This window comes from Cimex lectularius, unplaced genomic scaffold (assembly GCF_000648675.2).
Source record: "Cimex lectularius strain Harlan isolate CLEC.00 unplaced genomic scaffold, Clec_2.1 scaffold204, whole genome shotgun sequence".
Taxonomy (NCBI): Eukaryota; Metazoa; Arthropoda; class Insecta; order Hemiptera; family Cimicidae; genus Cimex; species Cimex lectularius.
Window position 1 is genome coordinate 620,601 of NW_019392743.1, and position 288,358 is coordinate 908,958.

The following is a 288,358-nucleotide window of genomic DNA, read 5'->3' on the forward strand; positions in this document are numbered from 1 at the left end:
GATGGCTACATTGGTGGTCTCACATCTGGACCACTGCTTTTCTAAGCAACTCCTAGAGAATCCGGCCAGTGAATGGATCGTATCCAGGCGCTTTTTTGGAGTTGATTTTAGTCTCGATTTTTTAGTCCATCTTTGATCGTCACTGCATGATTGATGTTATGTAATTTCTTCTAGCGGTTGCACGATCCATAAGTGACTTCTTTGTTTACTTACTTCCTGGATGATCAAATCTCTGCGAATAGTATTTCCCTTATATCAAGAAGTACCTGTTAGTAGTCTAATTAAGCTATTTGTTTTGCACATATGAATTTATTCATATTGACTCCAGGGCCAACTATTGGTCTGACTCCTGTCAACAGTACCAGTGATTGAGAATGAAGAAAGCAATTGAAAAGGAATGCGGGCGGGGTAACAACAACATCAAATACGGGAAAAACATTTATTGTAGATAACAAGGTAACAATTGATTTAATGATTATAATATTGTCTTTGAGAGTGTGCGGAGAGCGGCAATGGCTGGGGCCGCTTTCCTCTAGGCACAGGCCCAGTCTTAACACTGTCTTAGAGCTAAGATTGGTTACTCGAGTCATCTCTCTACGACATTTACACATATTCCTTACATTAAGTATAGTTATAAATTCTTTTAGACTTAGACATATAGTTTTTTCATTATAAATATTTTTTAATGTAATGAAACAATTGCCTTGAGTGTGCGCACGATAGTGGGAGCCCCGTGGCTGTCGGGTCCCCAAGCTTGTGGCTAGTCCACACTAATTCGTAAAGCTACACCAAACATTATTTTAAATACGTTCCATTTCAGTTTAAAAATCGACTTTGATAAGAGCCTTTCATTTTTTTTCTTTTTAAATAAAAGGGCCCTTTTTGAAATCATCGTCGGTACTAGCTTAATGTTTTGATCTACAGTCACTTAAATATATACGGTAGTTTCTCAAAAACGGGGGTGTAAGCGAATAATTAGCGTCAACGAGGCGGGGCCGGGGTTCGGAGGGGTGTGCGGAGCGACAACCCTTGCTGCATGTTCGCCCAGTTCCGACCTCCACCTCGCTGATCGAAAACCTCTCAGATGGCTGATCGCTTACCCTCCACCTCTCACGACACACTTTCCGTTCCGCTTCGTTCCTTTTCGATGAGCAAATTACACCAGCCATTCAAGTCATACGTGTGTACCGTCGGTGCCGTAGTTGGCTCGTATCACCTCCGTGTCTTCTTCTGGTTTAAGGATGATCTTGACTCTCTGCAGAACAACGACAATTAGTAAGCATTTGATGTGGTTTCATGCATCTGTTTTTCCCCTAAATTATACTAGAATTTGTAGCTTGGTCGTATTCGATCATCTCGGTCCGCTGTAACAGCGAGCAAGAATAAACAGGTCAAGACAGTCTGAAACGACCAAGCTATAGGCACATCACCCTGTAGAAGAACAACTGGTCTTAATTGTATTTTCCCATTATTTTATATAAATACATACTTTGAAAGAAAACGAATGCTTTTTCAAGTAAGGTGAAACTGTAATGTTTCTATTAGGGTTCATAAAATGTATTTTGTTTAAGTTCATAAATTCGAAGAAAGTTAAATAGGCCATCTAACTACTTATCAATAATTAATCTTTTTTATAGAGTTTTGAGCAAAGTCCAGACGCTTTTTATAAAAATAATCCACTGGTTCAATAAAGCGTTCTTATTAAAAGGTGCCATATTGACATCGTCAATTGTAACAACTTGCTCATCTTTGGTTACTTTTTGTTTATTCAATTGACAGCAAGTAACTATGGATTTAGAAAATAAATAAATAAACAAGAGTGACTGACAGCACTCTTATGAGTATTCTCTATTTAATCGAAGTTTGTTTCTTTATCATTGAAAGAAGATACTACGGCCATCGTCTTTTTAATCGGCGACGTAGGTCGGAAGGAATTCGTCGAGATGAGTGTTTTTCAAATTTATGGATTTATGCTGGTTGGAAGTACTAAATTGGTGAAAAGGGTTGGATTACGTCTTAGACAATAGAAATATTTAGGTGGTTATTGGAAGGCAACCGTAACCGAACGATTCTGGTTAGACTCCTGACAGGCCACCTAAGAAGGCACATGCACTGAATAGGAGTACAGATAGAAGAAACATGTGCAAATCCTGCCATGAAGAGAAGGAGACGTCAGAACACATTTTTTGTTTTTGAAAGTTTTTGTAGGTTCAGATTCTTGCAATTAAGAAAGGAAAAGCTGCAAGCAAGATACTGTGAGTTATAAAAACTAGAGTAATACCATAGATCTACTCAGGTCTTTAGTTTCGTTGGATAATAGGGAGCATCAACGATATTTCTGAGGATTATGTCTTTGGATGCGAAGGATGTTGGAATGTTTGACTAAATCCCACATATACAGTCTGTAAGTCAATATCGGCTTCACAATGGTGTTGTAAAGAAGCATTTTGTTTAAGTGAGATCAGTCAGGGCGTTTATCAGGAAGTCGTGAAAGTGTTCTGTAACGTTTAATAACTTATTGTCGTTTCAGTCATGTTTGAGGATTCCACTTCCATCCACGTCAGACGTCAATATATACCAAATACCGCACCTTGTCCGCAGTTAGGAGGTGTATTGGATTAACCTAAGTCCATCAGGAAAAACTTCTCGACCTACCAAGTTTAGATTACCTTCGTGGGATCCACTTCCTGCCAGACCGTATAAACTAGTTTATCGTTAACAACTTGGCGTATTTTGTCCAAATAAAAATTGAACAGCAAAAGCCAAAATTTGGATGCAAAATTTTCACTCTCCGAGTTTGACGGATGATATAGATAAAAACGATTAATCATACTAACCTCTACAAATGAACCTTTCGTCTTCAGAAATATGTAGACAATATAGATAGGTATTGTGATTAAGGAAGACGCTGTCAGCAACCATCCCACGGCAGTACTCCAAGGAGGATATTCGTGGGGAAGCATTTCCTTGTAGCTGACGAGCGACGCTACAAAGATCACCTGAAAATTTTAACGTTAATAACAAACAAAACACTTGCATGATTAATATTTACCAATAGGAATATCGGGCTGATGTACGCCCAACACAGTCTCCAGAAGAGGCCCGGCTTGTGGCCCAGCATCAGCTCAATGTCGGATGAAAACCTGTCCACCCCGTAGATCCAACAGACTCCCGCCGCTTCGACGAACACGACGAACAATATCGCAAGCCCTGGGCCGAACACGTTCAAGAAATCGACTAAATAGACACCACCCTTGGAAAAAGAAACGAACAAATTAGATGCCTTAAACCAAATATTTAACTTTAAAATTAAGTAACTATCATCCATTCAGTACAATTCACTGAAGTAATGTTGTCACACCAAGGCTATCATTGAGTACCTACAAACGTTCACTGACGAAGAGAGTCGCTTGTGCGAAATATGTCCATTTCACGTAGAAATTGAAAGCAACACGAAAAGCCCAAATTTGAGCAAAAATTTTGTTTTTAAGGTGGTGGAAAATGCCGATCACTCTCTCCCCCTCTCTCTCTCTCCCTCTCTCCCGACTTTCAAGAATGGATAAAATTTGAACCGTCATGTTTTAGCCAATTTAAGCTGTATAAATTTTGCTCCAAGGACTTTTTCAAAAAGTGACCAGGGAAGGGGTAATTCTGACTTTTTCTTACTTTGGCCTTTTGGGATGCGGAATGCTTGTGTTGTTCCACTAACCACTTTTTACCTAATAACGGAAATTCACTTTATAATAAAGTTTTTAATTATAGATATAATATAAACAAAAGAAAACAAATAAGAAGAAAAAAGTTATATCAAGCAGGAGTGTGAATGACAAAAAAAAGAAAGTAAGGAAAAATAGTAAGATTTAAAGGATCCCTGTTACTTTTTGAGAATTAATAGAACAGTATACAACAGTTTGCAGTTAATTTCATAATATCGACAATCATTGCATAACTAAAAGCCACTCATATCTCACTCGCCAGGCGTGCCGAGCAAAAGATATTATCGATGAGGGAGATTTTTGATTGGTGAGATATTCCAGAATTTCAGATCTGGAAATAACGGACTTTCCCAAATATAATACACGCAGTTCTGAAAGCAGAGAGCAAATTCCCAGAAAGTGATACACATCTTTCCGTGCATTACTGTTACAGAGAGGACAGATTTCATTGTATGGGTCATTTACAACCGGGTTTAAATTTCAGATATAACAACTCTCCTCTTAATTTAAAACGCCATCGAGAGTATCTAAGGTTAAGGTTCTGGGAAAGACTGGGTATGAAGGACAGTGAATGCTCAGCGAAAATTGCCTTATACATGCAAAACCGCTTTGTACTTTTTGCTCTGTCCGTAGCCTCTTCACGATGAACTTCGTTTATTTTATTAGGGAGTTTTAAAAGTTCAAAGAGAATCTCTTGAACATCGGTATTTTGAAGAGGGCAAGAATATTTTTTTGTTAGAGATTGTCATTGCCTGAACCAGGAAATGTTCTTTCTAATTATCTGTCGAGCGATAATTTTAGGCAGACGATCATCCGGAAGGCCCACCTTAGATATTTATTTTAGATGTATGAAAGGAAAGGGGGCAAACCGTATTCAAGGGTTAGCATGTAATTTGGGGAAATAGATGGTAGACTGAGAGGTTTCTTCACAAAACATCTTTTAAATGTTTCCAAAACGTCATAAGCCTGGAGTCCCCAGACTTGAGCGTCGTAACATGCAACAGAGCGCAGGACACGGTTGTAAACTTTTAGTTTGGCTTCATAAGGGACAAGATTATTTCTAAAGAGATTTACCCAAATGCAATTTAAACCTGTTTTTTGCAGCAGCAATTCTAGTGTGATAGGGAAATAAAAATACCTCCCAGATTTTTATACTTGTTCACCACCTCGATTTTATTACCCTTGTAGAACCATCTTTCGGAGGTTGCTCGGAAATTCAACTTTTCTGTGGCAGTTTGGCTTCGAATAACATATTGAAACAATAACAATACTTATGGTAAAATCGGGAGAGTGATCGGTTTTTTCCACGAGCGCGCAAAAAATCGCGAATAACTCGAAAACGGTTGAGATATCGAGCAAAGTGGAAGGTGATCAATTGAATGCTTACTAAAATTGTCTATTGATTGCTAAATGGCGTCGCTCCAGGACGATTTCCTGGCTCCACAGCTCAATTTGAAGTTTTCGCAAAAAATGCAAAAATTGACATGTTCCAGAACTTTTGATTTACTGGTAAATGACTGACACAAGAAAAAGATTTTAAAAAACCTTGTTGTTCAGTGTAAAATTTTCTAAACTTTGAAATCTAGCGCAGGTCTGTGACTTAAAAACTGAGAAAATATGCATTTTTTCGTGCAAAAACCAGATGGTCGGTTTCTTTTGATGGGCAGTGTTGTCCACAAACTGCGAAATAGGATCAGAAAACTTCGTATTCCTGTCACCTTTATCAAGTCCTCTCCTTAGCAGCCAATCGACTCAATTTACCTATTTGTCATTCTTGGTCTTCAGACCTACCTGTGAGATGCCTAACATTACACTGGTCACAAAAGTGCAAACCATCAAAAATCATTAAGATTGGTTATCACTGATCACTCCATGTTACATTGGGTTCGCAACAGCAGAGGTTAACCCTCAGAGTGCCGGTGTTTTTCAAAAAAAGCACTTTGTAAGTATGTCGGGTTCGAATACAGGGCCGCTGGATTCGAACCCAACCCTTTACCTTACAGTGATTTCCACTTATCCCAAGTTGCAAAAGAACCCGCCAACGCATCTCTCTATCATAGTAGCAACTTTGAGAGTAACTAGAATAGCATTATGTGATTTACCTAGCGAAACGTTCGTTAAAAAAAACATCCTATATCATTATGTTTTTCAGTAGAGTTGTCTATTCTTCTGTATCCCATTGTGCATTTCAAAGTTCATCCTTCGACAAAGTATAACCCTGAATGGATCGATGCTTACCACATATTCACGTAAATCAAGAAATTCATTCCTTTACTTTCTTCTCTCTTTCTGTTGAGTAAGGTTTACTCTTTCTCCCATTGGGTTGTTCTGTCTTGTCTTTTTGCTTTTCTCATGCCAGCTTTCCTGTATCTGTTTTATTCATTAGTTAACCTATTTTTTAATGTAAACTAAGAACGAAACAAAGCTGAAAATCATGCTTAATGAATAAAAAATGTGGCCGTTTAGGTGTGCTTCGCCGGCAGAAGAGGTAATGTCGGACGGTTGTCCTTTAAGTCCACCAAGAAGGACATCGATTCGATCTCTTGGTGAAGGGCCTTCGGCAACCCTGGCCAACTTAGTGTCAACTTTCAAGAGGCCGGCCCTTCCCCATCCCTTGTGCGTCAACAATCTGGATTGGCAATACCCTTCTGCTTAAAACCGTCCGAACTACTTGGACGGGCTTCGAAGACTTCCCTATCCAAACAGAACAACGCCCACGATTTCAATATTAACACCGAAATCTAGAGTCCGAGAAAGAACAATGTTTTTTAATTGTCTTCGGCCGGGCGATATTTGATGTCATAATTATAAAGTTTTTGTGTGAACATAAATAAAAAGTTGATTTGTGATTTTCTTAAAGTCCCTCATCATACACCCCAAAGGTGTAAATGCTAAGATTACCTTTATTATACTGTATCCATTTGAAAGAACTTATCGCTTAGATATGATAATAGATAAATAATTGGTCATACAGCCGGTAACTGAAGTTGAAAAATGCTTATTATTATGTCCAGATTTTTTTTTTTTTTTTTAAAGATACAACCCTATCGATGTTACAACCTGCTGAAACATTTATGATATAATTCCAATAAAATAACGGTCGGAGTTATTATTTTATTAAGCCGTTACGAGGGGAAGGGCCAATTTTATTATGGTGTGAAACTAAGGAAGAAAAGCTTTTCCACTGCTAATAAGAAAGTCGAAAGAAATCTCACCGAACCATGTCGGTATAATCCGACGATAGATTGCACTAGTTGGCCGGAGGGATCTCATACAATGCTAATACACTCACGCCTCATTGTTCTTCTCTCGGTGCATTCCATTACAGGCCCTTTTACTCTACTTTCATTACTTAGATCTTTTGCCGTTCCGTTTCTTTACCACTCATTCATATGGCCTGAGCGAGGACCACGACCTTTTTTACCCAATTTTTTGCTGGCCAAAACAGAAATCTTAAAATGTAAATGTTTTGTGAACTTTGGAATAAGAGTGACAATATACAATTGATCTCTTACAGGACGTTAAAGCCAATAAACGTGTCAATTCCATTAGGACGATGGAATCTAAAGAATTCACAATAAACGCCTTTTATTTAAAAAATACCATATACAACATTTTTATTATTATTAGGGTGTTTGGTGTTTGTAGTGATGCCTATTTCATGTGTGATTTAATTTATTCTTTCTTTACAACAATTTTACATTGTGGCCACGATGACCATTATGGTTATTAGAGGACAGCTCCTGAATCCCTTGGATTTTGGTTAAACTTTTCATGAATGTATTAGATGTTTTTTCTCTACGAAAATATGTCTTAATTTGCTCTAAAGATGTGGTGGTTTGAAGAACCAAGGTCAGGACTATAGGGTCAATATAATATAAGTTTGATTACGAACATGTATTAACCTCTTGACATACAAGCTCAAAATTGCATACGCATGTAGATATATAAAAGCTTGTATAAAGTTGTACCTATCGCATCTCGCAAGCCACCGGCAATTCCACCTTTTGTAATTTACAATAACTTACCGGCAAGCCTTGGGAATCACCCATCGTGGGTGTTGACAGTCCGAGGTCAGAATTGGGTCATATGCATCCAGCAGCCTAGGTTTGGCTCCAGGGGCTGTAATCAGCTAGGTCATTACAGCAGCACCCAACGCAATCAGTTCCTAAATCCATTCAAACTTTGACTCACCCTTAAATACATTCTTATTTATACCATTACTCAGTTAGGCTAGTGGAATACTAGACATTCCTTCATCACCCCTTCCAGCTACTACATAACGAACCTAATTGGGTGTAGATAGGGTACTTAATATTCTGTCTTCGACTCTCTCACATTAATCATTCACGCTAATAAATAATTCACTTTCAGTACACACCGGGGTCAAAAAAAATAACAGTGCTACATGTAATTAAACCTTGTTTCATCCAAGAATCGGAACAGAGGACCCTGAAGTCCCCCCCCTGGACCCTGTCCATGTCAGGTGGCATTCCTCCGCGCTCTTTATTCGGAACAAAATAATTGCACCCTTCAACTGAGCGGACACATCGGGCTTTGGCCAAAAAGTACGTGTCCGTGGGTCAACCTCGCTTACTCTTCATCGGATGAAGATGACTCTTCTTCGAGCCAGGACCTCCAACGCCAACTATCGACAGTGCTTATGATACGTGAAAGCTTTTCTGCCGATCCAGCCTACTTTTTGATTGCAGTTTTAGCATCAGAGGGCCGGATTGCAGTGGTTAATACGGAGGTTGGGACGTCCCGGCCTTGTCCGCCTTTCAATACCATCTTGACCTATGTGGCCACGTACTCAGGTACTCAGACAAAAATCACCGATTTGCCGAGACGCTCCAGTTTATAGTATTTCTCCAACAAGGGCACAACGAGATGGTCAATGGAGGTCGGTCACGGACAGCAGTAACTGCGATGATGGAGCCGGTTCATACCCCAAGCGCATGACAAATCTCGTTCGATTCCGCTGTGTAAACGCTACAGTGCGGCAGGAGCGAACACCAAGTGCGTTTGATCCACTCTTTTAAGAATGGCATAGGCTTCAATAGTTGAAATGCTAGGCCGAGTTCTACTATTGACTTTGGTATACTCCATATAAATATGGCATTTGAGAACAATTTTTAATAAAACATTCTCAGGATATCACCTTGTTTGTGAGTTATTAAATTTTCCACCTGAGATTCTGCTGGGAGTCACTTTTTCGACAACGCTTCCACCTTCCAAACATCATCCAATGGGCATGAAGCACCCCACTATTTAAACAGGGACACAATTGTCTTGACAAGTCGGACGTTCTCACGATTATTAGCTCACAGCCGATCGAGACATTCTGTACCAACATATATTTGCTTCTACAACCTACAATTCATCCCTGCCATTTTGGTTCGCACTGCCTGAGAGTCCACAGCGTTCAACTATTTCAAAAACAGCATCTCCCACACGACCCAGTCCTAAAACGTCTTCAAAACTTTCGAGGATTTTTTAATAAAATGTTCTTTAATTAGCTCGTGTTTACCCGTTTAGAACCGCGTGCATTGGATTTTGATTGTAACAGTCGTAATAGATTTTACGTTTTGAACGATGGTCTGAAGGAGCAAGGTCATGATCTTGATCTAGTATTAGTTTTGGCTCATTAAAAAAAGCTTGTTGAAATAGAACGTGCTTCTTATCCTTCTATTAATATCCATTCAAAACCTTGTCGCAGAAAGTATTTTTGACTTAAAGTACTTCACGTTGAATTTAGTAAACCGGCATAAATTGAGGCAACAAACTATGCAACACTCATTCTACGAGGCAGCATCACTCGTTGGAATTTCAATTGGAATAAGCCTACTCTTGTATGAACGTATGACCTTAGACGAAAATGGTGGTAGTCTGAGGAAATAAAGTCAAAATTAAAGGATGGATGGTGTAAAAGCAGGATTTAAACCATTTCACCAAAGTAGTGTAAATGCATCTTTTGGAATAGAGTTGAGAATTCCATAGTGCATAACTCCTTTACAATTCCAAACGAATAAAAACTTGTCCTTATTTTAAACATCAACTGACTTCACCTTCCAGCCTATAAGGAACTCGATGTGTTCAGATTCCATCGAGTGAGTCTGGAGTCCAGTCCAGTGACAGATAACATTTCTTTAGATTGGAAGATACAACATCTAATGCATTTTGAAGAACGAACGTTATCATTCCAGGCGATGTTCAATTTGCTGCAATATGTACTCAACTGGAACTTCTTCACGTGGCTTCTTTTTTTCTTTTTTTTTTCAACTTAGATAGTTTATTGTTGGATGTGTTACATTCCATTAAGTGTGTTCTTTTCAAATTTCAAAATTCGAAAAATGTAGCTTTTTGGTGGTCATAAAATTTCTTCTCAAATAATGGCCAATATAGTAAATCATTAAAATGAAATCATACTAATAACATTTGAGAGATTCAAAATAATTTAAAACCCTTTAAAAATATGAAAATTAGTCATTTTCAAAGTTTAAACCCCACAAAATTTAAAAAAGACAACTATTTATGTTTTGAATAAATCATGGTCTAACATAAAATTAATATCATCAAGTTGAATTACTAATTTTTCAATGATACGTTGTAGTGCAAAACATTGTTTTAAGCCAGATTTTATCTGCTGGAAGAAAAAAAATAATAATAACCGTTAAGTGACTGTGGCTCATTGCAAATGACAGTTGTTATCTAAATAATTATAGAAAGGAAGGTCGCTGAGAAGGGATGAGGGCGGCCCTTTAACTCCTCCTGCAGGCACTCCCCGGCTTTCAACCCCCCTCTCAGATAACCACCGGACATTACATTATACAATACTCCAACAGTGAGCATTCATCAAGAAGGCAACCATTTATCACAGAAAACTCGTCTTAATTGTACCAAGAGCGGAAGACCGATTCCGTACTTTGAGTGGAAAGTTGTTAAAACTAAGTGTGAATTAGACATTAAAAGGTCAAAAAATTGAATGTAAAATTGATTTTTTAACTGAAATATTAAAAGCGTGTTTGTCTTCTATAATAACAAACTGAAATGACAAAAGAAACACAGAATTATCAAATGCTTATCCGTCCCTCCATCCGCTTTCTTACTTGTCATGAAACTTCCATAGAAAGAGCATGAAAAATTTTAACTAATTATTTTAAGTTGGTAACATTGCTACCACCCATGCTGATTATTATAACATGACTTAGTTACAGTTGATTAATAGCTCCATAGTTGATCAAATCACTTGTTTGTTGGACATGCAATTTAACGATTTTTATTTATTTATTTTTTACGAGGGTTCGCAACAGCAGAGTTCATATCAACCCTCGGGGTGCTGGTGCTTTTAAAAAATAAGCCCATTGTAAGTATGTCGGGTTCGAATGCAGGGCCTCTGGATTCGAACCCGGGACTTTTACTTTACAATGATGTGTGCCTAAACCATTGCGGTCAACGACGCCCCTTTTAATCCTTGTTGTTAGGTCATGTTATTTATCTTTGCAGAATTTGATGAAGTGGGATGTGGTTAAATAGTCCTTTTTTTTCCACAATTCCTTCTTTCCACAATTTTTCAAATCCTAACCAAAAGAGGACTAATAGTATTTAAGTACATGTCCTTATTCGATCTTCCTGTCCAAATATTGTATATTGTGTTTTATTCTTAGGAATAACACAATTATACGCGATTCCAATTCTGCGTGAATACCCTAATGTAAAGAAGAAGAAGAAGAAGAAGAAGAAGAAGAAGAAGAAGAAGAAGAAGAAGAAGAAGAAGAAGAAGAAGAAGAAGAAGAAGAAGAAGAAGAAGAAGAANCTACGAAATACTGTGCACGGAAGGAGGGGAATAGCCAGGAAAGTTGGAAATACAACCCCGGACACCCGGGATCCCCGTGGGGTGCCGTACACAAATCTTACGCAACAATTCAAAATACGCTTCAAACGCGCGTTCTCCCTCTCCGAGAGACCACCGTGTGCCAAACAGCTATAATCGAAGAAGGGAAGTATAAGGAAAGATACAAGGAGTTTAGGTAAGAGAAGCCAGGACCGACGGAACAGGCTGAGGGAGGCGATGGAATGGCGGGAAATTTGGGAAATGTGGGAATGCTAGGAAAGGTTTTGTTCTAAGACTACTCCTAGGTTTTACCACCTACCACGTAACTTGGAGAAGGAGGAATCTAGCAGTTGACTAGACGCCCCCGTAATTACATCCTAACTGTAGGTACTAACTTACAATGTTTTTAAACAAAGAACTGTGTGTCTCGTGTGATGAAAAACTGGTTTACAAGTGCAATCTTGATATAGGGCAATGGCTAATTCACATCAAAAGGTTTGTCAGTTGCTTCAAGATGAATAATTTATGCTATTTTGTGGCTCGAGATTTTCTTTAAACTCTGAACTCTACTGGGAACAGTTAGAAAGAATATAAGAGAAAATGCAACAGTTTTACGACAACTGCAAAGGCGTTATATTCCAGCAAGATAACACTCGGCCTGATCAACCCCAGAGTTGGACTTACGAAAATTAAACGACATTCACAAAATCAACCTTCCTCTTCGTTCCCATATAGTCCTGACTTCACTCCTTGTAAGATAAAATTAACAATTTTGCAGACAATAAAATTGCTGTGTAAGAAATCGACAACCCATACCAAAGAGTGGTACCACTGTGGAAATTACATACTAGCCGAATACTAGTGGTATTGAATCATGAGTTTTATACACCCTATTATGGCATTGCAGTGCCTTGACTATCTGCATACTTAACAACAAAATTTCTCTTTTAATAAACAAACAAAACATTCAATACGGTTTATAAGCAGTGTGATATGCTCGAATTGACGGAAAAAGTGTACATACGTATGTCGTAGTGGGCAGGGCACAGATGTAGACGCCGATGAGCAGAACTGCGACGAACAACTCTCTATTCCTCCCGAGCAATCTGGGATACTCGTCGCACAGTGCTGTAATCATAGCTTCCATCCCACCAAAGGTGCTGTCCAATCCTGGGATAAGTAAAAAATCGAATCAATATATTGAATTTTTAAATTAATCGATAAGTAAAAGGTTGTTTCAATATATAAAATGGAAAATTTATAGAAAACAGACTGTAACAAACATGTAACTTCTATTTTTTTACAATAGTAGTGATGGTGAAGATAGGAGATTTAGAAGTAGGGGTTTATGTTCTGCAAGCACTGCAGCCTTCTGGATCATTGTACTGTCCTAGTTCCTTGGTTCAGCCTTTCAATTCCATCCTTTTCCTTTGAAGTCATTGACTGTCGTTACTACAGTTACTTTCTCTTGCTTTTCTTTTTGTATCCCAAGTTATGTCTCCATTGAGCGGTTGGTTCGCACTCGAAGATGATACAGGTGGCTGTTTCTTCCTTGTCATTGCTTAATATAAAAATAAAATCATTATCGGATATACCCTTTTGAGTAGATGTTTTCTCAGGTGCCAGGGACGAAGTTTGATATGTTTACATCCCCTGGAGTTTACCCACGTCTCATTGTCAGACATGAATCACTTGCATTGTCTTTTTGCATCCATTCTGTGATAGAGGATTTTGTTTATTTTTTGTTATTCCAATAATAGGTTCAGGACCTATATATGGACATTCAGATCCTCCTCTGGCTGCGTTGCTTTTTCGTTACTCAAAACTCTCATGTGTCCTAGTACCCCGGTACCTATGTTATTATCAGGTGGATGTATTTCCGTAGGTTTTGGAGATATTTTGATGCAAACATTGACTAATTTTAATGTGTCTTTTTATATGCTAATGCTTTTATGGCTGTTTGCCTATCCGATCTTATGAGGATTTTTGCCAGTTTAACTTATATTAAAATTTTCCAACGCAACAGCATTGGCACAAGCACATAAATTCAATTATTTATGACTTTATAAGTTTTTTATCTGTAAAATATGTATATAAAATGAGTCTATTCGTAGAAACTATAGATAGTTCGTTCGCGCTCACCATTATTGGTGTGAAGGATGCTGTTTTTGCTACGTAAATAATACAAACCTTAAATTTATATTTCTTTATTGTAAAATTATTTACTTATAAAAATCAGTAAATAACGATCAACCATAATGTACAATTTTTAAAATTAATTTGTTTGTCTAGATATATTATCTATACTTCGAACCCAGCAGTTCCATCCAATTTACTTCAAAAACGTCTCAAGTCTTTTTTTTATTTTAGATCTATTTTCTTGACTAAGTGTCGTGTGATGATTTTCTTTGAACATAGCGTCAAACGGTTTGGCATACAGAGGAACATGAGAATAATTTTCCGGCTGAAACTAATTGCGCTTTGGTATTCCGTAAACCGAACTGTTACCGTCAAAGGTGTGGCAATCGGCATTAACAGCACAATCACGTATGAAGCTCCAGTTATAACATAACGGAACTGCGTTAATGTTTATATGTAAATCGTTTCAGCCAAACGCACATTTGAGCAATTTCAGCCAATATCTTTTATATTTTTGGTATCAAATTTTAAAGCAGCAACATTAAAAATAGAATAAATTGTCTTGTTTCACTTAAAAAAGTTATATACACGGGGGATTGACGCTTGCGATTCTTAAAGTTAAATTATTTGCCGTATCTCATGCTGAAATCCTATCTAACAGACTTGCTTCAGGGTAGGTGCGTCAAAGAGTTTTCGGAAATCAGACTGATACAAGGAACATTCTTGGTCCCATCCTTTATATCATCTATACTACTGACTTATGTACCATCATCACTACCTATGCGGACGGTACTGCAATTTTGTCCTCTAACTCGAATCCTATCCAAGCTATCTCCAACATCCAAGAATACCTGGTGCTTTTCGAAGGCTGGTGCAAAAAGTGGAGGACAAGACTGAATGAAGAAAAATGTATTCAGTGTACGATCAAGTTGAAAAAGCAGCCTGTACGTCAACAACAAAGAGATCCCGACTTACATTGAAGCCTTTTTTTATTAGTTTTATTTAGCATTATTGTCTGTACAAAAAAATTTACACTTTTAACAATTTGTTGTTAGTGAAGGATCTGGCAGACCATGGGGGAGAGGAGCCGGTCACTGGTGAGACGAAGTTTAGGTCTGGGTTGGGGGGGGGGGGGTTTAAGAGGTCACTGTCTTTTAGGCGGCGTGAAGGATTGTTAGGATTAAAAGTTGAAGGGAGGGCTTGAACTAGTGGATTGGTGTGGGAGGAGAGCTTAGAGTGGAAGTTGAGGAATTGCGTTTGGATCAAGTCACGAATCGATGTTTATGTATTTTTTGGATGGTTTGATTAGCGATATAGAAGGGAGCAGTAAGGATGCGGCGGAGGATTCTTGATTGAAAGAACCGGATTCTTTGGATGATGGATGGCTTGGTTGAACATCACAGCTCGACTCCGTAAGTCCAAATTGGTCCAATTAGTGTGTCCGGTATACGGTTAGTTTGTTGTGTGTACTCATTGACAATTTGGGTCCGAGTAGGCGTGTGAGTTGTCCTTATCTTCAGTTCAGTTCTTGTTTTTTTTTGTTGTGTGTGTACGTTCCATGTAAGTCTGCTGTTTAAGTAAACTCAAGGTAGCAGATTTGATTAAAGGATTACCTCAGTTAACCATTAATGAACAGATACCTCTTCTACCTGTGAACGTCACGTGCCGGCTTTTTTATTCATTTAGCTTCATATCGTCACCGAGTGCTCCAGTCGGGAATGACGACTATACGCAGACAACGGACTGACGTAGAATTCCTCATACTTAAGAGATAACAACTTAACTACAAAGAGTTCTAGGAATGAAATCCGTCTTGACCGTCCACATTGAATTAACCTTAAGCAAGACTTTACAGCGATCAACTCGGACAGACAGGGTAGAATTGTGTGGTTCTGCCAGTCCATCCAACATTCAGCGCATAAAATCCTTCCAATCAAACGTCACCAGACAAATCGTCAGCTACTTATTACGTCACTAATTCCAAAAGTTTCACATCAACCCTCGTTCCATCATAACCATAACCATACTGCTCGAGATCTCTCTACACATCCCCATCCCGACGATGGCCTCGATATCTCCCCTTAATCCCTCACACTTAGTGCCAGCATTTCCGAGGGCATGTGTCCTCCGGGTGCAGCACTAGCATTAGTGTAAGTGCTGTGACCATGTGAAAAAACAAAACGTGGTCACATTTGTAATATTTACAAATATGTATAGGCTCAATCAGCCATAATCTGTCTTGACTCTAAGAGATAGAAAAATAAATGTTTTAACGTGGTAAACGTTTAATCTCTCGTGTACTGACTTACTGTTTTATTTAGGTGGAATAAGCGTAATATTATGCTGGAATGCGTGAAAAAATTAACAAGAGTAATAATTATTTAAATGTAAATCAATATTTGCATTTCTTGTTAATTAAACGCACCAAGTACCGAGTTCAGGGGTCGTTATTCGCGTCGAAAAGTGTTTTCTTATTGTACTTTGCATAAAGTTTAAAAAGGGGCTTACAAAAGACAACGGTCATTCCATGAAAGTCTGCCTTGTCACCTTAAAGAATCTTGAGCCAGTTCACCGAGAATTATTATCTATGAAAAGATAAGCGGCAACTTTCTTCTCTCAATTCTAAATGGGGCTTGTGCCGCTTCGCCGGTCTTGATATATCAGCCGATATAATTCCGTGTAATTGTACTTTACGTTTAGACTACAAGTTGAGACGACTAGAACCTACTTTGAGCTAATACCCATTAAGACGTATCATAGTTAGTTTATTAGATTTATCCTAGTGAAGACGTCAATTGTGTTGCGGTTCTAGTCAAAAGGGACGTCATTAGCCATCCATTCATGGTGGTCGACTAACAATTGACCCTTTCCTAATCTAAAGAAACATGTTTGCATGTTACTTATCTAAGGTGGGAATGTGTCAGTAAAAGCGTATAATGAATTCAAATGGAATGTGGATTTTGAAAACGGTTCATATTTTAGGAAGAAATGCTTTTAGTAAGTCATCTACGAGAAATCTTTCTTTAGTGTAAATCGATTGAAATTATGAGCTGATTGTGATTCAATTGAAGTCAAGTCAAAAATAATAGAGCAAAACTGCTGAATACAAATCGTTGCAATATTTTTGAAATAGCCTTGAAATGATTGATTAAATTGGCCGATTAAATCAGTTTTTTTTTTTGCTCTTGATAAGCGTTCAGTTAGCAACACGTTGATCATTACAATAAAATTTAAAAATAGCTGGAGCAGGCCAGGCCAACTGTGTGAGATTTTATTTTTCTACAAACGACCGCCAAACAATATCCGTATTTTAAAATTTATTTATAAATATCATAAAGTCCAATTTGATTCAATTTTGGAGGGAAAAGTAATAAAATAATCTTAATAATTAAAAATTTATTCACATGTCATTTTTAAAATAAATTCTATATAATAATTTTTTATAGATTTAGTTATTTATTTTTCTTGTTATTCAAACACCCGTTTACAACTTTATAAATTTTATTAATCTTTATAAGAGTCTTTATTTAATTAGCAAAATTTTCTATCAAAATTAAAACTGAAAAAAACGCGATGAATGGATCTTCAAAAAGAAAATTTAAATTTGGTTCTTCGTAGCCTTCCTTGAGCCATAGAACAACGCGGCATATTACTTGCGAATATTTTTTTTAAATAATAATTGTGATGCCACCTGCTTGGGCACGGATTATCCCTAATCCCATTCGGTCCTTTCCCAAAAACCATTCGCCCCGCGGTTTTTGAACAGCACTTGGCAAACCTCTGTTTTCTTGTACTCTGCCAACCCTCTAGTCCAAAATTTTCCTTATTTGGTGCGTTCAAAATCAATTTTCGAAAATACATCACTATCGTAGCTGTTTGGAAGTCCGGATCCCAAAAATACGACTTGGAATTCATTTTCTTCCCATTATTCTTTCAATTGTTTTTGTTCTTCACATTTTTAAAATTAATTTTCATTTCAACACTCTTTTGGTATAACTCAAAAATGGTCGATCTTACCAAAATTTTCCTTTCAGTAAAAGTGTCATAAAATAAGCACTAGAATCGAATTGTTCAATAAAAATATGGGATTCTAATTTAAAATGACAAAGTTACTGTCATTTCCCAGCTAGATGAGAATGTTACGTTATCCGTTAGCACCACGCGATTCATAGCCCAAATTAACCTGGGGTTTGCATGTGACCAATTTTTGCTAAAGTTAACCGTTTCCGAATTAAATGGGTGGACTATAGAAGTTGATACACCCTGCATATACGACTAAAAATACTTTTTATATATTTTATACAGTTACGAAAGCTTTCATCCCTACTCATATGTATCATTTCTTTGATGAACTTTCTGCTAAAATATTTGCATTACTCTACAGCTTTCTCAACAACCAAGCCAAAACACGATGATGATTAACTATAGTTAGAAAATTAAGATGAATTACTTTCACACTCACAATAATGGCAATTTTTTAAATATTAATTAATCTTTATGTAAGGTATTGATTGAGATAAAAAAGTCAGCGTCACGAGAGGGATTCGAACCCACGACCTTCGGCTAAATACGCCGCTGCTCTACCACTTGAGCTATCGTGACTTCGATCCACTCGGGCACTAACTTCCCATCTCAACCCAACCTTTCAAATTTTCCCTCCTTTTTGCCATTTTTCAAATGTTGTGTAATCTAGTTGATTCTATTTGGAAGTTAGTGTCCGAGTGGATCGAAGTCACGATAGCTCAAGTGGTAGAGCAGCGGCGTATTTAGCCGAAAGTCGTGGGTTCGAATCCCGCTCATGACGCTGACGTTTTTATCTCAACCAATACCTTAAATAAAGATTAATTAATTGAATGATGTAACGATGAGCTGGGTTATCGACCTGCTGGAAACATGAAGTTTTTCGGAGGATCTACGGAAGAGGTCAACACAGAGAAAAAAACTTCCTTTCAGTTTTCGCCGAGCTTTCGACAGTTTTTATACTGTCATCTTCAGGGCCTGTTTTATTATCATATAAAAACAACAATTAAAACCATGAAAAAACAATTGCACAAAAATTAACAATTTGATATATCTTACTTTAACCTTAATGGGGAAATAAAAAGGAACATGGTGTCGTGGGCACCGAAGTACATTACGTTTTTTGGTGCTCAGCATCTAAACGTTATTCAAAATTTAATAAGTTAACAATTAAAAAATTACAACTGTACAAGGAAAACGTGGTCGAGCCCTAGATGACAGTATAAAAGCTGTCGAAAGCTCGGCGAAAACTGAAAGGAAGTTTTTTTCTCTGTGTTGACCTCTTCCGTAGATCCACCGAAAAACTTCATAATTGAATGATGTTGTTTGGTGAATCGGACCACGAAATCTAATGAATTTTTAAATATTGTATATTTTCATTCGAGTAATTTCTATTAAATCATTATCCTCTCACTGGCTTCTTTTAATTATATGACATTAGATTGAAAATTGCCACGGTGATGGTGATTCTTAGAACTGTTGAGCTTCAGTTGTCAATAGCTGATATCATTGCTGAGATGACATACCAAGAACGAACTATCTGACACCTTGATCTCAGAAGATGTTTCTGCATTATAACAGTCACGTATAGGAGAAAGATTAGAAAATCGAGCGAAACAATCAGGATTGTAAATTTCCCGTAAAGAGGGGCAAATATTTTAAAATTCATAAGAACGTGTAAACATATTTATTCGACAGGCTCGTTGAACCGGGACGAGAAGAACCGACGGTTAAAAGAGATAGTTAAATGTTTGACAGCGGTTTACCTAAAAGGTCGACAGAGACAATCGACCATTTCACTGACAGTGGTTTGAGACCGGCGGTGTTTCCCTGTGGTGGAAAAAATTCACTGAGTGTCTGGTGGGGTGAGGGTTGCGAGCTCTCTACCAAGCCGACAAATATTTGAATTGTTCCATCAGAAGTAATCTTCTGAATACAAGAGTCAGGGCGAGGCGGTGTTATAATGAATGGTCCGACCGTTCTCATTTCCGACTTTCACCCCCCCCCCGCAAATGTTATGTGCATAGTGCTTTTTGGAGGGAAAAATGAAATATGGCCGATGCCCTATATAACGAGCATCTTGCGTAAACAAAATCAAATACAATTATTTTAAAAAATCGATCAATATTGGCTAATTGAATATCAGCAAAATTTAATCAAGCAACTCCATCACCATTACTTTGTTGATCTTCTTAAAAACTTGAAAAACATACTAAAATATATCTAGTAATTTTAAGAAAATCGACAGAAAAAATATTCGATTCGCCTAAAATTAAAAACATCCCAACCTTCATTGGTCCTCCCCTTGTTTCTGTCTCTCAATCTTAAAATTCCCACAATATTTTTTAGTTAATGTACGACACTTTTGGTCCCTTTCGAAAATTCTAAATGTAAACCATGTTTGTACTTTTACATTTTTAAATCTTTGGACTTTCTTCTAAGTCATCGAAGGCCATTCCCTCTCTTCATATTTTCCTATCCATGCTGGTGTCCCTCAGGGTAGCGTTCTGGCCCCTACACTGTACCAGGTTTTCACAGCTGACATGCCATCTCATCCCGAAACCACCACATTCACATTCGCGGACGATACGGCAATTTTCTCCAGCAACTCCGATCTTGTCATTTCCACTCGAAACCTCCAACAACACATCATACTACTAGAGTCTTGGTGTAAAAAGAAAAGGATAAAATTTAACACAGAAAAATCCACCCACAATACCTTCACTCTTCGTAAAAAGATCTTCCCCCCCCCTGTTTTCTTAAACAATACTCCCCTCCCAACTGCGGACAAGGTGCGGTACCTCGGATTGTACATCGACAGACGCCTGACGTGGAATCCTCACACAAGACTAAAACGTCAGGAGGTTATGACACGATTTAGAATTCTTGCACGACTTAGAATTCTTGCACGACTTCTTGACAAACGCTCTAATTTACCTCTCAAAAATAAAAGGCTGCTTTACAACACCATAGTTAAGCCGATTTGGACTTACGGACTGGAAGTGTGGGGTTCAGCCAAACATTCCAATATCCACCGCATTCAAACTGCCCAGTCTATAATACTACGAAAAATACTAGATGCTCCATTTTATGTATCGAACCAAACTACACATACAGATTTACATATTCCTTTCGCACAAGATGAAATACGTTTCCGTTACCGTAAATTTCATAAAAACCTCCCAACTAACGTAAACCAACACATCAGAAACCTCTCATCCCGACGAATCCCCTCAAACCCTCCCCGCCGACTGAAGAGACAATGGCCGCGAGATCTCCTAGGAAGTGATGGTGATGACAGTAAAAGTGATAATGACACTCGTACCAATTGAACAAACAATATTATTGTAACATTGGAGTAATACCAATGGGTGTTTTCTCCACTCTTGATTTTTCATTTTGTCTTGTTTTAATTACCTTGCTCACTGTTACTTATTACCTTCTTTAAGGTAGTTGTAATGTACTACAAATTATAAAAAAAAAATCTTTGGAGAGCATTACAAACTTGTAAACGAGTCAAATTAATGGTCTTTCGGTATTTGATATTCAGCCATCAACTCTCTTGTACTACAAAACGTACATGCATTCCCGCTTATAAATACATTCTCGCGATACAGCACCTATCACCAAACTTTTTTACATATTCAATAATAAGATTAACTGCAATAAAAGCAATCTACATATAAAGAAATACGCCTGTATTCTTCAAGACCTGGAATAAATGAATCGAAGATTCTCTGCGAAACTCTACCATTCTCATATCAATGTTTAACATAATAAAAAAGGGAAAACAAAAAAATCAAGAATTTAACTCATAGTGATTATAGAAGTTGATTCACCATCTATACACCCTTTGGTAAAAATGTCGTAAGTGAAATGAGATAAGTGCGTATTTTTTTCCTTTTTAGACAATTCAAACAAGTCAATATTAGAATTCCACTTGTCTACTTGTAAGCTCCAATAACTCACAAACCTATTTACTGAGACAACAATTTCTCTCTTTTGGCCTTTGTTATTACCAATTGGCCATAACTCTATCATAGGGATTAGCCCAGGGGGGGGGGTCGATTTATAATAAATGGGCATGTTTGTTGGCTGTACTGTGCAGGATAACCGTGGATATTCTGATTCTGATATCGGATCGATTGGTGATGTCGTTCGTTGAAAATTCAAATCTTAATCGCATTTTATAATATTCATATTTGTTAAACTTGTAAATTATTAATTGTAGTGTCACAGCTCTGATGAAGACTATACATTTATCGACAAGAAAACTGATGTTTTCTTTCCACATGGTTTTATCTCTCATTTTTTAATATAAAATTATAAATTTTATTATTTATTATTAAAATTATAAACCTATACAAAAGTGTACTATGAAAAGAGAATATTATGCAATATAGTTAAATATGTTACACAAGTATTACTTTTAAATCCGGGTTTACTTACCTAAAGTAATGAGCATTAAGAAAAAGATTATTGACCAGAAAACGCTGCCGGTCATGGTGGCAATAGCTTCTGGATACACGATGAAGACAAGACCTGGACCTAAAGATCAAAAGATTATCCAATTTTTAAACTGTTTAATACAATTCAATCTCAAGATTATAAAAAATCTTTGGACGCACCTTCGAGTCCGACCTTGTCGACTGTCGTGTTTTGGACGTAAGCCATGTACCCGAGGACCGAAAAAATTACAAATCCGGCTAGCAAAGATGTGAGGCAGTTGATGGTCGACGTGAGGATGGCGTCTCTGTAGCAATTGTTGTGGAACTTGTTGTAGCTGGAGAGGGCGAGCAGAGTACCGAACCCTGGGCCGAGAGAAAAAAATATCTGCGAGGCTGCGTCGATCCAAACCTGACACAAAAATCCCCTCGACAACGGTCAGAATGATCACCATGATAAAACTTACGCTAAGTCGAGTGTTTGAAGTCCCAACTCAAACGTTTGGCAATTTAATGTTGTTTATCTAGGCCGAATCCGATCATAACTGGGATCAAGTTTGTGAACTGAAAGGTAATTTGAAAGCTTTTTCTTAAAGTCCGGTGATCAATATTCAAAATGTTCGCTAAGAAAATCAAAATTCTTACTTGAAACCTTTTACGATAAGGTACTACGAAAAACTCAAGAATCAATTGACTTTTAAAAAGCACACAAAAAATCAAATAAGAATAATTTAACAAATTTGAAATGATTATCATTTTTATTGAATTTGTTCGAATGCAAAATAATTCAATCAGATTTTCCCCGTTTTATAATGTACACATTTCGGAAGAGGTGTAAAATTTCCATATAGATGAGCCATTGATCCTGGACTACCTAGTCTCGCTATTTTCGTATGTTAGACCTTCTTCGGCATTGTATAGTATATATAGTACAATTAATTAAGGTTTTTAGTTGAGATAAAAAAGTCAATTGAATTTTGAATTTGGAAAAATGGCAAAAAGGAGGGAAAACTCAAAGGTGGGGTTGAGATAGGAAGTTGATGTCCGAGAGGATCGAGGTCACGATAGCTCAAGTGGTAGAGCAGCGGCGTATTTAGCCGAAGATCGTGGGTTCGAATCCCGCTCGTGCCATTGACTTTTTTATCTCAACTAAAAACCTTAATTAATTGTAATATATTAATTGGTCAAGCGGACCACGAAATTAGTGAATTTAATTATATATAGTATTAGTAGTTATTCGGTAGTGAAAGTTGGTTGGTTGTTTTCGTTTTCTTAGCATCTCTGAAGATTTTTTTGCCGATTCGTTTTCTATTGATTTTATGTCGTGTTTTCAGTCGTGTAAATGATATCTGTAAATTGTCAACTTGCAATAACGGTTTACTTCCTGAAGAATTGTAGTGTTTCTCTATATTTCCAGGGTTTCAAGTATGCTTATTTATCTTCGTTTTTGTTGATCAAGAAGCATTTTCTAAACTTATGGTTAACTTGTTACTGTTAACTCTAAACTTAAGGTAACTTGTGAAGTTTTTGTTTCCTTGTTGTTCCTAAATGAACATCCTTTCTATATTTCTTTAATTTTAGTCCTGTCTATCTGGTTAGGTTTCCCAATAGTTTTAGGCCATTTCTATCAACTGGGTTGGTTCGCCTGTGTTTTGTTAACGGATTTAATTTTTTGTTTTTAATGGTTTATGGATTTAATGAATTAATTATGTTTCATAGTTTGTTTTTATTACTCTGAATGTAAATGTAGTCCATTTAAAGTTTGTTTTGTGTTTGGGTTTTGTTTATTATTTTGTTTATTCTGTCTACCGTATCTTTTAACCGTTTTCTATGCTATTGTAGTCATTTTTAATTTTTCATTGGTTACTAATACTGATTTTTAGTGTGTTAGTCGTGTTGAGTTCTACCATTTTATTTATATAAGGGGTGTTCATCACTACGTGTAAATTACCATCAATTAAAAATGATTAATTTATGCTTGCTTGTTGTTTATTGAAATAACCCATAGTAATTTTAAAATGTAGCTTCAATTAGAGTAGAATTTGTAGATTTGCATTTCCTCCTAAAACGCAAGAAGACTACAAGCCATAGACAAAATCATGGAAAGCTCGATGTATTTTGGCCAACTGATCATAAATGTTTATTAATTATTATTTCACCAATAATTCGTGAAATATTCAAGGATAAACTTAAAATTAAGAACTATGGATATTAAACATGTCGATGAGCATACCCTTGTATCCGAGAGTTTATGCCATTGAGGCGTGAGGTAGTAAGTGATGCCTCTGTCAGCCCCTGGCAGCGATGCGCCACGGACTAGGAGGATCATCAGAACAATGTAAGGAAGCAACGCCGTCACCCAGACTGCCTGAAAATAAAAGAATAGGACAAAAAAACAATGCTGAGCAAAGCCAGATGCAACTCGACCACCAGTAAGGCTAATGCTGTCTAAAGAGAAATGTATTTTTCAAAATTTGCCACTAGATTAAAAATTAATAGTGCTCTCTCTCCATAATCCGAACTCCGGTACTCCGAACATTCCAGTAACGCGAATTGGAAAAAAATTAAAGAAGTTAGAATTGTAAAAGAATGAAACATTATTTAGGGGGAAGGGAGGGGTAGAGAGAGAGAGAGAGAGAGAGGGGGACAAACAGACAGAAAGAGAGAGAAAGAAAAAAGGTGTGAGTGAGAGAGATAGTGTGGTAGTAAGGGTTGGAGACCACCCTGGGTGGGACCAGTTTGTACTGTTAAAAGTTTCGAAAATAGCTTTTTTGCAGTGAATCCCTCACTTCCCTCGCTATGAAATGTGTTATAATTCAACATTTTAAGTATAATATACATACTACTTAATTGTGAGACAACAATGGGAAGAAGGAATAAAGAAAATCTTAAAAAAATTTAATAACACTGTTTTTTTAAAGAAGGTTTACAGTACATATATTCAATTCCTTATATTGTGTGTATGTTGTTTTGTGATAGAATTTTTCTTGTAAATATACATCTATTTTTTTAACACCCTCTGTAATCTGAATTTTTCAGAAATACGTAAACCCCTGAAATGTTTAGTGTGGATTACCGAGAGAGCAGTGTAGATATAACAACTATTTACAAAATGCATTGCATTGATGTTTATGAACAATCGGCTAAGTGCTAAAGGTAATAAAAATATATAAAATTGTTATTTGATGCGTTAAAAACTATTTACCTCGGACCTCTGCATACCTCAATAACTACCCTCCACGATCTCTCCTCAGACCATAGTCCCATTCTCCTAAACATATCCCTCTTCCCAATTCCAAAACCAAATCCCGAATCTCTAATCGTTGGAATTCCATAGATTGGAACGCCTTTCGCACCCAAATAGAAAATTCCATCGATCTAAGCATTTACTTAAAAAACCCAGAAGAGCTGGACGAGGTTGTGAATCTCTTCACCACTGCCATTCAGCAGGCGGTCAGGATGTCACTCCTCTCCAGTCCTCCCAGAACCCCCATACTATCCAAACCCCTCTCATCATACATTGCGAACCTCCTGCACCTAAAAGCCAAGCCCGAGCAGCGTGGCAGATATCAAGGCATCCTTCCGACCATCAATCCTTTAATCAATTATCCCGCTTAGCCAAAAAAAGAATTAAAAATCTACCGCAACAAAGCTTTTAACTCCTACCTATCCAACCTTACGACCTCTAATAAATTACTCTGGACAGCAACGAGAAGAATCCTAAAACACCACGTCCCATCTTTTCCCCTCCGTCGAGACAATGTATCATGGGCCAAATCTGACCAAGAAAAAGCCGATATATTTGCTCGACATCTCCAAGAAACCTTCACTCCTCATCCTGAGCCCGGCAATGCTTCAATGGAAGCAGATATTGACGAATACCTTATATCTCACCTTCCTATGTCACTCCCTCCGAAAGCCGTCACTTCCGCCGAGGTCAAGTATATCCTGTCTCGTTTACCGAACCCCATAAGGCGTCTTAAGAGGAAATGGCCCCGCAATAAGGGAGGATAACATTGTTTATTTTCTCCCCTCAATGTAAATAGTTGTACATAAGTTCATGTATCCGCAAATTACATATTGTAAATAATAATTACAGATTGTAATAAAAATAAATAATAATAAAAAAAACTATTTTACAATATAGGGAAAACTAATTAATTCAGTTTTGCGGTATAGACTGGTGTGAAATATTTATTTCCTATCAAAACTGGACGGCATTTTGGATAAGTGGATACGTGACTGCCAGTGAAAAACAGTGAAAGTATATTTCCTCGTTTCTTTTCCTTTTCTCGCCGGCTTTTAGCATTCTTAATTAGCCCGTTTTCTTTTAAAAGGAAATCCTAGTTGTAGCCACTTAACGACGACTGTGTATTCTATTGGCAAAGCTTTTAATGGAAGGTAAGAATCAGTCCGGGTTTTTTCCCGGCCATTTGGAAAATTCTTTTATTTATCATTTTCCCTTTGGAATGTCAAAGCAATTGTTAATCGATGCATAGACTCCTGGGTAGATTTGAAATTTATATTCAAAGAGTCAAGGTGGTCGGAACAATTGAATTTGAAACGTAAGCGAGAGGCGAAATGATCCAAGTGCCGACAAGGCCACGTCAAGATAAGCGAATGTGCTGTGCACTCTCGTCGATTAGGATCTCTTGCTGGTTCTTACTTCCCTGCAGAGTATTACGGCTCCCCTTTACCTGTCGACCCAGCTTCATTTCATGCTTAACCATACTAACTAAAGAATACATTGTTGGGAGAATAATTGTTTGACAACTAGTCCGAATGATAATTTATCTTGTATAATTTGCCCGATTCAGCTTGAAAACTCTGAACACTGAGCTACATATTAAGAAAATTACAAAGTTAAGTATAAAAAGTTAAAACTAAGTCATCGACCCCGCTGGTCACGCAGCACTTAAAGCCCTGGCTTCACCTGAATTAAGAAGGAAAACAATATGGAACTCCACACTTGGAGAAATATGAACAGATTAAATTGCCTGAAACAGAGTCCTAGGGACAAGGACAAAATTTTGTTTCAAAATTTCAAACTAAATAGAAATAATTGCCGAATAGATTAAGTTAAAAAGTTAAAGAGACCCGGTGGAACAACACCACAAAACATAAGCAGGTAAAAGACTTTAAATTTTGGGTAACGAGAACGCAGACAGATTGGCCAGAGGACCTGCAAGACCATACATAGGCCCCGAACCTTACTTGGGATAACAAAAACAAAAATAGAATCCTCCATCGCTGAGTGGATCCGAACAAAACAAAAGGAGAAGTGGATAAAATCTAGCGGCGCTAGACAAAGTAAACTTATGATGAAACAACCCTCACCAAGACTAGCAAAATCACTGCTGCAATTGGAGAGAGCTAAACTCAGAAGAGAGAAGGACTACTAACCGTCAGTTACATCTAAGAAAAATCTACACAACATGATCCCATCAGCAGATTATGTAATGAGGAGGAGGAAACACCCACCCATATCATCTTCGAAGGCGAAGCAACAGCTCAATGGAGATTTAACCTAACATACGAAAAAAATTTAGGAAATCAAATTGTAGCAGCGACAGTCAATGACCTGATACTTCTAAGGAGAAGGATTTACTCTATTGCACTGAACATAAGAACTAGGACGGTAAAATAAGCCAGAAGGCTGCGAAGCCTGGAGAGCACAATCCTAATATCCTTATACCGTACCATACCGGGACACACCCTTTCGGCACACCAAATTGCCAAAAACGCAGATTCATCGTAAAAAAATTAAATCCGGTAAAAAAGTGAGACTGTATACCAGGACTTAGGCATGAATGACATTTATAAAAGGGCATTAGAAAAACCAACAACAGAACTATTAGACTTAGGGCGTAATTTTAAACCTAGGCGCACGCACTCTTCATTCTTTCTACGCCTGGGAAAGGAAAACCCAGGCCGGAAGGAATCTTAAAGAGTCCTTAAAAAGCTTCTAGTAAACCGACTTAGGCCTTTATATAGACATACACTAATTTAAAACAAAATCTACTTTGACTGGATTCCCGGGCACGTAGGTCAGGAGGTTTACGAAAAATCTGACAAGCAAGCCAATGAAAATACCCAAGGAAAGCCAATGAACCAGAACCTATTTCTAAATTTTCAAACTGAGTTCTAAGTTTTCCGTCTTTCGATTCAAAGAACATCTTAGATCCTTCAGAGACAATGACGGAAAATCAAATTACGCCACACACTTAATACACTACAACCACGAACCAAACACAATAGAAACAAGCATGACATTAATACACAACGCACAAAAAGGACGAAAACTAAACATACTGGAGAACCTCGAGATATACAAACAAATAACACTTAAAGACGGAAAACTTATAAACGCACAAACAAACTCACAATCACACACCACCTTCACACCACTAAAAACACTCCATAACAAAAAACGAAAACGTTCAGAAGAACAAAACATCGCAACCAACACCAGGAAAAAACAAAAAACCGACAACGCACAAATAATAACTGACAATGAAAATAACCGCCACCAAGACCGACCAACGAGCACGGAGACCACGCCCCCTAACGCAACGCCCCCAGCGACAAGCGACGGACGCAACACTATATAAACCCCACTCAGACTGAATGACAGACAGTTTTTCACTGAAGATGGCGAAATGCCGAAACGCGTTTGAATAACTCAAACAAAAACCCGCGAGTGAAGACAGACCCAGTAGTGCCCGTGTGCCGGTTCAACATGAGTTCGCCAACTCGCAGACCAAACCCCATCATCTACTATAACAAAACTAATAAAGCGAGAAACACACTTACCCGATGCAACGCAATGCGTCGCTACCCGACGCCTTGTCACGTTTCGGTAGGGAGTGCACTTCTATTCGACGTCAAGCGCATGCTACGTACAGTCCACAGCATGTATCACAATAATCACTACCACAATCGCAACGTTCCTTTTGTTCTTAATGCACTATTTTGAGCAAAACCTTGTAATAAATTGTTAGTTAAATTTTATGAGCACAACCATGTAATAAATTATTTCTTAAACTTAATTGTTTTAAATAAAGTTATTCCGGTGTTTTGAAAAATTTTCTGCCAAACCGTTAAAATTCATTTTTTTAAATAAATACTAGTGAATTTTTAATCTCGTTTAATTTGGTTTGCATTAAAATAAGAATGTTGTAATTAATATAAGGACAAAATTACAGATACATAATTTGAAATAAAATACAAAAAATATGAGTGTGTTCTGACGCTACTCGACGAAAACGGTGTAATTTTATGAGCAAAACCGTGTAATAAATTGTTAGTTAAATTCATTCTATTAAAAAATGGTATTTCTGTGTTTTGATCAATTTTCTACCAAACCAAATTGTTTTCTTTTTTAAAAAAAACTAATGAATTTTTGAACTCGGTTAATTTGGTTTATATTAAAATAAGTTTGTTGTAATTAGTACAACGACAATGATACATGTAGTTTGAATAAAAATATGAGTGTCCGGTTCTTTTGTCTTCGGCTGTACTCGATGCTACACGACGAAAAGTGGGGATCGCAGAGCGTAGAGTAGGGTAGCGATGCATGGCATCGGGCAGATGTGCACGGGGGTAATACAAATTTATGGAAATTTGGACTTTGGATTTCCATCGCGTAGCGTTGCATCTTGTCATTGTCATAGTACGGGCCTGATAGTCGCAGTGCAAAACCCTTCCAGCCAACTCGACACAAATCTACTCATTGAAATAAAATTGTTATGTAAAAATCAGATTTTATACTCTATTAAGAAAGATTTTCTGCCAATCGACATCGTTCACAACATAGCGATAGGGTCGGAAATATATTTGCTAACTCAAATTAAACTATTTGTCCTTTTAACAGTAGTTCTGAACACAGTTAAAATAGTTCACAATAATTTTTCGTTACATTTTTTGAGAAATAGAAGAAAAAGAGTATTACTTACTTTTCCTGTAGACTTAACTCCTTTCCACAATGAAAAATAAACAAGGAGGAAGACGGCCAATACGCATAAAGCTAGAGACCACTTGATGGGCCCCATCCTCTCGAAACCTTCTGATTTGTATTGTTCTAAAACCCTCCTCCTGTAAATCAAATTCTATTTTTGACATAATGTATAGTGCATATACATTTAATGTGATAACGATTTAGGTTTTATGTATTGGCTGTTTACTACATTCCTTTGTTTTCTTTGCTTCTGTGTTTCATTAAGTGCGACCATAAAATTTTATATATTTTCACTGAATTTTATCAAAACCTTTTCCTCTACTGATTTATTTTTGACAATAATCAGTAACCTTTTGTATTTCGTAATTATTCTTCAAGCACAATTTTCAAAAATAATACAAACCACCTTTTTTATCGTATTATAAATGGCAAGAAATAAAATAATGTACATTGTCAAATCACTTGTACGTTTTAACAAGAATATGCTTTAGTTTCAGGTTTAAATAATTGCTTTTCAACCTTATTTTACTATAAATTTGGTATTCAGCCTTGTATTGCAGAAATTGAAAGCGTGTTTTTAGAAACCAATAAGAAATCATTTTGATGTATCAAACAGTATGAGGAAGTTCATTCGAATATTAGTTTACCTTCAGCTCATGCCGACATGGAAAAACAATTCAGTCATGTTTACTCTCCTCGTGTTCTTTCCCTGTTTATCGAGCACGTTTAGTAATTTTAATATAGACTCCTTCGTTTTTTCAAACCGAACGACAAACAACGGCCTTTTATCGCCAAGCCTTTCATCGGCGTATTTATCATTGATCAGGTGGATAAAAAAATGGGGGGAAATAACATACTCGAAAAACTCCCTCGCTGGACTGACAGAGTAGTTGGAATGAGATATGTTTAAGATTGGAGTACAATTGGGCGTGTTCCATTTGTTGTTGCACGAAGTCCATGGTAGTTCCGATCTAAAACTTGCCACTAAGTAGTAAACGGCCCAACCGATGATTGTGTTGTAGTACATCCCCATGTAAACGTCCAAAATGCAGATAGCATAGCCGACTCCTGAAATCAAAAGGTTTGGCAATTTAAAAAAAATATATATATAGTAGATGAAAGTTAACCCAAATTATTTTAATAGCTATCTGATAAATACTTGTCGTAAAAAATTATCATTTTTTGTCTATAAAAATGTACATTCTTTGCGTTTTTCAGTTCATTAAGTAATTATTTTTATAATGCATATAATCAAGCTTTACTGTGATTTTTGTAACGAGTAACTTTTCTACATAGTGACAAACGTTGAAATGGTAAAAAATCGATTTGGAATTTGGTGGTACCGTGTTATTTTAGAGTAGAGCCTTCGGCCGTATAATATGAGGGAGTGCCTGATCTCACTTGTAAACTAAAGAGGGCCAATATAGCGGGGCTTTTCGAAACGGCCGTTTTTCACCAACCTGCTTTCATGGATCGCGACATCGAATGGTGTCATAAAACGTTGTAATTATTCGATTATTCAATGTTTTCCGTTTAATTACTGACGTATATTGAAGTAAATAGTTCGCATTTATTAAAATGTAGTTAGATTAAACATGCACGACTCAAAAGTGTTGCGGGTTTAGTATCTCAAACCCCGTATAATAATCAAAAACAACCACATGGAGAATACTATTAATTTGATACGGAAATCGCAGGGGATCCCAGATAATGCCAATTATCTGGTAGGTGGCCCCAAGACCGAATAAGATCTCAGGGGTCAGTATTTGTTGAAATTAATAGGCTAGAATTGATATAAGCGTTCGGCAATAGGCCATTATATTTCAAACCGAGTCTGTGGCTATTGAACAATACGCCAGAGCGATCAAAACCCCTCGTATTATCTAGAAAAGAATGGCCATTTATTTGGACAGAGAGCACTAAAGGCAGTCATCAGTTGTAAAATCAGAAACATTATGTATCGCATCAAGTCCCTGCGTTGAGAAAAACGACAAAATCACTTTCGTTTGAATGCCAGGCCTTACATGCAACGAGGAGGCTGATAGATTGGCCGAGGACATGTAACAGAAAGTAGCTACCCAAACATTAGGCAGCATACAAAGACTAGCAAACCTATGTATCACAGGGGCAATGCATTAGAAACTTTGCTTAACCAATCTCCACTGGAAATATTTATACAAGGAGAGGCTAGGAAAAGCTCACTTAGGCTCCAAAAGCAATTAAATTGGAAAGGAACTAAACAATTCGGGCTTACAACCATAATCAACAAAATCAGACACCCATTATTAGAAATGGAGACTGATTATATGATCCCGGAAACATTCTTTACAACTTCCTACAAAGTCTCAACGGACTATAAAGGAGAGGAAGAACACAGGAGAGCATCAGATACAACGTATGGTATACAGATGGCTCCCAAACAAACGAAGGAACCGGATCGGGCGTTTTCTGTACATGCCCAAAACATGAGCAATCAAACTCATTAGGGAAGTACACTTCGGTCTTTCAAGCAGAAATACCAATTATAAGATCTGTGATATTAGACTTTCTTCACTAGACTCCATAAAGGACCTAGGGGGAATTTTTGATTCTAAGTTAACATTCCTTGAACACATAGTATATATAAATGTAAGTAATATAACTAATATAAATATGGGGCGTCGGTGGCCTCAGCGGTTAACTTAACAGAGTAACTTTATTTAAAACAATTAAGTTTAACAAACAATTTAGATGGTTGTGCTCATAAAATTTAACTAACAATTTATTACAAGGTTTTGCTCAAAATAGTGCATTAAGAACAAAAGATGCGTTGCGATTGTGATAGTGATTATTGCGATAAACGCTGTGGACTGTACGCGACGTGTGCTTGCGTCGGATAGATGTGCACATCCCTCCAAAACGTGGCAAGGCGTCGGGTAGCATCGGGTAGCGTCGCATGCCATAGCATCGGGTAGATGTGCACGGGGGTAATGCAACCTTATGGAAAATCGGAGTTTGGATTTGCGTCGGGTAGCATCGGGTAGATGTGCACGGGGGTAATGCAACCTTATGGAAAATCGGAGTTTTGATTTGCGTCGGGTAGCGTCGCATGGCGTAGCATCGGGTATGTTTCTGGCATTAGGCGTTGACACGGCGCTCATCACTGTAAGGTAAAGGTCCCGGTTTCGAATCCAGCGGCCCTGCATTCGAACCCGACATACCTACAAATGGTCTTTTTTTCTAAAACACCGGCACCCTGAGGGTTTATATGACCTCTGCTGTTGCGAACCCTCGTTAAAAACAATTATATATATAACATTACTGTCATTAAAAACCTATATTTCGCTTTGGTCACGTCCCACTTAGAGTATAACTCACCTGTTTGGACACCCTACTACAGTAATCATGTATATACTTTAGAAAAAGAGCAAAACAATTTTTAAGAATCTGTGGACTCAAACTACAAATATGTCTTGAACCAGATGGCCAAACCATTCTACTGAGATCCGAATTAAGCATAATTTCACTAGAATCTAGAAGATCGATGACTCATGCTCCAGCATTGTTCAAAATCATTAACAATACAATTAAATGCCCCTCTCTACTAGAAGAGAAAACATTTCATGTACCTGCCTATAGAAAAAGAAAAACAGAGTTGTTTTATACAGGAAGCAATAAAAACAATTATATGAAAAATGCTCCCCTGGAAAGGGCTTATAAAATACTAAACTGTGCAAACGACCAACTAGATATATTTTACCAGTCACAAAACAGTTATAAAAAAGAATTATTGTCGATTCTAAACCACTGAAGGAAATCTATTCAGGTCTGATTATACTTATTATAATGACTTTGTTATATTTGTAAATGCCTCTATTATGAAGATTGTAATGTATACATATTGTTTAAGTGGAAATATGTTCTGTAAATAAAGATATTATAAAAATATTAATAAATCTAGCGGCGGTAGACACAGTAAACCTATGATGAAACAACCCACACCAAGACTGGCAAAACCACTGCTGAAATTAGAGAGGGCTAAACTCAAAGGAGTGGTAGGGCCACTAACCGGTCACTGATGTCTGAGAAAACATCTACATAACATGAGCACATACAACGATGATCCCATCAGCAGATTATTTAATGAGGAGGAGGAAACACCCACCCATATCATCTTCGAATGCTCCATGGAGATTTAACCCCCATAACACACGAAAAAACTTAGGAAATCAAATTGTACCAAGGACAGCCAACGACCTGATACTTCTAAGGAGAAGGATTGAGTATATTGCACTAAACTAAGGAACTAGGAAGGTAAATTAAGCCGAAAGGCTGCAGTGCCTGGGGAGCACAAACCCCGCTTCCTCGTATCCTTATACCATACCAGAACACACCTTTTCGGCACACCAAATTGCCGAAAACGCAGATTCATCGTAAAAAAATTAAATCCGGGTAAAAAAAAGTGAGACTGTATACCAGGACTTAGGTATGAATAACATTTATAAAAAGACATTTGAAAAAAAACAGCAAACTATTAGACTCAGGGCGTGCCCCGGGGAATCATAAAGGATACCATAAAACAGCTTCTAGTAAACCGCCTTAGGCTTAAAGCAACAATATACCATTGGTCGCCGTGGTACAAGTTTATAAAAAAGGCATTAACATCAACTTAAAACCTATTCACAGTACAGCATTAAACAAATCTAAAAATAAAGTCGTCTGTATAGGTATGTTTTTGATATATCAATTTTGTTTGAATGCTCTTTGATCTTTTGTTTACAGAAAGAAATTTCGTGTGGGTAATATTCTTACTTTTTTAATCTCGACTTATTTTTAGTTCGAGGTTTCTTCGGCTCGAGTAGAAACTGAGCAATCAATGTAAAATGTAAAAGCATTGCCAACAGGCTTTTGAACCAGCACTTTCTGGACCTAGATAAACCTTTGCTAAATCCACAAACAGTGCCTGTGCCTGATGATTATTTTCTATTCCAAGAGGTTTAAATTAATGGAAGAGTTTATCCGTTGAAAATAATACAAAAAATGGACAATCGTACCTTTTTTTGTCAGGGTTGATCGATGTTTATATTGTAGATTTTGCAAACATTTATTGACTCATTTTATCGTGCTTCAATAATAAATCGTGTTATAAATGGAAGCATTAAGCAAGAGCGGACGGTTCATAGGGCGGTCCTGGAAACCCTATGAACATTGTTCTATGTGCTTCATACAAAGGACATTCCAAACGCCAAAGTTAGTATTCTGTAAGGGAATAATTTCCCAACGCTCTGTTAACTTTTCATGTTCTATTTATAAAATCCGATTCTTTGAAATAATGCAGAAAATTTATTAAATTTCTAATATTTTCCACTGCCGTCAGTTTATTCCGAATAAAATTATTGTTTAACAATGGATCTCTCTTTTTTGACAATCACAGTTGAAATGCTCATATCTCTTCCATTCTTTAAAATTATCATGTGATGGTAGAAATAAAAATCTTCTTTTTATTAATTGCAATAATATTTAAATATTGGTTCGATAAACTCAAATAAAATAAAATATTTTAGGAATGTGTAAGCCGATCCCCGTATTAGCGTAGGCAATTGCTAAAATAAGTTAAAAACAGTTTTATGGAATGTCTAACGGATGTTGGAAATATGAAGGGAGGCCCGTCCGGTATTTTAAGAGACTTTTCCCACTAGCTGGAATACATAGGAACGCAATAGACGAATATACTGTCCACTAAATAATAAAAGTCAATTCAGCGTAGGAAGGTTGTCGCAGACACAGTTCATCCAGCCTGTGGGTTATTATAAATTTGGAGCCACATCAGCCGAGTGGATGTTTTACACTCTTCGCCGGATGTCCATCAACATGGGCCAAGAGGTACGTAACGGGCACTCCTGACAATTACTAGTTATTGCGCGGCTAACCCTTGCAAGAAGGAAGCTGATCATCAGGCCCAGCATATTTGTTTTACCTTTCTTTCCCTTCCCAGACTGGGAAACCGTGTGGTGGACCTAGAGGAACCACCACAGACGGCCCTATCCAGGGCCTGATCACTACCCATCTCTCGCCTATCCCCCCCAGGTCGGTTCTGCCCATGGAGAGTGTCCACATCCACCGGGAGTGGGGGAAAAAGGATATATGCCAAAAAGGAGGAGAGAAGGGGATTCTGTTCCCTAACCTGAAGGTTGCCGGACGGCGGAAGACAAAAAAAGGCTGATTACGGTAAGGGAGAGAAAGGAAAGAGGAGAGAAAGGAAGAGGAGAGAAAGGAAGAGGAGAGAAAGGAAGAAAGGAGCACGTTTCCCGGACGGGACCAACCCAGGACACCGGACCACTTCGTGAAAGGTAGGCAGGCCATCTTTTTCTTCGCTCGCCCCCCCCCCTACTTACGAAGACATTTATTTAATATCAATAAACGTGTAAAAATCATTTGTGTAAATAAAGCTCTTGTGTTCTGAAGATTTTGGGATCCCGAACTCAACCTTGCTCCCCAGCTCCTAACCAGTAAAAATCACGACAACCGATATAAAAGGGGGATTGGGAAAGTAAAGCCAGTCAACAAGAGGATTCAATCGGTAGCTCACAGAGACACGACTTCGACAGTCCAGGGCTGAGACGTGTTGAATAGAGCCGACTGTCAAAGAACGGCTTGATGTATGACAAGACGACTATCTTAGAAGCAGAGAACACCAGGACGGTCTCGGTCAGCCATAGCCAGGAGGACTCAGTCAGCCAGAGTCGAGGATTCTGTTAGAGTACTTAGTCAAACCGAGAACTCAATCGATCCAAGCACTCAGTCAACCGAAGACAGTCCAGAGCGGTCAAGCAGCCACAATCAGTCTGGGACTAAGCAGAAGGACTCAGCCTGCAAGAGCAAACTTAGCCATTGCGACAAATCAAGTAAAGTCGACTGTTGAGGATTCAGCAAGCTGCGGGAAGCATATCCAGGCAGACGCTGTCGGAAGCTTGGGGTAAGTCCTCTTGTGAATAAGCCCATCCCCAGGGTAGACTTGTGGCTGACTCGGTTTCGTTGTTTGACTTGCCGTTTATTTCGTACAATGTTAAGCCCGTGTAACAATAAAACAAAAAATTCTCTGTTTTATTGTATTTTTAGAACCCGACCTTCCCCTGCACAAATGAACGTTCTCTTATCGCTTAGTGATAAGCACATAAAGCGTCGGCGCTCACTTAGAAATGTGTCAACAAACAAAAACGAAAAGATATTGATAAAATAGCATTAATTTATGCCAAAATTATGAAGATAAGTAGACAAAACCATCACACAACTCGTAATCTAATAAAGAACAAGTGATCTTAAAATTAAGAAAAAACGCACCCAGTAAAGCGATCAGTGTCGGTCAATTCAATAAGAATCAACTTGTCTGGATTGATTTTTAAAACTAATTTAGTTGAATTGGCGTTCTTAACGACTTAATGAGTTCTAAAGCCTTTTGCCGATCGCAGTGATTACTCTGGGTCAAAGAAAAATAAAACATCGAGATCGCAAGCATTGATACACGGATGTTTGATAAAACGTTATCCGAATGTGAACACACACGACCCTATCGAAATGTTCGTTAAAAAGACGTGTATCTTGGATTTGGAAGTCGCAAGATCCCGGTTTGAGAATGAATGGTAGCAATTACAGGGAATCACATTATCTTAGGCCCTCCCTTCTCACAACATCTCTCGCTGATTGGGTTTGCAAACACCGAGTCTCCTTATTATCGCCGTATTTACACCACCCTCTCTGCCTCAGTCTTGGGAAACAGGCTAAATGTCTTCTAATTACCTTCCAAATCGCTTTTCTCTTCGCACCATTTCAATGTTTTCGATTCAATACAAGGCCGATTTTTGTTTTTCCTTTCGAGTTTGGCAGCCCTCAAAGAGTTTAAACACGAGGTGGATACCATATAACAATATGATATTGGTCGTCAGACAAGTTTTCGTAAGAATTTTAATTTTACCCGAGCTCTTTTTAATTTGAGTTTGAAGAAATAAGGGAAACGTAAGAATCCCCGACCCAGAACGTTTTATTTATATGCTATCAACGTCTCCCTCAATTTGAGAGAAACAGGTCATACCCAGAAAATTTGTCTATTTGTAAGTAAAAAATTTTTATTGCTGTGATTACAAAACTGCTCAAAAATGAATAGGGTTATTTTTAATATGTTCTTATTTTATTAATTTTAATTAAATTAACCATATATTCGTGTTAATTGGATAAAACAAAATACAAACAAAAACAAACAAATGTTAATCCTCAGTTTTAATAACGGATTTACTTAAGAAAAGTAAACATGAAGATTACTCATTTTGTAAAAAACACCTTTTCTCTTCTTTTCTCCATTTTAATTCAGTTGTATTCTCTTTAACCATGGAAAGACGTCATCTTGAACCAGAAGTTCGCATTATTGTTGTGAGAACGAGTCATCGAGGACACCGGCAAGTGGATATAGCAAAGGCAGTTGGCATATCTCAGAAGTGGTCTCCCGGGCATTAGCCCAATTCCGAAACCAGAAGTGCCAATAGGAGGCCTGGTAGTGGATCTCAGCGCGTTACGGTGCTAAGGGAGGACAGAGTTCATTGATGCAAGGTGCCCGCCAGATCCTAAACGAAGTACAAGATATTTTGGCAAGGCATTATCTACGCAAGAGATTGTGGGACGCATAAATTGCCTCACATGGAATGCCCCCTTTGAGATGACATGCAGCAACAGCCCGCCACCATCAACTCAAGGGAGTACAGTGGAACGAGAACCTAGGATTTGAATGCTGTTATGTTTACTGATGAGTCGTGTTTTTGTCTGTAGAGTGATAGCGGGCGCCGCAGAGTCTATCGAGAACAGAGGATGCGTACAATGCCCTAGGTCGTACACCGTTCAGTGCAGTTTGGAGAAGGCGGTGTAATGTTCTGGGATGGGATTTACACTGTAGAACGGACTGGGCTCCATATTGTTGAAAGCCACCTCACCGCAGTCCGTTAAGTGCAAGAAATTATCGAGGAATACATCCCTCCAACCAGGGATCTCATTGGCAGGGATTTCCGATTTCTGGGTGACAATGACAGACCTCATAGAGGCAGATGGTTCATCAATGTTTAGAAAACCTGGAAATTTTCCATCTGCCCCTTCCTCCATTGTTTCCACACCTCACCCCATTGAGCACATGTGGAATGCGTTGCAGAGAAGGCCTTGCCAGTGAATTTTCTTCATCGCCCCAATCTTCAGCCTCGCTCGAAGTTGTCTGAGAAATTGTAGCCTTGCAAAAAATCTGTTTGTGAGAGGATAAAGTTCCTTGAAGGTGGAACGACAGATCGGACACCTTGTTCGTAAGATTCGTTCGAAAATCGGGTGTTTCTCGCCGCGGTTATGTGTTTGTTAGTTCTCATTCCGGTGCTTTTCGGATCTCAAAGTGCGTTCAGACAACGAAAATTGTCGACAATAGTTTAAATAGCTCTTGAACGGCCTTGGCATTAACAACTGCATTTTGAAAATGACAGAGTGGCCTGAACCGGGTGGCGTTGGGTGCAACCATCATTTAAAGTCAACGCCATGATAACACCCACATCTCAAATTAAACTTCTTTTGCCCATTTAAACAAAGAGATTAAGTTCGTTGTAACGTCGAAGATTTTTTTTTTAAACACTCAAATTTTAAAATAATTTTAAAACTGTAAGAAGCCAAAACATGCCAGTATAATGGAAAAGCCCAGGGTACTGAGAAACACAAAATAATTCTGATAAGTAAAGAAGACCAATGTTTTGTAAAAATTTAGATTTATAAAAATAGTAGAGAGATGCTTTATTTCGTTTCATGAGTTGTAAACACGTCAACAAAGGAATCCCATGAAGCAAAATATGTTAAGAAAAATTACTTATATGCATGTTGATGATTGCAGTAGATGATGTCATATTGTTTTCGAAATATTTTACAATATAAAATAATTTAATCAATTTTTTTTCTTCGCCTAGGTAAACAAGAGGTAGCTTTGTCAGTCGTGGTACTGGTTGAAGTCTATCATCCCGACAAGTTGATTCGTTTTAATTTACCAGCTCTTGGATTAATTAGTTAAAGGAAAATTCCTGTGGGTAAGTTAACATCTGTTCCTACTCTTTGTGACAATGGATGAGCGAACACTCGGTGGAAGATTGTATTCTGGCGAAGGGCCGTCCCAGGGGGAAACTGTTGACAATCCGAACTGTTATCTTCAAAGACAAACCCTTAGGGACTCCTTTCAAGCCTTCTGCTTACATCAACAATGACCGACGATAAACCTCGACTTTGCTGGAATTGCTAATTCTTTGGATTGCGTGCCACTTCCAATCCGGACTTGAATCGTTAGCCAATACGTATAATGGCAACATGAAATGTCAGATGGTTTTTCATGTTTATTAAATATTCCTATTCATATGATTAAGAAGTTTGATTCCATTCGCTTTTTTAAAGAAAAATGTATGCATTTTGTACCTTTTTTGTTCTTAAGAATCATCAATCAGAAATTAATGGTTACTGATCTATGTGAATTCATATCAACCTGAACCTATCAATTTTCGCACTCCACCGGCATCCACCTTTTGTAATTTACAATAAATTACCGGCAGATCTCTTCCTCCTGGTGTTGGCAGTTGGCAGTCCGGTCATGCCTCGTTCATAAGCGTCCAGTTGCCGAGGTTGGGCTCCGGGTGCTCTCAACTGCTAGGTCTACGTCTATATAGTTTAATTAAGACAAATTATTTACGAATATTATTTGCTTTGGCGATGTCGTCAGCAGAATTACCACTATATTAAAACTAGAAAATAAAATGATTTTATAAAAAGAATGATCGATTATCCTACAATATTACAATAATGATTTTTTAAATATTACAATAAAACCAATATAACTTAAAATAGTTCTACCACAATTAATTTTCTACAATAAAGTGCTTCTTTTGGGTTTTATGCAAACAATCATAGTCTGATCCGTTTAGATACATAGTTTACCCTCAGTTAGTACGTTTTTCTTAAAATAATTTATTCTATATGGTTTCAAGATAGGGGAAACTGCAACTAAGTGATAAACATTTTCTAATGTAATGGTATACGGTAATGGTCAGTCAGTTATTAGGCAAATTCCTACTGGTATACTGACGGCTCCAAAACTGACAAGGGTACGGGAGCTGGTAGGTACAATAAGCCAGAAAGCTGCAGTGCCTGGGGAATAAAAACCCAACTTGGGGGCCGCGGGTAGCCGAGTGGTTAAGGCGTCAGACTCTCGGCAGGGAAGGGGCAGGATCGGATCTCAGCGACCCTGAATTTGGTCCCAACCCCCTTCAAAAATGAGGTTTCTTCGATGAAAGAACGCCGGCACAACGGGGGCTCAAGTTCACATTTGTGTTGAAATATATAGCCAAAATATGGAGCCAGGGATAAAGAACAATAAGTTGTACACAGCTCAGCTGCAGTGCTCAGGAGGGAACTCCTCCAGTCCCTGGTTTAAAAAAAAAAAAAAAAAAAAAAAAAAAAAAAAAAAAAAAAAAAAAAAAAAAAAAAAAAAAAAAAAAAAAAAAAAAAAAAAAAAANAAAAAAAAAAAAAAAAAAAAAAAAAAAACTAGCATGCTACAGTTTTACAGTCGTTTTACAGTCTGAAATCATAGCGATTGAACAATGTGCTAATGAAATAAAAAGGCTAGGAATACATTCTCTGAAGATAGCTATTTTCTCTGACAGCCAGGCAGCTCTCAGGGACCTGATCCTGGCATGGGTCCCTGGACATTCGGGGCATAGAGGCAACGAAAAGGTTGACATTGGCCAAAAAGGGGGGGCCAACATGGACTCTCTGGGCCCTGAACCCTACTGCGGCCTAGCAGCCTGCCACAAAACACATCTTAAAATGAATCCTTAATGAGTCCAAAACCTGGTGGAACAATACCACAGGTATGAGGAACGCGAAGAGATTCCTTGAAGGACCATCCGCAAAACTTATAAAAAATTACTAGAAGGCAACCGCAACCGAACCAGGATTCTGATTGGTCTCCTGACGGGGAACTGCCACTCAAGAAGAGCGATAGGAGTACAGACAGAAGAAACACTGTGCAGATACTGGGAGGAAGAGGAAGACCGTAGAACACATTTTATGTTTCTGTGAAGGCTTATCTAGGTGCGGGTTCTTGCAGCTAGGGCAAGAAAAACCTCAAACAAGATCCTACACCAAGGAACCGCTGGCAAAGCTGTGAAGGCTGGTTAATAGCCTGAAGCTGGCCAGTGAGTTATTAATTAATAGAGGAGCGCAATCGATCTATTTAGGCCTTCTGGCCGCCGCTTTTATTTCTGTACTTCGCAATTCTGTTAGAAATGTGTGCTGTTTAGTGACCGTTAGTCAATGATTATTCGGAGATCGTGATATGCGGTCTGGTGTGTCGTAAGTTTTAGAAAAACATTTTCTTTATCGTGTATTATGTAAAAAGCGAATTTTTTTAAAGCACAAATGTAGACAGTTCGTTCGCCTTGTCTTGGGAGTAAAAAAACATGAACACAATCTTCAGCCATGCCTGACGTCGTCTGATGAACTGAAAGGACTACACGTAAAAAAACGCAATGGAAGAAAGAAGAAATTCTTCACAACAAAAAATTAGAAATCCTAAAAGGTGAGATATGCTCAAGTAAAACACTACTTAAAAATATGAGATTGTTAACAGATGACGATGTAAACATAAGACTTTTAACAGAAGACCCATGTTGAGGGTACAAAGAGAACCTGAAAGAAAGCAGCATTGTTCTGCCGAATCTGTCGAAATTTCGTTGTTTCTCGCCGCGAATAAACCTCTCACCCCAGTCCTACTCACTCAAAGTGCGTTATCTGTCGACAATAGTTGAAGAAACTTTGGAGGTCCTAGGTCAGACCGATGAGCTCTTCTGCGTTCTGAAAATGGCAGATTGGCCCCAGCAAAATCGCGTAGACTGCAGCTATCATCTTAAGTACATAATTACCTAAAATGATATTCTCTTTTATGAAAGCTGCTCTAAAGTACTTAAGTCTCTATGATGGACTCAGCTTAATCTCATAATACATAGATGGATGAATTGCCATCGCAGGCTGATATTTAAAATTTGTGTACGACAATTTGTTTTATACTCGTTTTCTCTCTTCTCCTTGCATTTACGCTAAGTATGATTTAGAAATAAAAGTCCGAACATTCACACAGATGCATGTACCAAATTGATGCGAATGCCATTTTGTTAATGCACTTTTACCCCATCATCCAATTACACGATGACGGCGTACAGAATTGGCCGAAAGAGCGTGCCTGTGATCCGTACTAACGACGATGATTTTTAAAAAATCAACCGCGTGAATGATTAATGATATTTATTTCACACCAGCTGGAAATTTAAACTGAATATAAATCGATTTCATTTCGTTACTGACGGTAATTTAGAATTTTAGTATGAATGCTTTTAGTTTAAACGAAGCACAATCAACATGCCAAAGGGCGAAAAAACTCAATAATGTAAATTTCAAAATCGTTTTTGGTTTTACGAGTTAACTTTTGTCAGGTCAGATTTTTAAAAAATTTTCTCTAAACTAAAAACATGGAAGACTACGAACTGATGTGTAAGTTGGTAAACTATCGCAGTTCCCAATTTGATCAAAACATCGTTAACAATTGCTTATTGCTAGCGTGCAGTTACAAATTGTAAATAATAAACATTAAAGAGAACCGAAATGGTAAAAGAATGGACACATTAAAAGGAAAATTCTCCAAGGATCGTCTCAGATACTTATCAAAGTCGCACAAGTTGTTAAAATTACTCCACCCTCTGAGTCGATAAAGTGCTGATAGAATCATTACATTTCTCTCGTAACGTGTCATCATGTGTTATTAAAAGATGGAAAGGGTCGACTCGAAGGCCTGTTTCGAAGAGAATCGTAAGATTTACAGGTACGATCTTGTAAGGTGACATCCGATCTGCTTTTCGTGCTGAATTGGGGGCCCTTTCGTCACGTCTTCACTGATTTGGCCAATCAAAACTCTCCACTCAAGCACGTCCGAATCCTGCCACAATTAACCCCATTTTAACCCAGTTGAAAAAACGGCGATTAAGATTTCACTTCTCGAAGGTGGAGGAGGATTTCTCTTCAGGGAGGTGTTCCATTTTCTCGCTTCGATCTTTTCATCGTTAAAAGTAAATCGTTCGGGAATTTAACATTGTTTATATACGACGTGTGCAAACATGTGCGATTAGAAACATCCTCGCATTTGCATACATATCAATATAATCTACAGAAATCCTAAGTCCTTGTGTCCAGGAAGGTTGGTAGATTAAGTTCTTCGGATCATTTCTTCGACAAAGTTGATACTATACAGGCGGTAAACGAATATAAATACTTAGGAATGTTATTTACTCCCAGGCTTTCTTGGTCGAGACATGTCTCCTCAAAGGCTTCGGCAGCGAAATTGGCATTGAATCAAACCTGGTCGTCTTTTATGACCCATAAACGATATATTTGATTCTGGGTCTGGGGATTCTTTGCTATGGGTGTCAAAGATTCGAAGCTGTGGAAAAGGTTCAGCGATTTTTCCTAAGAAAACTGTTTTCTTTACCAGGTGGCACACCAAATTACATCATCTATTTAGAAACTGCCACCGATTTACTGTTTGTGTTCACTCTCAAGCTGCACTTCTCCTTTATCCTGAAGACGCTAGGTTCTGCAGACTCGAGACTCTCTAAAATTACCTCACTTGAAATAGTTCGATCAGAGGATCTTGGATCTCTGCCTGGAAATTACTGCGAAATATGATATTGGTTTCTGTCATTGTAAAATATCACTAACTGTAGCACCCAATTTTCGTCTCTCTTGACTTCCCAACACCGCAGTGAATGTGCTGATCGTGCCATGAGCTCGGCGCACCTTTCATTATATAAAGAGTTAAGGGGTCATCCAGCGTTGTTCAATCTGAAGAAGCCCAGTTTTAAAGGTTACTCTTTGGTTGAGCTGCGTTGGCTTTTAAAAATGAGCAGCGAGGTTTTTCAGCTGAACAGAGCTTCTGTTCGTTTTACAAATCGCATGCCCTCGAATGTGATTTTCCTTTCTTGGCGGAGTGTTCAATTCTGGGAGAGATACGCTTGCTTCACCTAGGTACGAGACGCCTTTAGACGTTTTTGAGAAATTGGGTCCTACCATAGAAGGCCCGATTCTGGACGCCCTTGGGTAGCAGAACCACAGGATGACCGTTTTTTGACTTTGAGAATTTTGTGAAGCCGGCACCGTACTGTTGTTCAAGCGAACCATCAGCTGTTCTGTCAGGAAGTTCGAGGTGTCCTAATTTCTGAACGCACTGCTCGAAGAAGATTATGTCAGTATGGACTGATGGCTTTTCGCCCACCATAATTGACCAGAGCACACCGATTGCACGGCTGGCATTTGCTCGAGAACACAGCCATTGAACGATTGATCTGCTGTACTTTTTACAAATGAGTGAATGTAGATTTGTTCTACCATCTCTAGATGAGCGTGAAAGAGCGTAGAGAAAGCGAAATGAAAGGTACGAAGCTTGTAATTTTTCCCAGAGTCAACGTAGCTCAGTGATGGTGTGGGCGGGAATATCTATGCAGGCTTGCATAGAGTTGGTTATTTTTCAAGGAAGGTCTTTGAGGGCCACTCGCTATGTGGATGAAATTTTGGAACATCTCGCGTTGCCTATCCTCGATGAAATCAGCGACATTCCTATTCTAATGCAAGAGAATGCCCGCCCACATGTCGCTCGCATAGTACAAACGTACCTTCAACAGCATAACATCAGGGTCTTAGCCTGGCCAGCCCGTTCTTCAGACTTAAACCTCATCGTACATTTATCGAATAATCTCAAAAGAATATGAGCACGTCCATCACTTCCTTATACACTCCACGATCTTGAAAGGTCACTTTGCGAAGAATGGACTAACCTCCAGCAAAGGGACATTTCCAGACTGGTAGAAAGTATGCCTTGAGCTGTAATTAAGGCAAGAAGAGAAAATACGCTATATTGAACTGTTAATTAAAAATCCAAAACAAAATTAATACAAATTTTATCTTATTTGTTAATTTTCCTTATCAATTTACTTTTTTTACATTTTTAGACAAAAACTCAATTATTAAATGTTAAAAAACGTGAAACTTTAATTATACAAATCAAGTTATATTACAAGTGGGCGAAATTTTTGCCTGTCAATGTAACAGTTTTTCATTCATTCAGTCATATCAATCGATCGACAACTCTCGCTTTTTCTCTCACTCCCTCACTCTTTCTCTCTCTCTCTCTCTCTCTCTCTCTCTCTCTCTTTCTCTCTGTTTCGCTCTCTTCTCCACTCCCTCACCCATGTAGTTTTCTCTCTTTCTTGTCTCTTTTTCTTCGACTATCTTCCTTTTCTCTAGCTTAATCTCTTTTTCGTTTTTAGCTTTCTTTCCATTTCTATCTCTCTCTTCTCTCTTTATTTTCTCTAGCTTTACCTCTATGTTTTAAATTTCTTTCTCCCTCTTTGTTTCTTTCTTTATTTTACTCTCACATGCTCTGTTTCTTTTTCTATCTATTTATCTCTATGTTCTGTCTCAACGTAACAACTTCCGAGCTTTACCTATTACTCAAAAACACATCTTTCCATCACTATCATTCCCTTTTTCTTTTTTCTTACTTTCTTGCCCTTTCCCTCTCTTTGATCGTTTTTAAATTATATATTTGTCTATTAATTCATATAAGAGTCACTGATGTGAAATAGATGTAGTATTCCTATGAAGGCGATTCGTTCTTTTTTAAGCGATCGATCCATTCTTGCAACACGTAATTTACGTAGTCAACCTAGAGCTATTAGTCATGAAGGATAGAGAAAGAGACAAAAAGGAAAACATAGTCTTTGTCTTGTCCACAATCAATAAACCTTGGAAATTCACTGGTAACGTACTCCCGGCTTTTCTTGTCGTAAAGTCCCGACGCCCCCCGGGGATCTCGGTCGTGTAATAAGAAAAGATCAAATGCGTATGCCGTAAAAACAAGAATTTGTATAGGCATCTGTTTTCCCGCGCTGGTTTTTTCAAAAAAAATTTTAGCAACTTTTATAAAACTCAATGTTTATATGATGGGGATGGGATTTTAATGAAGGCAATTATAAAGGCTTACTTTTGAGGTACCTACGTGTGTCATTTAAGATAAACGTGAGGTACTGCATTTGAACTTGACTTTACTCTCTTTTCAGTTCCAATGGTATAGAACAAATTTTTCATTTTCTGATGTAAATTTAAATTTAGGATTTTTTGATTGTTTCCAAAGATATATCTTGTACCTGGATGGGTCAGTGCGTCCAAGGAGTATCATCATACGTATTGCCAAATCTAGAAGTAGAAGAGCTAATATTGTAGTTTAATTTTTAAGTCTCTTTTTATTATTGGCTTCATTTTCAAAAGTTAAATTCCTAAGCGCAGCAACTCCCTGAGATAAAGTGTCTTCAGAGCATTAAAGTAATTAAATGGGAGGGAAAATGTAGCAAAAGTTTTCATTCACTTTATTCAGTGGCTTAGTCACGTTACCATGATAAATATGGTTATAACCGCTATTTGTTTCTTGCACTATATTTTCCGTTACAATATTAACATTTAAAAAAATTTAGAAATTTGGTTTCAATGGGGTGAGAAAGATAATGACAAATTGGTTACATCACAAAGAAAAATTCAATCGATTCTTGATTGTTCTTTCATCGGATCCCATTAATTAAGTAATTGCATTTGCTAAAAGAAATCCTGACAGAATGCTCTCGATTATTTCGAAAAAGATTCCCGGATTCTAGCCGGAAGGGCGGACAACAAAAAGGTTAAACGACATTTTCAATTTGTGTTATTAAAAGAGGTGGTTTTAATTAATGTTCAAAACCCCGGGATATTTCCAGACCTCCACATAGATCAATTTGAGCTATTTCATTTCGTAGGTCGGCAATCTTTGAATCGACCTACGCTCGTCCTAGCGAAAAGTTTCTAGCCAATCGCAGTTTGACTTAGAGGAAAGAAATCAGACAAATTAAAAGCCGTCCGTGTGTGGGTGGATAGAGTGAAACGTACGCGGTTAAATGGCGGACATCCCTTTGAAGTGTATTGGATTTTTCGTGCAGGGCAGAAGTCAAAGGACGCTCGCACCAAGCTCGGCCCCTTTAACAGTAGTCACCCCGTGCACTCCGTGAACACAAAGATGGTTCCAAGTTGTATTAAACGTGCAGAAGTTATGCAAGTAAATTGAAGAGAATCCAAGTGGAAATAAGTCAAAGCAGATGTTGCAGTTCGGTTCGACGCGTTTCACCTTTCCGTTGAGACTGGAAAAAGTCTTAGCTACCGGCTTGTAAAATTTCAAAAGATTAAACATTTTGTATAAAATTCTTTTTTTTGTTATTGCTTAATAAAAATATGTTTAATCTTAGATTTAAAATTGATTTTTGACAGGGATATTTTTTGTAATTGAATATTACTACCCTCTTTGGTGAGTAACAAGCAATACTGAACAAGATAGATGAATTTCGAGTATTGTAAGTAGATTTTTACATATGTTAAAAATTTAAATCATTTGTGATAGTTTTTAGGTTTTGATTAAGGGGAATTATTCCTCAAAGCTTAGGGAAGAAAATGAGTTTTTTTCTTATCCCTGATCCGTTTTTATAAAAATATAACAACAAGATAGAAACAAACAAAGAAAGTAAATAGAGTGGAGAATTCGCCCATTTTTTCTTTACCACTTCGAGTCACAAGGATAGGTTCTTTTTAGCTACATACGTTTTCACATATAAGAGCAAGATAGAAAAAATCTTATAATAAATGTGGATAAGTCGCCCGTTTTTCCTTTTTCTAGATCTAGTTACAAAGATTTGTTCTTTTAGCACATAAACTTTTGATCCGTTTTTATATATAAGAACAGGATAGGAAAAAATGTATAATTAATGTGAATACGTCGCCCATTTTTTTCTCTCTTCCATATCGAGTCACAATAATTTGTTCTTTTAGCACTTAACCTTTCGTTCCGTTTCTAAATATACAAACAAGATAAACAGACTAACTTAAACCTACCTCCAAGGGTACTTTACCATCTCATCAGTTCCTAGATTATTTCAATTCCATGTTAGTCGCTTGTCAATAACTGCTATATTTAGCCCAAAGGTAAATTTATAAGAGTCAGGATGTCCGATAAATGACGGAACTTTAGAAGTCACCTTCTGAAACTCAGCTTTGACAGACTGGTAAAAAGAAAGGTAAATCCCCTCTAAAGAGTCACTCAACAGATCTACTTAATTTTCTGTCTAATTGCGTTCAAGTCTACTAGAAAACTATTAAATGTAACATTTAAATAATATAACATCGGTGCTGTCCATCCAAGTTCGATTATTGGCGAGGATTTCTAACATATAGTAAGTTTAATACCCGTTAAATAAGCATCGCCTTGCGCAGTGAGCGTTTTAATTACGATTCAGAGTAGGTTTGTTCAATACGATGATATTACGTTTGAAGCAACAAGGGGAGAAAAATGAGGAAAAGATATTATTAAAACTGTCGCCGACAAAAAACCAAACGCAGAAAGCTGACGAGGCAGTAAAACAGGGAATAGCCCTCGTTTACACCCTTCTCGTAAAATGTCTTGTTAACTGTCGCCACATTATAAGGGAAACCGATTCAAAAATGAAATCGAAGCAATAAACCTGGTTGAATTATTTTGTGCTGAAAATGATATGTTACTGGGGGCTTGTATTTCGTATTAGGCAATATGGTCGTTTCCGATTATTCTGATCTGTCTGTCCTCGCCGTTTTGGTCTGTCAGACGCGTTTCGACACTTCGCCGTCTTCAGTGGGTGATGTGTGTAACTTTGAGTCGTCATTGTCTGTCGGCGTCTTTGATGGATTAAATCTTGATTTTTGTTTCTTGTGCCCGTGTTTGAGAAAGCACCGTCTTAAATTGTCTCAAATTGGATTTTCACTTACCCTTGAGCGCGGGGCATATCCTCTTCCAGATTGTGAGACAGCCGGAGCGGTGGAACTGGCCGAGGGCGAGCTCCATGAAGAAGAGGGGAAGTCCTCCGAACAGGTACATGGTGAAGTACGGGATGAGGAATGCACCTGCAGAACACAATTCAATTTTATAAGCATATATAATTTTTATTACATATTTATGTCGACGTTCTTTAGGGCTTTTGAGATCATTGGCACCAATGACAAGCAAGTGGTTACCGGTTTTTTTCTAAATTCACAAGTTTTGTTTCAGTTCGAACATAGCTTGACTCGAAAGTACGAAATATAAAATATGTTTTTATGCACATAAGTATGCAAACTATGTACAAACATTAAGTAAACATGTTAGTGATAGTGTTTACAGAGAGAAGGAAATACTAGAGAAGGAAGAGAAAGTGAAATAGTGGTAAAACCTAGAGAAGAAAAACAGGAGAGAGTAAGAAAGAAAGTAAAAAAGAGAAATAAAAGATATAGAAGAGAGTGACAGCAATATGAAACTAAAACAGAAAAAGAGATAGAGTGGTACAAAGTGGTTCGAAGAAATAGACAGCAGAAAGAGAAAAAATTAGATGTGAGAGGAGCGAGAAAATAATTACAGAGAGAGAGAGAGAGAGAGAGAGAGAGAGTGAGAGAGAGAGAGAGTGAGAGAGAAAGAGAGGGAGAGACCTAGGAATGGGTGATTTGAGAGTTATAAATTCGTTTTAAAAAAGCAACGTAAAGTTTTGTAAATAATAAAAAAATTTCTTACTGTTTCTTGTTCTTTCCTTGCACGTTACTTGATTCCAACGTTCCAAATAGAAAATATGTATTTTTACACACAATTAGGATGGAATTGGAAAATAACCACGCAAATTGTGTACAAATGTTATGTAAAAGAGTGTTATCAGAGAGAAAAAAAGAGTAAAAGAGATAAAAATCATCATTCATAAAGAAATATTAAAAAATTAGGGAAGTGAGATAAAGAAAGATAAAGAACAAAAGAAAAGGAGAGAAAAAGTTGAAGACTAGAGAGGGAAAATGGAGAAACAAAGGAAAAATATATACTGAGAATAAAATTAGTAGCCGACCTAGTTTTTCTCAGTAAAAAAATTGCAATTGCAATTTGCAATCGTTATAGTTTTATTGTTTGCTTTACTGGATATTTTTATATAAAACTAGAATATATCCCTAAATAAAACAAAAATAAATAAAAAATTAAAAGTGAGTAAAACCATTTTACCAAAAAACGTTGTTATTAACATGAAAATAATGAACACAACTTTCAATTCAGTACTGAGTATGTCCTCCTCTTGCGTTGACTGTTTCTTGCATTCGGCGTGCCATCGATTATATAAGGTTTTGGATGTAATGTTACATATTTTCATACTCCACTAACAGCGCTATTCTTAATTCCTACTAATACTCTGGCATCAACGGGCGACTTTTACCTTTTTTGACAACTCGTCCCAAAGGTATTCGATATGGTTTAGGTAGCCACTCCAATTGAATTGAAGCCCGTTCCAAGTTGTCAACAACGACCCTAGCTGTATGGGGTATCATGCATAAAAATAAAACGGTCGCAATTAATTGCATATAAGCAACAACTTCTTCTAATAACACATCTTCGATGTATCGCGCAGATGTTAGGGAACCCTCGATGAATATCATGTTAGTGCGACCGTCCAAAGAAATGCCTGCTCCAAACATAACACCAATAGCTTTTCCGGAGTAAAAATGTTGCGGGGGATATATTCAAATATTGTGCCACAGTTTGTTAGTAGGTGTGTTGGTGTCACTTCTGCTTCCTTTGTTTTGATGCATTCTGTAGCTTTTTTCGCCAAAAGGTTCTTGGATTGTTTATGTCCAATGAGTTAATTCCACGGTCTTCTTGAGTAACCTCTAGTATCTTGGTAGAGATGGAAGACCATTCGGACAGTTGTGTTGGGAACGTAAAGCACCTTGGCCAAATACGCTTGACTTCGTCTATCTTCACATCTTCAAACAATGATCCTAGTCCTATCAACATCACTTAAAACTATCACTCAAACAAATTTGAAAATAAAAGGCGAATGAAGTAATAGGCTTTTGGCACTTCATAAAAATGACGAGATGGGATCTATTAAGCTTTTCTTCATGTCATGTATGTACGACAAAAGCTTAAAGGTGAAATTTCAAGTGGAAATTTTTTTGTAAATTCTAGTTGACGTGCAGTTTCCATGACGAAAGGCCGTTATCACGTTTTGCCTCTAATAACAAGGCTATTCTTGGATATTTTCTTTTCAGGTCTAAAAGTACTCAATTTTGTACAGAGTAATTTGCATTGGGCTTTTTCTATTCTTAGACGGCACGCAATCTCCGTTGACGAAGTGGATATATACGCCCCTACGGTGACCACCACGACATCATTTATCAGACAATTTCTCTCTGATCGCCCTTTTTCTTCGGCTTCGTTCTTATTTCATTTTTGAATCAATTTAATAAAACGGAAAATAATTTCTTATAACTCGACATGATTTCTGTTCACCTCTAATTATGTTTGTTAAAATATCACTTCATTTTACAACTGTTGTCTTTTGTCATATTGTGATAGTTACCCTGACAATTCTTTTATAAAACAAAGCTATTGGTACTTAATTGTACATTAAGTTCACACTTGTCTACGATTTGGATCTAGGTTTTCCCCGGGTGGAAAAGTCCATAAAATTACGCCCACTAAGAGTGTAAAAAAATTGAAAATTTCATTTTAAAAATCCACCTAGGAGGAAATTTGACCAAAATAGCAATAACAGGGTTAAAAGTATACGACGGTCTTGTAAACACCCTATATCATATAATGTTTTTGATACGATAGAATTACATGACGCAGAAATTTTGTTTAAAAAATTTACAAAAAAATAATTCGAATTGCCTCATCAGTTTATATAATAAAGGCTATAAAATCAAGTGGTGCATTTAGTAGTAGTAATTTTAACAAATAGTGTCGTAACATAAACATAAGTCCTCCGGGACATTATGCTATAACCCCCGGGGTATCGACAGGTTCGATGCTAATGATCCACGCCGTTGTAAAATTCCTAAGCTTCCTTAAAAGCTTTTTACTGTAACCGACGTTTTTATAAATACAGTTCAGAAAATTAAATTCAAGTGGCCGATCCGCCCGTTTGGGCCATTTGTCGTTCGTTTGTACCAAAAATTAAATTGATATGTATCTTTTTTTCCAACTGGTGGTCCAGTTAAACTAAAATGTGAAATTAGTCGATTTATTAATAATTTTTTTTATTCTTAAGTTACCGACAGAATTAGTTGTAGGAAAAAAAATTATTCTGACGATATGCCGGTATAAAACAAATACATCTGAGATGAGAAGGTGAGAAGTCCAGAAATTTACACTAACAAACACTACTTTCAATTAATTAACATTTTTATGTAAGGTTTTGGTAGAAATGAAAAAGTTAGTGTCACGAACGGGATTCGAACCCACGACCTTCAGCTAAATACGCCGCTGCTCTATCACTTGAGCTATCGTGACTTCGACCCACTCGGACACCAACCTCCCACCTCAACTCAACCCATACCTTCCATAAAGATTAATTAATTGAAAGATGTTATTTGGTCAATCGGACCACGAAATCTAATGAATTAAATAAGTTAAATGAGGTATATCTTCATTCAAACAATTGAATCCCTACAACGCTATTTTATCCGTAAAATGTATCACCTCCCTTCTTTCACCCCTAACTACATGATCTACCTCGAGACCTCAGCTGAACTTTTGTTTCAATTTACATTAAATTTACATACTTTCTATGTCTGCAGGGTCCTAAACCTTCCTAACTACCGCCTTCCTAAGAATACAGCGCTGGAAATCATAAGGTCCAAAATATCATGGTTCTCTTCTTGGAATAACTTGGCTCAACAATTTCAGCTGAATGACAATTTTTCCCTGGACAACTTCAAAGAGTGGCCACTTTTACACTCAAAATTAACAATATCCGCACTTCTCACACAGTGAAATGTCTCCTTCATGCTCAAAATTCCTCTAGGTTTTTGCTGTATAAGGACCATAATAACAGTCAACCTTTCTTGAACATAGCGCAAAATTCTAAAATTCCGTCCATTCCGCTAGCTCGCTGGTTTTTTAAAATTAGGTGCGGGTTACTTTACCTTAATTATAACCCCACAAGAGTCAATAGGTCCGATAAGTGCTCTCTCTGCAGCAGGCAGGCTCGGGAAGATAGTTTTCATTTTCTAGCAGAATGCCCAGTTTTAGCGGAATTCCGAGCACGGCATATAGGCTTGCCCACGTTGACGAGAGATCACCTAATCTCTTTATTAAATAACCCCGAGTCTTTAAACCTAGTAAAGTTTGCGATGGAAGCCTTGAACTACAGGAAAACGCTTGTTGTTTATTTCAATTATTAAATGTTTACTGTATATATCAGAGACACCCTGGTTATTTATATGTGCATAAATAGATATGTTGTTATTTTAGTTTACGTGTTTAGTTTTTTTTCTCTCTTTTGTTTATTCCTTAAGAAGAAATGTGTTCCTTGTTTATTAAAAATTTATAGTCCGCTCCGGCAGACGGTTGATAACCATTGCCGTTATGTGCTGTTTGGTTATGTACAATTTTTTTTTACTCTCTTTTTGTTTATCTAATAAAGTACTTTTTTATTCATTCATTCATATCTTCACTAAAGCTCTCCGTGGCCATTTCATTTGTCACCGAGAATCAAATAGATTACACGACATTTGAAAAATGGCAAAAAGGAGAAAAAATTCGAAAGGTTGGTTGGTTTGAGATGGGAGGTTGGTGTCCGAGTAGATCGAAGTCACGATAGCTCAAGTGGTAGAGCAGCTGCGTATTTAGCCGAAGGTCGTGGGTTCGAATACCGCTCGTGACACTGACTTTTTTATCTCAACCCATACCTTACATAAATATTAATTAATTAAGAGATGTTATTTGGTCAATCGGACCACGAAATATAATGAATTTTCTATTATGTTCATTTTTCACCCTTTTTCCACGTCGTGTGGTACTTTCAAGCTAGTCTTTATCGTTAAGGGTTCGTGATGGTTTTGTATAAGGTGAGTGACGTAGTTTGATTTGCCGTCTGTAAAAGATCTTATGTGTTTTTCTAGCCGTCTTTTTTTTTCGTCTTTATCGTCCGGATGAAGGAAAGGCCCGATAATTCGGAAACTTGTGATTTTATCAGAATCGAATCACAACAACGAAACTTAAAAAATACACACGAAAGTTTATTCATGTATGTACGTATAGTTACGTTTATAGTACAACATAGTTTTTATCTTTGTTTTATGTAGACACACGTTTCCTCGCCGCGCGATCTCCTAAACGTCTAAATTTATTAGGTCACTGGCATGTCTTCCTTCTTTTCAAAATCCACCATCATCTTTTTCTGTTGGTTTAATGGTTTAACAACTTATGCTCAGGCACGTCCTCATAACTATCTCTATGAACCAAGTAGAACTAACTAGGTTCACCTGGTTAATGAGATGCCTCCACGATCTCACCAACTGTTAAAATTTGGTGTCAACTTCACAGTTTATCCACTGTTTTTCTTCAATTTGTCCAACTTTGGAATCTTTTTCAACACCATTCCACATTTCAACTGGAGGTTGTCTGTCTGATGTATTTGCCTCCGCAGTTACATATTACAGCATATATGCTATTTTTATCATGTGGGTTTATTTTGACGATTTGCGATTTTATCGTACAATTAGTAGTTTTTTCATGGTGTTCGTGTTCTTCAGCGCTGTTTTAATTACAACTTAGATTAATTAGTGTGTGTGTTTCTTTTAATTTAACGTAATTTTGTTTATTGTTTTGTTGATCGTTTTCTTTACTAGAAAAACTAAAAACTATCCAAATAAATGGCAACATGAAAGGAAAACTTAATGATCGGACATCACTTTATTTACCCCTAGGCCCTAGGGTATTTTGTTAGTTTAGAACAAAAATTACAAGATAAGAAGAGTTGAAACAGGGAATTCATTAATACCTGTGGCTTATCCACTTAAGACTGATAGAATTTCCCGAATCACAGATACAGAGTTAGACATGTAACTTTGTACTGGCGTGTGAAATGGTTGAAGTAAATCCACAATTTGCATTCACCGGTTAATATCCCTTAGGGGAGCACCGACTACATAAGTTGGGAGGTTCACAATCAGAACTCGATTTAACAATTAAACTTTAGCAAGTAGCAAGCGCAAAAATAACAACATGATTCCATGTTAACGCCATGTTCTCGTATTATACAGTTTGCATAGTACCGAAACCGGTTTCTGTTCATGGAATATCATAAAATAAATAAATAAAATAAAACAGTTCCTCAGGTTTAACTTTTGTTAATTTGTACATATTTGTTTGTTTATGATTATTTATGTTCAGAGATATGGTCGAAATTCAATGTAAAACCAAGTTTTCAAATTGCTTCTTAATAAAAGCAACATTAATTTTTCTTAAACTAAACAGTTTACTGTTCTGAATGCACATCATAGAATAACTTAAAAAGCTACTCAGAATTAAATAAGCACAACTTCATTTTTCAAAATATGTCTTTTTTCTATTTATGTTTGTAATCTGCATGGTATTTTAATCTTAATTCAATTGATGAAATTGAACTGAAGTGTAATATTGTAATTTCTTAATCATTAACAAACCTTAAAATAACTTAATTATGTTCAGAGAAGTTGATTTGTCAATATTTTCCTACGAATGTACATGTTTTGTTATATCTTGTTGATTTAAGAATTGAGTAAGTTTGGTGAAGTATGTAAAGTAGATAAAAATTAAAAGCGTGTACCACTTTCTAAAATGAGATACATATTAGTAGATAAAAATGGGAAATAAATAATAAAACTACACTCAAAGACCAAACAAATGGACACTTATATTTATTTGTTTATTATCCGTAATAACTATGAATAAAGATTAATAGTTGATTCAATTAATTAATCTTTATATAAGGTATTGGTTGAAATGAAAAAGTTAGTGTCACGAGCGGGATTCGAACCAACGACCTTCGGTGTTTTGTTGACAAGTGGTTAGAGCAGCAGCGTATTGAGCCGAAGGACGTTCGAATCCCGCTTGTGACACTAACTTTTTGCATTTCAACTAAAACCTTATAAAAAGATTAATTAAAGAAGTTATTTGGTCAATCAGGGCACGAAATACAATGGATTAATAGTTGACTTAAAACCTAAATACAACATAACTTGTTTTTTACATTTATACAACTAATTCTTTTACACTCTTAAGTTGAACAATAAAGAAAATCAAAATCCTTTTCAGAGCCAAATTATCCAGCGAGATAATTGGGTATTTAAATTGCTTTCTTTGGCAGAACGATTAATTTTATTAAAAAATTAATAATTCAGTTTTCTTTTCTTAAAATCATGATTTAAGTGGAGAAGTCCTAGCCCAGACAGATACTTTCGTCAACGACGGACGTAGTGTGATTACATAACCCAAGACCTGGGTGTACCGCGCTGTACCATCAAAGATGGTGTATGGCGGTTAAAGGCAATTGGAAGTCTGGATCGAAGAGAAGGTGTTGATCGACAGCGATGTACGACACTAGAGACGATTGTTTTATTGCTCTTAGCGTCATATAGCGGATCCCTTGATAGGTAGTCAACTCAAAATGGTCCGTAACTAAAGGTAAACTCTAAAACAGACATCAGAAGGCTTCGTGAGAGTCTAGTCTAGAGGGTTCTCAACTGGACAGACTTTCGGTAGAAAGGCGACTATTCGCAAATCAAAATCAGGCTTGGACGCTTGAACAATGGGGGCTGTTCTCTTCTCAGATGAGTGCCGGTTAGGTTAGTCGCAATCAGATGACTGAGACCATGTATAGAGAAGACGCGGAGAACGCTTTGCTTCTTGTACCATGCGTCACAACCTTTTTGAAGAAGTCAGTTATGGTATGGGGTAGAATCAACCCTTTACCGAACTGATTATCAAACAGAATCTTTGACTGCACTAAGGTACATTGAGGATGTTCAATCCTTTTTAAAAAGATAGTTCCTACTCACAGTAAGTTGTTTTGCAACGATCCGGATTTCGAGCCTTTTAGCTCATCATCAGGTTGAAGGACTTCTACAACCACGTCTCTCGACATGAATTGCCAAAGTGAACCCGCTGATACCTCCGCCAACGCGACGTTCCAATTAGCAGCTGATTTTTTAATGGCGCTCAAATTGAATGTGCGAAACGCGGAAATTATAACACAAATAAATATTATACTAGTAAATACTTAATATTATTANGATTGAACACCACACTCACTCCATCATTTATCATTTCTATTAACGATGTTCACCACTGCTGTGGTCCCATTCCGTCCGTTTATTAGGGACAACTTCGTGATATTGCATGATACTGCTCGACTGCATGTAGCCGGAGTTGTCATCAATTACTTGAAGAGTGCACGGATTACCACAATGAACTGCTTTGCTCTTGTACAAAATTTAGGTTACATCCACCAACAACCGTTGAACAACTTCAAACCACTCTTGTTCAAAAATGTTTCACAAGACGAAATACGATTACTTCTTTACTTGATGCCAAGAAGATTTAAGCCCCTCCGCGAAGCCAGAGGAGGTAATACGCGTTATTAAGAGGAAAACCAGGTAATAAATTTGTTAGTTAAATTTTAATCTATCACTAAATGATTTTCTAGTGTTTTGGTAATTTTATTCAAACCGACATAATTAAATAATTTTCATTAAAACTCATGAATTTCTGATCTCATTTAATATGCTTTATATTAAAATAAATATTTTGTAATTAATATAACGATAAAAATACAAATACTTTGAAATAAACTACAAAATACAAATGTAGAGTTTTTTCTTTGAGTGTACAATATAATATATTAAAATGTCAATTGTAAATGTAAGAGTTTATTTAAAGGACGATTTTGTTGTCAGTCGTAAGATACACCAATTTTTAAAAAATTCTTTCTCTTTCTACAACAGTAATTATTGATAGTTAACATGGAACAAGTAAAGTTTGTAGAACTAACTTGATTCTCTGAGAAAAGAAGTCAGAAAAAACTTTGCCCCTCTCAAGACTTAGCACCTTCTCTCCATAGATAAACAAAAAATAAAACAAGGCTCGTTTTAGAATAATCTTTCCTCTGACTTAATTCTAGATGGTGTCGAGTTTCGATCGTTTCTCCCTAAGGCTTTTCGACTTGTAAGATTTTTTTCTCCTGTTTTCAACTTGAAACTCACCTCCGCCATTCTGATAACAGATATAAGGAAACCGCCAGACGTTTCCAAGGTCCACGGCGAAACCGACGACAGCAAGAATAAATTCTACTTTTTTCGACCATGTGTCTCTGGTCGGCATTACCACTCCAATTGTACTTCCCCCTCCGTCATCCTCCTCCTCCGGCTGTGTGTCTGTCATCTGAAACAAAAATTATAAATAAATACGAGAAAGTACGATTTTGGCAGAGACGGAAGAAAAAAGTCGCAAAAACTGTCCGTGTTGTCGGCACCATCGCTATCTCTTTTGTGCATTAATTCTATTTTGATATAGAGAAGGCTGAAATGAAAAATTAGTGGTAGAAGCGCGAGGCTTGTGAGTTCGAATCCCGCTCGTGACAATAATTTTTCATCTCTGCATTAAATAAAAAACTTGTTTTGATAACTAATAAATAGTTAGTAAGAATAATAAAGGAATACTGCGCGGAAGAGTTCCGGCTGAGGAAAGATTCCGTCGTTCACACACCTTATCCCCAAATATTTTCAAAGTTCTTTATATTTTATTATTGTTATGTTATTATTATTTTATACTTCTTCTTCTATGTGTACTATTTTAGCTGGAGTTTCCCAGGGAAGCATTCTTGATCCTTTACTCTGTACAATTTACACAGTGAATGTCCCTGAACACCCATCATTATTTTTATAACAATCCTTTCTACCAATACTGATCCGATTACTGCCACCCGAATTCTTAAAAGCTATCTTCATACTCAAGAACCCAGGTTCGAAATATCGTAACTAGCAAAAATCCCATATATAGTTTTTGTTCTTACTCGCTAAACCTTTTCTGTCACCTATCAAAACTATCAAAAATATATTCAGCAAATACTGTACACCTTGTACTACATCTAGAGTTTCAACCCATATACCCAAGTAAAACGAACAGACAGCAAAGTCAGACGTGCAATGGAGAAAAAAGATCCAAATTGACATTATCAAACCATAAAAGATTACATATTTCTTTTATCGTCTCAATAAGGCACATCCAAAATTCTTCAATGCTCTGTTATACATACCCAACCATACTGTCCAGGATTTGGTTTCAGGGCCGAATACTCCTGCCCCCGTATTTGTTGACATACTAATGTAACACCTTACGGAAAACACAAGCAGCAAATCAAAAAGTATCTGTACTGATGTATGATAATGCTCGCCCACGAGGTGCTTCCATACTCGCCCTCTTCTTTGGACCTCCTTTGCCAACTGTTTTTAGCAGTTTGAACAACTAAAACTGAATATTTAAAAAAGTCAATTCGTGCAAATTCTCCTTTCAGAATTTGTCTCAATTTCTCCAAATTTCTATGGGTTTTGTGGTGATTGAATCGCTTCTCCTCGGGTGAGAGGTACATGGGCGAGAATAAATCTTATATTTATGAATCAAGAATTTTTTTTATTTATATTTTAGGTCGATAGTTTATAGAGTAAATTTCACCTAAAATAATTTTCTTGGATGTTATGGGTTATTTGTTATTTAACCTCTTTACAGGATTATCAACGCTTCGAAAACAAATTTTGATCTCTTCATCAAAAGAGTTCTTCCTTTGTTCACCGCTATCAGAAGTATTTAATTTATTTTCAAAAATATGTCTAATTTTTTTTTGTCAACGATAAGGTTTTATTGAAATACTATAGGCGCCTTAGGAAGAAAATCAGACTAAATAAAAGACCCACTAAAAAAATTATATACAGGGCACTTTGAAAAGCCGAGTGGTAGTTCGTGCTCAACTTGTTCTAAATTTTATTACATGATGTACATCACATTCGGCTTTTTCTCATTTGGCATAATTTTCTAATTTGAACAAACCACTCGACAAAAGGGTTTGAGGAAATTGGGAAGAATTTTGTCGCCGGGATGAGGCTCTTGTGAAGTATGGACGTTATATATGTTCTATGCTATATTTCTATTGTGTAGTTAATAACCTGTGATACAAATGCGAGGCTAGCATTTTAGGATATCGACTTAGTATAAAAGCAGAGTCAGTAACAGACTGAGAGCTCAAATGGCTGCAGGTTGAAAAATATACGTGAAAGACCAGAAAAAGAAGTAAAAACACGCAGAGGGCCGGTGATAACCTCAGATGTCTTTCGGCCCCAAACATCCCATTATTATTATGATTATTAACGTAAAAGAAGCGAGATGAAACTGAGCCATTATGGAACATAAACAATGAAATCTCTGCAATCTTGCAATCCTGATCTCGGTTCATATTATCATGTTATTTTTTTCTCTTAAATTTCAATTATTTCAATCAATATAAATTATCAAACCTTCTGGCGTTTTTTGTTTAATCTTTAATTTACAAATTATTTTAACCACTAACTGATTTTTTTTAAAACTTTTACAACTAAATTGCTAGTTTAGATAATAGATTTAAGATAATCTTGGTCTAAATTGTCCTTTTCCTTCTTTTCTTTTTTCTTTCTTTTTTCTTTTTTTAGATATTTTTGTTTTATATTTAATTTATAAATTATTTTAACTACTATAGTAATATGTTTGACTTCAATCATTGTTATATGAATTCTTAAAATTTATAGAACCATTTATTATTTTTTTAGGTAACTTTTACTGCTAAATTGCTATCAGTATGAAAGAAGCGAGATGAAACTGAGCCATCAACGAATATGATCAATAAAATTTTTGTAATCCTTCTGATCTTGGTTCAAGTAAACATCTTTTTTTCTATACTTTTTTCTCTCTTTATTTGCTTAGATCTACTTGGGTCATTTGTTTAATATTTAATTTATAAATTATTCTAGATACTACAGTGATAACATGTTTGACCATAATCATTGTTATATCGATTCTTAAATTATATAAAACCACTTACTGATTTTTTAAACAACTTTTACCGCTAAATTGCTATTAAGTATGAAAGAAGCGAAATGAAACGGAGCCATCAACGAATATAATCAATGAAATTTTTATAATCTTTCTGATCTTGGTGAAAATTATCATCTTCTTTCTTTTCGTTTTTCTCTCTTTATTTGCTTAGAACTACTTGGGTCATTTGTTTAATATTTAATTTATAAATTATTTTAGATCCTACAGCGATAACATGTTTGACCATAATCATTGTTATATCGATTCTTAAATTATATAAAACCACTTACTGTTTTTTTAAACAATTTTTATAGCTAAATTGCTACCAAGTATGAAAGAAGCGAGATGAAACTGAGCCATCAACGAACATAATCCCTGCAACTTCTGCACTCTTCTTGATCTTGATCCAAATTATCCTCTTTCTTCTTTTCGTTTTTCTCTATTTTTTATTTTTTTGGTATTTTCAATCAATATAAATTGTAAAATCTATGTACCAATTATAAATTTCTTAACAATAACTTTTACTGTTAAATTTCTTTGGAGTATGAAAGAAGCGAGATGAAACTGAGCCATCAACGTACGAATTATTTTAATGACGATGAACTTCGTGCAAACCTAAATAATGTAGAAAGTTTGCAGGCATTTTGCCCATTCGATTTTGATTTAACATAAAAAAAGTTACTGTATAACTAATCCATAATTGTAAATAAGAAAAATGAAAAGGAACATCAAAGAGGATCAAAATTGCTTATATCAAATTCTTTCTTTATTTCTACTCTTCTTTTTATTTTTTTCTTTGATTTCAGATATTTCTAATTCCAATAACTTATTAAACTAATCAACATTTTTGTTGAATAATTAATTTATAAATAATCTCAATGTAGAATGTAATATGTTTTGACCATCAATGCTATAGATAAAGTATGTGTATATCTTTCCAGTACGTCATATAATAAAAATAAAGAAATTGAACCGTAGATTTATATTAAAATGATTGGACAAGCTAAACATTTTATTACATTTAAATAACTTTTTTGTGACTATGGGTTATTTTTTTATTTATTACCATCGCATTTTTATGGCGATATTTTGTTGGCTTTTTCGTGTTCTAAGAGAAATGTTATAAATAAAAAATTTCTTTTGGGACAATTTCGATTTCAGACATATCAAAAATTATAATGATACTTTAAAAATGATATAATACAATTTTTCCTTATACTTTAAACTTTTATAAATTTATTGACGACATTAAAAAAAATTGTGTTGGTTATTAAAAATAATTGTATATACGAACGTGTAAATCAAGCCTCAAATTCAATGATGGCCTGGCTTTTAGTTGATTTCGTTTAAAGGCTTGTGTACTCACTTGCTATAGTGTCATGAGTGTCAGTTGGAGGTATACTGAAGAGGAAGAGAGGGCCGAACGGTTGATTCCCGAACCTGCGTACTCCTGCCGCCACCTGTGGCTTCATCAACCTCGCATTTCCCCACCCGTTGTCATCAACTTCTTCTTAGACAACTATATACTGTCTTATTATCTAATTCTTAATTTATTTTCTTCAAGACGCCTCTCGGAACGCTTAAGAAAAAAAAATTTAATTTATGAATTTCGGCACATCATACTCATGGTGGTGATTTGACACTTTGCAAGTCTTACGATTTCTTGAAAATTACTGCATGATTTTTTTTATTTACCTATTTATTATATTCATGCTTTTTACATACTTTAGGCTGAGTAATTAAGTTCTTATTAGAATTGAATTCAAAACTATAAAAACCAAGTATTTCCTATGGAAAATCAATGGAATCAACGCTGATTTGACGCCGGTGGTTAGCCTGTGTGTTATTTTAGAATATGTCGTTCGGAAGAGCAAACACTGGAACTGGTCTATGGTATCCAAATGGGAACTGCCTCGGGATTTGGTATAATGGGCCTAACTAACATCACATGGACCTCTGATCCACCACACATCTATCTCTCTATCTTCAAGCAGAATTATCAACCATAGAAGCATAGGCAACGAAGCCTCTTTAAACTTGCAAAATCAATTGAAGGGAGCAGTGGAAAAACGATGAGGATCCATTTTTTGTCAGAATCGAGATTTCGCCAGCATGTGTTGGCTTGTGACATGAACTTTTTTTTACGAGGGTTCGCAACAGAGGTCGTATCAATCCTCGGGGTTCGAAAGCACCAGCTTTTGAAAAATAAGCCCATTTGTATGTCGGATTCGAATGCAGGGCCGCTTGATTCGAACCCGGGACCTTTACCTTACAGTGATGAGCGCCGTGTCAACGCCTAAACTTTTGCGGCCACCGACGCCCCCCTTACATGAACTATTAACCGGCCAAATGTTGCTAGTAAAAATTAGATTCCAGTAAAATTCGCGTTTGAAAATGGGCGGCACAGTGGAAGAACGATGGGACTCCTGGGCGCTTAAGAAGAACGATGAGGATCCATTTCTCCGGCATTTAAAATAATATTATTTTACTAACATATTAACAGAAAAATCTACCCATGCCTAATGTAACGTCCAACGATGTTTAATACAAGAGGCAGTTGAATTTCTATTATTTTCTCGCCACAAATGAGGCTGTTTTCTACACTTATGATGAAAGTGTAGCGCGCAAGTGAGCAGACGAAGTGTGCTCCTTACGCATTTTGTCACCGAAATTCTTCCACAAACAGTCAGAACGCTTATAATTTTTTGTGATTTATATGCAGCGCAAAATAAAAATTATACGGTTCTGCGATTTCTTCACTATCTCGTAACAGAAAACGGGAGACTAGATTGTGTAAAAGTTTTCTTGCCCATCCGTGGCCATAGCTATCTGGAATGCGATAGAGATATGAGCATGATTAATCAACAATCCTATACATGCCATATCTATATGCCACAAAAATGGAGGGATGTGATTGGTCAGAGCATGTGCAAACCCTCACTGTTCATTTTTATAGATTGTAAGAGAGAATTGTTCAAATCGTGGGCGAATTACTTAGTACCGATGTACAAACCGAAACGTCCCATCCCCATAAGAATGATTCGATGTTTGAAGATATTCTCTGATACACCACAGTATATACACCACCGCATTTCATTCTGTGGAGCTTATTATAAGCAGTATTGTGGGTGCCAAAAAAGAGAGCCAAAAAACGGGAACAATTCTCCCCCACCAAGACAGCAGCTTCGTAACTTCTACGATGGGCCCCTTCTTATTAATTTGGAAAAATATAATGACTTGCAACACCTGACGAAGTTCCTCACCAACAAAGATGCCAGGAGGTTTTACAATAATTTAGATAGAATTGCCACAGAAATCAGGATGATGTTTATTTTGATTATGAGTTAGAAGATGAGTAACGTGGAAGTTTTTAGTTTAGAGCTTTTTAACTTTTTCCAGTTTTGTTTTTACAATAATTAGTCTAAAATTATGGCCATAGATAACATTTCAGAATTTTCGTTTTAATTTGTCAGTTCATCTTTGAAATTAATAATCAAATTTCGTAATCATGGTATTTTCTAATTCGTTTCTGAGTTCAAAATGAGGGTTTAATGGTTTTTATATCATGAGAATTTCTCAGAAAGAATCCTCAAATTTATTACAATTATTGAATTAAATATCAAAAAAGAAAATATTTCACCAGTAGTTATGAAAATTTAAATTTAGTGTTTATCAACTATTGAAAAAAATGGAACTTCATCTTTTTCCACTGCACCCTTATTCAATAGTTTTCAACTTCTTAAAAAGAAAGAAGCTGGGCTAACTACAAATAGCCTAACGACACCCTAGCCAAAAAAATAAGCCCAATTTCCTTTTATGGTATAAATAAAAGATGCATTGAAAAAAAAGAACTGAAAAATTTACTAGAGAAAGCAACAAATACTGGAAACGTATGGCAAGGCTACTCCCAAACTACCCAATTGGAGAAAGAGGCTTCTCTTCTCAACATAAAGGAACTAAAAAAATCCTAATATGTCTATTTAGAGGTAATGCTTCAGTAAAATACCTCTTAAAAATGTGACAATCAACAAATGACCAGGATCACTGTTTAGAGACAAGGGAATATCAACAAAAACGTAACCGCAAAAAAAGGACCAAGTTCCATACACCCTCCAACAAAATTAGCTTATCAATGTAATGATATCTACATTGTAGCCAAATCCGTTCTATTTTTAGTCCATAACCTGAGAGAACTCAAAAGAAAAGATAAAAGTTCCAGACTCTTTCCCAAAAAGTCATCCTATCGAAGTAGTGATATCTACATTGTGGCCAACTGCTAATTTTATGAGCAACACAGATCTTTTATTTTTATACGACTTCTGAATGAGGAGTAAAACATCAGGACCATGTTTGCTCACACTTAACGAATGTACTGCAAAAGCAAGGAAATGTGGAATTATACACCATACTGCCAGTACTTCACCCGGAAGACAGCCAAAAGTCACCAATGCTGGCAGTCAGTTTGTCGTCTGGAGCGATGTGGATAGTTCTTGGGATGGGAAGAAGTAGAGAGGGCCGGTAGAGTTAGGATGGGTTGAAAGATTGCAGTGAAGAGGGAACGGATCAAATCTTTGACGAAGGTTCAAAGGTCATTGTGATTGGAGTCATAGTAAGGAGTAGAATTCGTCTGTGGACTTTTGTTGGATTGGTTTGATGTTCGATGGTGGTATTCCACAACTCTATGTCCAGATGGTCGAAATAATACAGAATTTTTTACCGTCAATTATGATTTCGGTTCTATAAAGCTTCGTAGTTGTCCAATCGTATATTTAGTTCGTGTCACCTGAGTCTTGGGTGATGATGCCACGTCCACTGGCAAAGTATTTTACTTGTGTAAATGTCGGTAGATCATCACCCCTCAGGGCTCAGAATTCAAAAAATCGTTTTTTCAATCATGTTTTAAGCATTTGTCTTTTATTTTAACAGTTATATCAGAAGATCTTTCTGTATTAAGTTTTTATTTTGATGGAAAACCTTTCTGTACTCTTTTACGTACGAATTTGATCTGTTTTTTCCAGATATTTCAAACCCGTTGGTTCCATGGTTACTTTGATTTTGACTTTCACCTAAGAAAATAACACATAGACCTCTGAATGTATCGAAAAGCTAAAAGCCGCCTGACCAATATAGAGAGGATGGGCAAACCAAAATGTTCTGAAACTTCCAAAGTAGATAGTGCGTTATCGAGTAGTTACAGCGTCCGACTAATAACGCTAGCAGTTCGAATCCCGGCATCCCATGAATTTTTAATGGATTATAGTATTAATAAAGTACTGTAAAGTGGTTTGACATCTCGTCAACGACACCCAACTGGTAGTTGGAAGTTAAGCCCATCTTTGTGACAAGAATTACCTTACTCTTTTTAAAACTAGATTTACATTAGTCACAACAGAAAACTTGGTCATTTCTCTACTCAGACAGATCATGTTCGTTTTTCTGCCAAGATGTCCAGAAAAGACTTCAAATGTTTCACTAGCTAATCTAGAAATAATGCATGAACAGTATAAAACTTATGTATATCCCTGTCCTTTAACATAAGTTCCCGTCCAACTTCTTATTTTTTCAAACATAATTATTAAGACAATAGGAGTACATAGTAACAACACAACAGAGAAAGACTTGTATATTGATTTTTAATTCGATGGCTTTTATAGGAGTGATCAAACACTTAGAAACTTCAGAAGTAGACATATTTATTATAGAAGTGCTATTTTATTTATTTTATCATTTTTGATAGACGAATAAAAATATTGTGTGTGGATAATTGAGAATACCGTTCCAAGGGGTTGTACTTTTATAATGAATTCGTTCATACTATCGTTTTTAGCTAAGCACACAACAAAATTTTAAAATTGTGGAAGTTGGAAAGTTGACTAAGTAGACGTTGTCATGCCTAATGCACGATCGCCCTGGTCATCTTTCTGGGTCCGCCCACTACAGTTGGTACAACCAAGCACAATTGTCGCGTTTAATTTTTGTTTTTAATCGATGTCATTGGGACAAAAAAGAAAGCATTACGAATTACTTCGTATTATCTTATTTGTTTAAAGAAATTCAACATTCCCTTCTGAAGAAGTAACTAGTATTCATCGACCAATATCTCCATGTTTATTCTACTCTAATCATTTATTTATTTATCGTGAGAAGGAAATCTGGTTTAAACACATGACCTCGGAGGAAATGAAGAATGACTTGATTTCAAAATTATATACATCCAGATTCTTATATCGGCTTGAGACTTTGGTCTTAGATATCCGTTACATCTTGTCAAACCTCTTCCAACCTGTTGATTTCTATTAATGTCTCTTTCTCCAAGAGCAATCTGTTGTTTGTAACTATCGAAAATTGAGGTCTTTTTTTCTACGGTTCGATTTATAATTTTTAAATAAACTATTTAAAGAACAAAATCATATCACGCTGTTTTTCTGAACCTCGATAAGCTTTAATCGATATTTTCTATTTAAAGCATTTTAAACCTTACTATTAATAAGTTTAATGTGAACTTTCGTTTAATGTTTGAATAACACTAATACTGATGGCGAGATCAGTATAGATACTTTTTTCATATGTGTTCAAAATTAAAAAGCTATTAATGGACATGAAATGAATTAACTGGCTTATTAAGCTAAGTGGGAAAATATTTAATTGATCAAAATAGTAGATTTATTTTTGATTTGATTTTTTTACTTTTAAAGGAAATAAACGAAACATTATTTTGTGGGAAAGGGAGAGAGGGAGAGAGAGTAATAACGTAAGCGAGTGCATGATGATTGAATGAGTGAGAGAGATAAATTATCCTTATATGTACATACATATATTTCTCTCACTCACTTTATATGTATGTATAATATATATATAAAAAGTTTTCAAAACTTACGACGGTTTTCCCTTTTGCATCATATCAGGATGCTGGAAATTTATAGCTGAGTCTGATTTTCTAGATNAAGTTATAGTTTCGACGCGAGAAACTAAGTTATTAAAAAACATTTATTTACTATAACTTACAAACTTTAATACATTCAATACAAGAGTTCTATTAAAGTATGTATCTAGTTCGGAGTCCCGAGTGGATCTGAAGTAGAAAAGGGGTCTTTATGCTTAGCTCGATAGTTTACATCAGCATTTATTAAGTTGACTCCAGGCATAATGACAATGTAACATATATATATCGGGTTGTCCGGAAAATAATGCAGGATTTTAAGTTTTCATTAAAAAAAATCTATATAAAATATTCTGTTTACGTTTACAGGATTACTCATTTGTATGAATGTCAACACTTATTAATCCTCTTCCAAATGATATTGTTTGTTTACCTCTGTAGCATTCCGCTACTTGGAAATAATTCAGTCATCCTTATAATGTCAAAGCGAGAATTTCGTACGATTTTCTTTTACGAGTTTAAACTCGGCCGAAGCGGAGCCCAAACGGCTAGAAACATTAACCAAGTCTGGGGCGAGGGTTGTGTTAATGAGTGCACTGTGCAAAGGTGGTTTAAAAAATTTCGGGAGGGAGATTTCAGCCTTGAAGATGAAGAAGGTCGTGGAAGGCCTTCCTCTCTTAATGATGATGTTCTGCGATCAGTGGTGGAAGAAAACCCCAAAACAACTGTTCGAGAACTTGCAGAGCAACTCAAAGTCAGTAAAACGACCGTCGCTGACCACCTCAAGGCGATTGGAAAAGTGAAAAAACTCGAAAATTGGGTTCCACACTCATTAAACGATCGCCAAAAAAATCAGCGCTTTGATGTTTGTGCATCACTTCTTTGTCGAAACAAAAATGACCCATTTCTGGCCAGAATTGTTACATGTGACGAAAAGTGGATTCTCTACGATAACACTAGACGTTCTGGACAGTGGCTCGACAAAGGAGAAGCTCCAATACATTTTCCAAAGCCCCCAACTCATCAAAAAAAGGTAATGGTTACGGTATGGTGGGCTTCATTTGGTTTAATACACTACAGCTTCTTAAATCCTGGCGAAACCATCAATGCTGAATCATACTGTAACCAAATTAATACCATGCATCAGAAATTGGCAGTAATGAAGCCCTCTTTGGTCAATCGGAAAGGGCCCATTTTGTTGCATGAAACGCTCGACCACATGTGTCACGTGTAACGTCACAAAAATTATTGGAGCTTGGCTATGAAACTTTGCCTCACCCACCCTACTCTCCGGACCTCTCGCCTACTGACTACCATTTTTTTAGACACCTGGACCACTACTTACAACACATAATATTCAAAAATCAAACGGAACTGGAAAATGCATTTATTGACTTTATCAATTCTAAAAATTCTGAATTCTACTCAGACGGAATTAATAAGTTACCAACACGTTGGGAGAAATGTATTGAGAGTATGGGAAATTATTTTGATTAAAGAACATTGCTTTAAAGTAACTAGTTTCTTTTTTTTTGTTTAATACCAAAATCCTGCATTATTTTCCGGACAACCCAATACATATACACATACTTACATATATACACATATACATATATACATACTTACATATATACGCATATACGCGTGTGTGTGTGTGTGTGTGTGTGTGTGCGCGCGCGTGTGCGTGATCGTGTGCGTGTGTGTGCGTGTATGTGTGCGTGTGTGTGTGTGTGTGTGTGCGCGCGCTGGTGTGTGTGAGTGTGCGCGCGCTGGTGTGTGTGAGTGTGTGCGTGCGTGTGTGCGTGCGTGCGTGTGCGTGCGTGTGCGTGCGTGTGTGCGTGCGTGCGTGAGAGTGCGTGTGCGTGTTCGTGTGCGCGCGCTGGTGTGTGTGAGTGTGTGTGTGTTCTTTTATGTGTATTTTCATTTCACATTATTTTAGAATTAACGTGAGCCTTTGATGGTAGTAAATAATACACTGACTTATCGATAATTAAGTCTTGCTTATTGTCTTTTTATGTTTAGTACTTTACTACTTAACCGTTCAATTTTTTAAAGAAATTTAAATTTTAGTGATGTGTTCTTGTATAAAAAACAGACACGGCGATTCAACGTTGTAAGGTGAAGGTCCCGGGTTCCTGAGACCCGACATACTCACAAATGGGCTTTTTGTTTCAAAAACACCTGCACACCCAGGGCTCCATATAACCTCGTAATTCAAATATCTTCGTAAAAAAAAATATTTTCCCGTGGACTAATAAAATAATTTACTTTCTTTAAATACTTTTTCCTTTGTGTCATCCGGCCATTGACACTTGAAAATTTATTTAATTAATTAATAATACTACTTACTCCCAATTAGAAGCCGTTGGACATTAATGGAAAAAGTTACCTCTGGATTAAAAATACATTGCTGAAGATTATCTCGGACTCAAACTTCCACTTGCCAACCTCGAAAAACAATTTCGCTACTGGGCGTGCCATCGTGGTGCTCCTAACTACTCAGACTTCAATGAATTACTAAAGTGACGTGAATGAACTTGATAAAGAATTATATATTATCGAGTGAATTTTACCTGAGCAATCTCTGTTATCTCAATGGCTTTAATCGGCCACAAATATAGATTGAGAATTTTAATTAAATTTTTTCAGTAGCACGAAGCTAAAAGTGGAAGTGGATGTCTTTCAAACACTTGTGTATCCTATTTGCAGTGTGACACGTAAAACCTTTTGTGTTGACCTAGTTTTAGTTGGTCACTAGATAACACTTTTTGTTTTGGCTTGAAATGTCAGTAATATATATTACGATGAGGATTGTCTATGAAGTCTTTCTTGTTATGTGTTCTACAGTTACTTAATCTGCGAGATAGATTCTTCCCTACAGTCATCAGATTCGATATGTTTCTATTAGACACTGAATAAATTATTAGAGATTGAATAAATACATGAACATACCGATCATCTTGGTCTGCCTATCCTCGCTGGGTTGGTCTCTCTGGCGTGTTCCGCCATCTTAAGAGATGGGTTTGTACTTTCGCGGTTTGTGCGCCCAAAAGAAACTTGATATATTTACTGAAAATGGGGAAATATAGAAATGCGTCTGACACAACAACCCAGCGAGGAATATCCACGATTAAGATAACTTTGTACTGACAATACTGTCAATTGTCTAAAAGCCCCCTTTTTCCTCTGAATGAATCCTAAATGCAAAATGACACAGGTCTTAAGGATTAGCAGAAAAATGGGGTTTCAAGTTTTGGATGTGCCACGAACCAAGGGAGTCTTCCATGCTCTCCACCTCAGCAATGGCCGGAGATAGCATCTTCTTGATCCTACACTGAATAAATGTTGGAGCTAGCTGTTAGGAGTAATACTGACTCTTTTTTATGTTTTTCTTCCAAACAATATCACCAGAATGATAGTTCACCTTAAGTCTTCTCAAATAGCAACTTCTCCCTTTTTCACAGGTCCTATTAAAGCAATCTTATACTTCTTTGTATTAGGTTCCCGTATGTACTCGTTAGCCCTTATAAGGACATGAGGATCTTTAACGTCCGTACCTAGCCTTGCAGCCCTACCGTCCGGTGGACTGGATGGGTGTTATTGCCGCAAGTTTTAGTGTTTGCCCGAGGGGCCGAGACGGACCTCACTCTCCGCTTGTCCATTCCGGGTGGATGGAAGCACAAACCGTGTGCCTCTCGGAAAGAGTAACCCCATGTGGCTGAAATGCATCAGCCTGGGTCGTCCCGCCGAGCTCTCTAGATAGAGAAGGCAACTCTCTCTCCCGGAGTATTGGTGCTCCTCCAGCGTAAAGACTGCCGGATCCGCTAAGGGCCGCGGTTTTGTTTAAAGTGGAATATCTAACCACCCCCTAGAGGAACACAGCCCTCAGATGGAAACCGATAACGGCACCCCCAAGCAACAGGTTCACACACTAAGTTCTCGCCAGGAGCCTCACCACTAAGCCACTACGAGTCCATTCCCATGTTCGGGGTTTGGACTTGAAGCATTTTCTGCTACCCCATCCAGCTACTAACCACGCCCGATGCTGCTTAACTTCGGTGATCGGATGAGAACCGGTGTATTCAACATGGTATGGACGTTCGCTTTCTGCTACCCTGTAGTTCAGATGGTCATGGACCCTCCCCCGTCTATGCTGACAGGATCTGTACCCTAACCCTCGTGTGCCTCTGATGCAGCACTCGCCGTCCGCTGCCGACCCGGGGGCCAACACTATTCCAGCTTGTGCTTTAGAGAGGATGCCACGCTCTCAAAGCTACGCCATTATGTTGCGCCTGGATACCACCTTGTATCCAACGGTTGGGAGAGGTATCAAGGAAGTAGCCGAAGGACCTGGATTCAGAAAGGGAACTGACCATTTCAGGTTGCACCCCACGCCTTTGCCACAATATACCACCCATTGAAAACTTCTTGGTATATATGTTCAGATGATTGACATATTCTTCTTATGAAGCAACGGGAATACCATCTATGTCACTAATTGTGGCGATATTCTATTTATTTATTAACGATGAGGTAGACTTAGGTTTGGATTCATTGGATGTTGGAGGATTTGGCCGAGCTTCACAGTTCGACTCCGTGAGCCCAAATCAATCTGATGTTGTGTAAGCGGTTAGCTTGTTATATGCCTAGTGTTGATTTTGGTTCTAGTCGGTATCAGAGTAGTGCATATCTTTTAATTTTGTATTCGGATTTCCATGTAAGTCTGCTATCAATCTTTATCTAAGTAAAGTCCAAGGTAGCAAACGTGGCTGAAGATAGGTTGTTGTTTATGTGCAATGATGGGCAGAACTGACGTTTGAGGCTTTTTGGCTTTTTTTCCTTGTCCAACCTGTTCCATCACCGAGTCGGTAATAAGTTCTTCTTCTTCTAAGTACTTCTTTTGCTAGCTTAGGATTGGAATGTGAAAATCAATAGGTTCGATATGTTTCTCTAGATAACATTATTTGTTCGTTTCCGACATCTTGGTCTGCCTATCTTCCTTGGATTAGTCTGTCAGACGTTTCGCCATTTCGCCATCTTCGATGGTTTCTGTACACGTTGGTCTGTTTGTCCAAAAAGATGTGGTATAATGTATTGAAGATGGTACACCAACCCAGGGAGGAAATCTCACGATTAAGACAACTTTAAATGAATGTGCCTTGACAGCAATCCTGTCAGTTTTCCAAAATTGTTTCAACTGAACGACCTTATTCGTTTTGAACGCCTTGGTTAAATAGGTCCGTCCACAGATGTTTTTCTGATGCATTCGCTCGCATTTTGCAAATCTTCAGCAAGTCTATTCCTTTTTTTGTCAACGTGGCAAGAAACCAGAAGGTCGTCGACTTTTAGGAAGGGTTGAAGGTTGTAGGTTCATTCTATTTTCATTTTTCTAAATTTATAAAGTTCCGTTTTAACAGATCTTAAATTATAGCCTGTTTCGTATACCAGGAACACTGTTTATTCATGAAAACAATAAAGAAATCATTAAAGGCAAATTATATGGTACGTAATAAGTGACCTTTTTAACAAAGTACGAAGCCCTTTAAATGAAAGTCACCCCGTCGACATCGTGGCCAGTCCTCATAACTCACAGAGATTATCTTTAAAGTGACGAAAATAAATGATCCAACCAAAGATAATATCTTGAGATACAAACTCGCCACACCAATAAAATGTAATAAACTTGTAAAATATTTCAGCCAAGGGTGTACAATTTATCGAAAATGTATTGTCACGCAATATCCTTCGAAAATAGGACGACGGTGAACTTTGCCCAATATAGTTTTTTAACGGTTTGAAATAAAGATTAAAAATTACTGGATAATTTTGTTTTTCCTACCGAAAATCGGAAGGTGTTTCATCTTTAGAGCTTTATTAATAGTTACAACAACTACTATAGCATAAAGCTTGCATAAGCCATTAATTTTTTACATCCAGCATTAGCTTAAAAGGGCCAATACTGGCATCAACTAAAATATGAATTTTACAACGTTCATAATATAATCAATTTGCAAGAACATAATCTTCTAGTCACAATATGAATCATAAAACCAAGAAATTATAAAGTATACCTAGAATAACTTTAGCTTTTAAAAAGGTTAATTTACATAAATAAGCTGTAATTTGAAGCTAACATGAACAGCTCGCATAGATAGAGAATTTGTAATATATACTTAAGGCAAAAAAATATATATTGCATAATAATTCTAAAAGTTGATATAGACATTTATTAAAAATTAAGCAGACTTCGATTTAATTATAGGAAGAGGTCTGAGAGGTCTTCTGATTTCTTCGCTTTGTGTTTTTTTAATTCTCCCTCGACTTTTCTCCTGTTCCAAGGGCGAACAGGGCCTGGAAAGGTAGTAGCGACTGGAGCCGAGTTCGGTCCGGTATCTGCGACGGACGTCGAACCAGGTGAACCTGCTGAAAAAGCGATACCACTTTGAAACAAACTGGTTGTGGACAGATTGTGGCCGGCGGTTTTGGCCGAGCGGCCTCTCACCTCTGTTGCTGCCTCAAAACGATCCAGTTGATTAAGAGAGGCAGGGTGGAAAGTATCAACAATATCACGAACTTGGTCAAATCGTTGTAAATAAATGGAATATTCAAATTTAAACAAGATATACGCAAATAGTGCGGTTCTGTCTGAAAACAAAAGCGTTTGGTGGGTTATTTCTACAATTTAAACAATTGTTTATACTTTTATAACGCTTGCTTAACTTTTTTTAATTATTACAATTATTTGTATTACAGGTTATAAAGGCCAGGCCAGGCTTTGGACTTTGAACATTGATGGTGTTTTGTACATTTTTTATTATCAGAAGTGGTCAATTTTAATAATTATAAACATCGGGAGATTACATTTTGCGGTCTGCGGAGTGGATGAATCAAGAGTTTTGTCGTTTCGTTCATTTTACGATAGTCCGGTCCGCCTATCCTCGCTATTTCGGACTGTAGCATCTCTCTCACTCATTTTCTCTAGCTCACTGACTCTCTTTCTCCCTCTCCCTCCCCTCTTCCTCACTTTCTTACACTCACTCACTCTCTCTAAGTGAGTTACTCACTTTGAGAGAGGGAGGGAGAGAGAGAGAGAGTGAGAGAGAGGAGAAGAAGAAGAAGAAGAAAGAGAGAAGGAGAAAGAGAGTGAGTGCACTTTCTCATTCTCACTCTCTCTCTCTCTCTCTCTCTCTCTCTCTCTCTCTCTCTCTCTCTCTCTCTCTCTCTCTCTCTCTCTCTCTCTCTCTCTCATACACAACACACTCACACACTCACTCACTCTCTTTCTCCCTCTCTCTCTTCCTATCTGTTTCCATCTCCATCTCTCTCTTACACCCACTCACTTTCTCTAACTCTCTCTCTCTTCCTTTCTCCCTCCATCTCCCTCTCTCTCTCTCTTAAACCCACTCTCTCACTCTCTCTCCCTCCCCCCTTTCACCTTTCACCCCTAAATGTTTAACTCTAAGCTAACTCTTGAATTTTCGGAAAACAGTTGGCATTAGGGAGAGAGAGTGCTATATTTCACAATCTTAGATATTCGAACACTACAAGTACAACAATTATTAATATTAGAAACAATTTATGTCTGTTAGACGAAAATAACAACTAAAAATTATCGGAAACGACTAAACTACAGGTTCAACTACAACTCATCACCCCTTAGACCAGTGGTTCCCAAAGTGGTCCTTACGGACCCCCAGGGGTCCCCGGTATCATTCATGGGGTCCGTGGAAAATTAAAATTGATTTGGGGGTCTCTGAACAACGTCAGGGGGTCCGCGCAAGGTTTAATGTAATATAAATAATAATTTAAAATAATATAATATACAACAGAAATACGTTGGTTATCTATAAGTGCATTTTTAAATCGATTTTATGCGCTCTTTGATTCAGTGTTGGAATTCCTGAAAAGCAAAGACAATGATTTGCAACACAATTTAATTAACTCAAAAAATTACCTAGCCTATATGATAGCCTATGATTTATTTGCCAAATTTAACGAAACTAATTTGAAACTACGAGGTGACCAATTAAATTTAATCAAAACTAAAAGCGTAATATCTGCGTTCGTTGCAAAACTTTTTCTGTATAAACAAAACCTGGGAAGAGGAAAATGCTCTCAGTTTCCAAATCTTTCGAAATTGCAAATTAGAGATGAAGATTTGTTGCTTTCTGTCAACACTTAACGGCTCTTCATACAGACCTGAACCAGAGATTTGAAGGTATTCACTTGGACATTCCCGACTGGATGTTGAACCCTTTTGCACGTGGACAAACTCAGATCCCAAACACAGATGAATCCGTACTAATACAGGAGCAGCTTATTGAAATATCCAAAAATGAGGAACTTAACCAATGTTTGCACAAGGATACCACAAATTCTTCTTAAAAAAACATATCCCAATTTTATATCCTGCATTATGCGTTATTGTACAGAAGTTGTTGACTGCTTTCCCGTCTTCCTATTTGGTAGAACGTTGATTCAGTGCTACCATGAACCTCATCACAAAAAAAAAAAATCCGATTAGAAATTAGTGCTCGTGGGGATTTGCGGTTGCCACTCACAAACATTGAGCCGGACATGTATACACTCATAACATTTCATCACGTTCATCCAAGTCATTAATTTTTTTATATTTTATTTTAAACAAAGGTAATAAATATGATAATTTATATATATTTATAATTTCAATAAATACTTCTTCAACAAAACTTTTTTTTGTAATTTTTATACTATGCATTTACCATTTGGCTTTTCACTTGGGGGTCCTTGGGAAATTTTTGGCTATAAAAAGGGGTACATGGGTCAAAAAAGTTTGGGAACCACTGCCTTAGACCCTGGGAAAAAATGTTATAACTTTACACACGATATGGATTTAATCTAATGAACATCAACGCTGACATTTGTCTCTTTCTTATATTAAAATATAGTAATTCTTTGGTTTGGATTAAGTTTTAATTGTCTTTATACCCATCATATGTGTCTCGAAACCATTTTGTTTTGTGGGGAGGAACAGTTCTTGTTTTTTACAAGCATGTTAATAAGTGATTTCTTTATCATACGAACACGAACTTATCGATGAATAATAATTCTTAACATTTTTACGTTTCTCACCGTCAAGTACAACTCCACGAGTAGATCAACTAGCAGTATCGTTTTCTGCCAGATATCTATTGCGTGTGAGAGGAGAAAAACTGATATCGCCCACTAGAACAAAAATCGGCCATGTCAATTGAAAAATTAAATTGTAGTAAACTTAATACACACAGACACGTTACTCAAAGTAATACTTTATTTTTTACTAAAGTATTTTATTTTTTTGAAAGTTCCGTGTTAACGTTCAAAGAATAGAGGGTATCACGAAGGCTTAGAGGCCGGTTAAGAAGACGGTGCTTTATCATGTGCTCCTACATAAATACTGTACGTAATTTATATGCATATTTTACACTTGTTCGTTATAACGTTCAGTTAATTAAGAGACTTAATCTAATTAATAAATACAACCTTTTTTGGAGCAGAACCATGAAATGCACGAGGTGAAAACGAAAAGTATCGACTCACCCTGAAGATGAAGGACATCCTCGCCCTGCTCGGGAAAGCGATGGACGCCAGTTGGTGAAAAGCCAGGAAGTAGTTGAAGAGGAAGACGATACTCGGTATGTAGGGTATGAACGCTCCCGAATTCGAACGCCAACATTTCAATCCCCATATGCCTCCCATGCCTCCTCGGATCCTCTTTATCATCCCGTATCCCACTTAAACCTCATAATTTTGAACTTATCTCAATTTTGCAGAAAGAAATTTCAAACAGCTGACGGGAAATATAGTCTATTTTTTACCATGAATTTTCTAATGATTTGTTAGTTGTTGTTTTTTTTTCTACTAAATACTACAAGTACTAAACAGGTTTATCTAAACATCCGTGTGAACAGAAAGGAACCACGTGTCGAAAACGACAGCGGCCACGTTTTCTCTATATCTGTCAAAGAAACCGTGCATTGTAATAGATTTATGCTTTGCAAAAGTGTATTTTTTCATAAATTTTGTTGCAGTGATTCTGTGACTATGTCGTGTAACGGAAACTCCATTGATCACTAGTCAAATACAACACAGATCTGATAAAAATCATTCAGAAGGTTGGTCAGCATATTTTTAACACAACCATATGTATTTGTTTAATGTTAAAAAACCCTTTGCATAGTATTGCACACAAATACAACTTTTAAAAAATATCTTCGAGCCGTACATTATTACCTAATGCATATGTATTTTAGTTTGTTTAAATTAACCAAAGTAATGATTGAGAGATTTTTCTAAGAATTCTCGAAAATTTAAAAAAATTCATGAAATCGAAACATTTCGGATTTCTTATCATATTTCTTATCTAAATTCCCGTAATGCTTCGGTATCGTAGAACCTGATGACGGATGAATCTGTCGTCTCTCTCGTCCTAGACCTAGGTCGACCCTGTCCTGGCCTTCTAATGTTGAAATTTTATGACCTGACACTGCCATACTCATTCAAATGCCTGACTAGAGCCACTAAAAAGGTTTAAGCATAAGAATAATTTCAATTAATTAAGGTTTTTAGTTGAGATAAAAAAGTCAGCCTCACGAGCGGGACTCGAACCCACGACCTTCGGCTAGATACGGCTTCGATCCACTGGGACACTAACTTCCCATCTCAACCCCTCCTTTCGAATTTCCCCCCCCCTTTTTGCCATTTTTTATCTCAACCAATACCTTTATATAAGAATTTACCTATATATAATACCTATATATATACCTAATATAAAGATTAATTAATTGAAAAAAGTTATTCGGTCAATCGGACCACGAACTCTAATGAATACTCGATAATATTCTCTTGGTATCGCAGTGGTCTCAAATGTTTTCATTTGGACGAAGTTCTTAATACCATTGCATTTTTTTTCCTTTAATATTAACATTTAGGCTGTCTGTGGTGAAGTATTCAGACAGCCAAACAATACTATGTTGTCCGCGAACAGAAGACACACAATGTAGATTAGCTTTGTCCAACTTGACCCCTACTATGTTGTGAGATTCCAAAAAGGAAACGAAATCAGACAAAAATATAGAAAATAATAGAGGAGACAGTGATTCGCCTTGTAATACGCCCTTGGTTATAGGAACAACCTCGTTAAAATTACTTTGTTATTAACTTTCAGTTTGAAGAGTGCAATGGATCATCCAGATTATTTTTTCACTAATGGAAAGATAATGGATTTAATTTTAAATTAAATAAATTGAGTGCGTTAAATTTGTTCATCAGTGTATTACTTATTTGCGTAGCATGCTGCAAATGATTTATTTTGTGAAAAACGATGAGATTGGTGTAAATTTAAGGCTTGATATCGCTCAACAAATGAAGTTAAGGTGGCCATTTGAAGGATGTCCCTTCGGTTTCAGTAACTATGCCTCCAAACACTTCATTTTCTGATCCGCCGGCAAGGCTTTGGTCGATCAACTTCTTGAAATTGAACTTCTTCTCCCCTGAGTTGTAAAAACCAGAAGAGCACAATAAACTGGCTCAGGTCGAGGTGCACAAGCCCTCGGGGCCGCCTCTTTCATCTCTAGCTCTAATTTCCTGACGGTGCGTAGTGCGCTTTGGAACACCCATTTTGAATATTTTCAACGACATGATACTTGGGACAATAGCATTTTCCAGTATAAGGCGATATCGTCTATTGGTTTTCAGCTAAAATTTACTAATAAATCTGGTACATTAACAAATCATATTATGCTATAATAACAAGTAATCATACCTGTACAACTGATAAATATCAACCTGGAATTGCCATATTGGGTTCCTGCGTTGCGATTGTAGAGGACGACTTCGAACACGCATTTGACTTCAAGTTCATTCGTAATAATGCCATTAAGCATTTTTTTCTGAACTTATAAAGGTTTTTTATTTTATTTTTAATTTCAGGAACGTACGTACCTAACCTATTTGCATTTTTTATATGAAAATAGAACCAGAGTCCAAATCGGTATGCATAATTTTTCGTAGTTACAGTTCGCATGCTTTCACATTCCTGAATTTTAATAAAAATACTATAAGCTGATGTCGCAGGTTCGAGTCCCACTCATGACGCTATTTTTTCATCTTAACCACACTTTACATAAAAATTATCAAACAATATAAAACTACAATACTAAAGGTTGATATTACACATACGTTATATCTGATTTAAACGCCATTTTTATTATTTTGCCATTATTGAATAAAATAACCAATGACGTTGAAAGCGGGATTTTTTTTATTATAAGAGGTGAAAGCTTTATGGTTATATGGACTTGAGTCTGGTTCAAAAACTTTCAAAAGTGAACTTCCGAAGGTAGCGAAATCGGCTTTTAGGTCTGTTTAATAGGAGGATATGCAATATTCATGCTTTTCTGAATAAGAAAATAACTTCGTAGCATAAGTTTAGGTTATTCATCGGCAGTTAAAAGATTGTTTTTTCTACTGGTTGTACAAGGAAATTTTTAATAAAAATATTCTGAGTGAAATAATTACGTGTGAGGAACACATCGTTGCAGATTGTACTAAACAAAGTGAATGTAATTAGTGAATAAACAATAATTGAATACAGAGAATTAGTAAGTAAATCATATATTCTCGAAACTCGGAACTCGAGACAAGAAGAAAGTGGAAATTAGTGCAAGGTCAGTGAGGATAAATAGTGCTGATATTGTGCCGATTGTGATTTAATTGAACATCACATTGTTATATTAAACGGCATCGACACTGCTGACATACCTACATATCCAAACAAACAACGCAAAACCTTTCCGGACCTATCCTATCTACACTACAGCCTAGCCAAAGAAATAATCCAACAACATCTGAACCTCATTGCCGATTGGTTTACTCGGTGGCGGATTAGGTATAACAGGCTTGCAGAAGATTTGCAAAATGCACCGAATGCATCAGAAAAACATCTGTGGATGGACCTGTCTAACCTAAGGTGTTAAACAAATAAGGTCGTTCAGCTGAAACAATTTTGGAAAACTGACAGGATTGTTATCAAAGCACTTTCATCTAAGGTAATCTTCACCGTGAGATTTCATCCCTGGTAAGACAGATGCGGTTCTGTATTTCGCCATCTTCAGCACATTATACCACCTTTTTTTAGGGCACTCAGCCCAGCAACTACAAAAAAACCACAGTTGAAGATAGCGTATTAGCGAAACTCGTCTGATAACTAACACAAGGACGATAGGCAAACCAAGATGTCGGAAACTAGCAAATACTGTTATCTAGAGAAACATATCGAACCTGTTGATCTTCACTCGTCAATCCTAAACTAGCCACAGAAGCAGTCCAACTTATTACTTGACGGTGCACTAAGTGGCAGTTCCGGTTGAACGAGGAAAAGCCAATAAGTAACATTGATGCTCAAACATCAGACCTGCCCATCAATGCACAAACAAGTAACACCTAACTTCAGCCAAGTCCTCTACCTTGAGCTTTACTTAGATAACAGACTTACAAGGAACTACACATACAAGATAAAAATATAAGAATAAGTTCTTATATTTTTATCTTGTATGTGTAGTTCCTTGTAAGTCTGTTATCTATATTATCGTTAAGACGAAAGATATTCACTACTCAGACACCTACTGTTACCATAATCAACACTAGGCATACATAATAAACTAACGGCTTACAAAACATCGAACCGATTTAGACTTACGAAGTCGAATTGTGAAGCTCGGCCAAATCCTCCGCCATCCAACGAATCCATTCTTTTCAATCCACAGTCTACGTCACTGTTAATAAATAAATCGAATGTCGCTGCAATGTACATAGATGCTTCCAGTAGTTTGAAGAGAAGAATACGTCAAATATGTGAACAAGGTGCCTCTGAAATACCAAAACGTACAAATTTGCCTTAATAGGGCCTGTAAAAAAGGGAGAAATTGCAAATTGAGAAGACGTAAGGTCAATTTTCATACTGGTGATATTGTGTGGAATAAAAACATAAAAACGAGTTAGTACAACTCCTAGAAACAACATTTTTTCCGTGTAGGATCAAGAAGATGCTTCATGATCCGGTGATTGCTGAGGTGGAGAGCATGGAAGAATCCCTTGGTTCTTGGCACATCTAAAACATGAAACCCCATCCTCCAGCTAATCCTTAAGACCTGTGAATCCGATATTTTGCATTAAGATTCATTCAAAGGAATAGGACGAATTGAAATCCAAAGTCTAGGTCACCGTTAATAAATAAATGTCGATGCAATTCACCAAAAGCATATTTAATGACGTCTTAATATAATGGTAATATTATGGAATTTTCGCTATCATTGATGATTACAAAGATGTTATCAGTAACCACAGCTATAACCTCTTCCCGCTCCCGTTAACAAGATAAAATCTCATAATATTTACACAATTCTGTTATTTTCTTTTGAAATAAACTTCGTTTGACAGAATCTGTAGGTCCGACAGTTATGAACGTAAATTTGAGAAATGGCATTGACGTATCTGTCGAAGTTTATCAGAAAGAAAGCCGTCCTCGCGATTATATTCACATTTTCCCTTTGCTACTGCGTGCTCAATTTTATTCACGAGGTAGGACAGTTATATTTGACATTTGACTATATATATTTGACACTTTCTTTCCCCAGGTCCCGTTCTCCTCGACTGACGACCTCGGGTCCGCCAACCTCAGGAACTTCGACTCCCTCATCTGGCACTCTGAGCAGGATGACACGGACAACTCGAGCAGCAGGCTCACCACGTGCAGGAACTCGGTCCAAGGGAAAAACTTGATGGTCGACGACAGAGGTCACTACCATTTTTTCTCATTCTCTCTTAAATACAAATGTCAAAACTTTAAACTTTGTTATTGTTTGCCAGAAAAAAATAACACTTTATTCCTTTGTTGACCATCCAAGGAATATCCTATTTATCAGGATTGATATTTTCATCAATAATTTAATTAATATTAATTTTTTCCTTATAAGCGTAGTTTTAAATCAAGAAGATCGATGTTTTGGTTGACGATGATTAAAACATCCATTATATAGCCCAAATCATGGGTGTGCCATGTTCTACCATCCATGATGGTCTACAGCGATTTGGTGGCATTGGAAGTCTCAATTGAAAAAAGTGGTCCACTGCAATGTACACTGGCTAGAGATGATCATTTTACTGCTTTTAATGGCTTCCATGATAGATAGTCTACTTCCGTTTATTACATTTATTTCTTGTAAAAAATTTAATCAAACTTGAAATAGTGACGGGTCAAACCGAGACGAGAAGCAGTAAGCATTTTGTGGCCTGGAAGATCTTGTCTAGGAGGGCACTGGGTTTGAGGCTAGGAGCAAAAAAAAAAGAAGGCGACAGTGGGTTCAAAACAGACAATCAGAATAATAGTTAGTCTCCATGAGTACAAGGAAAAATTGTAAAAAAAAAAGTGTGGTCCCAGTTCGAGTGGTGTTTGTCTAAGGGTGCGGAGGGTTCTTCCAAAGAGAACGCTGCTGAACACGGTACAGTCTGAAGTGTAAGAGTGATCTCATGAGTTTGTTCCTTTTCAATTTCTTTATCAGGTCTGATAATTTGGCACTTCAGACATTAGGTGTATCCATTTATTATTAGTTTAATTTAAATATAATATTTAAATTTAGTGATAAATAGAAGAGTAAGATTACTTGTGTTATCAAATTAACTCCTGTAGAAGCAGGAAAAACTTTATTATTTAGTTCCCATAATATAACCTAGGGTGGAAGCAGAAGCAGGCTTCATCAGGATGAAGAGAAACATTAAAACTACATCGGTCGGCTGGAGTTTGAACAAGGGAACCAATCTGACTTTGTTTCATTTCTCTCTCTCCTTCCCTTTCCAACCTTTCTCCTTCCTATGATGGTTTATTTATACGCCTCTCTCTTATTATGGCAAGCCCCATATGGTGGGCAGTGTGGGGCAAAAATTAGTCATGTCTAATGATCAATGATTGATCACTCAGACGGTTAATCAAGATTGGTAGTAAGTGACTAATTTAGTCATTAGACACCATATGTTATTGATGGCTAAATTAGTCATGACTAAATTTCTATAAATCATGTTCAAATGGGTGCTCAAAAAATGAAAAACACACAACTTCATCACTTTAAAAAAAATTTCTAACAGAAATTTATTTCATCAAAACACCTTATTTAACAAAAATCAATCTTCCAATTATATGAAAAACTACGTCGTTATGAAAAGCCTTTTATATAAAATAAAATGATCCTAGAACAAGCTACACTTTGAAAAGTAAATATGTTTATATAACCGATCAATGGAAAAAATATTTCTTTGAATTAAAATTTATTCCACTTGAAAGGAGAGATTTCTACATTATCTGGAAAATACACGGTCTAGGGTCTAGGGTCCCTAAAGGTCTAGGAGTCTTGATTGTAATAAAATAGACAGGTAGAATAATTATGTAACATTGGTTTTCGTTTGTGATAACACTTTTTGAAGGTTGGCCTTGAGCACGACTCTCGTCTCAAAATTTTTATCTGGAGTCTGTTGCATTTTGGTAAGTTGGCTATTTTAGCCAGAGTTGGGCACCAAATTTGTTACAGCTTCCTTACTGTGGCTGCACGTGCATTGGCAGTAGCTCAGTGTGGAAGGGAGAGGCAAGTGATGGTTAGGGGGGTGCAAATTTATTTATAGATGTTATATTGAGTGCCATGGTATTTTTGTGAAAGGATAAATACCAAAACCAGAAATAAAGGAATACTGGTAAAGAAAGGGAAGGAGAGAGAAATGAAACTAAAAGTCATATCGGTTCCCTTGTTCAAACCCCAGCTGACTGATGTAGTGCTTCTTGCTTCTCTTCTTCCTGATGAAATCACGCTTCCACTAAGGTTATATGTTATGTAAGGGTGAGCTCTAAAGCATTAATCAGAAGGATTTATGAGAATAGTATAATTTCTAGACATACTGCATCAGATCTTCTACTAAAGGAGAGGTATGGAGTAGAATGGGGTTCACAAATCAATATATCGCTTAGATGCTTGTACAAAGGGGGGGGGGCACTTCACAGGTGAGTGCTGGTTTGACAGTTGACCAGTACCATGTGTGAAAAAGATTCGATTGTTTTGCTTCATGTGCCATGCGAGTATCACAACCTTTTCAAATACTGTCAGTTACAGTATGGGGTGGAATCACCTGAACTGATTATTGACTGCACTAAGGTACATTGAGGAAGTTGTTGTGGAAGCTGTGGTCCCATTCACACTTTATTGGGGAGAACTTAATGAATGATAATGCTCGACTGCATGTAGCTCGAGTAGGCACCCATCACTTGGAGGAGTATGGTTTATGACAATAAATTGGCCAGCATGTTCTCCTGATGAATCTTATAGAGACCTTACGGGACATGATAACGAGACGATTACCTCCAAAGCATTGGACAGTTTAAACTGTTCTTGTTGAAGAATGGTATTCAGTTTCACAAAACAAATTCTGGTCACTTATTTACTTGATACCTAGGAGAATTAAGGCTCTCTATGAGGTATACACATTTCTTTCAAATCATCATTATAAAATAATTTTTAAAACTTGTTTAATTTGGTATAATAAGTATGTTGTGATTACTATAATGATAAAAATACATATAGTTTTAAATAAACAACAAAATAAAGTCGGGAGCATCAGTGGCCGCAATGGTTTAGGTGTTGACACGGCGCTCATCACTGTAAGGTAAAGGTCCCGGGTTCGAATTTAGCAGCTCTGAATTCGAACTTGACATACTTACAAATGGGCTTTTTTCAAAAACACCGGCACCCCAAGGGTTGACATAATCTCTGCTGTTGCGAGTCCTTTTTTTTCTCCCCAGATCATGCACCAAAAATGAGTTCACTACCACAATTCATAAATGACTAAACGTGTTTTACCTGATATTATTTCAGTCAGGAAGGGTTGCATGAAAAAAGGGCCAGGGACGGCGGTGGGAATCAAACCTGTGACCGCGAGTCTAGAGCCGAGAGTCATCACAGTCCCCAACTTTTCAACCTTAAATTGTGATATTTACTTTGGAGAACCTATAGTTTATTAATTTCAGAACAATTTGGTCAGTGGATGGTTTTAACACGTATTTTTGTTAAATACTGAAGATGGCAAGGTGTCAAAACGCTTCTGACACCAAAACAGCGAGGATAGATAGACCAACGGTCAATAACAACCAAGCTACACTTTCACCATCTTCAAGCTTTTTTGAAACTTCCAGATTATGTGTACATGATCTATGCTTATATTTTACATTCATTCATTAATAAACCAGAACTGTTCTACTGCTTTTTTCTTCATTATTGCAGTTATTTGGCTAATCCGTACAGGATCCGGTCCTAATCAGTTTGAACTACCAGGACTCCACTGTAAGCTTTTCTAGCATATGAAAATAATAGTTGACTTGGATTATGTATTAGGTAATAAAACAAGTCCATAACATTTTTTGAAGATAAATTAATTAAAATAAGTACTTTTAAACAAATTTAATCAACAATATATGATCCATTTTGTCCCATTGAAATATTTTGATGAGGTCTGCTAGGTACCAAGCCTACCTAGGTACCATCTTGGCCTGCCTACCTGATATGATTGGTCTGTCCAACATGTTTCTACATATCATGTAAAATATTGTTGAATGATTTATCGATCAACCACCAAAGATGCTAAATCCAGTAAAATAGGAGGATAGGCAGACCAGGATCAGAGATTGTCATGGCATAAATATTGAATATTATTTTTCTTCCAATTTAGGCTATGTATGTTCGAGATTTAACGTCCTTCCGACCGGCTGCTGTGACTTATCAGTGCAAAATGTGCGATATTCATGCGAGACTTGTAGAGACAACGGCTGCTGCAGTATATACGAATATTGCGTCTCTTGCTGTCTCCAGCCAAATAAGGTTGATAAGTTAGTTGTACATTGTTTACGATATAAACTTTCTTTTTCCCTTGCAGAAAGCCCTTCTTCAGGGGATGCTTCAAAGAGCTCCCGACACGTTTCACGTCGTCTTCGCATCGGTGACTGACCATTACGAACTCTGCCTTGCTAAATGCCGCACCAGTTCGTTGAGTGTTCAACATGAAAACTCATACATTGACCCATCAGCAAAACATTGCTACAATGATGCATAGCTCCTACAAAAACTAGAACAGAATATTAATCTAAAAATAAAAATGAATATTAAAATTGACCTAGAAAAACAACTTGTAAATGGTGGTGTTTATCATTTGCATTACATTTTGTACATCAGTATTTATTAATTAATGAATAATATATCTGTATTTTTTTAAATAAATAAATAATAATAAAATTTGTTACCAAAGATAAGGCTACCTAAGTTGCCAATTTCATTATTTTTTAATAATTAATCAATGTGGTTTAATATGCATTTTCTTTAATTTTTTGAAGTATTTATAATAAAGTTGGTTTTTTTTCCACATTTCTTTCTTATTATTTTATTACATATTTTACTCTTTTTTTTTCAAAATTATTCAGCATATTTTGTACCAACCCTATGAGATACTATGTAAATTTTTAAATCTTAAGATGATTTAATTAAGAAATCTTTTAGGTTAATTTATAAATAAAAATATCGATGATTTTGGGGGGTGCAACAGTCTTATCACTGGGTTTGAATCCAGTGGCCCTGCATTTGTACCCTGTTATAAACCCTCATAAAAAATTAAAGATTTGAGTAGGGTTTATGTCATTGAATCTGTCGGTTGTCACTTTCATCAAATTGACAATTGACCTGTATTCTGAGATTTTTCAAAATAAATTTATGTTTTATTTTTTACAAAATAAACTCTGATGTATTTGGGAATTTACACCCATCAACAATAATAAAAACATTAATTAATTATTTGTAAAATGTTTTTGTTAAAAAAAAAAAAACACTTTAGTTGCTGATGGGTATAAATTCCTGAACGGTCCAAGAGTATTTTGAAAACAATAAAACATAAATTTATTTTTAAAAACAGAAATGCTGAGGAAAAAAACCTAATAAAAAAAGCCAATTAATTTTTTAAAATATCCGTTTTTATAAAAAAAAAAGTTAATGGCAATAAGTCATCTGCTGATCATTCATTACTAGTCCAATAAGTTGAAATACTTTTACTACTAGTCCTAGATAGTATTGAATTTTAACCATCTTAATTGTTTATGACGTTGTACAAACTATTTTTCTAATCCTTATTAAATTTGAAACATTTCTAACTCAACAACCTATTTGTTAGAAGGGACAAAAAATTCAATTTCAATTAAACCAATAATTGAAAACATGAATCATTTTAAACAAACACTTCCTACTAAATAATTTTCCAGATTTATACTCATTTAATGTACATAGATTGTTATATCGTCAATTCAGCAAATAAAATTTGTAAAAAGTTCTTTGTTTTACTAGCACACAAACATTGTTTCTTTGTAATTCTTGCATTAATTATCTCTTATCATAACGCAAATTTACCTTTCACACATTGCAAAAGATAGAAGAAATTTTCAAAATTATAGATCTGTGAATCATTGAGATATAACTTTGAATTGTAATGAACTATTAAAGATTTAAAAATTATTGCAGTAGTTTTCATTTCTCCCCAGTTGGAATGCACTTTGTTAAATTCCGATTGCACACAAAAATCGCATGAAGGCCATTTGAATCAGCAAAACCTTTTTGAGAGAATATTTATTTTCTTTATCAGACTGTTCAAAAAAGAAAGAAACTATAACTAACTCCTATAACAAACAGTGTTCTTGAACACTTGTTTTGCACTATAGTTCAATACTTTTCAATCAATCCTTTACTGCATAAATGTTGGAATATCAATTATGTGTAGTAATAATGGTGTTGGATAGTTAAAAAATTAACAGCTAAATTACCAAAAACATTTTTATAGTAAAATGTGAAATCCAGGGATTTGGTAATGCAAACAGAAGAGAGATAAAGAGGAAGGAAAAACCATTATTCATTACACAAGTAGAGAGGACATATATTTTATACCATGGACCTGTACGTATTTTTTTTTACAATATTTATACTAAAACTTTCTAAATAATTACCTCTATATAAGGCGCCGCTATAAGAAGTTGATGATACTGACAGCCATATTTCTAATCTTGGTAGCAATAGCTGTTCCAATAATAATAATAACATTTGGAAAAAACATCAATTCTTATTATTTGAACAGAGGTGCAATTGTTTCTAACGGAGGTCCATGTTCAGAAATTGGAATGTGAGTTGCGACTGATTTTCTATATTTTTTTATGATCTCATGCTAAACTGGATGCTAGGAACATAATGAGAAAATATGACAATGCAGTCGATGCGATAATCGCGACGCTGCTGTGTGACGGCGTGACAATGATGAGCACGATGGGAGTTGGTGGAGGATTTGTAGCAACAATATATCAGAGGAGCGAGCGCAAAGCTTTCTCGTTAATTGCACGAGAAACAGCACCAGCAGCGGCAAGCATCAGCATGTTCAATCAAAACAGCACCCTTTCAAGGAACGGTAATTTTGAACTTTCATAAAACACTACCATTATAAACATTACATAACTTTGAAGTAATTATAAAAAAATGTATGCTAGTATAGATAGATGCAAATAATCAATATAAAATGTGTTGATTTTTCTATTGCTTTGATATGATTATTAAAAGGAGGCCTAGCGATAGCAGTACCTGGGGAATTGATGGGATACTGGGAGATGTACCAAAAATTCGGCGGAAGGGCACCATGGAAAGAATTATTCCAGCCAACGATCGAACTTTGCAGAAACGGTGTACCGATTAACAAACATCTAGCTGATAATATAATAAATCATAAAAATGAAATTATGGATTCTAAAAGTCTTTTGTAAGGACAAATACTAAATTTATTAGAATTATTCTAAAATATGTAAATTTTATATTTTAGAAAGTTGTTACAAAATGACAAGGGAGAACTGCCTGTTGAAAATGATAAAATAAAAATGCCTAAATTGGCTGAGACGTTGACTCTTGTTGCTGAGGAGGGACCACTTGTTATTTACAACGGTACTCTAACTGTACCTCTCGTCAATGATATTGTGAGCAATGGGGGCATAATAACAGTTGAAGATTTGGCATCATATAAGTAATAGTTAAATTGAAAATTTCTATATAATTTTATATACGATTTCTTCGGTTTACAGAGTCCGGTGGGAAGAGCCGATCACTGCCACATTAAACGGGGGAGTGCAAATGTTCTCAACACCTCCTCCGGCTTCAGGCCTGATACTTTCTTTCATACTACGAGTCCTAGATGGCCTAATTCCTTCTTCGAGCGAAGAACAGGATGTGGCAATGATCACGGAAGCTTTTAAGCATGCCTACGCATTTCGTTCTCATTTAGGAGATCCATATTTTGTCAATATTACTAATGTAAGAAATTTTTACATTGTACAATTATTTTCATAATTATCCGACTAAATTTTAAATCCATATTTTAAGACTGTAAAAGAACTTCAAAATCCAACAATAATTGAAAATGTCAGAAGTCAGCTCAATTTAAACAAGACATCAGTAAATGCGAGTGACTACGGTGCTCAATATTTTACTGAGGATCATGGTACAGCAAATATTGTGGCAGTAGCACCCAACGGGGACGCTGTAGTCGTCACAAGTACAATTAACTTGATGTTAGGATTACCACTCAATTATGTTAAATTTTAAACAAACTATTGAAATAAATTGTTTTAGTTTTGGCAGTAAGCTGTTGTCCGAGAGTACTGGGATTATCTTAAACGATGAAATGGATGACTTTTCTTCTCCTGGCATAAATAACTATTTTGGAGTTACACCCTCAGTTTCGAATTTTATTAAACCCGGTGCGAGGCCGGTGTCATCGATGTGTCCGGCCATTTTTGTAAACCGTGATGGTGATGTGAGACTAGCAATAGGTGGTGCAGGAGGCACAAAAATCACTACTATGACAGCTCAAGTAACCTTTGCTTTGCCTTTTAAGAAAATCTTTTCTGGATCACTCATGATGAAAATAATTTGAATCTATTTCTTTTGTTAATTATTCTAGGTGGCAATAAATAATCTCTGGCTTAACAGGAACATTAAGGAAGCTATACAATCTCCAAGATTTCATCATCAACTCCTCCCTATGGAATGGGACTATGAGTCAGCTATGAAAAAGGTTTTTTTTACTATATAATTTTTATTGCTTATTTATGCATTACAATCAATTGTGATCTGCTATGTACCTTGCTTTTTCTTTTACTACTTATTATTTGCTTTTAAATTGTTTTCAGTCTATTGTAAATTATATGGAAAGTCTTGGCCATTTAGTCAAAGAAACGACTTACATTCCGGCATTTATAACAGCTGTATCAAATGTAGGAAATGAAATAATGGGAAGTGACGATTTACGCAGGCCTGGTAATGTATCGTACTATACGAATGAAAAATAATTTTAAATACAATGCAATTTGGAAATGTTTTATTGAACGGATGTCCTTTCACAATAAAACACTTTCTTCTCCGTATCAAAAATGTATTCAATCAATTACCTTCAAACCCTTCACAAACTAACATTAGAATTTATTTTTATGTGTAACTTACATCATTACATGATAAATAGCCTTGTTTTTATCACTTAATATGATATTTTTTATTGCTATTAATATACAGATTACTTGGGAACAGTAAATAATTGAATTAAATTGCAATTCAGCCCTCTGATGCCAAAATTTTAGGTTAGGGATGGTTAGGAATGAAGCCAAAATTTTAGGTTAGGGATGGTTGGGAATGATGCCAAAATTTTAGGTTAAGGATGGTTAGGGATGATGCCAAAATTTTAGGTTAAGGATGGTGAGGAATGATGCCAAAATTTTAGGTTAAGGATGGTTAGGAATGATGCCAACATTTTAGGTTAGGGATGGTTAGGAATGATGCCAAAATTGCAATAAAAAGCTGGTTAAAAAGAAGTGCCAGCACCAATAGACCGGATCGGCAGAGATGCTTCCATCAAGAGCATAAGTGTTCTTCAGAGAATCCGAATCAAAGAAGATGGATCATACTCACCTGACTATGAATCCTTCTAGGTTGACACTTTTAGTAAATAGGTAAGTATCAGGTTAGGGCAGTCACTTACTTTTGGACCATAACTTACATCAGGACTGTTTTAGATTGTACACTACTTGATAGATATCTCGTTTCATGTATCCTTTTATTTATATTGAGATGAACATATTTTTTTTGAGTGATTGTGTAGAGTGAGAATGACAGAAGGTAGAAAGTGATGGAGGAATAATGTCTACTCTACCTATCTACTGGATAGAATAATATATAAGGTTAACGTTAAGGTTAAAAAGGAGTGGGCCCCTTTATGACTTTAAATAATGCGACTAATATTGCCCTATTGTGAAATCTCCATAATTATGGCTCTTCATGAGATCCCAAAGCTTTGTTTAAGGAATCCATGTGTATCCTTCAGGTTTAGGCTCCTTTCCCTAGGTAAGAATCTCAGACTGCATTGGCTTTTGAACAAACAGAGATGTTCAGTTATTTCCTATTCTTTGTAGCAAATGCACATGCTTGTTTCTACTGCTTTGTATATTTTCATATGTCTTCAGAGCCTGCAGTTCCAGATCCAACTATCATTCTAGTCTGACTCGTCCTAGGTTTATAGTATTGCCGTTATTTTCTGTATTTGTCCATATATGAATTTTTTTGCACATGTAAATAAGAAAGAATACATTTAAGCCATATATGTATTTAGTAGTCATAGACTGCATTAATTATTTTAATTATTTATACTTTTTATCTAACGTCTCTCTCAAAATCTAATGTCACGGATGGGATTCGAACTCACAGCCGAAAGTCATGGGTTCGACTTTGGCTCATGACACTAGCTCTTTCATCTCAATTAAGACCTAAGGATTAAAGACCTGTGTGCCTCCTGGAGAAAATATTGTCCAAGGGTTCTAAAAACAACGACAGTTAGGTCGTCAGTTTCGATGTTGACAGTTAGAGACACTTCAAGCAGAAGACGGCAGTATTTGTTCTTGTTTTGTAAGAATAAGTTCTGTTAAAGAGTTTTGTACAATCAATTCAGTTACTACCCCCCCCTCATAGAAATGAATATACTGTGTGGGATGTACTTGTAAATGTATGTATATTTAAATTTATATGGGTTTATGTGTATATATGTATAGTTATATTAATATATGTGTATGTATTTGTAATTTATTGAAATAGTGTGTGTTTAATGAGATGACCGATTGTGAAATATTGTGTATTCCATCGGCAATAACAGTGCGAGGGGGCTGAAATGACTTCATTGTCCATAGTCTTGGGGGGGAAGTAGGGAATTAAAAACCCCAGTTTGTTTAGACCTTTAGAAAAAATTGTAGACATATGGTAAATAAATAATAATTAATAGCCAAAGTAAATTACCAAATTTTTAATTAAATTTTTTCACAAATACACAATTTATAAAAGATATATTTTTTTGCCAATTTTCAGCAATCTATATAGAATTTCGTGTGAAAATACGCAAAGATTTTATGGAACATATTAATTAAAAATTAAATAGGACAAAGTTTAAAAATTAAAAATAGTTGCGAACTGGCATGTCGTCAAAGACTGTCCTTGAAATCGTTTGAGCCAACATGGAGTTTTGATAACCGCATTTACTATCAATTATCAACTGATAACGTCGGCATTCGGATTGTGAACAAGCCCCAAATCCAAAATGCGTAAAATCCGAGCGGATTAAACCATTCAAAAATTTAATTAAACTATAATCCAATTAATGTACAATGTTCCTCAAATTAGTCTTTTTCATAGTACTTTTCCTGTCAAGGACGTCACACAACGGTAAATACTATCGGATAGTTTTTCAAATGAAGTTAATTTAAATGGTGTCTATTGCAGCGCAATTGACGGATGAAGAGGATCAAAATAAAATCCCCGACGTAAACAGAGCCGATACGACAGAGGTAAACTTAAAGCTCTGATGTTTTAACAGAATCAATTTGTTTGCACTGCCATTTTTACTTTTTAACTATTATTCCATAAACTATGGAGGTGAAGCATGGAGAACGCCTAGAAGTAATCCTCCGATAATTTTCTATAAATTCTAACTTCACTTTTAGCATTTATATTGTAAAGACCTGTATATCTCTCGTTTGAGACTTGATGGCCATTGATTGTCAAATTTCTCCCATGGTATTGGGGTGTGAGCCATTTATGATTCATGTCATCAGAGGTCTCAAAGTCTCATTGAATCCCCTGTGACTGAGGTTAAAACACACTCATAGACAAAATCATGAAACTCATGTCTAAGGAAATGTTTTGATATATAGACGAATTGCTTCTTTAACAACTCCCTGTGGACAAAATGGCAACAAAAACAAAAAGTCTCCCATCTCGGGTGTAAAACTTGAATTGCACTATATTTTCAGTATGGACATGTTTATATATAAATACATGCTGGTAGTTTACATGTTGATTATTTTGTATGTTTTCAAATACACTGATGGACAAATTTAACACACCACTCAATTTATTTTGTTTACAATTAAATCCATTATGATTCTAAATTAGATACATAGTAATTGGAAGCTATTTTAGTCAAAATAAACAGTAAATAATGTTTTGTTTACTTTTGTACCAATTAATCCCATTTGCACAAAAAGTAGCTTTATACCCTTCCATTCTGCTACCCTTCTTGCTTTCTTCTTCCTTTCTGTGTGGTTCCTCAAGTGGCATTCCATGGTGGGTTCCATTGATGTTCTGAGGTGTCTCTTCCTTGGACGCCCTGAATTGGTTGTTTTGCGAGGAAGGTCTATAACTTCCCTGAGGCACTTACAAGGCATAATCAAAGCGCGTGAAGGGCCATGTGCCCCTCCCCCACATCGTTGAGAAATTCTTGCTAATCCAGGATAATGCCAGGCCCCATATATTGTGAACGAATTACCTGCATGAGATTGAAATTGAGTACTTGGTGTGGCCAGCTCTAAGTCCATATTTGAACCCAATCGAATACATTTGGGACCAACTTAAGGAGTACGACGGTAAAACCCAGGTCTTAACACCCTAAAATTGTTGGATATGGCTGTTCTCGATGAATGTAAAATTCCTCTGGATTTTATCAGAAATGTTTTCTGAGGAATGCAATGATTCATACCAGATGTGGGAATACTTAGTACCAAAGAGGACTGATTTTTTTTTTTTTTTTCGGTATGCAAAAACCAATTTTTCCTATGCAAAATATGAATAAACCTAAATACATTAAAATGTAAGGTGTTGCATTAATTTTGTCAATAAGTGTATAAACATCTACTATCTATTAGACTTCCACCCTGAAAGATTGTCACTCCCTGATTTGCTGACTCTTCGGTGTATACCTTAGAGTATTAGGGAGTGTATACCCATTGTGCTTCTGGGTATTTTGACAATTTGGTCATTTCAGCCTCCAATGCATGAAAAATATAACCTAGCCTACAACTAACTATTTTTATAATGCAGTCTTGTAAACATATGCGTATACATCTATAATACATTCACATTTATGTATATGGCACTCATTTTGATTAGTTAAGACATACACATATTATTAATAATCTAATCTAAATTAGGTTCAGTGGGGTACTTTTATAAATATTCCGCCGTATCCTAAACTCACAAACACTGCTGGAGGAGTGATGGTAACCCTATATTTCACCACCAGCCCTTCCCCACTTACACTAATAAATACATGCACTAAAACAAAACAAATAACCACTAACACATGTATATGTCACATCAGAAGACTAAAAAATGCAATAAGAAAAGTCTGATTTTGAAAGATTAAAAAAATACGAAACTATGGCGTCTGATGTTGGAAAAAAAAAACAATTTAAAAATGTTTTATTTTCCAATCAAAAATTTTAACTGTACAAGCAGCAAAGGCACAGTAGTGTCGTGTGAGGTTGTGTAGTTCTTAGTCTTACCTATCTTGATATCTCAGAAAATATTTTAACTGAGATGTGCTGGCCTGGATGTGTGACGTTTCTAGATACATTTGAATTTGACTGGACATCTATACACAAAATTTGCTGATTTTGATGTTTATGAGTGTGTATGTACATACTAGTCGATTTAGTATGCACTAAGTGAATACGATAAACCAAAGTAGCGAGAACAGGCTGACCTAAATACAGTTAATACAGATAAATACAGAACCCAAGAGGAAATCTTGCAATTTTATACAAGGTTTTACATTGCAATGTACCCATTGACCAATTCAACCTACTAGTTGTGGAAAATATTTCTTCATATTACGTGAATATTGTTTCAGCTGTCCTCGGTTTGTCCAAAAGTGAAGTGTGAGCAACTCAATTACCCTTGTATAACATGTATATTCAACGAAAAGTGCGTTTATGGCGAAATGACGACAGCACTTTGTTCTCCATTGATCAACTACTGCCAAGTACATACAGCTGATATTATTTCATTTATATTGTACTCTAAATATTTGTTGTGTAATCTTAATTTAGCTCTAGTGGATGCATATATTTTTAACAGTGGTGCATGGTGAGATTCAACTAAAATAACGTTTAGGAGCGTCTAGCTCCTTTTTCACAGCGTCTGAAATAAGTTCATTTGACAAGTTTTGTTAAAAGCTTAATAAATTTAAATTTTTTAATTATTTTTTATTACTAGGGTAATACTAATGGGAGTTTCGTAAGGCAGTTCAGATGCCAGTACTGTTACCAGACTGAAAAATGGGAACACAATTGTGTGTTGAAAGCAAATTGTAATTCTGTCTCATCGCCCAAAAGTTTCTACAGGTAAAACTAATCAAATTGTTTTAAAATTTTAATTAAATTGTTTTCTTGCCCGTAGAACAAATTGTACAGTATACGATAACATCCTTTGCCTCGGGAGAAGAACTTTTCTGAGGAACATCCCCTGCAATTGGACTGGCGGGCATCGATGGTCGACAGCGATGCTCTTGAGCATAACACTCGGCGGTTTCGGAGCCGATAGGTAGCTTTAAGCATTTTTTCCCCTTAACTGTAAACTGTATTTCATTTCATTGACAGGTTTTATCTCGGATACTGGCAAGAAGGAATTGGCAAGCTGTTCAGTTTCGGAGGCCTCGGCGTATGGACAGTAATCGATTTTATCCTAATCGCAATCCAATATTTAGGGCCAGCTGACGGTTCATTGTATATATAAATATTTATTTGTACAGATTTTTTTAATATAATTGTGTAATATATTTGAAATAATAATGTTTTGATTTTTTATGCAACCTTTGACTTATTTTCAATTGACTTACAGTAAACTTTTTTTTCATAGATAAAAAGAAGAGATCGGTTTGAAAGATTCATCTTGGATATGGAATAGTGATTTCAATGATCATTTAAGACATAAGTTTGTTTTTTAAATTATTTTATTATAACATATATAAACAAATTATGATAACTGTGTAGGGCAAGAAGACTAATTAATTTATAATGAATTCTTCCTCAATGATGGTCTTTCCTTCTGTCTTGTAATTGACCTGAAAGTAAGATTGATTCTCACCCCCGGAAGAGATTTCCTCGGAGGTAAGGAGTGGTACCAGAAAGAATTTGTAGGATGTTTCATATGAAGAAGGCTACCGTGGCCCAAGATCACTTTGACCGGCGGAACGTGGCGAATTTTGTTCTTCAAATCTTTATGCCTCAGAACGAAATCTCTGGCTTGTCCTAAAGACAGCGATGCGATACCCGAATTGACATTCAGTTCTTTCTCGTCATCACGGTGCTCACCAATGTTGTCTCTACCGTCCCGATACCTAACTCAAGAAAATCAATGCAAATTTTGATTAGATACGTTTTGGTCCGCTTACCTGTTGACAAGGACAAAATTAAAGTATGTCCCTATCCGGTCATAGATCTCGTCCCGCAAATCCTCGAGGACTTTAGGCCAAGCGAGCGCCGGCACTGAAAGCCCGGAGAAGGTGTACGTAAGCCCTGGGTCGCCAAAGGCAACCTGACGGAAGACAAAATTTTAAAAGAGGTTTCTTGGCCTCATTGTCATCATCCTCTGTTGGCGTACATGGACTTTTCTTTTTATACCTGCTGCCTTGGGATGTCTCTCCATTTCCCGAATATTTTGATTTTGGCCTTATCTCCGGAAAAATACACCAATTCCGACTCGAGGGTTTTCAAGAGGCTGGTCGCACGTTCCGGTTCGAGAAAATGGTGACAATACGACAAATTCAAGTCATCTCCTCGGATCTCCTCCCAATTCACAGACGAGCCCATTTCACACAAATTTTAACCGAATTGCACTCGTCTGTCAACGAATATTTACATTTTATCTTGCCGCGATGACAACACCGATTATATAAAGGGATAAATAAATTATATCTTTAAAATAAACATAAATGCAGTTCTGTTCGTATTATAAAAGCCGGCATCGGATTCGAATATCGCAGGTACTGAAAAGTTTAAAGTATGCCCTTATCAGTTATCGAATGGCGTTCGTTACTTCGTAGTTCCTATGCAAGTATCCGGTGAGAAACATCGATTTTTAATTCATCTTTAATAAAAATTAATTAATTAACTTACATAAACCAAATACAACTAATTACTTACAATGATGCGTTATAAATATAAGTGAATATATATAAATAAGTTTAATATGAAAATGTACATTACGATGGTATGGAAAACAATCTTCTGCCAAGAGGTCAATGAGCATGATAATAATATATTTATTGTACGAAAAAATACAGTTTAAAAACATAGTTTAATAAGTTATTTAATATAGTTATTATCTTATTAAATATAGTTTAATAAGAATATTTAATTATGATAATTAACGGCTTAAGCATTTTACATAAATGATCACGCAAGTATCTGGTGAAAAACATCGATTTTAAATTCATCTATAATAAAATTAATTAACTTTCGTAAACCAAATGCAACTAATTACGTTTTGAAAAATAAAAATGCGTTATAAATATAAGTGAATATATATAAATAAGTTTAAAATGAAATTGTACATTACGATGGTATGGAAAACTTTCTTCTGCAGTGTAAAAATATAGTTGAATAATTTACAATTAATTAAGGTGTTTAGTTGAGATAAAAAAGTTAATGGCACGAGCGGGATTCAAACCCACAAATGTCAAGCGGACCACGAAACTAGTGAATTTAATAGTTGAATAAGTTGTATATTTATTTACAATAAACGGCTTAAGCTTTTTACATTAATAATCACAAAAGTATTCGGTGAAAATACCCATTTTCAGTTCATCTTTAATGAAATTAATTAACTTGCGTAAACCAAATGCAACTAATTACGGTTTGAAGAATAATAATGCATTATAATATAAGTGAATATATATAAATAATTAATTAAGGTTTTTAGTTGAGATAAAAAAGTCAATGGCACGAGAGGGATTCGAACCCACGATCTTTGGCTAGATACGCCGCTGCTCTAACATTTGAGCTATCGTGACCTCGATCCACTCGGACACCAACTTCCCATCTCAACCCCACCTTTTGAATTTTTTATCTCAACTAAAAACCTTAATTAATTGGTCAAGCGGACCACGAAATTAGGGAATTACAACTAATATTTAAAACCATAATTTACGAAAGAAAAATCATGAACTTAACTTTCCATAAGGGAGTATAATAGTTATAACTTTGATTCTACAACTTAATACCTTAATTAATTGTAAATTATTAATTGGTCAAGCGGACCACGAAAATAGTGAATTTGATGATAAAGATCGAAGATAAAACACATGCTTGAATTAAAGTTATCGTTTTATTGATTAGACTTGGTAAAAGACGATCGATCACTTTTTCCATTCGGTGTTTAGTGTTTAATTATCTCGGCATACACAGTCCGCATCCGCTTCAACTTGATCCAAACCGATATATTCGACGATCTCTGGATCTTTGGGTATTATAAGTATGTCGTCTGTGATCCAGAACATGACGATGTTCAATATAAGCGGTATCACAAGCAACACCAGTGTTTTTTGTACTTTTTCATTTACAACTGGGTAGACGACGTCTTTGATCCTATCCCAGAAGACGTCCATAACGAACACGACAAAAGCCTTTTGGACGAACACTATGAACGCGTAGACTGCACATTGGACCGCCCAGACCGAGAAAGAAGGAGGCGTACCGTAGTCTCCCATCCTGAGCACGGCGTATCCTTTCCTTTTGAACACATAATGACACGTCCTTATACCTAAGTAGATGATCAGCAAGCCGATCGAAGTGTCCAAGAGAACGTTGGCGACATACCACGTGCAAGGATCTCCCAGGAAAAATTCAGATAGCGTTATATTCGACGTATGTGCTATGAATGCGCCTATCCCTTGTTTCGATATGTCAAGCCACCAAATAAGCAAAGGTCTCCTTTTATGCATCGGCTCGCACTGCCTTTTCAAAACAAGACATATAATTGCAAAAATAACAAGAAGCCCTTGTAATATCCAGCCATAGACGTCTGTTAAACTGTGAGGCGCACAATGGGAATCAAAAGAACCAATTTTGTTGTACAAATAAAACTATTCACTCGGCTTTCAACACTTATGAATTGTACATTATGATTTTTTTTTTTTTAAATAGAGATCAGCTGGACGTTAGAATGTGTGTTTTGAAAAGTAATCATTATTGAAATTTATTGAACAACTTCAAACAACTGAAGGTTCTTCTTCTTATATATAGCATTATGACATACCACATTATAGTTTTACAATAGAGCTTTACATCCAAATATTTTTTACGTAGGTGAGGGATGAAAAATACCAAGGGCATGCCCAGAATCGAACCCAGGAACTCTGCGATTGCGAAAAGTAATAAATAAATTTTGAATTCATCACGAGCATATTGTCAGACCTGCTGGTAGTCTTGGGGCACGGCGGCGGGCACAGTTCGCTCTTCCGGTACCTCAGGGCTAAGGAGATTTTTAAATGTGTACAGTGTATGTGTTGTGTTTATGATAATCATTAGAATGAATGCAATTTATTAGCTTGAAATGAAGGGGTTGTTTAAACCCGCCCGAGGAATATAGAGTACTCGGGTCAGTGTATGATGTATGGGGAGTAAAAGTAACTTATTAGCGAGAATGAAGTGGATTCAGCACCGCCCCGAGTATCGAATACTTTGGGAGAGTGAATGTGACCAGACTGTTATGTTTACATCGTGGGGTGATGTAAATATATGTATTGTATATTTTGTAGTTGACAACCTGAGGTACAAACGAGAAGCTAGCATTTTAGGATATAGACATAGTGTACATATAAAAGCAGAGTCAGTAACAGATCGAAACGCTCAAATGACTGCAGTTTAAAACAATATACGCCTGAAAGGCCACAAAAAGAAGGATAACTCGCATGGGCCGGCGATGACCTCATCTGTTTGTCGACCCATAAATTCCTATATATACTTCCTATATATAAAGTTTCGTTAAGTGCTTCCATTTCATTCGGGCCTTGGCTTTTCTTCTCCCCGGAGTAGAAGCTTGTATAACCTCTTCCACACAAAGACCATGTTCCGGTCTTTCTTCTTCTTTCGGGCAATATCTGTACCGACCACTAGTGAAAAAGGGGAGTCAGGTCACTCGAAGCGTCAGGGCCCAGATTAAAAGTCCCGAGAACTTTGAATTTTCGAAATCTTCAATTTCTAGAGGTTTCCTTAGATCGTACCCGACTGAAATTGTTTGGTTCCTTTTTATTTTTTTAAATTAATGGTTTTATTAATAATTAAAATTTGGATTATAATATCCTGATTATTGCACGGTGCAAGTGGCTATCGCAGAGGCAGTTGGCGTTTCTCAGAGCGTGGTCTCCCAGGCATTAGTCCAATTCGGAGAGAATGGGAGTGGACCTCAGCGCAGTACACGTTAAGGAAGGACAGAAATATTGTCATTACTGCAAGATGGAACCCTTTCCATAGTGCCCGCCAGATCCTAAATGAAGCACAAGATGTTTTGGCAAAGCAGAAAGATTCTGAGCAAGAACTCCAAAAATTGATGATGGACTTTTCATCAGGTGCGGCTATGGCCATTGGAGTTCCCTACGAAACTCTGCGAGACGCCGTTAGACGTTTTCGAGAAACTGGGTCCTACCATAGAAAGCCCGGTTCTGGACGCCCTAGGATAACAGGTCCACAGGATGACGGTTTTTTCATTTTGACAATATTGGGAAATCGGCACCTTACTGCTGTTCAAGCGATTCAGCTCCAGGAAGTGCAAGGTGTCCAAATTTCTGAATGCACTGTTCGAAGAAGATGAAGTCAGATGGACTGATGGCTTTTCGCCCCAGAAAAGACCAGAACACACCGAGTTGCACGGCTCGCATTTGCTCGGGAACACAGCGATTGGACGATTGATCTGCTGTACGTTTTACAAATGAGTGTAGATTTTTCCCAAAGTCAACCTTTTCAACGTAGCTCAGTGATGGTGTGGGTGGGAATGTTTATGCAGGCAACAGTTGGTTGTTGTTCGTTGAAGGTCTTTGACGGCTCGGTAATAGAACCAGAATTGGCCAGAACGGCTCCCATTTTCTCAAGAACACAGCCATTGGTCGTTGGACGATTGGTCGGCTGTACTTTTTACAGATAAGTGTAGATTTGCTCTACGATCTCCAGATGGGCGTGAAAGGGTGTGGAGGAGGCGAAATGAAGGGTACGAAGCCTGCAATTTTTCACAGAGCCAACCTTTTCAACGTAGCTGAAACGTAGCACACCCAGTGATGGTGTGGGCGGGATTTTCAATGGAGAGTCGCACAGATTTGGTTGTTGTTTGTTGAGTGTCTTTGACGGCCACATGACCACCATGTGGATGGCATTTTGGAACATCATGCGTTGCTTGTTCTCGATGAAATTAGCGACAATCCTATTCTAGTGCACGATAATGCCCGTCCACATGTCGGTCGCATAGTACAACCTTCAGCAGCATAACGTCAGGGTCTCAGCCTGGCCAGCCCGTTCTTCCGATTTGAACCCCATCAACATTTATGGGATAACTTCAAAGACGAATAAGACCACGTCCTGATAAATCCACGATCTTGAAAGGACTCTTCTCGAAGAATGTGCTAATCTCCAGCAAAGGGACATTTCCACTTTTCCTAAGAAAACTGTTTTCTTTACATGGTGGCACTCCAAATTACCCCATCTATTTAGAAACTGCCACCGATTTACTGTTTGTGTTCACTCTCATGCTGCACTTCTCCTTTATCCTGACGATTCCTGCTAGGTTCTGCAGACTCGAGAGTCTCAAAAATTACCTCACTTGAAATAGTTCGATCAGAGGATCTTGGATCTCTGCCTGGAAATTACTGTTCGCAAAATATGATATTGGTTTCTGTCATTGGAGAATATCACTAACTGTAGCACCCAATTTTCGGCTCTCTTGACTTCCCAACACCGCAGTGAATGTGCTGATCGTGCCATGAGCTCGGCGTACCTTTCATTATATAAAGAGTTAAGGGGTCATCCAGCGTTGTTCAATCTGAAGAAGCCCAGTTTTAAAGGTTACTCTTTGGTTGAGCTGCGTTGGCTTTTAAAAATGAGCAGCGAGGTTTTTCAGCTGAACAGAGCTTCTGTTCGTTTTACAAATCGCATGCCCTCGAATGTGATTTTCCTTTCTTGGCGGAGTGTTCAATTCTGGGAGAGATACGCTTGCTTCACCTAGGTACGAGACGCCTTTAGACGTTTTTGAGAAATTGGGTCCTACCATAGAAGGCCCGATTCTGGACGCCCGTGGGTAGCAGAACCACAAGATGACCATTTTTTGGCTTTGAGAATTTCGCAAAGCCGGCACTGTACTGTTGTTCAAGCAATCCATCTGCTGTTCTGTCAGGAAGTTCGAGGTGTCCAAATTTCTGAACGCACTGCTCGAAGAAGATTAAATCAGTATGAACTGATGGCTTTTCGCCCACCAGAATTGACCAGAACACACCGATTGCACGGCTGGCGTTTGCTCGAGAACACAGCCATTGAACGATTGATCTGCTGTACTTTTTATAAATGAGTGAATGTAGATTTGCTCTATCATCTCTAGATGGGCGTGAAAGAGTGTAGAGAAAGCGAAATGAAAGGTACGAAGCTTGTAATTTTTCCCAGAGTCAACCTTTTCAACGTAGCTCAGTGATGGCGTGGGCGGGAATATCTATGCAGGCTCGCATAGGGTTGGTTGTTTTTCAAGGAAGGTCTTTGACGGCCACTCGCTATGTGGATGAAATTTTGGAACATCTCGCGTTGCCTATCCTCGATGAAATCAGCGACATTCCTATTCTAATGCAAGAGAATGCCCGCCCACATGTCGCTCGCATAGTACAAACGTACCTTCAACAGCTTAACATCAGGGTCTTAACCTGGCCAGCCCGTTCTTCAGACTTGAACCTCATCGTACATTTATGGAATAATCTCAAAAGAATATGAGCACGTCCATCACTTCCTGATACACTCCACGATCTTGAAAGGTCACTTTGCCAAGAATGGGCTAACCTCCAGCAAAGAGATATTTTTCGACTTTTAGAAAGTATGCCGAGGCGTCTTCGAGGTGTAATTAAAGCAAGAAGAGGACATGCGCGATATTGAAATGTTAATTAAACATCGATCGAAGTCACGATAGCTCAAGTGGTAGAGCAGCGGCGTATTTAGCCGAAGGTCGTGGGTCGAATCCCGCTCGTGGCGCTTGATTTTCATTTCTACCAAAACCTTACATAAAAAGATAAATTAATTGAAAGAAGTAATTTGGTCAATAGACCACTAAATGGCAATTAACAATTTACTTTTTTAACGTATCACGTTAAAAAAGGTAAAACTTTGGTTAACGTATAAAAATATATACAAATCAAATTATATTACAAGTGGGCGGAATTTTTTGCCTGTCAGTGTATATGATTGTGTATTCCTTTAACATCGAGATCCATTTTTACTATGGAACTGCGCTTCAGGAAATTTTGTATGCCACAAAAGGATTCAGGGCTGATTGACATCCTGACAAACTTTGCTGTTTGGTCTCTATTACCTTGATACATAAACAAGAGAGATTTTATTATACTCCTCTTAGTGAACTCAAGCAGTTTCATACTGCACATGATCATGGTGCTCCTCACAGCTAATAGTAGCCAAAAAATCTATATGGCAAATTTTGTATGGAGGGAATGTTGTCTCATCCTTGTTACCCAAGGAAGCAGTGTTCTCCTTCTGACATCATAGCCATCAGCATAAAGCATATGACATAAAATAAATACCATCGAAATAATAAAGAGTGGGAAGAGTCAAATAATAGTCAAATCTCCCCACCAATAAGAGAAGAAGGAAGGGCTGTGTGGCGCTCCCTCCTCGGCACGGGGCGGCGATCAGTGTGTGGGGCGCTGGCTAGTTGGCCCACGCCCGGCGACTCCGAACTCGTTTGAAAATAACAGGCGAGCCATGGACTAAGGTGAAAATCGTCTTTTAAACAATATAACTCGATTTTCTTTATAACCGAATCAGAGGCGGAAAATGAAAAAATTCAGAAGTGAAAAATCATCGGTTTGTCAAACGTATCGCGGCCAAAAGCGTCCAAAGACGCACTGGTCTAAATATAACGCGTCTTGGAACTATTTACAGTCTCTCACCGAGCGCAAGTTCACCGAAAGATTAGGCAATATAAGAAATGCACTAAGTGAGTTGTTCTTTTTTCTTTTTTTACAGCGACCCGACGAAAACAAGACTTGCCTCGAGGAAAGTCAACGAAATATATCGATCGACACTATTGACATTTAAAAAAAGTAAGTTGTCCGCAAATTTATTAACAGACTAATCCAGAATGTCGAAATAACACCCCCGGCACAGACTGTGGACGAATCCAATGTTATTTTATCGTAGGTCGGAAGATTTTCATCCGAGACGGAAAACTAAATTTATCCTCTACACGTGCGTTCAACGCGTCCAAATACCATCCCTGCACACAATTAAACAAAGGGAGAAATGTTTTAAAAAAACCATCATTAATTATCTTTCTCTCTCTTCCTACTTGTAGCTTGGTCGTTGTTCTGTCATCAACGCCCGCACACGTTTTTAATTCCTTGTAAACTTCAAGCAACTGCAAGCAATCCGATTCTACAGTCGTCTCAAATTGCAACGAGCGATGGTGAAACCATGTATCTCTTAAAAGACAAAATGCTCAATTTGTTGACATTCGCAGTACTGCAATCGTCCCACAACAGAAATTTAGCCTTCAAGCTCGTGTTGTCATTTCTGTAACTTTACCAACTTCAACTAACTAAAATTGATAGTTTTAGTACCGTTAGTAAGTACTTAGTAACGTACTTTTAGTTGAGAAAATAAATTAATAGATTTTTATTGCCATTTGGCACATGTAAGTGTCCATCCACGTTCTTCCCATAATTTTCGGATGTTTTTAATTTTTATTTCCCTTTATTGATCGATATCAAAATTGTTATTTTTATTATATTTGGGCTTGAATCCATTTTTTAAATTCAAATTAATTTATTATTATTTGCTAAACAATTTATAATTATTTATTAAAGAATTTTTTTAAAGAAGCATATTAATTTTTAAGGCTATTTTTTATTACACTTTATTGATCGATATCAAAAATATTATTCTTTTTATATTCGGGCTTGAATCCATTTTTTAAATTCAAATTAATTTATTATTATTTACTAAACAATTTATAATCATTTATTAAAGAATTTTTTTAAATAAGCATATTAATTTTTAAGGCTATTTTTTATTACACTTTATTTATCGATATCAAAAATATTATTCTTTTTATATTCGGGCTTGAATCCATTTTTTAAATTCAAATTAATTTATTATTATTTATTAAACAATTTATAATTATTTATTAATATTTTTTTAAAAAGAAGCGTTATTATTTTTTATTATATTTGTGCTTGAATCCATTTTTTAAATTCAAATTAATTTATTATTATTTATTAAACAGTTTATAATTATTTATTAAAGAATTTTTTTAAAGAAGCATATTACTTTTTAAGGTTATTTTTATTACCCTTTACTGATCGATATCAAAAATATTATTTTTTATTATATTCGGGCTTGGATCCATTTTTTAAATTCAAATTAATTTATTAAACAATTTATAATTATTTATTAAAGATTTTTTTTAAAGCAGCATAGTACGTTTTAAGGCTATTTTTATTACCCTTTATTGATCGATATCAAAAATATTATTTTTTATTATATTTAGGCTTGAATCCATTTTATAAACTCAAATTAATTTATTATTATTTATTAAACAATTTATAATTATTTATTAAAGAATTTTTTTTAAAGAAGCATATCATTTTTTAAGGTTATGTTTCAACATACTCGCTATAACAGTTGCCACTTTTACATAATAAATTAACAACCCACATGGTCTGTATTGTTTTTATTATCGTTTGGCATATGTTAGTGAGGTGTCCATTCCACTTTCTTCTCATAATTCTTGGAAGTGTTTAATTTTTATTTACCTATATTGATAGATATCAAGAATTCTTATTTGTATTATATTTGGGCTTCAACCCATTTTTTTAAATCAAATCAATTTATTACTATTTATTAAAGAATTGTTTTTAAAGGAGATAAATAACTTTTTAAGGCTTTGTTTCAACATATTCGCTATAACAGTTGCCACTTTTACATCATAAATTAACAGCCCACGTTGTCTGTATTTTTCAACCAAATGTAATTAATTAAAAAGGGGTAAAATGTCGAAGATTTATAAAGAAGTGAGCGTACAATCATTTACCGCACATACCCTTCGCTATAATGTAATATAAAAATTGCTTTCAATTTTAAAATACGCCGGTAATGTAATATAATAAAGTGCGAGATTTCCCTCTTAAACGTCTTGGGAGATAGGTTGATGGATGTGAAATTTGGCTTTTAGCCATCTTCTGTAACGGATTGGTGCATTTCCGTACTTATATCCTTGATGTTAAAGCTCACCTTGTCTCATTCAGAAAATACTAGATTGATAACATACAAACCACCGCTGAAGAACAGAAGACCAAAATGATCAGAAACGATCTAATTACGATTATAACAAAGGCCAGTAAAAAGTAAAAAGACTTTAAAGTTAAACCAAAACATTAAAAATAACAATAATTCAGCCCTTAATTAATAATTGTTGAATGTGGTCGGTGGTTGATGATTTATTAAATAATCAATCTTTTACATTTTTCTACTATTTAGTCATTTCGATAATGTTAAATTGTTTCATTTTCAAAAAAAAATTTATCCACTTTCAACAAGATAAGCAGTACTTTCCAGTCATTTAGGTGAAATGTTTAAACGATAACCTAGATTCTAAATTACAATTTATAAGATTGTCAGACACGCTTTCTGCCAAAACAGAATACTTAAAAAAGTTTTTGTTTTCCAATCATTATTAGTTTCAATAACGATTTATATAGATTCATCTGATGATATTGTCATCAATGGTATTGATAAAAAAAACATTCATATGATAGTTAATTGTTTAAAACAAAAATACAATTGATGGCAAAATTTGTACATGAAAAGTGAGAAGGAAACAAAATTACCATATTTTTAGTGCACTCTATGTGTGGTGATTAGTGACTGTTAGTCTATGATTATTCGGAAATCGTGAGATGCGGTCTGGTGTGACGTAGGTTTCAGAAAAACATTTTCTTTATCGTGCCAACGTTTCGATCTTTATTGAGATCATCTTCAGGTCCTGGGTTTACAAATATTGTTTAAATTTAACAAATATATATAGGATGTGGAAAAAAGAGACTTTATACAATGCAAACAAAATATTTTTTTATATTCAATCAAAGTATTTAGTAATGAGTACAAATACTTTGATTGAATATAAAAAATATTAAATTCACTAATTTCGTGGTCCGCTTGACCAATTAATAGTTTACAATTAATTAAGGTTTTTAGTTGAGATAAAAAAGTCATAGAAAATTCAAAAGGTGCGGTTGAGATGGGAAATTGGTGTCCGAGTGGATCGAGGTCACGATAGCTCAAGTGGTAGAGCAGCGGCGTATCAAGCCGAAGATCGTGGGTTCGAATCCCGCTCGTGTCATTGACTTTTTTATCTCAACTAAAAACCTTAATTAATTGTAATAAAAAATATTTTGTTTGCATTGTATAAATTCGCTTTTTTCCACATCCTATATGTATTTGTTAAATGTAAACAATGTTTGTAAATCCCAGGCCCTGAAGATGATCTCAATAAAGATCGAAACGTTAGCACGATAAAGAAAATGTTTTTCTGAAGCCTACATCACGCCAGACCGCATCTCACGATTTCCGAATAATTAGTGTACTCTATGTTCGTTTCGTCTGAGCGTTTATGAAAAAATCTTAGTACAGTAATAAAAAGTAATTGTAGAGTCTAATGTTCAAACGGTTATTAATAATATATACAAAAAAAAAAATCTCGAAAAGAGCTGCAATTATTGTAACTGGAGTCCTAGAATGACGTGAACGTCGACTTCCTCTATTTCTAAGCTGGGATGCCACTGACCTCATAACTAATTATGCGTGATTCCATTCCTATCAGTGTCACACGAAACTACTTTTCAAATTGTACGTACACTTTGTCCTTCGTCGTTGCGAGTAAATATTTCTGATTGATGGCAAATGGTACTTACAAAACTGGCTCCTTTCCTCTTTGCTCATCTCGTGCTAAGTGTGCTTTGATTAATATTGTAGAAGAACAAAACAAAAATAATTTTTACAAAAAAAACACAATTATGCAATGCTGCAGAGTATGAGATAAGGCAAAAATCAGTGAAGGTTGTGAAGTTGCACTTAAAAGCAAATTTATGCGACCGTGTATTGTTAAAAAAAATTGAAATATCTTTGAAGTGAACTCTTTATGCCGGATTATACATTTTAACTATGAAGAAAAAAATAAAAACTGTCTAATTAAAATGTCTTAATTAAAATTTTATAGTACTTTCTGTATTGGGAATGAGTCAATGTTTATGAGTAAAATTTAGGAAGTGATTTCTATCCTGAAACTTTAAATAGGCTTTATGACTCCCCGAATTATTATTTATTTTTTCATTAGCATAAAATTGATGATTGTTGATCAATTAAGTCAGCTCACACTCTGATAATATAAAAATAGGATCCGCCGGAGAATTCGGCTCGGAAGAAATAGGACTATTATCGAAGCCCAGTTTCAGAACAGAGGACTTTCTTAAATGCCACCGTGCTTTGAATTCATTCCTTTAATTATGCTAATTTTCTTTGCATTGAATCATACGTGACAGAAGTGATAAACAGTCACAAATAACGGCTGCCTGTACACTTCGCTCTCTGAGAATTTTTAACACGCAATTTAACTGACTGTAATTTTCTCTTCAATGTCTTTCTTCCATTTAATAAAAAATAGACGAAATAAAATTTCAATATAGTAAATTGTGTTGTAGCGGCGATGTACGGTTGCAACGTTCGTAACCAAAGGTTTACGGTCTAGCAGAATCACTCCGTCCTTGGTCTAAAAGCCATTCGAGAAGTGAATGAAATTCGCCCCGTCCGGCTTCAATGTTCAGGATTTAACATAGAATGATTAATATTAACATTTTTTTATTGAACAATGTACATGTCATAATGTAGAAACAACAACAAATTTTTCGAATATATATAACTTCTTTCAATTAATTAATCTGTATGTAAGGTCTTGGTTAAATGAAAAAGTTAGTGTCACGAGTGGGATTCGAACCCACGACCTTCGGCTAAATCCGCCGCTGCTCTACCACTTGAGATATCGCGACTTCGATCCATTCGGACACCAACTTCCCATATCAACCTACCTTTCGAATTTTCCCTCCTTTCTGCCATTTTTCAAATTTTAGTGTCACGATAGCTCAAGTGGAAGGAAGAGCAGCGGCGTATTTAGCCGAAGGTCATGGGCTCAAATCCCGCTCGTGACACTAACTTTTTCATTTCAAACAATACCTTGATAATACGTTGATAATATATTATTACTATATTCGTGGTCCGATTGACCAAATAACTTCTTTCAATTAATTAATCTTTATGTAATGAATTGGTATATTATCAACGTATACTTAGTTATTCAGATATCGTGAGATGCGATCGGGTGTGATGTAGGTTTCAGAAAAACATTTTCTTTATCGTGCCAACGTTTCGATCTTTTATTGAGATCATCTTCAGGGCCTGGGATTTACAAACATTGTNTTTTGCACAAATTGTGTCATAAATAGCTTCAAATTATCAATAAAAACTGAGTTATTAACCTTAAAAGAGGACACAAGATAAATTCAATTGTTCTCCATTGAGATATAAAGAGAAAGAGAGAGAGAGAGTGAGAGAGAGTGTGGGAGAGTGAATGAGGCAGTGAGAGAGGAGGGAGTGTGAGAGAGAGTGAGTGAGGGAGTGAGAGAGGTTGAGGGTGAGTGAGTAAGAGAGGGAGAGAGAGCGAGTGAGTGTGAGTGGGTGAGAGTGGGAGAGGGAGAGAGTGGGAGAAGGAGAGAGTGAGGGAGTTAGAGAGGGAGTGAGAGAGAGAAGAGAGAATAATACTTCATTACAATTTATAAAATTATATAAAAAACAATTTCACAGACAAAATTTGTAGAGAATAATCTAACAACATAAATTAAAGTTGAATTAGAATGAAAAATTAATGTTGTTATTTCTTCCTAGTTTTTTAAATCTAAAAATTTCAATTATATTTTGTATTTAACAAATAATAAATTTTCTAACCTCCTTTCCTCAAATATCTTCTGCTATATTTAAGAAGTAATACGTTTTCAATAGATTAGATCATTTTCCGATTTTAGAATTTTTTCTAATTTAAAACTATCAAATAAGTTTTCAGGAATTTGTAATTCTGCAAAGATTTGTTTCTAAATAAGTTGGAACATTTACAGTAGAGAATTATATGGTCATCGAATCATTGTTCTCCATTGAGAATAGTTTAAAATTTAGTTTTTGATTTAAAGTCGTTTATTTTACAAAATTTAATTTTTGCCGGATTTCAAAAATCTCATTTTTTCCACAAATCTTATCATAAACAGCACCAAATTTTCAATAAAAACTCAGTTGCTCCCTAAAAAAAGGACTCAAGATAAATTCAATTGTTCTCCATTGAGAATAGATTAAAAATTCGTTTTCGATTTATAGTCGTTTATTTTACAAACTTAAATTTTTCCGGACTTCAAAAAAATCGTATCAAAAATATTATCAAATTTTCAATAGAAACTCAGTTATTCCCTACAAAGGACGCCAGATAAATCAATTGTTCTCCACTGAAAAAAATCTTTCTTGTTTATTTTATATATTCAAATTTTTCCCAACTTCAAAATTTCGATTTTCTTATAAACGGCATCAAAATTTCAAAATTAATAAATGAAAAATAATCCCATACGATAATTAGACTTAATTTTATTATTTATCATTAAAAAGCCAGCATAAAATCAATCAGTGTTTATTCAAATTATTTTAATAATTAAGTCCACTTTAGCTCAGCTATTTGGCAAGGCCTAGTTGGCTGAAATGTCATGTTAGTCCTAATATATTAGGCTTAGGCTATTAGCAGTTGTGTACTTTTATTTTTTTAAATATGTGTATAATGAAGCATAAATAAACGAAAATTGTGACAAATTGGAAATGGAAAACATGACATGATTTTCATTATTATTATTTTTTTACGGGAGTTCACAACATCAGAATATCAACCCTCGGGGTATCGGTGTGTTTTTTTTAAAAAGCTCATTTGTAAGTATGTCGGGGGACCTTACGGTAATGAGCACTGTGTCATTGCCTTTACCGTTGCGACCACCGCTAGATAAAGAAGAAAAATTTTGGTATTTAAAGTAAGGTTTGATTTTTTTTTTTTTTTAATAATGGTTAAAGTAAATTTTCTTCCATGTGGACAAAAAAGAAACCGTTTTCCATCATTTCGCGTATTACTAACGTGAAATCTTTAAATGAGGTCCCTTTTCTCTTCGCCGAGTGGAAACTGTGCCGCGTAGGCCGGCAAATTAGCGTGCGGAGGCTGAACTGGTCTGGTGGGATTGTATGGTCGTCGAGTTGACATTGGAAACCCAGAGCTGCCACAGTTTTCAGTAGTGAAAATTAAATTTTACCCTGGATCGCAGTCATTGGGAAAACACGGAACACCTTGGAACGGTGACAACGCCGTTTTTTTATCGAATCGGCTAAACTTGCAAGATGCGTTAAATATCCGTGTTGTCTGGTTCAGATAAAATACCATTCATCAAGGATAGGCCAATTATATCAAATTGACCAATTGTTAATGGATAATTGCAGTTGTTATCGCTAAGAGTTATTGTTCGTTTTCCCTTTTCTAACATGGAAAGCGTCATTTTTGCAAGGGATCGACCGTGTTTTTCCATCCTTCACACCTTGGTATGTTTATTTCTCAAATGCAATGAATGCATCCTGCTTTGGAGGGGAGCGACGCACGTATGGAATCCAACGTGCGATTGGAATGTATAATTACACTTTCGACAATACAAACAACAACATAATTGTTACGACATTTCACTGGGTGGACAAACTATGCCGTATTTCTCCTTTCTAATGTTACGTGTGCCATTCCAATAAAATACTAAAAATTCTTCATAAATCATAACTAAAAAAATAAGGTTTATCAAATTATAATATAAAATTAATTTTACTTTTTATCTAAGGTTTTTGGTTGAGATAAAAAAATAGTGTCTCGACCGGGATTCGAACCCACAACCTTCGGCTCAACAACTTGAGCTATCGTGACAAGTGTTAGAGAAGCGACGTATTGAGCCGAAGATCGTGGGTTTGAATCCCACTCGTAACACTAATTTTTCATCTCAACTAACAACTTTAAATAAAAAGAATAATTAATTGGAACAATTAATACGTCAATTATGACCACTAAACATGGAATAATATAAAATGCTCAATTAAAAATTATAAGAATTCTAATATAAACACTTGCAATATCGACCAAGGGCCTAATGTAAATAATTTGAATAACAATATTACAGATAGATAAATAGATTGAGAGAGAGAAAGATAGAAAGTAAGCAAGAGAGGGAGAGAGAGTGTGTGTGCATAAGAGCGAGGAACAAAGGAGAGACACAGAGAGTGATAAGGTAAGAAAGAGAGAAAAGTAGAAAGAGAGACAATAAATAGAGAATTTAGCTTGCTTGTGAAAAACAGTAGAGACAGAGAGTGAGAGCCACAAAGAGATAGACAATGAGAGAGTGAGAGTTGTGTTAGTTTGAATAAGAAGGGAAGACATAGAATGAGAGAGAGCGGAGAGACGAAAATAGAGAAGAGGCATGTAAAGAAGAAAACAGAAAGAGAGTGAGTGAGAGGCAGAAAAAAGAGCGAAAGAGAAAGAGAGAGAGAGAAAGAGAGAGAGAGAGAGAGAGCGTGTGTGTGTGTGTGTGTGTGTGTGTGTGTGTGTGTGTGTGTGCGTGAGACATAGAAAGTAGAGAAAGGAGGGAAGAAAGATAGAGAGGCAGAGAAGGGAGAGACAGAAATAGAGAAGAGGTCGAGAAAGAAGGAAGCAGAAAGAGCGTGAGAAGTCGAACAGAGAGAAAAAGAAAAAGTGTGAGAGAGACAGAAAGAGAAACAGACAAAAACACAATAAAAAAGGGTGAGAAAGACATAGAAAGAGGGACAGACAAACATATGTTTATTTCCCATAATGCATGTAATATATAAGGTGCTGTGGTAAGTAAACAGTTCCTTCATAAAAATCACACAAAACAAAATACACACGCATATGGACCAACGAACTCACAATTTTTTTCACATTCTTGCATGCTTCTCTTAGATTCACATACAAGCGCACGCAAGCATTTTTTTTTTATATCAATCTAGCTTATTCGCGAATGTCGCACAGTTTTGTTAGGGATACATTTTTGTCATTCTTTGTCAAAATTGTGATCTGTCATTGCTAATTCTGTTTGATTTGTTAGCAGAATGGAAGGCCGAGAGTTAAGGCGAAGCTACACCGAAATGGAGTTTCCTGTGAGACATCGTCAGAGTCAACACGTCAGTATAAATTTGAATTTTATTAAAAGAACCACTGAAGGAATTTTCATAATTGATTATCGATTTTATATAACTCAGGTTTTTATTACATAATACGACCTCTGGTTCAACATTCTATAAAATGATAACGACAATAAAATGTTTGAAAATTGGTAATCTTGATTTGTTTAAAGGAAGAAATGAAAAAAGTTTTAAAATGAATAATTATATAAATAATTTTTTATTTATTATTTAGGGGTGTAGTAAACTATCCAAAATTCATAATTTAAAAAATCTTATACTTTGTTCTAGGGGAAAAATCCTGCTTCAAAGCGAATTTCCATCAACTCCAAACGGGCTCCAGCGATAGAACTCTACAAACCTCCCAGTAAGTTTTACCATTCTTTCTGTATTCCATTTTCCATTACCATTTTTCCATTCCATACCATTCTCTCATTTTTCTCAATTTCATTTGTTCTTTCATACTATTTGGAACTTGTATGAAAAAAAAGTACACGAAGATCAGAGTTAATTAGTTTGTACGATTTCTTCAGTGTCTATTGCTGAAACTGTACAAACTGAAAAATTTAATCCTACCGATAGGACTTATTCAAACTTAAGTAACTAAAAAAAGTGAAAACGAAACAATTTCGTTTTCATTTTTGGCTCCGAGATATACGATCTCCGATCGACGATCCACGTGAGAATTCACACGGCTCACTAGTTAATGATGATTTGCCCAATTATTCAGGAGGTCTTGTACCTTTCTTGGTCTTTCGGTACCTCGGGAGGGAGAAGAAAGCAGAGTCGACTTTCTTGTTTTGGGATACTCGAAAGTTACGAGAGCGATCCCTGATTTCGACTCGAGAGTCAGGAGATTACAGTCGAAAGGGAAAGGTCGGTCCTTCCCGATCCGTAGACCAACTGGCCGAATATCAACATCCAAGTAGATGAACTTTCTACCAAATAAATCCGAAACTTTTATACATAATGCATAACAATGGAAAACCAAGCTGTAGCACAACCCCTAAGGTGATTACTTGTTTATTTTGCTATTTAATTAATCTTTGGAAATCAAGAAGGTCCAAGTGGAGTGTGATAAGTTATCTTGGACCATCTTCGAATTTGTTGTATCGATCTGTCACTCTCGCTCACACCCCCTTACTCGAACTCTTGCCCATTCACACTATCACTCACCAGTTCACTCATATTCGCTTGATTACTCAAGCCCACTAACTTGCAAGCACAGTCTTTCGTTCTTTCTAACACTATTCATATATTATATGCATGTGTATGTGATATTCAATAGGATTTTGTCACTCACTCATTCTCGCTCGTTCATTCACACTCTCACGCACTGTTTTATCTCTCGTCTTCATTAGCATTCACGCACTCAACTCTCCTTTTCTCTTACATACATTCTCACTCATTTACTAACTCACGCTAATTTACTCACATATATTTACTCTTTCCGCTCATACTCTTCTCTAACTAGCTCTCTCTCACGCTCTCTCTTTCTCTCCCTCACCCCCTCTCTCTCTCCCCCTCTCTCTCTATTTCTCTCCCTCTATCTCTCACCCCTTTCTCTCTTTCTCCCCTCTCTCTATTTCACTCCCTCTCTCTCTCCCTTTCTCCCCCTCTCTATTTCTCTCCCTCACCCACTCTCTCTCTCTCTCCCCCTTTCTCTCTTTCTCCCCCTCTCTCTATTTCTCACCCTCTCTATTTCTCACCCTCTCTCTCTCTCTTTCTCACTCTCTCTCTCTCTCTCTCTCTCTTTCTCTCTCTCTCTCTCTCATTCTCTCTCTCTCTCCCTCTCTCTCTCTCTCTCTCTCCCTCTCCCTCTCCCTCTCCCTCTCTCTTCCTCTCTCTCTCACTTCCTCTCTCTCTCTTTCTCTCTATCTCTCCCCCTTTCTCTCTTTCTCCCCCTCTCTTCCTCTCTCTCTCTCTCTCTCTTTCTATCTATCTCACTTTTTCACTGTCACTGTTAGGTACTATTTCACTCTTTCACACACTTGTTCTTTCGCTCATCTACTCACTCAAAACTCTTAATCGATCATGGTCACACACTCACTGTCTTTCGCTCTTACACACTAACACTCCCAATTATTCACTCACACTTTCAGTTGTTCACATTCTTCCCACTCATACACTCTAACTCCCCTCTGTAGCCCACAATCAAACTTACTCATTCACCGTCACGAATCCACTATTCTTTGTTTTTACACACACAATCACTTAATCACACCACACCCTCGCACGCACGGGCCCCACACACACACGCAAAGGAACTATCATCGAACTATCTCTTATCACGCGGCAGTTGTCCTGGCTGGGATCATCCCAATAAGCTCAAGGAACTGAACGAACTGAACCAGATATGAATTTGCCGAACGTTGGACTTACTCCGTAGACGTTGACAACCAGCATGTGAAGGTATGCAGTTTCCGGATACGGATATGTATCTGCACGGACGGAAGGCGATTAGAAGTTCAAAGAAAGTAGGATGTGCGGCCGTTGGGTATAAAGAAGAAATGGCTGTGCCCCCCAATGTGTCAAATTCAGACATTTCAACTTTATGATGATTTTGACCTTTGATCTATTAAGGTGCGACTATGCAGAATGGTCTTAAAAATGATCATTGTGCAATAGTATTCCAAAGTCAATTTCTATTTCAAAAAATGTTTATTTATTTATGTTTTAAATTAGAAAATGTACCTTGTCTAATCCAGTTTAGCTCTAATCCAGTTTCACAACGATTACACTTTGTTCTTTTATTATTCATCGTTCGATAAGCGATATAACATTTTTTCAATATCTCAATGTTTTAATCATCAAGGAAAATCAAGTAAATTTGATTTGTATTAAGTCAATTTTTTAAAGGTAAATGATCGTTTACTATTTTAATCAAGGAAATCCTAAAAATTTGCGCTAAAATTACGATTTATCTTTAGAAAATTTGATTTTCCAGAAGTTGAACTCATTGGCAATGTCACCAACATTTTCAACTTTAATTGGGCAAACGTGACGGCATGTACTAACATATTCGGTTTTCATGTGGTAGGCTCTTTTTCGAAGGTATGATCGCATTTCTTGTGCAAAACAAACTTCGATCAAATTTGTCACCTCGCGATCAAATTGCAATTCGCCTTTGTGAATTTTCGTTTATTATGCTGAGTCGTCTAGACGTGCGTTTATTGTTTACTTTCTGTGGATTTTCTTCATTTTTGACTCGTTGGAGTTGTTTATTTATTGGTGTATTTTGTAAATCAAAATTCTGTTTACGTTTACAGACCAAAGGAGCTCAGCTCAGTCCGGGATTTCTTCTTCGACCAAACTGAACGTACACGCTAAAGAATTCAGCCCATTGCAAAGCTCAAAGTAAGTATTTTAATCAGAAATCTTAATTATTACGACCGTAAGTTTAACTTGGTACAATTTTTTTTTCCTTGTCAAATGTCGTTTGACTGTAAGACAATTGCACAGAACGCCGATTTGCATAATTTGTCATATTTGTTTGCATATTTTTACAATACTTTCTGAGATAAAATATCTCTTTGTCCTCCTTTATGATGCATATTTGGCAAATATTTATATAGATTATAACGACCTTCGAACAAAGTGTAACGCTATTAAACTTTCATAAACGCATTATTTATTTCATGACGAGAAAATGGGCCCTGTTTAAAGTTTGACTATCGGTTTAACAGGGCAGCCCCGCTTATAAAAATAGACCTCTTTCATTTTAAAATTATGACGGGTGGAAATCTGTTGTTTCAAATTCATTCAAATCGTCACGTGATTTAATTTAAAAGCTGATTTCAACATGTTTCCTCAACGTGTAAGGTATTTTCTTTTAAATAATATTCATTCCATTTATTTTACGTTTAAAAATAATTTTCAAATAATGAACATTACCTCTCATTTCATATATTATTATAAGCACAAAACCTTTAGATTAAAATGTCCAGAACAGATTGTAAAACTATCGAACTATCTAAACTTATCATACATTTACATTAATCGTGGTTTGGTTTCACAATTAATTATTGTCAGTTATTAATATATTACTCACAATTAATAGAAAATAGAACCATTTTGTCTTAATTTTATAACAGATTTTAGTAAAACTTGACTTAACTTTACTAATAAAATTCACTCTTTGAAAAAAGTTGACATTTTCTAGGTTTGAGCATTATATATATCCTCTTATTAACCGAAGTAATACATTTATTATTTTTAAGCAAAGTAACTGAATCGGTGTTTGCGGAAATTTGAGACCACCTGTACAAACTATACAAACTAACTGTCAAACATCTGTAGGCATATTTAAGGTTATTTTGCTCTGATAGGTCAAAAGCTTGGCTGTAGCAACTAAATTTGCTTTCTTCTTCAAAACCATACCTCGATCCAGTGTGTTCATAAGTTGACAAATAGTGTCACAAGCAGTATACAAACCCATCCGGATGTCGTGGGATTGTGATACTAATTTTCAACTCAGCCATACTTTATATAAAAAATAATAAATCAATTTTAAAAAATTTCTGGTTCAAGCCAAAAAAAAGCTATGGAATTAACCCAATTTGGTAAATCTGTATACGCAAATGGGGGGAGACTCGTATTTTGTTGTTTATTTCAAACTTAATGTTAACCATGTTTAAGTTTAATGTAAACCTAATTAAACGAGATCAGAAATTCCTGTTTAATAAAAAATGTTTAACTATGATGCTTTAAAAAAAAAATACCAAAACACCATTTAGTGATAGAGTAAATTATTAGTTAAATTTTAATCTATCATTAAATGATTTTCCTGTGTTTTGGTGAATTTTCTTTTAAACCGTTATAGTTAAATACTTTTTATTAAAACATGAATGTCTGATCTCATTTAATTTGGTTTACATTAAAGTGAGTATGTTGTAAGTATTATAAAAATAAAAACACATTTTGTTTGAAATTAACAACAAAATATTAGACTTTTCCCCCCTTTGAGTATATAGTTACTAGATTAATACTAATCCCCTTTTTCATACTATCCCAACTTTTTTCCCAATTACCATAAAATTTATGCATTTTGGTTCAATATAAATAAATGAAAGCTTATTAAACAAAAAATTTATTACAAAATTTGCCAAGTTCTACCGTGAAGTTTTCCAATGTTGTTGGGAATTTAGTTTTGTTTACGACTTTTAAATTTAGTCAGTTTTAAAAGATTTAGTGTTTGTTTTTTACCAAAAATTAATTTGAAAGTTTCAGAACGGTGTCTTCTTAAAGGAATTTAATGCTCTTTTTGTTCTTTTTTTTTATCCTCAAAAATTAATATAATAGATTTATGCTAAAAACGTAAATATGAAGGGATAGGGGACGAAGATATGTTTCTTATATTATGATAACAAACATAAAATATTGAATATCAGCAAAAGACTTGAGAATTGGAGCAAGGTTCAAATTAACTTTTTTGTAACTCTTATGTGAAATTCACTGACAAAGTTTGTTACGAACAGCCTGACACCCTGTACAGTCATGATTAGTCTGCAGCCGATTTTTTTAATAATAAAACAATAATAATTTGTAAAATAATTATTTTGTTTCAGGAGTACTGGAACAGTGAACCATTTAGAAGGAAAGCATAAACACATGTCGGTAGAAAAAGTTCAGGTTTGTAACAACAATAATTGTATTGTATTATGGAATCAGATAAATGCAAAACAAGCATGCTTTTTGTTTTTAATTTTTTATATAATTATTCATTTTATTACAGTTTACGACTTCTCGCAACCATAAGGGATCGGATCTACATGAGATGACAGCAAAAAATTTACAAAAATCAAAAAGCACTAGTAATGCTCATCAGGCCATGGGAGCCATCCCAGCGCAAGTTGAACTTTTTGAAGATAAAAATGAAAAGATGCTGATTATGAAAGCTTTAGCAGGTAACTTCACTATTTTCCTCTATTATTTTATTTTAATTGGTTTAGTGCAAATGTATATAATAATAATAATAATTGATTGATAGATGAATAATAATAAATGAATTTGATAATTTCATGGTTTATAAAAATCAACTTCAAGCAGTGTGAACATAAAAACTGGCTTACTATTATATTTTTTAACTAGTTTGTTAGTAAAGTTAAGTATAGATGATATAAAATATCAAACATGAAGAATTTTGTGTTTATTTTTAATATTTTAGTAGGCTTAAGATGTGTTTTAATATTATAAAATAAAAGGGATTTTTTTATATTATATTTTTAATTTTTTAGATTTTAAAACAATAGGCTGTCTTGAACAAATTGACACATTACCAAAAATGATCATTGGGAAAGCATTGCGAGTAAGGTCACATGCCCAATCTTGGGCCTCGTTGTGCATTTCTCTTATAGAGGTAAAGTTTTCAACGTCAATTTTTACGCTGTCCACTGTTTCCAGAGCCTAACCCTTTTAATGTTCTTTTCAGCGAGATCCTTCAGGTGCGTTTTTAGAAGGACTCTTAAACTGTTGCCGATATACCCTCCAGACCAAGTGTATGGTTGATTGTACACCACGGTATCACGCTTTTATGGCATTTCTCAACGAACTGTATTCACTGGTGAATTTTATGACCAATCAGTCAATTATGTAATCAATTAGTTTAAATGATCTTTTCTTTTAGATAAAACCTAAAGTGATTAATGAGAAGGAGGGTTTATCCTTGGAATCTCCATCGCACATTGTCCTTCATATGATCGTCCAAGTATGCCAGAACATTCTTCAGCAGAAAAAGATGCAATCAGCTGAAGTAAGCATTTTTACAATATGAAATAATAAATTTTCTCGTATTTTTAATCAATTTTAATTTTTAGATCGAGTGTCTTTTTTTTACTGTGACGACCATAGGACGAGATCTTGAAATGGAGGACTCCAAACTGCTAGATGGACTGATGAATAGCGTGAGGGATGCTTTCCTCAGTCAAAGTACGACCGAATCCATCCGTAAAACCTTGCTACAACTTATTGAACTACGCGCTAGCAAATGGAGCCTTCCTTTAGGAGCATTTGTCTTCTATTCAAACAATTTATCTTAGTTGTAAATATATTTATTTTTCATCCAATTGTCTAGTCAAAGGGTAACAAGTTAATATATTTTCTAAGTTAATAAAAAAATTACCACTATTATTTTGTTTATCCTTTTTACTGTGGCCATTCATTTAGTCATCATAACTTAAGAAAAAAAAAAGCTTTATTTCTTTCATTTGTAACATAAAGGAACCCAGTCATACTGTATTTTATAATCGCTGAAAAGGATTTTCATTTAACTTTGTGAACTTTTGTCCTAATTTAATTTTATAAATTTATTTTTTGTTAATAAATTACACATTCCTTAATTATATTTAGCTTTAATTCCATCCTACATTTCTCAATCAGCACTTGAACAGTCCACGAAGCATAATTCTTTCCCTCTTTGGCAGTAAGTACAAAGATTAAATTTTATTTTAAAAAACACTGTTTTTAATATTTTAGAAGTATAATATAGAAGTCAATAAATTTCAATAAAATATACTATATATTCAATAAGTGCCAATAGGGGGGGGGGGGCGTCGGTGGCTGCAACGGTTGACTTGGTGCTCATCAGTGTAAGGTAACAGGACCGGTAAAGGTCCCGGGTTCGAATCCAGTGGCCCTGCATTCGAACCCGACATACAAATGGGCTTTTTTTCAAAAACACTGGCACCCTGAGGGTTTATATGACCTCTGCTGTTGCGAACCCCGTAAAAAAAAAAAAATAAATAAATACAAAATAAAAAAAATTAACCACATGCTCCATGTGACATATGTTTTACAATCATTAGATATAAATATTTATGTACATTTTCAAATATAATATTATTAGAATTGCAAGTAGATGGCTTGAATTAATATTATTATATCTTCTATAATAAAATTAAATAAAAGTTAAGGTTTTCAATGAATGAAAAAAACTCTTCTTTAAATTTATTAATTATTTCTAAAAAAGTTGATGGGCATTGCCTCGTAATTGCATCAAATCGGATCTATCATTCCTTGTCAACTTGATACAGTTGAAGATAATGTGTTCCCAATTTTGGGCTCCACCCGATGTGCATCCGCAAGGATCAACATCGATGATCTTCAATCTTTTTAGGTTTTCTTTATTTTATCCGTGACCAGAGAAGATCTGTTTGGTTTTATATGAGTGTTTGATCTCTGTTCATAGACACTGGGTAAAATGTTTTGGTGTGACTTCCATTGTCAGTTTTCTGCCACATTTAATCTCATTCTTTTTGGAGTTTCTCTCAGGTTGTTCTTAGTGCATGTGATATCGGTGCCAGGTTGAGTTTGCGTTAGGTCCTCGCATCTTGTAGGTAGATAGTTTCATGTATAAAGCAAAATAATCCAATATAAGAAGATATAATTTCAGCCCATTATATAGAAAAAATCTCTTCTATAAAATCTAAAATATCTAAAAAAGAATGTTCCAGTTTTTTTTAGACAACAAACCTATAGTAAAAAAGAGAAAATATGGCAAAAAGAGGGAAAATTCAAAAGATTGTAAGTTGTGATGAAAAAGCTAGTGTCACAAGCGGGATTCGAACCCATGACCTTTGGCTAGGTGAGGAGTTGGTGTGCGAATAGATCGAAATCACAACACCTCAAGTGGTTACAGGTATTGAGTCATATTGAGCTGAAGGTCATGGGTACAAATCCTGCTTGTAACACTTGCTTTTGCTCATCTGAAATAAGACCTCACGTTAAAAGGATAATTAAAGCAAAAATAGACTTGGCCAATAAATGCAAAAAATTAGATTTTATATGAATGCAATTTATATTTTATGTTTTATGGGTTCACAGTAGGCAATTTGCAATCTAAGTATACTTTAAAAAAACCTGTTGATCAAATTTTGAGATTGTGATTTTCTATCAGAATTGTAAAATATTCCAATTCTAACTGAACATGCTCTAAAATTAGAATACCACTTAGAAGACCATGTGGGAATTTCAAGAATGTTGGTGCCCAGGGGCAGACCATCTTAATAATTTTATTTTTATTGTTGCTGAAATAGTCTAAGGTTTTTGATAAAATTTCCATCATATTTAACGATAATAGTGGACATAAACAAAAACACCATTCTATGAATTAATGCATGTGACTGTTTAAGAAGGAAGAAAAAAATGTATATTCTAGATTACATAAATACTTCATAATATTTACATAAATACCTCTGTTCGACTTCATGGAACAAATTAATTTCCAAAAGATTGTGACCTCTGGTTTATACAACTGTTGTGAGGTGGAAAACTCGATTTACGTTCATTAAAAATAAATCGTTACCAAGCGAAAGGAAAATGTATGAAATAGTTTGCCAGCAAGAAATATTATTCAGAAAAGAAATTTAAGCTATTACCTAAATTTGCACATATTTGCAAATAAATGTGACTTTTAGTTAATGTATATACTATTTTTTATATTTTTTACATATTATAATTTACAAAAGATAATCAAAATTAACATCAACAAGGAGGTTTAATAATCTACTAATTATAATTTTGCCATGCGTTCAACAAATATCATACCATCATGAGGTTAAATATTTTGTTTTCATACAAACTATATTTAAAATTAATTGGTAATTAATTAAAATAAGCAAGGTTAAAATGTAACATTAAAGAATTATTGTGTAAAATTTTGTTTAATTATTTTAATTAATTATATTTTTAATATAAAGTCTTGGTTGAGGTGAAAAAGCAAGGTGATGAGTGGGATTCGAACCCATGACCTTTGGCTGGTGAGGAGTTGGTGTGTGAGTGGATCGAAGTCTCAATAGATCAAGAGCAGTGGCGTATTTAGCCAAAGGTAATGGGTTTGAATCCCACACATGACACTTGGTTTTTCATCTCAACCAAGACCTTATATTAAAAGTATAACATGCTGAAGCACAATTCTCATATCAGGTGTCCTACGTGCTCTCTATATGGAACCAAGGAATTGTACCCTCCAATTAGGTGGAACAACCTTTCTCTCCATGCCAGACACGTCATGTTTACTAGAGGCCAATTGAAAAAATAAGTTGTTACAAACTTAATAGGTGCCAGTAATTTAAAATACTTTATTTATATTAACATGTAAGACAAGCTGGAAGTGTGGCTAAAATCCCCAGTAGAAGTTATGGTAGGAAGCATTGTTGCATAATTTTTATGTGTATTGGGTTAACATTTTGGTTTACTTTTATTAAAAATAAATTCATGGGTCAGCATAGGGTCACTAACTGGATCTATCTTCATTTGCGTGTTTGAGTAGTTCAATAAAACGAGTGAAGAGGGACCAATAAGTGGCCAATGCTAGTTCAGACTCGCAGACCAACACCGAGCATCTATTCTAAAAATAAATTGATATGCAGTTATTTAGAAAAGTAATATTGTGTTTGGTAAATCTTAAATTTAAAAATTTCAGACAGTTTTATTTAACTGTAAATACTGTTTTAAAAAGCCCTGGGTGCAGATTTGAACAATTTCAACTAAATCCAATTTAATGAAAAGAGCAGTTATAAAATTAACAGCAGTTATTTACCCATTCTTTAATTTGAGTGGAATTTTTTACATAAAAATAATGTAAAGATAGCTCACAACTAACATTATTGTAGAACCATTTCTCACAACAAACATGCTCCACCATTTTGTTAATTTTATCATTAAAAAAAAACAGCATATAGCTTACGTTTTACTGTAATTTAAAAAAAAAAGTGGTGTTAAATTAGTAGTCATCAGTATATAAATTGGCTTTAAAACTGGAAAAAAAAAGTTGGTATTATTTTTTTTTGTCTTTTGTGTGTGTGTGTGTGGCATTGTTTTACATAAAAATAATGTAAAGATAGGTCAGAACTGAATTATTGTAGCACCATTTCTCAAAACAAACATGCTCCACCATTTTGTTAATTTTATCATTAAAAAAAAACAAAAAAAAACACATAGTTTACGTTTTACTGTAGTTAAAGAAAAGTGGTGTTAAATTAGTAGTCATTAGTATATAAATTGGCTTTGAAACGTGAAAAAAAGTTGGTATCGTTGCTGGTTTTTTTGTGTAGCATTTTTTTTACAAAAATATAATGTAAAGATAGCTCAGAACTAACATTATTGTAGAACCATTTCTCACAACAAACATACTCCACCATTTTGTTAATTTTATAATTAAAAAAAGCATATAGCTGACGTTTTACTGGAATACAAGAAAAGAGGTGTTAAATTAGTAGTCATAAGTATATAAATTGGTGTTAAAACATGAAAAAACCAGGTATCGTTTGTTTTGTGTGTGTGGCATTTTTTTACATAAAAATAATGTAAAGATAGCTCAGAACTGAATTATTGTAGCACCATTTCTCACAACAAACATGCTCCACCATTTTGTTAATTTTATCATTATAAAAAAATACAGCATATAGCTTACGTTTTATTAGATTACAAGAAAAGTGGTGTTAAATTAGTAGTCATCGGTATATAAATTGGCGTTAAAACGTGAAAAAAAGGCTGGTATCGTTTGTTTTTTTAATGCGGATAAAGGTAAGCCACAGGTGAGAGAAGTGGAGGTAGGAAGCATTAGTTAGTGGGGGAAGAACCATTCCGGCTGGTCCTCTTTATCTTTGTGGCCAGTCGGCCACCAAACTCTGGCATTTAACTTTCGACGATTTGTCCTCCTCAGACAGGACGCGCTTTTCTTGTGAATGTGTTCGGTTGTCAAAAACAGCCAGAGGAAGATGCAATCGCTATGACCAAAGATAGGATTAACGCCCTTCAATCTGTAAGAGAATTTTTTTTCTTCTTCTTAGATTATTAGGATTTCCCAAATATTTGTGACGTCTCGTTTCGCCTCAATTTGAATGAGATAAGAGTGTATAATTTTTGCTGTTGTTGTAATCTTGGTTTTTGACAAAGAAAAGTACATTGTTTGCCGACGCATTTCAATATATGAGATAAGATTGAATCTTTTTTGTAACAAAACCATCATCACCTTTTATGACTAATCGTGAAAAATACTTAAGGTTTTAAAGATTGACGTTTAAAATAAATTATATAAAAGCTTTATTGGTTGTACATTCTCCAGCAGGAATGAAAAGGGATAGAAAAATATATTTAAAACACGACAAGACATCGTCGAACGTCATTCTTGTCACGATCTGTCATTCTTGTACAGTACACGTTTGTATGTGTGACCACGCCGTCATCATTGATGACTTGTGTGACATATGACTTGTCTAATAATCTGACGTGTATGATTTGTGCAAAGAGCCTGAATATTCACCGAAATTCGAAACACTCATGAAAAACATTTTCATAAAAATTATTTATATTTCAATGTGGTATAACATATTTGGAATAACGATTATTTTTCTATTATTATTTTGTACTTATTATTAGTGGAATTGGCCTACAATTCTCTAAATTTGAACGTGAATGAATGTGCAGTTTCATACTTATTTCCAAAAGGGGGGAGTCTGTTTTGTTTTGTTTGTGACCGCATTCTTAATCCCGCCAAACTGGATCAAGTCGGTTTTAAATCCCTTTTATTATCTTTTAAGCATCTATCAAAAGTTTTCTTTTTCTCCATTAAAAAAAGTAAAATTGATTGGTTGATTAGATTTTCGGGCTCACCTGGATCAAGCCTCGGACCAGGAAAGTCCTCTTAGTATTATACACTTCAAACAAATAAAATTCCCCAATCGGTCCAAAATTGGTTTTGAACCACACTTTTGACCGATGTCACCGCAAAAAAAAAACCCTGTATTGATTTTTCACCGCGCCTGGCTGATGTTTCCGCCGATAGAGCAAATTGTGCGGTCACGATCTATCCGATGACGCACGAGCTTTGACCAGATCTGAAATGTCCCGACTTTCGTGATTGTGACGATATTTTTTATGAGACCCAGCATGAATTTAAAGTTGTGATGTTTGTGACAGAGCGGTAGCAGGTTCGAGTAGTGCTTGGATCGAGCCATTTTTCACACGAGACAAGAAATTCACATACTCCGTTAAAAATAATGATTCAAAAAAGTACGGACGCAAAAACCTGAACCGACTCCAAAGAAAAGGAAAGGGAGACAATGCCAGCACAAGGACTCGGCTGACAAAATAACACGCACATCAACCACCGAATATGGCGAAATGCCGACAAAAACAGCGAGGATGATCAGATCCAGGGTCATCTCAACTGAATCTATTGATTAGCGTATAAGTTAACAAAACATATCAAATTATGTGAAAGACCAAAAAGATTCGTGGTGCTATGGCCATCTGTGATGATGCCCGGGCTAAAGTTAAATGTTACAACAATAAATTTGCTTACAAACAAAAGCAAACAACCTAAAACATAATGTTTCCACTGAGACAGAAAATTGTCCCCTCGAAGAAGAAATCCAATTTTGATTTGTAAAGCTGATTAGGAAGGACTATGATAAACTATGCTTGAGTCCCTTAATAAATCCGTACGCCTACAAATTCACTAAATTATTCTAAAATGAAATCCCTTCATTACAAAAATTCATTGCTTCAAAAACGAGCAGGCAAGCCTTGGTCAAATTAATTCCACCATAAACTTAGAATCAATCAATTTTAATCAAAATCCTAAGGTTGAGCAATTAGTTTAATCTAAACAAATGAAGAAAGGTGCCTCACTGAAGATGGCGCAAGCCGATACGACAACTAAACCCGTGAGAGAGAAGGCAAACCCAGCAGAGGGATTAAGTGGCAATCAGTTTAGCGTAAGCAAAAAGTGTGGTCTTCAGGGTGATCAACCCTTATTTTGGTCGTTTTCGATCCTCAGTGGTGAGTTTGGGTATTTTTTTCTTGAGAAATGGCAACTCTCTCAGCTTTTTGCATTAAAAAAGAGTACATGATTAATCATTGTGACCAAGTCCACTGAAGACTGAAAGCTAAAACGTCTGACATACCCAACCAGCGAGGATAGGCAAGCCCAAATGACCGGAAACGACTTAAAAAGGTTCAACACTACCAGACATCTTAAAAAATTTCACTTTTTTATTCTATTGAACACTTGACCACTCTATATGGTCTGTCCACTCCTCGCGGATTTAGATGTCACTCAAACGCGTTCGGCTTACGCCTTCTTCAGCGAAGAACTTTTTCATGAATTGGGAAAACAGCATAAGGTTACAGATCGTATTAAACATAAAAAAAGTAATTACGTTGTAATAAATGATTATTTGGAGATCTTCAGGTGCGGTCTGGTGTGACGTTGGTTTTAGAAAAACATTTTCTTTATCGTGCCAACGTTTCGATCTTTATTGAGATCATCTTCAGGGCTCAAAGTGTTTGTTTTCCGTGTAGATGTGTCATTCTTGTGTGTCGTGTTGAGAGTACCCAACGCGCTTTGTGAACTTCCCCCTGGCTTCGCAATGAGACAAATAGAATGACTATTTGACAGTCCAGAATCTATGGAACTGATAGATATGATTCTCAGGTTACAATTACAATCATAACCAACGCGACAATTAAAAAGTAACAATTATTACGTCCTGCAATTTCCTCTTTGTATAGGAATTTTGCGGGCCGACAGCCAACAAGGCTTGCTTTGTTTAAAAAAGCCATTTCTCTCTTGGATCAATTTTTACATTTAAACTAGCTTTTTACTATTTTTTTTCAGTTTTGTCAGATGACTAACTGGAGAGATTTCTCACTTCGACCGGTTCATTTACTAAATTTCAGACTGTCACTATAACAGAGACACACTAGCTGAAGCCCTATTTTTAGGAATGACTCGTAACTATCTTCCTTTCTTTCAAAACGTCGACTTAACTCTCAACATCTCAAAAAACAGAATGAACCCTCAAAAAATTATACCCCTTTGTTCACGGTCAGCAGAGAGCGTTTTATCCGTAAAAGACCGTTACTGTCTGTGACTTCTTAGTGTCGACTCGGAACTGGACCGTTAATCTTTTGTTGTATTTACAGTTGGCGAAAAGAAAGTTTTTCTTTTTTTTTTTTCTTCCTTTTGTACGGGGGCCGAGGCGACGGCGCGAAACCGCCACAGCCGGATGTCAGCGCCTCAGTTCACCTTTTGTCTGTAAACCCACCTCGTTAAATTGCCGGGGTCGCTCATCAACAGTGCCATAAGTGTGTCACCATACACGAAAACACGAGTTTAAAAAAACACGCGAACTACAAAAAATGCGAATGTTCAATGGATACAGGAAGGAAATTGACAGTGCCTTCTAAACATTTACAGGGCATTGTTGCCTGTTGTATAGTGATAATGAGTTTTATTTCATCAATCTTACCAAAAAGCATAGATACATTTGCTGCCAAATTATAGTAATTTCTATTCTCTCTCTCACTTCTCTCACTTATTGTATTTCTCTGTTTCCTTTTTTCACTCTGTCTTCCTCTCCTTCTCTGGCCCTGTTCCACACTCTCTCTCCCTTTCTCACTCACCCACTTACTCACTCACTCACTCACTCTCTCTCTCTCTCTCTCTCTCTCTCTCTCTCTCTCTCTCTCTCTCTCTCTCTCTGTATATGTGTATCTATCTATCTCCTTCTCTTCTTTTCTCTGTCTCTATTTCTCACTCATTCTCTCTCTCACTTTTTTCATTCACTCACCTTCTCGATCCCTATCTTTCTTTCGCGTTCTCTCACACTTTGTCTCACTCGTATAGATACATTTCTTTTTTTTTTATAAATACACATTGCAGCATGGAGATTTCACAGTCAGATGATTTCAAATTATTATAATTTCTGTTCTCTATCTCACTTCTCTCACTTATTGTATTTCCCTGTTTCTGTTCCATTTTTCACTTTGTCTCCCTCTCCTTCTCTGCCCTTTACCACTCTCTCTCTCACTCCCTCTCTCTCTCTCTCTATCTCTATCTATCTATCTCTCCTTCCACTCTCTTTCCATCCCCCCTCTCTCTCTCTCTTCGACTTCTTCCTTTCTCTCCTCTTTTTAAATCTCTCTCACTTTTTTTTTCACTTACTCACTTTCTCTATCCTTACCTTTTTTCGTTGTCTCATCTCTCTCTCTCTCTCTCTCTCTCTCTCTCTCTCTCTTTCCCTCTCCCTCTCCCTTTCTCTCTCCCTCCTCTCTCTCTCACTCGCGCCATCGCCCCCCCTCCCTCCCTCCCTTCATACCTCTTTTTTCACTCATTGCTCACTCTTTTACCCTATCCCTCCCTCTCGTTTTCTAAAACGCAGAAAGTGCTCGTTTATTTTAGCACATATCTAACACACAAAAATGTTGATTAATCTTGTATCCTTATTTAGTGTAATAGCAGGAGACAAAGATAAAATCCTGCAGTACAGAAAAAAGAGTGATCCTTCCTCTTAGGTCAACGGAGAGATCTCATCATAGCGGAAATGTTGACATATCTTGCAGCAAGTGATAAGCAGTCGGCTGAAAGTTAATTGCAATCCACCTGTCAAAATTAGAGACGGTTTACACCATCGACGAGTTTTGTCATTAATTAAAACAAATTAACTTTAACATATTTTTGTCATATTGGTTTGGAATTATTAATATTTATATGTGCAAAAATGGCTTTACGTCCGCGGAAGAATATTCAACATAATCTATAATTCTCCAGTTTTCATGCTCTCAAAATATTATTTTTCGTTACAAATGATTAACTTTATAACTGATTCATAACTAATTTAATAATAGCTCTTTTCAAATTTATTGAGAACCTCAAGGCGGGTTCTAATTGAGTTTTCCAATCAATCTGGCAAGTTTAAGTTTGAAGGTTGAAACCCGCTTAGCCATAACTCGGTTTTATTTAGTATGCACAGACAATTAATCACAAGCAAGGCAATATTCAATCAAGGCTGGCGGACTGCAGACTAAAAAATTTTCTCATTGATCGATTTGCATGTTGCATTTGTATTTCTGGCATTTCTGTACAAAAAACACTTTTAATAATGCATTCTGGCAACACACAACATATTCTGGAATGTATGGTGATTAGTGACCGTTAGTCGATGATTGTTCGGAAAACGTGAGATGCGTTCTGGTGTGTCGGTGTAGAAATACTTTGATTGAATATAAAGAAATATTTTTTTGCATTGTATAAATTCACTTTTGTCCACATCCTACATGTATTTGTTAAGTTTAAACAATGTTTGTAAATCCCAGGCCCTGAAGATGATCTCAATAAAGATCGAAACGTTGGCATGATAAAGAAAATGTTTTTCTAAAACCAACGTCACACCAGACCGCATCTCACGATTTCTGAATAATCATATTTTGGAATGTTTGTAACTTGTTTATGCCATCTACAGAGGTCCTCATAATTTTGAACTATAGACCAATGGTGGTCGTAAGATTGACTAGTATAGGGTGACTAGTATCGTTACAAACTCTGCGACGAGAAAAACTGTGGTAATCTCATTTAGGCTTCAAAAAGTTTTTGTTTTATAAGATTTCGTTCAAGATATAATAGACATGCTCCATATCACAGCATCAGAACCAAGGTGCCCACTGTCTAAGAGATTATTGGAGGAAATTGTTGGACATCTTAGTATGAATATTTGTGCAAAATACTTTTTTTATGTATCCTGTAATGATTATTTTGCTTTGTCGATGTCTTCGTTCTGGTTAGAACACGCAAGGTAATCATAAAAGCTTTTCTGAAGTTTTTCATTCAATCTTTAAGCCCTGGATGCAGATTTTGACTTTCAGGGAGTTACAAACCCTATGCCGAACGTAACCGACATCGCCGACGAGGGTGAGATCCTTGGGAGAAAATACGTGTTTCTCGTATTATGACTCTCACTTGTAATTTTCATGATTAAGGTAATTTTGATAGCCGAAATGGAGAACACTGGTCTGATAGGCGTCCGTACTTCGAGAATCGAAAGGTCGTGTAGAAAGTCCGCGTGCTTCGATCCTGCCCGCCTTATTTGCAAAATTTCATATCGAATCTTTGCCCTGATATGGCATCGTGATGACGACGGGCTCACGAAACGCCCAAACCCACTATCCGGCCCGAATAAAGATGGCTGAGATGCAAATTGGTCACTTGGATTTGACATAAGCTATAAATCGTTGGGAAAGGAGAAAGGTCTATTGAAATATTCTCTTTTTCCTATTTGAAACAAAATGTTGTATAATGTACGTCTGTGCGTGGGAATGTATGTGCAATCGTCTCATTTTCCAGCCCCTATTGTACAGGAACGTCTCGTTAGAATAAGTGTATTTTCTAATTATTTATGTAATTACATAATTATTATTTCGCGATGTTGAATTAATCCTAAATTAGTAATTATTTGGAAATGTATATGTTGAAATCTTCACTTTTATTAGAGTTCAAATGCAAAAATTTTTAAAAATTCTCCAAATTGACTATGTTTTTTGTCAATAGCTTTAGATTACCACAACATTTAACGAAACTTATACAGTTTTTTAATTACAGTTCTTTGCAATGAACTTGACCACTGATAGATAGATAACAGTCAGAATAAGTTTCAAATTTAGTTTTTTCAAGTTTAGCATAAACTACCTAACTGAAGACCGGAATCGTTTTAATTTTTCTTAAGCATTTATACATTGGATAAATGATTTTATGGATATGATGTTAAAAAAAATGTTGCTACTATCCGCTGAAATAGTTTAAAAATAATTACAAGTATAATTAACCAAGTTAGACAAAATGAACCAGAATTGACAATAGAGAAAATAAATAAGCTTTAAAACATTTAATTTAATATTACAAAATTCAAAACAGGCTACATCTTTGTGATTTTTATTAATAAATAAAATTTCCTTAGATATTTATTTAGAAATCGTGAGATGCGGTCTGGTGTGATGTAGGTTTCAGAAAAACATTTTCTTTTTCGTGCCAACGTTTCGTTCTTTACTGAGATCATCATCAGGGCTCAATAAAGATCGAAACGTTGGCACGAAAAAGAAAATGTTTTTCGGAAACCTACATCACATCAGACCGCATCTCACGATTTCTAAATAAATATCGATTAACGGTCACTAACACCACACATTTCCTTAGATATTGCTTATGGAAGACATAAGAAAAAGTATAATGAGATACATTTTTATATTTAATTTTCTTCATCCATTTCTCATCCGTCTGTTCTCGCTGTATTCTTTTTACACATAAGTTTTTCGATCCGCTGGGCATGATCTAATTACATCCATCATATTTCGAAAACCTAACACAAAATGCCATAGTTTTCCTAACTACAAAACATAATGCCATCCTAGGAAACACCACTACCCTGATTTATCCAACATTTTAGTTGCAAAACATTATATATGTTTTATTTATGTACGTCGAGAGGTAAAGTAATATTACTGGTACTTTCGATTAATTCGATCCACTCGGACACTAACTTCCATCTCGACCTCACCTTTTGAATTTTCCCTCCTTTCTGCCATTTTTCAAATGTCGTGTAATCTATTTGATTCTCGGCGACAAATGAAATGGCCACGGAGAGCTTTAGTGAACTTATACTTCATTTTAACTTATTAAATTCACTAGTTTTCGTGGTCCGCTTGACCAATTAATATCTTTCAATTAATTAAGGTTTTTAGGTTTTTTCTCCTGAAACCTTTTTTGAAAAATGGCAAAAAGGAGGGAAAATTCGAATGATGGGTTGAGGTGGGAGGTTAGTGTTCGAGTGGATTGAAGTCACGACAGCTCAAGTGGTAGAGCAGCGGCGTATCTAGCCGAAGGTCGTGGGTTCTAATCCTTCTTGTGACACTGACTTTTTTATCTGGACTAAAAACCTTAATTAATTGAAAGATATTAATTGGTCAAGCGGACCACGTAAACGAGTGAATTACTGACTGGTACTCTTGCTATGTCCAAAATCTTCGAAAGACTTTTTTTTAAAGCAATTAATCTCCATCCTAGATACTCAAAAAATCATTCTCTCATAAATTTCGCTTCTGCCCTTATCATCCCACGATCCAAAGGTTTCAGAGTTGTCGACACTATATCCTCTGCTTTACAGAAGAAAACTTATTGCTTGGGTGTGCTCCTCTAGCACGGGCTTTTAATAGGGTGTGGCCCATAGGCATGCTTTATAAACTTGAACGCTTCCTACCCCTCTCCTTATTACCTTATTTCAAAATCCTATCTAACCGACTGCTGCTTCAGAGTGAGGTGGAGCAATAAGATCTCGGAAGTCTGACAGAAGCCGGCGTCCCACAAGGGATCAATCTTGGCCCCATCCTTTATATCATTTATATACTCCTAACCTATCTACACATACCAGTACTATCATACCGCATATGTGGACGATACGAATTCTAACCTCTAACAACTACAAACACTGAGCTTATCCAAGACAAGAGGTGGACGACAAGACTCGTTGTGTACGTTCTCATTGAAAAAGCAGTTCTGACCTTCACTGTACATCAACAACAAAGCGATACCGACTTCCATCCAATTAATACTTACTACTACACCTAGACAGCAGACTGACGAAGAATCCCAACATAGGACTTAAGAGACAACAACTTAACAGAAGACTGACTACTAAGAAGACTTCTAAGACGGGAATTTCACAACCAAATTAACAAGACTTTACTGCGACCACTTTGGACGTTCGGAGTATAACTGGGATTCTGCCATGCCATCCAACATCCAACGCATCCAATCCTTCCAATCGAAAGTCCTCAGACAAATCGTCAAAGCTCGTTACTGCGACACTAACCTCACTCTCCACAACGACCTCAACATTCCTTTTGTCAAAGAACTGCCCCATTCCAGATTCCAGTAGTTTCACACCAACCTCTCGATCCATCCAAACCCTACTGCTCGAGCCCTCTCTGTTCACCCCCATCCCGAGAAACCACCACTTCGCCTTAATTGTCGACATCCTCGAGACCTCTTTATCCCTTAATCTGTATCATTGGCCTGTTTCTTGTGGCAAGTGATCTTTCGGGTACAGCGCTGGCATTATTGTTAGTGCGAAAAAAATACTTTGATCTCATTTGTAATATTTATAGGAAACAAAGAAAAATAAAGTACAAAATTTTTCGAAGATTTGTCGTCATCATGAAACGTTACGTATAAATTACATGACAACATTATGAAACTTTGAATACAAGAGGTTTTGACAAGAAAAAAGACGATACAACTTTTGATCGGAATGCGACATCAGAAATTCTTCCATTATTCACTTAATCTTATCTTTCGTCATGGTATGTTTGTTCAGTAGAGATGATTTCCATTCTATCCCGTTTTTATGAACCATTTCATATCACAGTGGAAATGTACATAAATTCATCACCGGGAGAGAAGATTGGACATACACCACTGGCGGAAAAACCGCAGTTACGCTCAAACGATCGAGGGACGTTTCTAGAATCATTTCAATCGTGATGTTCCGCTTTGAACAAAAAACGAACCTTGAGTTTCCAGTGAACGTCGATCAAGTTTGACTCTCATCTCGAATTTCTACAATTAGCAATGCCAACACAATTAGTGGTCTTTTCTCACTTCGAGAAATTGCTCTGAAGATTAGACCGTTTCCATCGATTATTCTTCTAAATACCACTGAAGGTGGCGAGATTCCTTAAATTACCCTAATATGCATAATCAGGAAGAACAGACTGACAGAAAATCAGAGAGAACAGGTAATAAGGAAACGATCTAACAGATTCATCATTTCACGGATCTCACTACTGTTTATTGGATCCATAATCTGGCATATCTATATCGATGAGAGTGAGATATCTTCCAGAGGTCTGCAGGACGATAAACCTTTAGTTTGGTCATTTTCTGACATTCTGATCTAACTTCGCTGTTTTGCTCAGTTACACTTCATTGGTTGGCATGTGCGTATTCTGTTCGCAGACCGGTAGAAAATCAGAGAGAACAGCGATGACCAGGGGACGATTGAAAAACTTCATTATCTCACAGTTCTCATAACGTTTATACGCATCCAGAATCGGCATATATCGACGATAATAAGATAACTTCTTGAAATCTGCAAGGTTATGAACCTGCAGTTTAATCATTTTCTGATATTTGGTCTGCCATTCTCACTGTTTTGACAGTTAGATGCCAGCGATGGTCTATGTGTTTAGTACATAGAGGTTGTGAAAATAGCCGAGAACAGGAAGACCAGAAGACGATCTAACAAGTTCATCATCACACAGGTCTTAGAACCGTTTACATGGATCCAGAATCTAGCAAAACTATATCGATGATAGTGAAATATCTTCTTGAGGTCTGCAGGACGCGGTGTAGTACAGATTGACTGAAAATAAGCTAAAACAGGAGGCGGTCGGACACGTTCGTAATATCGTAGATCACAACGCAAAAAACTGCGTTGACACATTGCCAAGTACATTGACTTCTTGACTCTGGTGAACTTGCAGTTTGGTTATTTTCAATCATTCTGAGTCTTTCAGGTTGGTTGACCTGTGTGCTGTTTTGTACACAATCACATGAATAAAAGTGGCAAAATGTTGAAGAGACATTGTCATGTAACTCCAGGAAGAACTAACAGCTTATGCAGGAGACGACCCAACAGGTACATGTCGCACACCTTCAGCGTGTCGCCCGAAAATACGGATTCAGAAAATTTCTTTCACTCTTTAAATTGGATTACTATATTGATAACTGTGGGCTTTCTTCTTGAAGTCTGCGAGATGATAAATATGTGGGTTGGTGATTGGGTCTCCTGGTCATCCTGTTCTCGCTGGTTTTGCCTGTCAAAACTTAGATACATTTTCAATGATAGGTTTGTGAATAAAATATCACGTTGGCAGAATACTCGCCTCATACAGATCAAGGCAACAATGGGCCGACCAGAACGATTGAAACGACCAAACTGTACAGCCACCACAGAATAAATCCCACTTTCACTAATGTAGTAATGCAGATTTTGGATCCATGTAAACGGTGAATCGAATTGGGTTTGTTATAAACGGACTTTTTTATGGGACGTTGAGCAACCAGCGGGGTATCATTCGCAGACGTGAAGAAGATATGTCAACACTTGTAACAATCCCTTTATAAAAAAAAACTATTCCGATTACATGAATCTAAAACTGCATTACTGAGAATTCCCTCATGAGAACTGTAGTGGGATGAACCTGCAGTTTGGTCGTTTCTAATCATTCTGTCTACATGTTCCCATATACTGCTCTTTCGGTATATTTTCGGCCTGCGAGCTGATGAACCTGTTGGTTTATGATTGAATCGTCTCCTGGTCAACCCGTTCTTTCTGGTTTTTCCTGCCAACATTTTCCATTTTTTGGTTTGTGAACAAAATTATACAGGCTCACTAACGGTCTGCAGATCAAAACAATGAAGCTAAGCAGATCAAAACGTTTGGCGGCCACCAAACTAGATTCATCACAGATTGCGATTTACATGGCTCCAAAACGGCATCACTCAGAATTTCTCTTGAGAGGGGTGAACCTGTAGATTGGTAGGATCCACCGAGGGAGTCGTGGCCCACTTAATATGGAACTACGACAACGACGGGTGGTAAAATGTGGTTAAGGCTCGAGGCCCAAGAAAGGTGACCTCGTGTCCTCATCCACGTCCCTCTCTCACTCCAGGTTCCTTCATTGTTTCCTGTGACCCCTCCCAATCCTTGCTACAGGGGGGGGGTGTCCGGGCGCAAAATAATGGTGTAGCCCTGAGGGCGTGGCAACCTCTCTAAAGCACAAGCTGTACGGGTCGGCATGGGGGGGCGGGTGCTTATCAGAGGCACACGAGGGTTAGGGTACCAGATCCTGTCCGTATAGACGAGGGAGGGTTCATAACCATCTGTACTACGGGATAACAGAAATGTTCCTAGGTTCAGCCCCTGTTACAATGGGAATGAACTCGTAGTTGGCCGTGGTGAGACCCCTGGAGGGTACTTAGAGAAGAGGCTGTCTTTTATCTGTGATCTTTGCACGATACTTGCGCATGACCATCGTTATACACCCGGCCTCACGGGATACGGCGGATCGGACGGCAGCGTATTGAGGGCGCTATGATTATGCTGAAAAGTCCCTCGAATGCGTGAGTAGTGGCGGATGGGAACGAGTAGTGAATTGGTTGCTCCTACTCGAGTATGCTTTGCACATAGGTTTGGCTGACTCGATTGGAGGCTTTTACCGTAGGCGGTCTCCTCTAGGGGGTGGTAAGCAATTCCACTTTAAACAAAACAGCGACCGGAGCGGATCCGGTAGTTTCTACGCTAGGGAAGCCCCAATACTCTGGGAGGTAGAGTGGCCTTCTCTATCTATGGAGTGTGCGGGAACCCAGGGTGATGTATTTCGGCTTAGGTTGCCCTTTGCGCGCGGCATACGGTTCGATGCTTAATGCGGACCCGACCACTCGGAATGGGCAAGCGGAGAGCGAGGTTGTCTTGGCCCCCCGGGGCTGAGCTGCCTCTTCACCAACGCTCTCATCTTGAGAATCAAAACGTCCGATAAGGCCGAATAGGCTAGCTGCGGACGTTAAAGATCGTCATTGTCCTTTTAAGGACGGCCGAGTATACAGGAAGCAATATAGATTGATAGGTTCTGATCTCTACTTCGTAATTTTCATTTATTGGATTTGTCACAGCTTGAGATCAAAATATTCAAAATCGGTTTAATTATGTGAACCAAATCTTTTTTGGTTTTTTCTAATTATCCTTGTTAGCCCCTGTGGTCTTGTCTTGAAGTCGCCAGTGGGTGGGCTGTGTGCTCTTTTCTACACATATTCACAAATGAAATGTTCGAAATGCTGATACGCTCCTGACAGGAAAAGAGCGATGATAGGCGGACCAGAATGGTAACGACCAAACTATACTGGTCAACTTCCATTTAAACAAAATAGGCTTGTAGTGCTCACGACATAGACCTCACCTTTCAACTGTTATTCCTCTGATCCCAAACAGTTCTTTTATTTTTGGATCAGTCGAAAAATAAACCAAGATTTAACAACGACACAGTGCAGGGACCCCGTAATTAATTTGATAATTTTGTTATTTACCGTCGGTGGCCTTCACTGGAGACAAGGAAGTGTGTCGTACGTTTCCATCTCATCATGTTGATACCTTCGACACGTGGCCAAGGTTGCCTTAAATGCCCAACTTTTAACAAGCTGATTGTTACTATTAACATAACGTTTTGTCGGAGGGGCTAAATTATTATTAATTAATTATTTTACTGATATTAGGAAAATGAATGATCAATGAGTTTGACAATTAAAAATACACGCGTGTTTCATTCTTTCATAATAAATTTCTATTTCCGGACAAAGTGGTTTACATTTTTAAGTCTTCTTGGGTAGAAAGTTAAAAACATTAAGGTAAAACTGTAGTCTGATCGTTTGGACGATCATCCTGGTCGGCCTATCATCGATGATTAGGTCTGACACGGGCGTATCGGCATTTCGCCATTGTAAACCCACTGATGATTCATCACCCGGCAGACCTCAACCAAGCTCAATACGATAGGTGACAACCTTAAGCTGTAATTAGCCAGGGAATTAAAACACTTAAAGATTCATCAGTTTCTGTGTTTGAAACTAAACGAGTGAAATTTGAAAAGCAAAATAACCCTTAAATACCTTGGCATTGCTGTTTTCCCATTAAGCATTTGGTCAAATTAATATTTATAACAATTTTCGCACCTAAAATTTTCTTTCTGTTTTCCTCTAAAAAAATGATTATGAAATGAGTAGATTGTATTATTTAAGCCTTTTATTGCACAGTCGGCTCCCTTGAAAACGCGGAAAAGCGGTTCGGACATTGCTCGGGTCCTTGGTAGTTCCAGCCGAAGGAAGGCCTTGGTCAGTGAAAGTTGTGAAGTCAGTCGGTTCTCTAAATGTGGAACCTTAGAAAGGCATTATTCCTTTTCTCGACTGGCAGGTCGGCGATGACTTCTTCGTGCTTCGATAATTGACTTTAACTCTCGAGAAATGCTTTCGGGTAAATCCGCTAAAATGGCAATTTTACCTCATCCACTGAAATAATTGTCAGGGGGTAAAGGGTCATTTTAAAAACAACCCAAATTCTTTGGTCGTTTCTGGAGGAAACGGCCCATGAATATAAAACATACATGATTTAAATTCTTGGGTAGGTAGAAATCTTGCTTGGCTAACATGTGGGTCATGTTCTGGCTTTCTGTTTGGTCCTTAAAGTTTTACAGGAAACAGTGACATTTATGCAGAATGGTACTTCGTCAAGGAACTGAGTATTGTTTTCCGTCAAATCGGCCTTATCCCAGCTCACCTTTTAAACGCGCGAACTGAATGTTTTGAAACTGAATCGAACTTTAATTTTCTGATATATTTTTAAAAAAAATACAGATAAAGTAATGGAGGAATTGTCGTATCTCAAGATTCAGAGACTCACATATTGTTTATTATCATTGTGTCAACACTGAACTATTCACCAGTTGAGAGCCAAAGACGCGTTGAGGCAATTACATAACATTTTCAAGGAAAATCTTTTACCATGTTGGAATAATAAACAGATCATAAATTGCAAATTAACTATTTATTTATTATTATTATTATTGTGCTGATAACTAAAATCTAGGATAGGTAATTGTACAATGAAATTGTCTTCAGCCCAATCGTGAAAAACCACTGTTTACACACTTTCTCGAACTTACTATCTGTTAGTAAACAAAAACTAAGTCCTGGACTGGCATATAATCATTTCAGCATGAGTTCACTGACTCGCAGACCAACACCCATCATCAAACTCATCAACACCTCAACTTGAATGCCAGTCGTTCGAATAGTTTTTTCCACTAAAATCCTAATTTTTTGAAATGTTTTTGGCTTCCTCTGTAGGGTATGTATTCCAAAAACCTTAAAAATCTTATGCGATAAACGCTTTAAATAATTAATTTTTGTATGCATAATCATGTAGCCTATAATCAATGGTCAAATTGTCAAATAGTATAATGAACCTTATCACTGACGCGTTGGTTGACTGCAATTTTTCCAGGACAGTGAAATATTGGATTTGATCCACTGGAAAAGTTGGTTTTGCGTTTTGTCCACATATTAATCATCGTATCATCGTTTATTATTGGTTTAATTAATTAATTTCTGTACGCACAAATGTACAACCATGTAGCTTATATAATTATCAAATAGTATGATCAAAGTCATCACTGATGCGTTGGGTGTCTGCAAAGTGATTTTCCAGAAAAGTGCAATATTGGTTTGATGCACTGGAAAAGTGGGTTTTGCGTTGTGTCCATACACTAATCATTGTATCGTCGTTTATTATTAATTAATTTCAATTATTAATTAATTTTAATGCTTTAATTAATTAATTTCTGTGCGCACAAATGTACAACCATGTAGCTTATATAATTGTCAAATAGTATCATGCACGTAATCACTGACGCAGGATGACTGCAATGAGTTTTTCCAGGAAGTGCAATATTGGATTTGATCAACTAGAGAAGTTCGTTTTGCCCTTTGTCCATACATTAATTCTCATCAGTGTACGTTTCATCAAAGCGTGACCGACTGGCGGAAAGTGAAATGTTGTAGGTGTTGCTCTCGTATGTGTTCAGGTGGGAAATTATGCAACACGGCCTTGATAGTGACATATCACGTGCTTTGCTCATCTCATCGAGGAGAAAAAAACTAGTTTCGAACAAATAATCATCGATTTTTTGGTTTCTAATGAAACAAACTAATTGCAGCTTTTTAAATCCAAGGATAAGCTGGTAATTTGTGAAATTGGCTTTTATTTATAGGCTTTTTGAACACTGCCCTCCGTTCAATACGTCGAGAAAAATAGCATAGTCGGGTGTTTTTTTATGAAAAAAAAATTAATGAAAGGCGAATCCAAACAGGTTTACGATCTGGAGAGGGGTCTTCATTCTTCAGCCATTCACCAAAAGTCCGGCTATATCAAACTTGATCAACTCTGAATTTTACCAATTTTTCATTATTGGAAAGTTTTTTTTTAATATCTCAAAGAAATCAAATAGTGAACACACAGTCCTTGGCAGTGTTCGGATTCTTTCTATCTTCAAAGAAATTGGAAGCCATCTACTAAAAACTTAATTATGTTTATTTATAGATATCTTTAACATTGTTTTGCCCTGATGATGACCTTAAAATAGGTCAAAAGTTTGGCATATAACAAGTGAATTTACTACTTCATCGAGACCAAGATACAGATTATTCTGTAAATTTTTGCAGAATATGAAATAAATGCTGCTTCTCCAAATGGGGACACTAGTCATATAGTAGACGGAATGTTGTATATTTAACATGTACATCGTTCTACATTACTTGATTATGCTAACATATTGACTTTTTTTTTGCTGGTTATTGATAATCTTGAGGTCTGCGGGGTGTTGAATCTATATCATGAAGTTTGGTAGTTCAGTGAATTCTGACTTAGCGCCTCTTCCTGCTTATAACCTTAACTGAAAAATCCTCTTCTTTTATTATAAGAAAAGTCAGTAATGTTTAAAAACTCACTCATGACAACAAATGCAATTGGAAAACATCGAGCAAATAAACGATAAGAACTAATACTTGTGAACGTAAAAATGTGAAAAAATATACATCAAAACGACGGGCAAAAGACTGTACACAAAGAACGTATAACGATGTTTAGGTCTGCGGGGTTATGAGATGGTAGTCTGGTCGTTTTCCGTTCATTCTGATTTAGTGCCTCTCCCTGCTTATAACCCTGAACTGAAAAACCCCCAACTTAAATCATAAAAAAGGCTAATAAGGCAAACACAATTATAAAACTCGACTAAAAAAATATCATACCACAACATGTGAACATGGAAATGTTGAGAATTGCGGACCAGACGGAAGGGCAAAGGAAAGATTCTAAGAATGTATAACCATCATGAGATGTGTGGAGTGATGAACCCTTAGTGTGGTAGTTCCGTTCATTATGACTTACGCCTTTCCCTGCTTATACCCTGAACTGAAAAATCCCCCATTTTTAATCGCAACAAAAGCAAGTAAGTCATAAAAATTGCACTGAAGACTACACACGCCACTGGAAAACTCCCGAGATAAAATACTGTCAAAATGTGGAGACATATACATCGTAAAAACTGGCAAAAGACGTATACAAAGAATGTATAACGATCTTGAGTTCTACGGGGTGGTGAATCGATAATTCGGTACTTTCGTTTCATTCTGGCTTAGCGCCTCTCCCTGCTTACAACCCTGAACTGAAAAATCCTCTTCTTTTATCATACGAAAAGTAAGTAAGGTTTAAAAACTCACTCAAGACAACAAATGCAATTGGAAAAAATTGGGCAAATAAACGATAAGTACTAAACCAACCTCCGGGCAAAAGAACGAGGTCTGCGTGTTTATGAATTTGTAGTCTGGTCGTTTTCCGTTCATTAGCGCCTCTCCATGCTTATACCCTGAACTGAAAAATCCCCCTTTTTTATCATGACAAAAGCAAATAAGTCATAAAAACTGCACTGAAGACAACAAACGCCACTGGAAAACTCCTGCGATAAAATACGGACAAAATGTGAAGACATATACATCGTAAAAACTGACAAAAGACATATACAAAGAATGTATAACGATCTTGAGGCCTGCGGGGTGATGAATGAAAGTTTGGCACTTTCGATTCATTCTGGCTTAGCGCCTCTCCCTGCTTACGACCCTAAACTGAAAACCAAACCGCTTTTATCATTACAAAACGAGGATTGATATCATACAAAATTATCAGTGAAGTTATGCTTCCTTCTGAAGTAGCATTGCGTGAATTTGTGTATAGTCGAGTCCTATTTAAAAAATATGATAATAATACCCTAAAATTATTATTAACTCACCACAGATAGGTTCGACGTAGTAAACATAATCAACAGTAACATATTAAAAAACCTGAACTGCTTACTTAAAAAAATAACATTCGCCCAACAATATTATAAACTCCTTGAGTTAAATATAATGAAAAACTGACAAAACTCCATCTCGATGTGTACAGAAAACCAATGGCATTAACCACCAGATACAAAAAGTAAGCGCCTAAATATTTGGACAGACTAAACCAGTAAACAATGAGTAATGCAGACGAGAACTTAGATGTAAAAGAAACATGAACTCATAAACCTTTAGGGGCGTCGGTGGCTGCAACGGTTTAGGCTTTGACACGGCGCTCATTACTGTAAGGTAAAGGTCCCGGGTTCGAATCCAGGGCCCTGCATTCGAATTCGACATACAAATGGGCTTTTTTTCAAAAACATCGGAACTCCGTGCAGGCATATAGCCCCGTAGTTGCAAATGCGCATAACCGGACAATTGAGACAATACTCCGCTTAAAAATATGATAACATGAGAATGCTTAAAAACATGCATAAGACAGATATATAAGGCAATAAAAGACAGATAAGAACAAGATATGACGGTAGAGATCGATTCACATAGTCAACAAGAACCGTGAATAATAACGACAAGCGATCAATACAATATAATATTAATAATAATAGCTCGGTCGATTCTGATAATTTTGGTTCATCCAGTTTCTCTGTTTTGTTGTGTCAGACGCTTTTCTGCTTTCCATAAATGTGGTTTTTATGGGCAAAATAGTCAAAATGATGAGGAAGGTTTTCACGACGAACGACCAAAACCATCAGTACTCAAAACGTGATAATCACTTGCAGGGACATAGGAACGAATTTGTTCTTCAAATAACTTCATATAATCTGTCGATGCAACTACAGGAGCATCACACACATGTGTTTCATTTACGTCTAGCCCGACAAAAAAGAATAACAGGCACACACTCTGAGGAGCATAGGTGGGCCGAAGATAATCAGTTTCGATATGAATTGTTATTTTGATGCGAGAGTTGCGGTCAATTTGTAATGGGTAAAGTGTACGTTTCTCAATGTCAATATTGTCTCTTCCACGAGGCATAATCAAGTCGTATTAGACGATAAAACGGTAATTTCCCCTAATTATTTACCCACACGTCGGCGTTTTGTCGACAAGGATGCCCGCGGGCTGTTTGCACGATCCTTCCGCGCCAATGACCTCGTTCTCTCGAATAAAGGAAGAGGAAGGAAATCCCGCATGGGTGCGACGAGTCCGTATCGAAATACGCCCATCTTCTCCATCGGCCGGGAACAGTATCGACTCATCTGTTTCCTGTAAAATGTACTTTGGGAATTTAGCCTTCCGTTCCGTATCAAGGCGTAGGCAGAACAAGGCATCACAATTTTGAACTTGCCTCCTCCAGTAATAATGGGCCTCTTGTGAATTTCTTTTCTCGCCCGTGTCAGCACGGTATCATCGACGGTTACGAAACTATTTGTGTTGAATTAGCCACGGACGGTGACCAATTTTAACATCTTTAAGTCCTTGAATGTATTACAACGCGGATAATCGCGTTGGATATCGTCACCAATGAATTGTTGATGGTTCATCCAAATCCAAAAGAAAAAAAGACGTCCGTCGTTTGTTACGACTTCTTTTCTCAAAACTAGGAAAAGTTAGACACGATTAGATTACATTTCCTCTTCAATAATATAACAATAAAATAAAGCTTTTAATTTAAAGATTTTTTCAAAAGAAATATTTGCAACTATACAGTTTAGTTTAGTTAAAATTTGTATTGGTTTCAGCCTCATTCATTATACTCGACACAAAAATGCCAACGTAATTTGGTTGTTCCCTAGGTTTTATGTGTTTTGTTTAATTTTTACGTTCAATTTGTTTTCGTGTGTTTTTTAGGTTAGGGCTGGATTTTACAACTTCTGTATTGTTAGGCTTTTTTTACTGTGTTTACTGTAGATATGTTGTCTAATTTGGCCATGATAAAAAGTTGATTTTTTAGATTACCTTCTTCATACCGTCACCACTATTTTCCCATTTAGCATAAAATTTTTGCATTTTGGTTCGATATAAATGAAGAAAAGGAGATACGACTAGAAAAGCTTATTAAACGAAGAAGTTGTGAAATTTGCCTAGCTCCGAGAATTTTTCCAACGACGTTGCTAATTCAGTTTTTTTATAAATTTTAAATTTAGCAGTTTTTAAAAGAAGTATATAGTTTTTTACCAAAAATTAAATTGAAAGTTCTAGAAGAGCGTCATCATAAAGGACATTTAATTCTCTTTTCGATGTTTTTATTTTTTTTATTTTTCCAAAAGTGAATAATTATTACTAGTAGTTAGCTATAGTATAGGAGCTGGCTAGTCAGATTTGAAGTTTTTTTTTTTGTTTTTTTTCGGGGGGGGGGTTATGATATTATATTACCCATGTAATATCATAAATCAAAAAAAAATTGAAGTTGAAAAACCATAAAATTTTGAATATCTGCAAAAGGGTTAAGAATTGGACCATAGTTTATACGAACTTTTTGTCACTCTGGAGGTGTGTAATTCACTGGCAAAGATTGTGACGCAATTAGCTTGACAACCTGTATTTGACGCCAGAGAATAAAATTTCAAGTACATATAAAAAAATATAAAATAATGTTTGATACAATTGAGCCTAGGCAGCAAATAATAACAAATTTAATGTGTAATAATCGTAGGCAATGTAGTTCTAGAAGTACACGAATGACACCGCAATCCTCTCTTCACAATCTGGCCCTACCCTTGCAGGAAAAGCATCCCAAGATCACCTAGACCTCTACCGACATCACTCAGTGGTACTTTAAGCTAAACAAACAAAAGAGCCAGCACATGACGTTCACATTTAGAAGAGATGCCCACCCGTGCACATAAACAGGCCCTCCATCCAACTAAATCCGAAGACCGCCTTCAGAAGATCATGGGTTCGAATCCCATCCGTGACATTGGCCCTTTTTATCTCAAATTTCGCGTTTAAAAATTAACTTATATGTAATACACAATTAGCACAGTGTGTTGTCGTGTTTATGTTTGTGCTTGCAATTCTGTGAAAACACATGAGAATAATCCAAAAAGAAAAATGAAGAGTAGTCTTCGTGTCATCAAGGTTTTGGTTGTTTTTCTCCCAAAAAGGACAGAGGAGGATCCGCAAGTCCGAACATAGGCCCCGAACCTATACTTTATAACAAAAACAAATATAGAATCCTCCAACGCAGAATGGATCCAAACAAAACAAAAGGACAAGTGGATAAACTCTAGCGGTGCTAGACATAGTAAACTTATGGTGAAGCAACCCTCACCAAGACTGACAAAAACACTGCTGCAATTGGAGACGGCCAAACTCAGAGGAGTGGTAGGACTAATAACCGGTCACTGGCATCTGAGAAAACATCTAGACAACATGGGCATATGGAACGAAGATCCCATCTGCAGATTACGTAATGAGGAGCAGGAAACAGCCCAAAAAATGCGAAGCAACAGCTGAATGGAGATTCAACCTGACACCCGAAAAAAACTTAGGGAATCAAATTGTACCAGCGACAGTCAATGCCCAGATACTTCTAAGGAGAAGGATTGAGTCTATTGCACTGAACTAAGAAACTAGGAAGGTACAATAATCCAGAAGGCTGCAGTGCCTGGGGAATTCAAAACCCTGCTTCCTTGTATCCTTATCGCCATACCATAACCAAAAAAGCGAAAATTTCTTTTTTTCCTTCTCAAGAATCCCCTAACATAACTTTCTTTTTAAATTATTAATTATGAATTACTTGAACATATTCTCTCTCTGATTACAGGTATTTCTTGTTATAAAATAACATTAAATAGTTATCAAAAATTGTATTACATACATTACAGAAGTTGAAAGTGAAATAAAAACTTTTTATTTATAACTAAGTCGTAACAATAATTTTTCATTTACAATAAATGTTTTACGTTTTGACACATAAGATCAATTTTAGAAAACTCAAAAAGTCCTTTAGTTATTAATTATGCTGTGGTTGCCGGCCAGGCATAGACTCTCGAAGTTGCATTGCAAATTAAATTAAACCTTCATCTGTCTTGATGACTGCATTGGTAAATAAGGAACTTCCAATTTTGGGGAAGAGCTTTCTAATAGCAATTTGGACTGGGTACATTTGAGGCCCTGAGACAGCTTTTCATGTATCGAGAAGTGATAATTATTTTGAAAAATTCTTTTGTCCATTAACATCCAATGTTGCATACTTCTAACTTTTTTACTTAATTTGTATCAAAGGCGATAATGCTTTTTACGGTAACTAACACTGAGGGTGGCATCGTTCGTTGATTCCTTTGCCATTTGATCTGGAAGCTCGTTGCCGATCGTGTACCCAAAAGCGCATTAGTCCAATTGAATTGAACTGTCCAAAGCATAACTTTCTAAAGGTGGTGCAGCACTTTTCTAGTTTCCTCGGCAAGCTCTGTTCATATTGATCGATTTTTTTAATGTCAAATGCACCCGAGTGTCGGCTATAATGATCACTTTTTCAGGTTATTCTTTTGTTGTTGACACATCCTAGGACGTTTAACTACTGACTTATTGTCATAACTCGAAAAACTTATTCTTCCAGATTCCTAGTCGGTATTTTTCAAAAATATGATTTCTTGAATAAAGACGCCATGACTGTTATTCTTAAACATTTTTATGCCTCAGTAAAGACATCTAGTTATCGTCTTTGAGTCGATCAAATATAAAATAACTGATTTTCTGAACTGTTAGGAAAAAAAACTTTTAAAATAGCATTCCTTGGTTTGAAAAATTTGGAAAAAAGATTAGTACACTCTTATCGCAGTCGTGATAACCTCAGTCATTTTAAGCTCGCTAATTTTGGAAACTGCTTCGAAATAGCAGAATATGATTTTTTTTTTTTAACTGTTACCAAACTCCGAATCAATTTATACAGGGTGTCTCTGAGATTTAGCACAATCTCCTACAGTTTTAAGATTTTCTTTTAAACTAATATCAGTTTTTTTTTTAATGAGAACTACTTAGTTCTTAACATACTTTTACTATCTTTTATAATAAAACGACGCCAAGATTAATTGCGCATTTCGGATTGATATTTCTAGTCAGATTTCGTCGGCTATTTGCTATTTTTAGTGTTGTTTCAAGGTTTTGTGGAATTTCATCTGTCAAAACATCATCGCTTCATTGGAATAACTTGATTTAAATTTTGCAATAAAACTAGACCTCTCATCACTCACTTTAGGAGGTTTAATCAATACCTAAACGTTTACGAGTCAAACGTAAACAAATTACAACAATTCTTTATCTTATCTCTGTTTTTGGCTCAACAGTTTGAACTCACAGTGAGATTTTTAAAAATAATTATTTAAAATGTCTTCATTTTACCAAGAAAAGGTCGATTTGTATAAATGAATTTACGCTTCTTTACGTACGATTTCATAAAGATAAATATTCTCGGGAATTTAATTGGGTCAAATTATTGGGAGGGCTAATATAAAACTTTTTTTTAGTCATTTGTTTACAAGAAAAATGTCAATATTACCGTAATATCTCTGATATCGAATAGTCTACGATATTAATAGATGTGTTAAATTAATAGAAAGTAGAACTTGTAGGAAACAATAGAATTTATACAAGACTGGCATTTTTGACTTCAAACAATTGCTAACCCACTTTCAGACAGGTACACATTCGTACACGCTCCATATCACTACAAATTTTGTCTATCGGCGTTGAAATGTTTCATATTCAAACTGTTAAAACACTGAAAATAATATCTAGAAATGTGCAAATATCAAGGTTTGGAGGAATGCTCAAAATTCACCGGTTACTGGTTCAAAGAAATTTATTTGCATTGTACAAAATAAATATTTTGTTGGATAACACATTAATACGATATTAATATTGTATTGTGAGTAAATTATTAATGTATGATTTCTTCCTGAGGTCTGCTGGGATGATCCTGCAGTTCAGCCGTTTCTGGTCATTCTGGTCCGCCTAGACCCAAGAAGAAATCATACAATCATTATTTAGTCATTTTCTGCGGTGGGTTTGTATTGTTGTCCTGCTCGCTTTTATTTATTTCTTACTATAAACGAAATGACGGAACATCTCTGACAGACCAGAACAACAAGTGCCGGGTCGGTTGAGAAGCTCTCACGTATCAAGAGCACATCTATAGGTGGACCTGTCTGAGAAGAAGGGCCACTGTCGCCCGATTAAGGATAGGCCATGCGAGGTTGACACTTCATCCTTATTTTTGAGCCAAAGCCCTCGTATGTATCAAGTATGTAGAGAAACGTTGCTCGTTGTGCCCCACCTAATTGAACGGTGCAACTCCTCGTTGTAAGCGTGTAGGAATACCACCCGATATGTGAATCGTCCAGCACGGCAGCGAGTATCTGGGTTCCCTGATCCGATTTTTGGGGAAACATGGTTCTTTTATTGTATATAGAATGATAGATTCACTAATTTCGTGGTCCGCTTGACCAATTAATACAATTAATTAAGGTTTTTAGTTGAGATGAAAAAAAAGCTAATGGCACGAGAGGGATTGGAACCCACGACCTTCGGCTTGATACGCCGCTGCTCTACCACTTGAGCTATCGTGACCTCGATCCACTCGGACATCAACTCCCCATCTCAACCCCCATCTCAAAGGTCGTGGGTTCGAATCCCTCTCGTGCCATTAGCTTTTTTTTATCTCAACTAAAAACCTTAATTAATAGTAATGATAGAGTTGTGTACCGAGCACGTATTGATAATGAATGAATTTATTAGCGCGAATGTTGAATCCATCCTCGATTCGGTTAGTTATATAATTGTGTAAACGTTGATGGTTGAAAGACAATAACAAAGAACGTATTTAGTGTGAGTGAGAGTGAGAATGACCTAGATGTTGACAGCATTCGGAGATTAGCCCCCAATGTCTGGCCACCGGACTGCCAACACCCAGGGTGGTTGATTCTCGAATTTTATTGTAAATTTTAAAAGCTGGAATTGCCTGTAGGCTGCGAGAAGTGATAGGCTCAACTTTGTACAACTCTGTGTATAAACGTATATACATGTGCAGGTTTGAGTTTATATAAATTCAAAACCAAATCCAATGCAACGAAACTAAACAGTTCAAAATGATCGGAAACGACAAATAAATTATTTATGAATTTATTAATTTTTAGTAACTTACTTGGTCACAGTCTCTCTCTCTCTCTCTCTCTCTCTCTCTCTCTCTCTCTCTCTCTCTCTCTCTCTCTCTCTCTCTCTTTTCCTCTCTCCCTCTCTCCCTATCTCCCTACCTCCCTCCCTCCTTCCCTGCATCTGAAACAATACTATATTATTCTTATATATAGAATATTAGAATATATTCTTAAAGATAAGTTATTTCTTATCAGTTGACCCATTTACTTCTCGGTAACATCTTTTCAGTATAAATAAAACTTCGATAAGACCTTTTTCTAAATCGCGCAGTGGCGTTGTAGTTTTAAGCCGTACGAAGCACATCCCCCCCTCCAGTGAAAGCTCTGTCGTCCTGATCGTATACATTGTTGGAATAATTGATTTTTGTCACTTTCACAATCCGGGCCCCCAGAGCGAACTTGGCCTCAGTTCTTCAATTCGAATTAATCAGCTTCGAAAATGTGCGCGGACGTCGAGTCATTTCCGATCATTATTCACGGAGGCGATTCGTTAAGGATTCAAAAGTTCCAAAAGGACAAATTTTAACATCGGATTAGGATATCTTTTCAGGCCGGATGCCTATCAAACATCTTTTTTTTACTATCTTCCTTAGTCCAAAGAATATTTATAAAAGTGATAAAGTGTGACAATTAAATTGAATATGTTTGTTGCAGATTTTACAACAAAGAGCTGAACGAGGGGAAGATGACGAAATCGGAGAGGGAGTTGAAAATATCGCTCTTCAGATCGAAGATGAAAACGCCGGTTACATGGAACACTTTTTTAAAGAGGTAATTTCTAAAAGCAAACAGCATTTATAAAACAATTTGAAGCTTTAAGACTTTGAAGAAGAAGTGAAATTACAGCCATAAAACTCACTTAAGATCACAGCTTAGAAAGTAAAGAATGAACTGTGTGGAAAATTATTGATCAATAAAAACTTGTGAGCAATTATGATATTTATGTAGTTTGGTCATTTCGGTTCTTTTGGCCTGCCTATCATCGCTGACTGGGTCGTTTCGACATTTCACAATCTTCATTCGTGGGTTTCTATGTTATCAATCTTGCTTTTTTTAAATATTTGCAAAGTGATAGGTTTTCATGTTAGGGATGTAAGTAGTACCACTGGCCTCCAAGAAGATGACGAAAAACTGCGTCTGACATGAAAACAGCGAGACTAAGTGGATCAAAATTGTCGTAAACGAACAAACTACAAGTTCGTCACCCCGGAAACCCAAGAAGAAAGCACACAATTTAGCAAAATTTATCTTAAATTAATATATTCTCCAATCTTAATTTTCTATCGCTCATTTTTAAGGAGTCACTGCCTAAATAGCAAAAGAAATCCTCAAAATTTTCTTTTTAAATCGCCTTTTCTAAAAAGTCTTTATTCTATCAGACTTCAATTCTTTCCAGGCATTTTGGTATAAATATAATAAAAATTTGCTGACCGGAAGTATTCTAAATAATTTCTTCAAAAGTGCAAATATGGCGTTTGGAGTCAAGCTCAGATCTCACTCAAAACTAATTTGCCAAAATTTGTTCGCAAGGGGAAACTTAATTAAGTTAATAATAATTAAATGGGAAAATTGGCCTCCTTTCTGTACGATTATCTACGGAACCCCTTGACCAAATTGTTTTCACGATCTCCTGAATTTGAATTTTGAAAATATCCTTTTAAAAACGAGTTGTAGTGTTGCAAATTTCACCGGTTTTTGTGCATGATTTGAATTTGTTGAAATTTACGCTCGAGTGGGAATTTTGATAAATTCATTTTCCGAGAAAAGTGCATCATCGAGTCAAAAAACGTACTTTTCACGAATAACGGAAAAACTGCAAAATCTATCTTGTTGGTTGTTGTTAAAATCGTCATATAGCTGGCAATATTTTTAAAAAATAAAATTTATTCTTGTACCTCGTAAATTTTAGTGATTTTTACTCATATCTGCTATATCACACAAACCAGTTCAAATTTTACATTTTTCCTCAAGACCGATATATTTTTTGTTTTGTTTTTATAGAGACATCCAAAAAATTGTTAAAAGGGCAATGCAAAAAATTATTTTTAAGTTAAAACAGAGACAAATGTTGGAAAATGGATATAGGTAAGATCTGAGCTTCCTCTTCTAAATGCCATACTTGCAATTTTCAAAAAATTATTTAATAATAGTCTCTTGGGTTAGGGTTGTGGTCAGAAAACTTTTCCGACCACAACCCTAATCCACTGATCCACGAGACTATTAATGAAATTTGCAACACTTCAACTCGTTTTTAAAAGGATATTTTCAAAATTCAAATTCAGGAGATCGTGAAAACAATTTGGTCAAGGGGTTCCGTAGATAATCGTACAGAAAGGAGGCCAATTTTCCCATTAGATAAGGTCGAGGCAGTGACCCCCTTAACGCCATTAAAAATGCAAAATTGTCCTGACATTCATTCTGTCACAAAAATACGCCCTTTTACAAAAACAAGCTGATTTGTTTCCAATTTCGTTTTCCTCAGGAAGGCGTGGTTGGAGTAAAAGTCCTCCTTTGGCTTGGGACCGTTAGCTAAAACTGGAACAATACCCCTTCCCACTCCGAGGCTTTTATTTTTAAGCTGTAGCTTTTCAATTTGAAAAAATTTGTAAATTTCTCAAAGTCGTGTTTTGGGGTCAGGTTCTAAACTCTACTACAAAAATATTCGAAGTCAAAGTAAATTAGAGTTAACCAAATATTTAGAACCTGAGATATTAAAATAATTGTGAACACCCAATTCAACTGCACATAAAGCAATGATAAGTACAATCGTGATGAAAAAAAAATAAACAAGGGAAGAAATCGGGTAAAAACTCACTGTAGTTTGTTGTTTGTTTTTATAAAGAAATATTTATTTGTGTTTCTTAGTGACCTGTTGTTTCATAATTTGTTGAAGTCGTGGGGAACGGTCACCAATGAGATAGTTTAGAAAAACACTTTTTTCATTTTTTTTTTGCCGACGTTTCGACCTTTACTCGGGTCATCTTCAGGGCATAAAGTGTTGTTCTATTCTTGTGGTGTCATATTGGTTTCGTGTGCAAGTGTTGTCACACAAAACCAATATGACACCATAAGAACAGCACCACACTTTATACCCTGAAGATGACCCGAATAAAGGTCGAAACATCAGAGGGAAATGAAAAAGGTGTTTGTCTATACCTCATTCTTGACCGCTCCTCATGACTTCCACAAATTATGCAATATTTATAATTGAAATGATCACAAGTAATATTATCTTCTTTTTAAACCCCTTCACTTTTCAATGGGCATAAACACAAGTAGCAAGGGTTAGAGGAACTTGAGAAATCATGCGAGCCAGCTTGTAACACGTTTTTAAACGACGCTCACGGAATAAGACGAACGATATTCTTCAATATTCTTCACCCGTAGAATCGGAAACATGAACAGAAATACGTGACTGTCGGCAATTAATAAGTCCCGACTCGAAGCAGTTCGTGTCCGAATTAAATGATAAAAGTCTGTAACGACATCCTCTTTTGTCGAACTGCCAATTATCCTGGACAAATTAAGACGGATCTTAATTCGAATTAAACTGAAGACAAAAAGATTAATATTTGCCTAACTTCATTGGAGTTCGCTCATAAACAAACATATTAAAAGTAAATGTGAGAATTTTTTTATGTAAAAGCAAATCACAATTAGTTAAAAATTAACAAAAAGACAGAAATATTTGGTCATAATACTAGAAAAACAGAACAGACTATCTGCTTTATCGGTGCTCATTTTTTAAACTAAACTTCTTAAGTGAAAAGCTATTAAGTATAATTATTGTTTTAGCATTGAATAGATCTACATAAACTACATAAAAAGGCCGTTAAGCAGTACTTACCTACGTTGAAAAGCACAGACTTTTTTAGCAGATTTGATTTCCAACACCTTCCACATTCGACTTCCTACAATTGTAAACGTGTGGTCTGTACTTTCAATTTGTAATGGGTTTAAACAGTTTTATGGCTTTGGTTGATTTGTCTCACCCAACGGGAGCATCGGTTTTATATCATTTTTATTTCTCTATTTTCCATTGATGCAATTCGTTTTGGGCTTAGTTTTACAAGACTTGTTTGACCAGGTCAAATTTTTAGGTTTTTCGTAAAACTAGAAACGGCCAACGAATTTGTAAGCGGGATTTTGTTTTCAGATGGAACAAACACGAGGATGGATAGACGAAATAAATGATCACATCACGATAATCAAGACTCTACACTCTTCTCTACTTTCTTCACCACGCCCTGACGAAGGTGAGTGAATCTTTTATATATATATATCGTCGGTTGGAAACCAAAAACTACTCAAAAGTTTCATAAAATTTATTTATTTATTTTCATTTAAGACAGGCAAACAATGCCTATTAAATAAAATATACATACCGTATAAATAATAGCAAAAAATTAAATCAAATATTAAAAATTGTGCTAAAGAAAACATGACAAAAATAAATCAAAAACAAAACTAGATCCGAATTTACAAAATTTGTAGAAATGCAGACATAATCTTATCTTAAAATATTCCTAATTTTAATTTAATTAAATATAAATATTGAAACAAATATATACTTTCACCCCGAAGGTTAGTTACTTCCTGCTGTGCCTAGGGTCTATACTTAAGGGAGTTTGCCTACCCTATTGTTTGGTGGGTCGATAATATCTCCCTTAAGCCAGATGCCCAGGAGATTGTCACTCCAAACCAACGGGATTAGGCTCCAGCTAAAGCTTTCAGCATACACCAATGCATGCCAACTATAATCTAGTATAAAACTAACTTCTATAATACAGTCGCACAAATAAATACATTCACACATTAAATACATTGCGCTCATTCTGATTAGTCGGTTGAGTACTCGATAATCCTCTATCGACCTCAGACAACATTGATCAACAATAATCTAATCTAAATTAGAGTCGATGGGGTATGTTTATTAATAATATTCACCATCAGTCCCTCTCCATTCACACTATAAATAAATACACGCACTCAAACAAAACACATAATATTTTTAAAAACCCAAGTCCTCCAAAAAGCAGAACAGGGGATCTTACTACCGTGCTGGAGAAAATTTCTTGAATCCGGCGTCATGCCTACATGCTCTCTGTAAAGAGTCAAGGCTCAGCTTCTATTATGTAGAACATGTTGAGCAACCTTTCTCTGCATAAGGGTCACCAACATAGGTTTTGGCCCAAAAGCTGATGCTGACTCAGGCATGACTGTTCGTTTCCGGCTCAGATTCTCGAGGGGCCATCTACAGTTCATGCTCTCGAATGACTTACATCTGTATGAAAGGGAAATTAAAATGATTAATCTAAGAAGATATTTATAGTTGATTTCATCAGATTTAATCATTAATCATGTTCAATAAATCTTAAACACTTATTTTGAACCTTCTCAATTCTATGAGAATGATATTCTTAATATGGAGACTAAATAATAGAAGAATATTCAAGTTGTAATCTAGAGAAAGAGCAAAAAAAAAAATTTAATTGACTGAATATTACTAAAGTGCTTGGTCTTTCTATAATAATACCGAACATTTTTAATGATAGCAATTTACAAATGAAAGAGAGGGTAAAACAGAATACAAAGATCATTAAAGCTATTGATTCTATGTAGAGGTTTGTATTTGCTATGAGTTCGAATCCTGGCATAGCCAATGGCGTTTTAAGTAGGAATAATATAGAGAAAGTATTGTGAAGTAGTTTCATCCTTCATCCACAACACTCAATGGGTAGTTGGATCATGGATGTTAAGACCTCGTGCACGACTAGTAGATCGTGTAACTATCTTTTGCATGGATCTCTTTCACACTGAGCAAATCGTGTCATTAGTGCCACAAACTCAAATAATTTAATTTTAAAAAGGAAAAATTAGGACCTGACCCAACTAAACCAAAACTAGTTAACTTTTTAAAGTGTGTATTTTTTCATTCATTGTTTAAAGGTGTTCATTGATCAAAGTCACGAGGAGCAGTCGGGAATGAAGTATTTTAAGAAAACACCTTTTTCATTATTTTTTGCCAAAGATTTGACCTTTTTTCAGTTTATCTTCAGGGCTTGGATTACAAAACATGTTGATTTGAAAAAAAAAAAAAAAAAAAAAGATGTAAATATAAATTTACAATCAAGTATTTTATACGCACACAATTGTACACTTTATGAGAGTATGAAATACTTCGATATTCAACCATTGGCCGTCTCAACTACACTTTCACATTAATAAATACATTCAATCTCAATACATACATGTGATATCTATCTATTTATACAATAAAAATAGATGTTTCCGCAAAAAATCAGAAGAGGGGACCCAAATTCTCATCGGGTGGCATTCCCCATGCCACTCTTTATATGGAACTAAGGAATGGCACCCTTCAATTAACTGGGACACATCGAGCAACCTTTCTCTGCATTCCAGACACATAAAAAATTAATTGTCATTTATATTACTGATATTTCCGTTTAAATAACCATAAATAGTGATCAAATTTTTTGTTAAATAATATGTAAATAATTATCTCCTTAACTTTTGATTATTTTCAAAGGTCTTATAAAACAATCATCTTTTATTGTATCTGTGATCTTAAAATTTTAAAAAACCCAAATTCTTCAAATGTTATTCTTTCAAAAAGACAAAATAATTAATTTATTCTTTATTAATTTTTAAATTGACATAAACATTTAAGACTTATTTTCATTATTTGTAGTTGCAATTAAGAAATTGCATTAACATAAGGCTGTTAATTGAAATTTTTATTGTATTATTCACCTATAAACAATGATTATTTGTACCTTTTGCTATATAATTTTTTTTCCAATTGTTCAAAGGTATAAAACAAGAAATAGAATCAAGGACAGCACAGGTGAAACAACTTGGTAAAAAAGTTAGCGTTAATCTTAAAGGTAAGTGTTTAATCAATTGTTGTAAACTAATTATCGAGCATGAATAACATTCCAATTAAATTTAATTCTTATTTCAACAAGTTCAATTATGCAAAAACTACATGCAGATTAGACAGTTAAGTTAAGACAGTCTTTATTTCTCATAATTTCGGTGATAATAATAGCTAAGTTATTGATTTGAAATTGTTTTTAAATATGATAAACGATGTGTGGAAATTGTCCGCCAGTGAAAAGAAATAAGATTAAAATAAGGCATTTTCTAAACAATTGGGAGCAATCTACCATATGTATGAATGGACCATCATCTCTCTTTGTCTCCTGTCACAACACATTACCATTTAAGGAGAACAAAAGCTTGAAGTTTTAAAACAAGAATTTTTTTTAAATGTGCGAGTAAAAGCTGATAAGTCAAAACTCGGTGTTAAAGATAAGAGTAAAATTCATTTATAGATAAAATTCCCTTTGTTACACTGTGTTCATGACTTGTGACTATCTTGAAACTCTTCCTTGACCGATGAACAAAACGCCATTTGGTCAGTTCACAAAATGAACAAATACAATATAATAGAAGCTCATAATATACAAAACTAAAAATGTTTTGGCTCTGGCTAAAAACAACCAACATTGTCTTCTGATTCTTACAGAACTGTATTCTGTAGTGTGTTTTTAAAAATTTCTTTCCAATAATGTGCGTTTGTTTTCTCAAAATTCTTATGGAACAATTTATGAAATTTTGAAGCCAACAAACCATTCTAGAAAATATTCGATCATTTAAATTAATTGAAAATATAGTTTTATTTTTTAATTTATATGGTGAACAAATTAAACACATTGTTACTATTCATTGTTGCCACAGCTCTTGAGAAAGGTATTCGCCAGGAAGAAGAAGAAATAGAGACAAACGGCAGGATGCCCGCCGGCTTGAGGATCCGTCGTACCCAGCATTCGGCAACGTTACACCTTTTTATGGAAGCTATGTGTGTTTTTAATTCTGAACAAGTCGACTACAGAGAAAAATGTACAGAAAGAATTCATCGAGTTATATCGATAGGTAAAAAAAAATAAAAGCTTTTGGTTGTTAATTAATTAAAATTTAAATTGACTTCTACCCTTATTTTTGTTCACCAGCCAAAGCTGTCGTCCCAGAGGAAAAAATCGAAGAGTTACTCGATCAAGGGAACTATGGCCCAATTTTTAATGGAGATGTAAAATAATCCCATGTTTCAAAATTGACTTTTTTTGTGTTTTATTTAATCAATTCATGCATTTGCCACTTTCAGATAATCACAGAGACGAAGGAAGCTAGAAAAGCACTAGAAGATGTTCAAGCACGGCATCAAGAACTTCTTAGTCTTGAAAAATCAATCCAGGATTTGAGAGATCTCTTTTTGGAAATGGCTCTGCTTGTTGACCAGCAGGTATTGAAACGATAATTTATACAACAGTTAACATAAAATAAAATATAAAACATTTCCATAATAATTGCAACAAATGTGAAATTGTCACTTTTACTGGAAATATTTGAACTGGTCTCCACTTTGCCAACCAATCATAATTTCACAAACTATTTTGTTTTTTTTCCACTATTAACATGTGAAATGTGAATTATAATCCTAATTTCAATTAATTAGTGTTTTTTTTAAACTAAGGTCTTGGTCAATATGAAAAAGTTAGTGTCACAAGAAGGATTCGAACCCACAACCTTTCGCTCAATTCGCCACTGCTCTATTGAGCCACAAATCGTGTGTTCGAATCCCACTCATGACACTAACTTTTTCATCTTAACCAAGACCATAGATTAAAAAAAGAATAATTAATTTAAATAATTAATATAGGACTGTTAAACATATTTGGATTAATACTATAATCATAATAATTGAAATTAAATTATGAGTGCGATTATCAAGTTTTACCTGTCTACGAACAAGTGAGAACTATTTTTTTCCTTTGTCTACAAATTGTCATGTTACTGACTAGTATTTTTTATGCTAAAATTAATAAAAATATCAAAGGAAATTTGATTGTAATCATAATAATTAAAATTAAAACAATAAGATTATATTTGCCATGTTTTAACTGTCCTATGAGCAAATTTTAACTGTTCTCTTCTTTAGCAACATATTGTCATGTTACTAATTTTATGCTAAAATTCACATAAATATCAAGCGAAATGTGAATTACAGTCATAATAATTGAAAAAAGTAAGAGCTTTTTTTAAAGGTCCTGTGAACAAATTTTAACTTTCTTCTTTAGCAACAAATTATCATGTTACTAATTTTACGCTAAAATTTTTTTTAATTTTTAAGTTAAGCAAAATGAGAATTACAGTCATAATAATTGAAAAAAGTAAGCGCTTTTTTTAACTGTCCTATGAGCAAATTCAAACTGTTTTCTCCTTTGTCATGTCATTGACCGGTTGTTTTATGTTAAAATTAGCATAAATTTCAGATAAAATGTGGATTGCAATCACAATAATTTAAATTGAAACAAAAATAGTAATATTGTAATATTTTTAATGCTTAACTGCCCTATGAACAAATTCACATAGTTTCCCCTGTAATTTTACTGACCAGTTGTTTTAATTGCTAAAATTAACATAAATTGATGTCTTAAAAAATATAAATTGTAATAATTGAAATTAAATTAATAAGATTGTAATTGCCATGTTTTATCTGTTGTTTGTCAACGAATTTGAACTCTTTCCCCTGTATCAACAATTCTAAAATTATGGCCTAGTTTTACATGATAAAATCAACATAAATATAATATAAATTATTTGCAGGGGTTGATTTTAAAAAATTTTCATTAAACATTTTTATAATATTTAGATAATTACATTTTGTTTTATTAAGTAGGCCTGCAGTGATAGATCTGTAGTTTGATCATCCCCAATTGTTCCCAGACCAACAAAAGATGAATCAAAATAATCAGAATGACCGAACTACATAAATTTGTAATATTAATGAAATAAAAAATTATCATAACACTCTTAGAGAAACATTAAAATGTTATGATCTGTGTAAACACATCCCCATGACAAAGTTTTCGTTCAGAAAATATAATTTAAACAATAATTTTTTTTAAATTTCTAACTTCTTGCTGTTTCAGGGTGACTTGATTAACCACATTGAAAACCATGTTTTACAAGCTGTGGATCATGTTGAGCTTGCCCAACAGGAGACGAAAAAAGCAATAAAAATGAAGCGAAAAGCAAATAAGGCAAGTTTACACTTTACGTTGGAATTTTATGTACTAATTTTTTTATTTTTTCCCAGAAATTGATCATTATTATAATAATTCTTGCATTGATTTTACTTGCTGTGATAATTACGTTGGTGAGTTGGCCTAAGTCTGCATGACAGGGAGCAAGAATGGCCACAACTGTGAAAAAATCTTTATTGAAAGTTTCATCAGATCATAGTTTTATTGATCAAACGTGTTGTGATTATACCAGAGTGGTGCACTAGTCATTACATTTACCGTGGAGAAAAAAGTTAGCAATATAATTTAAATAATTAAATTATTTTGCTTTGTAAATTCATTAAATACGAATTTTAAACATTTGTACATACATTGTGTCACAATAAAATTTTTAATAAAAGACAGTTTCTATTGTGTGGTAAAATTTAATAAACCACATTGTAAAACATGTATTCTTTCTTCAATATAGAATTGTAGAAAAACTTTGTCACTCATTTCATTTTGTACTTTTGTGAGTATTATTATGTTCATAATTTTACCGTCATCCTGCTGACTAATTTAGATGTTCAATTTAAAATTTACATCACAGTTGATTTAAAACAGTCATCAAGCATGGTATGAAAATGTTCCACATTGAACAAAAACTGGAAATGAAATATCTGCTTTGTGATGTACAAAAGCCACAAAATAATATTCATATAAAAGACAAATTATATTATAATTCTGATCGTATTAAAATAAGACATTAGCATTTTTTTTAAAGAAACCATATATTGTAATAAATAATTAATCAAAACCTATAGAAATAATTAAAATAATTAACAAAATCATGCAGTTGATATTGTTGAAAGGGCAATAAGCAGATTTGTTTTTTATGATGAATGATTCCATTTTAAAGTTATCAGCTACCCCTAAAAGTGATTGAAGATTGTTTTCAACAAGAGTTGCTATAACTTGTTTCTTCAAATTGGATTCACCAACAATGCCATAAAGGAGACCATCACAAATAATTGGAGATCCGGCCTTTATCGAATTCCATTTGTTATGTTTTGTCACTTGAAAACAGACCATATTTTTCCTTATGTAAGTGTAGTCGCACTTCTCTTCGATGCAAGATGCAAACTTATCGACATTGGAACAGTTGATGATTTTTGCGATTTCTTGAAATAATGACTTATATTGTTGAGAATAGGAAAAGACATTGCATTTTTTTACTATTACTCTGCCGTTTTTAGAATTCCAAAATGGCACTTGATTAAAATCTTGAGGTGAGAAGTTTCCCATTGTGTACGATATGACGATGCCCAAATTGTACATGCAAAATTGGAACGTATTATCAAAACTGCACATAGGGTGTACCACAAATTTTGAAATGCCGACCTTCACCTTTGTTATGGAGCTCATAAAATCATAAGGCTGTACCTCGTACGTGGTGACATCTTCATCAATGTCGGCAAGATTTGTGCAAGCGGTCAAAACGTACTTTTTAGTAATTACGACTCCGACACCGAAACTTATCTGAACGTGATTGAGTAGGACTACATGCTTAGGAAAATCCACCTGTTCGCCACAATTCGCAAAATTTACAATCGCAAAAGCACAATAAATTGAAATTAAAACATGCAACATCCACGATTTATTGAAATTCTTCACTTGGCATTGAATAAAATGGATCTTGTAACTCTAAATAATTAAATAACCACATGATTTTTTTAAAAACTTTTAAAATGTTGATGTCACAAACCAAATATAAATTGGATCGTCAGAGTTTTGATGGATAATTTCATCTTACTACCAGTTCAGTTTCAATTATTATATTCCGAGTATTATAATTCTCGCACTTTGTGACTTCTGCATAACATATACTAGTTGAAAATATGATCACACTTTTTAAACATTATTTTCTTTAAGTAGATATAATAACACCGTTTCTATTTGTAATTTTTTATTAACATTTGGGTGATTATAATCTATAAAAAAATTTTGTATGCTAAACAAAATATCACAATTGTTTGCATATGTGAAACCAATTTTTTAAAAATAACTAGTAGTTTTTGTGAAAAATTTAATAGAGATAAAATGGCACAATTTTGTTAATTGATAAGTAAATTATGTATTAATGTTTGAACGTATGAGAGGTGTTTCTTCATTGGATTCCTTTGCTAATGGCAGGCAGACTTTCATGTTCGACTGTCTGTACACTAAGGAATTAAAAAAAGCTTGCAAAGGATTTGTCACAGCCTGAAATAACATGATAAAAAAAGTTTTAAAATTTACCAACGAAATAAATTTAAAATCTTACCATTATATACCACAAGGCTAATAACAGTGTTCTCGGCATGTCGGACCATTTTGACCAGATAATAATACCGTTGATTAAATTTGGGAACCAGCAGGCGTAAAATGAAAGATTTATGAGTGCGAATCTAAGCCTCATCGATTGTATAACAGATCTCTCCTTTCTAGTCACCTGCGAAGTAATTTTTATTAATTGAATTTACAAAATATACACTTACAAAAGTACCTTTTTATACCTGATGGAGGCAATCGGCTACGAACAAATCAACTTTTCGAGCGGACATAAAATAAAAACATGGGCTCGTTACCATAACCAGAGTTATTATTAAGTATATAGTTACATAATTGGGCAGGAGACGGAAAAACACATCACCTGAACGAGTCGCCTTTGTACTATAATTGTGACAGCTAAAATTTTAAATTTAATTAAAACAGAAAATTTTTGATAAACCCCATCAAGATAAACACATAAACCTAATAATGATTACAGATTATTAAATCTATTAGTTAATAATGAGCTTTTATTAAGGTTTTTATTTTAATTAACAGCCATGATGTTTCTGCTGATTATTTTCAAATTCACTCTTTAGAAAAAAAAAAAAAAATTGCATGCAAAAGAAATTTCTTATTTGCCAGGAAAATATATATATCTCAATTTAAGATAATAACTATTAAAAATTTCCATTGCCACCTCTTAAACTACTTAAACTAGCAAGCCCAAGATAGGATCCTTCAACAGTAAGATTTTAAAATATGTTTAATCGCTGCTTCGGCCATGATTTTATTTTGGACGTGTAACATACTTACTCAGCATCGGGGTAATAAAGAAAAGCCAGGCCGAAAGATGTCAGCGCCGCTGGAACTGTCCAAGCGATCGAGTGATAAAACTTCGGCATGCCGGCTTTTTTCTGCAATGCCAGCCATGTGTCTACAGCATAAAACAGGGTCCATGCCCATGTCACAACGTAAAAATATTCTATCCACACCTGAAATTTGAACAAGTGATGAACCACAGAAAAAAAAAAATTAAAAAAAGAATCGCTAACTTATGCTATTTACAAAAATAAACTTTTGCAATTGTTTTCCAATGAAAGAATTTCCTTTAAAATAAGAGAATTCAAATAAAACAATAAAGTATTTGTCATAAACTCATAAAAATCATAAATTATAATAACAACAACATAAACTCAGTTCATACTACTGTACTTTTGCAACATAAGCATTGAATTTCATTTAGTTTTTATTGCTTATGCTCAGAATTTTATCTATATTAAGCAAACAAGCTGTCAACTATGAAGTCTATAAACTTGTCCTATCAATTTAATTGACAGCAGTTTTATGGGGCTGTGGTAAAAATCTGAACTAGGAGAATTTTTAGGGAATTTTAAAATTCAGAACTTTTTAAATTTATGTGTAGCTTTTATATTAGTACGTATCACAAATGTGATTTTAAATTTTTTTTTAATTTTTTCACATGGTCACAGCACTAACAATAAGCAGCCCCTGCAGGACATATGCCATGAGAAACCTGCCAATGTTGGTACTCAGTATGAGGGATTAATGTGTAAGGAGGTCTTGAGACCATCATTAATTAAATGTAGAGGGTTCTTGAGACAGGAAATAGGGTTAGGATGGATCGAGAGATTGGTGTGAAACTTTTGGAATTGGGAAAAGATCAGTTCATTGTTGAAAGGAATTCACTATTTTTCGTGGTCCGCTTGACCAATTAATATCATTCAATTAATTAAGGTTTTAAGTTGAGATAAAAAAGTCAATGTCATGAGCGGGATTCGAACCCACGACCTTCGGCTTGATATGCCATTTGAAAAATGGCAAAAAGGAGGGAAAATTCAAAAGGTGGGGTTGAGATGGGAAGTTAGCTCAAGTGGTAGAGTAGCGGCATATCAACCCATAGGTCGTGGGTTCGAATCCCGCTCATGACATTGACTTTTTTATCTCAACTTAAAACCTTAATTAATTGGTTAAAAGGAATGTTAATTATTGTGGATAGTGAGGTTAGTTATGTAACAATTACTTGAACAATTTGCCTGAAGACTTTTGATTGAAACGATTGAATGAACTGGATGTTTGATGGCTTAGCAGAACCCCTGTGCCATTCTATATGTCCAAAGTGTTCACAGTAAAGACATGTATAAGGTTAGTTTTGTTTTGACAGTCAAGGCAAATTTTGGTCCAAGAAGTCTTATGTTGAGTTGTTCCAAGTGTAGGTATAGTCCAAAGTATTTGACTTGAATGGAAGTTGGTATTCCTTTATTGATATTCAGTGTAAGGTCTAACTGAACGTACAGTGAGTACATTTGCCTTCATTCAGTCACTTTTTGCACCAACCTTCAATAAACTTAAGGGGTTCTTGGTTGATGGAGGTAGCTTGGATAAGATTCGAGTTAGAGGACAAAATTGTGGTATCATCTGTTTAGGTGGTGATGATGGTATTAGGACATATAGGTAGGTTAGCAGTATTAATGACATAAAGAATGGGACAAGGAATGTTCCCTTGTGATATGCCAGCTTGTATCGGTTTGATTTCCAATCATCTGTAACAGCACCACAGTCTGAAGCAGTGGTCAGTTAGGTAGGATTTCAATATAACATGAGGACTGCGTAGGAAGTGTTTAAGTTTAAAAAGCATTCCCGGGTGCTAGAATTTTTTAATTTTTAAATTTACATATTTATAGAATTTTTAGTGATGGTATAACTTATTAAAGTGACAAAGCATTAATAAGTTTTGTTCTTGAATAAGATATAAATTTATTTATATCATTTCAATTTTTTTTACAAATTTAATTATTGAAAATATATTTAAAAATAGAATTTAATTAATTTGATTGTATTATAAATGAATGAATAATCCTTCTTGTTTAAAGAGTATAGATTTCAATTTAGTATTTATATCCTAGGAGCTTCTGCTGAATTCTTATAAAAGGCAGAACTGAAGATTCAACCATTGAAAGGCAACTTATTATTTCGGTGTTTTAAAGTGAAGTTAATTACTATTTCAAACTATATTTACTTTTACACAGAAATCATAATTGTTTACAATTCAAATCTCTTCCAGTCCAACAAAAAATGCTCAACCGTGTCAGGTCTATCACTATCAGTGTAGATAAGCGTGAGATTCTACTTTAGCTGAGAATTATTCTTGGATATTTTTTTAGATATTCTCATTTGGACACAAATGGAACATTGACATTTATGTATGAGTTATAAAAGTTAAAAATCAACATAGAATAACAACCACATATGAAAGTGCCTCTCATATTGTACAATAATTGTGAAACCATTTAAATTTTTTAATAATTAAAATAAAAGTTTTATTCATTGCTCAAGTAAGGAATTTTATCGTAAAATGTTGATGCTTCGTTTCAACCAAAGCTTAAACTCTCCTAACATTTTTAGTCTATTCAAATATAATTTGGGTAATATTTTAAAGTGCATATGCAGCGATTTAATCCATCAAGGGAAGACAAGTGAAAATGCGGAAATTCTGAGTGGATACCAGTCCCAAGTCATTATTTGTTTCAAGTATGCCCATGGGAATTAGTAGTGATATTTGACATTGATCAATTTCTTGCAAATAAGGGGGAGTCTGGTTTTCACCATAATATACGAGGTTCTTCCCATACAATCAAATTTCACTTTAGCTTCCCATGAATCTGATTTTCCTCATTGTATCACATTGGCTGCAACAGCAGCTACCTAGTTGTGCATTTTTTTATTTTCAAAATTTAAAAATCATTAGAAGGAAAAATTACACCCAAGTATTTTATAAGTATTGATAATCTCTTTACGTTTTACTTTACCTAATTTAACACCTTCATGGAAGGAAATTAATTTGGTCTTAGCCTTGCTAACAGTTAAAATTTTTCATTACAAAATGTTCCTAACAAAGGCAATTTAAATAGTATAAATTTTGAAAAATAGCCATAAATAACAATATTATTGGAAGAAAACAACATTTTTTTCTATTGTTTTATTAATCACCCAGTGTACTGTGATTTAAAAAGAATTTTATTATGTCTTGATTTAAAAACGAAAATAATAAAGGGCTCAGATTTTCCCCTTCTAAACCCTGTACTATCTGTCCTGTTCGATATGCATTGTTGCTTTTTTGTACGAATCTCCGAACCAGCTCACTTCTTACAATGCATGAGGAAGAGGGTGAAAATCTTTCTAGAAGTCAATGAAAATGCCACACCCATACTCACTATGTACGAGTCATAAAAGTTCAAAATCTCTATACCCAGCTAATTGCTCGTTTTATTGTATTATAGCAACTGATAAATAATTTTTAGTTTCGTTTTTTCCAATCATTTCCCGGTCTGCCTATCTTAGCCATTTTGGTCTGTCAGGCTCTCACCATCTTCAGTGCTGATGCTCTCCATAAACCACAAGAGGGAATTTTACAATAATATAATTAGTACAAATAATATTAGACATAATAAAAATTATATTTATATTAGTCTTTTTCTTGTTTGTTCTATTCATTTTGACAATCTCTACTGTTTTATTTTTCTTGGTTAATTTAAGAATAGGTGTCAGTTGTAAATATTTGTATCTCTTCAATGTTTTGGCAGCTTTTGAGCCATAGTTTTACAAGAAGATCTGTGCATTATTTATGTTTTAAAAAAATCACTTTCTACATGACTAGGCACAAAGGTTGCAGAAATACAAATAGTACACTTTTTATCAGCCCAATCGAACACTGCTTCAAAACTGTACACGACATTGTAGAAAAATAAAACTTAACATCTGTGCCGGGACAAATTTTTGCATGCAAAACATCCACAACGAACACAGAACCATGCATGATGATGCGTTACTTACAGCTAAAATGGCGCAAAAGGCCACTTGCGTGCTTTCTCCCCATGAGATCATCATCGGACTGTTTAGCTTCACAATTGACCTTATAAGAACCCCTAAAAATTGTACTTAAATTTACATATTAAACATTTTTTTCATGCAACTTGTTGATATTGTTTGTTTAAAATAGTTATCAAGCAAATCGATGTTCACATAGTGTATTTTATTGTCGATACCATAATTATAAGCCTGAGTATGTAGGATTTGATAATATAAAATTTATTGTTTTTTTTTATATTTACCTAAAGAAGCGTTAAAATCGGCAAATGCTAACCAAACAATTATTTGTCTTCCTCTGAGTGAAGTCATTGAGTACCATCGTCTGCTCAATAAGGCATCTCTTCTAGGCAGAAGCTACAACCAAAAAATTGTTTGTATACATAATTAATATGTCTAAATTTTATTACCTGGTATCCTGGGGAAGATGCAATTATGCCTATCCTAATTAAAAATCTTCCCAGAAAGCCATCTTATACTAAACTATTATTTTAAACCAAATGTTTATGCTTGTACACTTCCCAAACTTATGGAAAACGGCTAAAGTTATTGCTATTCCCAAACCAGGTAAAGATCGTACTAATTCGTCTAATTACCATCCAATCTCATTGCTAAATATTCTATTGAAGATAATCGGGAAAAAAATCCTAACTAGACTTTTGCAATTTTCAAACGCACACAACATTGTCCCCCCTGCCAATTTGGCTTCGGGCAAAACCATTCTACAGTTTTACAACTTGCTAGAATCACTAACATGATTTTTGACAGCTTTAATAAGAACAAACATGTTGGTATGGTCCTGAAAAAGCTTTTGACTGTGTTTGGCACAGGTGGCTACTCTATAAATTACAACTAAACAGCTTTCCTAAACATCTCATACATCTCGTAGGCAACTACTTAAAAATAGGTATTTTTATGTCAATGTCAATCAATCAAATTCAAGTATGAAACAAATTACAGCTGGCGTTCCACAAGATTCCGTCCTCGGCCCTACACTTTTCAACTTATTCATTGTGGTCATTTGTAAAATTAAAAATAAAGTTGAACTTGCACTATTCGCTGATGATACGGCATTCATAAAATCCTCTTACAGAATTGACACTACAGCTAAAGATTTGAGCGAAGCAGCAAGTAAATGTTTCAATTATTTTAATAAATGGAAAATCCGTCCAAATAAAGTTAAAACCGAAGCTATACTTTTTACCAGAAGGAGACCTGATATTAATAATTTGGTCAAAATCAATAGCAATCTCTACCCTGGGCCAAGAATGTCAAGTATCTGGGAGACTATCTCGACCAAAAACTTAATTTCACTTATCACATTACTATGAACGTTCGAAAACAACTGCTAGGGCTTGTTTCCTACTTTTAATAAAACTTCGAAGTTAAGCATTAATAATAAAAAGCTCATCTTTGATCTTCATATAAGGCCTTACATATGTTGCCCCAGTCTGATCGAACACATGTGCTACCAATTACAAATATATGCAGACCGTTCAAAACATGGTGCTAAGGATTATCGGTAACTATAAAAGATGGATGCGAATAGACTACATGCATTGTGCATTACATATTCCCAGTATAACAAACTCCATTTTTAACCAAACCTTGAGTTTGTCTCCAAATGCAAGAAGAGTTCAATAGAATACATAAAAAATATGTTAAATTATGAGCTCAGATACTTAAATTATGAGAAATATAAACATAAAAGGCTTAAGCATATACGTAAAGATAGATTAAAGATCTAACCTATTTATTGTTAAATAGTGCATCTACTTTTCTTGCAGAGGTAACTAAAATGAGTAGTTTTAAATACTTTTATTGGTCCAGGTCAAAAATTGTGCTGGAAGATCAATTTATGTTAATGATAAAAATTGTAATGTTTTTAAGTACTCTGCAAAAGTTTTTGTAAATTTTATCAGTGAGGGTTTTTTCCCTCTTTGAACTGGTGTCGCTTATATTTATACTTCTCATTACTATTATAAAAATTTTTAGGTGGTATAGGCCAAGGTTTTGACCTGAAATTTCCTTTTAATTCTAATAACACTTTTTGATTATGATCTTCCGCAACAGGGGTAAACCAGCACCCTCTGAAAAATGTTTTTATAAGGGTAACAAAATCCAAGTGGTGAACAAATATCTGGGTGTTATTTTTACTCTGCGTCTTTCCCTATCTCACCATTTTGAAGCAAGAATTTCGGCTGCAAAAACAGGTTTAAACTGTGTCTGGGTAAATCTCTTTCGCAACAAGCTTGTACCGTATGAAACCAAACTAAAAGTTTATAACAGTGTCCTGCACACAGTGGTATGTTACGGTGCTCTAGTATGGGGTTGTGGAAAAATTTCAATGTTTTTTTGTTAAAAAACTTTTCAGCTTACCATCTTTCTCCCCAAATTACATGCTAACGCTAGAATCCTATTTGCCTCCTCAATTCTCGTATACCTTTTCCCTCCACCTCAAAGATACTGAGCCTCCCAGATGATCGACTGCCTAAAATAATCGCTCTCAGATAACTAGAAAGAATATCTCCTGGTATAATCAATGGGCTTCTCTAGCCCAGAAATACTCATGCCCCTGGCAAAACTCCGGTGTTCGGGAGAATCTCTCGGACCTTTTAGTGCTTTCTTACAAAATAAACAAAGTTCATCGAGAAGAACTGCTTTTTGATTATGTACAATTTTTTTTTACTCTCTTTTGTTTATCTAATAAAGTACTTTTTCATTCATTCATCGAGAAGAAGCTGTGAATAAGGCGAAAAGCACAGAGAGGTTCTACTTGTATAAGGAATTTTTCAATGAACACCTACTGTCGTATAAACCGAGCCTTTCCCAGGACATTAATATTAGAGATTCTCATTGGCTATTCAAACTAAGAGGAGAATGTTATATTTGAAATTCAAACCCTGGGTTTTGAATGATCCTCAAGTAACTTATCCATTTTGTAACAGCCTCGCCAGGGAAGATTCATATCACTTTTTGGGAGTCTGCTCTCTTCTCTCAGAATTGCGGGTATCTTACTTGGGAAAGACAGTCATCTCCAGAGTTGAAATACTGGAATTTCCTAATTTCAGCTAATTTCCTTTGCTCGGCACGCCTGGAGAGTGAGATACGATTGGCTTTCAGATATGCAATAATTGTTGTCCGTGAACATATACTTTCACTTTTACTGCTTTGTTTTTTAGTACTCTATCAGTTCTCAAGAGGTAATTTGTTCTTATTTAATTATTTTTGTTTTCTTTTTTTCTCTCATATTTCCATCTATTTTAATTCATACTCCTGCTATATGTAAATTTTCACTTCGAATTTATTTTGTTTTAATATTTCTGTATTTGTAAGCTTTATTATGCAGAAAAACTCAGCAGACGCTATTAGTCATGCTGTTCTCAAGAGGTAATTTGTTCTTATTTAATTATTTTTGTTTTCTTCTTTTTTCTCATATTTCCATCTATTTTAATTCATACTCCTGCTATATGTAAATTTTCACTTCGAATTTATTTTGTTTTAATATTTCTGTATTTGTAAGCTTTATTATGCAGAAAAACTCAGCAGACGCTACTAGTCATGCTTATAATACTTTGTATCAGTGTTTCTATTTTTTGTTTGTATCAATTCTAATAAAGTATTGTATAATAATAAATAATAACACTTTTTGTTAAAAATTTTATTTTATGTTGCAAATAAAGGCACTTATAATAATAGTTATTATTATTATTATTACCTGGTAGATGGCCCCGATGCACCCTATAATGCTAGATACGAGGCAGACTGTGTTGTAACTCCTGGAATTTAACTCTAGCATCACCGCCAGCGACGGGCTCGGGACGCCGGCCTTATAGCAGCAAAACGTTTGGATGGACGGGTCGAACATGGTGTCCTTATAGCATGGGGAGTACGACTGCCTCGGCTTTCGTCTGGGAAAGAACGCCTATAATCTCCCAATCCACTTGAACCGATTACATAACCAAATAATAGAGAGGCTTGGGCCTCCCTCGTCCTCACTCTATAGTACTCTACCGGATAGTAAACAGTGTATGTCAACATATGATCATTATTTGCAACAGTCGAGGTACATGCATATTGCATAACATACAACTGTTGGGTCAGACTGGGTAATCCTAAACAAGCTAAGCTTTACATGCAACAACATGGGATTCCGATAACGGCAAAATTTTCGGGCCCTGCATGCGTTCCTCTGCGCTTTATTAAAAGGTGTGTAAATCCGTTTACTATTGTAAATTTATGGTTCTATCAAACATAAAACCCTTGACTTTTTCTTCCTTTGATGTTTAAAAGTGCTCTGCTATAACTTTGGCGATTGTTCCGTTCAATTGGACGAAAAAACCAATGACCTTTCTTTGTTTCGTTTTGTATTGGTGTTTAATATGCTTTAATTGTGTTTTATGGGATATTTTGTGTACTTGATGATAAGAATATTGACTGATTTACAAGTATACAAAACAACAACTGTCAGAATCTTTTGCCATTTTTTAAATATGTGTGGTCCAATTTCGTACTGTGGTGGTACCTTCCATGTACCTTTACATTATATTTGGGCGAATGTAAGATTCCTGAGGAGCTGTGTGACCCTCGCGACTTGTCCTTGCAAAAACGCAAGAAGAATTTGTCAGTCATGGAGCAAAGAAGTTAGAAACATCAACGATAATCTTCTATCTTGAAAATTTGATCATTATTGTCCACGAAGAAACGTCTACTGAAGATATGAACCAGAAACAGGCATAGTTTTGGATCAAACAAGGGGATGACCAGGTTGGTGGGTCACGGATTTGAACCGAAATTTTTTTTGGTGATTCTACACTTCAAAATATTGGACATGAATATTCCACTTCTTGTAAATAGGCCCTAGTTTGAACCAAAAAAAAAAGTTGAAATGTTCTGTTTTTTAATATTTTTATTTCGCCTTTTTACTTGCTCAAATCAACTCTATGAATATATCATTAAGCAGAATTATTTTATGTAGATTGCAATAAAAATATAGCAAAAGTTATCAAAGTTTATCAAAAAATTCTAAAAACCAAATATTTTTCAAGTAATCTCGGTCACAATTTTTTTTGCAAATGCAATCTAAATAAAAATTGCTGCAAAATTGTATATTCACATAGATGATTTGAGGAGGTAGAAAGGCAAAAATAAGTATATTAAAAAACGAAAATTTCAACTTAAAAAAGGAATTGTTAGCGAAACCAACAAATTTCATCTACTGAAAGATCTTTTACAGGTCAAACACTAAAATTCCCAACATTATCAGAAAATGGAAGATGGACAAGATAAAAAAATCATAAGATTAACAACAGTAATCAGAATATAAAGTATAAAACTCAAGACATTTTTTTTAAATTATGATGAATATGAAGATTAGGAAAACACTGCGAACATTTAAAAGAATCAATCAATCTGTATTTCCTAAATGACAAATTTGCGCCCTTAAATGAATCAATTATCTTGATAGCGAGTCCATTTAATCAAAATTTCCAGAAAATAATTTTTATACAAATAGTAAAAAATAATATTTTTCTACTTTATCTGTGTACTTTTTTTCTGAATTATTTATATCATGGAAGTTACGTAAATAAATAAATTTTAAAATAGAATAGATAACGGGTCTGATAGGAAGACGCATTCGAATTTAATAAAATCAAATTGTTCGATTTATCGTTCGATTTTTTCTTTGTCGTTTAGATGCACAGAGGAATATTTATTTATTTACAATGTACGATGTAATAAAAATTTGTTTTAGAGTTTCTTTTGATCAACGGACCTCTCGAGAGTAATGACAGCGATAAACAAGCTAACAATTACGTTTCTCTTACTTTACGTACTATTTATTTATTATTCAAGTAGCAGAACAGTCAGTATTATCCTTTTCTTTATTGAAATTTCTCCCATTTTTGAAGTAACTATGTGGTCGTCTTATACTCGAAGTCATATTGTGGTCGTTTTAATCCTGAACTAAATTAGTGACTGTCTTATTTCTAAAGGTACTTGTCGATAACATATTTCTGAAGTAACTTTGTGGTCGTCTCATTGTTTAAGGAAATTTGAGTCGCTAATTCCAGTAGTAATTTTGAGTTCATCTTATTTTTTAAGTAAGTTTGTCGTCGTTTTATTGATTACGTAACCTTTTAGTGGCTTATTCCTGGAGTAATTTTGTGGTCGTCTTATTCTTGAAGTAACTTTGTGGTCATTGTATTGTTTAAGTAACTTTTAGCTGCTTATTCCTGGAAAAATTTTGTGATCGTCTTATTTCAGAAGTAACTTTGTGGTCGTCTTATTGTTGAAGTAACTTTTAGTCCCGTATTCCTTAAGTAATTTTGTGGTCGTCTTATTCCTGAAGTAACTTTGTGGTCGTTTTATTGTTGAAGTAACTTTTAGTCTCGTATTCCTTAAGTAATTTTGTGGTCGTCTTATTCCTGAAGTAACTTTGTGGTCGTTTTATTGTTGAAGTAACTTTTAGTCTCGTATTCCTTAAGTAATTTTGTGGTCGTCTTATTCCTGAAGTAANGATTATGCCTGAGGTAACTTTTTGTCGCTTATGCCTGAGGTAACATTTAGTCGTTTATACCTGAGGTAAATTTTTGTCGCTAATACCAGAGGTAACTTTTTGTCGCCTATGCCTGTTAACTTTTTGTAGCTTATGCCGGAGATAACTTTTTGTCGCTTATACTAGAGGTTACTTTTGTCGCTTATGTCTTAGATTCATTTGTGATTGTCTTAATTCCTGAAGTACGTTTGTGGTCGTCTTTTTACTAATATAACTATGTGGTCGTTTTATTAATAAAACAACCCGTATAAAATCGAAAACAATTGTTACCATGTTCATCGTTTTTAACAACCTCTGAAGGTATTTGTTATTCAGCCAAATCTCCAATACAATTATTGTAATACACATTGAAAATAAATATCTAAAATATTCTTAATTTTTTAGTACCAGAGTTTCCGCGTTAAAATTATCTTGACTAATGTTTTGTATTTCATTTCTAACTGGAGGAAAAAATATTCATAATTTCAACATTAAATTTTCGTCTGTTTGTCGTATTGTAACTGCAGAGCTTTTATTTCAAGCTTGGTAATAGAAAATTACTCCAAACGTTATTGTGTAACTGTGATGAAAAAAGCTGAATATGGCGGATTTTAAATATCTCTGGACAAAGTAGTGTATCAAATATTGATTATTAAAATGTTTACACAACATAATTGGTAGTTTCTAGCTCTTCTTAAAAATCTGTATAATTTTAAACATTCTTTGGATTTTTTACAATTTCAGAGTTGAAATAGGATTTCTTGGGAGAATTGATAGGGTGCATGAACGAATCATTTCACTCGTCAAAATTCCTTTCCATAAGATCCAGATAAGAAGCGACTGTATAATTTTATTTTTTATTAGGGGAAATCAATTTCAAAGAACCCAGGTACATGTAATTATTCTAGTATTCGGAGGGAAGCAAGCGTGAGGTCATTTAACTCCAGTCTGTAAATATTCATTGGCCCGGCGGTCGTCTGTGGGAAGGAGGAGCTACCCCACAGTCATCAGTTTGAAGTTTCATCGAAAGATTTTTTTTTCTTTTCTTTTTCTTCTGCCGGGTCAGAGTGAGATAGGATTTGTAAGCTTCGCGGACCGAGGACAGAGACTTGCGCCCTCGTTTATCCCCCTCCCCGATCCTCGATATGCACTCGTGAGCATGGCAGCTGCTCCGTCCTGTCTCGCTCGTCCGACCGTCCACAGTCGCTCTCTCCGCACTCAGACCGTTCACAGGAGCCCGAATCTAATCCGTTAGGTCGTGCTGATTTTTTTTATTTTATTTTTTTTTTTAAATTTATACGGTTTTTCCTCTAAGACTTCTTTCATCTACCACGAAGTTGAGGGCCTTCGGAAAATGGACAAAGCTCCAAGGCAAAGCTGATCGAGGGAAAAGTGTGGCAACGTTTCTCGACTCATGTCAAAGGTATTGGGATTTATATTTAAATTTATCTACGTACAAAGCAGCAAACTAAGTTTTTAAAGAACTTATAAAGACACTTCTTACGCTTAAATCATAAAAAAAATCAGGCAATAATTTTTCCATAAGAAAATTAAATAATAAATAATGCTTCTTAATAATGAAATGTATTTATAATCTTAAGTGTAGGAGTATTATCTTATGTTGATTTTCTACTTTAAAAGTATTCGCGGTAGTCAGACCACATATGAGCATTGCATGTTTTTTTAATGTTGAAACCGGTTAGTCGAGTTTTCTTTCCAAAGAGCTGACACTGAGAATATTTTTTTATATTAAAAAAGTCCCTACTGGTCTTTTTTTTTAATTTATTCTTATTAAGTGCAGTAAATCCCTACGGATTAAGTACAGTTGACTTTTATAATGAATTTTTTTTGGCATGATTTCAAATACAAAACGCTTTGAAAAGTTCGGCATGTCGAGAAAAAATGTATGTTAGAAGTTCTTGAGAAGGATCCAGTCAAAAGTTGCATCACGCTTTCGACCTATTCCTTTCTTTTTCCCACATATTTTAATTGTTACGTCGATCGTTTATCCGGTTTTGTGTGATCCTTTTTATTTAAGAGTAGGAAAAACGCGATGATTTCATCTCTTTTTCTTTTAGGAAAACGGGAACAAAAAACTGATAAAAACGTCCGAAATAATCGGATCTCACATTTATAGTAACTGTACTTTGTATGTGGGTCAGATTAAGCCCGAGCGATCCGACCTCCCTACTTCCTTGATTTATTTCTCAGAAATGTCGTTTTTTTTTCTCCTTTCGACGCCTTTTATCTTTCTCATCAGGGAAACTGGTATTACACTATTACGAGTCTTAATTTGAATACAGAAACGAACAAGAATTTGTTGACATTGGGGCCCAAGATTGTACAAATAAATTTCAAGAAGTAGAGGAAAAGAAACTGTGGTGCAAGACAAGACAAACACTCAAAAGTTATATTCAAATTTTCAACCAGACAATAGTGTAAATTGTATTTTTTAAAAATTGACTATGGCTGTAGTATGTAAAAGAATGCAAAATGGAGAATCGGGTCGCATGGAGTTCATGAAGAAATTTGGCGGTAAAACAGACCGAAGAATAAAAAAACATCAAAATTATTGATAAAATACTACATTTTTCATTTTATCTATTAAATACGTATTCGGTTTATAGCTGTTATATTACAGCGATTGTCCTGAAGTTTCACAACGGAGTTGGCCTGCATCCCGTTAACTTTCTAAGAAGTGCTTTATCGTCAGACACTATTCAAATTGCATCCATTCCTATTATGTCGGTTGACTTGAAAAACAGATTAACGGGTTGTAAATACGAGATGTACGGCGAAATGTTACAATATAAAAAGAAAATAAGCAGATGACATGAATTTGCATATTTTGTGTCGTTTTAAAGAATGTGCATATTTTGTGTACAGAGCGGATTAAGATTATCTCAAGAGATTGTCCTATGGGGCAAATTAGAAGTTGTGAGATTTCCTCTTGAGGTCTACGCGGTGATGTATCTGTAGTTTGGTCGCTACCGATCATTTTGATCTGCCTAATTATCGCAGTTTTGGCCTATCAACGTTTCGGCTTCTCGACATAAACTATGCCTCTCCCTATTTATATCCCTGACTTGAAAACCCTCCTCTGAAAATCGCAAGACGCTGAAGCTTGTTTGTAGACAAACCAAATCAGAAGTTGTGACATTTACTCTTGTGCTGTGCGGGATGATGAACCTGCTGTTTGATCGCTATCTTTCATTTTGATCTGCCTAATTCTCGCTCTTTTGACCTGTCAGCGTTTCTGTTTCTCGCTATAAACTATGCCTCTCCCTATTTATATCCCTGACGTGAAGACCCTCCTCTGAAAATAGCAAGGAGATGAAGCTGGTTTGTCCACAAACTAAATTAAAAGTGTTAGACTATCTCTTGAAGACTGCTGGATGATGAACCTGCAGCTTGGTCGTTATCGATCATTTTGATCTGCCTAATTCTAGCTGTTTTGACCATCAGCGTTTCGCCTTCTCGCCATAAAACTATGCCTCTCCCTATTTATATCCCTGACCATCTTCTGAAAATGGCAAGAAGCTGAAGCTTGTTTTTCGACAAACTAAATCAAAAGTTGTGAAATTTCCTCTTGAGGTTTACGCGGTGATATACTTGTAGTTTGGTCGCTACCGATCATTTTGTTCTGCCTAATTCTCGCCCTTTTGACCTCTCAGGAGTTTCGGCTTCTCACCATAAACTATGCATCTCCCTATTTATTTCCCTGACCAAAATATCCTTCTCTGAAAATGGCAAGAAGCTGAAGCTTGTTTGTCGACAAACTAAATCAGAAGTTGTGAAATTTCCTCCTGAAGACGGACCTTGCGGGACGATGAACCTGTAGTTTGGTCGCTACCGATCATATTGATCTGCCTCTCCCTATTTATATCCCTGACTTGAAGTCCCAACACTGAATATGGTAAGAACCTAAACCAGGTCTGCAGGGTGCTGAATCTAAAGTTTGATCCGTTACATATCATCCTGGTTCGCCTATCTTCGCCGGTTTTCTGACTAAAGGTGGCAAAACAAAGACAACTATAAATCAGAAGTGTTAGCTACTTTGAAATGGACATCGCTCTTGTCTGCCATTAGTGGAAGACGTCTATTTCCTAAAGTAAGACAAGGGGGATATGCTATTTGACAAATAGTTCGTGCCTCATGGTCGGGTGCTCTACCCGCACCAAAAATCTTTCACGAACACCGGGAATCTTTTCCTTCCTTTGTTTCACACCCGGTTACATAATAGGAGGTTGTTCACTTTTATTCTTTTCCGTCTGGTTCCCATGGCTGTCGAGTAACGCTGGCAATTGTTTTATTTCGATTTGAGGAAGCCCACGGGACATTGTAACAGTTTTATTTCTATGTTTAGGTTTTTAGATGATTTACCGTTGTCTTGTATGGCATTTTTGCCCGGTGGACAGCACTGAGCATTCTCTTGTCTTTTAATTATTTTTTATTTTTTTAAATACTACCATATGAGAAAAAATAAATAACAATCTGAAACACATCTGAACACCAGGTTGTTTGTTATACCGTCGACTCGATCGTTTTTATTGTTGTTAAGTAAGTACAATAATTTTCTCAGTTTACTGAACATTTTATTCTGCCTTTTTTCTTTTTTTGCGATTCAAGAGCAAACAATATTATTTTCCAATTAAATTCCATTTTTAAACAATTAAAATTTATATCTCCATGTAATGGTGGTTTTTATTGAACTTCACAATATCTCTTCGTATTACTTTTTATTGCCTTTATGTATTTTATGACAACTGCCAGTACAAGGCTTCAAGGCTCTGAAATAACTGTAGGTAATAAAAAGCAAAAGAAGTTCAATAAAACCCAAATCATGTGATGAATTTTAACAACCAAATCAAAATTAGGAGTAGTTTCATCTAAAAATTATATCTATTCATTTTACAAGCAAAACCTTTAAACATTTTAAATACCACATATTTGTTCAAATTTTAGTTCCATTTTGGTTATCACTAATTTAAATATTGTTTTCATTTTTATTGCTTGCTTGTACCATCACGTTTCTTGGACTATCGAGCTACATGTTAGAAAGGTCCACAAGATCTAACTTTGTGTGATTAAATAAAGCGATCAAACATATCTGCATCCTTGGGGCAAAATTAAATAAGTCAAACAGTTTTTTTGAAAAGGCATCTGATTTATGAATCCAATAGTAGAATTATAAAATTTAAAAAAATATGTTGGTTCATTGTTCTAATTTATTGACAAGTGAAATGCTTTTCTCTTTGTTAAACTTTTATTCCTCATAGACCCATTATAGGAGTCCACTGAACTGGCTTTTCATTGAACTATAAATCAATTTTTTTGGCTGCAAAACCAGAATCTTATGAACCATCATGAGCCATATTACTGCCAATCAACGCAGTAATCACCATAGATTTTTTTTTTTCAAAATCGTAATGTTGAGGATTTGTGGCACCTAGGGTTACCTAGCCAAAGCTAGGACGGTTTGCCGGCAAGATTTTTTAAAAATATTTTTAAGATGTTTTTCAGTATCTCAGACGAATTTCATTGCTTGAAGCCTTTTTCTTCAAATCTTTACTTTGAACACCAAACCTTGATGGGCTCCAGTTCCCCACAATAAAAGTTCAAGATATTTTGGCCATTTTAAAGAAAATGTGGTACAAGACGATAAACGTTTACGTGGTCAATGATGTGGCCAAAGAACGTAAAGAAAGAACAAAAAAGAAAAACAGATGACCATAGAACGGAAGAGAGAATTTTCAAAATTGTGATTTTCAGTTTTTCAACTTGCAGTTTTGCAGTGGCTAAAAAGGCACATTGCATTTAAAAGAAAATAGTTTCAACAAAATCAATTTTACAGTCTACCAAGCTTTACTAGAATATGGAATATACTTATCTGATTTGATCAGGCATAGGGTCACTTATTGGTCCATCTTCACTCGTGGGTTTGTTGAATTACTCAAATGCATTTCAGCAACCAATGCTCATCATCAACTCATATCTTTTGGCCAAATTAACTTATCCACTTTTGCCCCGGGTGTACAGATATACAGTGTTGTATTAAGTTCAAACATTGGCATCTGAAAAAAATGTCTTAAATTTTTTCTCCTCATTGATTTTAAATGAAAGTGTATGGTGAGGTTTGACCATCTATGATCATCCTGGTCAATTCTCAAACCAACTAAACTGCAGGTTCATCAGCTAGCAAGATCTCACAATTTAAAAATTTAACACTGGCAAAGTCAAAGTTTTGAACATAATTATTTGCTGAGAAAAATATTTTTACATTCTTAACGTACGTAGTGTTAATATAGAAAACTGTTTTGCAGATTCATAGAGAAAATTAAGATGAAGGGTATTTGAAAAACAAGAATTCCGTGGTGATGGCTTTTTATTGATTGTATGTTTCAGGCTATTGGCCTTTCATCGGTAGTCCAAATGGGCAAATTCCTGTTAAGTACCCCACAAAACCAACGACATTCCTTCCACTCTCCAGTCGAAAGATGCCTTCACTTAATGAAATTTATTGGAAGGAATGTTGTTGGTTTTGTACAAAAAATAAAAAAACACATGACCGCGGATTTCTTGGTTTTTCAAATACTCTCTACATTGTAAACCGTGGATAACAAGATAAAAATAATTACATAATTCCACGAATTCCATGTGAAGTTATTTACAATTATAGTTATACAGGATGTCTTTATGTCCAACTATCCATTGGGCTGTACAACAATATAATTGTTAATTGTTCATAATTATCATTGTAAAAAGAATATTTTCTAGCTTGGTAATGGGTGAGATACTGGAAAATAAGAACAAGGTGGACAGAGATTTGAAAAACTACTGTCCGCAATGCATATCCAACGGAAGGTTGATTTGCCAAAAATGCAGAGAATTCTCAAAGAGGGAGTGCATGGTTGAAGAATGCTTCCTCAACAGAGTGTGTTTAATCAAACAGATGGTTGTGGCATTATTTCTGACCGTTTTCTTTGGCACTATTTATTACACCTTTTGGCTGGCGAAAAAGAAAGAACCTGAGATGGCTTGGTTTGAAAAGATTTACCACTATTTTTATACATCTTTTAGCGAAATATACGGTTAAATTATGAAGTTTTGTTATTTATTTGTGTTTATTTTTTATGACGACACGGAAAAAAATTATATGGAATTACTGAATTTATTACAGTATGAATAAGCTTACTTTATTTATAAAACTATTTACAATTCAAATAAACCCCAATAGGCGTGCGAATGGCCTTTCCCGAAATGTTTCTTCTTTTAAATGCTTGCCCTTTTTTCTAATAAATTTACCTTGAAAAAAACTGTCTTTTATTTTCTGTTGCTTCTAGTTTTTAAAAAAATCTGCTTGTGTGCAAATTTTTGGTGATGTTTATTTATTGTACAGGCAAGAGTGTACTCAACAAAAAGAAATAATACATTTAAATTACATTATACATGTGAGCACATTATAAAAAAAAAAAAGAAAATCTTTAGAAAATTGTATAAATTGTTCTTTGAGGGTTGATAGACACAAGGAAAAAAAGATTGGCACCAGACATTTGCCTTCCTTAAATTATGAAGATGTAAAATTTACCATATTTAAATGTGTGCAGGTTTAGTTAGTGATGAGAGGAAAGGAATGGATTCTTGTGGAACGAGGTCGCCCTCTGAACACGGTGACTTTTGAGAGTCCATCGCACAACGCAACCATTCTCTCTGGTTTGAATGTGCTCAGATCTAAAGGTCATTTATTAGACATAACATTAATTGCACAAGGGGAAACATTTCAGGTAATAAATTAGCAATAAATAATATTAAATGTTTACTTAATTTGTACTTTTGTAGGCGCACAAAGTTGTATTAGCATCATGTAGCGATTACTTTCGAGCTATGTTTACCGATGCAATGAAGGAATCGAGGCAGTCTGAGATATGCCTTAATGGTGTCTCAGCGGCAGGAATGAGGCTGCTTTTAGAGTACGCTTATACTTCAAGGCTAGCTCTCAATCTCGCCAACGTCCAAGATGTCCTTTCTGCTGCTTCTCATATACAGCTCGTTGCTGTCGTGGAAGCGTGTTCAAACTATCTACAAGTATGAAATTTGAATATATTTTGTTAGCGAATAACAATTTAGTTTTGCTGTTTTAGTCACAGCTTGATCTTGACAATTGTGTTGATATCGCTACCATATCCGAGACATATTCCCTGAAACAGCTGCGAACGGTAGTGTACAGATACATGTCCTGTCATTTAGTCGAATTCGCAAGAAGTTCAGAATTTACACGCTTACATCCTCAGCAACTGGAATACCTCCTGTCATGCGATTTCCCTGTCGACTGCCCTGAAGTTGAAGTGCTCGAAATAACACTAAGATGGCTGCAGTGTTATCCTTTAGATTCCCACAGGTAATTTTTTTTTTTTCATTAAACTCTAGTTTAAGATTTTTTAAAAATATTATTGTATAATTTCAGCAAAAGTATGTGGATAACACGATTAGTGCACAAAATTCATATAAGTGAGGTGAGCTGGTGGGAGCTGGATACTCTTTTGGAAGCGAGAGAGCATTATTTAGCCAAGTTGGTTTACGAGGCCATTCGGCAGAACAGACACCACAGAAATTCTTCCAACTCATCTACTGCACTATTATCTCCATCGTCACCATTAGTTAATTCTAGAGGGATGACTCTTGCAATAATCAAGGTGTGTGCATTGTAAACTTGTGAGGGATTATTTGTTTGTTTTATTTATAATGGAATTGGTTTGAAGGTCGGTGGATTCGGAATGGGAGGAATTACAAATGAAATTACATACATGCAACCAAGTTCAAGAAAGTGGAGGCATCTCACATCGATTCCTCACGTTGAACAATGCAACTTCGGAACTGCCGTTTTGAACAATGATCTCTATGTCGTAGGAGGATGCTTCAACCAGTCGCTGCAGGTAAAGCTTAAACATATTAAAAAAAAATTCCGGAAATATATTAACTTTGGACTCTTTAGGAAAATATTCACCCTTTCGGGTTTCGTTATTCCCCGCGGAGAGACTCCTGGGCCACAATGGCCCCAATGCAGAGAGAAAGATGTAGATTTTCGCTTAACGTGCTTTCTGGCTATTTGTTCGCAGTCGGAGGTGTGAGCGAGGGAGATGGAATAGTATCAGAATGTGAAAGGTTGAGACACGCTTTTGGCATAATGGAAAAAAAAATGTATTGGTTTTTTGTTTCAAATGGCAGGTATGATCCGAGCACAGATATATGGGAACGGGTTGCACCTTTGCCTGGACCAAGCACGCAACACGCAGCTGCAACTTTAGACAACTACTTGTACATCTCTGGTGGCCTTGACAGGGATATTACTTTAAGTAGTATGAAAAGGTAATGGTATTTTTTTAAGAGAAAAAGTAACAGAAAAATCCTTTGCTTGTCTCCCTTGTGTAATTTGACATTGCAAAATGAAAATGATATTGAGGCATAATATGGAAAAGTTCAAGATCAATGGAAAATTTGAAACATATGTGTTTAGCTTGGTGATTTGAATAATATTCTACACCAAATTGACAGACAGTGGAGGTAGCTTGTAAAATTCTATGTTGGCGAAGCTCGTAAAATATAAGACAACCATAGTGATCAATGAAGCTCTACAAGGACAATAATCAGTAAAGACAAGATTTCCCAAGCAGTTGCATCTTTTTATTGCTAATTCCGATTACAATGAAACCAAAAAATTTCTATTCATGGAAAGGGCATTTTTTTACACTACCGTGCACTGTTTGTTTTTACAATTATTGCACGAAATTTTACGTTTTTATAATTTACTGAACAAAATGGCATTTTTTCCTCAATTTTTTTAAGTTTATTATTTTTTTGTGAAAACAACGTGAAAGTAAAACATTCTTATGTCTTATGGGTCAACAGTATCGAATATGAATTGAAGGTAAAAATTTTTTTCTAATGTGCTTCTGATGCCTAGAATTTTCTAAAAAATTCTTTCATGTTCAAAATCCGCTCTCCTCCATGAGTTGCATATTTCTCCAGTGGACTCAAACTACAAATGAGCTTTTTTTCAAAGGGTTCGGAAAAAAAATTGATTGATTATAAAATAAATAATTACATTATAAACAAACGTGTTGTGATTAGTGACCATTAGTCGATGATTATTCGGAAATCGTGAGACTAGGTTTAGAAAAACTTTCCTTTATCGTGCCAATGTCTCAATCTTTATTGGGATCATCTTTAGGGCCTGGGATTTACAAACATTGTTTAAATTGAAAGTGAATTTATGCAATGCAAAAAATATTTTTATATTCAACCAAAGTATTTCTACTCACTCAAAGTGGTTGTTTTCTGCGTAGTGAGTAGAAATACTTTGATTTAATTTAAGAAATATTTTTTGCATTGTATAAATTCACTATTTTCCACATCCTACATGTATATATTGTAAATCCCAGGCCCTGAAGATGATCTCAATAAAGATCGAAACGTTGGCACGATAAAGAAAATGTTTTCTGAAACCTACGTCACACCAGACCGCATCTCACGATTTCCGAATAATCATTATAAACAAAGTTTAAGACAATAATTAATTTTATTAGGTAAAAACATTTTTAATATGCTAAATGGGAGTTGTATCTTTATTTATTACACCCAATGTTTTGACATTTTTATTGCACGTTTTTTCCCGTTTTAAGGTTTTGTTTAAGTTCACTAATTTCGTGGTCCGCTTGACCAATTACATCATTACAATTAATTAAGGTTTTTAGTTGAGATGAAAAAAAGTTAATGGCACGAGAGGGATTCGAACCCACGACCTTCGGCTAGATACGCCGCTGCTCTACAACCGAACCAACGTGACCTCGATCCACTCGGACATCAACTTCCCATCTCAACCCCACCTTATGAGTTTTCCCTCCTTTTGCCATTTTTCAAATGTCATGTAATCGGTTTGGATTCTCGACGACAATTGAAATGGTGACGGAGAACTTTAGTGAAGTGTACTTCATTTTAATTCATTAAATTCACTAATTTCGTGGTCCGCTTGACCAATTAATACATGAGAATTAATTAAGGTTTTTTGTTTGAAAAATGACAAAAGGAGGGAAAACTCATAAGGTGGGGAAGAGATGGGGAGTTGATGTCTGAGTGGATCGAGGTCACGATAGCTCAGGTGGTAGAGCAGCGGCGTATCTAGCCGAAGGTCGTGGGTTCGAATCCCTCTCATGCCATTAACTTTTTTCATCTCAACTAAAAACCTTAATTAATTGTTTTGTTTAAGGTTAACATACATGTTTTCAAGGTTTTTACTGCATGAAAATCTGGTCTTTACTGATCAGTGTTCACTAAATGTCAATCAAACATGGATTGAAACAATGAAGTCAATCACCTCTTGAGTTCGTATTGTCACACAAGGACATGCTGATTTTTGAAATGTAAAAGATTTCCCTGTAACTATTTGGATTTGCAATGGTTTGCCTGGAGAATAAGAAGAAATCTTAGTTTCGAGATTCTTCCCAATGTCCTGATGCACTTTTAAACGACAACCACTTTCGAGAAATTAAATGCCCTCTTTCTTACTAGAAAAACATATCAAGGATTGACATGTATGACTTGTTTCAATCAAAAGATGACATGGCACTGCATGAGATTGAGCAGCTCTAGATGGTAATTGGTGGTCAGTAATAATAAAATTCAGTCATTTTTTTTTTCTGTCACTATCATAAATGTACATCACACTACTTTATAAACTTAATTATTTATTTATTTTGTAAATATAGGTATGACAGTGAACAAGACAGATGGGAGATTCTCACCCCACTTCCCACCCCACGTGCAGATCATACCATGCTAAGTCTCCAAGGAAGGCTTTATGTTTGCGGTGGATGGCTTGAAGACGAGCTGACTGCAAATAGAGTATGTTTTAACTGATCTAAAAAAAAAGTTTTGGTTGTAAAATATTTTTGTTTTAGGTTTTAGTGGATTCCATAGACTGTTATGATCCTGCTGAAGGTAGGTGGACGACAGTAGCAACAGTTCCAACACCAAGGTATCATGCAGGTATCGTCGCGTACAACAACAAAATTTACTTTATCGGAGGTTACCGTAGTGACGCTATGTTCGATACTGCTACTGGTCAGTTATTCGTTTTCTCGTTATAATAAATAATTTAACTTTTAACATAATTAAATGCTAAATTGTACTTTCAGCTGTGATCGAATGTTACGACTTGACAAGCGGCGCTTGGACATCTGAAGAAAAATACCCCCAGGACATTTGGGAGCACACATGTGTCACTCTTTACATACCGACTTGTAGGGATGACATGGAGGTTTTGACTGCAACAAAACTTTAAAGTGCTTGCAATTGCTATATATTTCACCGTAACATTTTTAACTGTATTGATATAATTTTATTTATAGACATAAAAAAAATCAAAATGTTTGCCATATTTTTTCCTTTAATTATGTGATATTTAAACAAATGTGTCTTATATATATTTAATGTATTAATTTTTATTGAATAAGGGGCAAATTATTTTTTAATAAAATTATTGAAAGTTTATATAAATACTGTCCGTTAAAAAAAAAATCTTAGTTACAATAATTTTGTAGCTATACTTTTTCAGTACCTGTCTGTGGATTTAAATAACTACAAATTTTAAATTAAAAGATATTTAAATTAACTTCACTGTATCTAGAATAAGTATTTATTTTGCATTGATTTTTGTAATATATTTTATTTATTATAAGTAGTTTAAAGTTTGTCGATTTGGCTTATATGTGATATTTATTACTTTTATATAGTCATAACGATGAAGATGTGATATTCTTTGAAGGGAGGAAATTAGAAGACATTAAACTAAATGTACCTTTGATTGGCTATAAGAATTGTGTATATTTAATATTTGTTACATATGTTGTTAATATTATCATAAATATTTTATTTATATGTAATTTAAAAGGGCTTTCAAGGCCCTCTTCTATTTATTATTACACATTAATTAATGTTATTTCTTAGCAATAGGGATTTTGTAAAGAATATTCAGTGGTATAATGATTTGGGTTTTAATACTTTAACTATATTGCAATGTTCAAATTAATCGATAAATTTATATCAAACGTCTCCACACAACCAATTGTGAATTTTTAAGACATGTTTTTGGATTGAAGTATAAAGCATAAATAGAAATAGTATTTAGATTTAAGTGGTGCAGTAAGACTGCTTACAATTCCATTGCTCAAATAAAACATAACAATATTTCAGATAGTTTAAAATGAATTCAAAGAATTAAAATATTCCTATACAGTTCTCATGTAATCTATTGCTTTGTTTGCTAAGTGATTAAACATTTACGTTTTATATTTAAACCGTTACTCACATCCGGATAAGTGATTAATTAAATACAAAGTCAATACTGCGATTAAATAATTGTGATAGCGACAAACCTCAAGCTCAAAACAAATTTGATTTAAATGAGGCACAAAAACAAAGGGGGAAAACTAACGATGTGACTACCAAGTTGAGACGGGATTAGCAAAAATCCAATTGTGTACATCTGTCAGTTCTGTGTATAAAACATGTGCTCAACATTTGTGAATATTTGGATTGGCCCTTCCAAAACGTGGCCACTTGTATAATGATAATGACAAATAAAGCTGATACTATATATATTTATAAATGTGTACATTTCAAATGACCATTTAAATTTATTCAAGTTTAAACACTTATTTGTAGTTCAAATGACACAGTCGTCTAAAATCAAGTGGACATTCAAACAACTATTAATCCATTTACGTTTTTGTAGTCAATTGACCAAGTTACTTCTTTCAATCAATTAATTATTCTTTCTAAGGTACTGATTGAGATAAAAACGTCAGTGTCATGAGCGGGATTCGAACCCACGACCTTTGGCTAAATACGCCGCTACTCTACGACTTGAGCTATCGTGACTTCGATCCTCTCGGACACCAACTCTCCATCTCAACCTACAACCATTCGAATTAATCTATTGATTAATATTTAAAAAGTAACAGAAGTATCACTTCACAAAACAGCTCCCTGTGGCCACTTCATAAATGACGATTCACTGAGAATCCAATTCGATTATACAACATTTGAAAATGGCAAAAAGAGGGAAATTTTGAACAGCTGTAGGTTGAGATGGAGAGTTGGTGTTGTCTAATAGCCGAAGGTCATGGGTTCGAATCCTGCCCGTGACACTGACTTTTTTATCTCAACCAAGACCTTCGAAAGAATAATTAATTGATTGAAAGATTTAAACAACTGTTGATTTTTTTTTTTCTTTGTGGTCATTCTTGCCACACTGTAGTTGTACACAATGGGTGTGTATGTGATTTGCGAGGTGATTTGATAGTCTCTGCTTACCTGGTCTGCACCGACTCCCTCAGGACGTTTGCTGTGTCCTTGACAGGTTCTCCGTTGACCCTCTCGTTGTGCTCTTGTTGAAGAGATAACATGAACTAGAGCGTCTTAGCAAAATGGTTGTTATCTACATGCTCATACACATAGGTACGAAGGGTAACGACAAGGTGGACAAGTGGACTTAAACTGTCATAATCCAGCCCTAAAAATGCAATAAAAAACATGATTAAAAGAAAGTGGCTGGTTCAGCACAAAATCTCTTATGTATCAAGAGCACTGTCATTATTCCTTCAGAGGTTCTGACTATAGAAAAGTAATCTTCTCACTCGATTAAGAATAGGCCATGCGAGGCTAACATACATAAACTTTTGGGCCAAAGCGTATAGAGAAATGTTGCTCGACGTGTTCTATCTAATTAAAGGTGCAATTCCTGGGCTCTGTATAAAGAGTGCCCAGAAGTGCCTCCCAATATGAAACTTGTTCTGAGTATTTTTTTTTTTGGGGGGGGGGGCTCCTGTCCTATTTTTGGAAGAGACAGGGATATTTTATTGAATATAGTAGTGATTGTTTGGTGTACCTAGCGTGGTTTTAGAGTGAATGTATTTATTGGCATGAATGTGTAGTGCATAAGCAGAATATTGAATACCCCCTAACTACCCACAATTAGGTTAGTTATATAATGGGTGTGAATGGTGGTAAAAGAATATCAAGTACTCCATCACCCTAACAGAATAAATCATATGTAAATAGGAAAGAATGTATTGAAGAATGAATGAGAGTATGAATGGGATTGGATTTAGGAACTGATTGCCCTAGGGGATGAAATGGCCTAGTTGTTGATAGCGTGAGGAGCCCAAGCTTGGCAGTCATACGCATAAGACCGAGGTCTGATCACAGACTGCCAACACCCGGGGATAGGTGATTGTTGAGGCGAGCCAGGAATTTATTGTGACTTACAAAAGCTGGACTTGCCAGTGGACTACGGGAAGTGATAAGTTCGACTCTGTATACATTCAGAAGTGCACTTACATAAATCAGTAAATGACACCGTGAACTAAAATCAAGTTAACATTGAATATAAACTACCATTGGCATACATGGATATAAAAATTGAATAAACTGGAAAATCCTGGGATGATTTTTTTTATACCAAAATTGATGAAATTTAATATTAAAAAAAAAAAAAATGACTTCAAGTTTCACATTTTATTCTTGAACATCATGGAGCTTAATATTTTATCCGTTGACACATAAGGGACATGCATCAGTCATGATAAAAGTTTTAAATTTATGCCACCACTTACAAATTAGTTTCAATCAAGATATGAATTATAACTAATAATTGTAAAATATGAGTATAAAACAATAGACATCGTAAATTTTAGAAAGCTTCCAAATTGCCATATCTATCTCCAAACACATTCTAAAAGTTTTTTTTTTTTTTTTTTATATTAACATGAAACTATTCTGCGATTAGAATGTAATTCCTCTCATACCGAAAGGGATTAATTTCCAACTACCATTGGGTGTCATGCGCAAGAGGTCGAAACAATTTACAACACATTTTTAATACTATAATCAATTAAAAATCCATGGCCTGTGCCGGGATTCAGACCCGGAATCGCTCACATGGCAATTGATAATATATAAGTTAAAAATTTTTTTGTTTTTTTAAACAACCCACCTGCTGCATGTGAAATTTAAATTTGATCCAATTTGTACATGATGAGTAAATTGACTTATATGTGAAAAATAGGATCTAAAAGTTAATTTGAGCAATAAAAATGGGACAGTTTGTAAGTTTATAACTGTAAAGCTTAAGCTCAAATTTACAATGGTTTGAATACCATAATGTTACTGTTTCCAGATTTAACAGGAAAATATATACTTAGTACAAATATAATTTCTGAAAAAAAATTAGAATGTCATTGACAAACCACCTTCACAATTGGCTTCATTTTATTACATACACTACTATTTTTGACTTTTTAGATACAATTTATTATCATCAATACTTTTTTTGATTTTTGCCTTAATTATCCCAATTTTTTGTTTGAAACCAACCTTATAATATATGATGTATTGAGGTCTTTTATTTCACACGAATTTAATTCTAGGAGTATGAGACCTCCTCCATTACAAATATAAAGAGATAACATAGCATAGTTATGACAATTCAGGCAGCTTCTGTTCAAACCCCTAAATTATTTAATAGATCCTTTGTTTCCCTTTGTTAAGATGCAGTGGCTAATTAAATGTCGAGTTCAACCTAAATTACAAACACTTCAAACAGTAGAACATTAATAACTGTGACCTTTTTATGGTATGGAGCAGGAGAATTTGTGCCATTTCTTGGCGACCAACACGGCACTCGCATCTGTAATGACACCATTTTTGGGGCTCACAACATGGGTGTGAATTGAGCCTCCAGTATGCCAGTAGGTTTCCATAGAAGAAACTCATTTTCAAAGGGAGTCGGAATGAATTCAGGGTTACTGAGTCCGATCCCGCCCAGACCATCCATTGAGGAGTGCTCTGTCAATTTTCATTTTTCGCCAGCAGTCCCCTTAAACGTAAAAAAAAAGTCCAGAGACGACAGTGGAAATCGACCGTGGGATCTACTAGCCGAGAGTCTAATGACTAATGACACTCTGTTATCATGGTACCCGGTAGCTCTTGATATTCTTTCCCTTTTTGTCACAAATGGACCGTCTAACAAGCCTCAAAAGCCCTCAATCTCCCACCTTTACATGTCTATGTCAACAGACTCCTGAGACATAAGAAAATAAAACCAGATATAAGGAGGGGCCATTCTAAAAAGAATTAAAATAAATGAGATGGCTACAACGGTGTCTGACAAGATGAGAGAAAAGCTCAACTTTGAGAGACCTTTCCAAGTGGACTTAGAAACTAGAGACATTTGGAAAAAAGGTGGCCCCCAAGTTTCAAGAAGGGGTGTTAATATGGTACACAGATGGGTCAAAGATGGAACAGGGAGTAGGCTTAGGGATAAAAGAGCCGAACTACATCCTAGCGAAGTCCCTCGGTCTAACCCCAATGCTTTTCCCAGCTGAAGTCCATGCGATACAACTATGTGCACAGGAGATTAGATTCTCTCCAAGTCAGGCAGCCATAAAGGCACTAAATGAGTATGCTTTCAGCTCCAAATTTGTCTGGGAGTGCCTAAAATGCCTAACGACCCTGAGAAAACAAATTAAGATAACTTTAAAGTGGGTTCCTGAACATGAAGCATAGAAGGAAATAGACAGGCTGACCAACTAGCCAAAAAAGGGGCAACCCTCTCACCCATGGGACCAGAACCACAACAAAGTTCTCCAGAGTGGGTGTTAAAATTGGAACTGGAAAAATGGATTGAGAAAGAAAAAGTCAAACACATGATAAATACTCCAAGTACGAGGCAAGCTAATAGATATATAACCATCTATAAACAGAAGTTGAAAGAACTCCTCTCGCACAGCAAGCACTATAGGCCTCTACATCAGCCACTGCCTTCCTAACTATCACCTTAAAAAGATGGGAAAGATGAGATGGAAACATGCCAGAGATATCAACACATGTCCTTTGTGAATGTAAAGTGTTAGCCGATTACGGTTTACTTTGGCAGGACATTTCTCATACCCAAGGGGATCCAAGAAGAGGCACAGTTTTATAAGAAATAGAGCACATTCCAACGTATGGCAATAAGCTATAGGGTTTTACAATAGATGTGTTTAGATCATAGTGGAGGAAATGATTGTATTCTGCATCAACCCCCTCCCCAAAACCTTTTAAAAACCACCCTTTTACACTTCAACTGCCAATGTCCAGTCTAAGGACCGGACAAGTTATATTGCATGATATCCTTTTTTATTTCCTTAAACCAAAACATTTCTTTATTTATGCATGGCAAGATTCTTCAATAGTCCATTATCGAGTAGGGATATGTATTCAAAGTGAACTCTTATAGTGAGAAGAAAAGCCTGGAAGACCTGGCTCAGCATAAAGGAAGGCTGTGGGGGTACTCGGGCAGCCAGAACAGCCTCCTGATGAAGAACTGCATCTGTCTGGACATTTCTCCTCCCTGAGTACACTCATTCTGAAATACATTCTTGCCTATTTACAGACCACTCATTCATTGGAAATGGTTCAATTATAAGCCTTGATATAAGCAAAATTGTAGTTCTAAACAAAAATGGGAGTAAAGCTTTAATGACAAATATTAAGAGTATGAATTGAAATAATATAAAGCTATCCCAATATTTAAAAAAAAGAAGAAAATGAATTGAGTTGTAATTTATTCTAGTCATGTGTTACTGAATAAGGTAAAATTATAAAAAAAACACATTCCAAATTAAAACACAACTTAAATTTAGAATCTTGAATTTTTTTTAAAAATAATATCCCAAGAAATAAAACTAATATATCTGATTAAAAAAAAGAGAGAAAATAAAAAATAATAATATAGTAGGTATGGAAATAAAGGAGAGGTAAAGGGACCGAGTTGTATGAGAAGAACTGAGAATAGAGAATATAGTAGAAGAATAAAAAGAAGAAGTGAAGGAGAAGAGCGGGTGAGGTTGAGGATGAATTTGGGAAAATAATTGTTGAAAAGGGGAAAAACGTGTGGTGGGGTTGTCGGACGTGGTCGTTCCTCTCCGCCGTATGATTTGTTTTTTATTGCTGCGAACCGAGAGCGCTCTGCCCAACGGCTCGAGAACCGAGTTGGAAACGATAGCGAGTGCGAGTCGCGACCCAGTCCAGTCTCGAAACATGACGATGGAGCGTGTCCCGTCTCGACGATTTTAACCATCCAGTTCTTGACTTTCTTCGGCCCATTTGAAAAGAGTGTGACTCAAGAGACTCGTTTTCATCGCCGGCTTCACAGTTCAAAATCGGTCTCGACGGTCGTTGATCATGTTCAATTCACGCGGAGTGTCGCGTCCGTTGTACAGTGTTTTGAGGATACGAGAGTCGTCCTGGTCATGTCCCTGAGCGGTGCGAGGACTAACTGATTTTCGTCGACTCTGTGCCGGCGTTTGAGTTTATAGCTGAAGGATTCTTAGTCGTAGAGTATCGTCTTTCGATCTTCGCTAAAGATGCCGAGCGGCAAACAGCGTTCCGAAAGGAAGACCCAGAGGGAAAGCGGAGAGGACTCGGAGGACGAGAGTGAAGTCCTGGAGGAAAGCCCTTGCGGCCGTTGGCTCAAGAGGAGAGAAGAGGTGAGCTTTTACTTTTTTTTTAACTTTTACTTAATCCTTTCCTATTTCAAATATCGACCGGCACCTTTTCCACGGGTACTTCTCAGACGCCGGCCTTATAAAACGGCGCCTCGTGCTGCCGGTTCATCGACTCCAAATCTTCCACTCTCCAATACCTCCAGGCAACCTTACAATCTAAGCTAATTTCAATTCTTAAAATTGATCTTTCATACCGGTTGGAAACGACGGCCGTTTTTTTAACCAGTAACTCCAGAAGATCCTTTTCTTAATGACTGTCGTGGGGAGGTGAAATCTTGTATCAAAACTCTTGTGATAACTCGGAAGATAAAATTTCAAGTCAAAGCCGTTAACGGTAAAAAAAATCCAATTTCAGTCTGTTTTTCTCCCAGTACGAATAACAGTTTATTTTCCGTTCAGAAACAAATACGTACAGCGTTTAGCATATTTCAGAGAATACGGCTTAGGACAAATTCGCGCTTTTGATTCCGTTTCGATCCTAGAGGCTTTGATCGAAAGCGAAAACCGGAAGGTTACGGGATTTCATTGACTGCATTATTGTTATTATTATTATTATTTTGACACTTTGTCACAAAAAAAGTTGTAAAATATAACAAACTGCCGAATTGCATAGTATTTGCCATAAATGTCGGGTTTTCCCTTCGTATTGCACAATTGCAAACATTGCGGGTACGTTATCGGCGATTGCAACATATAAACCGGCGTTCAAATCCGGTCAGCCCTTCGGCGTTTCGCTCAATTCGTATAATTTTCTTTTAAAAAAAACTGCCTTAGAATTTTTTTTCCCACCCGGTGAAGTACTTAGTCGAACCCCAATCTCAGTTTATCAATCAATTTTGTGACTTAGAAGTAAGGGTGAAAATTCGAACAGATAGGTCAATGATAGTCGTTCAGGTAACAGTTGTGTGCCGTCAGTTGAATGGAAAATTTCGAGTACTGAAAAACATAGACTGTCTTCGACATAATTATTTTCTATCCGGTTAAGTAGTTGTCGAACCACAATTTCAATTTGACAATCATTTTTATGATTTTGAACTAAGGGCGAAATTTCCAGCAGATCAGTTCAACTTAGTCGTTCGAGTAACAGTTGGGTGTCGTCAGTTGAATGGAAAATTTCGCGTCGACCGCATCGAAAAGAAAGAAATTTTTTCTGTGCGTTCGAAAAACTCCAATCAGGTTTACATCCTTTCCAACCACGATACTCTTTGTTTTGCCCCTGCTACTAATTTGAAGCAGCTATCAAAATTTCTTTTTTTCGTCTGTCGCCCGTTCCGTGCACTTAAGCATCAGGAAGGACTGACGTTGAAAAAAATAGTGTCTGACATAATTAGTATTTTCCTTCCGTTAAGTCGAACATCATTTTCAATTTATCACGTTATGTGCTTTTGAACTAAGGGCAAAATTTTCGCATTCACTGCGTGGAAAAGAAAGAGCCTTATTAATTTATTGAAACGTACAGACTTCTTGTGCTTCTTTGATAAACCAGCAAAAACAGTTTAGACTGAATAGACAAAACGTCCACTAAGAACATTTTGTTTCATAGAAATGAGCAAATATCCGTCATCAGTCGGATAGAACTGCTGACTTAATTTAAAGTTGTGTCATTGGTCAGTTTAAATCTTTCTTTAAAGCGTATAATAAAATTTTTACCGTTTGCTTCCATCTTCCCAAAATTTGTGGAATGATTTTACATTTTCCTTGAAGTTTGGCCTTCAAGATTTTGCGTTTAAGGTGTTTTCAGAAAGACCGATAATTGACTTTTTTTGTCGCGTTTACAATAGAAATTAATGTGCAATTGACAAATTCAAATCCTAATTATAAGTCAATTAGGATGTTTTTTCTTAGTATTCTTCAATAACAGCTTTCTTGGTTCGAAAACCAGTCGTGGAATCAAATATTTAAGTATTTTTAGTTCCTTATAAAAAAATTCTTCTTGTTGAATTATTTGAACCCCGTATGGAGGTTGTTTTTCATTAAGACATCTCTCTTTCTCGTTCGACGCATTCTTCTATGATTAATTGCATGATTGAATTTGACTGCGGTTTGCAGAATTGTGAGGTCTGCGGGGTTACGGGGTTATCGCTCGTTTCCTTATCAATTTAGTCCCTGTGGTGGGTTAGTTGCCTCTCCCAACATATTTCCGTGATTTGAGAACAGATATTGAATCACTTCAGCCAGCCCGAAATGATTTGAAAGCGACCAAAATTCTGTATTCTGCAGGTTTAAAATTGAGGTTGTGACCTGACTGAGATCGGTCGTTTCCGAATCAATTTGGTCTCTGGTCGGTTTTATAACACTCCCTACTTATCTCCCTGATCTGAAGACCGATATCGATGAAATGTTTCGGAAACGTCCAACATTTTGGGTTCTGCAGAATCGTGAGTTTTCTGGTCGGGGTCTGGCGGGGTGACGGATATAGGTCGTTTCCAAATCAATGTTGTTTCTATGGTCGGTTTTTTGCCTCTCCCTACTTACATCCCTGATCTGAAAAACCGATATAGAGACGCATCATCCAGTCCGAAATGATTTATAAACGCCCAACATTTTAGAAGTTCTTAAAACCCCAGAAGGGCCTCAATCTTTGTCTATGTTTTTGTCATGCCCGGTGTCTAGGGTCGTTGTCATTTCTGACGAATAACAAGCAGCAAGGATTATATTAGCAATTTTTTTTATATCATGTGTATTTAAAATTAAAACCCACTTTGATGATAAGTTCAGAATTAGCAAAGGAAATCAGTCAACAGTATTGTGTGGCATGTCTAACAATATGGAACTCACACGTCCGTTGATTAACGTAAAACTAAAATACTTCATACGTAAATTGCACAAATTTACGTCATGAATTGCTGACAAGTTGTTTGCTGTGTAAAAATGAGATAGTCCTTGAGGTAATAAAAAACGCTAGGTGAATTTTTAAACATTCATCGTCATTGAATTTTCCTTTCCTAGTTTTGATCAAAATGAACTCGAAAGGGGCTGGATTTGATGAAAGCTGGTGTCTCCCTTTCACGTCGATTGAAGTTGAAAGCCGGGTCTATCGTTGTAGTGCTTTAAAGTTGTTGCGTTTGTTCAATTTATTCGTAAAATATATTCAACCAATGGACTTTCACCTCGGTGTAGATAATAAGAAATGGTGTATGCAACTCCACCATACTTAGGCTATTAATATTTTCTATATGTGCACAACAGTTTACTTTGGTTTTAGCTGTTGAGATACATTACTTAGAATATAGAAAATTTAAATCCAGGCATTTAACGAGTTAGGACGGAATAATGCTAATTCGTTAGCTACGTTACCTGGGGTTCGTTAACCCCGGTAAGTGAATAGGAAAATTGTTTTGACATTCCCGCGATAAAATATCGGACGACATTCTTCACTAAACAAACCCGTCTTTAGCTGTCAGTCCCTGCTTAGCCGGCCGAATTCCAATTGTTTTGACAAGATTCTACGTTTATCTGTAACACGGATAAGATAATAATATTTACAATCGTTTGGACGGTCTCCCTAATTTTTCTGTTTACAAATAACGGGATGAATGTGAAAAGTTTGACTCATATCTCGCCCTATCTCGGAAACAATGGATTTCATAGAAATGAGTACGACAGCGAGTCTTTTACGGCCTTTTTATGCTTACTCAGCCAGCCGGAAACATCGTAATCAAAGATTTAAAATAATTCAATCAATTTTTGTTAAAACCGCAGACTGTTTATAGAAGTAATTGTTCGGAACCGAAACAGTTTTGTGAAATTTATTCTTGACGTCTGGGGAATGTTGAAATTACAGAGTTGTTCTTGTGGAGGGTTAGTGTCTCTCCCTTCTTATTTCCCCGATCTGAAAACCGACATCGAAACGCGTCAGCCAGTCCGAAGTGATTCGAAATGACCAAAATTTTAAGGATTTGCAGAAGGTTTATGGTTGAAGGCTGCGGGGTGACTCACACCGGTCGTTCCTGAATAAATCTGTTCTTTGTGGTGATTTAGTGCCTCTTCTTACTTATCTTCCTGATCTGACATCGAAATGTGTCAGCCAGTACGTTATGTTTCGGAAACGACCAATATTCTAGGTTTTGCAAAAGTCCGATCTTCCTCCGTCTAGATTTTTCTAATGACCAAGTTGTTTGCGTTTCTGTCTAATAACTGTAACGAGGATTATGTCGGCACCTTTTTTTAAAGGCACCTGCACTGGAATATGGTGATATGCATTTAAAATATTTTTAAAAAAACACTTCGATAATAAGTACAAAATGAGCGAAGGAATCAATACAAAGTATTAATTATGCGTAGGTTTATGCCTCTCCCTACTTATGACCTTAATACTTAACACTTTTCTTATAATAAAAAGGCGCCTAGTGTCAGAACGGAGAAATAAAAATATTAAAAAAGGAAAATTTTAGCTTAAAAAAAAAAAATTAAAAAAAATAAAAATAAAATAAAACAATTGCGAAACCAGAGCCTATTCACAAGGCGTATACGTGTCCGATATTTTGGGGTGTCGAATCACCAATAAAAGTTGGTCCAAATCCGTGACCCCACAAACCTGGCCCCCTTGTTAGTTCAGTTTGAAATGTACTTTTTTTTAAAAATAGGAAGAAACCTATAAAGTATCAATCGCTTTTGGACGGTGTACGGTTTTTGTAATTATCCCCGAGTAAGGATATAGTTAGAGGTAGGCATACTTCGCCAAGACGTGCACCCTTGTCCACAGGGACGCATTGGGGATCTGTGCCCCTCCTTGGGCGCATGCCAAACTGTAAGCGCCCTTACTTTTTTTTTATATTTTACTTTCAATGTCAGATCAAATTTCAGTCTATTTCTTACACGCATTTTTAAAATTTATTGATTCATAAGTTGAAAAATTAATTTCCAGCCTCTAACACGACGTTGAGATGGAATTATACTTTACGAATGTAGCAATTAATTTAACATTTTCTCGACCTGGGTTGAGTTTTATATCAAAATTGTTTGTAAATGTTCAATTACATTAGATTTTACATAATGTCATTCAGAAATCGTGAGATGCGGTCGGTCTGGTGTGATGTAGGTTTCAGAAAAACATTTTCTTTATCGATTTCTGAATAATCATCGACTAACAGTCACTAATCACCACACATATTTATTTACTTTTTATAACAGTTTTTTAATTTATTTAAAAAAAAATTGTTCTGTTTGCAATCATAGCAGTTTATAATATAGTTTCCTCGATATTATTATGACAAGTTTTTGAAAACGTTGATTTTTTTAGAAAAATGGTTTCATTATTTGTTCTATAAACAATAAACGAGATTAAGAACATTGAAATAGCACGTTTGGTTGTGGTGAATACTACTCTTTGTTAAAACAGCACGTAGCCTGGAGGATGAGTAATTTTCAGTTAATTTTTCCCCTTTTTATATTTAATTGAGTAAGTTTCATTTATTTTTCTGCAATTTATTAAATCTTTATTTATATATTAATTTTGACTAGAATTGTGCCAAATTTCGTACTTTTTGTTATTCAAGGGTGCCCAAAGCCCCAAATAAAACTTCTTTTCTACTTCTTCTTCTCGAAAAACGACGATTTTTCCTAGCATTGCGCGTATAAAGCCGTCTTAGGACAGAATGTCTACAACTTTTTTCATCGTTTTTATACACAAATTGTCCAAGTTTATAACTGTACCGGTTCGACGGGTTGCCGGTCGGCCTGTCGAGAGATACCTTGAGCCAGAAAAAAAGAAGAGGATAAACCAAATACAGTATTCGAAATACCAGGATCGGCTTTTGGAAACATGAAGTGAAAGCGACGCCAAGCACTCAGGATTTATCGCTGGTATTCTTCTCGTGGGGTCTGAGCGCGAGCTGCTCACCCGACAATCGTGTCCCATAACACATCCTTGCGTCAGTCTACATCTTTTATTTTAGACGTGTGCGGTTGAATTTCGCATGTTATTAGACAGAAATAAACTTGGCTATTATCTTCTGCAATTAGAATTACAGAGTTTCCGACAGTTTTACAAGGATGGCTGCAATTATGCCAAATATACTAAATTATAGAGTGCTGCCAAGTTCTCGAAATATTCCTTTGCTAAATGGGGCGTTGAATCGTCATCGAGGTTACTGAATTGAACGTACTCATCGAACTTGGTTTTTAAAAAGTTGGAAAGGTCGGGAAAAAAAGGGCCGAATATAGTTTGGCCTCACAAATCGATCGAGAATACGTTTGCAACGTTGTGCAACACAAAATAGTAGATGCCGTTCTCAAAGGCGTTGTTATCATCTGCTATACATCCGATACAACGTTGCCAAGGGGCTCCCCGGTTAATCGGGATCGCTCCTGATACAGCCCGGCAGCAATGTCTCGCGGCAATCAATCGAGCTGGAACTGAGCCGATCACGTATCAGAATGGATTCAACTTTGAATTATATTCCGTATCAGAGATATATGACGAAAATTCAAACTGAAAGTTTCAATGATGTATCACATCCGTTGACTGTTTAAACAGCTAGTATGTGGAAGTAGTGGAATTCAAAAAAAGCTGTATCAAGCCGCTATATTTACCAACGATTGTCACGTGTTGGTACTTTTAGCATCGTCCATATTGTTTGCTCCCCTTTTTTTTCTAGTTGTTTATTAATAGTTTATTTACTTTTCGAGACTGAAATAACTGAAAATAACATTAACATACGAATTTTATTGGACAGTCACTTGTTCTGTGAGAAATCAAAAGAACAACTTTAATTCTGATGTGATTATTCACGAGTTTACACTAACTGCAGTAAAAATAAATAATACTATTAAAAAGCACACAAAAGAAAGAAAAAATCAACGTAAAAATAAAACAAAACACTTAAAAAACGGGCTATAAACATAGGACAACCAAAGCAGAAAATTTACGTTGATTTCGTTGGGATTTTTTATCAAGTTAAAATTATATAAAAAAGGAAATTAGAGGAAAAGAAACAGCTTTTAGAAAATTTGCAGAGTCCGAATCTTTATACAACGAAACCCCTTTTAACGGACTATTTTTGCATTCCCCAGCAAAAAAAAAAAGATAGGATTTTGTACATTTTAACGTATACCCTCATTGCGGACATTGCAAACAATCCCCTTTAGAGTAATTCACCCCTCTAGAATGGGCTTAAACAGTAAAAATATATTAAATTTACTTTTTTTAAGTCAAAAACGTTTGTTTCATGGAAGTACGATAGGTTTTCTTAAATGAGAAATGATGAAAACAGTTAAAATTTTATGTTTTGACAAAGCTCTTACCCATGCAGGAAGGTGAGCATACTACACTCTTGCTGACCCCAGTGAGATACTGCGAGTGTGAAATCGCGCTCCAATCTCTTCACTTCTGACTGAAGTTCAAAGAAGCAGTGACTTAAAATTGTAAACGGCGTTGTTTTTCATCTACGTGCGTAAGTCTGCATTTCATGATACTGAATAGACTAGACGTCCTCCTTCTCCACAGACATCGCCCACCCATCTTATTAAAGGTCGATTCATATCTACCAGCACAAGAGCGTGTCCAGCACGTAGCGTGGCAGACACAAAAAAATCCTTACATACAAAACATATAGGAACGTTCATGTTTAGCGAACGTGAGCGGAGCGTGTCAGTGCAGACATGTACCAGCACCGGGCAACATTGTCGCCGAGAATGTTTTGCTTGTGCCGGCACATGTCTGCGGTTGTCTTTCCTTGTCTGTGTGGTTCAATACTGTTAGTATGAATAGACGACAGCCAAGATTTGTGCAATTCCAATAGCTGAACTGCTTTTCGTTGCGATATGCACAGTAACATACACAATTTCATATCTTAATATTGCAAAACATGACTAAACTATGACTGTGCCATTCCTATAGTCATAAAAAAGTGCCTTAATATTTTGATCAAAATATGACTAATTTCGAGATTACCTGTTAGATACAAACTAACTCTCTATTTATCTTATTAGTATAGATGTGCGGTACGAAACGATGGGCATGTTGCATATAGTAATGAGATTTCTGTTTGAGCTCTGCGGGGTGACGGGCCTGCAGAACCACACAAACACCACTGAAGGAGACCGAAACGGATCTGTCGCGCGCAACAAAAAGCAATCAAATCATGACAGCTAAAATCCACACCACTATCAATAGGCAATACAAGCAATAAAAATGTAAGGTGATATAAGCGCAATTAGCAAACTAGTAAACAAGTGATACAGACAAAAAGAAAACAACACCTCAAAAGCAGTCATTAAATTTATTTATATATATTGGGAAAGAGACGTAAAAAAACTAAACCAATCAGGCATAAAAACTGCTCTAAAGACAACAAACATAATTGGAAAACTCCTGATACAAAACGACTACAAGTCATGTCCGCTATATAAAAACGACATTTATACAATGACATGAGAATATGGAGAAAATACATCTGACAGACAGAAAGAAAATTAAAAGACAGATATCAAGAACACATAAAGTCATTTAGGGACAACGATAGAAAATAACTCAGGAACCGTTAAAAATTTTATTTTGTATACTGGCGATAAAATGCGCAGCTATGATTCTCCTAGTATATAATTATTGGCGTCTTTTTTTTTTCTTTTTTTTTTGCTAAGAACGAACTGCAAGTTAGAAAAAACAGGAAAGCTGTTATTGACATAGCGTGTTAATGAATAGTAGTATAAATATTCATTATTTTGCCTTCTACCTTCTTAGTTCAAAGGCCCGACCTAGCGTATTAAACGTCCGCTTGAGCCCGTTTGTGATTCTAATATGCTGACAGTAAGAACAATCGGAAATTTCGATGACTAGGTTTGTTGCGCCAATGTGTTAAATTGTCAATGCAGTGTCCGAAATACATCAAGAGATCGAAGATAAGAGGATATAATTTTCGGCTGAGAAGACACCAGATTGAAAAGCGGTAAACTGCGTCAGTAAGAGGACTTTTGACGAAAATTTGGCCATGGAGTAAAGATTAGGATAAGCCTGTTTATGCCAATAACGGAAATCTTGGGTAATGGCACTAAACGGGCGTCGTCTCTCCTAGTCCCATTTGGATGGCGTCCCACAACGAGAAGGCAAGCGCTTGCTTCTAAATCCGTCGGATCGTATCTCGAGGAGGCTTCTCGAAGGCCACGACCGAACCATTTTGTATCGTCTATTGTATTATTAGTCGCCCTTGCATTAATAGTAACAGTTACTACTTACCCGGGAAGCCGTTTCCCAGGCCAACAACTTACAAATTGACGAAACGTTTCCCGTGTGTAGTACACTTGCTGTGAATTTGATTTATACAGCGTAAAACACTCGACGTCGTGTGAGCGGGTTGGCGTTGGATCTATGTGTTTTGAAGTGGGAAATTGACGAACGAGAGGATAAACAAGCGATTCGATTCGCTTTCGTTATTCGTATCGTGAGCTCTTGAGGAGTGACGGACCTGGTTGAAAATGATAGTGTGTTTGTATGTTACCATACTTCTTTTTCTTGAGAAAAATTGAGGGTTTTTATGCCAGGGATGACATTTACAAGATGAGGCAATAACTAACCACAGAAGATGGCGACAAAGCGAAACAACTCTTGCCCAAACAACGAGGGTATGGCAGACCAATATGATCGTCAAATGAACCACAAATCTTTTATATTGAAGTTGAGACGTTTCCGATAATTTTCGTCTTACCGCTCGCTGGTTTTTTTATCTGTCAGTTACGTTTGAGAATTTCGCAATCTTTATTGCTGAAGATCTGCAAAACTACAGAAAATGGTCTAACGTGAGTTAACATTTAAAAAACACAGATAAACGTAAATATGAATGTGAGAAGCTTGTTTGATGTACTATCATTCATACTGCCATAACGACCGTATTACAATTCTCGGTATGCCTGTGATCTATCCATTACGGAGGTACAAAATGACGTCGGAAGACAATGAGTTATCTGAATTTATTGGCTTCCCGTTAATTAAATTAAGAGGTAGAAGACCCTAGTTGACTTAAAATCTGTTGGATCTTCGGTTGCTGTATCCTGTCCTCTTCGTACTGCGAAGTCAGTCCAAGGTGATTTTTGTTGCATCCTGCTTCTTTAGCGTTAGTTGAACCATTTATATTACAATACCGAAACTTCTCCTGTCGATGGTCAACGCGTTGCTGTGAGTTTTAAAACCCTTAATCAAATTAGAAATACATTCCAATTGTAGTCACATCTTGCAGGGTAAATTTTTCGTATCCAACTATGATAAAATTTTTGATTCTTACTGCTCGTTCATTGTAGGCAGTTTTTCTTTTACTTCATGGTAAAAGAGTACTCGATAGAGGTTTTCCTTTTACGTTCTTCATTGATCATTTACATTCTCTTTGCATATTTGCATAACCTTACTATCAAATGGCTTCTCTGTTTTCCGAGTGTTCAAGTGGCACTATAAACGAAGGCAAGGAGAAATTTACTGAACTCTTTCGTTTAGTCATCAAGCACAAGATGATTAATAATTTATTTACTTTATTATGATTACGTAAACTGTATTTTCTCTCTTATCAATTGATTATCTTTTTTACATCAATTATAAAGTTTATTTATATGATTGGGTATATATGGGTATCTTGTAAATTCACTCAGGACATTTACTAGTTGTTACTGTGATTTTCTCCCATCAACGTTGGCCTTAATTAGAGAAACCTCCGCCTCAATTTTCAGACTTTCAATTTCGCTAATTTTTTACAGGCATTTTTCTTTGAGATTTCAAAATTTGACCAAGTAAAAACATGGTTTATTAGTTATAAGAGGAGGAAAGTGAAAGTTTGATTGTTGTCTAATAAATTCAAAAAGTTATTAAAAAAATAAAGAAAGAAAGTAGCCATTTGTTTAATATATTCTTGTTGTGTAAAGTCATAAATATGAAAGTGCAATGCCATACAGCGAAACATTTAATCTCCCATTTGCCAGAGTATTCTAAGCTGTTGTTACAAATGTTGTGAGAGGAGAATGTTTTATTGAACAAGCTTGAACTGACAGCAGTACGTTTAATGTCTATTGATCTTTCTCCAACTCGATGTCATACGTTTTGCGTCTAGTATTGCAATTCCACCCTATTGGCACACTGTTGATTTTCTCTATAAAATCTATGCCGGCTTGTTGGAATTTTGCCCCTCTGATCCAACTGGAATCATTGACATATTTCATCGATAAGTATTTGTGAACGTAGTGCAAAATATTGTGCATGCGTTGAGTCGAACCTTGTTAAATGTCACAGAACTTGCCAAAGCCAAAAAATAATTCCTGCAAACACTAATTATACACGCAGAGAAAATATTTTGTCCACATAACGAGCTTCCTTCTGTTCTGGTCACACTGCAATACAATGTGACGAGTGGTTTCAAATCATTTTACAATCATTGTTAAAATTCAAGGAAAACGTATGAAAACAATCTCATCAATAGGTGTAATTGATAAGAACCGTTGAATATTCGTACAGGTCATTAGGCAGGTGAAGAAAGAAGAAGACTAATTGATGGGTTCACCAAGCTTTCGGCAACTTATAGTGCCATCATCAGGGCCTATTTATTAAAAATTAAAATAAATAATATACAATTAACAGTTAATAAAATAATATTTGCAATGATATTCCATAGAAAACTATTGTAAAAGCGTTTTGGGTTTAAGGTTATGAAGCAATGCAAAAGCAACATAGTTTTCCATGTTAATAGTTTCCTGCACTCTTGGGAAAGTATGTATATTATTATACTTTACAATTAATTAAGGTTTTTAGTTGAGATAAAAAATCAATAGCACGAGCGGGATTCGAACTCACCATCTTCGGCTAGATACGCCGCTGCTCTACCACTTGAGTTGTCGTGACCTCGATCCACTCGGACACTAACTTCCCATCTCAATCCCACCTTTTTAATTTTCCCTCCTTTTTGCCATTTTCAAATGTCGTGTAATCTATTTGATTTTCGGCGACAAATGAAATGGCCACGGAGAGCTTTAGTGAAGGTATACTTCATTTTTAAACTTATTAAATTCACTAGTTTCGTGGTCCACTTGACCAATTAATATCTTACAATTAATTAAGGTTTTTATTATTGCTTTACGAAAATGGTAGAGCAGCGGTGTATCTAGCCGAAGATCGTGAGTTCGAAACCCGCTCGTGCCATAGACTTTTTTTATCTCAACTAAAAACCTTAATTAATTGTAAGATATTAATTGGTCAAGCGGACCACGAAACTAGTAAATTGAATTATTTTGTTAACTGTTAATTGTATATTATTTATTTTAATTTTTAATAAATAGGCCCTGATGATGGTACTATAAGTTGCCGAAAGTTTGGTGAACCCAACAATTAGTCTTCTTCTTTCTTCACCTGCCTAATGACCTCTACGAAGATTGAAACTCTACATAGATTATCTGCAGGTCGATCAACAAACATCATAAAAACCGTTGATTTAAGGCAATGGACAAAAGCAAACGTCTGATTGCTTACAAATCCACTTATTTGTAATTTTTTTCCTTATCGGTTATTTTGAAAGTTTTTCAACATATTTTGTCACTGATTTGTTTACCTACCCTCACGATTGTTGACTTCCTTCATCTGAGAGAGGGTTCGGAGAATTTTAAATATTACAGTATAAAAGTACCATTTATTTTTAAATTTAACCCATTATGGCGTAATGTTGTCTTGGAGCAAGACAAACTTGAACAATTTTGTTAAAAGATTAGCGGAAAATCCTTTGAATTTAGTGATAGCGAGTTCAAATTGGCATTAAATAAATCAGTGTTGTTAATAAAGGGTAGGAACAAAACTAGGCCCGTCCTAAACTTTCGGGATTGTCTGCTAACCATAAACAAAATTGCTTTGAAGCAACTTCGGACAAGAAAGGGTGAGAATATAAACTGGATAAGAAAATATTTGTTTTGCTAATATAACTATAAATACAAGAGCCATGTTGGAGAAAGAAGATCCTATGATAAGAGATTTTAGATTGGCGCCAATACAGGGGATGAAACATTGAAGGGAAAACACTGCATCCCCCTCATGGTATTAGCTTAGCTTTAGCAACTTTGATAAATTTAGTATTGCCCTGAGACAACATTGGAAAAGTGTTTCGTATAAGTAAAACGCAGTTGTTTACATTTCTAAAATATAGAACAAAATTTTTTACATGCTTGGGTTGAAAGGAGAAAGAGTTCATTTTAAATGTTATATGGTGGCAAGTGGCGTTTCTTGCTCATAAACGGGCATCGTTGGCAAGTATGATGTATGAACTACTTTCTCCAAATTAGTATTCTTTTTGTCGTAAGATCGTTAATTTAATTATAGTCGAACAAAACGCCCCGTCTCAAGCTCACATTTTCAGTTCGAATCGACATTTTCTACTAGGCGATGTTCAAGAAATTGAAAAACAAGGAAGATATGTACGACATTGAAATATAAAGTTCTAAATAGTAAACGGCCCAGACAAGGTCGAGTGCCCTTGACTCCCAATTAATATATAAACAGTCGGTTTGAGTCTTATTGATTTATCAACGGATGATATATTAGATCGGACAAATCAATCGGACAAGTTAATGAGTTTTACTTTCAAGTTTTCATGTCCATTCATATCCGGTTTTTATTTATCCTCGGTATGTTATTTAAATTGCCTTCGGATTTTGTGTGTGTTTGTGTGTGTGTATATGTGTAGTTGGCTCCTACGCAAAGTTTAATAGAGGCTGTAATTTTAAAATATATTTTCTCAGTTAATGAAATAAATTTTGATCTCATGCTTAAGTAAAACGTTCAGTTTAATTTGTAACCTGTGGTTTTACTAACAAGGATTAAACATTCGTTTTGTTTAACCATACTTATAGTTGATCTTAGGTTTACTTCCCTTGCTTTGTTTTTTTAAAGAGGACATTTTATCCTTTGCAAATAAACAATTAAAATGAAATGTTTCTAGTGTTACATTACAGCGAAAAAACGAAAACAAAAACAGATCAAATATGGTAATGTTGCTTTGAAAGTAGTTCTATGCCTTGACACTGCACGAAATAAAACGTTTATCTGTCGTCTTCGAAAAATGTTTTATTACCGAAAGCTGCAGCATACAGGCGGAGATTTGTATCCTGTACATGAATTATACACATTCATTACAAATTGTTTTTAATGATATGTATAAACTGTCGGGCAAAATGCTAACTCTACAGTCAGTACTGCATCTGGAGGACACCTTGTATGTTAAGCCAGCGGCTGGTTTGTTATCGGGTTCAAGGGAGGAAAGCCCGGAGCCATCGTTTGAAACGATGTGTCGGGTTCTTTGGATAGGAAATAATGGAGAGGGAGTTAGCAGTATGGTTAGGATGGGCTGAAAGAGTGGATTGAAACTTGAGGAAGCGGGAACGGATCGTTTTTTTTTAAACAGTGATAAGGTCATTGTGATAAGTGAGGTTGGAGACAAAGTAAGGACTTTGGAGAATGCTTATGACATCTTCGATTGGAATGCTTGAATCCTTTGGATGTTGGATGGCTTGGAGGTACCCGATAGCTCCGCTTCATATGTCCAAATAGGTCGAAGTAATGTCGTAAAGTCTTAGTTGTCCAAATCGTCTATTTTGTTCTTGTCGCATGAGTCCCGTGTGAGGATTTCAGTTAAGTTTTCTGTCTAAATATAGCCCTCTATTTTACTTGTGTCTTTTAAGTAGTTCTTTACGGTTATCGTGTAGACGTGGTCAAGGCTGTTGGTTTAACGTGAACATAATTTGGGTACATTGTTCAGTTTCATTTTCACGTTTTGCTCCATTCTTCAGTGAGCTCAAGATGTTGGTTATTGAGATGCCTTGAGAAGGAGATGAAATTGCGGATCATCGCGAGGTTGTGACGATGGTGTGGGATGTATCGGCAGGCCAGCAGTATAAATGGTATATAGGATGGGATCAAGAATGCTCCCTTGTGGAACGCCGGCCTGGGCCTTGTCTCAGCAAACTCATTGACTCACCTTACTCTGAAAGACCTGTAGAAGTTTAGGACTATTGGTAATAATAGTAGGTAGGAACTGCTTTAGCTTGAAGAGGACTGTATTTGCAAATGTATGAACAAAACAAAAATGTGATATGTCGACTTTGCAAAAGTGAGTTTTAAACAGTGTTCCTTCATTTTAGGGTAGTTAGTAAAAAAATAGACATCCAGCTCACCTGGTGCTTGACAGTTTCAAATTTTTCGGAATCTCAAGACTCAATGTTATTCTATTTTGAGAAAGAACATCGACATGCAAACAGGTAAGCGTGAATTTGATTTAGTACGTACTATTCGTACGAGTAGTGAAGTTATGTCGCAATTTGAATTTTTTTTTTTTACCACATTGCGAATTCCTAATGTTGGACAAGCCAACTTTTACATAGAACGTCAATCGAACCATTTCAACTGTAACTTATAATTACTTAATTGCAATTAAATTGCAAAGCCTTATTTGATAAAATTAGATTAATGAAAATAACTGATAACGCTGATAATCTGAGCTATTATTATACGAAATTGTATGTTTGTTTCTAGATTTAACAGTAAACTTTGAACCTTTTATGATGGTGAATTGAGATTCAGACTTTATATTGATTTTGATTTGCGTAGAGATTTAATCAGGAGCTGTTGTGAAGTGTGTGTGAGTGAATCATTTTTAAATTAACCATTTTCATCGTAAAAGCGTCAAAATTTACAAGTTGAACGATTAATTTATAACCTGGTATGTTGACAGATTTTTCTGTGATATTTGAATATTATTTTATCTTGATAATTTTTCTGGTATCTCCCGTAGTTCTTTTTCGTACTGTATAAGAAACTGACGTGTCTAATATAATTTATTGTCAAAATATGGTTTAAAAAAGTGTATACATACATTATTTATTTTAAGAGGTCAAGAGTTGAAAGCCCTCCGATAGTTTTTCCTCCGTGTTTTATGAGAGAAATCTTTTCTTCTAACAAGTTTCTTCTGTCGTCCTAAATAGGCAATAATTCTTATGCATTGAAGAGGAACTTTTCTAAGCACTTGTTTGAGGGATTCTTACATCTGTGTGCGGTGTTGAAAAAAGAAAACAATTTCTAAAACCATTTGACGGTGAAAAAAATAAAAATAATATAATAATTAACAAAAACCTTTCACATTAAACTTTTGTCTAGTAAAATTCTTAAATCGAAGTTTCTTTGTAATAGGAAAGCTGTTATACTAGTTAAGAGCACGTTTAAGTCTTGTATTGGTGGCACCTTGATGCGACCATGCTCGTTAATTCGACTGTGCTTTCCAAACCGGTCTCAAGTAGAGTCATGCCGTGTAGAAGGACTTTCATCGAACTTAACACGAATCAAAAAGTTTTAAAACATTTGGAAAACAGTAGATTAGATTATCTTTATTTCCCACGCAATTCGTTTACATTCTTCGGTTTCGCCAAGAGAGTCAAGTCAAAAGTCATTCAAACTTTCAGTCAACCCTATTTCAGATATTAATTGAAAATTTTGATAATTGAAATCAATTTAAATCAAGTACTTTACATTTTTAATGAAAGAATGAGGGGCAAAAATTTTTTCGCTAGTGTGAGTGGATGAACACATGTTGGACTGATCCGACACCGATCACTTCTGGCTTCGTCTATTCTAGCCGGTGCGACTACGTACAACAACGAAAATAAATCCAGTCATGTGTTCTATGTTCAACTGGGTGGTCAGTTGAACAAATATTCTCTTAATTAAAACCTGGTTTATTTCGTTTTAGGCTATTTTTAATGTAACATGTATTTATTTAACATTAAACAGGATTTTGTGAATATTTGTTTTAGTATTTTATATCTCAATAAAATCCGGCGAGAGGTGTATATTTCATACATACATACATCTCTGGAAGGGACGAAGAAAATAATCTTCAAAAACATTTTTACCTGGGCTTCACAGAAATTTTGGATTTATATAAGCTCAAATACACACACATGTATAAAGTTGGGCTTATCACTTCTGGCAGTCCACCGGCTACTCCAGCTTTTGGAGTCTACAATAAATTGTCGGCAGGCTCTGAGCATCACCCAGGTCGAGTGTTGGCAGTCCGGGGGCAAACCTCTGTTTTATCCTTCCAGACACAGATGTTGGGCTACGGGTGCTGTCAACATCTAGACCATTCAACACCCAACACATTCAGTTCCTAGATCCATTCCATTCAAACTCTCATCATTCTTAAGTACATGCTTTCTTATTTACATGCCATTCACTCAGTTTGGTGGTGGAGTACTCGATATTCCTCAGCAAACATTTACACTTACTAACCTAATTGAGGGTCGATGGAGTACGCAATATTCCACCATAGGTCCTCTTACAGTACACATTCACGCTAATAAATACTTTTACTCTCAACACATGCTAGGTACATAAAACTATTAGTATTGTATACAATAAAACAACTGTTTTTTTCCTAACGTCGAAACAGGGGTCCCAGATACTTGCTGCCGTGCAAATTCTTATATCGGGTGGCATTCCTACGTACTCGTTATATGGAGACATAGAATTGCATCCCTTAATCAGGAGGGACAATTGAACATCCTTTCTCTCAATGCCGGACATATAGGCGAGCTTTGAGCCAAAAGTAGGTGTCCGTGTGTCCACCTCGCAGGCCTATCCTTATTCGGGTGAGGATGACCCTTCTGCTCGTCAGATGCTCCGAGGGCACCTATCAGCAGCGCTCTTCGTAAGAACTTCTCTGCTGAATCCTTTTTTAAAAAAGGATTGAACTCCGCAATGACTCCATCATTCACCATTTCTTCTCTGCTGATCCTGCCTACCGACATTGCCAGTTTTTTTGAAACACGCTTTCTATTTCATTTTTAGTGTCAGGCCGGATCGCGATGTTTAAGTCTGTAGAAAGAATTTTATTTTTATATTAATTTATCAACACTGCAGTAGAGTCTATGTTGCAAAAAATGCTTCCATAAAAAAATGAGTTGCAGAATTACAATTTTGATTAATCGGCTTGATCGATTTGATAATCTGTGTTCCAACCTTTTAAAACTTATACTTCGACACGTTATCGTGTCTAACCTTCAGCAAATTAACTCCTACGCTTGCCTAATTCTCAGTTTTATGTTGTTTTCCATTCTCCAAATATTTTCCATCTCGATAAATCGTTCCGTATCGGAAGCTCTTGTTACTGGCTCTAAATTGTCGGAGAACCTTATTGTATCTATTGTGTGGGCAGGATAGGAGTTATCATCTTCGTATAATAGATAACGGGTGACCCTAGGTCAGATTAGTTGGGACAACTGCGCCTCGCGTAATTCAAGTCTACCAAGCTGTTCAAGGACCTCCAATTTCCCTTCAATTCAACTCGTTGGCCAAATAACCTGGGGTGTAGTTCAGTCGCAGGACAGCCGCACCGGCCAATTGTCAGCTCTGTAAGACGGTCGATACGGATAATTGTATCGACCTTGTGTCTTATATAGTCGAAATTCGACGCAGTCGGTTTAATAAAACCAAACGTTTCGGCGAAAATTTACAAAAGACGCACGTATCATATCCAATTTGAAACCCCTTTCTAAATAGAGATATCTACATCCAACGGAAAGAGGAACGTTATCCGACGTTTCATGGAGCCTCGTCTATTTGACTCATCACTAAAAAACTCAATTGTTGCATAACTCAATCGGTGAGCCGACACGATTTAATCGAACTAATTCCAACCTGTAGGTGGTGTAACACTTGTGCTGATTTTTTTTTTACCCTCCAAATTAGAAGAAATATAATTCCCTATGCATCTTTTAAATTCTCTTGAAACACCTTTAATCTTGAACTTGTTCTTTTTAGAATGTTTCAATAAGTTGAATAGATGTAGACCGAAATACCATCAGCTATAGTAGGAGTTATGGAATTATCCTGCAATGCATTCGTAATAATAAAACAGGCACTGGAGTTCTTCAATGAAATAACACAAATTTTCATTAATAGATTTTGTTTTACAATGAGAAAAACGAACTTCATCGGTCATTTGGGGTCACCTCCTGGCACGGATCGATAGCAATATGCCCCTCTTTCTTCGAATTATTGGTATCCATATAATAGGGATATTCATGCGAACTGTGTTAATTGTGTTAAAGAAAAGGTTTTGATCATTTAGCATTCTTTATAGGACATTCTACACTATCATGGTTTGAGATGTGTTAACGTACTAACGTACTATTTTATAAACACTATTTATTTATTTTTTAATTTGTAGCCTATTCAAAGCTTGTTTCCTTCCTTTTCTCAAATTTTGAGTTTACAGTTTGTGATTATGATCGCACAAGTGTTCTTCATTATTACTATTTTCCCTAAATTCTTACTATTGGTACTATTATTATTATTTTTTTGTATTTGTTTACATATTACAAATTTGATCATAGTAGGTTTTTTCACACTGTCACAGCACTAACATTAATTCCTACGCTGAACCAGGAGGAGGACACATGACATTAGAAACCTCCCAATGCTGGCACTCAAAGTGAAGAGTTAAGAAGCAAGGTCTCGAGGCCATCGTCAAATAAGGCGACGTGGCGGGTTCTCTGGATGGGAAAATGAAAAAGGGCTCGAGCAGTAGGTTTAGGGTGTATCGACAGGTTGGTGTGAAACTTTTGGAAACAGTTCGTTGACAAAAGGAACGTTGAGGTCGTGAATAATGAGGTTAGTGACGTAGTTAGAAGCTTTGATTTTTCTGAAGACTTACGGTCAGAAGGATTGGTTGCGCTGGATGTTGGATTGCTTGGCAGACCCCACAGTTCTACTCCGTACGTCCAAAGTGGTCGCTGTAAAGACTTGTATAAGCTTAGTTTAGTGTTGGCGGTCAAGTCGGATTTCGGTCCTACAAGTACATGCGTACATAGTAAATTGTCCAAGTCTTCTATTAAGTTGTCTGTCTTCCAGCTTTTGTACCAATCTTCGATAAACAAGGTGTTCTTGGATATTGGGAGTAGCTTGAATAGGATTCGAGTTAGAGGAAAATTTACGGTATGGCCTGCGTAGGTGGTGTGACTAGGTGCATTGCGTGTGCCTGTGGGTCAGCAGTATATATGACAAAGGATGGTACCAAGAATGATGCTCCCTTGTGGGGTCGGGAACAAGGGTCTAACTTTGAGGTTAAACCTTGTTCTATTTACACATGTTAGTTATAATGGTCAGACCACGTTAAAATTAAATTTCAGCAAACGATCATCAATGCACTTTTAATATACGAATGTAATAAGAACATGTTTTTTACTTTTTTGGCATTTGGAAAAGTTCAATCAATCATTATAAACGTACGCGAAAACGCTAAGATAACCTTACTGGGCGCGTTCGTACATTAGTATGACCACGGTACATTTAACAAGTAAAAATCTCGAAAGGTAGTTAGACAATTTTTTAAGTAAAAGTAAATCCAGTTACCAAAGGAATTAAACGTTTTTTAACTCGAACGTGTTGTGTGGGTTTAAAAAATTAAATGCTTTCTTTGTAAGGAAATTATTTGAATTAACAGTTATCCCACCCATTTAATATCCTGTACTTGGAATCAAATTTTCTTCATCCTATTCCTTACTGTTACTTTAGAATTACACAAAGAAATTTGTAGCCTTAGCCTTCAATATGTACCCCGAAAAATTTGGGCAAAGTAATTATTAAATATTTATAAAGGTATTCTGGCATAATGAGTTAAAAATATGATGAAAGATAATTGAAAATTAAATTGTAATACTGTTCTATCTAATTAAAATTAAGTGGCGAACAAATAGTTTATAATGCAAAAAGTACAAATGTCAATTGTGAAATTTCTCCTAGATAATCAGGTGGACCAATGTTCAGCAAAAACAAGCTACCAAACATTAGGTAGCATATAAAGACTGTCAACAAACCTACGTATCCCAGGGGAAAACAACCCCCCTCAATTGCACTAGAGATTCAGCTAAACCTGCTTCCATTGAAAATATTTGTACAAGGTGAAGGAAGGAAATGCTAATTTAGCTAACTTCGGGCACACAGCAATAATCAATAAAATCAGACACCCATTCTTAGAAATGGGCTCAGACTACTTGTTCCCGGAAACTTTGCAACATCCTCCAGACTCAACAGACTACAAAAGAGAAGAAGAATTCAAAAGAACATCAATAAAATGATATGGTTACACAGATGGCTCCCAAATAAATGTATGAACCGGATCAAGCATTTTCTGCCAAAAATATGAGCAATCCAATTTATTAGGGAAATACATCTCGGTCTTTCAAGCTGAAATATGTGCCATCAATACGTGCCGTGAAAATCTTAAAAGAGGTTACATTGGCAAAAACCTCAAAAGATAAGATAGGCGAGCACCTATCAAACATTACCATGTAAGAAATCACATCGAAATTAGTAAATGTAACCAAAATCTCCAAAACCTGGGGAAACACAACCTGATAATATCTTTGATACAAAGGATTTTTGGGACAAAAAGCAGATTCACTGGCCAGAGATTACAAAAACAGAATTTATCAACAAAAAAAAGACAAGAAGAAATGGATAAAATTTAGGGGCGCTAAACATTAGGGTCAGGCAAAAAAAAACCTCGCCAACTCACTGCTGCAATAGTGAGGGCTATACTCAGTGGCGTGATAGGACTACTTACGGTCCCTGGCATCTGAGAAAACATCAACACACTAGTGCATGTTCTATGATGACCCCATTTGTAGATGATGAAATAAGGAGGACCATATCATCTTCAAATATGAAGCAACCGCTCAACCTAGACATAATCTGTGATATAAAGAAAACCAAGGAAAGGAATTGACATCGACAGACAGATTTAGTACTCCTTAAAAGAAGGATCGAATCGACATACTAAAATAAGGTACTAGAAAAGCACAATAAGCAAGAAGGTTGCAGTGCTTGGAGAAGTTAAACCCCCAACTCCTATTCTACTTTCATCATCATCTCTCCATGGGGGTCTGCAGAGTAATGAACCTGTAGTTTGGTCTAGTTTATTTCGTTTTTTTCGTCATATCCTGAAGTGGGTTAGTGACTCTCCATACTTATATCTCTAACGTTAAACCCACTTTTCTTATAATTATTTTTAAAAAAAGAACAGGATTGATAACATACAAAATCAACACTAGCACAGATTGCAAAATGTCGAAACTCGTCTGGCAGACCAAACCAAGGCTACTGTTTAATATACGCAAGACACGTCAATAATTTCAATGCCCCCTCTTTGCTGACGTTGTAGTAATAGTTGAAAACAATAGGCCAGGCAAATAATCGTACTATTCGAAAAAGTGGTTATCGAATGAAGGAATGACGTTTATGAAAAAATATGAACGACGCTCCACATTCGCGTGGATTGCGATAAATTTTTAGAAGTTACGTTTCAACAGTTTTTAAATAGAAATCGCGATAAAGGATTGTTTCGAAAGATAGCACACACTACGGAACGTGGCTTTTTTTTTATCATTCCAGTCGCACGTTTTTCCCTCAACCGTCAACGCTAAATTCGAAGATGTGTAGGCGTTTTGGACTAAACCGCCCACGCCTCTCAATGAAAGCGAGAGATCTCCATAAGAAAGGCCAAATAATTTTATGAAAGAAATGACATTCTAATTGACTTTTTTGCCACGTGTGGTGAAGTAACGGATAATGGACGTTCTTCTCTGATTTGGATTAAACGTCTCGAAACAGAGAGCCAAAAACAACCCTGAGCTTCCATTCAGTTATTTAAAATGGTCAAATAAAACTTCCACTGTCGTTAAGAAGCCGTATTGGGCACAAAACCACTTGTAGTAATTACGAGTTGGAAAGCGTGTCTGTGTTTGGACGTTTGCGCCAGGCGCCTAAACCCGATTATTAATAGGCGGGATAAACAGAGTTGTCTCGTCTCTATGACCGATCACTGTTTGACCAAAATAGTTTTTCAACGCGTAGTTTGCGCTCGATAAAGTTTTGTTTGGATTGTCCCAAATCTTTGAGATTCCTCTTGTCGAACGGTTTCAGAAAAAAAAAATTGTTAACTCTTGACTCTAACATGCTTCATATAAATGAATTTTAGAAAAGAAAAATTACGTGATAGTAAAACAGTTTATGATCTCCGTCCTGAAATAATTGTCACACTAAATTTTAAATATTTTTTCTTTTACTATTTCATTATTTTAATGATGAAATTAATTTAAAGTGGAAAATCTTTTCGCTTCGGTTATATCGTCAGAGTGATCAATTTAAAAAAAAAACAGACAGTTCTATTCTATCATCAAGGGTCAAAACCCCCGACAGTGTGCTAATGGTTATTAATTATTCCTGAAATAATTGATAAAGAGATAAATCCCCCGTTTCAGATTGTAGGATTTTGTCAATCGATAGACTATCCGGCTATATAAATTGAATGAACGATTTAGAAATGGATGATTGACCAAAAAGATTTTTTTTTTATTAATATTATTTAACTGTTCACTTCATATAGTGCTGCACTTAGTGATTTGGGTACTTGTCTACTATATTAAGCGTGAGATTTACGTGTTTTATCGTCATGGAGCTGTTACCATATATTTTATGCCCAGAATATGATTAAAGGCACATATATACCAATAATTCCGTTATTGGTGATCAGATATCAATTATAATTATGCATTAAAAAAACAATCAGGGTTGAGACCAATTAGAAAGAAAACGCTCGGTTCCTTCGAAGCTTTCGAAGAATAGTTCCCCTTCACCATGACTTTTAAAACTTTAATTAATCATTTAAAAAGTTAACAATGTATACATCATTCACCTATGATTTCACCTTTCAAATACAATGAATTTGAACGGAAATGTTGTAGCACCAGACGGAACATGGCCATTCTATGCTTACATGTACAATAGACAATAAGAGTAAAGTACCAAGAGGATATGTTACTCGGGGTTAAAACATATATGTATAACCTAACACGTGAAGCATACAATAACATAAACTTCACGTTTATCATCGCTTTTTTCTCCTTGGATTACAAAAGTTTTTGTTAGGCATAGATTTCATCTATCTATGAAAGAGGAATTGGGAATAAAATATCTGAAACTGATCTGTTGAAATTAATTGATTACATGTTTTTATTTTTCACATTGCATAAAAATTCGTTCATTATTTTACAATATATGATATTGACGGAATAATAAAAATAAAACCGTAAGATGGTTGTAGGAAATACTTTCTTTTTTCAATTAGCTCTTATTATTATTTTATTTATTTATTTTTTTGGGGTGGTTTATTTATTTATTTTTAATTTATTTGTTATTATTTTTTTTGACGGGGCTGAGAGGCGATGGAGAAACTACTTCGTCATTAGCCCCTCCCCATTCACACCGATAAATACATTCTCTCATATTATTCATTTTCAATTCATTCTCTTTTTTTTTTTTTTTTTTTTATTTTTTTTTAACGAGGGTTTGCAACAGCAGAGGACATATAAACCCTCGGGGTGCCGGTGTTTTGTTTCCGGGATATTTAACTTATAGTAATGAGCGCCGTGTCAACGCCTAAATCGTTGCGGCAACCGCCGTTATATCGTCTCTAAAAAAACCTCTATTTGAAAATAAAAATAAGAAATCTATATAAAAACTTAAAAATAAAAGCTTACAAACTTTTGTATTAGATTAATAAAGAAACAATTAAACGTTCCTCGTAGCCCTTATTGCCGAAATTGTTTAAACATTCGGTCGCTCAGGTTTCCTTTTTAAGGAAATGGATGTGTTGTCGGGAAAAATTATTGAAAAGCCTGTGTGCATATAAATGCCTGCTTTGAGTGTAAAAGGAGAAAGGGCTTTACGTTACACGGAGTTATTGAGAGCCAGACTGGTTTTATGGCTGCTAGAGATTTATCAGTTGACTCACCAAGAAAGTCCGTCGCCCTCCGACTTGGGTTTTCTCCTGGGGTCACATACCCTAGGATTCCGTTGTAGTTCTGTCTCAAGTAAATTCCAGATATAAAACAAAAACCGCTTGTATACGACAACACATTTGGTAATAAAAATATATAATTTCATTTTAGCCGATCTTTGCTATCAAATGCGTCATTTCATCGCGTTAGATCTAATTTTCTTACCGTTCGATCAATTTTCCGGATGTTTTTTACATTGTGGCATTCAATTGTTTTGTTATCGACGAATAGATAAGGGGTATTGACAAAAGTCTACAAATTTGTGCGAAATAATTGACTAATTTCAATTTCTTTGAATTTTTACTGGAAGAAACGACTCGGCGGAACCCCCTCAACATTACGCCTTATCGGATTACGAAATATACCTTTTTTGTAATTATAAAATGAAGTTTGAAATGCTCTGAGGAATTTTATACATCCGATATCGTTCGAGTGATTTGTTTCCTGTTCTTTTTTGACGACGACTCACGGAATTTCCAACCTTGAGATAATCGAGTCTTGATGTTGTATTCCTCCTACCTCGTTTACGAACTGCTTGGGGTCCGAAATAATATTCATTTCTAAATAATAAATATTAAAATCTGTTATCAAATAGGCTATTGATTCGTAATTCCCGGCTGTACGGTGAATCATTCGCGTTCTTGCTAAACCGCTTTTCTCTAACAAAAGCTTGATTGTCAAACTTTTTTTTATCGATTGATGATGAAACAACCTGATTACTAAAATTGTTGCTTCCAATTTAGCAGTAATTAGTGGTGAGTCTCCACTTATCTTGGGGGGAAACGGTGGCGACGAGTTCTTCATGGAATCTCTCATTTGCTTAAAACTCTTTCAATTAAAAAACTCTTTAAATTCATTCTTAAAGCCACTTTTCTCAGAAAAAAACCCACTATTGATAGCATAAAAACCACCGATGATGGCGAAAAGGTCGAAACGGGCGGGCTCAAATGATCTGGAACGATCTAACTGCAAATCCATCACCCTGCAGACCTCAACAGGAAATCGTACAGTATTTTCAAGTGTTCGATCTAATTTTACCGCCAGGTTTTCCTCGCGCATCGAACCGATATGAGATTGTTCTCGGGTTCATTTTGTTCACAGGCATTCTGCAGTCTTGAAATCGAGTTCATCGCCCTGATCACTTTATTATCGTTGCATCCGTGTCAAAACGAGAAAGCAGTCGGATTCAACTCAAAGACGATCGTGCGAATACGATTGCGAAAGGCCGATAGTAGATCAGTCTTTTCGTGATAATTGATCACGCTTGAGAATTCCATACTTTATCTATAATTAAGGCCGTGGGGCTCTTAGTCGATTTCCCCCTTAGGAAATACCCGTGCATTAATCCGAGTACAAATGGCCTAATCAGAAAACCAATTGGGTTTTACCTGTTGAAATCGAATACCAGAATACAAAATTAAAAAAATAAGAAATTACAAAGGCCGGTCTTTGTGAGATTACCAGACATTTATCAACACTCCAATGACGAATTTATGATGCATCGACTCGGTGTCGATAAATCTTAAAAGCCGCCTATGATTCAGAGACCTTCGCGAGGTCGCAATCACCACACACCTTTCCCCAAAGTGACTTCCTATACCTGCCTTTCAGAAAATAAATGACGTGTATTGTACTTCTCCTCGAGTGAAAAATAAAACCTAAATAAATAAATAATGCACTAATCAGTCATATTTGATAAATTTATTAGATTGTTAGATCAAACATTTTATGTTACCATTATAGTATTATTTGGATATGTTTTTAATAATGACATTCTTTTGTCCTTTGTTGTATGTAATATTAATATATTGTACAAGCTCTTCTTTTTACAATCACCATAATTCAACGTATGTAAAGAATATGTTACAAATTTGATTTAGTTTTTAAATTACATAACTTTGAGTACGTAAAAAGTTACTTTTTTTCTCAAATTAACATTTTTTTAAAGTTATTTTTCCAATTCACTTAGCTTTTCATTATTATTGTGTTTTTGTTCGCATCACTAACATCATGACCTTCGGGGATGACACCGCAATCCTTGCAGCAAAATCAACCCAAGACCATGTAGACCTCATTACCTACCGTCTGTTGCACTCGGTGATGCATCAAGCTAAATAAACAAAAGAGCCGGCACCTGACGTTCACAGTGACAGTTAGAAGCACCTGCCCACCAGTGCGCATATACCATCCAGCAAATCCGCTACCTTGGGTACTACTTGGACAGCCGATTTACATGGAGCACACACATGAAACAAAAAAAGAAACGAACTGAACCGAAAATACGTATAAATTAGACACCTACTTGGTCGCAAATCGACAATGAGTACTCATAGCAACTAACGCAAACAACACACTTTTAGACCTATTTGGACTTACGTTGTCGAGCTGTGGTCCAACATCCAAAGAATCCAATCCTTTCAATCAAAGTCCTCCGTCGCATCAACGCTCTCTTCTATTCTTTAACCAAATCATCCACAAAGGCATAGATATCCCATTCCTGATGGACCTGATCCAAACACGATTCCACAACTTTCACTCTAAGCTTTCCTCCCAAGCCAATCCACTAGCTCAAGCACTCTCTTCAACTTCTAATTATAACAATCCTCCACACCGCTCAAATAGACCCTCGTGATTTAACACAACCCTAAACCTCAACCAACAATCCTAAACCCTGAGAATTCCAGCAATGGCCCCTCTTCCCCATCTCCGCGATCTGACAGGTTTCTTTCAGAATCGCTACCCACAAATTGTTAAATGTAAAAAATGTTTGTACAGGAAACAACGAAAAAAAAATTTTGAGCAAGATTTTCTAATGTCATACGACAATTCATTTCCATATTTAAGAGAGAGAAAAAATCGTGCCCTTTGGAATATACCAACCGAGAGTAAACTACCAGTGATATAATAATCTGATATACATAAGCGAGTATTTCTGAAATTAGAGCTACATTCGTATTTGCGAATTTCACTTTCTTGTATTATGCCAGTTTTCAGGCATCGATTGGCCCGTGTAAAATTTTTTCTATCTGTCGGTTTTCCTTTTCAAAAAATCATTACTTCAAACTAAAATCCAATACATTTAAAAATAAATTTTAGTTTAGGCAATCCGTTTCGCAATTTGGTAATATTAGATTCAACATTGGCTACTTAGATATTTAATTTTTTCCCAGATAAAATTGTTAAATTTAAGGATTTGTCATTGCTGTAACTCTTCACATAGTCAATCTGTTTAATCTGTTAACATGGTTGTAATCGTGCTTGTATGTCGCAATTCATGGTGTTTTATTCTGCGTCCTTCGTTTCATTGTTCCTGTTTTGTTCAGTAAATGACCTTTGTTCCGTAAATCGTGCATACATAAAGGTGTGCAAATCTTTTACATTTTGGCACAGCGATGCCAGTAATGGATTTTGAATCTGAGATTCTATCTAGATAAAAACAACGTGTTATAAGCCTCGGATGAGCTTAATGCGTTTTGAAACGCCTTATCAAACAAGAAACCCCGGTCCTACACGTTGAAACGATTTACAAAAGTGCTTAGAAGAAATGCGAAAACACTTTTTAGAACTGTTTTAAAAATGTTTTATTGCAATCTGCAATTTCTAACAGACTTTTATACGACTGCCAGCGGATTTATAAACCTCTCAAAAAGCAAAAAACTCTCTCTCTCTCTCTCTCTCTCTCTCTCGCGCGCGCGCGCCACTGCCTACCTCTTAACTACCCTCTCTAAAGAAGATGTGCCATGCATACTCTGTCAGGAGGAACCAGTCGGTATATATATCCTTTGTGAATCATACCAAAATAGGTGTGCGAAGTGGCACCAAGAAAAGAGCTTGGTCTTATAGGAAAAAGAGCTTTTTCGAAGGTATGGTTATAATTTGTATGGGTTCCACAATAGATCCCCTTTAATCGCAGTTGAGGAAAGGATTTTTATCATTCTTGATCAACCTCCAACCTAATAAAAAACCTTAATACTTTATTATTTACAACTAATGATGATAAATCGATAATTTTTTGGATAAATAGAATTTTAAGGTCGTTGTAGAGGTAGCATTTTAGACATAACAGGGTGCACTGATCTTTGATGCTTTAGAGTGAAAGGATCGTAGACATTAAATATTGGAATTTTTACCTGTTCCCCACAGTTCTATTCCATCAGTCCAAATAGGTTTTGTAGACTAAGTTTTTCGTCAATAGGTTGGATTGTCGTCCCATAAATTTGTAGAGTAGACCTTAGCGTCTATTTAGTTTTAGCTTTAGTTACTACGGCACATGATAGCTAATTAATTTTTGTTCCCTTAAAAGCGTGGGTTTCTTCGTCCTTCCATTTAATTACGTTATAGATAATAAAATGAGGAAGATTTTATAGCTGAGGTGTATCTTGATCTTATTGTCTTATAAAACATCTTATAATTGTTGACAGGAGAGATAAGGGGGGAAATTGTGTAAGGGGGCTGGAGTGGTATTGGTTTAGCTTGATTACTACTCCATACGTCGGATCCAGGATGAGTTTTATTTTCGCCCGGTGACGAAACTTTTCTGGTGGGTTTATCAAATGAATCCGAAGTTATCCGCGTTTATATCCGACTATCTCGTTGTAGTCATCGACCCCAAAATACCCCGACGGAAGCAGGGGAAATACAGGAATTACGTACTCCAAAAATAATAATTCTTTCTATTATATTAAACTGTCAAGATAGTCAGTCGTACAAAGGTATAATCAGATATCAATTGTAATTGTTTTTGACACAAGATAAATTCGATCGCCAAAATACTTATGTTCAGAGTTCAATTGCGTGCAGAATTCACTTTTTTTCTGAAACATCCTTAAAAATTATCGTTACAAGATTTATCCTAATCATTCCTATTTTCTTTTACAAGTAAGAAAGCCTTAGATATACATAAACGAAGTGGGTACAAACTGCCTGTGCTCATTCACATATATTTCAAATTGTGACAAATTAAACGTAACTTTTTTATTATTTCATAACTGACGGGCTAGCTCAGCTTATTTTTTGTTTTAATTTAATAATTTTGGTACAACATTTTATTACAAAAGGTTAACGGTTTCATTCGTTACAGAATGAAGTACGGACCATCGTTTTTGTAACAAAATCCATACTAAACCGTCAGTGGGAAGCTGAACCGAACGACCTTTTGACCTTATATCACATTTCTATTTAAATCTAAATAATTTCAAGGCTGTTTTCAAATTAAATTATCAGTTTTGTATTAATCGACGGTTCCTGTGACTTTTTCCATCTAAAATCAGTGTTAATTCACTTAGTATCACTTTTCTCTCGAAATGGCCGAAAAATAGAAATGTAGAGAGAATATATTTGCTGTTTTTGTTACAAACCGAAATCGTTTTTGTCAGCAAACAACAGTTTTTCCATCAACTATTCTATTTGTTGTGATATATACAGTGTTTTCATTGTATTTAGTAAATGTCTTTAATTTTTCCAAATTAAATGGAAAATAGTCCAACTTAATTTTATTACGTCTTTAGTTTTTGGGCTAAATTCGTCTCCGTTTCTGTTTCGCTTTTTACGCATTTTTTAAATATTTTGTTTAGTCCAATTTGAAATGCCAGCTTAAATTAATCAGTTTTTCGATTTAATGGGGTCACAACCGTTCACCGCAACCTTATCTAATGGAAAATTTGGCCTCCTTTCTTTATCTTTATCTTTGGGACCGCAAACTAAATTTAATGAAAGTTCGGGTATTTGGTCATTGCTTGATTATGATTTGAGCTTGTTGAATTTTGACATTGTGTTTATAATGATAGTTTAGGGAATAATATTTTTCAAAAACTGATAAATTCCTATTTTTTTTATTATATCTTACATATGGCTGTCCGGTCCTGCTGTATATCACATGTAGGTCAAATTTTGTTACCCCTTGAAGGCTTGTGATTGAGTTTCCCCCAGATTTTGCTGTACATTGTGTTGTTGTTTTTAATTACGCTCCGTTCAAAAAAGTAAACAAACAAATAATAAACCAAAACACTAAGTAACATGTCTGGGTGAGACACTCACCGAAGACAATTTAATGATTAATCTTTCAGTTAATTTAAGGTATTGGTTGAGATAAAAAAGTCAGTGTCACGAGCGGGATTCGAATCCACGATCTTCGGCTAAATACGCCGCTGCTCAACCACTTGAGCTGTAGTGACTTCGATCCTCTCGGACACTAACTTCCCATCTCAACCCAACCTTTTGAATTTTCTCTCCTGTTTGCCATTTTTCACTGACTTTTTTATCCCAACCAATATCTTACATAAAGTTTAATTAACTGAAAGGTGTTATTCGGTCAATTGGACACGAAATCTAATGAATTTAATGATTAATTATTATTTATCAATACTTAATTCGTTAATAAATAAATTAATAATAATTTTCGTTGTGTTCTATTGAAAAATGTATATAATATACATTGCAAACAAATACTGGCAAATCGTGATGGGAGGATATCTGACCATTACTCCCAACTCCATACCTACACTTTTGAATAATTATTTATTTTAATTCCAGCAATCGGGTTTTTATTATTTTAAACCAAAATGTCCGTCAAGGATTGAAGTTAAAGTACAACCAACTTTGTTTTGTTAAGGTACTTGACCCCTTTACACGCTGATTTGAATATCTTTATTCAATATATTTATCCACCAAAGACATACTAATATATGCATAAACCATTCATTCGCGTAATGTTATGCGTTGGGCAACTTTTTATAGCTAATAACGTGTGTAGAGATTAGTGACCGTTAATCAATAGTTATTCAGATATCGTGAGATGCGGTCGGGTGTGATGTAGGTTTCAGAAAAACGTTTTCTTTATCGTGCCAACGTTTCGATCTTTTATTGAGCCCTGAAGATGATCTCAATAAAAGATCGAAACGTTGGCACGATAAAGAAAATGTTTTTCTGAAACCTACATCACACCCGACCGCCATCTCACGATATCTGAATAAATAGCTAATAACGTTATGACAATAATTTGTTTATATGTTTATGTCAGTTTGCAATATGTTAAACGATTACACCTTGGTTATGCAACAACATGATTATCAAACAAGAAATGTGGATAAGATAGTTCAACCTCCCACTAGAACATAAAATTTCAAACAGGCTATCTACGAGAATTTTGACATTGTGACATTACCTACGAGCTACAGGCAAAAATATTTTAATAAAATTCCAAAACATATTAATAAACTTGACCGTAAAAGTTTAAAATGGCTAATCCAAAATTCGTCTTACAGCTTAGCTGTTTTTTTTTGTTTTTTTTTTGTTTTTTTTGTATTTAGATGTAAATACAATGTAGTCTCGTGAAATATAACGTTACATCGAAATGTACGTACTTGAAATATCCAATGATAAAAATTAATTGAGAATAATGTCACATGTTATGACATAATGTAAAATGAATTGATGTATGCAAAACCTATATGTTTACTACAATAAAGTTGATTGATTATCGGAAATTGTTCTAAACCTAATAAAGATACTATTAAACTACTACTACGTTGTACTAAACTACAAAAATGTAACCTGTAATAGTATCAACATGTATTACATCGTGTAAAAAGATATCCGACTGTAAATATTTTGTTACATCAGTTTTACCACTTTTTTTCCATTTCATTTCAGTCTCAGTTAGGCATTTTATTACAAAATTTACCAGTGGATACGTATAAAATGATTTGACCGATGTCTTTAACGTTCACAAGTCGTAAAAGTCATTTAGGGTATTTACGCAATCGTTCCGTCGTGTTAAATGTGTTGTTGTGATGTTAAATGTGTTGTTGTACTATTAAGATAGTAGAAATATACGAGTACGACCTTTTTCGTGTGATTTACGAAAGGTTATTCATTTTCGGATGTTTTGTGAGTCGAATCATAAAGATAAGTAAAAAGGCATTCCTGGTTTCACCACCTTTTTGGTCATTCCTTTCTGATTCCTTGGCGAACAATTTCCAACATTAGTAACTTACACTGGTAAGTAAATCAAAGGGTTAGGAGAGTTTGCAAAATTCCGACTTTTAACTCGTTTAGCACAGTTTGCACGAATCGGTCATCAAGATGTCTTGTTCTTGCATTCGTTTAACGTATTAGATCCACGCGCGCGCGCACAATGAAAAGGTCGATGAATCACAAAGAGAAAGAATTATAGTCTTGTTCATTGTGTGTATAAATAATACGCAAAGGGTCTTTCGTCGGGATGGCGCCGATTTTGGATTTCGTGCGCTCATTTAATGGCCCAATTAGGGCGACGTGTATCGAACACGCCAACCACGAGCCAGCCACTCGACCTTCCATAATTTGCATGATTCTGGTTATAGCTTGGAAGTAAGGTCAAGGTGCTCCCGGGTCCGGGGATGTTCCTTTCGAACCGGGGGTCGTGTCTGATTTTCATAAATATTAAATTTGGCCCTGGATATTTCTCATGTGACGTGTCATTTTTCAGCGTTTCTTTAAAAAAATAATTTAAATCTCCTAAAAATAGCTAATAAATGTTTTGTTTAAAGATGAAACTTGAAAATTATGTATGGTAGATTTTTATCCAAAACAAATTTTAATCACGTTGGAGATGTTTTGCACGATAAAAGCTGTCTTTATTTTCTTCTAGGACACCTAGAGCAGATGTAAGAGCATTGATGAACCATTTTTAAGGGGGGGGCCCTTTCTCGAATTTATTGACCAGAAAGATTACGTGACTCTGAGCACGTTTCCCACTCTCGTACTATCTGTCTGTCTGTGTTTGGGGTTGAGTCTCGTTTATCCCACCCGTTTCACCGTCTACGGAGGAATGGGGGCATCCTTCCCAGTCGCTTTCCGACCAACTATGCATTTTCCAAATGCATTCTGCACGAATATCGAGCCAGAACAGATTGCAAGATCACGCCTTCTGCCCTCCCGGTCTGTCTACGCGTCGATATACTTGCGCCGTTCCTTTCAATTTTACTATTTTATTATTTATTTACAGGTCAAAAAATTCAAAGATGAGAATCTGTCTTCCCCAATCAGAAATAATGTTGACAAGGTTTTTTTAAATTTTATTTATTGTAATGGCACTTTCAAAGATGAAAAATATTTGTTAATGTTCTGGTCTGAGATGTGTAACCGATATTTGATGTATTTATCAATTTATATGTTGTTTGGTCGTTTCCGATCATTTTCGTCCAGCTCGCTGTTGTCAGACGCGTTTCGGCTTTTCGCCATCTCTTTTGATGAGCTAGCCCTACTTATACCCCTGACTTGAAAATCCACCTCTTGTCTCATACAAAAAGGCAGGGTTGATAATATAAAAATCCCACAAGTTAGATCTATGTGCCTACATTTATACTGAATAATTCAGAAATTATTAATATTCCTTCATAAAAATGAACCGAAATTTGCTTACTTGCGTTATTGACACAGTGCGATCAATGGAGACATGCAGTGCACGTGTGAACCATCGATGAATTCATTAAAAGCCAAATTGTATCAGAACTCTAAAAATTAATGAGCTAATCAACTTCAGATTTACGCAAGTATTTGTATTTTCCGTTGAAAGCAAACGATTTTTTGATTCATTGCGTGCTAATTGACAAAAAAAGTAGAAAGCACGATTACAGCCAGAAATTTAAATGTAACCATTAGAGCTTTAGTGATAAACAAAGTTACACACGATTACTCACATGTACGGTCAAAATAGTATAATCAAAATGAAATTAACGCCGATAAAAATAATCAGCCACGCTTAGACGGGTAAATTATGTTTGAAAAGTCCATCCTCGCCTTGTCGGGTGTGTGCATTTAAATAAATGGAAAATAGGCAGGAAATTAAAGTTTTGTATCCGTAATACATAAGTATATTGATTCCGTCTGAAAACAGCGCAGCTCCTGGTGACTATTTCAAGCAGGGGCCGTCGTCCCGGTCGATAGGAATCAGCTGCTGGCCGCGGCGGAAAGTTCCGTCCCTTCGGGTACGTGGTTTGAAAGAAAAGTCTACCCGGTTCCGGGGGGGGGGGTGCCGCAGGTGCCCGAATCCACGCCCTAACGACGGTAGGTACCCCCTACGTCTTGACAGGGGTGCTACAGCGTTGCCAAAATTGGTCAGATGTATCTCTCGAGGAATAAGCCTAGTTTAAGCACGAATAAGTTAGAGGGGGAAGATCAAAGCAATATCCAACATTTTCCCACGTCTTGTCGATTCCTCGACCTCCCAAAAATGTCAATTTCTTCGCATCCCAAATAAATTCACATGTTCAGAAATATTATCACATAGCCCATTGAAGGCGTAATAAGCAAGAAGTTTATTTCATATTAATGATGATTTAGGTTAAATTTAAATAATTTGGTATAGAAACCGAAACGCCTACCATCTTCTGTGGAGAATCTGTGTGATTTCTATTTAGGGATGGTTGGTTATGTTACGTTGGTTTTCTCCTAAAAATGTCAATTTCTTCGCATTCATGCAAATAAATTCACATGTAGTGAAATATTATCACACAGCCCAGCCAAAGCGTAATAAATAAAAAGTTTATTTTACATTAATGATAATTTAGGTTAAATTTTAATAATTTGGTGTAGAAACCGAACGTCCCACCATCTTCTGTGCTAAGTCCGCGTGATTTCAGTTTAGTTGGGAACCCTCTTATAAATTTATAGAATAGAGACGCACAATTTAAACTGTCAGATTTCTTTAACATGTTTCTGTGTAAAACAAAATACAAATTCCGAATAATTAATAATAAACTAATCTTTCGACTTATCGATAGGTGACCATATTCGATCAAAATTTCCCGTTTATGAGGCCGATCATTTTAATTACTTGTTCGATCCGACCACTTGCAGATCCAGCATACTCCAGCAGGACATAGAAAAAGAAACTGAAACGTGTACACCTATTAATTAGACAGATAGTAGTTAAGTCGCTCTTTGGTCAAAAGGGCCACTGTTTAAACACGATAAATCGTCCGTGTGATAGCCAAGAAAATAATTGCTCTCGACATATACGGGCCAATCTAGTGAGGTATATTGAAAAAAAAGCCATTAAATAAAATAAGTAGGTCCTATTATTCTAATTGAACTTTGATTTATTATATCAATAAATTTAAGTTTTTAATTCGTCTTTTTGTTGTTCCTAACAGCATAATTGGGGGAGGATCTCGTATTTTCTGTTTGACTCCCCTTTTTGCCTTTCGCCTCCTGGCAAAATCATGAACCATAAATATTATTACAATTAATTAAGGTTTTTAGTTGAGATAAAAAAGTCAAAGGCACGAGCGGGATTCGAACCCCCGATCTTCGGCTAGATACGCCGCTGCTCTACCACTTGAGCTATTGTGATCCACTCGGACATTAACTTCCCATCTCAACCGCACCTTTGGAATTTTCCCTCCTTTTTGCCATTTTTCAATGGCATTTTTTATCTCAACTAAAAACCTTAATTAATTGTAATATATTAATTGGTCAAGCAGGCCACGAAATTAGTGAACATAAATATTATAACCAAAACCCTGTTCCACGAAAATTTTTACAATTTATAAAAAAAACACAATTTCATAGTGCGTGTGAGTAGAACTGGTTATAGTTCAGGCTGAATAGAAAAGTCCTTTAAAGTTACGTTTCGTTTATTGTGTTTTTGAGCAACGTGACTGCTTAAAGTGAGATTTCAGGTGATAAATTTATCACAATAAGTGGAAATACGCCAGGATAGATAGACAACAATCTGTTCACTAGGTTAAAATGCCATTTTTAGCGTTTGTTCTGCGACTTTTCGACTGTTTTAAATATAGACACGGGTGTATGTTCCTCTTCCCGATTATTAAATATGACCCTGAAGGTAAGTCGCAGAAAATAAGCGGACGTCATTACCTCGGAAACGGTCCGTACAACGTTCGCCTTTCGCTCAAAATTACCGTTCATTACATTATCATAAATTACGGAATTCAAATTTGATGCAAGCTATGATTATGAGATAATCGTAAAACAGGCCATCGAAAACACAAAAACTTCAGTTTTCGTCTTTATGTCAGCGATTCTATTATTAAGATGGGTTTCACAACTTTGACGTGATGTTCTATGCACTGGAATAATGGTGTGAATCGAGATTCATCTATGGGTCCGTCTTTTCTCGCTACCTGCTATGTTCAATGACATCCTTTGTCTTTACATGCTGGCAGATTGTCTCTATGAAAGACATTACTAAAGACAAATTGTTGTTCTTTCAACCCTTAAACAACAATTGAAGACAAATATTTGGTAACTGTTGCGTACAATTTTGTATAGTTGGTTTTCACAAACTTTTTCCTGTTTGTCAAACATGGGCCAATTCGAACTTGCAATGCGTCCCTGATGTCAATCATTGACCTACCCTTTTGGTCAATCAATGTTGCCCATTATGGTGTAAAAATACGAATGACCGGTGTACGAAGGAAAGAAGAAGCTAGATCTGCGCACCGAAGGGGCGTGCCGGCCCATATCGACCTTACAGCCTGTAGGGGTAGGTTAGGGCAGCATGTTATGATCAATACTAGTGCATTGGCTTCATTCTTTAAATCGATAACACCTATTTGGTCCAAAAGTGGAAATTTTGGAAATCTCAATTGGATTGTGCCAAAAAAAAACCGGTATCAGGCCGATCAACCTTAGGATCCAACTGTTTTTTATAAATTTAAGCGTAAAGCTCCACCGATGCAACACGTTGAAAATAATGAAGTTCTTCATTTAATTTGCTTAGAAATTAATTTCAATTAATGCTGCAACAGATTTGAATAAATGGAATATTTTTCACCTCTTTTAAATATTCTCTCGCGAATCAATCTTCTATCCGTCAACAGTTTCATTCTTGTTTAAGAACAAAAATTGGAAAGGTGTTTGGGCGGAAATTAATTATAGAAACTTAGACCTAACTGAAAACTTTACAAAAGTTCTGGAAGCCAACTCAGACTAATTGAAAATGTCTATTTTTACTTTCAAGATAATAAGAATCACACTTTTACAGTTATAAACTGGATGGAATTTTTTTTTTTTGTGTTTAATCTCGCCGCATTTTTCTTTGACAAACTAACTCTCTGTATTTTACATGTATGAAAATCTATGAGACGTCAATTACAATTGTATTAGCAAAAATCGGTGATGTTATTTCATCTCCCAAGATGCAAACAACTGATTTTCTGATCTTTCGAAACTTTTTGCTGAAACCGAATCGTTCTTTAAAATATAAACAATAGAGCAGGAAACCGCAAAGCACTACTTCTTCCTGGTAAGGCCCGATATAAAAATGAATGGTGATATTCACTAAATCGTCGAAAATTAGTTGCACACACCACTTTCAAGCTTGTCTATTTGACTAGTGGACGGACAATTTACTCTCTTGCAAATATAGACAAAATATAAAATTTAACTTATTCATTAATATCATTATTATTCTCTAGAGTATTTAGATATTATTTTCTAGAGTTATTAATATAATGAAAACTTCAATGTAAATTCTGCATGTATCATTCATTTTTCATTACAGAAATATTGATTTAAAGCTTACGTATTTAAGGCTGGATACTAGTTATTTGTTGTTAAGTTACATAATTTTTAACATTACATGGCCAATTGTCGGTTTTTAATCTGGCAAACATTTCAACCCATAAAACATAGAAATAGAAAAAAAATATTTAATTTATATATCTTCCCCTTTCTTTATTTATCTTCTGTTCCTAGGTATAGTTGTATACTTTAATTTGTTTGAAAAAGGACCTCTTTTTGAGGATTTTATAAAGCCAAAAATACTCTCTTCAGTTATCTTTGTTTACGTTGTATATGTAAATAATTTATAAAGACTTAATAATAATTTCACGCTGAAGTTTCAGGCGAAATGCATTGTTTTCTTTATAATCTGCTTCTTTGATAATAAAGAGCCCAATTTTACAAACCATGCTATCATAGAATGAATCATGTTTCTTTGTTCTATTTAAAATACCAATTTGATAATTTAAACCTTTTTTTGCTGCAATTTTAATGCTTTTAATTACTTATAGATTTTTGTCTGTGATTCAGGAAAAACTATTAACATTATAACGATTAAATGTAGTTTTTTCTTCCAACCAGGCCTGGGTTTAAAGGCCAAAATTTTGTTCAGGGTTTTTTCCAAAAGAATAGTAATAATCTAATCAGCACAGTAGGTTTTGTAATAAATTTAGAGATCACCTTAAATTTTATGTTCACCTCGTTGAAAATACACGCTATAATTATTGATTCAACCTAAGATTAGATTTGTAGATTAGAAAAATACCACCTAAACAGATTACGAGAAAAGGAATTCTTCGGATTGAAGACCTTGAAGTTTTGATGCCTCAATCTCAATTAGATCACATTAACGATTAATACTTAAAATTATATTGCGAAAACATTTGAAGAAAGGTGAAAAGAGTCATGGAATTAAAGGGATGAGGACAGCCTCATAGTTATCCGAGACTCCATGACAACAAAAAAAATTGAAAAAAGTAGTTTGCAATTTGGTTGTTTTCGATCATTTCGGTCTACCTATCCTAGCTGGAAAGAAATGTCACGAATCTTATAATATTGACTAGTCAGATCTGAGGTCAACGTTTCTAAGAGTTTAAACTTTCTGCAGTTCTGTGTCTACTGTAACAGAAACAGGATGGAAGACATAGCTCCTAGAAATGCGTCCAACATTATCGCCATATAGTCAAATTTTATCAACGAAAAAGAAATCTCACGAATCTTATAGTATTGACTAGCCAGATCTGAGGTCATCGTTTTTTGCGTTAAGCCCTCAGTTTAAACTTTCTGCAGTTCTGTGTCTTCTGTAACAGAAACAGGATGGAAGACAACTATTATAGCCATATAGTCAAATTTGTGAATAAAAGAGTTTTGACCTATGCTAAAGCATGTGACTGTCTTAATGGTTGTGATTTGAATAATCAAATTTACATTTATTTATAACTTTTTCCGTAATAATCCGGTAACGCTAATTGGCATAAATTTTGGCATTTGACGAATAAGGATCGGGTCAGAGCTGTATCGTTAATTCCGAATCCTGATATAGGCTCTCATATGTTCGAAATTGGAAGAACTGGTCCGACGAACTCGTATTACTACACAGGCCCCTTTACCTTCGTTTCTCTTCTAAAAATACATCCCTGAGGATGGATTTCTGGACGACGACCTTGCAGACGCGTTTTACTGGTTCTTATTTCGTCTCTCTTTTATAGGATTTCGTACTTACGCTCTCTATTTTCGATTTATAAATGAAACGATTTGCCCGTGCAAAAAAAAATCAATAGCTATGAACGTTTATGACAAACAAAAATATATAGAACAGAAGAAAAGCTTGATAAGAAAGAGAAAAAACCAACGAAATAATTCCGTGTAAACAATTTATTACCCTTGGGAATTGAAAAATTGCACGAACACGACCCGAGTTTATTGCACGGAGTTGGATTATCCACCTACCTACCTGGTCTCGGCAAAGTGGATTGGAAAAAATTCCATTTTCCAAAGGAAAATCTACTAAAAGCTTGATACCTTTTAATTAAACCTTGAATTCTTGATAAAATTATAAGCTATATTTTGAAACAGATGTTCTATATCACTTCCAAGTACTTCCATAATAATCCAGAAATAACTTCACTGCGCTTGGCTTAAGTTAAACACCATCTGTGAAGTTTTTCCAATTAATATCTCTCAATATTAAAAGCTTAAATAGAAATTTATACCTCGACTTTTATTGGCAAGTACTACTTTTGTATAAACTTAATATGCTTTTGTTTGAATTTTTGTCAACAATTTTTTTCTCATATTAACAAATTACCCAAAGACGTTAATTTTCTGTAAAGCATGTCTAATGGTTCATTTTCACTCTTGAGATGACCGTTTTCAATTTGATCCTCTCATCCTTAGTGAGATAAGAGATATATACACAAATATAAGCAGGTTAGTGCCTTGCTTATATCCCTGACCGGAAACCCCACCACATTTCTCATTCAAAAACACAAACCGAGCACTGATTAAATCAAGCATTGCTTTAAAACCATGTCTGCTTTTAAAAGGATTTTAAATTAATCAACAAACAAAAATCAATACTCCTTGTTCTTCATTCGTTAAATCATTACTGTTGATTTCTCTTCGCAGTTAGTTTTTGTTTTTTGTATAATTTTATATTTGTGTAATTGTTTGTGTCAATTAAGCTAATGAGTGAAAAATCTATTTTGTTTTAGGTCGAGCAGCGAGATGTCCCCGGTATCGACAGCGCCTATCTCGCAATGGACACCGAGGAGGGTTTCGAGGTACGTTCTCACAATTTTGTACACATCAAAAAAATTTTCATATTCTCAAAATAAAAGCGTCATTGCTCATATCATCAATGATCATGAACAAGTACAGTAGACCCTCACCCGCATACCAAGCATCACCCATCAACATATTCAGGATTTTTTCGATGAGAAAAATACAATGTAGCGTACATAAAGTTTATTCCACGCAGAAGAACAAGAAGGGGGGGACCATTGCTTGAGTTGGCAGTCGTATTACGTTAATGCTTCGTTCAACTATTTGATCATGGTCTAGGATTTTTTTCTTTCAACTTCTGAGCTAATCGAAAGATTTCTCCAAATCTTTGTCTTTGCCTATTGTCCATTCCTTTCTTCTATTTTTTCCTCTTCTTCATCCTCCTTGTAGTCGAATCTCAACTAGGGTAGCCACCGCGGATAACGAGAGTCCACTGCATTAAGTTCGATTCATATATACCAACAAGTAGCGTGTCCTGCACGTAACGTGGCAGACATTGCGCAGACACCACAACTCACTACAGACGCCAACAGACAAACAAGAGTTGAATGCAAACTAGGCTATACTTTGTTCATACTTAAGCATATTTTAAAACTTTTCGGTTGAAGAATTATATGTGGTAGCAATTTTACTTGAAAAAGAAGAAGGAAAGAAATTGAATCGTGTGGAAGTAGAGCAAAAAAAAGGGAAGAAGATTAGCTGTGTTTCCGACGATTTTAAAATAAAGGAAAATTCTACATGCTCTACAAAGCGTTAGTAGATTATGAAGACAGATTTTTTTTAATATTTCAAAATAGTCTCTGACACCGTAGTCACGCACCAGCTCAGACAAAATAATTCATACTAAGCTTGACAATGCTACAGACATGCTCCAGCACAGTTCAAATATTCTTTACGACAATAACGTACACGTTCCGCTCAATTCTTGTAGAAGTGACTACTGATGAATAGATGATGCAGTCGACTCTTGTTAACAGGGGGAGAAAGAGCATTCTATAAATCGAATGGAGCCACTTACCCTCTTTATAATTCTAACTTTTTCTTTGTAATATTCCTCTAAATTTCCACGTATTGTTTGCTTCCGTAGAGCCTAAAGTTTCGAATTTTCTCTTGTGCGGTCAGTGTTTTGTCTGTTTTCTCAGCACTGATCACATAGGAAAATCATTTAGACAAATGTCAAGGCCACTTTAAAATTAAAACCTCATCACGATCTTTTTTTTTTATAATGCATAACAATGTTCAATGTTACAGTTGGTTTAGTACCTCTTTTTCATTAGTTTTACGATGTTTTATTTAGGTACAATTAAAATAATAACTTGTAAAAATGCATATCAACTCTTAATGATTTAATTTTCTTTCGTCTTGATAATTCGAATTAGTTTTGTGGTCCTCTTCGACTTATCAGAATCGACTGTGTATGTAACATTTTTTTCCTTAGTTGATAAGTGCTGGACATTCTGTGCGTTGGTATATATGAATCGCCCTTGAAGCATGATGTGAAAACTAATGTGCAGTAAATTCACTAATTTCGTGGTCCGCTTGACCAATTAATATATTACAATATTAAAAAATGGCAAAAAGGAGGGAAAATTCAAAAGGTGGGAAGTTAGTGTCCGAGTGGATCCAGGTCACGATAGCTCAAGTGGTAGAGCAGCGGCGTATCAAGCCGAAGATCGTGGGTTCGAATCCCGCTCGTGCCATTGACTTTTTTATCTCAACTAAAAACCTTATGTGCAGTTTTAAGACAATGTTTGGGTGTCGGTTTTTTTCATGGGGAATTGCCTTGTCAAAAATCATCGTTGATCAGAAAATTTGGGATGTGTGGTTGGTTGCTTAGAGTGAAACAATCAAAGATGTAATTTTGACGTTCCTTGAGAGTATTTGTACCTGTTGTCATCATTATTGGTTTTTGTAAAAGATACGCAGTTGATCAATAAAGTTGTTGAATGAAAAAACGTATTTGCAAGGTTCTGCACGTTGCTGGCAAAGTGAGTCGGATCAATACTCCTTTCTGTTTCGTAGTTGGAGCTCAAGTTGTAAATAGTTATTCCGTTCACGTTATTTATAGAAAGTGTGCAAAGCCAGGATCTTGATATGAAAGCTATCTGCAATCCACATTTGACCGTGGAGGCCGGTTGCAACGTCAAAAAAGCCGAGGAGCCGGATTTTTGATACACGGAAAACAACTTAACGCCAGCTGTACAAACAACGAGACGTTTGTCAGACCCGTTGCCAGTTAAAATAACGTGCTTTTTCTGGACTGTATAACTGACGTCATGTAGAAGTATGCTTCCTTGAAAACCGAACTTAGGAACGTGCCTAGCACTTGCTCCTAGTCACAACAAAGCACATTCGTCTAATCTGCCTGACATCTTATCTTTTGACTTCATAACGTAAAAAAAGAGTCAACGGCGTGATCCTCCAAGATAAAACCTCCAATTAATCGGTCAATGCCAGAATATATGTCTGGACAAGAAAAAAAGGTTGAACCTCGAATTTAGCCTGTTGGCCTGTTCTCGTGTTCGTTCATAGTCGGAATTTTTACTACCAGTGGACTTAAAATGCTTAAAACGCTGAAGAAGTTTGTCTTCACCACGATGAGCCCGATCGTTAAATATTGAGTCTACTTTAGATTCATTAGAACGCCGTTAAAACCAACTAATTAATTCTGTTTGAAAGTATTAATTTCCATATTCTCCGTTAATTCGGCGAGACTATTACATAAGACTTGGGCGCCGGCGTTCGTATTTATCTCTGCCCTCAACAAATTTAAACAAATTGTGGTTGAAAATGCGTTAATTAATGTCGCACGATCTAACTTTCTCAAAAATTATTAACTGTTCATTAATAGACATTATATTTTACAATTCCTGGGTACTTGTCTGAGCGTTCGTTATTTAGTCAGGTGGATAAGAAAAAAAAATTTCAATCTATCTATTAAAATAATCACATAAAATAGTTATGATTAATAAAAACAGGAAAGTACTAATTATATACATTTATAAAATCTAATTTAAGGGTGTTAAAAACCAAGTATTTAAATAAAATTGTGAAAGGTGTTTGAGAAAGGAGTAACGTCGCCTTGTAAAATCTCGTCTTAGTTGTTTATGTGTATTTTATGTTGGTGTACTGTCACAACGGAACTTTTGAGTACAGGGGATACTGCTATTTTTAACACCCTCGATTTAGATAACTTATCAAAACAGAGTACATTCACAGCAGTATTTTTTTCTCATTTCACAAGTTTTCATAAATACTCGCATTCATTATCTAATTTCCCCAATTCCATGACCGACAATTCGATTTAATTACTGAATGCAGATTCGTGATATTTTTAATGTTTCACGGGTAGCCAAAACGCATCATGATATTGAGATTTTTTCTTAATAAGTATTCGTTTTATTCAGGTGGTGTGGAACGAAGTACAGTTTTCAGAAAGGAAAAACTTCAAGTCGCAAGAAGAAAAGATCCAGCAAGTGTTTGAGAATCTCACTCAACTGGAGCATCCTAACATAGTCAAATTCCACAAATACTGGACAGACACACATAATGAAAAACCTAGGGTAAATTATAAAATTTACTTTAATACTTGCATTTTAAAATTCGATAAAATTTTAAATTTTAAAGAATCAATTTTTATTTTAGGTGATCTTCATAACTGAGTATATGTCTTCCGGATCACTGAAACAGTTTCTGAAAAGAACAAAACGGAATGTGAAAAAGCTTCCTCTTCAGGCGTGGAAACGGTGGTGCACTCAGATACTTTCAGCTCTCAAGTGAGTTTTCCCAAAAGCAGACAGTTTTGTTTTACTTAAATTTGTTTTGTTTGGCAATTCATGCTTTCCCCACCCATATTTCCTCCAAAACATATATTTTGTATCACCCCACTTCACAGCAGTACAATCTCGTGCTGCCTCAAGTTTCTCCCCAATAGAAAATTAAGACCTAAATTGTGGTAATTAGTGGAAATTAAATTGACTCTGCACTCTATACCAATGCTACATCATTGCTTTGTCAACTGCTTCATTATGTCAGTTGGCATTAAATTGCGACGGTTGCTCGGACCCAGTTTAAATTTAGGCATCGATACTCAATTTTTAAAATCCCTTTTTGTTTATTTTAATGGCAAGGTGGAAATTTCAAGTCGTACAAAATAAACAAACATCAATGAAGACAATTGCAATATTTTCTATTTTTATATTGCATATAAGACTAACAAGAGTTTTAAATGAGTTCATTTATTGTGATAAAAATACTCCTTTATCTATCAGTTGATTCTCAATTTTATATGAAAATATTTTAACTACTTTTTTGTGATAAAATACATTACTTTATTACACTAAAGGCAATTTACAATACAATTTTGAAGAAAAAGATTGACCCACGGTACATAGATGATGAGGAAGAGTATCCAATAAGGGTCATAGATCCTATGATTCTAACACAAATAGATTCTATGATACTTAGTAGATTCTCTTCCTCATTGAAACAGAAAATAATTTGTTGGTTTTTTTAAAATTATATATAGTTTAAATTAGCTTCTGCATAATAGTAATAACATGCACTTAATTTTTTTATTGGATTATATGAACTATAAACAGACTATGTAGAAAATTTAATTATATTAATTTTTATTTTTAAATGCCATTGAGAAATTTCAACTGATATATAAAAATTGGATTCCCATTCTTTGAAAACTTCATTGAAAATGCTTGTAAGTTTTGATTATCAAGAAAACTTGAGATTTCACCAATAATATTTTAACTTTAGGCAATCCAACTATGTATGAACGATGATTCTAATTAACAAAAAAGGTCTAGTTTTGTTAAATGATTCATAAATGATATATAATAAAGTTGTTCATTAGTTTTGTCCCTTATAATATAGAAATACATAAAAATTTATTTTACTATATAAAGTTAACTTGAGGGGCGTCGGTGACTGGAATGATTAAGGGACTCAGCACTGTATGGTAAAGTTCCCATACTTGCAAACAGGCTCCCCCCCCCCAAAAAAAAGAACACCGGCATCCTGAGGAAACCCTTTTAGTTGAAATGCTCTTGTTTTAAAAAATTTAACAAAGTATGTTAAGAAAAACTGGAATCATCTTTCACATTTGCATTTTATACTCGCTTTTACGTCAGTTATTGATTTTAACTGTTCTTCGTACCTGAGATTTTTGTTTGTCTTTGTATTTCAGTTTTATTTATCAAAATTTTACTTTAGCCATTATGAATCAGAACACTTTTTTTACTGTTTGAGCGAGGTAGTAATGATGCGTCATCTAAAGAATTTTGAGTGTCATTAAAATAAATATGATGTTAGTACTCCATTAGATTACAGATAATATTTAAAGATGAGACAAGGGTGACTGTTAATGCAGGTAAGTCATTTTTGCAATGTTATGACTTAAAAAAATAAAACGGCATTAATGCTCCATTACGTACAGATTAAATTTAAAGATAAAAAGGTTAGTGCAGATAAATCATTTTTACATTACTACTCCTCTTCCTTTTTTGGTTGACTGTCTTTTCTTCAATGATAGATTCGGATAAATAACTAGTGAACTTCTTCAACCGATTGTTTATTGATGCCATTGCATTTCAGGGCATCTGGCTCCCCTCTTCAGGTTGGAGAATAACAAACTCAACAAAACCATTTTTACATTATTACATAAATTTTACTTCATATAACAGTATTCAACAAATGTAAATATCTCTTTTTTAATAATTACTTCAGATTAATGGATAAAACAATTTAAAACTTTCCAATAAAGAAATAAATAATAAATACACTTGTCACATTTCTTAGGCATTGGACTTTTGATTGATGTAGTCATTTATCATACAATGCACAAATGTCATTTATTTGTGTCTGATTAAATCCATCAAAACAAAGGGAAAACAACAGTAAAAATGTGTGAACGGTTCACTTAATAAAATTGTCGTTTCCATTTTCCATGCATTTTCGCCGTAATTATTGAATATATTGTCAATGTAAATCAACTTTGTTTTAAATACTTTTTCATCTTCACCCCCGCATTTAACAAGCCAACTTTTCTCATCATACCTATACATTATTTCATTAAAAAATCAGTTTAAAAATTAATTATGGCCCTTCCATCGATGCCATCATCTTTTAACATTTTCACAAATTTTGGAGCTTATTCACGACTCAAATAAGAATTATAAACTGTCAGTTGTAACATTTACATTTTTGTTTTCTAAGATTTTGTCTTGCTTTGCATTTCTTTTATTTCACAATTTATATTTAGAATTAGTGTATGAAAGGATTTTGCAGTCAAAGCTAATTCTTCATTGTTCTTTTGAATATTAATGTGTAGGATTGATTTCAGCCTTGTATTAGATATGAAGTAAGTATGTAACACCTAATTATTTATTATTAGCTTTGTGGCGTTTGACTGCTTCGTAAAAATGTTTTTGCATAATAGTGAATTGCAAAGCAAGGGCTAAAAATTGTTAATTTGTTGTTTTCAAGCTCTCCTTTACCAGTATATGATAAAGCAATGGTGTCTCCTTTTGGTATAGTGTCTTTTTGATTAATAAATGATAAACAATAGGCCAGAATTAATATAATCCTCCCTTTTTCAATCTCAATGTTCACATTTTTGAAAGAGACAATTTCCTAACAATTGTGCACATATAACAAAACGTTCACAATTTCCTTTTTTTTCCGTTCCGTTATATAATAAAATTGTAATATATAATATTCAATATATTATTTATGAGATTGTTCTTGTATTTGAAAAATTGGTTGATGTCACATTGTCCATTTCGAATCAAGAATTTAAAAGGAAAAAATCAATTTGATAAAATGTAGATCTTGTAATTTTGGACTTAAACCAATTTTTGTCCAATCTTTCTGTATAATAAAATTGTACATTAATTGTTTCAGTTTCATAATCAAAACTTAATTTGTTATTAATTTAAGATTATTAATTTTATAGACTATAAATTAATGAATTATTTTTAATTATAGCCAAAAACAGCAGTTTTTGTATTTGTTATTTTTATGATGGGTTAATCACAAACAAAATTGATTAAATGAATATTGAAATTATTTTAGATCGATGGTTTATATCACTTAATTTTAATATAAAATATTGATTTTATGAGTAATAATTTTAATTATTTTTTGAAACTAGATATTTTTTTAGTAACAATTTTTTATTTATTTTGTTTTAAAAAAGGTCATCCTTTGAAGAGACAACATAAAATTGCTATATGATAACTTTTTTTTAGTAATAACGAAAATGTAAATTAATAACCATACCTCAATAAAAAAGTTCTATTATTCATTTGATCAATACTGATTCATGTTCCTTACAGATATATATATAATCATTTTATTTAATCAATTTTGTGTTAATGTTTCATTTAATTAAATTAAATAAAGCAAAAGTAAGCCATGTGACAACGGTCCTCGGGCCGTCGGTCAAATGTGGATAATAAAGGTATTAAATTAGTAAATTTTTGAAACAATTGAAAAAAAAAAAAATTATTACAAAACAAAATCAGATGATTTCTTATAATTATCTATTTCCATTAAAAAATAAGTTATTCAGATATCGTGAGATGCGGTCGGGAGTGATGTAGGTTTCAGAAAAACATTTTCTTTATCGTGCCAACGTTTCGATCTTTTATTGAGATCATCTTCAGGGCTCAAAGTGTTTGTCTTCTGTGTAAGTGTGCCATCCTTGTGTGTCGTGTTGAGAGAGTTTGTCTTCTGTGTCACTCTCAACACGACACACAAGGATGGCACACTTACACAGAAGACAAACACTTTGAGCCCTGAAGATGATCTCAATAAAAGATCGAAACGTTGGCACGATAAAGAAAATGTTTTTCTGAAACCTACATCACTCCCGACCGCATCTCACGATATCTGAATAACTATCGATTAACGGTCACTAATCTCTACACATTAAAAAATAAGTTAATTATATTTGAAATAAGTATTAAAAACCAACCCATATTTTAGTAGCAGTACAAAAACTATGTCGAATGGCTAATAATCTTCTTGCTGTAAGTTTTTAAGATCTACATGTTATCCTTAACTTTCACGTGAAAAAAAAAAATTGAACATAGAGTGAACTCTTAAGTTAATTTGAATAGGTTACTTTAAAAACCGAAATAATAATCTGCCAGACCATAGATTACAAGTGTACATATAAAAATTAAAATTTATTAATGAATAAATTAAGTATATACTGGTATACTGATTGTGAGATACTATTGAACTGGTTAAACTACTTTTACAACTTCTATAAGAGGGCATAATCGAATAAAAGCTACCTCTACACAAATATTAAGGTAAAACATTACCATCTAAAATATAATCGTAATAATTTATTGTACAATAGCAGAAATCGGTGAATTTGACAGTTAACACCATACAGTAAAAAACTTTGTTTAACAGTCAGCAGTAATTTATTCAAGAGTTTCAATTACCCATGATTATGAAACACTATTTAAATGGTAAACTCATTATTAGTACTCTGTATGTAAAGTGATCAATGACACAAGGAAGAAATTATTTTGGTGAGTCAGAAGAATTCTTTTTAATCATCTAATAAATACAATTTTTATCTTTGAGTTAGTCAGTATTTATTTTTTTAATATTTCAACAAATCTCAACTCAAGTCCAGTTTATATTATCTGTCTTAATTAACTGTAAGTAAACAAAGCAAATTTGTTTATTTAGTAGTAATAATAATAATGATGATAGATTTTTTAGTTTATAATAAACAGACTAGATTCACGTCAGCACAGCATTGTTTACACACATCATAGTTATATTAATAAATATAAAAATATTAATTTCCTAATTAGTTAAACAATGTCAGAACAAGTTTCACAACACCCAACACCGTTCATGAAACGTTATTTGATTTCGTACTGCCACTGACCCACAAGTTTTACCAATTAAATCAACTGCTATCCATTTTCCATTTTCTGTTGAAAACAGGCTTTATTTATGTATAGTGGTCATGGTGAACAATTATACCCAAAATAAAGGTATAATCATTCACCGTTGTTTTGCCTTTTCTTGTTGAAAAAATAATTATCATACTCTAACTAACCAGTCAGTGTTCTCATTTTTTATTTTAAAAATATATTTAGAGGTCTCTCTTTGTTCAATCAGTAATTGTTAAAAAAAATCAATTTCCAATGGGACATCAATTACGCCACTAATTACCATAACATTTAGTATGTAAGTTATGTGTTTATTTTAAGTTAATGAGGTTAAGAAATAAACGTGCAAGAAAGTACAATACATAGAAAAGTAAAGGAATATGATTTTTACATTTTGGAGGTTTTCTTATTTGGATCTTATTTGTAGTGGGTTTTATTCAAAAGGCACTAAATAGTAAGCAGATAATTTATGAATATTTTTAATGCATGTGTGAAAACAAAATTAATCCAAACAGAGTTAATTTTTCTTGAAAAAATAAATAAAAATTGGGTCTTGAATTTTGATTAATTTATCATTTTAATTTTTAAAAGGTAGGTTTTTTGTTTCAATTTAGAATTAAGTTTATATTTGTTTCATTTTTGTACAACAGGATGGCCTTATAAATGAGAGTAGATGGAGGCATTTTAATCAATCCCAAAAAAAAAGACCAGAGTTTACAGATGTTATCTTTGTTAACTGTGAATAAAGAGGTTGCATATTACAGAGATTGGGCTTTGATCTGATTGAACGAGGATGTGATCCTGAAGGGATATTTGTGATGTTGAAATGAGTCGTTGACTCGAGAACGGTGTGTGTGTATGTGTGTGTATGCGAGAAGTAAATGGCAGGCAGTAAACTCACTTTGCACACGCATACACACAAACACATACCCAGTCTGTTCACCTGTGACACGGCGTACCGCCCCCCCCTAATCAACAGCTACAGGCCTCAAGAGGAAGAATCTCTAAAAGAACGGCGGTAAACCAATTTGATGATTTCTATTTTCCAGTTACTTGCATTCGTGCTCGCCGCCCATCATCCACGGCAACCTCACATGTGATACCATATTTATACAGCACAATGGGCTCGTGAAAATCGGATCAGGTAAAAATAAACAGAGAGCAATACGGAAAAGTTTTTATTAATATCAGAAGTAAAATCGGTAACTCATAATCTCACTACCCTTATTTTGTTATTCACTTTTTGTTTTTAATGATTTTAAGTGTGCGTTGCTATTTTTATTAATTGTATGTATAGCTTGAGTGGAATATGGTATGTATACTTGGTAATGAAAAATAAGGAGTGAGATTTAACAAAAATGTATACATTTTCAAATCACATTTGTTTCTGAAGGTGGGTGTGGTGGAACGATGAGGAAGTGTCAAGGAATGAACTTTTGGGTCGGTCGTCCGATCGTTCGTAGGGGTGGGCACCGATCGCGATGAGTAGGGCCGTCCGTGTCCGTGTCGTGGCCGTGGGAGGGATAACCCCTAAGCTCATATCCAATGATGCTCACTTCATTCTCCACCATCACCACCTTCACTAGATGGCTTGCGTTAAATCCAACTATAATATTATTTCATTCATATTTACAGTGGCGCCTGATACCATTCACCACCATGTGAAGACATGTCGGGAAAATATGAAAAACATGCACTTCATCGCACCTGAATATGGAGGTGAGATTTTTATTACTTGATTACTTTTTACTTTTCTTTATTTTTTTCTTTTATCTTTCAATTTAATAATTGTGCACAAGTGTAATTGGTACACAACACTTAACAATACGCTTGCATGGAACTAGTAAGTAAATAGGCTAACTTTTAAAGGAAAGGTGTTTGTTTTGAAAAATTAAAGCCAACATCTTAAGCCTCAACATAAAATTTAATATATTAAAATCATATTGCACAATTTAAATTTACACATTGAAGATTCTTGAATTGTATCTGTTACAAATAAAATATTATTTAATAAACAAATTATTAACAGTAAAATTAATTAGTTATTGGTTTATAAAATGTACACACAAATGCAAATTGTTTTTCATCAAAGTGTGTAATTTGCTTTATTATAATTTTTTTATCAAATTTTTTTTTTTAATATGTTCAAAAAAATTGAGATGACTTATTATATCAATCAGATTTTAAGAATCTACAACGTGGAATTCCTTCTAACATGAACGTTTTGTTTTATAGCCACACTCATTTAACTCAAAAATGTATAAAATTAAATCATAAATTTTTATTCTAATTATTTTTTCTGTGTAATTACGCCCAAATATCTCAGGTATTTTGATTACATTTTTGTCCAATGAAAAATAAATAAAACTGCATCATTTGTATTCTGCAAGGTCGATAATTTTGACTTGATTGAATTGATTATTTAATCATTTTAATGTTTTGCAATTTCATAATAATTATATTCAGTTTTATTTAACTTAAATAGTAATATAGTAAAGCTTTTAGATATTTAATTTTCTTTGATGCTGTGGTGTGTTCTATTGTAAAACCAATATCACGATTTTTTACTTTTTATAAATGTGCATATCAGGCATCACGAGCGGGATTCGAACCCTTTTTTCCCCCTACTTGGGGTTGAGATGGGAAGTTAGTGCCCGAGGGGATTGAAGTCACGATAGCTCAAGTGGTAGAGTAGCAGTGTATCAAGCCGAACGTCATGGAATCTTGCTCGCGACGCTGACTTTTTTATCTCAACCAATACCTTTCATAAATATTAATTGGTCAATCGGACCACGAACTGTACTGGATTTAATAATTAAACTGAAGTATATCTTCATGAAAGCTCTCCATGGCAATTTCATTTGTTGCCGAGAATCAAATAGATTACACCATCGAATCCCGCTCGTGACACTGACTTTTTTATCTCAACTTAAAACCTTAATTAATTGAATGATATTAATTGGTCAAGCGGACCACGAAAAATAATGAATTGAACTTATATTTTGTTTTTATATGTATGGTTTTTGTTCATTCAACACAACCTAGCGTGCTTTAAAATTTACTTAAAGAAAAGTAAATAATTTAAGTGTTAAAAATACAAATTTAAAGCAACTGCTAGTGAATTATTTTATTTTTTAATTTTTTAATGTCAATAATTAATAACAGGACAGAAATAATAAAAAAATTTCTCATAGCTGATCCTTCACCTACTGTCGATATGTTTTCCTTCGGGATGTGTGCGCTCGAAATGGCAGCGTTGGAGATCCAAGGGAACGGCGATTCAGGGACCTTGGTGACCGAAGAACACATAAGGCGGACCATAGACAGTTTAGACGATCCTCGACAAAAAGATCTTATATCGAAATGCCTTGCCAGAGATCCAAGTACGAGGCCTACTGCTAAGGAGTTGCTTTTCCACCCTCTCCTCTTTGAGGTGCATTCTCTGAAACTTCTAGCTGCCGACGCTTACGTGAATGCGTTCGGTTAGTATTTCGTGTTTCATGACAGTTTCAAATTGCTCATTGTTTATAATTTTAGCCAACACATCTGAAACGATCACGGATGAGATTGTACAGCGGATGTACAGCAGTGATGCTATTTTAGCAGAAATTAATCACCTTAATCAACCTCCTATCTTGTTCAGGATGTCGAATACAAATGTGACCGAGAAGCTGGAAAAGTTCGTTGAAGATGTAAAGTAAGTATTGAATTTTTTCTCATGATTTCTTTAATATTTTGGCCTCTTTCCCTTTAAAACCAAATCAGTTGAAATTGAATATTTGTTTTGCCTGAATTACAAAAAATTAAAACACACTTTAAAATGTTTCTTTGTGTTTTTAGGTTTGGCATTTACCCTCTCACAGCTTATAAATCTCGACAACAAGTGCCTCCAATAGTTAAACCAAGACCGGCCACTCCCGAAGTTGCTGAATCCGTCAAATCTGCAAGCCCAGAACCAGTGGATGTAGAGGCGAGGAGGGTTGTCAACATGATGTGCAATGTGAAACCTAAAGAACAGAGCTGTGATCTCATGGTAAGGTTAAAGGTCGACAAAATTTTTACATTTCCACTAGTAATTTATGATAAGTGATAAATCATTTTCATCCTGTAATATCGAATTTGTTTATTTTACAGATGACAATACTTCTTCGGATGGACGATAAAATGAATAGACAGTTAACCTGTCACATCTCCGATATAGACAACTCCCTCGTGCTGGCACAGGAGCTCGTCTTTTTTGGTTTTATCAACGAGGTTAGATAATGCAATATATTTTGAGGAAGTTGAAATTTCAATTGTTATTTATTTCAGGCTGATAAAGATAAGATCTCCTTGTTGATCGAAGAGACGTTACACACCGGAAATCTAGCACGGACCCAGGCTGCTGTGCAGGCTGCCGTCTCTGCACAAGCTGCCGCCCCAAGTGGAGGTGGTGGTGTCAGTACATGTGCAACCCAAGCGCATTTACCACCTCATGCTCCTGCGCCGCCAGTTCAAACCTCTAGCTAGTGCTATATTCAGTTTCCTCTTTAAATATATATATATATATATATATATATATATATAAAATTTATATATATGTACATATATATATTTGTACATTGTTATAATTATATATATTATTTTCTTGGGAGGTTAGATCTAATGTATACAACTCCCTCCCTGTGAAACGGTTTAAATCAGAATCTTTCCCTCTCTTTTATTGTAAATTTAGAGCAGAATTCCAGTTTATACATTCCCAGTCTGCTCTTACTTATGAGAGGAAAAGTAAACACCTATTTCCTCCAATGTAAACAAACCATAGATTTGCTTTATGTAGAGGAAATTTTAAAGACTTCAAAAACTAGTTTGTTAATCTCTAATTGGGAAAACTATTCAATATAAATTGTTTTGCACCTTCCTTTTAAACTTCAGCTCTGATACAGGCTAGTTTGGTAGAACTCTGATTTTTCAGTTGGAACAAAAAACAAAGGGCTTTATCATTAATCTGATTTTTTCAAAATTAAATTATTTAAGATCTTGTGATTGTGTATTTCCATTTGTAATTTTATATAATTATTTTTAAACAACTGAAAAAAAAACTTATAAAATAAAATATCGAATGTTTAAATCAATAAATATAAATATTGTGTTTTTTTTTGTTTTTTAATGGTCTTTTGTTCCTTTGGCTAAAAAAAATGAGTTTGTCAGATGTAAACCCTTTCATTAACACAACAAATCGGTTTAAAAATAATTTTGATATGCCCTTCCAAATAGTAATAATAAAGAAACAAAGTAGTTCATTCAAAGTGACACTGAAATTTCCCAAATTGAATGATTGACCAGTTATTGCCATTGTGACACCGAAGGGACTCCGATTTTTATATATAATGTAAAAATGAAAAAAAAAAAAAAACGATGTGATAATTAGTCTATATTTTTTTAAAAGTAACTGCCAATTTTTTAAACCTACAACCAAGGTAGGACAAGTGTTTGTTGCACACAGGGAGATTCTTTGGAAACAAATTTTTTAAAGGATGTTTTGTATGACGGTTGTTTGAACTGCAAAATTATATTTCCTTATTCATAATCAGCATTTACACAGACTTATTTTTGTAATACCACTTTTATTGCTTTTATTACTGTTTTTGTGTGCCATTTCTCTACCGTTTACTTTTTATGTATGTGTTGCCCTTATATTTTCTTTTTTAAACTAGAGAAATTGCCATGATACTATTTATTATATTTTATACATACTTCTAGATATGATTACTATCGTTATTTTATTTGGGTAATATTATTCTCATTTGTAAAGTGTAGCTTTATTTCTTACACAATAAAATTCTATTTTGCATATTTCACTTCTCGTTTTTTTTTTTTTTTTTTTTTTTTTCCAATTATTATTAAAGTACTATCTAAAAACAGACTTCCTTTATAAATAAAAGATAATAAAACTACATTTTTAGAAACATGGTGAATATGTAAATAGAACAGTTTTGCACTCCCTTGTAGTAATAAATAAAAAATGTTGGTTACAATATTTCTTATAATTAATTACGTAGGAAGTAACTTAAAGTGTAGATATTCTTCTCAATAGCACAAACTGATGGGTTGTACAGGGAAGGAAAAGTTTTTAACAGAAACCTTTAAGAAATTTAAAATTGTCAATTTAGGATTATTATCCGAACCTAACAATTTTTATCTCTGATCAAGCTCTAATAGTTTTAATTATCAAAAAGTAAGTTTCCTGTTGTAGGCAGTTAAGGTTGCCATTGCTCACTGAAAAATATAAAAAAAGTATATATACACTGCTTTGTTTTAATAAGATCCATAGTATAAAAGTTCTTTGATTAGGGTGAATTTGAATTTTTTCAACGAGCTGTATTATTATTGAAGAAAAATGTTTTGCCACAGCAACGTTGAATCCCAGTTGGACATAAACATAAAAGTCCATTAGCCCCCCTCCAGAAGAAAAGGTACTGATTAAAACATCCAAGGCAGAATCGATTAATTCCTTTGAACTTGTGTACTATGGATAAATTTGTAGTATAAAACCATTGTGAGAATTTGTGGAGACAAAAAATGTTTAGAGTCGGAAAAAATGACTGATATGCGCTGCGATAAAGCTGAAGGCTGTTATTATTATTATTGTAACATTATTAATTATTAATGTTATATACATAGTTATTTCTAGTAGGTGTATTATCGAATAAATATGCAATATTTGTCTTTGTCAGTGTTTTTACAACAGAATTTATTGATTAAAAAAGTTTTTTGTAAGTCATATCATCTCTTCTGGAACGAGAAATTATAAACGCTCTTTGCTTTATTTAAATTTTACATATATCACTGTTTTTTAATCTGTTTTTGAAAGATGTAAGGATGGGAAGAGAACGCTCAGTTTTAATAGATATTAAACACTATTTTTAGGATATAATTTAGTTTATAAACTGTGATTGTTTCTCGCTACAAAGATTTGACCGATTCTGAGCAAATCTTTGTGCACTACTAAATAATTATTTAAAATCGCCTAATTTTTTCTGGAAATGTAATTAAAAAAATTTTAAAAAAAGGTGCTTTGCTTGCTTACATTCTTGTACGAAAGACTGATCTTGAGCTATAAGGTCAATTATCGACATACCGCTTGTATAACAAAATCTGCGTAGCCCTTAAAACATTTATGTTGTATTATGTAAATGTATATTTTATATCATAATTGACTGATATTATTCACACTTTTATGTTAAATAAAATATTTTTAAAAAAACATTGTTTCGAATGTATTGTAATTGTTAGACTTATAATTTACAGAAACATTCACTGTAATACATGCCTTCTCTTCCCTGGTATTAAAAAAATTCAACTGTAATAAAATTTGGAAAGGACTGTGAAAATAAAACAAATTATTTGTGAAAAACAATTTAATGTGACCCCATTTAACTTTAAACTCGGTTAAAATTATTTTTATTTAGGCCTTTAATGCATGAAACATGTTATTGGAAATCCATGTTCATTTGGAGAAAAGGTACGTTCAAAATTATTTCGACTGTTCATTATTTGAAATTAAATATTCTTGGCATTTCTTTAATAATGTTTTTGTCTCGTCGTATTTGACATAGCCGAGAGCTTCGTCTAACGATGACCACTTATAGTCTTTATGCTCGCGTGAGAGTACGACGGGATTCTGGCCTGTGTACTCAGCAAGCCAATACGTGACTTCTTTCGGTTTCCCTTTGACAGAATAGTTGAGCATGAGTTTGAAGTCTTTGAGTTTCAGCTGGTCTTTCTTCAATCCCGCTTCTTCCTCTGTCTCTCGAAAAGCCGTCTCCAAGAGTTCTTCACCCGGGTCGACATGGCCTTTGGGCGGTGTCCAGTGAAAATCCCCATAACTCGCTTGGAGCAAAAGATATTTCCAGCTACCAGACTCATGTCGGCAAATGACCAAACCAGCAGCCTTGACCAATGTCATTTTTTCTTTTAGTTATTCTACGAAATAAAGGAAAATTAAATTAAATGTCATGTTGTCATAACACTAATGCTGTAAAAAAGCATGTCAAAATCTGAAAAGTATTAAAATATTTAAAATAAAATTTTAGTTTAGCTTAGTCAATAGCCAGCATCAAGCTGGTGTGTAATTGTTATTTTCATGATTTTGTGTCATCCTTTCGCAGTACCTACTAGTTTCAAGGGTTTTTTTTTTCATATTTGGTAATTTCTGGAGGAATAGGTATCTAAGATTTAGTAGAAATAATCAATCGTATATTCAAACTCACAACTAAACCTCAACCAGTAGGTGAAAATCAAAAACGGTTAAAAAACTTATTTTTTAGATATTTTTTTGTAATTTTAGACGTTTAACTAGTTTCAAAAAGTTTTTGCTTATATAGGTACAATTTCTGGAATGATACGTATCTGAGATCTACTAGAAATAGTCTACTAATATATCAATACTCAAACACAACTAACACCTCACCTGATAGGTAAAAATAAAAATTAAAAAACAAAAAAACTGTTAAAACACCTACTTTTTATAATTGTTTTGATGTTTTAGATGTTTCACTAGTTTCAAATAGTTTTTTTATTTATTGGGTACAATTTCTGGAGCAATAGGTATTGGAGATCTAGTAGAAATAGTCGAATACACACCCACACTCAAACTCACAGCTAACACCTCAACCGGTAGGTGAAAATCAAAAAACAGTTAAAACACCGACTTTTTATAATTGTTTTGGTATTTTAGATGATTCATTAGTTTCAAAAAGTTTTTATTTATTTGATACAATTTCTGGAGCAATAGGTGTCTGAGATCTAGTAGAAATAGTCAAGTCCATCAATACTCAAACTCGCTACTAACACTTCAACAGGTAGATGAAAAAAAAGGTTAAAATGTGTACTTTTTAGAATTTTTTTGTATTTTAGATGTTTAACTAGTTTCAAAAAGTTTTTTTACATAGTGGGTACAATTTCTAGAGCAATAGGTGTCCGATATCTAGTAGAAATAGTCGAATACACCACCAACACTCAAACTCACAACTAACACCTCAATAGGTAGGTGGGGGGAACGGTTAAAACACTTACTTTTTAGATTTTTTTTATTTTAGATGTTTAACTAGTTTCAAAAAGTTTTTTTACATAGTAGGTACGATTTCTGGAGCGATAGGTATCCGAGTTCTAGTAGAAATAGTCAAATACATCACTACTCAAACACAACTAACACCTCAACCGTTAGATGAAAATCAAAAAACCGATTAAAACATCTACTTTTTATTATTTTTTTGGGTATGTTAGTTGCTTCACTAGTTTCAAAAAGATTCCAAAAAAGTTTAAAGGTTTAAAGCGTTCTATGATTTTTTTTAAAACTAACAATTCTAAAAAATAACTTCCCGATCGTGATAACTCTTAATAATATATCTCCTATATAGTCTCAATAATATTCAACATACTTCAACATTACAATTTTATGTTAAAAGGATGAGGCTATTTAGAAAGAAAACCCTCAGTTTGTCTTGCACAAGCATGAACAAAAACAAAATCAAACTTCGAAGCTGTTTCATCTCAAGTTCATAGTGCCCTCAAATATTAGTATAGTTAGGGATGGTAAGGGCTAGTACACACTCATAGCCGATTTTGCCTGTGCGGACCTAGATGATCTAGAACCTTTGTCATGCATCCACACCTGCACAGTTGTTTCCGTAATAACATGTCGAGTGAGATAGTGGCTTTGTTGCTTGGACAGTGAATTTTTAATCATAAAAATTGTATCGTAAACGTTGGTGGACAAGGCTTTTAGCATATGGTTTGGATTGACTGTTCTGGAAAAATGAAAATTAGAAGATAGGCTGGGTTTCGGAAATTTCACCCGGCTAACCACCGCAGATTTTGAAAATTTGTTACTTATGGTTGGAAATAAAATATGCGAGCAAGAAACAAGATTCAGATCAACAATTCCAGGCTCCAAAATACGAAATGTTGCGCGACGTCTCAAGTTTTCCATCCGAGCAGGGAGACCAGACATGCAATTTTGGTCAACAGGTAGTTCAGAACAGCGATATGTCTATAGACAGTATAGACACGAGTTGCGCGATTGTCTACGTGTGTACTAGCCTTAAAATTTTCCTAAATTCCTTTTACTAGAAAAAGGCTCAAAGAAAATAATCGCAGGACTCGGCACCCGGCTCGCGGACCTCTTCCTACCACAGCTCAGAAAATGGTTTAATACGCACTGTGAATTGGACATTGGAAACGAGTTCTCTAGAGCACTTATTGTGGACATGGTGTCGGACGACTACCTGATAATGAATGAGGTTGCATTCGAGTGCTTGGCGTGGTCAGCTCCAAGTCCAGTCTCTACTCTCTACTCTCTAGATCTGAAGTTCTGGAGTCTGGACCCAATCCAACACATTTGGGATCAACTAGCGACGAAGCCGTGAAACTAACACCCTCCAAGAGTTGGAAACGGCTCTTCTTTATGAATGGGGAAGAATTCCTCAGGATTTTATCAGAAATACTAGATATTAAAAGGGAAAAATTAACTCAATATATTTTTTTTTTTAATAATAGGTAATAAATATTTTATTTTTAAATGTCTTATTTTTACAACCAAACCGATTTTTGGTATGCAAAATGTAAATAAACCTAAATAAATTGAAATGTAATGGCGGCGCTTTGTTTTTTCCCCCATAAGTGTATAACTTTCCCCATCTAAGAATAATACTAGATCAAAATCTTACAAGAAAGAAAAATTAAAAGAAATGATAAATGGAGTGAGTGTGGTGTTCAATCCTTTTTAGAAAGATAGTTCCTACTCACAGTAAGTTGTTTTGCAATAATCCGGATTTAGCTCATCATCAGGTAGAAGTCCTTCAATCTGATGATGAGCTAAAAGGCTCGAAATCCGGATCGTTGCAAAACAACTTACTGTGAGTAGGAACTATCTTTTTAAAAAGGATAGAAAAATTAAATGTTGAATATCTCCAAAAGAGAATTATCCGTTTGATGGAACTCGGACAGTAATGGTAGTTTATATTTGACAATTTTGTCCGGAAATATATGTCGAGAGTCAGACAGAAAATCGCTTTGACTGTTTACACACTGACAGAAATTTCTAGAAATTTATATTCTATCATATATTTATATATGTTGGTGTTGTGTGAAATTGTTGTGAAACGTGAATTTCGAACTAAATATGACATCACAAAAATAGCACCACACTTTATGTGAAGATGAAATACTTGGTTCAAAATTTATATTTACATCTTAAATTGTAGTTTTTTTCCAATCAACTTATCTTTTTTAATTTATCCAGGCCTGAAGATGACCGGAATAAAGGTCAAAACGTTGGCAAAAAAATGAAAAAGGTGGTTTTTTTTAAATTACTTCATTCTTGACCACTCCTCACAATTCCAACAAATTATTATTGCTGTTATTATTATTTTACTATAGTTATAAAACTAATTTTTTTCTAATATAGGTACATGTAAGGAGGCTTAAAGCGCTATTTGTATCTTTAAAATAAATAAAAGGGGTAAGAATCGGATCATAATTTAGGATAGAATAAAAAAAATGTTTTCTAAACTACCTCATTCTTGACTACTCACATCTCCAACAATTATTATTGCTGTTATTATTATTTTAATATGTTTATAAAACTAAATTTATTTCTAATATATGTATATATAAGAAGGCTTAAAGCCCTATTTGTACCTTTAAAATAACTAAAAGGGCTGGGAATTAGACCATGTCTTTGTACGATTTTTTGTTGCATTTTAGGTGTAAAGTTTGTCTACAAGTAGCCTGACACCCTGTATAAAATTTATATTTTCGTAATTAACCTTTGCCAGTTTATTAAATGGATAAACAAATAATAGTCGAAATGATTCGAAAATGATTTCGGGCGCCAGTGAATCTGTGGAGTGAACGAAACTGACAGCTGTCGCCGGAAGAGGGGGTGGAGTCGACACCGCGGCAACTGCAGTAGGAAGAGGGAAGAGGGAAGAGCCATTCAGTCTCGGGGCCACCGTCGTCAGTCGACATACTGTAATCTTCGCAGTTCAACCGTTCCGTGCTAGTATCAGATACCCGTATCATCTCGTATCGGCCGACTTTTCTTCCGGTTATCTTTTCTGTCGGCGGTTTCGATCCGGCTCTCTTGCCTTCGTCCGTGATGGGCTTGTGCTAAATCGACACGTAGGAATCGAGTAATGAGCTGACCATGTCTTCGCTCTCGCTTCCTCGGGTGCTCCAGCAAAGGAAGACCAGCCTGGAACTGGAACGTGAAAACTTCGAAAAGAACCAAGTAATTCTGACTTTATCGAATTTTAAGTGTCGGGAGTCGTCTCGAGGGGGAAAACGCCCTGCATCGAACCCCCCCGGCAATGATCGTCTAATAAAACATTTCTCTTAATAAGGATTTCCTTTGAAACGCGGTCCTGCTTTAGAAATGTACTCTCTCCCTGCCTTCCCGTCCGGTGTTGCGGAACGAAATCGATTTCCGGACCAAAATCTTGGCGCCGACCAATTTTTCACGTACCCAATGACTCAAAATGACCGAGCCCGCTTTTCTTTGCTTTCTCCCTGGACGAATCTGAGAAAAAAAACGTGATTTGCGGCTTGGTGGTCATTATTTAGTCATTTGACAATCCGATAGATGTTTCCCCAAGCGAACGATTCCACTTTTGTTTTTGTCCTAATGAATATATCCTCATTAAAAAAGAGATACAATTTTCTACTAATGAGTATTTATTAAATTGATTTACAAAACAAAAATTATTTTCAATTGTCTAAAGCTGAACTTTCCAAACTTTTTAGCCAGCGGATACCTTTTACAGAACAAAATCCAGGGCGGACCCCCTCTCCTTCAAATATTTAAAATTATATACTTATAATATGTATTAAATTAAAAGTTTTATAAATTAGCCAGTCCAATCTTAATATGTGATGGAGGGGAAAATCACTATGAAAACAAAACGTGATTGACATACTTAACTTTAAATACAAATTCCAGAACACAAAAATCAAATTGGACAGAATGGAATCAATAGTTATATAAAAGGCAGACAAGAATGGCACATCTACATGGAAAACAAACACTTTGAGCCCTGATGATGATCTCAATAAAGATTGAAACGTTGGCACGATAAAGAAAATGTATTTTTAAAACCTACGTCACATCAGAATGCATCTCATGATCTCCGAATAATAGTTATGTAAAACTCAAGCCAAATTCAAAAGTAATAATTTGAACATTAGTGATTAATGAATGAATAGGAAGAGTGAGGTTGTTTCAGCCTGCACAATTTGGATGGATATGTTGGTTTCAAGTTTTGATAGCTGGAAATGGATGTCCGGTTCATCGTTGGGACAGCTTCGGTATTTAGTTATGGTGGATGTACAGATAGAAAATCCGGATTCGCGTAGATAAGTTGTTGAACAAGAACATGTTTTGCTTTTTTCAACAAGTGAGTTGAAATTTTTTGTTCTCCAGTCAGAGTCAAAAATGAGGGTACCTTACTCGAAAATAGATTTCAGGATGGAGTCTGAAGTAAGGTCTATGAAACATTCGTATTTGCTTGAAGATAGACTGGTTGGCTTTGTCGAAATTGTTGAAAACGGTCTGACCATCCATTCATGGTCTTGCAGCAATGTATCTCGATCTATTGGATCTCTCCAAACTTCAAAGTTGTTCGCATATTTCATCAATCAACTGCAGTTTGTTTTCTTAAAAAAATCATTTAACATGGGAAAACACTACTTTTCTTTCAACGGATTCAACCCAAAACTGGATTTTTCTTTTGAAGTCATCAAACTTTGTCATTAGCATCGAAATCTGTGATACCATCCCATGCAAAGAAAGGCTCATCTCATTAATTTTAATGAAAATATAAATATGACAATATACATTGTCATTTCTCATCATTGAAAACATTGCCCAATTTGCCATTGTGATCCATCAACAGACTTCAAAACGTAATTCCTGTAATCGTGAAAGTGCTTTCGCACAAGTGAGCCACCTAACTTCTGTATGATGAAGCTGGGAATGATGAAGGATTCTCACACTGTCACATAATATTGTGAAAAGTCTTAACTTCAATGGTCGCGACTTGATATAATTAATAATTTAAACTGACTCATCCTCCTGATAAGACCAAGGTTTGACCTCGGACTGGGTGATTCTCAAGGCCTGCTTGTAATTTATTGTAAATTACAAAAGCTAGAATAACCGATGTACCACAAGAAATGATAGGATCAACTCTTTACTTTGAGAAGAGATTAACTGGATTTGAATCCAGTTTATGTAAATAAGTAATCAGTAATAATCTATTGACTTATTTATTTGATAATTTGAAAATTTAATCTCCTATTGTTTTCCAATATATTTCTTCCTGGTTCAAATTTAACGTTTTGCTTCAAACAAAAATCATGTTTTCATGTCCATTAATTAAATTAGGAATAGAACTGTAAAAAACTCATAGTTTTCAATGCATATATTTTTTTAAATGTGATTTTATTTGTATCATGAGTTGTGCAAATGTTTACTCTTTAGACTAGGGCTTTCCAAACTGTGGTCAGTCATCCATCTCCAGCTATCAAAAATTAAAACCAACATATCCAAATTGTGCAGGCTAAAACAACCTCACTCTAATTATTAATTCATTAATCATTAATGTTCAAATTATTACTTTTGAAATGAGCTCGGGTTTTAGATACCTATTGATTCATTCTGTCCATTTGATTTTTGTATTTTGGAATTTGTATTTAAAGTTAAGTATGTCAAACTAATGTTTTGATTTAGGATTAGATAATAGGAATTAGGAATAGATGGGCCGATTTATAAAACTTTAGTTTACCACACACTATAACTATCTCATTTTAAATACTTGAATGAGTGAGGGTCCACCCTGGATTTTGTTCTGTTCAACCTTTGCTGTGTCTGCAAGCTAAAAAGTTTGGTAGTCCTGTGTACCTGATATTCCTCGATCGCCCTTTACTCTTTATTACATAACTAATATAATAGAAGATGGATGATGTACTCAGTATTCAGCCATCAGCCCTCTCTCACTATATATGCCAATAAAAATATTCACTCTCATATGCTAGGGGCACAAAACTGTTAGTACTATAAACAACAATAAAACAACCCTGTTTCCTACAAGAATTGGAACAGGGAACCCAGATACCGCTTTCCTCAAGCACAACTCCCCTATTGGGTGGCATACCTACACGCTCTTTATATAGAACCAAGGATCTGCACCATTCAAATAGATGGGACACATCAATCAACCTTTCTTTACATGCTGGACATGTATGCAGGTTGCAGGCCAAAGTTTGAGTGCATAGAGGAAATGAAAAAGTGGACATTGGCCACAAAAGGAGCCAATATGAATTCTCTAGGCTACAAAAAAGTATACATCCAAAATTAAATTCTTAAACCAAAACTTAGTGGATCAAACCCCTAGGTATGAAACACGTGAAGAAATTAATAAAAGGGCTATCCGCAAGACTTACAAAAGAATTACTAGAGAGTAACTGCAAAGAACCAGGATTCTGAGTGACTCCTGACAGGGCACTGCTACCTGAGAAGACATATGCACTGGATGGGAATATTGACAGAAGAAACACTGCATGTACTGCCAGGAAGAAGAGGAACCAGCAGAACAGTATATTTTAGTGAGGGTTTAGTTAGGGGTAGATTCTTGCAACTAGAAGGGGAAAAGTCAAAAGCAAGACTATTCTATGGAGCCGCTGGCAAGATTGATTAACAACCTGAAGCTGGCCAGTGAGTTATAAAAATAGAGGAGCACAATAGATCTACTCAAGTAGGTGATGCAGATATTGTGGCCTTTTAGCCATAGCATTGAAGACTTCTTTTATCCCTATTCCTATCCCTAGGGACACAAAACTAGTATTAGAGAGAGATACCAGTATAGAATAACCCTGTGTCCTCTAAAAAAATTGGGATCCAAATATTTGCTGCCATGGTTAGTACGACTGTCATATCGGGTGGCATTCCAACTGTACAGAGCCAAGGAATTGTACCCTTCGATTAAATGGGACACATCGGGCAACCTTTCTCTGCATGCTGATTATGTATGCAAGTTTTGGCTCAAAAATAAGTGTCTGTCAACCTAACGGCTTATTCTTAATCGGGTAACCCTTCTTCTAGGAGTTGATCCTATGAGGGCCACCCATATATAAGAGCTTCTCTGCCATTCTAGCCCACCGATGCTGCCACTTTCTTTCAATCGTGTTTTTTAATGCATTTTTAGTATCAGAGGGTCGGATCCCAGTTGTTAAGTCTGGAGGTTGGGACATCCCGGCCTTAGTTGCCTCGTGCACGTTTGTATTACCCTCCAAACCCACTAGATTATTATAGTTCTAACTAGTTTTAATTCATATATATGATTTAATGAAGCATAATGAGTGCATCATTTTGGCATCCTTGCTTGTTTTGACCAAATGTAGGTTGATCAGAGTGCGGGCACCAAGAAGATATCTCATAATAATTGCATTATTGTGCATACATTTGTATACATATTAGATGTTGAAAGTCATTTATCATAATTTTGGTTTATTCTCAATATAGTTGAAAAGGATGGTTCTACTCACAAACTGGTTTTGCAGTAATCCAAATTTAGAGCAGTAAATACTAATAATTAAACTATGCGAATTACCTACAAGTGTGATACAGACAATGACTGATAATCACCATTAAAGTCACTGTCAATAATCTGCATGGATATTTGTAGATAAGTTGCATAGTCTGATGAGTATTTACTGCTCGAAACTGGACCAGAGCAAAATAAATTTGTGATTAGAACAGTCATTTTAACTATTGAATTGATATACTTGCCATTTTTTAAATTAAATTGCCTATCCTCACTGTTTTTGGCTTTTCACCATCTTTAGCGGTGATTTTATTTGATTTATTTTAGTCTCAACCGGCCTTCATGATGATACTATCTTCAACGGTGGATTTATAATACAAATTTTTTAAATTTTGTGCCTTGAAGAATTGCCCTTTATTTTATTTAAATTTATTGGAAGCTGACAAATTTATTATAATGTTAAAATGATCTGTTCATCGCTGAAGATGGCAAACAGCCAAAAGGCACCTGACAGATCAAAACAGCAACAACAGGTTGAAAAAAATTATCGGAAATGGCCAAACTTTACCGCCTCACAGGCCGCAAGAAATTTTACAATTTAAAAACAAATAGTTGAAAATTTTGCTTCAAACTTCATTTAAAATTATTGCTGGCTGTATACAATCTGTTTTATAAATTAAGACCGCAGTTTATCAAAATTTACACATAAGTTGTAAAGATACGAAAGATGAATGTAGTTTTGTAACAATAAAAAAACAATTTCAGTCCTTGTTTTCTTTAGAAGAGCATCCAAAATAGAGTAAATTTGTTTACTTTAAAAATGCCATAATAATCATTTTATAAAGAAGTGTTTAGTTCAACTTTTGATTTATGTACATCTAATGTTTACAATTTTCCAAGAATTGCGACCAAGCAATTAAAAACAAAAAGGAAAGAAGAGAAAGACAATGTCAATAAATAAATTATGCTTTGTATACAAAATGATTGCACAACTGCTTTTAATAGAAGTTTTTTACTGTTTCATAATTTCATTCAGATAGTATTGAAAAATTTACAGCCAAAAACAAACATTTAAGAGATAAAAATAAATATAATGTTTTCTTGTTTTTCCCCTCTGTATTTTGACGTCTAGAAATAAATTTTAAATATTATTTACATTTTAAAACTCACAATGCTGTACAGATTTTCTGCTCGTTATGCCAACAGTCCATATTGAATATGTGAATATTACTTTAAAACAGCAGCTAAGAGTCTAAATTGGTTTTTACATTAATCTAAATTTGTCAACTGTTGCACTTCAGATAGCATATCATCGATATATTGTTATCACTCCAAACTTCATTTTTCGGTTTGTGATTGAAAATTGGTTTTGGTATTTAGGTTAGTCTTTTTTTCTTCCATGATGTTTGCATTTACGGATAAAGATTACATGAAGTTGGTAAAGTTTTTTTTATTTTGTAATTTATTTTTCTTGCTTTCTACCTTTAAACTAAATATTGTTTTGTACTTTAAGGAATATTTATTCTTAATGTAATTATGTACTGACTAAAGCTTAGTATAATTAATAATTAACAGTAAACGCTTTGGACAATTCCAAGGTGATTTGGAAAATATCAGTAACACATAAGCATTTATTTTAATTTTTAACTTAAAACATTTAAGTATTTTTGTTTTCTTTTTCAGAGTGTTAGTATCAGCAAGGCGATTAATAATGCTGAAAATCCAGTAAAAGAAAAGCACGTTCGAAGTATCCTTTATTTTTATTGATTACTGGCTAATCCATTTAGATTAGATTAATGATTTAATTGATAGTTATTTAATAAAAATATTCAGTTTCAAGTATTGAATGAAATAAAGTTCTCTTAAAAAGTTAATTAAATTTTGGTTGTTGCTTATAACTAAAGACCAGATTCCTGTGCAATTTTTTTTATTGCTAACTCCGATTACGATGAAGCCAAGACAAAATTCAATAGAATAGAAATTTTTTGTCACTTTTCTTACTTTGTATGAAATTGTCCACTTTTTATGGTTTACTGGACAAAATTTTATTTTTTCCAAATTTTTTATGTTTCTCAATGTGAAAATACATATAATTTTTATGGGTTAACAGTAGTGAGTAAACTAATTGAGGGTAAAATCGTTTTTATAATACCATCTATTAAATTTTTTCAACTTCTGGTACCTAGAATTTAGAATCCAAAATTTAGAAAAATGCTGATCCGTTTTCATCACTTACTTCAAAACAGAACAACGGTAAGAAAAAGGGGGAAAAAATTGTGTGCTATGGCTACAGGGCTACTACTCGTAACCGAAGACCATTGGCAAAATTATTTTTGGGTGGGTCTTTTTTCTGTTGAAACACTTTCTAGATGTGATGTTAAATTACAATAACATCATTTGTTGTACTATATTGTGGTTAATTTTTTACTTTTTAAAATTTATTGCATGTTAATTTGTTAATTGCTGGAGGTTTATGGACCGAAAAACCTCTGCGTGTTTTCTTTTTTTTATCTGGTCTTTCACTATTTTGTTTTTTCCAACCAATATAATCAGAAATCTGGTCATATTCACTCACCCCATAGTAGTCAATATTCCTCGGGGCAGTGTTAAGCAACCATTTCCTTTCATGCTAATAAATTACACTCATACATATAAATTCATAGGGTGAATCATAAAAAAATTATCGTTTTTCAAGCTAATTTAAAAATAATTTAATTTTGACAAAATTTTTTTTTTAATTTTCAAATTAAGGGTGAATCATAAAAATATATCGTTTTACAAGCTAATTTAAAAATAATTTAATTTTGACAAAAATTTTTTTTTTAAATTTTCAAATTAAGGGTGAATCATAAAAATATATCGTTTTTCAAGCTAATTTAAAAATAATTTAATTTTGACAAAAAAAATTCAAATTTTCAAATTAAGGGTGAATAATAAAAATATATCGTTTTTCAAGCTAATTTAAAAATAATTTAATTTTGACAAAAAAATTTAATTTTCAAATTAAAATTTGAAATTGTGTTGTGGTTTTTGTTGGGATAACTATTGGGTTTTATGTTTTGTTGCCATGTAGAGCCAGGTGATGGATTCCTTTTCAATACCAATGGTCGTCGAAAGGTGCTAATTCTGGACTGTAAGCAGGGTGAGGGAGAAGCTCAATTCCGTCCAATTCTGCAATTTTTTGTTTCATGTAACGAGAAGTCCGTGGTTAGGTTTATCTTGTTGAAACAAATCCCGATTTCTATTTATTAATTCTGGGTAACGCTTGGTCAAAACCTCATATATTTTTTGAAACTGCTGCAAAATAAAGTGTTGAATCAATGGTTCAATCTTCTGGAAGGAACTCATAATGAATTATGCCTTCGTAATTCCAAAATACAAAGAGCATTGCCTTTTTGTCGAATCGCCCTTGTTTAGACTGGTAGAGCAGGCTGATTGCAATCTAGCCATTGTTTCTTTGTCTTGGGGTTACTCCAATATATCCGCTTTTCATCACAAGTAACCATTCTTCTGATGAAACGAAAGTCATTTGGGTTTTTTCTAAAATAATTAAATTTCTACTTGGCGTCGTGTCTGTTTAATGAGGAACCATTCTTAATGAGCGATTCACTTTCCCCAAGTTGTGCATTCTATGATTTATGGTGGATTGGGAAACTCCAAGCCCTTTTGCCAATTCTCGACTACTTTTCATTGGGTCTGCCTCAACAGAGTACAACAGGTTCCTCATCTTATGATGATTTTTGTCCAGAACCCTCTTCTCTCTCAAGGCTGATGTCACTGGCTTCAGATTTCTTGAACATAACTCTGAACCATCAGCACAAAGTCCGATCAGAGGGAGCATCCTTTTTAAAATTGCCACACCAAATGGGTTGTGTCAGTGGTGGAAAACTTACTTTTCCAATAATGGCATAATATTAACAAAATTTTTAAATTTTACCAACTCTAAGACAAAACCGAAGGGAGACAAGATCTATTTTTACACATTCATTTCTAAGTGATCACGGATTAAAGTGGTATCAAATCTAATTGGATTTAAAAACCAAATAAAGCTTATAGGGCTTAATTTCAATTTTCAAGAAAATGAAATCAGTCATTTTTTATCATTCATCCTATTAACATAAACATAAGACAACTGTATACATTGCCCTGAAGTATTGGAACAGTGATCTGTGCCCCCTACTTTGCCCCAAGAATATGCACAGTTCCGATGATATGCCAAAATATTGTCAGTCCTTCCACAATTGAATGAAAAGGTGATTGACCTTTATTTTATTCTTGCATAACAGGCATTTTGTGATCAGTGTCCTTCCAGAAGGGACCCGTGCGTTATTCTTGTAAGGCCTATGCGAAGTCTTGTTAAAATGGGCTTTTTCTTTTTTGACCCATCAGAGGATCCGTCTTTCTTAACCTCCCATAGTTTGGCAGGATTATTTCTGTTTTTATGATCCCAGCAGTAAATAATTCATAATTTATATACTTGAAAATTTACTTTATTTTTGTTATCGTATATATTTTTAATTTAATTGTGTATATATTGAGTTTAGAAAGGAGTATAATTGATTGATTATAAAATAAACAATGTTTAGACAATAGGTAAATAAAATGTTAGAATTTTTACCTTTATTACACTTTTTTGCAAGTTTTCAGTATTTATTTATTTTTTAAACACAATTTTTCAGATTTTTATTGCATGTTTTGAAAGTTTTTGGTGTATGAAAATCCAGTATTTACTTACTACAATAGAAAGCAGTAATTTTATATATTTTTTTCCATTTCTTATGGTTTGTATAAACGTTAAATTCCTATTTTCCTAAACCAAACTTAAAGGCGCAATACTTGGGACATTCCATGAAAAATGTGCAGAAACGTTCTGGGCTGTTGTTTTACGCCTGCCTTTACAGGATAATCGGATAGCCGCTTGGAAATTTTGTCATGTGTTGCATAAAATTTTAAGAGAGGGCCATCCTCAGTCCCTCCAGGACAGTACCAGGCATATATCTCGGATTGAGGATCTAGGAAAATTATGGGTAGGTATTATTAATAGGGTGATCAATTTTATTTTCTGACAATGGTATTTTTCCCCCAGGGGCATTTAAGGGACTGCTATGGCAAGTTGATTCAGGAATATTGTAATCTTCTCATAGTCAAAATTAACTTTCATAGAAGAAATCCTAGAATACCAGGAAATCTGATTTTATCCTCTGAAGAATTGGAAGCGATAGGGGAAAATGATGTTAACAACTATTTCCAGCTTTGCGTGGAAATGTTTGACTACATGGATGAAATCTTAAAACTACAACATTCAAGTAAGATTTTTATAATATTACGTAATATATAATTATTCTTATTAGTTACTTTAACCAATTATCAACTTTTGTAGTATACTTTTTAGAATATTAATCATTAATCAATGTAGATTAAGATAAAAATTAGAGTCACAAGCCAATGACTTTCAGATTTGTCTCCCTGTGCTCTTCCATCTGAACTATCGTGACATTGGTCCTCGAGACACCACTGCACAATAGACCAATATTGGTCACGGTACACAGGTCGTAAAAATGCCGGCTCCTACATAATCTCCCCGAGACACCAACTGATTATTCCAACCAATAAATTTTTCCCTTTTCCTTCACCAATATTCGAACATTATAGCATCATATAGCTGCTCGATGATGTACAAAGAATTAGCAACGGGGAGTATCATCGATGTTGGGGCACATTACATGAATATTGGCAAAAAAGAGGGAAAATTTAAATAGTTGTTGAGATGATGAGTTGGCATATCGGGGACCAAAGTCACGATAGCGCAGGTGGTAGAGCACCGGAGTACCAATTCGGAAGTTGAGGTTCGAGTCCCGCTTATGATATTTCTTTTTCATTCCAGCCTACTTTGCATAAAAATATATAATATTAATAATTTGTTTTCAATGTCAGTTTTTGGTTCGTTGGATATGTCCCGTTCGAATTCGATGACAAGCTGTGGTCAGTGCAGACTGGCACCGTTAATCCCAATGATTCAAGACTCGTCACAACTGTATGACTGTTGCGTCAAATTGTTATTCAAGCTCCATGCGTCCCTTCCGCAAGACTTGCTCACTGGCCACAGAACCCGATTCTTAGAGCAGTTCACAAAATTAAGCACATTTTATTTAGCCGCCTCGAGTCTTCAGTACTTCAAATATCTTATTCAGATACCAACACTTCCCAATGTAAGTAAAATCATTTATTTTGATAACCTGCCCAACAACATTACTTTCTTTTTATTCCATCTAGAATCCACCAAATTTTCTAATACAAGCTGAGCTAGGCTCATATGTGACGCCGGTGGTCATTTTACCTCCTGAAGAAGACGTATCTCTGGCAGGAACACCAGACACTCAATCAACAACTGGAGAACTTGTAGATCTCAACTCACCAGTTACAAATGGAAACACCTCACCAGATATAATCGCTGAAAGGTAAATTTGCTCTTAAGCCTTATGTTGCAAACTAGATTATAACATTTAAACCTTGATTCCATCATAGTTCCTTTTTTTCTTTTTAACGTTGCTCAATTTCTACACTAGTATTTCCAAAAAAAATTATGTCATTAATTATGGAATATGTGTGGCAGGTATATTTTTTAACATAACAATCATAAAAAAAAATTATAGAATTACATATCTTGCAATTAGTTTAACATTTAACTCCCTTATTAAAACCTAATACTACAAATTTATTACATTTTCTATAAAATATTTTTTTATATATTAGGGATAGTTTAATAGAACACCTACAAAATGAGCTAAGTAGGTGTAGAAGTGAAATGGCTAAGTTGATGAGTGAACACAGAAAAACGATAAAAGAATTAAATGAAAGGATTAATTATCTAGAAACCGATTTGGCAAAGAAGGTGAATAGATGTTACAATTGATTATACGACAATTCCCTTGTTTTGACTCTTATGTTTTTATTTTTCACACAGGATAATGAACTTGTACAAGAGAGATTGCTAAAAGAGGAACTTATGCAACATTCAGAAGATTCAATCAAGCTCCAAGAAGCAGAAAGTAAGCTGTAATTTTTACTTTTATATAAAATGGAAATTATATAATTAGTAAACATTTGTAAATAGTTGATTAATGCAAAGGGCTTTTAAGGGTGGGATTTTACTTATTTTCCATTAATTTCTTGTCCAACTGAACATTTTGATAAATGGATTCACTCTTTCTCTATTCGTGTCCTCGTCACTTAAAAGAGATTGTACTTCCTCTCAACGTGACTCAGAGCAAACATTAAAAAAATTGATCCTGAGCTTGGAGTCACAGATATCATCTCTAAAACTTCTGCCTGCAAGCTCGGTTCACACAGGGGCGATCGGTATACGTGATACCGATATGTAAAATAATATTAATAATAATTAATATTATTATCTTTCAGTAACACACCCTACCGGATACATTCTGTTATGATTATTGTTTAAACTTCGATCCCATCCAGCATTTTTCATTCAACCGGTCAATTTTTATTTTACAAAGCGAGTTCTAATTGATTTATTTCTACCCGCCCCCTTCAAATTTATCTTAGCTCATGTTTTCGAACATTCAATTGTTATTTTTCAACTCTACTAGAACGTTATTTAAAAACCTGGATATATCAACGTAAAGCATATTAGATGAAGAAGTTTTTGCGAAATTTGACAAGTTGTAGGTATTTTTTTGTAACCTCAGTAGAACGTGCAATCATGACCAAAATTTTAAATTTTGTAATTTTGACATGTTCCAACATTGGCTAACATTTTATGTCATTCAGATGATTGCAAATAGAAGTATGTTACAAATTTAGCATTCTTTCAAATGGTGTAATTGGATTTGTTGTAGTCTCAACATTGTGGAAGTTGTAAGCGTTTTTATGTGGTAAGGTAGTGAAAAGTTGAAGAAACCTAAATTGACGAATATCTTAAAAATAGAGAACTTTCCGAAAATTTTCTCCTCGGCATTTTTTGCTCCAAATGAAGAGTAGAATCGATTCCCTGAGTTTCGCCATAAGGGACTGGGACACCCTGTATATGTAAGTGTGATAATAAGGTGACCACACTACTGAGTTAAACTCTCAGATTGGCCTTATCAGAATAAAAAACAATATTTTTAGGCAAAATATACTGTTAAAATCCTGTGTATTTCTTTTCAAGAAACCAAGTAGTTTCAAAGATGTATTAACAATAGATTCAATATGCAGGCTAAAAGAAACGAGAGAAATCAAAAATTACACCTAGATCTTTGATATTGTTTAAAGCTATTAGTTCTATATCACAGATATTTATATTTAAATTGTAATGGAATAAGTTTCTTATGATAATGGACAACATTGCATTTATCAATATTTAGAATCTTATAATTTAGATCACACCATCTGACTAGATTAGTTATGCCTTGTAACATTTCACAGTTTTCAATAGATTTTATTATTTTAAATACTTTGCGATCATCCGCGAACAACTTAAATTGACTATTTGTAAAACACTTAACAATATCATTAATAAATATATTAAATAACAAAGGCGACATGTGTCCACCTTGTGGAACACCAGAGATAACAAATATTGGTTCTGATTCCATATTATCTATCTTTACAATTTGAGTTCTGTTAATCAGAAAATCTCTCGACAATTCCAGCAGGCCACCATGAATACCAATCGCTTCTAGCTTAGAGCAGAGAAGTTCATGGTTAACTTTATCAAAAGCTTTGCTGAAGTAAATAGATTTGTTAAAGTGAATTTATATTTCACAAACCCATGTTGGTTTTCATCAATTAAACAATTGAACATAGGTGTAATTTTTTTACATAATATTTGTTCAAAAACCTTTGGAATAACTGATAATTTATTTATAGGTCTATAATTTGTATTAAAGCTCTATCGCCTTTTTTAAATATTGGCACAATGTGACTAGTTTTCCAAATGATAGGAAATATTCCTGTTTCTAATGATATTATAAGTAATGTGTTAGTTTCATTTGACTCTAGAAGTTTTTTTTAAAGTTGTTTTTCTTTCAGCTATTTCAACTTAAATTTATATTATGTCATTATTTTTACTGATGGAAAATACTTTCAAAAATACAGTGAAAAGTTCTTTAATAAAAGAATTTTTTATATGCGTAGTTTACTATTTGTTTTGCCAATGGAGTATGATAGTGGTGGTGCAATGAAAAGTGAATCATGCATGCTGCCGGAATAGGTGATTAATATTTTGATGCACCAATACTGATTTCCCTATGGTGCGATGAAAAATGAATTACCCATATCTATAATTAAAAAGTTAATCCATATATGTGTTTAGCAGTCATAATTGGCTGCAATAATTACATTAATTAATTATACTTTTAATCTAAGGTCTTGGTTGAGATGAACCGATAGCAAGTGTCATTAGCAGGATTTGAACCTCGATTGAAAACATGGCAAACAGAGAAAAAGTCGAAAGTTGTAGGTTGATGAGTTGGTGCCCGCGTAGATAGAAGTCACGAAGCTCGAGTGGTTAGAACAGCAGTGTATTGAGCCGAAGGTCATGGGTTTGAATTCCACTCGTGACACTTCACCTCAACCAAGACCTCAAGTTAAAAGTGTAATTCATTAACATAATTACAAGCTTCATTTTGCAATTCCTAGTAATGCTTATTATACTTTGTACCATTTTGTTGTATTTCTCAATCTTAATAAAGTATTATGACTATTATTGACTATTAATGACTATTTCGTTGAATTGTAGTGTCTCGTTATTGATTATTTTTAATTTTGTCATGATTTTTATAGAGAGGGCGAAAATTATGGAGGAAAAATTTCAGAAGATTAAAGACATTTACGCTCAACTTCGAGAAGAACATATTCAACTTTTGAGGCAGGTAAAGCAAAAACTTAGAAAATAACCACCTTTTCATGTGTTTGTGAATAATGTTTTGATGTATAAATGTTTTAGACCTATTTGATGATAACTAAATAGTAGCAGTTCATTTATGCTCTAGTTATTGTAAAATGATTTGCTGAGTGAATTATGTATTTTTCCCTCCAAAAATTACCAAAGTTGATAGAATTTACATTTTTGAAACTGTGATACATATATTTTAATCAATTTATATATTTAGTTTTTTTTAATAAGTAAAAATTAGATATCATTAATTTAATTGAGAACTTTTTCTGTTAAAACAAGAAAATAAGCAATGTTAAAGATCCTATCAGTTATATAGAAATTTTAATCCCTTTTAAAAAATAATTCTCGTCCTAGAAAGCAGGCGTGGACAAAGCACTCAAGGGTTCAGATAAAATGACAAAATTTGCCAGATCTGCCAACAACTTCATTATTAAAATTGTAAGCCCCTGAATTTCATTAATGCGTTCGTTGCGGGAATGCAAAGGGTTGCATGGAATGAGGGAAAATGTGTTGAGGCCGGAACACAAGAATGCACTCTGCTATTTATGGAATGAATTGTAAAACATCACTATATTTAATCTACTTCGTGGATCTATTTTGTGTAAATAAAATATTTTGGTTAGAGGAGACAACTCGCTTGGTGATGGACGATACCAAGATATCATGTAAATATATTTCCTAAATGATTGTGGGTACTTTGTGTAGTTTATTTTTCTATTAAAATTATGTACATAATCCGATATAGCAGTGGGGAGTTGTGGGCCTCAGCTTTAATACTCTGTTTAGGAGGTTGTTAATAAATAAATAAATTTATTGCGACCTGATATCAACCTCCTAAACATAGTATTATGTACATAATGATTCAATTCACAAAATAGGAAATTTTTATTGTTCAAGGCATACTGATCAGTAGAATCTTCCAAGTTTAACATTCATTTTGGCACATGCACAATGCTGGATGGATTCAAAACTGAATTGAAACTGGTAATTTTAGTTTGTAAAAGGTGGATACAGGAGTCCCTCAGGGTAGCGTCCTTGGCCCACTATTGCATTCTGTATATACTGGTGATATCCCATCGTACACTAAACCACTATCCTAGCATAAATTGATGACACTGCCATTCTCTCCTCCAACTCCCTGTCATAGCGCACCCAACCATCCATATTCTATTGAATAAGGGTTCAAAAAATGTGAATCAAACTAAAAGATGGAGTCCCAAAATAACCTTTACCCCCACTGCATCACTCTACCCTCAATCTATTATAACCTGACTCCCCTTCTCACCAAAAAAAGTCATCCGCTGCCTAGGCTTGTGTCTCAACAAACTACTCACCTAGAATCCCATAAATAACTTAAAACATGATCACTTAACACATTCGTTAAAGACTCTCCTGAGTAACTTCACAAATTTTAATTAAAATCTAAAATGTAAAAACATTCCAAAAGGTCAAATCAAAAAATGGTCTTCAACAGTATTTTTGCCAAAGCGATGCTTAAGAGTAAAGACCTGTGACACCAATTCAATTAAAAAAAATAACCCCACCACACCCTACAACAAGCTTTGAAAGTGGGGTTTGCAGAAGAGGTGCGTCATTCTGGAAAGATGTCCTATACGGGAAAGGGTTTAGTGCATCGTTCCAAAATGATGGCCGTAACAAATTTGTCAATAGACTACTAAGAACATCAGATCTAAACTCTCCCTTGACAACAAATTACTCATATACAACTAGATATTGAAGCCAACAGGACATTTGGCGTAGAACTATGGGGTTCAGCCAAACCTACTTACCTCCGCAGAATCCAGACCTTACAATTATATATCCTTAGATCCATTGTTAACTGTTTCCAATCTTACCAACCCTTAGGGGTTAGGGATAAAAGAGGCGGCCACAAAGCCATGTACACCTCGAACTGAGTAGAACTATTGCACGCCCCTGTTATTTACAACTCACTAGCCAGCTTCAGGTTATTAATCAACCTTGCCAGCGGCTCCTTATTGTAGGCTCTTGCTTGTGGCTTTTCTTCCAAGAATCTGCGCCTGCAACATAGACCCTCACAAAAAAATTAAATGTGTTTTGTTGTTGCTTCATCCTGGCAGTATATGCATTGTATTTTTTCTGTCAGTATACCTAACAGGTGCATGTACCTTCTTAAGTGGTTTTAAATTAATTTAAAATAATTTTAATTAAATCCTGATTCGTTGCGGTTGCTTTCCAGTAATTCTTTTGTAAGTTTTGCGGACGGCCCTTCTATGAATCTCTTCGCATGACTCATGCCTGTGGTATTGCTCGACAAGGTTTTGGACTCATTAAGGATCCATTTTAAGATGTATCCTCTTTTGTTGCAATATGCTAGACCACAGTAGGGTTTGGGGCTTAAAGAGTGCATGTTGGCTCCCTCTTTGGCCAACATGTCAACCTTTCTTCTATGCCCTAAATGCCCGGGGACCCATGACGGGGTCAGGTCATTGATGTTGCTGACTTCCGCCAGGGCCTCCATGCAATTTCAAACACTCTTGGCGTTCACTTCACATGAGGCACACAACTTTTAATGCTGTCTGGATGCCAGAGAAGATGGCTATCTTCCAGGAATGTATTCCTAGCCTTTTTATTTCCCTGGTGCAGTGTTTCATCACTGATTTCAGAGTGGAAAACAGCATATTTTCTTAAGTTTGAAATTAGTTCAGTCTTTGGATTCATCTCAAAGACGCCCTCTCACCCTCGATAACAACCTTTTGTTCCCTATTTAAATAAAATTATAAAATCCATGTACAAAAAATTCCACACTAACATTCAGTCCCATTCTAATCCCCATGTACAACAACTTTCTTCCTCTTCTTTACAATCCTCTTTGATGTCTAAAAAGACAGTGGCCCTGAGACCTGCTCTCAGAGAGGGTGTGATTAAGGGATGATTTCTGATTTAGGAGTGCTATCACTGTACAGCTCCTCCACTCGATGTCTTTTTGTTTTTAATTTTATTTTGTATTGTCTTGTTATTTAAATAAGTTGTGCCTTGCCTGATTACTCATTAACAAAATAAAATAAAAAATATTGCAAAAACAACTTATTAATTATGTGGGTACGGTTTTATTTAATTTAAAGAGTTCGAAGATTGTTTGAATCTAGACGTTTCATGCACCAAAATTCATCCAAGTCAGTGAAATTAAATTTATTTTCAAGAAGTAAAGCGACTCTTGACATACAGGAGGGCTTAACATCCAACTACCTGGTTTGCACCGAGGACAAAGTCTCAGATCACTTTACACTTTTTTCAAGCTACAGTAGGGTCGCGATAATCCGAACGGAATTGGGGAAAGGGGTTTGTTCAGATTATCGAATAGTTTGGATTAACTGCAGGTTTTTAATACTACAACAATTATGTATTGCACGTTTCATTAAACGTGCAAACTTATAATTATTATGTAGGTAAATACAAACAACATATTGTAACTTCAAGTTTTAATTATTTATGAATGTGTAAAAAAGTCAGTAATTTTCTTCTGAACCTGGTTTCCAAGTGCTGATCGAAAGCTGTTTCTCTTATGCGTCTCAGCAGCATGATTTCCTCTTGCTCTTCAAGTTTTTCTTGGCCCAACTAATGGCTGTGTTTAGAGATTTAATAGTTTCAGCAGCAGATGTTGGAGGGGGACATTTATTATTGACTTCCTCTTCTGCTTCTTTATTAGTAGTAACACGCATAATTTTTTCTCAGTTAAAATTTCTTGATTTGTTATTTTGTCATCACAACCACCCGATGCCCATTGTTGAACCTCGGATTCAGTTACGGTCGTTTTAGATGGAGGAGTATCGTCAACAACAACCGAGTTCGGGCTAAGATTTTAACTAGACATTTGAATCAGACATGGTGAGACAGTTGACCAACAATTTTCTACATTGAAATTAACATCTATCAGATTAATTTTCAATGATTAATTACATTTTTTGATAGTGTAATTTTGTGTTCTGGTTTATGGGTTGAATCACCTCGGTGGGCTGTAAATATTATTGAGGGATACTACTGTGTGAGCCCATTCGGATTATTGTGTCCTTCAGATTAGCCTGTGTTTGGATTATTGTGACCCTGCTGTATTTTCAAAATTTCACTTCAAACTTCAAAAAAAAAAAAAAAAAAAAAATCAGACGGTCTGTTTATTTCTTAAAATGAAAATAAGGTAAATACTGATAGAAAAAATTAGATCAATGAGATTTTAATGTTGTACGTCTATGTGTTGAACTAGTAAAGTTATAACTGCATTTTGGTCATCACTGATCATTTCTATTTATTTTGTCTTAGAGCTGTTCAATTTTCAGATTTTTGTTGAATAATTTCCCAAATAAATGTGTCAAACGTTGAATCTCATACTGCCAAAATTCTAATTATCGAACAGCACACTTAATTGTCGTTATCATGAGCGTAGCGGGAAATTGAAATCTCAACTGTTTTTAGAAAGCAGATGTCGACAGGCAACTGTCCAGTCTGAAGAGTTTGGAATTGGATACTAACACCAAGACAAAACTAGAAGAGCTTGCGAACGAGCTAGCCACCCTACAGGCCTCGGCAGATGCCGCTGCAGAACAAAAACAAGTAAATTGTTTTATATTAAACTTAGATTCTAGTTATAAACTTATTATAAACTTTAATTTTCTTTTTAGGCATTAGAATACAAATTGGAATTTGTTACAAAAGAAAAATGTCATGCTGAAAGTGAATTGCATGATTTGTTAAGTCAAAAACGAGAACTTGAGGTTAACTTAAATACTGTTAATAACAAAGTCAAGGAAAAAGAAGATAATTTAAACAAACAATTTGGTACGTTTCTGTAATTAAAAAGGGCTTAGATAAAAAAAAAGTTGGTTTTTAAATTCTACTAAATTTTTATCAATTTTGGTATTAACTCAACCTTCTTTACTACTGCTTATCTCCTTTTCATAAAAACATTTTGTACATCGGAATCTAGACCGTCATTTTTTAAAACTCATCTTTATAATTATTAATATCTTTTGTATAATAATTTACAAAACATGTTATAGAAAAAATTGTCGGCGAATCAGAAGAAATAGTTAAAAATGCGATCCACGAAGTAGACAACCCTGCTTTTTCTTCCTCGACCTGTTCAATCGGTTTGTTATTATTAATATATCGAAAAAGTAGAGGTGATGACTGATGTCGGTTACTCTCTAGATTATTTGACAAGTCTTTCCTCTGGCCTGGACTCCACCATGTCCTCAATCGACAACGAAATAACGCCGGATGTTGTGATAAGGTTGGCCCACAGGACTGCAGAATTCGTCTTATTGGGGAAAGCGACTTCTAACATATCTCCCGACATTGAATTTGGGGAACGTAAGTGATAAAAATTGTTATTATACTTAATTGTGTCTTAATTAATGAAGAAACTGGTTTACCAATTAAGTTAGTTAAAAATTTGGTAATTATCACACTTACTCCTTTATTATTTTAAAATTTGTTTTACTCTTTTACTTCATTTTTTCTCTATATTTAAACTTCTATATTAAGGAGCATCAGTGACCGCAATGGTCTAGGAAGGTCCTGGGTTCAAATCCAGCGGCCCTGCATTTGAACCTGCTTTTTTTTTTTCCCCCAAAAACACCAGCACCCCGAGGGTTCATATCACCCCGTAGTTGAAATACACTCGTTAAAAAAAATCACATTTAATGGTTTCTGATAGTTGTATTGATTCAATAGGTATTGGAGAAGTTTGTAAACAAGTCGGAGAAGCTTGCCTTGTTTGCTTGAAGGAAATCCGTAATGGTCCCGTTTCGACTAAGGACATGAAGGAGAAAATGATGGAGTTGCTCTCGATGGTGAGTAAACTTCAGTCCAACCTACAGGCGAGTTCCACATCCGTCGGAGACCTTGTGGAATCTGAACTTGCGGCCATGGACAAGGCAATTGAAGAGGCGGCCAAAAAAATTGAAGAGATGCTCTCTAACTCTCGTGCAGCGGATTCTGGTATTAAATTGGAAGTCAACGAAAAGATTCTGGATTCGTGCACCGGTCTCATGCAAGCGATAAGAATTCTCGTTCAGAAATCGAGAATCCTCCAAGCAGAGATAGTCGCTCAGGGAAAAGTAAACGAATTTGTCAATCTTTTAAAATTTGTTACTTATTGAAAAAATTTTAGGGTTCTGCCACGGCTAAAGAGTTTTACAAAAGAAATCATCAATGGACCGAAGGGCTCATTTCTGCAGCAAAAGCTGTAGGAATGGGAGCTACATATTTGCTGTAAGTTAAATTTAAACCTGGTTATATTTTATCAATTAAATAAATTTGACAATAATTTATATGCAAATGTAGTGAAGCGGCAGACGAGGTAGTAACGGGCGGTGGTAAAATTGAACTTGTCATGGCAGCAGCACAAGGAATTTCAGCAAGCACGGCACAGCTGGTTGTTGCAAGCCGAGTTAAAGCTGAACGTGGAAGCAAGAGTCTTGAACAGCTCACAGGCGCTTCCAGAGGAGTGACACAAGCTACAGCTGGTGTACTCACAAATGCTAAAGCTTGCGTTCAGCTCGTCGAACAGTCAGGTAATAACACCATAAATTCTTTGAGTTAAATATTGTTTAACTTCACAAAAAAATACGAATAAACAGGTTATTATAAAATTATAAGCTTTAGAAATTTAAAAATCTAGGAAAACCTGGCAGAGGTCTTACATGGTTAAAAAGGTCATGAAACTGTCATGTTTCACCCAAGTTACGGTGCTGGTAACACGGTGGAGAAGTTTGTGGGGCTATACCAATAAACAATGGGCGCCACACTCAACAACAAAATAATAAAGCTTGAATGAAAATTTTAAAAGCAAAATAAAATAAAATTCAGTTTTATTAACACCGTTCATTCAATACGTAAAACTTAAACCCTGTGGACCGACACAAATAAAAAAGATAATAAAAATAATCTTGCTAAAATAAACAAATCTTCACTTAAATCTTCAATTTAAAAATAAAAGTGGCCTGATTTTGACCGTTGCACTTGACGCTTGGGATCTTCTGTAACTCCTTAGCAATCTGTCTGGTTTTTCTCGGACTCCATCAAAGTCCTCTGGAGTGCTGCGACCCGATGAAAAACCACTCAAAAAGTCCGGAAAACAATTTTTTCTCATGCCCTATCTCCATCATCCCCTACCATTCTTCTCGCTACACTCTTTCACTTCTCAAATGACCCAAGCATTTTAGGACTTTGCCGTCATCGCCCAGCATTCTTAAGGGGTTCTATGCCTTGTCTGCAGGCAGATTATACCACCCCCACAATAAAGAAATTTTTTAGTTTAGTGACGTGACACAAAACATTGAGTGAATTTTTCCACTCAAATCTTTATCAATACCACCTCTTCTTGCCCTTAATTTTTTTTAACACAAATTTTACAAAGAATTTATTTGGTCCTTTAAGAGTAAAAACTCAATCGGTTTAACTTTCTGTTTCCCAGATGACTTGGACGTTTCGTCCCTGACATTGCACAACGCTAAGCGCCTCGAAATGGAGTCCCAGGTCAAGGTTTTGGAATTGGAGAACTCTCTTGCCAAGGAGAGATTGAGACTTTCTGCGTTGAGAAGGCATCATTATTCGCTTGCATCGGAGGGGGAACAGATATCGCCCACATGAGGTTCAATCACTATAAGTGGCTCAACCGTTCTCTTCAGGTCTTAGGGTCCACTACATCTTGAACAAAAAAAAAACTGACTTCAAGATCTTAGAGACTTTTTCATAAAGTATCGAGACATGATAATTTATTTACAAAAAATTAAATGTTATTTAATTTTAACGAAGCATTTTGGTTTAAAAAAACATTCAAAGTAATTATAAATATTATTTATTCTGGGATCTTGTATATTTGGAAAATCGCTACAATTTGCAAGATATAACATTTTTTCTTTTCTTTTTTTGGAAATGGTTTTGTAATCAATCACATCATAACAAAGTAAGTATCCATATTTTTTTTTTTCCGCAGCTGTCGTGATTTAATGAATTTATTGCATTTATCAAATTTAAAATTTAGTTTTGTGCAATTCATAATCAAATAATATTTTGTGGTATTAAATTAAAAGAAAAACAAATCTAAGCTGAATTAATAATGTAATTGTCGAGTGGTGCAATTGTTATCATAGATGTACTGTTTAGCTTTTATTAATCAATCGATGTGACAATTGCTAGTGATAGTTATTTAAACAAAAAGTATTTTTCATATATGTTGTAAATAAATAACTATTAATTTACTACTCAGTCATTTGCTGCCAAATATTTATTAATATCATTATCTATAATTTTCTCAGGACAATTTTTTGTTAAAAAAATTAAACAATGAATAATCAATTGTAATTATTATTATTTAATTTTAAACAATTACCAATATTGATAATATATTTTTTCAAAAAAAAAAAAAAATTAAAATTGGTTTTTAACCTTAATGAAATTTTTTTGCAAAATCCTTAAAATCCTTTTGCATTTATTTTGTATAATGAAAGTAAATGTCCAAATTTTAGTTTTCAATGATGATTTTTTTTATGATGATGCTGGTTGAAAAAAATGTTCAATGTATTTTTACTCGCTGTTTTCCACCCTATGAAAATATCCCTTCTGGGTTTATTGGTAAATCAATTAAGCTTATAAATTTCAAAATAAGCAAGATAAACACAACAAATTTTGAAGTGTTAATTAGACGTTAAGTGTAAATAAAAGCCTGCACAATGTGAGAACTGCTGCTGGCTTATGCTTGGTCAAAAATAATAATATGCTTACCTGAACAAATTAAATTAATTCAAGTACAACATAACCAGAAATGTTCACAACCTAATTAACATTTTTATTTTCATAGGAGGAAAATATGTTTACTTCACTTAATACCAAGAGGATAATGTGTCAGTTCATAATGAAAAAAATGTCTTAAACAGTTCACCATAAATTATAAAATATTTTCCTTCTCATGGATTCAAAACGTATAATTCTCGTGCCTATTTATGTACGAATTTTAACTTGAGGAAGTTTTTAAAATGTGCATAGCATTCAGTGATGAAACTAAACGAATGCACTGCTCACAAGTGGTTGAAAAAGTTTGCTTCTGGGAATGGGGATTGAAGACGAACCACCGTCTGGCAGACTTTTTGTCTTGAATGATGAATTGAGGAAAGCTGACGAACTTGATTCGAGTCAAACAACTCAAGTGCTAACCAGTGCTCAACGTAAGCTATGAAATGTGTTTTCTACAAACTGGCTGTTCAATAATTTGTTGAAGTGGTGAGGAGCAGTCAAGAATGAAATATTTTAGAAAAACACCTTTTACATATTTTTGCTGATATTTCAACCTTTATTCAGGTCATCTTCAGGGCATAAAATGTGGTGCTATTCTTGTAGTGTCATTTGTTTCATGTGAGATTGTCAATTTATGCCCTAAAGATGATACAAATGGAGTTGAATCGGTAACAAACATGAAAAAGGTGTTTTTCTAAAATACTTCTTTCCTGACTGCTCCTCACCAACCACTTCAACAAAGTAAGCAATGAAACTTTGCTCTAGTTTATATTGATGTAGGAAAATGAGGAAACTCAGCAAATGGATTCTTCATAAATTGATCGACGGTAACAAGCTTTAGCACCTAAATATTTGTCTGTCATTGCTTTCACAGCACAAAGTAGACTTTTTTCGACCAGATTGTCACATGTGATGCCTGTACAGTAGCACCAGCTGTACCATGGTTACCAAATGACCCTGCCCGGTGATGCTCTGTGTTCAGTGAGTGGTCACTCGGCTTGTAGATCCTGTGGTTATGGGTTCGATTCCCACATATGCCCCTGGCCTTTTTTCACACACCCCTTCTCCTAAACAAAAATCCGTATGTAGCATATTAAGACTTCTTCTCTAATGGCCAATTTTTGGCCATTATATTCTAAAACCCCCAACAATTGAAATTGAAATTTTTTTTTTATTTTAACAAAAAAAAATTATTTTGGGGTGCCACAAACAATTATAAACTTTGTTTCTTGCTAAACAAAAAAGCTGCATCACTCTGTCATAAATTATATATTTCAATATCTAGGACACCCCCCCCTCCCAATATTTTTCAACTTATATCCAAAAAAAGGCTGAACTAAAATTGATCTGTAGCCTCCTCTTGTAAGATATACATTACAATTTAAATCCTTGTGGGAATAATTAACAAAAGTCTATTGATAGTCATTCTAGGTCATTACTTTTTTTATAGTGAAAAATACTTGACAAAACATCAATATCGTGGACATATCGAGTCTAAATGGATTATCATTAGAACGTTGACAAACTTTAAGTCATTGGTACTACTGTCCTTGGCGCAGCAGTCTTCTTTGCCTCCATCTACTCAACTCTGAGCTTGTGGCATTGACTTTTTTATCTCAACTAAAAACCTTAATTGAAAGATATTGATTGGTCAAGCGGACCACGAAAACTAGTGAATTGAATAAGTTAAAATTAAGTATATCTTCACTAAAGCTCTCCGTAGCCATTTCATTTGTAGCCGAGAATCAAACTGATTACACAACATTTGAAAAATGGCAAAAAGGAGGGAAAATTCAAAAGGTGGGAAGTTGGTGTCCAAGTGGATCGAAGTCACGACAGCTCAAGTGGTAGAACAGCGGCATATCTAGCGAAGGTCGTGGGTTCGAATCCCGCTTGTGCCATTGACTTTTTTTATCTCAACTAAAAACCTTAATTGAAAGATATTAATTGGTCAAGCGGACCATGAAAACTAGTGAACTTGAGTATAGCATAGCTGTTTCTGATAATTTTTGCCATTCCATGGTTTGCTTCAGTCTTTTGCATCTTCTTGAGTTTATAAAACGGTTGGTGTGCTGTCTTGTGCTTATACATAAAAGTAAGAAACAGTTCTGAAAATACCAAAATTACTAGGATAGGCCAATACAATCAGAAACAACAATGCTACAGGTCCATCACCTCATACTTCAAGATGAAATCTCTATCATCTCATTGACTAGGTCAATAAGCCCTTGTCTGTTTAAGCTTTTCAACAAAGTGGGCAAAGAAAGAAAGAGCAAAGTATGTTGTGTACAAGTGGGCTGAATGTTTCGTCATTGTAGGTTACAATGTATCATCTGTTTTCAAACTCTTAAATACCTCAAGAAATGGTGTTTCAAACCCATCTATCTCAACGTTGTTGATTGACCCTGTTTTTTCACCTCCTCATAATGCAGTCAAGTTACAAGTGAAACCACTTTAAAATTTTAACATTTATAAAATCTACATTATTATGTATTAGTATAGTTTTCTCAGTGGATTATTGTCAGAGCATTGGTTGTGGAATCGCTAACCAGCCTTTTGTTTTTTTCTAATTCCCATTCACAACGGCTGAAAAGGTAATGAATAATGATAGCAATTATTTATTTTTAACAGAAAATAGCACATTTTAAAGCTACATCACATTACGTTATCACATTTTGAGAATAATACATACACACGGTTTAATTTAATGTTACTAAACATAAATGTTAAAAAGTTAGCTTAAGTCAAATTAAAACTGATTTAATTTTTTTTTTTAGTTTAGCTTCATATATAAATATATATTTATATATAAATATGCTTGTATTCACTACTAGTCAAAACCACTATTTTATATATTATATTTTACATTTTATATTATTATATATTACAATACTTCTTTTTTATGCAAGCCAAGCTGAGATGGCTTTTAGCCCATAAATGAACTGTTATTGAAACAATTATGCAATGTTAATGCGATTTAATTGTCTTAATGACCTTAACACATTAAAATTGCATATCAGTCTCAACCTTGAAATAAATGTTCCAGTTTTTTAATAGCAATTAATTGGACAATAAAAAAATAAAATAACGCAAATTTGACATAAGTCCTATGAAAAACACCTTTTGTGAATTGATGTACATTTAATTTTTTTTGCAATAATAAACAATTAAAAGATAAGTAACATAATAAAACAGTTATGATATGTTTAACCTAATATTAATTTACAATCTAAAGCATTACAAAAATATTAACTAATCACCAATCTCACATCTTACCGTCATTAGATTAGACAAGATACGAGGTGTAAAGAAGGGTCGAGTACCTCAGATGGGCACTGACCGTGTCATAATTAATCCCTGAACATTGAAAAGCTCTTTCTATTCTATTCCTTTTACATTACATATACACTTTGTTCATTTTGTTTTTATTCTCATGCAACACTAGCCCTTGGGAGAAATTGGGCCACTAGCTGTACAGAGAGAGAACATATAAAAAAATTCTTGTAACTGTGATGAGACGAAATTTATGGAAGTTAATTCTACTTTCACGGGTTTTTTGATTATAAGTTATTCTTTGGATAAAGCATTAAAATAAATAAAATAACGTCCAGAGGAGTCCCGCTTATCTAAACCCTGCTTTCAGTTGGCTAAGAAAATTTTTGTATTTTTCACTTTTATATAAACAGTATTAATGGTCAGTTATTGTGGTATTTCCCAATTTTAACTCTGGACTGGGGACGGCGGTAGCTGGGTTAAATTAACTCTTGACTCAAAAAGTTATCGATTCGATCCCCCCCCAAAAAAATTATTAACTCCAGGAACATACTTTGGCTAATATAAGAAAAATTATTAAAAATGAAAACACTGGCCCGATTTTGTTGCACTTTCACTTTTAAATTGTAAGATTTCACCCTGACATTTGTGTTGCAATGGGCCTTTAGTTTGGTCGATTCCAAATATTTGATGAGCCATTGCTGGTTTAGCATGTCAGACGCATTTCGGCTTCTCAAGATTAATATTAAAAACTGAAGATGGCGAGAAGTTTAAATTATCAGACGTACTAAACTAGTGAGAATTAAAGTCCAAACACTTTCATCCTTGTCCAGATTTTTTCCAAACTTCCAGTTTATATGTCTTAACAACTAGTTATTTGGTTAATCGAAATTTCTGCAAATCTCGATCTAAACTTGATCGAACTAGTGGGACTCCACTGTAATACGATGAAACAAATAAAAACTTTCTCCTCATTTCACTTAAATTGTATAAAAAAAAATTGTTCTTAAACAATTAAAGAAATTTGGCTTAATAAACAGAAAATTAAAATTGATAGAAAAGTCATTAGATATTTATAAAACAGAATAGTTCCCCATTGTAGTCTTGATCGAATGGGCTGTTGGTTTGATGTTAACTGAAGCTGTGGTTCTTGAGGACGTTGGGGTTTATTTGTATGACCGTCGTTCCGATTGATGATGAGGCTAACTTGTCTTCAAGAGATACTTCTGTCAAGTCATCTCTGTCCTGAAACAAAAGCCGTTAAGCCGCATGGACAGTTTAAGGAATAAAGAGACTTACGAGTTCGGGGAATGTGACTATCCTTTCATCGGGTGTCGAAGGTGGTGCAGCCGCGGAGAGGACCTCGTCCTTCTTAACGACCAGGGATGGCGAATCCAAATCCATGATTTCATTTTCAGCCGCTTTCTCCAGGCTCAGAGTCAGCCTTTCACGATTCAAATTCATAGCCGTTTTATGTGCTACAAGAATAATAAATGAAGAAAAAATATGTATTATAGAAATTTTTTGCGGGAAGAATTTGAACGAAATGTAAAGTCTATAGAACAAGACAAATTTATGTCAAATGCTGCCAAAAGATTGTTGAACAAGAAATGTCTTTTTTTATTTATTTGTACCTGTTACCGGAAAAAAAAAAACTATTTTAATCAAAGTATTTTTTGCACATTTTTCTAACGATTTAAATACTAAGTTTTTTATAGAAGTTTTGAGACAATTTAAGACTTAAGATGAAACAAAACAAATTTAAATAGTTGTATCACTGAAAAAAAAGTTTTTGTAAACTCTCCAATCTTTTATCTTTCGTAATTGTCAAGGACTGAGTGTGAGCCGACAATATTGGGCTTCACCTCACATCTTCATCACTTAAGTTTCTTTATTATTTTTATAACTGAATGCAAGCTTGCCATTTTTGTTTATTTTACCCCTTTGTTAACGTGCACGTACTTTCGAAGACAAGACATTTTCAATACATTTAATTTCTTAAAGAAAATTAAGTACATTAATTTCAATTAATTTCTCTTTGTTTATAAAGATTAAAGTTTAGTTTTTAATTTATTTGTTTATATTCAAGATAAAAATTCATTTAATTTGTTTTATGTTAAATTAAAATTAATACAAATATTTTTTTTTTCTTTTCCAAAGAAAACTGAATTGTTATTCACCACATACATGTGCATGCTCCTTACATTCAGAATTTAAAAATAGGTTTGTCACCAATTTATGATTCAACGGTTTATTCTATTTTAATTATTTTATTTTATGTAGATTTCTTAATTCCTACAGGAGGAATAAAAAAAATAAAAATAAAAAGAGAGGAAGAGGGAAAGAAAGGAGAGTTAATTTTCTGGAAGGTTCATATATTTAATTCAGTGATAGCGTCCGGCAAATTAGCAAACCTACCTTTGAACCAGTGGGATACGGTGAGGAGGTTGGTTACTTCAATTTCTTTTCATGAAAGCCTCTCCCCCCAACAGCTTTAATTTCTCTATTATTTAAGGGTTTGTAGGGGATTGCGGTAGCAGAGTGGTCAGCATTATAGACTCTCGGTTTGTAGATCATAGGTCATGGGTTTGATTCCCGCCTTTGCCCCTAGGCCTTTTTTTTTGCAACCGAACCCCCCCCCCCACTATATATGATAGTTAATAATCAACGGTATTGTACTCCGACTAATATGCAAGCTCATAAGCCCCATATTAAAATAAATAAATGATCTCGGCAAAATGGTGGTTGTTATCTGTGTACATGGACAAATAGATCTCGGGGTAATGAATAGGAATGGATAGGACAAGAAGGCTAAGGACGGGACGTCCCAACTTCAGACTTAACCATTGCGATCAAGGGCCCCCTAATGCTAAAAATGCAATGAAAAACATGATTAAAAGAAAATAACAGAATGGCAGAGAAGCTCTTGCTCATCAAGAGCACTGTCGATAGGAGGCCCTGACTCATAGAAGATGGGTTATTCTCACCCGATTAAGGATAGGTTGACACATGGACTCTTACTTTTGGGCCAAAGCCCGCATATGTATCAGGCACGTAGAGAAAGATTGCTCGATGTGTGTACTTAAAGGGTGCAATTCATTGGGTCCATATAGACAGTATAGAAATTGATATTAGAATAGTGCTTGAGCACGGAAGCGAGTATGTGGGCCTTACGTTTTGATTTTTGGAGGAAACAGGGTTGTTTTATTGTATATAATCTCTGTTTAGTTTTGGGTACCTAGTATGTGTTGAGAGTGAGTGTATTTACTAGCGTGAAAGTA

The 288,358-nt window shown here is 35.2% G+C and overlaps 15 protein-coding genes and 1 long non-coding RNA gene across 33 annotated transcripts in view; 9 read left to right on the top strand and 7 right to left on the bottom strand.

Moving 5' to 3' along the window:
• Positions 1–434: 434 nt before the first annotated feature.
• LOC106663753 (sodium-dependent serotonin transporter) lies at positions 435–71,568 on the bottom strand. 4 transcript variants are annotated; one of them, XM_014388837.2, is made up of 12 exons: positions 71,459–71,568; positions 59,333–59,510; positions 50,063–50,197; positions 30,969–31,179; positions 30,110–30,248; positions 24,388–24,522; positions 22,338–22,566; positions 22,159–22,257; positions 12,575–12,720; positions 3,053–3,253; positions 2,838–2,999; positions 435–1,255 (listed from the first exon to the last, which is right to left on the bottom strand). In XM_014388837.2, the coding sequence occupies exons 2-12, from the start codon at positions 59,508–59,510 to the stop codon at positions 1,175–1,177; spliced, it is 1,716 nt and encodes a 571-aa protein (XP_014244323.1). In that variant the 5' UTR covers positions 71,459–71,568; the 3' UTR covers positions 435–1,174. The 4 variants fall into 4 exon arrangements, with proteins under 4 accessions (XP_014244323.1, XP_014244322.1, XP_014244324.1 ...); XM_014388836.2 differs by lacking the exon at positions 71,459–71,568 and adding an exon at positions 63,556–63,624; XM_014388838.2 differs by lacking the exon at positions 71,459–71,568 and adding an exon at positions 63,484–63,541.
• Positions 71,569–75,270: 3,702 nt separating this feature from the next.
• Positions 75,271–78,936, bottom strand: LOC106663787. 2 transcript variants are annotated; one of them, XM_014388880.1, is made up of 4 exons: positions 78,628–78,936; positions 78,181–78,273; positions 75,572–75,714; positions 75,271–75,492 (listed from the first exon to the last, which is right to left on the bottom strand). In XM_014388880.1, exons 1-4 carry the CDS (start codon positions 78,808–78,810, stop codon positions 75,306–75,308), a joined length of 606 nt encoding a protein of 201 aa, XP_014244366.1. In that variant the 5' UTR covers positions 78,811–78,936; the 3' UTR covers positions 75,271–75,305. The 2 variants fall into 2 exon arrangements, with proteins under 2 accessions (XP_014244366.1, XP_014244367.1); XM_014388881.1 differs by lacking the exon at positions 78,181–78,273 and having other exon boundaries at positions 78,628–78,862.
• LOC106663788 lies at positions 78,292–79,211 on the top strand. The gene is made up of 3 exons (XR_001340089.2): positions 78,292–78,486; positions 78,585–79,066; positions 79,119–79,211. It is a non-coding gene; the product is annotated as an uncharacterized LOC106663788 (long non-coding RNA).
• Positions 79,212–83,422: 4,211 nt separating this feature from the next.
• LOC106663715 (UPF0454 protein C12orf49 homolog) lies at positions 83,423–88,466 on the top strand. The gene is made up of 4 exons (XM_014388773.2): positions 83,423–83,667; positions 83,724–83,883; positions 87,850–87,998; positions 88,054–88,466. The coding sequence occupies exons 1-4, from the start codon at positions 83,566–83,568 to the stop codon at positions 88,228–88,230; spliced, it is 588 nt and encodes a 195-aa protein (XP_014244259.1). The 5' UTR covers positions 83,423–83,565; the 3' UTR covers positions 88,231–88,466.
• Positions 88,467–89,798: 1,332 nt separating this feature from the next.
• On the top strand, positions 89,799–92,612 carry LOC106663714 (glutathione hydrolase 1 proenzyme-like). The gene is made up of 10 exons (XM_014388772.2): positions 89,799–90,107; positions 90,169–90,330; positions 90,389–90,609; positions 90,759–90,954; positions 91,015–91,212; positions 91,271–91,499; positions 91,569–91,756; positions 91,818–92,058; positions 92,149–92,262; positions 92,378–92,612. The coding sequence occupies exons 1-10, from the start codon at positions 90,100–90,102 to the stop codon at positions 92,534–92,536; spliced, it is 1,716 nt and encodes a 571-aa protein (XP_014244258.1). The 5' UTR covers positions 89,799–90,099; the 3' UTR covers positions 92,537–92,612.
• Positions 92,613–94,768: 2,156 nt separating this feature from the next.
• LOC106663772 (TM2 domain-containing protein almondex) lies at positions 94,769–98,350 on the top strand. The gene is made up of 6 exons (XM_014388864.2): positions 94,769–94,946; positions 95,004–95,068; positions 97,411–97,542; positions 97,776–97,903; positions 97,959–98,102; positions 98,159–98,350. Exons 1-6 carry the CDS (start codon positions 94,889–94,891, stop codon positions 98,292–98,294), a joined length of 663 nt encoding a protein of 220 aa, XP_014244350.1. The 5' UTR covers positions 94,769–94,888; the 3' UTR covers positions 98,295–98,350.
• Positions 98,351–98,493: 143 nt separating this feature from the next.
• LOC106663582 (DNA oxidative demethylase ALKBH2-like) lies at positions 98,494–99,643 on the bottom strand. The gene is made up of 3 exons (XM_014388497.2): positions 99,182–99,643; positions 98,953–99,095; positions 98,494–98,898 (listed from the first exon to the last, which is right to left on the bottom strand). The coding sequence occupies exons 1-3, from the start codon at positions 99,368–99,370 to the stop codon at positions 98,571–98,573; spliced, it is 660 nt and encodes a 219-aa protein (XP_014243983.1). The 5' UTR covers positions 99,371–99,643; the 3' UTR covers positions 98,494–98,570.
• A 1,214-nt stretch (positions 99,644–100,857) lies between these two features.
• On the bottom strand, positions 100,858–101,705 carry LOC106663583 (store-operated calcium entry regulator STIMATE-like). The gene has a single exon (XM_014388498.2). The coding sequence runs from the start codon at positions 101,500–101,502 to the stop codon at positions 100,945–100,947; it is 558 nt and encodes a 185-aa protein (XP_014243984.1). The 5' UTR covers positions 101,503–101,705; the 3' UTR covers positions 100,858–100,944.
• Positions 101,706–106,419: 4,714 nt separating this feature from the next.
• On the top strand, positions 106,420–123,241 carry LOC106663752 (MIF4G domain-containing protein A). Of its 2 annotated transcripts, none has more exons than XM_014388834.2 (11): positions 106,420–106,529; positions 106,784–106,860; positions 116,038–116,113; positions 116,405–116,480; positions 119,383–119,470; positions 121,681–121,744; positions 121,848–122,019; positions 122,350–122,471; positions 122,544–122,675; positions 122,739–122,864; positions 122,929–123,241. In XM_014388834.2, the coding sequence occupies exons 3-11, from the start codon at positions 116,042–116,044 to the stop codon at positions 123,148–123,150; spliced, it is 1,074 nt and encodes a 357-aa protein (XP_014244320.1). In that variant the 5' UTR covers positions 106,420–106,529; positions 106,784–106,860; positions 116,038–116,041; the 3' UTR covers positions 123,151–123,241. The 2 variants fall into 2 exon arrangements, with proteins under 2 accessions (XP_014244320.1, XP_014244321.1); XM_014388835.2 differs by having other exon boundaries at positions 116,041–116,113.
• A 4,459-nt stretch (positions 123,242–127,700) lies between these two features.
• Positions 127,701–163,646, top strand: LOC106663647 (syntaxin-1A-like). Its single transcript, XM_014388644.2, has 9 exons — positions 127,701–127,874; positions 153,701–153,817; positions 157,203–157,302; positions 159,880–159,954; positions 160,811–161,005; positions 161,083–161,159; positions 161,235–161,372; positions 163,063–163,173; positions 163,230–163,646. The coding sequence occupies exons 1-9, from the start codon at positions 127,842–127,844 to the stop codon at positions 163,311–163,313; spliced, it is 930 nt and encodes a 309-aa protein (XP_014244130.1). The 5' UTR covers positions 127,701–127,841; the 3' UTR covers positions 163,314–163,646.
• Positions 163,647–165,118: 1,472 nt separating this feature from the next.
• LOC106663646 (G-protein coupled receptor 143-like) lies at positions 165,119–174,429 on the bottom strand. Of its 3 annotated transcripts, none has more exons than XM_014388642.2 (8): positions 174,346–174,429; positions 174,050–174,242; positions 170,577–170,688; positions 170,299–170,402; positions 166,261–166,439; positions 165,690–165,861; positions 165,458–165,625; positions 165,119–165,396 (listed from the first exon to the last, which is right to left on the bottom strand). In XM_014388642.2, exons 2-8 carry the CDS (start codon positions 174,197–174,199, stop codon positions 165,265–165,267), a joined length of 1,017 nt encoding a protein of 338 aa, XP_014244128.1. In that variant the 5' UTR covers positions 174,200–174,242; positions 174,346–174,429; the 3' UTR covers positions 165,119–165,264. The 3 variants fall into 3 exon arrangements, with proteins under 3 accessions (XP_014244128.1, XP_014244127.1, XP_014244129.1); XM_014388641.2 differs by having other exon boundaries at positions 174,331–174,418; XM_014388643.2 differs by lacking the exon at positions 174,346–174,429 and having other exon boundaries at positions 170,299–170,390; positions 174,050–174,235.
• Positions 174,430–174,454: 25 nt separating this feature from the next.
• On the top strand, positions 174,455–190,528 carry LOC106663645 (kelch-like protein 26). Of its 3 annotated transcripts, none has more exons than XM_014388637.2 (11): positions 174,455–174,540; positions 184,477–184,653; positions 184,709–184,954; positions 185,011–185,267; positions 185,334–185,562; positions 185,629–185,802; positions 185,862–186,031; positions 186,095–186,235; positions 188,632–188,767; positions 188,824–188,986; positions 189,061–190,528. In XM_014388637.2, the coding sequence occupies exons 2-11, from the start codon at positions 184,489–184,491 to the stop codon at positions 189,204–189,206; spliced, it is 1,827 nt and encodes a 608-aa protein (XP_014244123.1). In that variant the 5' UTR covers positions 174,455–174,540; positions 184,477–184,488; the 3' UTR covers positions 189,207–190,528. The 3 variants fall into 3 exon arrangements, with proteins under 3 accessions (XP_014244123.1, XP_014244124.1, XP_014244126.1); XM_014388638.2 differs by lacking the exon at positions 174,455–174,540 and adding an exon at positions 178,031–178,292; XM_014388640.2 differs by lacking the exon at positions 174,455–174,540 and adding an exon at positions 179,720–181,429.
• Positions 190,529–195,578: 5,050 nt separating this feature from the next.
• LOC106663628 (nuclear receptor-binding protein homolog) lies at positions 195,579–252,835 on the top strand. 2 transcript variants are annotated; one of them, XM_014388597.2, is made up of 11 exons: positions 195,579–196,455; positions 237,543–237,611; positions 241,020–241,175; positions 241,258–241,388; positions 247,598–247,692; positions 248,184–248,267; positions 249,743–250,030; positions 250,086–250,245; positions 250,389–250,593; positions 250,683–250,802; positions 250,860–252,835. In XM_014388597.2, the coding sequence occupies exons 1-11, from the start codon at positions 196,333–196,335 to the stop codon at positions 251,055–251,057; spliced, it is 1,629 nt and encodes a 542-aa protein (XP_014244083.1). In that variant the 5' UTR covers positions 195,579–196,332; the 3' UTR covers positions 251,058–252,835. The 2 variants fall into 2 exon arrangements, with proteins under 2 accessions (XP_014244083.1, XP_014244084.1); XM_014388598.2 differs by having other exon boundaries at positions 195,581–196,455; positions 250,389–250,581.
• LOC106663629 (bis(5'-nucleosyl)-tetraphosphatase [asymmetrical]) lies at positions 252,746–264,388 on the bottom strand. 4 transcript variants are annotated; one of them, XM_014388603.2, is made up of 2 exons: positions 264,302–264,388; positions 252,746–254,513 (listed from the first exon to the last, which is right to left on the bottom strand). In XM_014388603.2, exon 2 carries the CDS (start codon positions 254,494–254,496, stop codon positions 254,065–254,067), a length of 432 nt encoding a protein of 143 aa, XP_014244089.1. In that variant the 5' UTR covers positions 254,497–254,513; positions 264,302–264,388; the 3' UTR covers positions 252,746–254,064. The 4 variants fall into 4 exon arrangements, with proteins under 4 accessions (XP_014244089.1, XP_024082898.1, XP_014244087.1 ...); XM_024227130.1 differs by having other exon boundaries at positions 264,288–264,312; XM_014388601.2 differs by lacking the exon at positions 264,302–264,388 and adding an exon at positions 256,817–257,004.
• LOC106663627 (huntingtin-interacting protein 1) lies at positions 258,494–281,290 on the top strand. Of its 3 annotated transcripts, none has more exons than XM_024227128.1 (18): positions 258,494–258,822; positions 264,815–264,878; positions 267,959–268,158; positions 268,218–268,437; positions 269,066–269,340; positions 269,405–269,589; positions 269,885–270,023; positions 270,096–270,180; positions 272,918–273,006; positions 273,387–273,470; positions 277,482–277,619; positions 277,688–277,844; positions 278,066–278,155; positions 278,217–278,378; positions 278,742–279,127; positions 279,181–279,281; positions 279,354–279,583; positions 280,486–281,290. In XM_024227128.1, exons 1-18 carry the CDS (start codon positions 258,739–258,741, stop codon positions 280,659–280,661), a joined length of 2,865 nt encoding a protein of 954 aa, XP_024082896.1. In that variant the 5' UTR covers positions 258,494–258,738; the 3' UTR covers positions 280,662–281,290. The 3 variants fall into 3 exon arrangements, with proteins under 3 accessions (XP_024082896.1, XP_014244081.1, XP_024082897.1); XM_024227129.1 differs by lacking the exon at positions 258,494–258,822 and adding an exon at positions 264,469–264,569; XM_014388595.2 differs by lacking the exon at positions 273,387–273,470.
• A 3,965-nt stretch (positions 281,291–285,255) lies between these two features.
• LOC106663685 (cyclic AMP-dependent transcription factor ATF-2) overlaps positions 285,256–288,358 on the bottom strand; it is a 7,984-nt gene continuing 4,881 nt past the window's right edge. For all 3 annotated transcript variants that reach the window (XM_014388717.2, XM_014388716.2, XM_014388718.2), the window contains exons 10-11: positions 286,377–286,555; positions 285,256–286,322 (exon numbers count right to left, since the gene is read on the bottom strand). In XM_014388717.2, the coding sequence (XP_014244203.1) occupies positions 286,209–286,322; positions 286,377–286,555 (293 nt within the window). In that variant the 3' untranslated portion in view covers positions 285,256–286,208. The remainder of the gene's footprint in view (positions 286,323–286,376; positions 286,556–288,358) is intronic.

Excerpts from the sequence above, each read along its gene's own strand:
- LOC106663753 (XM_014388837.2), bottom strand. The coding sequence starts at position 59,510 with ATGACAGACACACAGCCGGAGGAGGAGGATGACGGAGGGGGAAGTACA. Across the intron at positions 31,180-50,062 it reads GATATGCCCCGCGCTCAAGG|GAGTCGGCTATGCTATCTGC; the intron begins GTAAGTGAAAAT and ends TTTTGATTTCAG. Across the intron at positions 30,249-30,968 it reads CCAGCGAGGGAGTTTTTCGA|GAGGAGGGTTTTAGAACAAT; the intron begins GTATGTTATTTC and ends TTTGATTTACAG.
- LOC106663787 (XM_014388880.1), bottom strand. The coding sequence starts at position 78,810 with ATGATAAAGAGGATCCGAGGAGGCATGGGAGGCATATGGGGATTGAAA. Across the intron at positions 75,715-78,180 it reads TCGTGGAGTTGTACTTGACG|ACAGAACCGCACTATTTGCG; the intron begins GTGAGAAACGTA and ends TTTTGTTTTCAG. Across the intron at positions 75,493-75,571 it reads GTTTTGAGGCAGCAACAGAG|CAGGTTCACCTGGTTCGACG; the intron begins GTGAGAGGCCGC and ends TCGCTTTTTCAG.
- LOC106663715 (XM_014388773.2), top strand. The coding sequence starts at position 83,566 with ATGGCATTGACGTATCTGTCGAAGTTTATCAGAAAGAAAGCCGTCCTC. Across the intron at positions 83,668-83,723 it reads TGCTCAATTTTATTCACGAG|GTCCCGTTCTCCTCGACTGA; the intron begins GTAGGACAGTTA and ends TTCTTTCCCCAG. Across the intron at positions 83,884-87,849 it reads CTTGATGGTCGACGACAGAG|GCTATGTATGTTCGAGATTT; the intron begins GTCACTACCATT and ends CTTCCAATTTAG.
- LOC106663714 (XM_014388772.2), top strand. Across the intron at positions 92,059-92,148 it reads TCACTACTATGACAGCTCAA|GTGGCAATAAATAATCTCTG; the intron begins GTAACCTTTGCT and ends TAATTATTCTAG. Across the intron at positions 92,263-92,377 it reads ATGAGTCAGCTATGAAAAAG|TCTATTGTAAATTATATGGA; the intron begins GTTTTTTTTACT and ends AATTGTTTTCAG.
- LOC106663772 (XM_014388864.2), top strand. The coding sequence starts at position 94,889 with ATGTTCCTCAAATTAGTCTTTTTCATAGTACTTTTCCTGTCAAGGACG. Across the intron at positions 97,543-97,775 it reads CATTGATCAACTACTGCCAA|GGTAATACTAATGGGAGTTT; the intron begins GTACATACAGCT and ends TTTTATTACTAG. Across the intron at positions 98,103-98,158 it reads GGCGGTTTCGGAGCCGATAG|GTTTTATCTCGGATACTGGC; the intron begins GTAGCTTTAAGC and ends TTTCATTGACAG.
- LOC106663582 (XM_014388497.2), bottom strand. The coding sequence starts at position 99,370 with ATGGGCTCGTCTGTGAATTGGGAGGAGATCCGAGGAGATGACTTGAAT. Across the intron at positions 99,096-99,181 it reads GAGACATCCCAAGGCAGCAG|GTTGCCTTTGGCGACCCAGG; the intron begins GTATAAAAAGAA and ends GTCTTCCGTCAG. Across the intron at positions 98,899-98,952 it reads AATTTTGTCCTTGTCAACAG|GTATCGGGACGGTAGAGACA; the intron begins GTAAGCGGACCA and ends TTCTTGAGTTAG.
- LOC106663583 (XM_014388498.2), bottom strand. The coding sequence starts at position 101,502 with ATGCATAAAAGGAGACCTTTGCTTATTTGGTGGCTTGACATATCGAAA.
- LOC106663752 (XM_014388834.2), top strand. The coding sequence starts at position 116,042 with ATGGAAGGCCGAGAGTTAAGGCGAAGCTACACCGAAATGGAGTTTCCT. Across the intron at positions 116,481-119,382 it reads AGAACTCTACAAACCTCCCA|ACCAAAGGAGCTCAGCTCAG; the intron begins GTAAGTTTTACC and ends TTACGTTTACAG. Across the intron at positions 122,472-122,543 it reads TGTGCATTTCTCTTATAGAG|CGAGATCCTTCAGGTGCGTT; the intron begins GTAAAGTTTTCA and ends TGTTCTTTTCAG.
- LOC106663647 (XM_014388644.2), top strand. The coding sequence starts at position 127,842 with ATGACCAAAGATAGGATTAACGCCCTTCAATCT. Across the intron at positions 161,160-161,234 it reads GCCCAATTTTTAATGGAGAT|ATAATCACAGAGACGAAGGA; the intron begins GTAAAATAATCC and ends TGCCACTTTCAG. Across the intron at positions 161,373-163,062 it reads CTCTGCTTGTTGACCAGCAG|GGTGACTTGATTAACCACAT; the intron begins GTATTGAAACGA and ends TTGCTGTTTCAG.
- LOC106663646 (XM_014388642.2), bottom strand. The coding sequence starts at position 174,199 with ATGTTCGACCCGTCCATCCAAACGTTTTGCTGCTATAAGGCCGGCGTC. Across the intron at positions 170,403-170,576 it reads CGATTTTAACGCTTCTTTAG|TACAATTTTTAGGGGTTCTT; the intron begins GTAAATATAAAA and ends TGTAAATTTAAG. Across the intron at positions 165,626-165,689 it reads TAGCCGATTGCCTCCATCAG|GTGACTAGAAAGGAGAGATC; the intron begins GTATAAAAAGGT and ends ATTACTTCGCAG.
- LOC106663645 (XM_014388637.2), top strand. The coding sequence starts at position 184,489 with ATGAGAGGAAAGGAATGGATTCTTGTGGAACGAGGTCGCCCTCTGAAC. Across the intron at positions 184,654-184,708 it reads CACAAGGGGAAACATTTCAG|GCGCACAAAGTTGTATTAGC; the intron begins GTAATAAATTAG and ends GTACTTTTGTAG. Across the intron at positions 186,236-188,631 it reads ACTTTAAGTAGTATGAAAAG|GTATGACAGTGAACAAGACA; the intron begins GTAATGGTATTT and ends TTGTAAATATAG.
- LOC106663628 (XM_014388597.2), top strand. The coding sequence starts at position 196,333 with ATGCCGAGCGGCAAACAGCGTTCCGAAAGGAAGACCCAGAGGGAAAGC. Across the intron at positions 250,246-250,388 it reads AAGTTCGTTGAAGATGTAAA|GTTTGGCATTTACCCTCTCA; the intron begins GTAAGTATTGAA and ends TTGTGTTTTTAG. Across the intron at positions 250,594-250,682 it reads ATCTCATGGTAAGGTTAAAG|ATGACAATACTTCTTCGGAT; the intron begins GTCGACAAAATT and ends TTTATTTTACAG.
- LOC106663629 (XM_014388603.2), bottom strand. The coding sequence starts at position 254,496 with ATGACATTGGTCAAGGCTGCTGGTTTGGTCATTTGCCGACATGAGTCT.
- LOC106663627 (XM_024227128.1), top strand. The coding sequence starts at position 258,739 with ATGTCTTCGCTCTCGCTTCCTCGGGTGCTCCAGCAAAGGAAGACCAGC. Across the intron at positions 268,438-269,065 it reads CTTAAAACTACAACATTCAA|TTTTTGGTTCGTTGGATATG; the intron begins GTAAGATTTTTA and ends TTTCAATGTCAG. Across the intron at positions 269,590-269,884 it reads CCAGATATAATCGCTGAAAG|GGATAGTTTAATAGAACACC; the intron begins GTAAATTTGCTC and ends TTTATATATTAG.